A 276,185-nucleotide genomic window follows, 5' to 3' on the forward strand; every position below is an offset into this window, starting at 1 on the left:
CCCATTTTCTCCATCTGGCCTCAAGAATGTCCATTCACCAGCTCTGCCCACTCACTGGGTTTACTCTGCTCGCTAGTGGCAGGTCAATGTCTACACATTGATTCAGATGTGCACCCACATCTGAATATGACCAGCAGGCAGGGACCCTCCATTAGCACAAACAGAGGAGCAGGAGATGAAAGACCTGTAGAAATTTCCAACCTTGGTTTGCCTCCCTGGGGGCTGGGAAGAAGGTCCTGACTCCCAGCACAGATCTCCTGCTCACTCAGTGTCAGCCTCAATTCTTGGCTTCTGGGACCTCAGACTTAGTCCCTCCTCTCTGACTTTTCCCTCTTGCCTCACCTCTAGAAGGCCCTCTTATTGTCCTCCTGCCTCCAGACCCATTGCCAGGGGTGATCGTGATGTTCGTTCTTTTGTTTTTCAATTGCAAGATATATCAGATGCACAAAAGAGCACCTAAAACACATACGTGCAGCTTGAAGAATATTTACAAAGCAAACACCTATGTCATAACCTCAGTGGTCAAGAAATAGGACATTATCAACACCCCAGGACCTGCCGTATGCTTCTCCCAGATCTCATCTTCCTCCATCCCCACAAGAGATAACCACTATCCAGACTTTTGCGATAATCATTTTCTTGCTTTTCTTTATAGTTTTACCACCTACACATCCATCAATAAAAAATGTAGTTTAATGGTGTTTAAACTTTGTAGACATGGAGTCATACTATATGAATTCAGTTGCAATTTGCTTCTTTCAATATCATGTTAGGGAGATTCATTTTCGCAGTATACTATTCCAATGTATGTCTCTATCACAATTTATCTATTCTACCATTGAGGGTATTTTGTGCACCAGATAGGGCCTAGTTAGAAAAATAGAAACCACACGATGTATTTGAAATAGAGGGGATTTGGTTACACAGGAGTGGGAAGACCAAAAGAGCAAAAAGAGAAAGAGAACATGGAGACAACGTGGAAGTAGTGAAACTCGTAACTAAAGAAAGTAGCAAGGGCTAAGGGAACTCAGGGGAAGAGGTGGGAGCCCACGGGGGGGGGCTCAGACTCAGCCAGAGCCACCAGTGGGCTGCCACTGGTGCCATCTACAAAGAGGAGCCATCTACAAAGCTGGTTCTCAGAATGCAGAAAAAAGCTGAAGGCTGGAGCCAACTGCTAAAGATAGGGTGACCCTAAACAAAACCCCCAAAGAGAATATCGTCCCTTCTCCTTTCCCTGCCTTCCATCTCCCTCTAGTGCTTTCTATTAGTAGAACCTAACAGAAAGCCAGTTAGTAGTGGAGTCTGGGAAACAAGTTTGTAGAGTCCTCCCGACCCCTCAGCATCGGAGAGCAGAGAGACGTGAAGAATGGATTTGGAGCAGAAAAGCAAGAAATAAGTAACTGGCACAGAAAAAGGGGGGGACCTTTTGCTGCTCAGCATCTACACACATCTTTTCTATACATATTTGAACAATAGCAACTTCCTGCCTTTGCCTATTAAGATGCAGTTGTCTTTGGTACAAGTGAAGGTGTTATAGCGCCCTCCCCTGCAACGTTGAGTTGCAAAGTCTCTGCAGTAACAGTATCCATCTCTGGGTGATGTTAATACCTTTCTGAGTTCAGCCACATTTCCTCTAGAGGAACCTAAAGACTAAATAATAAAGCTCACTACCAACAACAATCCTTCTATAAGATAATAAGGCAAAGGAAGGAAGGGGGAAATAATACTATACAGAGTATATAATATAAAGCAAGCGAGCGAGCAAGCAAGTAAATACCCATAGCATCTACAATTCTTATTTTTGTAACTGGTCAAAGTTGACATTTATAATCTCCTCTTCCAACACTCATTTCATTTTCACTTTGCCCTTAGCCAGCACCCCAGTTGGCTGTTGTTGTTTTTTTAACCATGTCAGGTGACCACTTCATTCTTGAAGAATCTAAATCCTCAGAATTGGATTGCTATCAGTTTAGTGGAAACATTGTTGTACCTAGTGAATGGATTCCTCCCTTGGGGTAGCAGATGCTGTCAGTATCCCTCCCACATTCCCTAAGCGCTTGGGTACACTGAACCAACTTCCAACTGCCAGAAAAACTGCAACTCTACCTGAGGGCTCTCTCTGGCCACTGGAGCCTTCACTACTCAAACGCTGGGCACTCCCATCCTCAGCAAACCTCAGGCAATAACTGATGAGGATTGGTGGAAAAATACCCCAGTTCTCTCAGCCGTCAGGTGGGATAGTCCTGAGGCTCACATTATTACTGGCTCCCTGAGTCCCCAGCAGGACTAAGTTCCAGTTGTCCACACTCTTAACTGGGTTGATAGCACAGCCTTTATTAGCCTCCTTCCCTTCTCTGTGTCACCCTCCCATTCACTTGCAGGTAGTTCCTAGCATCCTTTTTCAGATATGGGGAATTCCCTGGCGGTCCAGTGGTTAGGACTCCGAGCTTCCACTGCAGGGGGCACGGGTTCCATCCTGGTTGGGGAACAAAGATCCCACAAGCTGCGTGGCGTGGCCAAACAAACAAAAAAAAAACCCTCAAATGTCAAATCCTTAAAATCCTCAACTGAGGTTTTATTCCTAGTGGGACCGCCCCTCCCCCCAAAAAACCCAGTTGGTATCTGAAGTGGTCCTAGGAAGCAGATCCCCCAAATGGGATTCTGGAATTGGTTGACTCACCATCCAAATGGCAACAAGAATTCCATTGCTGGGGTAAGTGCGGGTGCTGATACCCAAAGCACCAGCAAGATTACTAAAACTGTCACCCTGGTGAATCCAGGGATGCACTGCCTGTGCGTATCTCTAGTATTTGTGATATGGGAGGGAAATGGGAATTACAAAGATTGTGGAGTTGGTCAGTTGTTGGTAAATGCCTTCAAATTGCTGAAAGAAAAAAATGACAGACTCACATCGGCTATCAACTCAGGGTACAGTGTAAAACCCAGAAGTCCTTTAGGGTGGCACTCAAGGAAACTCTTATCTGCAGCCTGTGTAGGGCTAACTGGGCTGAAAATCAATCCCATAATGCTGTAAGAATAGCAGGACTATTTATTTAAAGCCCCACCAAGTCCGGGCCCTGATAAGGAAGGAGTAGGACACTGAGACCTGGTATGAAAACATCTGTTCTGGAATCCCCATATTATCCTGAACCCACTGGGCCAGGAGAAGTGGCCTCTCCCCCTTGATGGAAGAGAGCAGTTTCTCCTTGCTTGGGTAACATGCAAAGTCCTCACCTGAGGCAGATGCCTCACAAGATGATACTTGCTCTCTTCAAGATCTGACCCTGACCCCACTCCATGATTCTAGACCATGGGCAAGTCTCATCCTGGAACAAGTGGGGAAGTACTATCCCAGCTATGGGAAGAAAGGGATTGTTCACCAAAAATGCTGCAGGATCTGACTAACGTAGCAGCAGAAACTGGGAGAACATGCTTGAGAACAGATCTTGAGGGTGCCGGGCTGGGGTCAGGGAGTGGAATATAAGGCTGGATAGTGGAGAGTTTATATTGATCTGGGATACTCTACCATGACTAAGGATTTAACATTTTAAAGCCTTAGCAAGGACATCTGAAACCAGTTGCAATATGCTGCTGGGATAGAGCTTCAAAGTTTGGAGGAAACCGTATGTTACAGCAAATGAGGTGGAGATGCTAGAATTTCCTTGGCTGAGTGCTGGGGAAGGGTTAAAAGGCTCAAAGATATGGGCTCACCAGAATGAAATTATTATTGTATAAGACCTATTATTATTGTATAAGACCAGAGAACGCTCCAGCTTCCTGTGTTCCTCATGAGGACCCAGAGACACTCACTTAAATAGTGATAAGAAATGGGCTAGCTGTCCGAGAGGCACTGGCATCATTTGCAGTTCAGTAGGGGTTATTCTCTGCAGGCCAAAGTTGATGGTAGTGGACATATCTATGGAACTGGGCTTTGTAAAGTCAGTGGGTATGACACGAACCCAGAACAGAGGCCAGGTTATGGCTCTTAGTCATCAGAGTCAAGGTAGACATAATTACCATAATGGGCAGAAAGACCAAAATGGCAAGCTGGGATCTATTGTGATCGCCAATGGTCTTCAACATGGAAGACCATGGTCTTCCTAGGTAGGTGGACAGCCAATGAGAGTATTTCTTGACTTATATAGCCAAAAACAAGCAAGAAAGTGTGAGTAGAAGGCTGATGTCGGCCACTGCAAAGGAAAATCATGATTCATCACCCAATTTCCAGACCCCAACCATTTTTCAGCTACAGAACCCACTGATTAAAGCAGAGGCCAGTGCCCTTCAGGAAGAATCTTGCAATGCCTCAGTAAACTTACATCATAATAATTATCTCACGCCTCCTCCAAAGTCATTTCCCAGAGCAACTAAGGAAAGGGGAATAGTCAGATCTTTCAAGGCTTTTGGGTACAGGATCTGAGCTGACAGATATTAAGGGATCAAAATGCCACCATGGACATGTGTTAGAGTGGGGCATACAGAGGCCAAGTGATAAAAGGATACCTGGCCAAGTCCATCCCACAGTGGGTCCAATAGGTCCACAGACCCACCTGGTGGTCATTTCCCTGGTCCCTAAATACATAATTGAAATAGATGTACTTAGCAGATAGCAGAACTCTCACATTGTTTTCCTGAAACAAGAGCCATCAGAGTAGGAAAGACCAAGTGGGAACTGCCCCCTACCCCTGCCAAGATATTAAATCAGAAGCAATACCTCATCCCAGGTGAAATGACAGTGATTATAGTCACCCACAAAGGATGCAGGAGTGGTGGTCCCTGTTACATCTCCATTTAACACATCAATCTGGCCCTTGCAAAAACCAGGTGAATAATTGTAGATGATGAGAATGTAACCAAGTGGTAGCCCCAATTTAGCTGCTGTGCCAGATGACCTGACAGATTATCCTAGAGCATATCAGCATAGTCCCTGATAGTTAGTATGTGGCTGTTAATTTGGTGAAGGAAAAAGGATTAGAACCTTATAAAAGTACACTTCCATTGCCTCTCTCCCTGACTTTGAATATTGTTGTTATACATTTTATTTTAGTTGGCATTTATTTCCAGGATTGTTAATGAGTTCAAGCATTTTTTCACATGCTTATTGGTCATCTGGGTTTTCTCTACTCTGAAGCTCTTGTTCCAACTATTTTGCTCAATTTCTCTTGGATTATTTTTTCACTGCTTTGTAGTAGTTCTTTATATACTCTAAATATGAATCTTTGGTCACTTATATGTACTACAAATATCTTCTCATATTCTGTGGCTTGTCCTTTAGTCCTCTTTATGGTATATTTTCAGGAACAAAAATTCTTAATTGTAATATAACCAAATATATCATTTTTTCTTTATGACAGGTGTTTTTTGTCTCTTAAGAAATCTTCCCTATCTTGAGGTTATGATGTTTTTTCTTACATTACCTTACAAGAGTTTTATAGTGTTATTTTACTTTGAAGTCTATAATTCACCTGGAATAAATTTTGTGTATGGTGTGATGTGGAGGTCCAATTTCAGTTTGATCCAGCTCCATTAGTTATTTTCTCTCTCTCTTTTCTTTTTTTTTTGGGGGGGGGTGGGGGCGGTCCGTGCTGCGCAGCATATGGGATCTTAGTTCCCCAACCAAGGATGGAACCGGCAACCCCTGCGTTGGAAGTGTGGAGTCTTAACCACTGGACCACCAGGAAAGTCTCTCATTATTATTATTTTTTTTTAAATTTTTATTTATTTATTATTTTTGGCAGTGTTGGGTCTTCGTTTCTGTGCGAGGGCTCTCTCCAGCTGCGGCGAGCGGGGGCCACTCTTCATCGCGGTGCGCGGGCCTCTCACTGTCGCGGCCTCTCCCGTTGCGGAGCACAGGCTCCAGACGCGCAGGCTCAGTAGCTGTGGCTCACGGGCCTAGTTGCTCCGCGGCACATGGGATCCTCCCAGACCAGGGCTTGAACCCGTGTCCCCTGCACTGGCAGGCAGATTCTCAACCACCGCGCCGCCAGGGAAGCCCTCATTATTTTTTTAAAGTACTTTCCCCACTGCTTTTCTGTCTCAAATCAAGTGTCCGTACATGTGTGGGTCTGTTTCTCAGCTCTGTGTTCCGCTTTAGTTGTCTCTTTGTCCTTGCACCAAATCATAATGTTTTACTTATTAAAACTTTATAATAAGTCTGGATGACTGGTAGGGCAAGTACTGCCATCTTATTTATTCTTCTTTAAGAGTGTCTTGTTTCTTTTCTTGGACCCTTGTGTTTCCAAAATAATTTTAGAATTAGCTTGACATGTGCAACAAAAATGAACTTTATTGAGGTATGATTGACAAATAAAAAATTACATATAAAAAAACTGACCTTAGGATTTATATTGGAATTGTGGTTGTATTGAATCTATAGCTTAATTTGTACAAAGCTGACATCTTTATAATTCTTAGTCTTCCAATCATTGGATACAGTATATTTCTCTTTTTATTTAGCTTGTCTTAAAAATTTGTCAATAAAATTTTCGCATTTTCTTCAAAGAAGTCTTATAAATACTTTGTTAGGTTTATCCTAGGTTATTTATAAGTGTTATGCTATTTTAAAAGTACCTTGTTAAAATTTTATTTTCTAATTGTTGCTGGTGTAGGTAAGCAACTGACTTTTTATTGTGTTAAAATATATATAACATGAAATTTGCCACTTTAACCATTTTTCAGTGTACAATTCAGTGGCATTAATTACACTCACAATGTTGCGCAACCATTGCCATTATCTATTTCCAAAATATTTCCATCACCCTTCATCATACAGTTATGAACATTTGGGTACAGTATGTGTTTGAGTCCCTGTTTTCAATTCTTCTGAATTGCTGTGTCATATGGTAATTCTATGTTTAACATTTTGAGGAGAAGCCAAACTGTTTCCACAGTGGCTGAACCATCCTACATTCCCACCTTAACGTACGAGGGTTCCAATTCCTCCACAGCCTCACCAATACTTACTGTCTTTCACTTTTCATAATAGGTCTCCTAGTAGTTGTGAAGTGGTATCTCACTGTGGTTCTGATTTCCATTTCCCTAATGCCTAATGATGTTGAGTATTTTTTCATATGTTATTGGCCATTTGTATACCTTCTTTGGAGAAATGTCTATTCAAGTCCTTTGACCATTTTTTAATTGGGTTGTTTGTCTTTGTGCAATTAATTTTTAAGTTGATTCTTTTAATTTATTAAACATTTCTATAAATTGAAATAATTTACTGTAGCAATTTTCTTGCTACACAATTAAATTATTTGCACATAACAGGTTTTTCTTCTTCCTCGCCAAATAACAGGCATCCTTGTCCTGTTTCTGACCTCAGGAGGAAAGATTTCAATATTAGGTGTGATGTTTTCTATAGGTTTTTAAAATAGATATCCCTTATCAGGTTATAGAAGTTCACATCTATTCTTAATTTGCTCAAAGTGTTAATCATTAATGAGTGGCAAATTTTATCAAATGCTTTTTTCGTTTCTGAGATGAATATATGGTTTTCATTCTTTTCATGTTCATGTGGAGGATTACATTTAATTGATTTTTCTAATGTTACTAAACTCGATGTCTGGGATAGCCCAATTTGGTCATGATGTATTACCTTTTTCTTTTATTACTGGTTTCAGTTTGCTAATGTTTTATTTATTTAGGACTTTTGAATTTATGTTCATGAGCAAGATTGACATGTTATTTTTCTTCCTTGTACTACCCATGCCAGGTTTCGGTATTAAGATAATGCTACTAAATGAGTGAACAAGTGCCCCCTCTTTTTCTATAATCTGGAATAATTTGTGACTGTTTGGAAGTATTTGCTTCTTGATTACGTGATTGAATTTAATGATGAAGCTCTCTGGTCATGGAACTTGCTTTGTGGGAATATTTTTGACTGCTAATTCAATTTCTTTTATGATTGTAGACTATGTAGGTATTGTATTCTTTTTTTATTCCTAGAAGGTTTTTATTTTTATTTCATCAATTAATTTCTCCGTTAAAAAAAATCAACATTACTGAAGTATAATTTACACATAAGAAATGCACCCATGTTAATTGTACCGGTCAATGAGTTTTGACAAACATATACACCCACAATCAAGATAGGGGATATTTCCATCACTGGAAAAGTTCTTTCGTGCCTCTTCCCAGTCAATCCTCTGCCTCAACCCCAGGCAACCATTTATCTACTTGCTGTCACTGTGAACTAGTCTTTTTTAGAATTTCATCTAAATGGAATCGTATAGAATTTACTACATTGTGTCTGGCTTCTCATACTCAGCATAACATTTTGGAAACTCATTCCTGTTGTTGCAAGTGTTAATTCATTACTTATCAGTGCTGTGTAATATTCCAGTGTATAAATGTACCACAATTTATTTGTCCATTCACTTGTTGATGGCATTTAGGATTTTTTCAGTTCTTTTCACTAGTATGACTAAAGCTGCTAAAAATGGTATTGTATAAATTTTTCTGTAATGAAGCGTTTTCATTCCTGGTGGGTAAATACCTACAAGTAGAATTTCTGGATCATATGAGAAGTATGTGTTTACATTTGTAAGAAACTTCCAAACTTGCAAAGTGGTTGTACCATTTTACATCCTCATCATCAATGTATGAGAGGTCTAGTTGCTTCACATACTCACCAATATTCAGCATCTTTATTCCTTTTTTAAAATTTAGTTTATTGAAGTATAGTTGATTTACAATGTTATGTTAATTTCTGCTGTACAGCAAAATGATTCAGTTATACATATATACATTCTTTTTCATATTCTTTTCCATTATGGTTTATCACAGGATATTGAATATAGTTCCCAGTAGGACCTTGTTGTTTATCCATTCTATTATTCTTTTAAATTGTAGTCATTCCAGTACCTCAGTGTGGTTCTTCATTATTGAGGTATAATTTACATACATACAGCAAAATGTTTTGATTTTAAGCACTGCCATTCAATAATTTAATAGATACATGCACTCATGTATCCCACACACCTATTAGGACATAGAACATTTCCATTACCCCCAGGAAGTTCTCCTCTGCCTCTTCTCAGTCAATCCCCACCACCACCAAAACAACCACTGATCTGAACCATAGATCTGTTTTCCCTATTCTAGAACTTTTTACAAATAGAATCATACAATAAATATTCTTTGGCACGGGCTTTTTTCCTTCAGTGTAATGTTTTTGAGATTCATTAACGTTGTAACATGTATAAGTAATTTGTTTATTTTTATTGATGAGAAATATACCACAGATGTCTATTCATTAACCTGTTGATAGACATTTGAGCTGTTTCCAGTTTGGGCTACTATGAAGAAAACTTCCATGAACATTCTCATTGAAGGTTTTAGTTGACATATATTTCATTTCTCTTAGATAAATATCTAGGAGCACATGAATGAATCATAGGATAAGTGTATGATTAACTTTTACTGCCAAACTCTTTTCCAAAGTGGTTTTACCCCTTGTACAATGTACAAAAATGTAAGATTGCCAATGCTCCATCTCCTTTCCAACACTTGGTGTTCTCAGTCTCTCTTTTTTTTTTTTTTTTTGGCCATGCTACGAGGCTTGTGGTATCTTAGTTCCCCCATCAGGGATTGAACCTGGGCCCACGGCAATAAAAGCACTGAGTTCTAACCACTGCACCTCCAGGGAAATCCCAGTCTTTTTCCATTTTAGCCACTGAGTGGGTATGTAGTGGTATCTCATTGTGGACTTAATTTGCACTTCTCTGATGTCTAAAGATGTTAAGTTTTTTCATGAGCTTATTAGTCCATTGTGTATTTTCTTTTGCAAAGTGTCCAAGTCTTTCATCAAAATTTTAATTGAATTGTTTGTTTTCATAATTGAGTTGCAGGAATTCTTTATATATTCTAGATACAAGGCTTTTGTCAGATAAATGTATTGCAAACATTTTTGCCCAGACTGTGACTCTCTCTAAGGATCAAGGTGCTGGATTTTGTTGTTTTCCAAAATGCTGGACTTTGTTCTAACAGGCAATTCACAAACTTATTCATGATTAACTTAATTCATTTGAAGTTTATTTTTAAGGTATTAGGGAAGGTCTAAATTTGCCTAAGGCTGAAACAGCCCTCATTAACTACTAAAGTGTTACCTTTCTGGGGTCTCTACTGAATGCCCTGGTTTTTTTAACAAGCGTTCTCCACTCTGGGTGGTCAGAACTTGACTATATCCTAGCCTTCTGTAAGCTCTGGGAATTCTGTAGCTCACAGCACATCTGATCTCTCAGATGTGTGGCGTTTCACCCTTACATGAGTGGCTTAGTATTCAAAGACTCTCTCAAGTACACTCTGATGCATATTGCTGGAGCTCTCTCTCTACACAGCTCCCTTTTCTTTAGTATTCCACCTTGTAAATTCCAAGTGTTACAGCCTCCCGAAACTCTGATCTCTCATCCCAACCCAGCAAATCCACTGCTTTGGGACCCCTTCCTGGCACTGTGGTCTAGAGAGTGCCCCCGGGCAGAAGCTGGGGTAATCACAGGGCTCACTTGGTTCCCTTTCTCCTAGAGATCACAGACCTGTACTGCCTATCCAATGATTAAAACAGTTGTTTCATATATTTTATCTAGTTTTCTTGTTGTTTACAGCTAGACAGCAATTCCAGTCCCTATAACTCCATCATGATGAGATAGAATTCTCTTATTTCTTCTTGAGTTGGTTTGTGGTGTCATAATTTTCTAGGACATGATCTATTTTATTGAAAATTTTAAATTCTTTGGCATAAAATAAATGTATCTGTAATATCCTCTCATTTTTTTAAATGTCCTTAAATTTGGTAGTGAAACTCACCTTTTCATTTCTGATATTTGCAGTATGCGATCTTTTTTTTCCAATGATAAATCTCACTAGAGATTTTTAACTTTTATTAATCTTATTAAAGAACTACCTATGTCTTTATTGATTCCCTTTATTGATGCTTTATTTTGTATTTTATGTATTTTTATTATTAGTTATTCTTCTTTTAAGGGACTCATTTTGTTCTTCTACTAAATTACAGAAATGGGTAACTTAGGGAATTCCCTGGTGGCCCAGTGGTTAGGACTCTGCGCCCCCCCATTGCAGGGGGCATAGGTTCGAACCCTGGTCAGAGAATTAAGATCCCACAAAAAAAAAAAAAACAAAACAAAAAAAGAAAGAGCAAGAAGAAGCCTGAGGATACAAGAAAGAGTACGCTGGCGTCTGGTTCCTCCAAAGGGATAATCCCAAATAAATATCTAAAATAATTTTTTAAAAAAAGAAATGGGTAACTTAGATTGTTCATTATAAACTTATTTTCCAATATACACACTTAAGGCTGTAAATTTTTCTATGAGTATTGCTTTAGCCATATCCCACAAATATTTTTTTCATTCAATTCAAAACATTTTATAATTTCCATTATGTTTTCTTCTTTAACCCATGAAAACCAATAGGACAAATATGTAGAGACATATAGATACAGATATATAAACATCTCTCTATATATTTATAGACATACATATATAAATATAGATATTTATATGCAGACGTAAATATATTTGTGTATTTCTAGATATATTTATAGATAAATATTTACAGAGAGAGAGAAATTGATTTACTGTTTTATTGCCAAAGAATTGGCTTAGTCAATTGTGAGGGTTGGTTAGACAAATCTGAAATCTGTAGGGCAGGCGCTGACACTGCAGTTTACAGGTAGAATTTCTTCTTCCTCAGGGAACCCTTAGTTTTGCTCTTAAGGCCTTTCAACTGATCGGATGAGGACCGTCCAGAATATCCTTTACTTAAAGTCAACAGATTGTAGATATTAATCCCATGTACAAAATACCTTCACAGTGACACCTAGATTAGTGTTTGATTGAATAACTGGGTACTGTGGACTAGCCAAGTTGACACATGGAACTAACCATCACGCCACTGTCTGTCTGATGCTTCTCTCATGATTAGACTCAGGTAATGAGTTTTGGGGAGGAAGATCACAGAGTCCCATCTTCATCCCATCATCTCAAGTGTATGTACTATCAACATAATGTGTGATTGATGACGTTGACCCTGCTCGTTGGCTGAGCTAGTGTCTCTTCTGGTCCATATATTAATCTATTCAATTACTTAAACATATCAATATGGACTCATGGATATTTGTTTTATACTTTGGGTTGTAATCCAATACTTCTTTATTTTGTTGTTCAAATTTTTCTAGCTTTGGCCACTGGAAACTGCATGGTATATATATTTCCCATCTTCTTACCTTTACCTTTCAGCATGCATGTTCAACAAACATTTATTGAGCACCTACTGTGTGCCTTGCCCTGTGCTAATCATATAGGATCTGCATGTAGTTTAGTATATAAGGGGAGAGAATGAAGAGGAAGAATGAAACTCAAGGTTAGACAGAGCTACAGGATTTGAACATTAGCATTTTTTTAAACTTTTTATTTTATATTGGAGCATAGTTGATTAACAGTGTTGTGATAGTTTCAGGTGTACAGCAAAGTGATTCAGTTATACACATACATGTATCTATTCTTTTTCAAATTCTTTTCCCATTTAGGTTGTTACGTAATATTGAGCAGAGTTCCCTGTGCTATACAGTAAGTCCTTGCTGGTTATCCATTTTATTTTATTTTTTTAAAATTTTTATTTATTTATTTATTTTCTGGCTGCCTCGGGTCTTAGTTGCGGCACGCGGGGTCTTCGCTGAAGTGTGCGGGATCTTTCACTGCAGCGTGGGCTTCTCTCTAGTTGTGGCATGCGGGGTCCAGAGCACGTGGGCTCTGTAGTTTGCGACACGCAGGCTCAGTAGTTGTGGCACACGGGTTTTGGTTGCCCTGCGGCATGTGGGATCTTAGTTCCCCAACCAGGGATCGAACCCACGTCCCCTGCATTCGAAGGCAGATTCTTTACCACTGGACCACCAGGGAAGGCCCTGGTTATCCATTTTAAATACAGCAGTGTGTACATGTCAATCCCAAACTCCCTAACTATCCCTTCCCCCCCCACACCCCGCCAACCATAAGTTCTGAACATTAGAATTTGAACATTACCAAGGAGTGACAGGCTCCAATTTGGGCTTTAGAAAGGTCATCAGTTATAGGAAAGTCACTGGATGGTTCCTTGGTGATTGGCCAGATAAGGTGGAAGTTTTGCAGTCACTTCCAGGTTTCTGGCTTGAGCATTGGGTAGACTGGGGTGTCATTGGCTGAGATAGGGCACCTTGAATGAGGGTCGAGTCACAAGAGTGTGCACCGTGGAGGTAAGATAGCTCAGGAAAGGTGAACTTGGGGGAGCATCAACTTGGGGGTGAGGTGATAGGAGGAAGATGAGCCAGCCAAGAAGACAGAGGAGAAACCATCAAATAGATAGGAGGGGAACTGAGAGCAGATACCTCCAAGAAGGGAGGGGCTGCACATGTCAAATGCTATGGAGAAATCCACCTGGGGAGCTGGGTAGTGTTCATTAGACTTGGCAATTTATAGGTTATTAGTGGAAAGGGGAGATAGAGGAGAAGCTGAGCTGTCGGGCAGAGGAGGGAATGAGAGGTGAGAGAGAGAGTGTTAGGCATTGTGAAGGGGAGGAGAGCAACAGGGCAACCTCTCTAGCGTCAAGAGAAGCTTGTCTGGTTATTTCAATGGATAGACTTGAGCTCCTTTAGGGCTGTGGGGAAGGAGCGAGTGGAGAGAGAGAGGGAGAGTGGGGAGAACGGAGGGAGGAAGTCCAGAGTGGCCTGTGCCTCAGGGTGGGGGTGGAGTGCTCCAGAGAGGTAGGGTGTCCCATGGAACAACCTGAGCCCCCTAGAGGACGGGTGGTATCACTACAGACTAGTTTACAGGAGTTGCGGGAGGAGAGGTTATTTATTAAATTCTTCAGCCTTCAAGGGTCTTTACTGATGGAGAGAAATCCTCACTACTACCTGAACTTGGTTTCATGTCCAGTGTATTTATTTTTTTATTTTTAACATCTTTATTGGGGTATAATTGCTTTACAATGGTGTGTTAGTTTCTGCTTTATAATAAAGCGAATCAGCTATACATATACATATATCCCCATATCTCCTCCCTCTTGCGTCTCCCTCCCACCCTCCCTATCCCACCCCTCTAGGTGGTCACAAAGCACTGAGCTGATCTCCCTGTGCTATGCGGCTGCTTCTCACTAGCTATCTATTTTATATTTGGTAGTATATATAAGTCCATGCCCCTCTCTCACTTCGTCCCAGCTTACCCTTCCCCCTCCCCTCATGTCCAGTTTATTAACCTTCTGAATCTACTGAATAATTGACATTACTTTAAACAATCAAAAAAATTAAATAAATAAAATAAAGTAAGTAAAATATAAAAGGAAATTCTCTGGCGGTCCAGTGGTTAAGACTTGGCACCTTGACTGCCGTGGCCCCAGGGTTAAATCCCTGGTCAGGGAACTAATGTCCCGCAAGCCACACAGCATGGCCAAATAAATAGATAAAAATAAAATAAATAAAAATAAACAATCAACATCTCTCTGATAATCACGTGAGCACGAGTTAACACTTAGGAATTTGACAAATTAAATGTCTCCTAACATCTTAAACATGAATGACAATAAAAATTGGTAACACTTAATATTAGCCTTTACTATATGCTCCAAGCACTGTTTGAAGTGCCTTACATGTATTACTTCATTAATACTAACAACAACCCTTCAAGGAAGGTGCTATGTTTATCACCCGGTTCCCATTTTGCAGCTGAGGCAACTGAAGCCCAGAGACGTGAAGTAACTTGCCCAAGGTCACACAGCTGGTAAGTGTTACAGTTGGGATTTGTACTCAGTCACCTGGGCCATGGAGACTCTACTACAATTACACACTGTAATGAAAACATGGCTGATTTTTCTGAACACTTAAACAATTGGCAAAACATACACAAATATGATTATTTCCAAAAGTATTATGTCTGGTCATCAGGCGAATTGAGGCTCCTGTTTGCAATGGTCATTTCCCAATGATCTAAACTTTGTCTTTTGTGTTTTTCTTTGACCGCACAGTGCAGCTTGTGGGATCTTAGTTCCCTGACCAGGGATGGAACCCGCGTCCCCTGCAGTGGGAGCACAGTCTTAACCACTGGACCGCCAGGGAAGTCCCTTAAACTCTGGTTTTAAAGTACAAAATGAGGAGAGGGAACTTAGAGCCAGCAGGCAGAGGCATCTCTTATGTCCTTACTCATTTTTTGCCTTCATTTTCTGGCCCCTTGGGCACATGGAGGGCCACTTCTCCTGCACTGGCCTGTCCACTGTCAGAAGCATGTTTTGACCATCGGGACATCCTGTCTGCAGTGCCTTGCTGCATTTCACACCTGGCTTATTTCAGGTTAGCCTGATTACCCTTCTCCTTCTGATGCCCGCACTGTCCCTGCCCGACAGAAGGACTCCTCAGCACGGCCCCTTGACATCCTTGAAAGTTTTCTTGCTACCCCAGGATATGGAAGCCACTATCATCCTGGGAATTGTATTTCCTTTGGTTGAAGAACTGATTCGAGAGGTAAATACGGGAGTCAGGCCACGTTTGATTTGAGCAATGCCCTCCAGCAGCAGAGTCCGGGGTGTGAGAGGACATCCCCTGGTCAGGCAAGGTTTCGGATCTGCTGGGCAGATGAGGCAGAAGGATGAGGGTGTCTATACATTGCAGATACTGGCAGTCCGTCTTTTTTTTTTTTTTTTAATAAATTTATTTAATTATTTTATTTATTTATTTTTGGCTGCGTTGGGTCTTTGTTGCTGCGCGTGGGCTTACTCTTCGTTGCGGTGCGTGGGCTTCTCATTGCCGTGGCTTCTCTTGTTGTGGAGCACGGGCTCTAGGCGTGCAGGCTTCAGTAGTTGTGGCACGTGGACTCAGTAGTTGTGGCTCGCGGGCTCTAGAGCTCAGGCTCAGTAGTTGTGGCGCACGGGCTTAGTTGCTCCGAGGCATGTGGGATTTTCCCGGGCCAGGGCTCGAACCCGTGTCCCTTGCATTGGCAGGCGGATTCTTAACCACTGCGCCACCAGGGAAGCCCTGGCAGTCTGTCTTAGCGTCCGCCTTCCAAGGCTTCCCGTCTGAGATGGAGAAGAGATGGCAGATCCACCAAGCTGTTGGCTCATTCCTTCACGGACACACTTGCTACACTGCTTTGAGTGCATTTGTTTACCTCTCTGCTAAACCACAAGAGGAAATCCCTGCTCCCTCCTGGGGTTTACCGGCCAAACTGATGTGTAACTTGGTGTACAGGAGGCTCCCATTGGTTCTGGGCTGCTGCCTTTCTCTGCACAGTCCCAGGACTGCAGTGTTTACTTTCCCTCAGACTCTGAGGCTCCCAGGTCCGTCCGCCTGGGTTTCTGCATCCCCAAGCACCTAGCAGGGTGCCTGACACATTAATAGATGCAAAATAAATGTTGTGGACCTATTCTTGGATGAATAAATGAACTAACTTCCCCATCTTCTCAAAGTTGAGGCTTAGAAAACCCCATTTCCTCCAGTTATCCGAAGGTAAACTGAGGGACAGACTGGAAACCCTTCCCCCATCCTCCTCTCCCCTCGGATCTGAGACCCAGTATTTTTTTCTCCCAGACAAGATGGGTTAATGTAGTCCCCTCCCAAATCTCCCAGCTGACAGCGCTGGATCCTGAGATAGGGGCCTGGGCGCTGCAGACACCGCTTTCTACTCCCCACCCTGTCCCACCCAAGCCCCTTTAGCACCACTGGTCAAGCCCCATTTGAAATTAACCAGTGTAAGGGTAGAGCTGATGCTCTGGGTCCTGATTGGCTGCTCCAGGTCTATTCAAAAAGGAACAAGGCGGGGCGGATAAACTAGGAGTTTGGGATTAACATATGCACACTACTATACATAAAATAGATAATCAATAAGGACCTACTGTATAGCACAGGGAACTCTACTCAATATTCTGTAATAACCTATATGGGAAAAGAATCTGAAAAAGAATGGATATATGCATATGTATAACTGAATCACTTTGCTGTACACCTGAAACTAACACAACATCGTAAATCAACGATACCCTAATATAAAATAAAAATAAAAAATAAAGGGACTTCCCTGGCAGTTCTGTGGTTAAGACTCCTTGCCTCCAATGCAGGGGGCTAAGATCCCACATGCCCCGCGGTGTGGCCAAAAATAAATTAAATTGAAATAAAATAAAAACGTGCTACTTGGAAAAAAAAAGGAAACAAGAAGCAGTTTGGACTCTGGGGCTCCCTGCCCTCCTCCAGGCTCTTGGAGAGACAGTTATTAAGCTGAGTCTTCTGGAGCCTGGTTGGCTTCCCCCCAAGGAAGACAGAGGCTCCTGAGAGGAATAGAGGTTTCAGAGGTTTCCCTCAGGAGGTCTCCCCAGAGCTCAACCTTCCTGCTGGGAGTCGGGGTAGGCATCTCAGTGTCTCCTGATAGGGATAGCTCACGAAGGAGGAGAAGCTAGGGTCAGGGGTTTTGGGACCCAGAGGCCTTGCTTTTCCCCCTCCCCATCAGCCAGGTCTTTAGGTATCTACCCTCACCTGCCAGGATCATCAGACCTCAGGGTCCAACATATGGAGGGACCCTCGGGCTGACTGGGGTTTTCTCCTAACCATGGCAAAACCTACTATTTATCAAACTTTACTATGTGCCTGCAGCTGTGCTAAGGGCTTCCTGGACAATATCTCATTCTACCTGTACAACCTCTCTGGGAGGCTGGATGTTATGGGTGAAGAATCTGAGACTTTGAAGACATCTGGAAACTTACTCAAGGTCACACAGCTAGTAAGAGGCCAGACCCAGTTGGTTTGACTCCAAAGCCACTGGTTTAACCACAACTCCTCCCACCCACTCCCCGCCCCCCCTGGCCCGTCCCCCCCGCACCACACACACACACACACACACACACACACACATACACAGTGGGGGACACACCCATAGGCCCAGGCCCCGAGACATACTCTGCCATCAGCTGTCAGGCAGAGGCCCCACACATCTGGCTCAGCAGATAGGGAGGACCAAGAAGGGATGGAGCTGCTCCCCGAGGGAGGGGCAGTCCCTCAAGTCAGGCTGGGCTCTTTTCTGGAGGAGCCATCTGACCCCTCCTCCAGCAGTGATGGAGAGAGAAGAGGCTCTCATGGGCTGAGAGGCGGGGGAGGGCCAGACTCACAGAGAGACCCACCTACCCCGGGGAGGGGTGGGTCAGCCATGGAGAGAGATCCCAGGGGATGCAGTGAGAGACAAGCCAGGGGCAAGACAGAGGGAGGGTGGAAGGGCATTTCCCCCATCCCTCGGGTCCACCAACAGCTGTCTTGCCACACAGAACTCACTAGTGAACACTGACATGGCAGGCACAAATACCACCCACCCCCCAGCAAAGCGGCTGCTCCACAGTTCTGAGTATTTCAAAGGGTCAGGAAGGGAGGGAGGACAGAGGCAGCTTCCCAGTGGGTTCCATGGTCAGCCCCTGCCACACCTAGTTCTGAGCTCCCTCCTGGGTGCAGGCCTGTGCCCTGAAAGCAGAGGATGACGAACATAAGGGGCCCCTCAGGCAGGGGAGGAGGTCCCGGCAGGAGGACCAGTGGTCATGCGTGCTGGGTAGCCAGTCAACAGAGGCGGGTGTGGCTGGACTGGAGAAGGGACAGAGCTCAATTTTAACACTTAACCAGTTCAAAGGAGAGCACGGAAGCTAGGACCAGTAGGGCAGGACCTGGGATCGAGAGCAAGTTCACAGACAGGAAGGCCAGGCCGGGAGGTCAGCGAAAATCGGGTCAGAAGGAAGAATTTGGACTTTATCCTCGGGCGCCAGGAGCAGCTGGCAGCAGGAGTGGTTAGAAGGGCAGGAGTGGGTTAGGTGGGCAGGATCAGTGGGCCCCTGGAGCACATGCGGACCCCCTACGTGCCCTACCCGCTTTGGGAAGGAAGAGGGAACCACTTGCCATGGGTTCTCTGCCCGCTCAGGGCTCCCCAGGCCTGGATCCCCCCTCCCACGCACAGAGGCCCCCAGGGATGGGTCCTCTTCCCGAGCAGTCCCCTCCCCCTCCCCCACCCTGCAGGTTCTCCCCCACCCTCTGGTTCTCTGCCGCTCCCTGCAGGTCCTTCAGGTGTAGAGCTCCCCAAGCAGGCCTGCGTCCAGGCCGCCTGGGCCCTAAGTGGGCAGAGCGGGGGTCTTGAGCCTCTCCCGCATAGTGGATCCAGGACAGGAACCGAGTGACCGTCCCCCACTGGCCAGCCCGCCCTTTTCCGGTCTGCTGCAGCCCCGCCCCAGCACTGCTCCCTGGGCCTCTTGGTGTGACCTTGAACTCTCACTGACCCAGAAGAGCCACTTCCTTGGGGGTTTTCCCTCCCTGTCCCCATCCCAAGGCTTGGACCCTGGCTGTCTGTGAGCAAATCCTGCTCCAGCTGGCTGCCTATGAGCTGGGTGACCCCTGGGAAGTTACATCACCTCTCTGTACCCCCCTTTCTTCAAGTATTGTGAGGATTAACGGAGAACAGGCTGTGTGTAAAGACAGCTTACCTTATGGAGGGTGGTCTTTGTGCCATGTGATCAAGTCTTTTTGTCTGGATGAGGAAGCAGAGGGTCAGGGGTTGCTACCTAATGGAGAAGAGATGAGGTGGAGAAGGCCTAGATTTCAGCATCCCACTGTGGGCTGAGGCTTGTTCCAAGACTAAACTCTTCCTCATTTTGAAGCCCTGTGGTCTCTGGGGACTTGTGAGCCATCCTAGAGCTGCTGTCTCCACCTGTGGGCTGTGCTTTCACCCCCTGAGGACAGAGGCTAGATGGTGGGATTAGTGACGGATGAGATAGTACCGGCAACGGTGGGAAGATGCAGGCTAGTGCAGACCAGGTTGGAAAATGGCAGGGACCTCAGGGATCAACACAGCAGGGGACAGAGATAATACTGTCAAATGTTCTACACCAGAGGGTTCCCTAACCCCCACCCCCACCCCCCCACCCCTGCCTCCGTCTTTCAAGGTGCCTCCTCCTTGGGAATTCCCTGGTGGTCCAGTGGTTAAGACTCCACGCTTTCAATGATGAGGGCTCAGGTTCGATTCCTGGTCGGGGAACTAAGATCCCACAAGCCGCGCAGCACAGCCCCCCAAAAAAGATGCCTCCTCCCTCCTCCTTGAAGCCTTCTCTGACCACTTCATTCTCTTACTGGAGAACTCCTGGGGCCTGAGAAGCTGCAGCTTAGCCTTGCTGAGCTGAGTGTCCCCTGTTACTGCATGTGATAGGGGCCCACCATTTATTCATCACCGAGTCTTTTTTAAAGAGCTTTCCCAGGACTTCCCTGGTGGTGCAGTGGTTAAGGCTCCACGCTCCCAATGTAGGGGGCCCGGGTTCGATCCCTGGTACGGGAACCAGATCCCACATGCATGCTGCAACTAAGAGTTCGCAAACCACAACTAAGGAGCCCGTGAGCCGCAACTAAGGAGCCCACCTGCTGCAAATAAGACCCAACACAACCAAATAAATACATAAATATTAAAAAAAAAAAAGAGCTTTCCCATGTACTAGCTCATTTAATCCTCCTAACAGCCCTGGGAGGGAAGGATGAAATGTGCTTACTTCCAGAAGGAATTTATCTCATGGATTCTAGTAACATCCTCACCTAGTGAGTAACAGAAAGGTTACAGAAACTTGTCCCAACCATTTCTTATGTTAATCCCATTAGAGCCCAAAGGCAATATAAGTGAGAACTTGAGGATTTCACAGGGAAATGGCATTTACAGAATCCAGGTGACTGTGTCCTGGCTTCTAACTAATCCAGGGTGGAGCTGAGAGATCAGAGAAGCCAGCGTGTGAGGTGAAAGTTGAAAGAACACTGGAGCCACAGAGAGCAAGGTTCAAATCTTGGCCCTATTGCCTACTGTGTGACCTTAGGCGGGTTACTTAATCTCTCTGAGACTCATTTTCACCATCAGTAAAATGGGAATGAGAATGCATCTCTCATACAGTTATTGTGGAGAATCATTCAATCATTCATTCAGTAAAAATTCAGAGCCTACCCTGTGCCAGGCACAGTGATGGACAAGCCTAGTAAAGAACTGGTCTTCAAACGAACTACTATGTATAAAATAAATAGGCCACAAGAATATACTGTACAGCACAGAGGATATAGCCAATATTTTATAATAACTATAAATGGAGTATAATCTTTAAAAATTATGAATCAATATGTTGTACACCTGAAACTTATATCTTATTGTAAGTCAACTATACCTCAATAAAAAAAAATTTTTTTTAATATAAAAATAAAAAGAACTTGTCTTCATGGAGATTATGGTCTAGTGGAGAGAGATAACAATAAACAATAAATAAAACGGGAAATTATCAGCTGATAGGAAAAAGCAGGTGATGTGATCCTGGCTGAGATTACTGGGTGTCCTCTCATTTTCATTCTCTTTTTTTTTTTTGGCTGTAGGATCTTAGTTCCCCGACCAGGGATTGAACCTGGGCCCTTGGCAGTGAAAGTGTGGAGTCCTAACCACTGGACCACCTGGGAATTCCCCTCCTCTTCCTCCTGTGTAACTCTGGACACATGGCTTCCCAGGCTCCCTTGAAGCTCAGCGTAGCCATGTGACTAAGTCCTGACTAAAGGGGTATAAGCAGAAGCCACCTCTGGGAAATGTCCTTAAAGAAAGGGGCACATCTTTCTTTACCCCTTCCTCTTTCCTACCTGCTGGAATGCAGAGGTGATGGCTGAAGCTCAAGCAGCCATATTAGACCAAGAGGAGAAAGCACCCTCTGAAGATGCCACAGATAGAAGGTATGTGGGGGCTTCCCTGGTGGCGCAGTGGTTAAGAATCTGCCTGCCAACACAGGGGACACGGGTTCGAGCCCTGGTCCAGGAAGATCCCACATGCCGCAGAGCAACTAAGCCCGTGCGCCACAACTACTGAGCCCGTGTGCCTAGAGCCCATGCTCCGCAACAAGGGAAGCCACCGCAGTGAGAAGCCCGTGCACCGCGATGAAGAGTAGCCCCACTCGCCGCAACTAGAGAAAGCCCGTGCGCAGCAATGAAGACCCAACTCAGCCAAAAATAATAAATAAATAAATTCAAAAAAAAAAAGAAGGTATGTGGGTGGGGTCCCTGACACCATGGAGGACCAGCCTGAGACCTCCTACCTCCAGACTTCCACATCAAAGAGAAATAAACTTCTGTCTTGCTTAAGCCAATACGATTTGGGTTTTCCCTCATACACAGCCCACCCTGATTTTCCTTGACATGATGATAGAGTCGATGCGGTTATCTGTAAATGGGTGATCAAAGATGCGGGGGTAACATCTGATCTGAAACCTGAACGGTGAGAAAGAGCCAGCCAGGGGGAGACTGGGGAGGAGCATCCACGCAGGGTGGGGAGACACAGGCAGGAATGGTGCTGGTGCCTTGGCAGAGCAGAAAAAGGGGGGTGAGCAGAGGGCAGGAGTAGCCCAGAGTAGGGAATGGGTGAGGGGAAGTCATGAAGGATTTTACACAGGGGAGTAATGTCTTCTGTTTTCTGTTTCTCAATGGTAAGTCTGAGTGCTGGGTGGCCCCTGTATTGTGAAGTCAGGAGGCCAGGTGGGAGGCTCCTGGGGTGATGGAGGAGCAGAACGGTGGGCCTGGGGAGAAACAGTAGAGAGGGAGAGAAGAGGATGGAAAAGTGGAGATGGAGACAGTAGAATGAGCCGTGGTTGGATGTGGAGCTAGGGAAAGAGAAGAATCAAGGCAGCAATTCGATTTGGGGCATGAGGAACCAAGTGGGTGAAGACTGGAGGAGGCCCAGAGTTTGTTTCTTTGCTTATTTGTGTTTAGGGGGAAAGGTCAGAATTAAACAAGACTGTTAACCTGTGTCACCCGTATTGCCTTTCTCAAATAGTAATTGCCTCATGCATGCTTTCAGCAGTGGGCTAAGGAACCGATTTTTGCATTGACTGCATTCAGAGTCAACAAACACGTATGAACTCTCAACTATGGACAGAGATCTGGGCCAGGTTTAAGGGAATGAGCAAAGGTCCCTGTCCTTGAGGTTCATGGTCTGTGGAGGAGAAAGGGCCATGGACCATCCCAGTAGAGCACAGACGGGTGATGACACAGGTGGGCTTGGGCTGAGCCGTTTCAGTCCTCCATGGGTGGGGGAGCATGAGGGGAGGGAGGCTTCACAGAGTTGGGGATGCAAGAGCTGAACCCTGAAGCTTCAGTTCAGCAGATATAGAAAGGAAGGGTGTCTCAGGACAAGGGAACAGCATGTCTAAAAACCCAGAAGCCCAGGGAGTTCCCAGGTGGCCTAGTGGTTAGGATTCGGGCTTTCACTGCCATGGCCCGGGTTCAATCCCTGGTCAGGGAACTGAGATCCTGCAAGTAGGACAGCGCAGCCAAAAAAAACAAAACAAAACCCAGAAGCCCAGAGAACACAGAACCTTCAGAGAAGAGCAAGTGTCAAAACTCTGAGAGAGGGACTTCCCTGGTGGTCCAGTGGTTAAGACTCCATGCTACCAATGCAGGGGGCCCGGGTTCTATCCCTGATCAGGGAACTAGAGCCCACATGCCACAACTAAAGATACCACGAGCAGCAACTAAGACCCCGCGCAGCCAAACAAATAAATAAATATTAAAAAAAAAAAAAAAAACCCTCTGGAAGAGCTCTCAGCCTTGCCTTGAGGCCCCTTGAGCAGATCCTACCTACCAGGACACCCCACCTCCCTGTGCTCTCTGGAGAGCTAGGCTGACCTCACAGCTCTCCAAGGCTGCCTTTTGACCTCCCTCCTCCCCCTCTTCTGTGAGCACCCAGTTCTCAGGGGATCCTGTCGACTCCCGGTTTGTATCTCGGAGTGACTTATCTTTGCAAGATCTGACCTTGCTGCCCCCAGACAGGCAGAAGCCTCCTTGCTCTCGGGATACCCCCCCGGGACCAGCCAAAGGTGCGGGGATGCGAGTCAAGGGGTACAGGATTCCAGGAGAGGAGGGCTGGACGGGCTCATCCCTGAATGCCTTTCCAGTTTCAGTGCGTCCCCCTGCTTCCCTGCTCTCCCACCCCCTCACCCCTCACCCCTGCCGTAAAGATGACTGGTCCATTCACAACGTAGAGGAATTACTGCCCCAATTCCATTCACCCTCCCTCTGCTCTGTCCCCAACCCGTGCTGTACCTTACACCTCTGGTCCCTCCACCTGGGAGACCTTGCTCCCACTTCCCCTGATGGACTTTTCTAAGACTTGGCTCAGAGGACTCCCTGGAGACATCTTCACTTCCCAAATTACTCATCCCTCGGGCTCCCCATTCTTTGTTCACACCCCTTGCTGTCATCACACTCTGGTTATTATGTGCTGACACCTGCTATCTCCATTGGACACGAATTCCTTTAGGATGGATGTTGTGTGGCCCTGGTCACCTGAGACACAGGTGACCTTCAGTCTCCATGGTCTATTTCCCCATTCACAACTCAGTCCCTTACCTGCGTCCAGAGCAGATTATATTCTCAAGCTCCTTTCCATCTGTCATCCCATTTGGTCTGTACATCGGCCCAGAGAGGAAAATCAACACCGGAGAGAGGATGTGGCCAGCTCAAGGTCACCTAGCAAAGGGGAGAGCCACCTGCCCCCGCAGTTCACACTGAACCTAAATGCCCCAGCTGTGGCACACGTGCCTTTAGTGCAAAATCCCAGGGGTTTGAGTCCCCAATCCACGAGGGCACAGGAAGTCACGTCATCACAAGGAATACCCATGGGTCTCTCCAGATCACCTGGCCAGACCCTGTCCCCTCTGCCAGCCTCCTGGCTCCCTTCGATGGGTCATCCCATGCTATCTGGACCTCCACTCACCTTAGCTGCCACTGCACACTATGGACCACTTTGCCCTGAACTTGGGCCCAGACCCTCCCTTCCGTTCCCACAAGGGAACTGTCTAGCAAGGCTTTGCTAGGGGTCTGGGGAGAGCAGCAGAGGATCACCCACTGGGCACCAAAGAGTAGGTGTGAGACTACCAGATGGGTCTACCTTCAGTGGTCACCGGCCCACCTAACACCTCACTGTCAAGCCCATTGCAAGGGGCAACTCACCATGACCCCACCCCCCTCAGCTCCCTCAGGCCAGGAGAAAGAAGGCAGCCTTCCCTTTCAAGGTCTACTGCCAAATCCTCACTTCTCATTGAGGACTGACCGTGTCCCCGGCTGACTGAAAATACGATAGTCTCTTCCCTTCAGGAGGACTTCACACCCTGCCCACAGGGTCTCCCTCGGGGACAACCAGTCCCAACCCATGATCTGAGCTGTGTGGTCTGCAATAACATCAGACGGGGGTGCAACCAAATCACAGTTCAGGGTGGGCTTCCGCAGGCCCAGCTTGGGGCTCCACCCTCGGCTCACCTTGTTCCTGCCGACATTTGAACTTGGCACCCAAACTTCTACAAGCATGAACTTGGACAGGGGCATCCGTGGACCTTGGAGAGGGGACCAGGTAGGCGCCTCCCTAGTGCTCTAGGAAATGGCAGGGTCTGGATGGCAAGAGGGGCTCTAAGCGAAGAGGATGAGGGGGTGGGGGGGTGGGGGGTGTGGCCCTGGAGGACCAATCAGGATACCCTCTCAGGGCATCCTGGGGCCCTGCTCAATTCCCCCAAAGCCCAGGCTTTCTGACCATCTCCATCCAGCCCAGGGGCATGGCTAAGGGGAGGCAGGCCTCTCTTGTCTGATTTCCCCAGAGCCCAGCGCAGTGCGAGGCACTGGAGCCTTCAAATAAATTGAACTGACCCAAGTCCAAATTGGAATCAAATGAGTGAAAGGAGCCACCACTTCTTCCTGGAGAACCATAAACAAGCCAAGTGCGACGTTGGGTGGATTTGGGGAAACAGCCACACCCAGTCAAGGTGACAAGAATGACCAAGAGCACGTGGTGTGAGTAGAAGGACCAGAGGCCAATCCGCTCTGCTGCTGCTTGGGTGACTGGTGGGCTGGCAGGGGCTGGTCCCTGCAGAACAGCCGAACAGCTGGGTAGATTCTCCTTCTAAGCCAGATGTTCCCATTTGTCATCTCCCCTTCTCCCCGCCTCTCACCTAGCTGGCTGCCAGCCCTTTCTGGGCCCTGGGAGAGGTGCTCTGCTGCAGTCTCCTGCCCTCGGCTGCCTCTCGGCAGCTGGGACAGGCAGAGGGCAAGGTGCCTGGGACCTCTGGGCTGTGGTGGGAAGGCAGGGCCTGCATCTGGCGTTCGCTGCCGCAAGCTGCAGAAAAGAGCCCAGTCTGGACCAGGGCCTGGGACAGATGCCACCAGCTGGGAGACTGAGCACCAACGTGAAGCAGAAGGAGGCATCCCCATCCCCCTTCGCCACGGCCGCTCTGCTCCTGACTGGCATGAAGGCCAAGGGTGGCAGGAGGGAGCCCGGGGCTTGGCCTCAGGCAGGACACCAGCTGAGGGGAGTCGCCTACCTCTCCACCCTCGGCTTTCTCATCTGTAAGAGGGAAAGAACAATAGTAAACAGCGCCTTCCTCAGAGGGGCTTGCAGAGCTCAGAGCGCCGGGCACGCGCTCAGCGTGAAGCGCCGGGCACGGCGCCTGGCACAGAGCCGGTGCCCATTCATTGGTTATTCTTTTTACTGGGAAGCCACTTTACCTCTCTGTCGTGTTAGTTTCCCCCTCTGTAAAATGGGGAGGCTATAAGGATCAAGTGTGACCACCAGGTGAAGCCCCCAGCGCAGTGCCTGGAACAGACCCTCCGCAAACTGGAAGATTCCAGCTCCGGGTCTGAATGGATGGATGCCCTCTCTCTGCCGGGGCTCGGCACGTGCGGGCTTGTGGTGAGCCCCAGGAAATGGTTGTGGAATTACTGGATATGCCATCTCTCTGTCCTTGTCTCTGCGTTTCTATTGTTTGAGTCTGAAGCAGGAAATCCCCAAGCTGGCGGCCGCAGAACCGACACTCTCCCTTTACAGAGATGAGGTCACGGAAGCCCGGAGAGGGGCAAGCACTTGCCCTGCATCCTGAGCCAGGCAGGGTCGGAGCTGGGCTGGGACGGTTTCCTCCCTCCATGCAGTGTCCACAAAACCCCCTTTCTGTCCGCTTTCAAACCTCTGTTCACTCGTGTCCATCTGAACTCCTCTTTCAGTCTCTGCTTCTTTAGCAACCAGAGCCCAGGAACTGGTGACCAGCCCCAGTACCCCCCAAGAGCAGAGACTGCCCTGCTGGGGGGTGGCGGTGGGAGCCGAGAATGCCGGCTGCTCTGGCCCCGGGGCCTGGGTCGGGCTGCCGACAGAAGAGCCGGTGTGCCCAGACATTGGGGCTTTGTGAGCTCAGAGCTCCGTGTGGGGACGTTGTTTTTGTTGACCTGAGATTGTTTCAGGTTGACTGAAGGGCCGCGTCTTAGTGCCCAGGCGCCAGTTCTTTGGAGCTGGTTGGGGTCTTGAGGAGAGGATGGAGGGGGTGCCCTAGTCTGGGGCAAGAAAGGGCAGTGGCTCCCTGGGCCCTACCCCCACCCCATGAACACCAGTCCCCGAGGGCAAGGCTACAGAGGAAGAGTGGGCGAGTCCCGCGGGACGGCACCAGGACAGGAGGGAGAAGGCAAGCGCCCGTGCATCTTGGGACCTGAGCAGAGGGGCCTGGCCAGAATGAGGATGGACAGAGGCAGGACAGGAGCATCCAGATGTTGGCACAGACTCGCTGGGAGGCTGGGGGCTCCAAGAACCCAGCCATCGAATGTTAGTCCACGAAGGAAGACCCAGGAGACTCGTAGGGGACAGGAGGGCCTTGGGAGGCCTTGGATGCTGGCCATCCGGGGTTGGGCGGGGTGGGCCAGACTCACAGCTGTCCAGATGTGGGTGAGAGATAACTCTGTTTACTGGGCATCCAGCGGGAGCGGGGCAGGGGGGTGGAAGGGGCTCCCAGGGCCCATGGGACGGGCAGATTAGGAGGCGGGGGCATGAGTCAGGGGTTTGGGAGCTGCCCCAGGGGCGCGGGAGCGAGGACCAAGTGCGGTTAGAGCGGGTGTGAGCTCAGCTGGTCATAGAGGCCACCGGCGGCTGCAGGAGTTCGCCGAGGGACCTGGAGACTCGTGAGCGGGTAAGCAGGGCGGGGAGGGGCTGGGGTGGTCCTGAGGTGCCTGTCCTGAGGGTTTCTGCAGGTGCCCAACCTGAATCTGTGCCCAAGTGGGCATGGGTGCTGGACCTGCGAGAGGGGTGCTGGTGGATGGGATGAGAACGTTACAATGTGTGTTGTTGCCCCTAAGCGCACAGGCCCATTGGCCCCTGCAGCTGGGAAGAGCGGGGCGGCAGGTATTAGGAAAAAAAGGCTGGCACGTGGCAGCAGAGGTGTGGGAGCTGGTTGTGTGAGTGTGTGTGTGGAGGGGCAAATCTGATTCCCCTCCAGGTGTGGGTCCTTGTCAGGCTCCTATTTACCAGCCCCTGAATCGAACAGGCTTGGGTCTCACCCCCCAGCCCCCTCTGTCCTCCGCGTATGGGGATCCCCAGGCCACCCCGTCTCCCTCCTAAGAGGAGAATTGTCAGCTGACACTGCTGCTCATTTTGAAACACTTCCAGGGAATCTAACCTGGGAGACCTGGCACTGTCCCCATCCTAGAGGGTGTTTGGAGGGAAAGGTGGAGTCCCCCACCACCTGAGGATCTCAAAACACTTAGGTTAATTCCATGGGAATTGAAAGAAAATCAGAGGGGGATGAAGATAGCAAGTCTGTACTTGATCCCCAGTAGCAGTGATAACGATAGCAAACGTTTACATAGAGCTCTTTTGTGCCAGGCATTAGTCTAAGTGCTTTATATACATGAACTTACTTAACGTTACAACAGGTCTATGAGGTAGATGTCATTATGATTACCCGCATGTTACAGACGAGAAAACTGAGGCACAGAGAGGTTGAGTCACTTGCCTAAGGTCACACAGTAAGTGGCAGGGTTGGGATTTGAAGCCAGGCAGCCGGATTGCAGGGTCCATGCTCTTAGTCACTGATACTAAACCAGCTAATAGCTATTTTCTCTTCTGGGAGACAACTCAGGGCAATGGTTAGAGGTGTAGCTGGAGTCAGATAGGGCAGGGTTTAATCCCGCCTCTGCTACCTACCTGCTAGGGCACCGAAGCAGGTAAACCTCTCTGAACCTCAGCTTTCTCATCTGTAAAGCGAGGCTAATGACATCACCCGCCTCACAGAGTGGTTTGGGGAGAGATAAAACGGCACAGCCATGTATGGTGTCGGGGCGATTACACAAAGTTGGTGCTATGCCACCAGGGAGCCGTCCCTGCCTTCTGGTCCACCCTCCCCCCCACCAGCCTCTTCCAGCTGTGCTCCACCTCCTGGGCTCCAGATGCCCTGCTCCCCCTTATCTGCCTGGCCCTGGCTGGCGGGCTGGCCAGGTGTTTGGTGCGCTTCCAGGTGTTTGGTGCCATCAGGGTCCAGGCTCTTATCAGTGCCAGCAGAGCAAGGCCTGCAGCTGGGGGGCGGCTGGGCCTGGTGGCGGCTACAATCTGGGTCATGGGTGCACCGTCTGAGGCCCCAGCAGAGCTCGAGACACCTCTGTTCTCCCCTCTCCTCTCTCACTGATGTCTCAGAACCCCAGTAGGAAGGCCTCCCATTGTACAGACGGGGTGACTGAGCCCTAGAGAGAGGCGGGGAGCTGCCAGTCAGTGGCAGAGACGCAGCCTGGATGTCTGGGTTCTCGGGCTCCGAAGGCACCCTCTGACTCTCTCCCCTCTCAAATGGGAAACTAAGACCACAATCCCAGCCCATAGGACGTGGGTGCGGGGGGGTGGTGGCGTTTAGCACCTCAGGCAACAAGGCCAGAGAAGGGAGAAAGAGAATAAAAATGGGAGAAGAGGAAGGCAGGGGAACCTGGGGAGAAGGAGACACAGAGGGACAGAAAAGGGAGAGAAAAAAGGTGCATGACCAGACTCCTTAAAGGGCAAGTCCCCTGCAATAGGGACACCCCATCCTCAGGCTTTGGAAACTGCCCCCCCAAGGCCATCACTTGCCCTACAACCCCCCAAGGCAGGGACCCCTGCCTTTCTCAGTGTGGGTCAGGGGCTCGCTCATGCCCCTCTCTCTATCTCTAAGGACTTCAGGGCCATCCATTCCTCAGAATGGTTCTTTCCGTATACACTCCCTGCCCTGTTCCCTCCCACAGCGCCCAGCCCTGTCTTGCATGGTCCTCTCTCTGCATCTTGCCCACAGTTCCTGGCACCCAGGCTAGCCCTCCCCACCTCTCAGCCCTCCACATCCCACCGGTGCTTCTGGACCCAGCACCAGTGTCCCCTCCACCAGAGACACTCCACCTGCAACCCCACCGCGAGTCCTACTTCCCCCTGCCACAGGCATCCTCGGCACCCAGCATGGTCTGCTCACTGCTTGTGTTTGTCTGGGGCACATGTTTTCTCCTGAACGCCTTAACCTGTCACGTGTTCCCAGCTTGTCTCCCCAGTCTGGGTTGCGAGCTTCTGGAGAGTAGAACAGTGTCTTGTTCATCTCAGCTTCCCAGGCTCCATACCAGGCACAGAGTGGGCACATTTGTCAACCTGACCCAAATCCCTGTTGCTACAATGTGTTCTGCTGCCGTGGGTAAGGGGGAGAAGGATGTCCCTCCACACCCAGCCTGGGGCCGCACCAGGGCACCCCTGTGCTCTCCTTGGGCTGGTCCTCACATTACTGCCGTGGGCATCCTTCCTCTCCACTAGAGACACAACTGAGAAAACGGAGGCACAGGGCTCCACTGCCTCCTGGCTGGGTCCTAGTCATCCTGGCTCCCCAGCTCCAGAACCCCAAGCCTGCAAGGGGTAGCAATTCTTACATTCTTTCAACACATATTTATTGAGCGCCTACTATGTGGCAACCACTCTGCTAGGAGTGGGAGATCCAGTGAAGATTGAGACGCGCAGGATCTTAGCACTCATGTGGCTTCCTTTCTAGAGGCGTCCTCAGACCATATATCCACAAATGAATTAAGAAACCAGAAGATGACAGATTGGGTTAGTGACTGTTAGGGTGGTCAAGAAGGGAATCTGAAGAAGTAGCATATGAGCTGAGATGTGGGAAGGGCTGAAGTGTGGGAGTAGGGGCATCCAGGATGTGGCAAACTACATGTGCAAAGGCCCTGGGGCAGGAAGGGGCTTGGTAAGGAGGCCAGTGGAATAGGTGGTGAGAGAGCAAGAGAGAGGGAGTTCAAGATGGAGTAGGGGAGAGAAGCAAGGCCATATCATCCAGGACCTGTGAGCCACTCCTAAGGATACTGCAGCCCCATGCCCAGGAGGAGGCAGCCATTTCTGGGAGAAGAGGGTATTCTGTGGAGACTCTCAGCTAAGCTCCCTGAAGGACGGACAGGTCATGTTCCTGGAGTTGGTGATTCCTGGGGATGGGCAGAAAAGGAAGCCAGGTGAGGACTGGTGGATGGAGGAAGGAGTCGGATTGGAAGAACACCCCCCCTCCCATCCTCCCAAACATCCTTAGGTTGGTGCCAGCTAAGTTTCATCTTCCCTGCTCTGCCCTGTCTCTCCGGCCCCTGCACACCTGCCCTCAGACCTACAAATCCAACCCCTCACTCACACTTCTTTCCTCTGACCCCATTGTCTCCCAACCCCTGGGATCCCCCTTCACTCAAATACAGCCCCCTGTGGGGACGAATGGGAGACCCCAGGCTGCCCTGTGCCTCACTCAGCCTGTGCCTTTCCCCTGCAGGGACCTGCAGTGTGGGTTATGCTGGGGGCTCAGATCACTACAGACAATTGAACAATCAGGACAGCGCCATGGGGGATTCACAGGTGAGTCTTTGATGGCATCTGCAGGGCTCCTAACCCTGGACTCCTACCTTCACGGAGGTTTGTGGAGCCCCCTCCACAGCCCAGCCCTGATGGCAACTTCTCACAGGAGACTGAAGATAAGCTGGAGGAGTTTCTAGAGCAGAAGGAATATGAAGACCTTGGGTTCCCCACGCTCCAAGTGGAGGAAGCAGAAGGTGAGCCCCATCTCCCTCTCTCCTGCTGGGATGGGCTGCTGAGCCCCATCAGACACAGGTGGGGAACTTGTCCTCCCCTTCTCCCCGCTCCCCACCGGCCCGCCCGGCCCCAGGGCCAGCTCTCCCACAATCCTGGCTGATTGAAGGATAAACAGAGTTTTGTTTGAAATGATCACAGGAGGTGACTGGGGTGGGGGTGGGGGCTGGAGGCAGGACCAGTCACCCATCACTGTGCCCCTTAGATTTGTAAGAGGGCAACCAGGCCTGTCGGGGACGAGGGCATGAGCCCGCATGCCACCCGTGCCCATCCAATGCCAGCTTCCAGGCCAGGCACTGGGCCTGTTCTGGGAACATCGTTCTGTTTGGGGGTCCAGAGGTCCTGAGAAATAGGGGGGCCGTGGGGACCCTCAGGGCGGAGAAACATCAGGAAACCTTCCTGGGCCTGCCCAAGGTCTCGGTTGGGGAGCCCTGAGAAGGGACCTGTTTACTGTCAACAGGACTTAAGTGCTGGCAATTGGTATTGGAGATAAGAGGCCCCTCTGGGAAATGAGGGCTGGGGGTGTAGGGGCCAATAATATAAGGGCAGACCCCACGGGACACCCAAGCTCCACTTGGAGGCAGCGAGAAGCTACTGGCTGGTGGGATTGTTGAGGCAGGTGGGAAGAAAGAAGGGAATCTGGTCCCAGAAGGTAGCAGGAGAGGGAAAAGAATTGCCATTCAGGACTCCCCAATCCCCTTGGAGATGACTCTCCTCGTCACCACTGAGGATGAGCCCCAGGGGTCCTCCACAGCGCTCAGATGGGGAGTGACAGTGCCAGGCTGGGCGGCCAAGAACAAGCGTGGGGGGCCACAACCCACTGAGCAGCAGGGGCAGGGTCCCAGCCAGGGGCAAGGGGAGGGAGAGCGGCATCATCCCGTGTGGTGTCCGAGGCTCATGCTGGGTGGTGCAGGAAAGTCTTGCGGGAATTGTCTGGGGCCAGTGCTAACCGGCCTCGGGATTTTCAGCTCAGCTCACCGAGCCGACAGCCACAGACTACCACACCGCGTCGCACCGTCCCCCAGACATCCTCGAGGTGAGCACCCCAGCCTCCCCCGATTCTCTTTCCTGTGCTGCCCTTGGGATCCATCATCCTACCAGGGGAGGGGAGGAGCAGAGGGGTAGCTACAGTTTCAGGATGGGGGAGACCCCACAAACAGGGAGAGAAGGAATGGGCATCCTGGGAAATAGGTAAAGGACATCTCCCAGTGAGGGGGGAGACCCGGGGCCCCCTTCCACTGATGGGGGAGCTCCCTGGGCAGAGATAAACTGACAGCTGGAGGTCTGAGCCACCAGGTCCGCTGGCCCTGGCTGGGCTGTCAGTTACTCCCTGGGGAAACACAGAATTAAATACATGCTCTCCTCAGCCCAGTCCCCCAAGGCCCCCCACGTCCTTGCTGGACTCCAGACGGTCTAGCTGGTTAGAAAATTGGGTCTGCCCTCTGCTAGGCCCCTGGGACTGGCCATCTGGCCCCAAGGAACCCCAAGGGCATGCTGAGCCCACGCGATAATCTTGGAGGCAGGAGGCTGATCCAGTGACCCCAAAGGCTTCCCTCTTCTTTCCTTTCCTGCCCACTCTAGCAGCCCTTTTGGCCCAGAGTTTCTTCAAATGCCTCTGAAATGGTGTGAGGGGCCTGGTCAGGAGGTTGGGGAACAGAGCCAGAGGTGGGGGACCCTCAATCATCTCCTCACATGTCACACCTCACTCTACACCCTGAGGATGTAGCGCCTGACGGTCCCTTCTGAGCTCAGGCTCTGCCCTGAGTGCTCCAGGACCCTGGGCCTCTGACAGACATCTCTCAGAGCCTGCTGAGTGCCCACCGTGCCCTGGGCTTTCAGCCTCCCCATAGCCCTGCTGGGGACCTGAGGGACTAATTCAGGCCTGTGGGGCTGCAGGTCCTCGTGGAGCTGCGGGAACTGGTGATGGATGAAAAGAACCAGGAGCTACAATGGATGGAGACAGCGCGCTGGGTGCGGCTAGAGGAGAACCTGGGGAAGGATGGGATCTGGGGCCGCCCACACCTGTCTTACCTCACCTTCTGGAGCCTCTTGGAGCTGCAGAAAGCCTTTGCCAAGGGTGAGTGAGCCCCTCTGTGCCCCTCTGCGTGTGACCCCTGCATGTGAAGCTGCTAAGGAGGAGGAGGGCCGGGGCCAGCCAGCCCGCTAACCCCTCCCCTGCCTGCAGGTACTGTCCTCCTGGACCTGCCAGAGAAATCCCTGGCCGGGGTGGCCAGCCAGCTGCTGGACAGGTTTATCTTCGAGGGGCAGATCCAGCCTCAGGACCGAGAAAATCTGTTCCGGGTCCTGCTGCTCAAACACAGGTGCCCCTGCCTGCCAGGCCCTGGATTCCACACCCACAGGGCCCATCTCCCCGGCCCGCCTGCCCCAAGCTCTCCCTGGGGGTCCAGATGGCCCCTCCCTACCAGGCTGGGTCCCACTTTTCTTCCACAATGTCTCCTGCTTCCAGCACGTCTCGAGCGGTAGCCATGTATCCATGCTCAGGTTTGGGGGCCACTGGTCCTCAGGAGGGCGGACTCTCAAGGTCCCTCTCTCCATCCATTCTTCTGGCTCCACCTACTCATTCCAGACAGAGGCCACCCGCTTCCATCCACAAGGTCCTTCAGAGGAGGCTGATTCTCCTTCCGCCCTGGGCCTCTCTAGCCTGGTCACTGGCAAGTCCCATGTCCCTCCCACCACCGGTCTCCACTCTGCTGACAGCCCAGGCTGAGCAGCCTACTCAGCCCGTGTCCACTGTGTGTCGTCCTGCAGCCACGCCAGAGACGTGGAGGCCCTGGGGAGTGTGAAGCCTGCAGTCCTGACACGTTCTGGGGACCCTTCACAGCCTCTGCTCCCACAGCATCCCTCGCTGGAGACAGAGCTCTTCTGTGAACAGGTGAGGCTGTACCAGGGGTGTGTGAGGAGAGCCGGAAAGCTCCTAACCTGAACACGGTTCGAAATGAGAGTGGGTAGGGCAGACGGGGTGGGCTACTCAGGTGTCCAGGGTCCAGAGTGGCCGGAGGACTCCCCTCACCACCCTCCTTGCAACAGGGAGAGGGGAGCGCGGAAGGGCACTCGTCATCTGGAATGCTGGGAAAGAGTCCCCAGGACTGGGAGGCCACCCTGGTGCTAGTGGGTAAGTGGGCAGAGCGTCCATCCCTCACCCCTTCACGTCCCCTGCTCCTGCCTCCTGCCCTGGCCCAGCCTGCCTCTCCCTAAGCCTGGACCCCAGCAGCGCGCCCCCCTTGGCCTGGCCCGACCACCTCACTTCGTCTGTCCCCAACAGGCTGTGCCAGGTTCCTGGAGCGGCCAGTGCTGGGCTTTGTGCGACTAAAGGAGCCTATGGAGACAGAGCAGAAGCCAGAGGAGCCAGAGGCGCCGGCAGTTCCCGTGCGCTTCCTCATAGTGTTGCTGGGCCCTGAGGCCCCCAACATCGACTACACCCAGCTGGGCCGGGCTGCTGCCACCCTCATGTCAGAGAGGGTGAGGAGGGGCCGGCGAGGGCTGGGGGAGCCCAGGGGGCTGGGTGGCAGCTGAGGCCTCGTCCCCGGCCCCGGTTACTTTAACTTCACTAGTTTGGCCCATTCAGTCTGATCTAGCTGCTTCCATCCTGTCTGGCCAGGGGGAAGTCCAGGCCCATGTAGTCTGGCCTAGCCCTGCCTGATCAGGCCTGGTCTAGTCTGGCCCACTCTGCCCTGGTTCTGTCTGGTTAGGTTTGGCCTGGTCTGGCCTGATCTGCTCTCGTTCCATCTGGTCTGCTATAAGCCACCTGGTTCGCTTTAGTTCTTTCTGCTTTCCCGACTCAGGGCCCTGTCTGCCTCCCCAAAACCCTTTCAGAGTAGAAGGTGGAAGCCCAGGGGGGAAGGAAAAGCAGTTCCTAGCAAGCAGGAGCTGGGTGAGAGGGTTCTGATCCCCAGAGGCCCTGGCTGTGGCCTCTTGGATCCTTTTGTTGAGCAGGTCCTAGTGGCTCTGACCTTCCTTCCTGCTCCCAGGTGTTCCGCACTGATGCATACTTGGCCCAGAACAAGGAGATGCTGGTCCATTCCCTAGAGGGCTTCCTAGACTGCAGTCTGGTGTTGCCTCCCACGGACACGCCCTCTAAGGATGCCCTGCTCAGTCTGGTGCCCGTGCAGAAAGAGCTGCTGAAAAGACGCTACCTGCCCAGCTCTGCCAAGCCAGAGCCCAGCTTCCTCAAGGGCCTAGGTACCTGCCCTGCCCAGCCCTAGGCTTGCTGAGCCCCCAGACCTTCAGACACCCCAGCACAGCCCTGTGAGCCCCTACCTCCCCTCTTCCCATTAAATTTCCCATGTCCCCTCTCCCTGTCCTCATGCCTCCCAGCCTCCTGGACCACCCTACATTCCCATCAGACAATCCCCTTCTCGATTCCCTTTTCCCCACACTTCCCCCTTCCACCCCCCATGACCGTGGTCCTGTCCTTCACTACAGATTTGAATGGAGGTCTAGAGGACACCCAGGATGACCCTCTGCAGCGGACAGGCAGGCTCTTCGGGGGACTGGTACGTGACATCCGGCGCCGCTACCCCCGCTACTTGAGTGACATCACAGACGCATTGAGCCCCCAGGTCCTGTCTGCCATCATCTTCATCTACTTTGCCGCCCTGTCACCCGCCATCACCTTCGGTGGCCTCCTGGGTCAGTGCCTCTGTGTGTCCCATTAACCCTCACCTCTGACCCTCTGGCCTCTGTATCAGCCCTGACTTTGCCCCGATCTGACACTCTGGACCCCTACATCAGCTTGTCAATGAAATGCTCTATCGGCCTCTGGAAATGATCTTGACCTTACCGCACTGTCACTTCCATCCACAGGAGAAAAGACCCATAACCTGATGGGTGTGTCAGAACTGCTTATCTCCACCGCGGTGCAGGGCATCCTCTTCTCCCTGCTGGGGGCTCAGCCTTTGCTCGTGGTGGGCTTCTCAGGACCCCTGCTCGTGTTTGAGGAAGCCTTCTTCTCGGTAGCTCTGTTCTGGCCCCCCTGTCACCCTGTAACTGGCCCCTGGCCCAAACTGCTTAATGCACGGGGCCTGGGCCCATTTATCTGACCCCAGCTGCCTCTGACCACCCTACAGTTCTGCAAGAGTAACGGCCTGGAGTACATCGTGGGCCGTGTATGGATTGGCTTCTGGCTCATCCTGCTGGTGGTGCTGGTGGTGGCCTTTGAGGGCAGCTTCTTGGTCCGCTTCATCTCCCGCTACACCCAGGAGATCTTCTCCTTCCTCATCTCCCTCATCTTCATCTATGAGACCTTCTCAAAGCTGGTCACGGTGAGGGCCATGGGAGTGTTAAGAGGCATGTGTGCGTGCATGTGTGTGTGTGTGTGTGTGACTGTGCACAAGATGTGTGACTGTGGGTGTCATAGCACATGTGTCTGTATGGCATTTATGTGGCCATGTTTTCACGGTATGTGACTGTGACCCCATACATGTTGATGCCTGCTGTCTGTGGGCCGGTATTCTCACCATGGCTGTGCGGAGTGATGGTGCATGAGAGCTCCCCTCTGCCTGCACAGGCCCATGTGTATAACCACATGCAGTAACCAATGGGCACGTGTGAGACTGAATGTGGGAAACTGCAGGCATGGCGGGGTAGCAGGGGTTCTGGAGACTCTGAAGTCCCCCACTCCTCCTGCAGTTGCCCTTAGGAACTGCAGCGCCTGCAGAGGGCATGCCCTCTGGGTGGATACTGTACATCTACCCCTGATTCTGTTGGTCGGTAGGTCTTTCTCTGGTTTCCAAGTCTCTGGAGCCTAAGTCTTTTTAGGAACCTCCTTGGCACTTGTTTCCTGTCCTCCAGGCTTCTCATGGCTCCCAGGCCCTGGATGCTCGTGTGCTCGTGCGCACACACACACACACTCATTTCCTCCATGGCCTGCCCCGCCCGAGCCTAGCCTGGTCCTCAGTCCTGAAAACCAAGCTGTGGAATCCCATTGCCTCTGTTACTATGTCAGTTGAGGAAGAAGATAGGTAGATGGATGATGCATGGATGATGCATAGACAGATGGATGGATGAATGCATGGCTAATGGATGGATGAATGGATGATGAATAGAGAGAGAGATGATGAATAGAGAGATGGATGATGGATGGGTGGATGACGGATAGATAGATGATGGCTGGAGGATGGATGGATGGGAGGAAAGAGGATGCCTTGGTTTTCTGCTGCAGATCTTCCAGGACCACCCACTGCTGGAGAACTATGACCACAATGTGACAAGAATACCCAAACCTCAGGCCCCCCTGCCCAACACAGCCCTCCTCTCTCTTGTGCTCATGGCTGGCACCTTCCTGTTCGCCATGATGCTGCGCAAGTTCAAGAACAGCTCCTACTTCCCTGGCAAGGTCAGCGCATCCCCCCCACCTGTCCTTGCCTACACTGCCCTATCCCAGTCTACAGCACTCCCCTCAGCTTTCCCAATGCCATGAGTTCCCCTTCTTACCCTAGATTCCCATTTCCGAGTCCAACCCTCCCTCCCCCCTCATCATGCAGGATTTTACTCTTGAGACAAGCGCATCTCCCTTTCTCGGCACGTCCAGGCTGAGAACCCAGTGGGGAACCAAGGACAGTTCTTGGAAGGGAGTGGAGAACCTGTGGGGCCGGGGGTGGGGCTGGGCCAGGTGAACAAGAAAGGAGGCAGGTATGTTGAGAAGCAGGACAGGGCATTAGATGTTCCCCCTGGGGAGAGTGGGACCCCCTGGTGAAGATGGGGCAGGAGTGGGGGCAAGTGGCAGGTGAGAGGTGGGAAGCAACTGGGCACTGACCACTGGTCCCTTCACCTGCCCTCAGCTGCGACGAGTCATTGGGGACTTTGGGGTTCCCATCTCTATCCTGATCATGGTCATGGTGGATGCCCTCATCCAGGACACCTACACCCAGGTGACCCTCTCCCCCACCCTTATTTCATTCCCTCAGCATGCCCCCTCCCCCAAACTGCCTTCCCAAACCTGAAGCCAGCTAGAACTACCCCTTCCCCAGCCCTGTCTCTCCAAGCAGCCCCATGTTCTTCCCACAGCCCTTCAGGACCCCTCTGGCTGAAGAAAGGGTCTGGGTCAGTTTGCCCCCTTTCACTCCTTAATCCAGGGCAGTAGGAAAGAATCCGCTTTGAAGCCAGGTTGATCTGAGTATGAATCTCAGTTTTGCTACCAAAGAGCTGTGCGATGCAAAGCCAGCTACATAACTTCCCTGATCCTGTTTCCTCATCTATAAAGTAGGGAATGAGAAAATGTATGTAAAGGGCTTAGTGCAGTGACTGAGTACAAAGTAGATGCTCAATATAAGTACGTTCCCAAGTGCCCAGGACCCTGGTTCTCCCTGTCTCCACCTTTCCCCATCCCCCTGTCCCCAGGTGTTCTCACCAGCATCCCCCTCCCACAGAAACTCAGTGTACCTAAAGGCCTCACCGTATCCAACACCTCGGCCCGAGGCTGGCTCATCCACCCGCTGGGCTTATATAAGCCATTTCCCATCTGGATGATGTTTGCCTCCGCCCTGCCTGCCCTGCTGGTCTTCATCCTCATCTTCCTTGAGTCCCAGATCACCACGTAAGAGCCAGGGTGGGACTGGGCCTGGGAGGGTCCGAGGCAGAGAAAGGGACAGGCTCCAGGCAGGCAGGACACCAGGGACTGAGTGCTAGTAGAAATGATGGACGGGCAGGAGGTCCAGGTTTTGTGGGACATGACATGGTACTATTTGGGGAGCCCTTTTTAATAAAAAGAATATAAAATGAGAACTATAAAGTTAGGTGCTAGATCTTGGAAAGGGCCTGTACCCGTGAGGTTCCCTGAAGCTTATGCTTCTTTAGCTTCAGTGTAGATCTGCCGGTGGGTGTTCTAGGTGATGATGAAGACACTTCTGCTCTTAGAGTCTCGATTCTCAAGATGGTGCAGGAGGGAGGGGAGAAAGGAACTCTAAGGGAGATGGGCAAAGAAGGATAAACTAAAGTACAGAGGGACCCAAGTCTAGGGAAGGAAAGAGAGGGTAAAGGGGGTTGGGGTGAAGGAGAGCCCTGGTTACTCCTGACCTTCCACACCCCCAGGCTGATCATCAGCAAACCGGAGCGCAAGGTGGTCAAGGGCTCTGGCTTCCACCTGGACCTGCTGCTGGTCATGGGCATGGGCGGGGTGGCCACCCTCTTTGGGATGCCCTGGCTCAGTGCCACCACTGTGCGTTCTGTCACCCACGCCAATGCCCTTACGGTCATGAGCAAGGCCAGCACCCCAGGGGCTGCAGCCCAGATTCAGGAAGTCAAGGAACAGCGGATCAGCGGGCTCCTGGTCTCTGTGCTCGTGGGTGAGTGAGGATTGGCCACACTTTCCAGCACCCTCAGCCCCTGCCCCTTAGGATCCAGTGCCCCTCCAGCCCTGCCCACCCTGCAGCCAGGTCTCCCCAAACACCCACTGCCCACATCTCCCCAGTGTCAGTTATTCACATGAAGGAATTCTGGAGGAAATACCCAAGGCACTGAAATGGGATCTGAGGGGGATGGAGGGGGCACTCCATTACTGGAAGCTTCTCTAGACAAGACCCTGTACTCTGAGCTTCTCCAACAGTTCAGTGAACTGTGGGTTCCAGCCCTGCCCCGCTGCTGACTAGGTATCCCACCTTGTCTCTGGACCTCAACTTTCCCTCTCTGCACCATTAGAGGGTTCATTAGATGCCTGAGCTCTCTCTAGCTCAGCTGCTCTGTGACTCATACAAAGGGCAGTGCTCCTAGGTGGGGGTGTGAGGTGAAGACAGAGGGTCACTGATCTGAGTTCGAGAGCAGCTGACAGTCCAGTTGGGCTTGGTGTGGGCAGCACCATGGTCGCTGATGGAGAGGCCAGGGAAGTTTCCTAAAGGAGGCGAAGCTGATGTTAGCTGGAGGAGGGCTGGGATTTGGGTAGGTGGAGGGTGATGGTGGCATTCTGGGCCGGGGTAAGAGGAAAGGTGGGCTTCTCTGCCCTCTGTGACTCCCTAGGTTAAAGGAGTAGGCTTTGAAGTCAGGCAGGCAAGAGTTTGACTCCCTGCTCTGCCACTTACTAGCTGTGTGGCCTTAGGTTAGTTGCTTCACCTCTCTGAGTCTGCTTCCTCATCTGCAAAATGGGGGTAATATCTATTAAGAGGCTCCAGGGAATTCCCTGATGGTCCAGTGGTTAAGACTTGGTGCTTGCACTGCTGTGGGCCCAGGCTCCATCCCTGGTTGGGGAAATAAGATCCCAGAAGGTTCCCGGCGCAGCCAGAAAAAAAAACAAAAAGAGGATCCACAAAAAGAGTTCCATATAGTCCCTGTGACTTCATTCCCCAGCCTCTGCTGGCGCCGATCCTCTGGGGCAGCTGGGGCTAAGACTGCGCGGTTCTCCCCACAGGCCTGTCCATCCTCATGGGGCCCATCCTGTCCCACATCCCCTTGGCTGTGCTGTTTGGCATCTTCCTCTACATGGGGGTCACATCCCTCAGTGGCATCCAGCTTTTTGACCGCATCTTGCTTCTGTTCAAGCCGCGCAAGTACCACCCGGATGTGCCCTACGCCAAGCGGGTAGGGGGCCTTCCCGGCTGCCCAGGTCGGGGCGGGGTGGGGGGGCGGGGGCGGGGCTGGGTGCCTGGGCAGGGCAGGCCATGACCCCAGCCTCCGCCCGCAGGTGAGAACCTGGCGAATGCACTTGTTCACGGGCACTCAGATCATCTGCCTGGTAGTGCTGTGGGTGGTGAGGAGCATCAAAACCATCTCGCTGGCCCTGCCGTTCGTCCTCATCCTCACGGTGCCCCTACGCCACTTCCTGCTGCCACTCATCTTCCAGAACCTGGAGCTCCAGTGTGTGAGTGGCTTCTCCCACCACCCAGCCTGCGCCCCTCCCCCCATTTCCTATGGCCAGAGGGCACAACTCCAGAGCAGAGGGCAGCGAGGGGTCATCAGTGGGGCTCAGAGAATGTGAGAGGTGTGTCTGGGAACTAAGGAAGGCAGAAGAGCATCGTGATTAAGGTCTAGGTTGGGGCCTGCGTCCAAATCCCGGCACTGCCACATCCCAGTGTGTGACCTGGAGCTAGCGGCCTCGTTTCTCTGTGCCTCAGTTTTCCTCACCTGTAAAGAGAGGAATAATGACAGGGTTGGTGAGAGGACTGAGAGGCTCACGAGATGTGTTCCACGTGGGTGGTCCCCACCACTGAGCAGCTAGTCCTGTGGTCTTATAAACCATCCCGAGAGTGGCTCTTCCAGTAGAATTCTTCCACGATGTGACACAGGTCACTGTGGCGCTGCCCCGGTGAAGGGGTCTCCTGCCTGCCCTCTGGAGGCCCTCCCCTACCAGGGCACCAGATTCCTGGGGGCTCCCCACCCTGAGGAAACCTCTCATCTAGACCAACCCTAGGAGATGCAGGGACAGGACAAGACTTGTCCAAGGTTCAAAGAGAGACAGGCTCTCCTCACCCCAGAGGTGCCTCAGCGCTGGGGGGAGGGCTCACCTGGGCCCTCAGCCACTCACCCTATGTCCTTCCTCCCCCCCAGCTGGATGCTGACAATGCCAAGCCGAACTTCGATGAGGAGAATGGTCAGGATGAATATGATGAGGTGGCCATGCCTGTGTGAGGGGAGGGCCCAGGCCCCAGAGCCCCCTCCATCATTCCACTTCCCCACTCTCCCAGGAAAAGCAGAAGTTCATGGGCACCCTACGGACTCCCAGGTCCCTCCTGGGGCAGGAGTCGAGGCCCTGGGGCCATGGGTGGGGGAAGGAAAGGGTGTCTAGGAAACCTTGCATGAAGGGTAGACTGGCTTTTCTGGATGGAAAAGGCCAGTGGGGCCCACAGTAGGGGATTCGCTGTGCAGTCCCTCCTGTGGCCACACTGCCACCTGGGGGTCCCACCCTGGAAGACTTAGATCCAAGCCCTACCTCCTCATGACACAGGCAGGGGAAGTAAAGAGGATGGGAGTTGGGTGGGGGGATTCAAATTCCTGCTTTCTGTGTGACCTTGGCCAAGTCCCTGGATCTCTCCAGCCTCTGCTTCCTCGTCTGTAAAATGGGTATATTGATAATCACACCCACATTACAGGATGGTTTCTGAGGACCAAAGATAAACGTGAAAAAAGGGCTTCGTAAAATCTGAAAGGACTATTATACAATAGTCATCATTCTTCAAGCCTGCCCAAAGTCACATAGCTCCTGAGCCATACAGCTGGGATTTGACCTCTGAGGCCAGAGTCTACTTCAGTCACCCACCTTTCCATGCTTAGAGATGCCCCTGCTGGCCCCTCTCTTCCCCCTCTCTGCTCCCACTGGGGACCCTCTTCTCTGGGGCGGAGGAAGGTGTCCTGGTGAGGGCAAGGTGCAGGTGAGGACAAAATCAGGGCTGGGACTCAGGACTCCTAAGTGCTGCTCCCTCCCCCACGCTCTCATTCATTCACTCATCCATTCATTCCACAAACATTTATCTAAGGCCCTGGACCCCGTGGACACAGAGGTGACTGAGACAAGACCTTGCCCTGGGGTTGAGAGTGGGGGGCAGTGTACAGTCTGTTCTTGATTTGGATGGGGGGTGGGGGGAGGGTGGGAAGATAGGGAGGCGATGGGGAGGGGGAGGGGGAGGGAGGGAGGTTTGTAATTTATACCTTGTGTATCCTCAGAGCTTTCATTGTACTTCAGCTACACGCAGGCACACTCGCGCATGTGAGCCCCAATTAGAGACACACTGTCCTCAACTCCACTTGAACCAAATCTTGGGGAGAACCCAGATTCGACCAATTGGGGTAGGAGACAGTGGGAGCTGCAGAATATGGGCAAAATCTATTTTTTTACAAAAGAAAAATATAAAAAGAGTTGAAAGAACTGGAAGTGGTGAGAGATGGTTGAAACTGAGAATCAGGGTGTGACAGAAAAAAAGGAGGCTGAGAGAGAGCTCTCAGGTACCTCCTGAAGGCTCACAGCTGCTTCCCACCACTTCACCGTTCTATGCCTCAGTTTCCTCATCTGTAAAATGGGGACGATAATGGTACCTACTTCGTAGGTTTGTTATAAGGATTAAAGGAGACATTGTCTATAAAGTGATTGCTTAGCACAGCGCCTGGCCTCAGACCCCTTCAGAAGAGTTCAATAAAGTTAGCTGCTGGTATTGTTATTCTGACTGGGATGCCCCTGCCCCTTCCTACCCTCTGCTCCTTGAACACTGCCAAGTGGAAAAAGTCACTCACCCTGCTAGCACCCTTCCCCTTGATGCTTGGGAATAGGTTTTACTAATAAATGCATCTGTGGTGGAGTGAATGCCATGCTGGAATTCCCTTCCCAGGGTCGGGGGTCCAAGGGGTCTGGGCTGGACCAGGTGGAGAAGGAACGTATGGTGTGGAGCTGGTGCAGGGCTGCGGCCCTAGGGGGCAAGAAGGGCCAGGCTGGGGGAGGGGAGTGGCACTAGAGTTGGGGGAGAGGCAGGGCTGGTGGCCCAGAGCCCTAGGGTCGAGAGGGCCAGCACCCAGTGAGGGGGTGGGAGAGCAAGGGAAGACAAGTTTATGCCCGGGACATCCCTCCTCTCCAAAATAAGCAAGACCCAGGGAGGTGGGGAGAGGGGCGCCCCCTGCCCCTTGCACAGTGAACCCCACATCCCTTAGGACCAGTTAGCCCCTTAGCCTGGACACATCAGGTTGGACAGCACCTCTAACAGAAATTGCCAGAGAGAAAATGTGATTTGCCATCGGTCACACAGGAACAGCATCTCTTGACCAGCTTTCCACCAGCCCCCACTGTGATGCCCTTGGAGGCCCTGCCCCCCACTCCCACCCCCAGCCACTTCCAGAAACTCTAAGGGGCTCCTGGGCCAGGTGTCACCCACCCCTGGTGAGGAAGGTGTCAGGACATCATCCCTCACCACCCCAAACCACCCCAACCTTCCAAAGAGAGGTCAGTGCAGGGTTGGGCCGCCTGGCTTCCTTCCCTGGATCTATATTTACATGCTGCCTATCCCCAGCTGACCCCTCCCAGGGCGGCCGCCAAAGGGCCAGAGAGCTACCGTGGCCCCAGGATAGTAGTCTCAGCCACTCACCTCCCACACACAGCAGCTTCATGTCCCACAGAGTTGTCCCAGTCCCCAGGGCTTGACAGAGGGACACCCTAAGCCAGCAGGGAAGGCATTAAGGAAATGTGAAGACCACAAAAATCAATCAGGATCCAGCTTCCTGCCTGGCCCGAGACCTCACTCTCCCGACATTTCCTGCCCCCTCTCCTCGTAGATGCCCTGCCCCCCACATCCACGTTTCCTCTCAGGAAAACTACCTCAGCGTGAATTAACTGCCATAATGAGGTACACCCTTTTGTGTGAACACAAAGTAACCTAACCCTAACCCACTCCTGGTAAGGGAATAATTCAACAGAATCGAAAATCTCTATACCTGAAACTATTCTTTGCAGGACTGTCTATGAAAGCAAAAAGCTAGAAAGAGTCCAAATACTCAGCAGTAGGAGAGCGGTTAGTAAATTACAGTGAATTACCCGACATCAATATAATGGACCATTAGGCAGGCCCTAAAAATAACGATGATGATGAAGAAGTGATTGGATCAGCTTGGTGCAATCACGTGATCCTGGGCATCTGAGGCCAAGATATTTGAAATTCCAGCTAAGAACCACATTCCCGAGCTCAGTTTTCTGCATCTATAAAATGGAGATCAGGACACGGTACTTACCTCATAATGTTACTGAGAGGATGAATTGAGATCACACACCAGTGGGTCCTAGCCCAGTGCTGGCACTGAGTAAGCAAAAGTGCATTCCTAGGATTTCCCTGGCGGTGCAGTGGTTAAGAATCCGCCTGCCAATGCAGGGGACACGGGTTTGATCCCTGGTCCGGGAAGATCCCACATGCTGCAGAGCAACTAAGCCCGTGCGCCACAACTACTGAAGCCTGCACACCTAGAGCCCGTGCTCCGCAACAAGAGAAGCCACCGCATTGAGAAGCCTGGGCACCACAGTGAAGAGTAGCCCCTGCTTGCCGCAACTAGAAAAAGAAAGCCCTTGTGCAGCAACGAGACCCAACACAGCCCCCCCAAAAATTTAAAAATAAATAAATAAATTAATTAATTAATTAATTTAAAAAGAAAAAGTGCATTCCTATTCCTAAGGGAAGCATGCAGTGATGTGACTGTCATGGTGACAGCCTTGTGGAAAAGTACGGTGGGCACAGGAATGAAGGTTAGAGGCTTAGATGGAAAAAATTAAAATGCCACGGTGGTAGAGGTATAGGGGATATCAATTTCTTTCCTCCTTCTTTTGGACTTTAGGTGCAAAGGGTTAAGTTAATCATCCTCCTGAGTCCAGAGTGGATTTTCGTTGACCATTCTTATTACCTTCCTTCTGTCCTTCCTTCCACTTTGTCCTCATTTTCTATTCCCTCCTATTTTCTTTCCCCTCCATAGGCGGTCACTCTCACATGTTTAATGTGTATCTTTTTGTGTGAACATAGTCTTGAAAATATGTATCATTGATATTGTTTTAAGTTTTATTATGAATTTTAATACATACACAAATGTAGAGACAATAGTACAACAAACCACCATATACTCATCTCCCAGACGCAGAACTTATCAAGATTTTGCCTTAAAATCTTGCTTAAATCTTTGCCTAAAATACATTTCTCTTTTTTCCCTCTGCTGAACTAAATACTTGAAAGTAAATTTCATACGTCATGCCATTTCACCCTTATACTTTTCAGCTATGCGTCCCCCCCAGCACTGATCATTTTTGAACCCAACTGCAGTGCCATTGTCACACCCAACAAAATTAGCAAAAAAAAATACCTAGGGCTTCCCTGGTGGCGCAGTGGTTGAGAGTCTGCCTGCTAATGCAGGGAACACGGGTTTGAGCCCTGATCTGGGAGGATCCCACATGCCGCGGAGCAACTGGGCCCGTGAGCCACAATTACTGAGCCTGCGCGTCTGGAGCCTGTTCTCCGCAACAGGAGAGGCCGCGATAGTGAGAGGCCCGCGCACCGCGATGAAGAGTGGCCCCCGCTTGCCGCAACTAGAGAAAGCCCTGGCACAGAAACGAAGACCCAACACAGTCATAAATAAATTAACTAATTAATTAATTTAAAAAAAAAAAAAGGGTGCATGAGGTTTTAAAAAAAAAAAAAAACACCTAATATTCAATCCATAACCAAATTTCTCAGAATGTCTCTTTTTGGTTGGTTTCAGGGGGTATGTGTGTGTTGGGCTGTACCCCACAGGCCTACAAGCCCTGTGCTTGCCCAGCTTCGAGACCAAAGAAAGAGCCCAGAGTCAGCAATAGGCACATCAATGGTTTCATGGATGGGGGAGCTTACATGTGTGAAGCAAGGTCCTGGAGCGACACCTCATCATGTACGGCAGACAGGACGTGGTGGCAGTCTTCGCTCCCTAAGGGAACGGGAGACTGCCACATATAGGGGGAACTGACATCATGTTGGCTCATTAGTTACCAGGGAAAGCAGCAGAGAGGCATGCCCCTCACCACCCCTTTGATAAGCTATCACTAGCTGGGCCTGGGGCAAGTACATAGGAAGGTCAGTCATGTGCATAGGGTATAGGTGAAGAAGGCACTGGTCGGGCAGGGGATGTACACAGAGCAAGAGAACAGCCATCTTAAATGGCCTGACCATACAGTGTGTGTGTATTTCTATACATTACCAGCACTGTGTTCTAGGCCTTGCTCTGTTCGTCCTCTTTGCACCCAGCACTGTGGCTTTAAGATCCAGCCAGGTTGCCCTGTGAACACTGAGTTGCTTTAATTGCTGTGGGGTGCTCCATGGGGGCATCCCCCACCTTTGGCCTCTCCACTCTCCCAGGGAGGGACATCTGACTGCACCCAACTCCCCTCCAGTAAGCAATGCTGCAATGCACATCCTCAGCCTTGTCCTCTTATGGATCTAGTGAGAATCTCTCTGGGTTATAAATGTAGAAGCCAGGAGTGGACTTGCTAGGTCATAGGGTCTAAATATATCTGTCTTCATTTGACTAAGTACAGCCATATTTTTCTCCACAATGTCTGCACCAGGCCACACTCCCACACGCAGAGCAGGAGGTTCCTATATTCCCATATGATTGATATTATCCAGCTGTCTGATTTTTCCTACCCCGACTGAGGTATTATCTCACTGTTGTTTTATTTGCATTTGTCTGCTCACCAAAGAGTTTGAGCATCTCTGCACTTGGTGATTAGTCTTTAACGTTTCCTCTTATATAAAGTCTTTTTATATCATTGGATCATATTTCTATTGATGCCTTTTTGGAGGTTGATTTGCAAGAGATCTGGAAGAATCTATGTTGGTTTTGGACCTTGCAAAAATATTCTCCCATTTTGTCATCTCTCTCTTAACTTTGTCCACCTCATTGAACAGAAATCTTTAATGTTGACGTAGTTAAATATACACAAGAGGAAGAGTTTGGATTTGATTCAATAGGCACTAGCAAGTCACTGCAGGTTCTAGAACTGGGGATGACATGATTAAAGTGATTCACTTGGGAGCTGTATACAGGAGAGGTTGGCTGCAAAGAGGCAAATTGGGAATCTTTCCATGTAGGCGAGTCAACAGCAGAGGCAGGTGGACATAGCCCCAACTCTCATAGGACTTCCAGTCTGCGTGGGAGCCAGGCGTTCAACAAGAGGGATGCATATTCTGCGGGGAGGGCTGGGAGCAGAGGCCGGCTGAGGTTTGGCAAGGAGTCCTGGAGACATTTACTCTGATCCCTGAGGGAAAAGTAAGAGCTGGCCCAGTGATGAGAAACGGGGAATATCTTGAGAGAATAAGCGTCTAGAAAATGGAAAACATTGAGAAATAATCTGAAGATAAAGTGGGTGAAATTTGCTCAGCAAAGTCAAGTCACATGGTGGAAAGCCTGCTGGGTTGGCAGGCCACATGGTGACCTCAAAAAATTGTTTCTTTCCCAGGCACCTGGGCCCAAAGCCAGATGACAGGAAGTGAGGAAGGAAGGGCTGGTAAGCAAGCAGAAGCAGGAGGTAGAAGCCATGGTCTGGGAGCTTGGCAGGAATGGGACAGAAGCACCCAGCTGACATTTTTCCAAGATAGCCCAGGCCAGGAGGACACATTTGCAGGCATGCAATCATCTTTCTCTTTCCCTTAAAACATGTCTGTATATTTTCAAATTTCAAAAATAATACATGTATACTATAAAACACTTAAAATTACAGAACTATTTAACATAGAGAATAGAAGCCTCCAATACCCCCCCGCCCCAGTAACCATTGTTAATAATTTAGAGTATTTTCCTCCAGATGTATTTATATGTGAACACTCGTTTCCACATATATAGTTTTTTAATAGAGCATATATAATTTTTTAACAGAGCTTCAAATACATGAAGCAAAAACTGATGGGACTGAAAGGAGAAACAGATAAATCCACAGTTACAGTAGGAAACTACAACTACTCTCTCAATAATCCATAGAACAGGTAGAGAGAAAATTATTAAGGATACAGAACCCCTGAAGAGCACCATCAACTTACTTGACCTAGTTTACAGTTGTAGAACATTCCAAGCAACAATAGCAAAATACACATTCCCTTCAACTGCACATGCATCACTCACCAAAACAGACCATATTCTAGGTCATAAAAAAAACCTTAACAAATGTAAAAAAACTGAAATCATACAGAGTATAACTTATGTCCGTAACAGAATTAAATAACTCATATATCAAAGATGAAGTGTACAGTACAATGATTTGACTTACATGCATCATGAAATGATTACCACAATAAATTTAGTGAGCATCCATCATCTTGTATAGATATTAAAAAAAAAAAAGGGACTTCCTTGGTGGCGCAGTGGTTAAGAATCCGCCTGCCAATGCATGGGACACGGGTTTGAGCCCTGATCCCACGCGCTGCAGAACAACTAAGCACGTGCGCCACAACTACTGAAGCCCACGCGCCTAGAACCTGTGCTCCACGACAAGAGAAGCCACTGCAATGAGAAGCCTCTGCACTGCAAGGAAGAGTAGCCCCCACTCGCTCCAACTAGAGAAAGCCCGCACGCAGCAACAAAGACCCAATGCAGCCAAAAATAAATAAATAAAGTAAATAAATTTATTTTTTAAAAAAACAGAAAACAGTAAGTGTTAGTAAGGATGTGGAAAAATTGGACCTTTTGCACTGTTGGTAGGAATGTAAAATGGTACTGATGCTATGGAAAACAGTATGGTGGTTCCTCAAAAAATGAAAAATAGAATTACCTTATGATCCAGCAATTCCATTTCTGGATATATACCCAAAAGAATTGAAAGCCACATCTTGAAGAGATATTTATACACCCATGTTTATAGCAGCATTATTCATGTTAAAAACATGGAAGCAACTCAGGCATCCATCAATGGGTAGATTGATAAGCAAAATGTGGTATGTGAATATATATATATATATATGCACATGCACAACGGAATATTATTTAGCCTTAAAAAAGAAGGAAATTCTGGGACTTCACTGGTGGTCCAGTGGTTAAGACTTCGTCTTCCGATGCAGGGGGTGCGGGTTCGATCCCTGGTCGGGGAGCTAAGATCCCACATGCCTTGCAGCCAAAAAACCAAAACATAAAACAGAAGCAATATTGTAACAAATTCAATAAAGACTTTAAAAATGGTCCATTTCAAAAAAAAAAAATGGTCCACATCAAAAAAAATCTTAAAAAAAAAAAAAAGGAAGGAAATTCTGACGTATGCTACAAAATGAATGAACCTTGAGGACATTATGCTAAGTGAAATAAGCTGATCACAAAAAAGACAAAATATATGAGGTATTTGAGTAGTCAAAAAACATAAAGACTAATTGAATCACTTTGCTGTACACCTGAAACTAACACAACATTGTAAATCAACTATACTTCAAAAAAAAAAAAATTCATGGAGACTGAAAGTGGATTGGTTGTTGCCAGAAGCTGGAGGGAGGAGGAATGAGGAGTTACTGTTTAATGGGTAGAGAGTTTCAGTTTCACACAGTGAAAAGAGTTATAAAGATGGATGGTAGTGACGGCAGCACAATATTATGAACGTACTTAATATCACTGAAGTGCACACTTAAAAATAGTTAAGATGGTAAATTTTATGTTATATGTATTTTAGCACACAAAAATTGGGAAAATAATAAATTAAATAGTATAGCAAAGGGGAAAACAAAAGCAAAAACAAAAAGAACAACAGAAAAGAAATAGAGAACTTCTGGGTTTTGGTCCAGCATATAAGAAGCCTAGATATCTTCATTCTGGTTTTTTTTTTTTTTTTTTTTTCCCGGCTGTGTTGGGTCTTCGTTGCTGCCCGCGGGCTTTCTCTAGTTGCGGTGAGCGGGGGCTATTCTTCGCTGCGGGGTCTCCTCGTTGCAGTGGCTTCTCTTGTTGCAGAGCACGGGCTCCAGTAGTTGTGGCTTGCGGGCTTAGTTGCTCTGCAGCGTATGGGATCTTCCCGGACCAGGGATCAAACCCGTGTCCCCTGCATTGGCAGGCGGTTTCTTAACCACTGTGCCTCCAGGGAAGCCCCCTTCGTTCTGTTTTAAAAGCAAGTAAAAAGCTGAACAAACTAAAAAATCAACAATTCTTAGATCTGACAGAGAAATGAGGTCACAAGGCAAACCAGTGTGTGCCCGCCGCCCCCCCCCCCCCCAACCATTGGAGGGACACACAAGCAGATACAGAGAATCACAATTTACCTGAGCAGAAACCTCCACTGGAACCAGTGCTGGAACGAAAACCTGAACTGTAATTGACAAATTGCTAGAGGCTTAGTGTGGACATGTCTGAGAGTTAAAAACTCCAAGGGGACCCAGTCACAATGGGACCCCAAACTTTTGTGAGTTTTTTAAAATATTTATTTATTTATTTATTATTTATTTTATTTCTTTTTGGCTGTGCTGGGTCTTCATTGCGGCATGCGGCCTCTTAGTTGCGGCATGCGGACTCTTAGTTGTGGCATGCATGCGGGATCTAGCTCCCCAACCAGGGATGCAACCCAGGCCTCCTGCATTGGACCACTGCATTGGACCACTGCATTACCCACTGGACCACCAGGGAAGTCCCTTGTGAGTTTTATATCCAGAAGTCCCTTGTGAGTTTTATACCAGGGGCTCTACCAGGTCCTCACAGTGAATATCAGAGAAAAATCCCCTCATGCTTCTGACAGGGAGAGGGGAAAGGAACCATTTTGAAATATGCTAGAGCATTCCTTTCTTCTTAACAAGGCTTGCCCTCCGGAGAAACTATTTTACCAGAGCCCAACCTGCTGGGGTTTTATCTGAGACTAATCTAACTGAGAATTGAACAATTCCAGCCCCCTGTAGTCATCCTGTCGCACCTAAGGGGAGAAAAACCTGAGAGGTACTGGTGAAGTTCACAGTCTAGGGGGATAGGCTCACCAAAAGACTGAGACCTAATCATAGACCTATAGAATGCTTTTCCACCTTCCCACCACATTACTAAAGGTCTGTTTACCATAGTTCCTTTTACCCAGTACTTCATATCTGCCTTTCAACAAATAACTACAAGGTGTACTAAAAGGCAAAAAACACAGTTTGAAGAGACAGAACAAACAACAGAACCAGAGTCAGATATGGCATGAATGTTAGAATTAACAGATTAGGTTTTTTTAAATTATAATTAATATGCTGAGGGATTTAATAGAAAAAATAAGTGACATGCCAAAACAGATGGATAATGTAAGCAGAGAGATGGAAATTCTAAGAAAGAATAAAAAAGAAATGCTAGAGATCAGAAACACTGTAACAGAAATGTAGAATGCCTTTGATGGGCTCATTAGTAGATTGGACAGAGCTGAGGAAAAATCTCTGAGCTTGAGGATGTGACAATAGAAATTTCCAAAACCGAAAAGCAAAGAGAATAATGAGTGAAAGAGAGAGAAAAAACAGAACAGGATATCCAAGAATTCAGTGTAACTACAAAAGTTGCAACATACACATAATGAGAATACCAAAAGGAGAAGGAAGAAAGAAAGGAAGAGAGAGAGAGAGGGAGTGGGGGGGGGGAGAAAGAAAGAAAGGAAGGAAGGAAGGAAGGAAGAAAGAAAGAAAGAAAGAAGGAAGGAAGGAAACAGAAACAATATTTGAAGCAATAATGACTGAGAATTTCCCCAAATTAATTAATGTCAGGCAACAAATCACAGATCCAGGAAACTCATAGAACACCAAGCAGTATAAATGTCAAAAAACAAAACCAACGACAACACACACACACACACACACACACACACACACACACGCACACACACACACAAGAACCCTGCAATAGGAATAGGTATATCATATTCAAACTTCAGAAAATTAAAGCTACAGAAAAAACTCTTGAAAGAAGCCAGAGGGAATAAACTCTTCTACAGAGGAACAAAGATAAGAATTAGATTCGACTTCTCAGAATCTATGCAAGCAAGAAGAGAGGAAGTGAAGTATTTAAAGTTTTGAGAGGGAAAAAACACCAACCTAGAATTCTGTCTCCTACAAAATTATCCTTTAAAAGTGAAGAAGAAATAAAGACTTTCTCAGACAAACAAAAATGGAGGGAATCTGTTGTTAGTAGACCTGCCTTGCAAGAAATGTTAAAAGAAGTTCGACAGAGAGAAGGAAAATGGTAGGTGAGAAACTCAGATCTATATAAAGAAAGGAAGAGTACTGGAGAAGAAATAAGTGAATGTAAAAGTAAAACATTTATTTTTCTCATTCTTAAATGATCTAACTGATAACAGTTTGTTCAAAATAATGATCGCAACAATGTATTTGACTGTATATGCTTTTATATCTATGTATGTATGCCTATGTATCAGTGAAATGAATGACAGAAATGATACAAGGGACAGGAGGAGGGAGGGAGGAATTAGGAATACTTTGTTATTATAAAGTACTTGCACAACCCATGAAGTGGTATAGTGTTATTTGAAAGTGGACTTGGATTAGTTGTAAATATGTATTGCAAACTGTAGGGCAACCACTAAAAAACGTGGGGGCGGAAAAGTATAATGAGATGCTAAGAAAGGAGAGAAAATGAATTCACATAAAATACTTAAAACCACAAAAGGCAGGAAAAGTATGGAAGAAAATATTAGGAACAAAGAACAAGGGCAACAAATAGAAAACAGTAACAAATATGGTAGGTATGAATGCAACTATATCAATAATCGCCTTAAACATCTATGGTCTAAATACACCAATTAAAGGACTTCCCTGGTGGTCCAGTGGCTAAGACTCCATGTTCCCAATGCCGCAACTAAAAGATCCCGCATGCTGCAATGAAGATCCCACGTGCTGCAGTGCCGCAAATAAGACCCGGCACAGCCAAATAAATAAATACACCAATTAGAAGACAAAGATAGTCAGAGTGGATCAGAAAACAAGACCCAAATATATATTATCTACAAGAAACCCACTTTAAATATAAGTACAAATATAGATTCACAGCAAAGGGATGGAGAAAGATATACCATGCTAACACTAATCAAAAGAAAGTGGAGGGAGGTCCTTGGAGGTCTAGTGGTTAGGATTCAGTGCTTTCACTGCTGTGGCCTGGGTTCAATCCCTGGTCGGGGAACTGAGATTCCACAAGCTACGCAGTACGCCCCCCCCCAAAAAAAAGTGGGGGTAGATATATTAATTTCAGGCAAAGGCAACTTCAGAGCAAGAAAAGTAATCAGGGATAAAAAGGGCATTATTTAATGATAAAGAGGTCAATACTCCAAGAAGACATAACAATCCTTAATGTGTATGGGCCTAGCAACAGAGTGTCAAAGTACATGAGGCAAAAACTGATAGATCTGCAGGGAGAAATAGATGATTCCACTATTACAGTTGGAGACTTTTTTTTTTTGGTTGTGCCAGGTCTTAGTTGTGGCTCGCTGGTTGCTTAGTTGCTGCACATGGGCTCCTTAGTTGAGGCTCGAGAGCTCCTTAGTTGCAGCACGCAGCCTCCTTAGTTGTGGCATGCAAACTCTTAGTTGTGGCATGCATGTGGGATCTAATTCTCTGACCAGGGATCGAACCCAGGCCCCCTGCACTGGGAGCGCGGAATCTTAACCACTGCGCCACCAGGGAAGTCCCATACAGTGGAGACTTTAACACCTCTCTATCAGAAATGGACAGATCCAGCAGGCAGAAAATCAGTAAGAACATGGTTGAACTCGACAGCACTGTGAATAAACTGTAAATGATTGACATCTATAGACTACTCATCCAACAACACATTCTTCTCAAACACACGTGGAACAGTTACCAAGATATACCACATTCTGGGCCATAAAGCACACTTTAACAAATTTAGAGGATTAGAAATCATACAGTGGGGCTTCCCTGGTGGCTCAGTGGTTAAGAATCCGCCTGCCAATGCAGGGGACATGGGAAGATCTCCCCTGGTCCGGGAAGATCCCACATGCCGTGGAGCAACTAAGCCCATGCGCCACAACTACCGAGCCTGCGCTCTAGAGCCCTTGAGCCACAACTACTGAGCCCACATGCCACAACTACTGAAGCCTGCACTCCTAGAGCCCGTGCTCCGCAACAAGAGAAGCCTGCACACCACAACAAAGAGTAGCGCCCACTCGCCACAACTAGAAAAAGCCCTCGCACAGCAACAAAGACCCAATGCAGCCAAAAATAAACAAATAAATAAATAAATAAATTTATAATAAAAAAACCCTGAAATCATACAATGTCTACCCTCAGAACACAATGGAATTAAAGTAAAAGTCAACAACAGAAAGATAGCTTGAAAATCCCAAAATACTTGGAGATAAAGCAGCACACTTCTAAATAACACATGGGTCAAATAAGAAATTTCAAGAGAAATTTTAAAATATTTTGAAATAAATGAAAACAAAAATACAACTTATCAAAATTTGTAAGATGTAGCAAAAACATTGTTTGCAGGGAAATTTATATCACCAGGTGCATATAGTATCAGAAAGAAGAAAGATCTAAAATCAATAATCTAAACTTCCACTTTAGGAAACAAGAACAAAAAGAGCAAATTAAATGCAAATTAAACAGAAGAAAAGAAATCATAAAAATCAGAGCTGAAATCAATGAAGTTGAAAACAGGAAATCAATAGAGAAAATCAACAAAACCAAAAGCAGGTTCTTTGAAAAGACCAACAAAATTGATAAGCTTCTAGCCAGGGTAACTAAGAAAAAGAGAGAAGACACAAATTGCTAATATCAGAAATGAAAGAGGGGACATCACTATAGCTCCCATATACATTAAAAGGATAATACAGAAATATTATAAACAGCTCTATGCCTAAAAATTTGATAATCTAGATGAAATGGACCAATTCCTTAAAAGATACAATCTGCCAAAATCCACACAAGAAGAAATCTGAATGGGTCTTTATCTATTAAAGAAATTGAATCAATAATTAGTAACCTCCCAAAACGAGAAGCACCAGGCCCAGATGGGTCACTGGTGATTTCTATCAAACATTTAAGAAAGAAATTATAACAATTCTCTACAATCTCTTCCAGAAGATAGAAGCAGTCAACTCTTTGTATCCTCAGGTTCCACATCTGCAGATTCAACTAACTGTGGATCGAAAATATTCCAAAAAATTTTTTTCCAGAAAGCTCCAAAAACCAAAACTTGAATTTGCTGTGTGCTGGCAAATATTTATGTAGCATTTACATTGTATTTTCAACTATTGACATAGTGGCTACATTGTATTAGGTATTATAAGTAATCTAGAGGTGATTTAAAGTATATGGGAGGATGTACATAGGATATATGCAAATACTAAGCCATTTTATATAAGGGACTTGAGTATCTGTGGATTTTGGTATCTGCAGGGGTCTTGGAACAAAGCCCCTGTGGTTACCAAGGGATAACTGTACTTCCTAACTAATTCTATGAGGCCAGCATTACCCTAATACCAAAACCAAAGACATTACAAGAAAAAAAAAAAACTACAGATCAATATCTCTCATGAATATAGATGCAAAAATTCTCAACAAAATATTAGCTAATCAAATTCAACAACGTATAAAAAGAACTATACACCACAACCAAGTAGGATTTATTCCAGATATGCAAAGCTGGTTCAATATTTGAAAATCAATTAATGTAATCCATCACATCAACTGGCTAAAGAAGAAAAATCACATGATTATATCAATCGAGGCAGAAAAAGCATTTGACAAAATTCAATACCCATTCATCATAAAAACTCTCAGCATACTAGGAATAGAGTATGCTCCTCAATTTGATAAAGAACATCAACAAACAAGGTACAGCTAACATACTTAATGGTGAGTATCTTGACGCTTTCCCACTAAGATCAGGAACAAGGTAGGTATGTTCTCTCTCACCACTGCTTTTCAACCTTGTACTGGAAATCCTAGCTAATACAATAAGGAGAAAAGAAAGGAAAAGAAAAGGAAAGATTAGGAAGAAAGAAACACAGATTAGGAGGAAAGAAATAAGGCTGTCTTTTTTTGCAGATGACGCAATCATCTATGTAGAAAATCTGAAAGAATCAACCAAAAAACACTCCTGGAATTAATAAATGATTATAGCAAGGTTACAGGACACAAGGATAATATACAAAAGTCAATTGCTTTCCTATATATCAGCAATGAACAAGAGGAATTTGAAATGAAAAACACAGTGTTATTTACATTAGAACTCAAAAAAAAAAAAAGAAAAGAAATACTTAAGTATAAATCTAACAAAATATGTATAAGAACTATATGAGGAACATTATAAAACTCTGATGAAAAATATCAAAGAAGAACTAAATAAATGGAGAAATGTCCATGTTCAAGAATAGGAAAACTTAATATTTTCAAGACATTAGTTCTGGACTTCCCTGGTGGCACAGTGGTTAAGAATCCGCCTGCCAATGCAGGGGACACGGGTTCGATCCCTGGGCCAGGAAGATCCCACATGCCAAGGAGCAACTGAGCCCGCATGCCACAACTACCGAAGCCCGCACGCCTAGAGCCCATGCTCCGCAACAAGAGAAGCCACCGCAATGAGAAGCCCGCGCACCGCTCGCCGCAACTAGAGAAAGCCCGCGTGTAGCAACAGAGACCCAACGCAGCCAAAAATAAATTAAAAAAAAAAAAAAAAAGACATCAGTTCTTGTCATTTTGATCTACAGATTCAAAGCAATCACATTCAAAATTCCATCAAGTTATTTTGTGGATATCAACAAACTGATTCTAAAGTTTACGTGGAGAGGCAAAAGACCCAGAATAGGCAATACAATATTGAAGGAGAAGAACAAAGTTCAAGGAATGACACTACTCAACTTCAAGATGTGTATAAAGCTACAGTAATCAAGACAGTGTGGTATGGGTGAAAGAATAGACAAATAGATCAATGGAATATAATAGAGAGCCCAGAAATAGATCCACATACATATAATCAACTGATCTTCGACAAAGGAGCAAAGGCAATACAATGTGGCAAAGATAGTCTTTTCAACAAATGGTGCTGGGGAATCCCCTAGTGGTCCAGTGGTTAAGACTGGGCACCTTCTCTGCCGTGGGCCCAGGTTCAATGCCTGGTCGGGGGAACTAAGGTCCCACAAGCTGCGTGGCACGGCCAAAAAAAAAAAAAAAAAATTGCTGGAACAACTGGACATCCACATGTAAAAAATTTAAAAATCAATCTAGATACAGATTTTATATCCTTCACAAAAAATTAACCCCAAATGGATCATATACCCAAATCTAAATCACAAAGCTATAAAACTCCCAGAAGATACCCAGGAAAAAACCTAGGTGACCTTGGGTATGGTGGTGGCTTTTTAGATACAACACCAAAGGCATGAAAGACATCACTGATAAACTGGAATTTATTAAAATAAAAAACTTCTGCTCTGAGAAAGACAATGTCAAGAGAATGAGAAGACAAGCCACAAACTGGGAGAAAATATTTGCAAAAGACACCTCTGATAAAGGACTGTTAGCCAAAATATACAAAGAACTCTTAAAATCCAACAATAAAAAAACAAACTCAGGACTTCCCTGGCAGTTCAATCCCTGGTCGGGGAACTAAGGTCCCACATGCTGCATGGCAAGCCAAAAAAAAAGAAAACAACCTGATTGAAAAACTGGGCAAAAGATCTGAACAGACATCTCACCAAAAAAGATATACAGATGGCAACTAAGCATATGAGAAGATATCCAACATCATATGCCATTAAGGAATTGCAAATTAAAACAATGAGATATCACTACACACTTATTAGAATGACCAAAATCCAAAAACACTGACAACACTACTTGGCAGTATCTAATAATGTCCAATATATTTATATCCTATGATATAGGAATCCACTCCTAGAAATACACCCAGGAGGAATGAATGCATATATCCACCAAAATATAGGCACAAGAAGGTTTGAAGCTGTTTTATTCATAGTAGTCAAAAACTGGAAACAACCCATATGCCCATTAGAAGTAGAAAGAATAAATTGTGGTATATTTATACAGTGGAATACTACATAGCAATGAAGAGGCATGAACCACTATTACGTGCAACATCATAAATTAATCTTAGACATAATGTTGAGTGAAAGAGGTTAGATGTAAAAGAATACATACTGAAAGATTTCATGTATATGAACTCCAAAAACAGGCTAAACTTATCTTATGGCAATAGCTCAGAATACTGGTGACATTTGGAGGGGAATATTGACTTTGAGTGAGCTTGCTCAATGCTAGAAATATTCAATATCTCGATCAGGGTGGTAGTTACATTATATATATATGTATACGTATGTATATATATACATACATATATGTAACATGTATACTATGTATACATAGGTAAACATGCATCAAGCTGTACTCTTAAGATGTGTACACTTTATTATCTGTAAGTTACACCTCAATAAAAAAGAAAAAAATAAATGAGGGACAGTAGCTCCCCCCCCAAAAAGAAGCAGGTTTACGTCACTATCTTAAATTAAAAAAAAAAAAAGCATTTCCAAATACACATTATAATACATAACTTTGAAAACAATATATTCATCTGTACATCATCTAAAATTACTCCATGTACACTAGGAATTTAAGTGCCACACTTTGGTTAATGCATTCCAGGCACAGTAGGGGTTTTATATGAGCTAGTGCTGGGATACTGGCAACCCAAGGAAAGGCTGGGGCCAAGTGGAGAATGAGTAACTAGGATTATGCCTTGTCACCAGCCTGGCTGGGGTTGTGGAATGCTGAGGCTCTGCTTCAAGGCACAGGGCAGAAAACTGGGAGGGAGGGGGAAATGAATTGGGAGAGGCGGCATAGAAAAAAGACCAAGGGTAGGTTTCCTCATGCTCTGGCCCGTAGCCCAAGTCTTAGACTCCTGACCTCACCAGAGACACAATAGATGTAAAACAAGCCAATTGGTTTCCAAGTGGGAAAAGTGCCAGCTATGATTTTTGCTGCCCAAGAAATGAAAAATCAATAATTATCATTCTTGGGCTTCCCTGGTGGCGCAGTGGTTAAGAATCCGCCTGCCAATGCAGGGGACACGGGTTCGAGCCCTGGTCCGGGAAGATCCCACATGCCTCGGAGCAACTAAGCCCGTGCGCCACAACTACTGAGCCTGCGCTCTAGAGCCCGTGAGCCACAACTACTGAGCCTGCATGCCACAACTACTGAAGCCCGTGTGCCTAGAGCCTGTGCTCTGCACGCAACAAGAGAAGCCACTACAATGAGAAGCCCGCGCAACGCAACGAAGAGTATCCCCCGCTCACCGCAACTAGAGAAAGCCCCACGCACAGCAAGGAACACCCAATGCAGCCAAAATTAATTAATTAATTAATTAATTTAAAAAAAATAATGATAATTATCTTTCTTATGATTCATGTTCATCCTGTTTTATTCCAAAACCCTTTACCGAAAGGCCCCTTGGCCCAGCCAAGAAGTTCAGGGCCAGGAGCCAGGACACCTGGACTCCAGATCTGTGTGTGGAAGACTTGGAACTTTCTTGGGGTCTAAGTCTCATTGTAAACATCGCAAGTGACATTGTGGAGTATTTTACAGTTTTACGTACATCATCTCACTCGACCCTCCAGCCCCTGGCGAGGAAAGCAGAGAACATAGGATTGCTAGTTTAATTTTATAGACAAGGAAACTGGGATCAGATGAGGTTAAGAGATTCAATCAAACTCACACTGTTGAGAAGGTTGGGAAGCCACGAAGCTCGGAAGCTGGGACTTCTGACACCAAACCCTTTGCTGTTTCCCAGTCAAAACAAGAAAGTCAGTCCCTGCAGGCTCCAAGTGCAGTGTGAGATGTCTTGGTCCTACACAAAATGCCCTCTGTAGGTTCCAAGGGCAGAGCTGGGTTTGTGGGGCTGAAACTTGTACAAGTGGAGGGGAGGGGGAGATTCAAAAATACTACCAAATGAATCAAAATTAAGGACAGGCCCTTGAACAGGCCCTGCGATGAGGAGCCCTGAAGCTTAAGCTTCATTAGCATCAAGGTAAATCGGCCCCTCCTACATGCCCTACCCACTGAAAAATCCGGACACACCAGATCTTGACAGGATTTTCCTCCCTGTTTGTGAAACGTGGCAGATGTGGGCTATGGAAGTCCTGAGAAAGGAATCTCATTTCTCCCAGGAGACGAGGAATTACAGCAGCAGCGAGGCTGTTGTGTGAGGCTGGAAAAGGCTGTGTGCCAGGGGAGAGTCCAAAGGGGCCGGTGACCCAGCTGGCCGAGATGTGGGCCGTAGCAGTGTTGGTGTGGTAGACTGGCATTCCGGGACCCGGGAGCAATGGCTCTGCCCCCGGAGCGATGGCCCAAACCGTAGGCTCGCCTATTGGAAGCAGGCGTTCTTCAGACTGTCTTCTGGCTTCCTGCGTCCAGATGAACCTTCCTCGGAGGAGAAGAGGCAGAGACAGACAACCACAGCCGACGGCAGTGGGAGGGTAGATGGTGGTCCCGCCCAGGCCTTTCGATCCCCGCCCAGGCTCTAAAATCCCCGGCCTTCAGAATGGTGGAGAGCGGAAATCTACGAGGAGGCTGCCTTGCTGCGGCTCGGGCGGCGAGGCCAGGGTGCAAGGCTCCCCTCGCGGCTCCCCGCCGCCGCCGCCGGGCGGGGGACGGGGGGTAGGGTTGGGGGGGGGGCAGTGCCCGCGGCCTGTTTTCCCAGGGCTGGCCGAGCCTTTTTGACAAGCTGATTGCGTGGCGGGGATTGGCTAGTCCGGGCGTGACGCCGGTTAACAACAAAGGTGGAGTTGGAAGAAATTAGATTAAAGGAGAGGGGGCAAAAAAAAAAAAAAAAAATTAAACGGGGAGCAGGCAGGGGACAGGAGGCAGAGACCGAAGGGGAGATGCTCGAAGCGCGGTCTCGCGGCTCCGACTTCGCCCCGGAATCCTCTTCGCCTAAACCAACCGGGATTTTTGCTCTCAACCCGGACTCCGGCCCAGCTACCGAAGCCGGGGTGGGAGGGATGGTTTTGCTTCTTGAGAAATGCCCCCCAACTCTCACCCTGACACCCCCTTGCTACGGCCCAGGGGGAGAATTATTTGCTCGGACTCCTCGGACCCTAAACCCTATTGAGAATAGCGAGAGGCTCGCTCTAAAACCCGGAAGGCCCTCGCGGGGTACCGAGATCGGACGAGGCGGGGTACTCCCCCGGTTTTCCAATGTGTTACAAACCTAAGAGCTTCTTGCTTGCTTTTTTTTTTTTCTTTTTGGTAACACCCCCCCCCCCTTTCTATCCCCCCCCCCCTTGGCTCCAGGGTTGCAAAAGCAAAGAGCAATAAAAAAAAAAAAAAAAAGCGCGCACACACTCAGACACACACCAGTGGCGACAGGGGAGAGTTGGAAAGACGCAGGAGAGAAGCAGGAGGCAGGCGGCAGCGGGGAGGGAGCAATGGGACCGGGAAGCCGCAGGTTCCCTCGCAAATCCCCCTCCGTCCTCACGTCGTCTCGCCGGCCGCGGCAGGGGAGCGAGGAGCCGGGCGAGCAGATGGAGGAGTGGAGCTCGCTCTAGGCAGCGGGCTTGGCCGGAGAATGGAGGAGCCGCCAAGCGATCGGCTGATTGGAAGAGAAACGCAGAGCGATGGAGGCGGGGGTAGGAGGACGATTTCTCTGCGGGGACTGGCGGCGGCGTATACGCCCGGGTCGGGCGCTGCAGAGCTTGGCTAGCTTTCAACCCGCGCTCGCCGGCTCCAGCCCCGCGCGCCCACCCCCAGCCCTCCCGGCGGCTCCGCAGGTGAGTGCGAGCTGGGGGCAAAAAGACCCGAAAGTCTCAACACGCCCGCCCTACCAAAGGAAAAAAAAAAAAAAAAAAAAGCATTTTTCCTTTTCTTTTTTTTTTTTAAATTTTCGTGCAGCCCCCAGCGCGGTGGGAGGGAAGGGGTGAGGCTAAGCCGCCCGGAGGAGGCGGAGGGGCCAGGCGAGGCCCGGGTGGCCCGGGAGGCGGCGGCGGCGGCGGCGCCGAGGCGGCTCTGACGGGCGAGCGCTCGGAGCGGCGCTGCGCTGCGCCGAGGCGGGCGGGCGGGCGGGCGGAGCGGGGCGGGCGGAGCGCGGCGCGTGGGGCTCGCCATTAGCCGTCGCTCCGCTTCGCCATCTCGGGCTTTGTCTGGCGACTTGCTGCCCCGGCGTCGGCTGCGGCGGAGCTGCGGCTCGGCTCTTCGGCCCGCCGCACCCCTAAGGTGCCCCTGGCTCGCGCTCCCATTCACACGCTCGGTAAGTGAGCCCCGGCGCCGCCGATTTCGGGGGAGAGGGGTTGCTGAGAGTGGCGGAGGCGCCGATCTCCATGCGCCCGGGCAGGCCTGGGGAGCCATGCCGGGCTGGATTGAACCAGCTCCCAGAGAGGCTCCTCCGCCGCAGCCCGTCGCCCCCTCGCTGTTTGCGGGGTTTAAGGAGCAAAGGAGACTTTTTTTTTTAATTTGCAAGGATATTTTGTAGGGATAATTTTTTTTAAAGTTTCGCGTGTGTGCTGCTTGGCAGCTAGGCGACCGCGAGGCAGGCGCCGAAGCCTGGCGCCGCGATCGGCGTGCGTGCGCCCCGAGCCGGTGGCTACGCTCCGGGGATAAGGGTGGGCGCGGACCGCCCGCTTAGCGAGGCGGGCGAGGGGAGCGTATGAGAGCTGGAGTGGAAGCCCGAATCTGAGCTCGGAAGACTGGGGAGAGAGCTCCGGAGCAGGGCTGCAGCCGACCCCTGAGCCTCCACGGCCGCCTGGGGGTCCTCCGGGCACCCTCTCTGCGGCCGCACCTCGCGCCCTCCCTCCCGCGCCGGCCGAGCCTGCTAGTTCCCCCGCGGGTCTGGCGAGGTCGCTCTCGGCGCCCGCCCGCCCGCCTGCCTCGGCTCCGAGCCCCGCCGCCATCCGGGCGGCTGCGTGTCTCCCTGCCCCGGCCCCCCCCTCCCCGGCGGCAGCCGCCGCCGCCGCCACCACCACTACCACCACCACCACCACCACCACCCCCCTCCCCTCCTTCCTTCCCTCCGCCTCGGCCGCCCGGGTCCCCCCAGCTCCCGCCCCTCCTCCCAGCTGCCCCCCGCGGAGCCCGCCCGGGCAGGCTGTGGGAGGGAGCGGAGCCGGCGAGGCGGGCGGGCTGGCGCTCGCTCCCCGGGGGTCGGTGTGCGCTCTACGGGGAAGGACGCGCTCGCTGCCCCGCTTCTCCCGCCCCCCCCTCCCGCTCCTCCTCCTTTCTCCCTCCTCCTCCCCGCTCCGGCGGCGGAGGCTGCGGCGGCGGCGGGGGGTGTGCGAGCTGAGGCCGGGGCCGGCGGGCGGGCGGCGGGCGGGCTGCCTGCAGGCGGAGGGCGCTGTGCTTTGTGCTTTTCGCCGCGAGGAGCAGCAAGCAGCAGCCACAGCCGCCGCCGCCACAGCAGCAGCAGCAGCCGCCGCCCCAGCGCCGCCGCCGCCGCCGCGCCCGGAGGAGGAGCCGCTGCCGCCGCGGGAGGGAGCTGCGGCTGTGCCCGGCCGAGCGGGGGAGGGCGCCGCCGCTCAGAGCCGGGGAGGGAGCCGCCGGAGCGGGAAGTCCGGAGGCCGCGCTGCACCGGGTAACCGAGGCGGCTGAGGACGCGCGCCGGGGTCGGGGCGCGAGCCGTGGGTGCGGTGGACACCCGGGGGAGACCCGGGGCGACCTCCGGGCAGGGGACTGGGCGAGAGAGGACCAGGGCACTGGAGAGGACGCCGAGAACCGGGGGAGGGGAGGGCAGGAAGCGAGGCCCGAGCCGAGCCCCGGCCGCAGGCGGAGGAGCCCGCGCTTCTCCGAGCCGGCAGACGCAGTTCTCTCCGGCCGCCGGAGGGGGCGGCGGGGCCGGTGAGCGCTGCTCTCCCGCCTCCCGGCCGCCGTCCTCCCGCCCTCTCCTTGGCTCGGCTCCCCGGAGGCCGGGGCGGGGGCGCCGGCGGGGCTGGGCCGCAGGCTCGGGGGAGGAGGCGGCGGTTCCCGCCGTGGTCGCGCCTCTGCGCCGGGCTCCTCCGTGCGCGTCGGGGTGGCTGGGCGGTGGCGGCGCCTCTGGCCGGGGTGGGTGGCTCGGGGGCGGGGGGCAGGCCAGGCCGCTTCTCTCCGGCTGCTCGCCCGCCCAGGCGGGCGGGGACGGCGTCGGGAGCCCGAGGGGGAGGGCGGCGGGAATCCGGATCCGGTCCCCGGGGGCGGTGCGGCCGCTGCGCTCCGGGGCCGGCGGCGGCTGCGCTGCGTCCGGGTCCCCGCCGGGTTGCGGAGGCGGGGGGAACCGATCGGGGGGAGCGGGAGGAGGAGACTACAGCGCGTGCCCGCTTCCGCGGCCGCGCGCGCCCTTTACCCGCCCTTCCTCCTCCCCCGCCCTCCAGCCTGGGGCCTCCCCGGGGCGGGGCGCACAGAAGAGGAGGAGTGTTTTTTTTTTTTTTTTTTTTGGCCGGGGTGGGGGAAGGAGGGCGGAGGGCGGGTGCTATAGCTGCACGCGGGAGCAGGGAGCAGTCTCTCGCGTGGGCAGGGGAGGGCGCACGCCGAGGAGCGGGGCTGTAGGGGCTGGGGGGCGGGGGGGGTGGGGTTAGGAGGTAGAGGAGGAGCGCACTCCCACCCCCACCAACTCATTAAGCCTCCTAGAGTCTTGCCTGGGTCTCTGAGAGTGTGGGCTTGTGTCCCCCTCCCCTTTGGGGGAGGGAGGGATAGACAGTCCCCCACCTCTCAGCCCGCCTGAGTGGGGACTCGTGTCTCTTCTAAAGGGTGAGGTGGCTTTGACCCCGGCTTGCCTGGTCAGCACGACCGAGGAAGTGGCTGGACGGCTGGAGAATGAACGGAGAAGCCGACTGCCCCACAGACCTGGAAATGGCCGCCCCCAAAGGCCAAGGTAGGAGCCCCGACCCTCAGGCCTCTTTAACTTAAATCCTCTTTTCTCACGTAGGTCTGCAAGGCCCACTCCCCTTCTAAAGGTTTTCTCCAGTCTGCATTCTCTGAAATGATATGGGAGGGAGCGGCTTGAGTGTCAAACATCCCTTACACTGGGGGTTTGGCTAAACCCAAATTATTTGGCCTTGAACCTATAAACTGTATTTTTCACACTCCATTACCCCCACGTCAGAGGGGGAGAAGGAGGCATATGCCAGTCTTCCTTCTGGGGTTCCCCGTCAGCTCTAGTGTGTCCCCAACAGTGTCCTGGAACGGGAGGGAAGATGAGGAATGTGGAGGAAGGGGGAGATGAGAGGGATTGGGGAGGCTTTTCAGGTTCTTTATATTGTTATTAAGAGGACAGTTTTTGGTGAGGCAGGTTGGAGAGAAAGGGTGTTTTGATGGCTTGAGGCTTCAAAGATAAATAACTACACCCTACCCCACCCAATGGGGATCCAGTGTGTAGGGTGGCAGGGAGTAGGATGAATCTGAGCATCTGGCAATGCCTGTGGGACATTGAGAGGAGAGAGGATTATGGGTTCATGTGACCCATCTGTGGCAACCCTGGCCCAGGTTACCAGATGTAAATACAAGAGCCCTTTTGACTCCTAGCCTTGGATAGCTGTCCTCCTAGCTCACTTTCCAGGGTAGCCACCCTCCAGAGAGGCCTCACTGGAGCTACCTTTCAGTGGCTGGAAATAGCTGATCCAGACTCCGTTTTTTGCCTCCATGGGGAGTTGGACTGAGAAGACAACTCAGAATTCTAGGGGAGGGGGCGGAGGGGCGGTGTCTCCCTGGAGCAGGGCCCTGGGAGCATTTTCCCACCTGCCTGCCTTGCCTCACAGCTGCCCTGTATGGTTCTACCATTGTTTTACCCAAATTCTCCTTTGGTCCTCTTTGAGAGGAGGGGTAGGATGGTGGAATACTCATGCCTCTAATGCTAGTTTCTAGCTGTGCCGGAGAGAAACATCATCAGCGTGGGTTCTCCTTACTGCCCACACCCCTTCCTCAGTCTGCACATTTAGGGTAGCCACCTAGAACTTGGATTGAATTTAGCTTCACGTTTAGATGTGTTGCCTCCCTCCTTCCCTTCCTTCTCCGATAAGCTAGCTGTTCTCCAACAGTGTCCCAAATCACTGTAGCTTCCTTTCCCCCCACTTCACTACAGTAAATTGTAACCCATGTCAAGCTGGCATGTTAGAAATGATAATAGCTTTGAAGTAAGCCAGACTTGAGTCCAAGTCTGGTTTTCTAGGCCTGATGCTGTGTGGACTGCAGTCCCCGCTCTAATCTGTATGGCCATGACTTTTCCTAAAGGCCAGGCCATGTCTTGTGTATGCCTTCAGATGGGAAATAATCAGGGTCTGGGATGCTCTGGGAAGGAAGGGTTGAGTGCTTAAGGACTGGGGAGCAGATGGGGGCTGGCATGAGCCAGGCATGATGGCTTTTCTTACCCTTCCCCAGACCGCTGGTCCCAGGAAGACATGCTGACTTTGCTGGAATGCATGAAGAACAACCTTCCATCCAATGACAGCTCCAAGTTCAAAACCACCGAGTCACATATGGACTGGGAAAAAGTAGCATTTAAAGACTTTTCTGGAGACATGTGCAAGCTCAAATGGGTGGAGATTTCTAACGAGGTAACGGATCCCCCCACCCCCTTCCTGACACATTGAAACACACATCTACACTTACCCTTGCCTCAACCTTCCTGGTGGAGGAGATGGAACAGAAGTCTATAAACAGGAAGGAAAGAGACTAGGCAAGGTGCTCTTGTGGTCGCCCTTGCGCATTTCGGGAGGTGGCACGGTTGACAGCACTGACCAAGACTTCTCAGTTCTGCCACTTTCTAGCTGTGTGGCCTTGAATACTTACCGTCTTAGAGAATCTGTTGCCTGAGCTGTTGTGGGGATTGAATGAGGTGCTGACATGGACAACCATTTCGAGGTCAGGTGGTCGCCTTGTTGCTGTCCTGTGCTGTGTACTGATTGCCTGGGCCTCTGCAGTAAGCACAGACCAGTGCCTGGGTGTCTGCCTGGGGTCAGGGCTGCCTGAGTTGTGTCACTGTCGGCCCCTGCCTTCCTCCTTTGATAACTTCAGTCTAGTGGAAAGTAGAGAAGGCCAATTGGGAAACAAGGCTTCGTTCCTGGGTGGTGTCCCCCTCTTTGGAACTTCCCCTTCCACTCACCTCCCTTCTTCCTCCAGGTGAGGAAGTTCCGTACGTTGACAGAATTGATCCTCGATGCTCAGGAACATGTTAAAAATCCTTACAAAGGCAAAAAACTCAAGGTGAGTTTCCAGGAGAAGGAGCACAAAGGTTTGTAGAGGCAAGGTCCAAAGAACGGACGGTGTCTCACCTTGACCATGTCCTTGTCCCTCCTTCCAGAAACACCCGGACTTCCCAAAGAAGCCTCTGACCCCTTATTTCCGCTTTTTCATGGAGAAGCGGGCCAAGTACGCAAAACTCCACCCCGAGATGAGCAACCTGGACTTGACCAAGATTCTGTCCAAGAAATACAAAGAGCTGCCGGAGAAGAAGAAGGTGGGGGGAGGGGGACTAAGGTGCAGGGAGGGAAGGGGCCGGGAGCAGCTGGTATGGTGTAGGTCATCTGTCGGGGGTGGTGAGGGCTTAGACCAAGGGACCTGGCATCAGGGGTGTGGGTGGGTCAGCTGAGCAGGGTAGGGCCTTGGGCAGCCACACCTGATCACCCTCTCCCAGGCCCACACACTCTCAGGCGTGGGCACTGCTGCAGGTGTAACCCTGACCGAGGCAGGCAAAACCCGTAGTGTTCTTTCACACACACGTCCTCACGGTTAGGCCTGCAGAGCTGTTCACTTCTGATATTTCCCCACATGGTCTCGTTTGATGCTTGTAGAGGTAACCCCGGGAGACTGGGTTATCCTGATTTTGTGGGCAATGAACTGGGGTGCAGGAGGGTATCGTGTCCCAGGACTCCGGTTTAGTGCTCAGGCTCCCTGCCTAGTGCTTTTCTCACTGCCACGTCCACAGGTTACATGGGCGGGCTTCCCCTTGCACACATTGTCCCTCGTGGCCTCACGCTCTCCCAGACCCTCAAGCCCGTTAACCTTGGGCAGGGGCTGCCCAGCCTCCCAGGCAGGGGTGGACACAGCACAGTGAGATCATGCGGTACCTTGCAGAGATAGACAGCAAAGCATTGCAGCTGGGACACGAGTGAGATGGGGTGGGGAGAGAGACACAAAAGGAGATGCTACATGGTGAGATGGAGCCAGGGAGAGATGTTGCCAAGGGGCAGCAGGAGAGACAAGAGGGCACATTTATTTGCTGGGAGAGGACACAGAGTTGCAGGCAGCCAGCTCTCGGGAGGGCACCAGCACTGGGAGTAGCCCTCTTCCTGGTCTGCACACCCTGGCTTCGGGCTCACGTGGCCTGGTTCTGTACCCAGAAGAGGAGCTAGCTTGGCTGGGTAGATCCGGCTGTCTGCAACTACTGCTTGAGCCAAGCCGGAGTATGAATCGCTGGAGCTATTCTTGACCCCTACGATGGGGCCGGCACAGAACTGACTGTACACATAACACCGAGACATTTCCGCAGGGTGGGAGGGAGAGGCAAAGGGTCTCAGGTTCAGGGAGGGATAGAAGAAACTCCGTGGTAGAGTGGACAGAGTGCCGGCCTAGGGGACACAGGTCTTGGGCCTGTTCTCCTGGCTACCACTGAATCGCTGTGCATGTGCCTTTCGGTAAGTTACTTCAGTCCTTCGGGTCTGATCTTGATCTGAGGTGTGGAGAGTGAGCCTGATCTGGGTGGTGCCTTCTGGCTCTAAAAGCTGCTGTTTTGTATGAGGAGGGCTGCGACTGGGGCTGAGGAGGCTGGGTTCTGCTCCCGGTTTTCTGCGGGAACCTCGGAGGGAAGTGGAGCTGCCTCGCTTCTTGCGCCTGATGAGAGGCAGGGGTTGGGCTCAATCAGCTTGAGCCCCTGGCCCCCTCCAGTGCTAACTCGTTTGCGAATCTGGGAAGAAGAGGGATAAAGGAAAGATGGACATTGAGTGGGAGCCAGGACAGGATGTAGATGAGGAAGGGAAAGAGACAGGTTGGAAAGGAAGTCAGAGTGAGGGGTGTGGAGAGGCAGGAAGGATACCAGGATGGAGGTGGGATGGTGGGAAGGGAGGACCAGGCTGATAGAAGCCCGTGCAGGCGAAGGAAGGGAAGCCAAGCAGCAAAGGAGAATGACGGGGCTCGGGGAGGGAGGGCTCAAGGACCCAAAGAGCCAAGAGCCTGGAAGAAGGGATCAGAGGCAGGGAAGGTGGCAATGACTGAGGAAGGGGGTGGGGGTGGGGATGGTGTCAGGATTGCCAAGGACAGCCAGGGACCCAAAGGTAGCAGATGGGGGGAAAAATCCAGATACAGGAGACAGATCTATTAAGATGTGATTTGGGCTGCAAGGATTCACTCTGGGTTCCCTTCAATGTGGTCTCCCTTTGGAAGCAGGACTCAGCCTGCCACTTGCCCTGTGGGCCACCTCTGAGGGGGCAGATTAGTATTAGCTGCCACAGACACAGGAGGAGAGCGCGACAGGGGCAAGGCCTACATCTTCTGACTCTCACTGGGAATGTCGTGGCGTTCGGGAAAGGCAGAGGGGTAGTGTTGCGGGGAGTCCCAGCCCTGTTGCTGCTTACTGTGTGACTGGATAATGCCATGTCCCCTTCTTGGGACTCTTTCCCTTTCTTAAAGGGAGGGGATAGGATGTAGGATGTGTTCTGGGAGACCCCTGTAGCTCCCACTGTCTGGGCTACTGTTGAGTCCCCCATCCCCAGCCCACTGGAAGGCAGACCGCCATCCCTTTCCTGCTCATGACATCCTCTGTACACATCACCAACTGGGAGGCAAAATAGCTAGCAAGGAGGACTTAGTGGGTTTTGTAGCTCAGGCCTTGGGTTGTGGATGACCCCGTCACCTCCTCCCCCCAGATGAAATATATTCAGGACTTCCAGAGGGAGAAACAGGAGTTTGAGCGAAACCTCGCCCGATTCAGGTAAGGCAGTGGAGCCCAGAGGAGGGCCACAGGGCGCTGGGTGCGGCAGGAGAGGGTAGCAATGACCAGAGCCTGGCACTTGAGGCACGGAAGATGGATGGGTCACCTGTTGACCCTAGTGGCTCAGGCTCAAGGGGAGGGACCGGCAGGCAACTGCTGTCCCACTAGGCCCCAGCTGATAGGCCAAGGAGCCTTGGTGGGTGGGGCAGCTAGCTTGGGTCTGCCCTGGCAGGATCCCCCTCCCCCCACTGACTGTTGCTCCCCGTGCCCTGGCTAGGGAGGATCACCCAGACCTAATCCAGAATGCCAAGAAGTCGGACATCCCTGAGAAGCCCAAAACCCCCCAGCAGCTGTGGTACACCCACGAGAAGAAGGTGTACCTCAAAGTGCGGCCAGATGTGAGTGTCCGGCCAAGGGGTGGCAGGGAGGGCGCACGGTAGTGGCAAGGGGGAGCCGCGCCAGGTCGGCCGGGCACGGTGCAGGGGAGCAGGAGAGGAGGCCCCTCCCCAGGGGTGGGCTGCATGGACAGGGCCTGGGCCAGCTGGCGTGCGAGTGTGTGCATGTGTGCGTGTGTGAGCCTGTCCCCTTGCACCCAGGCGGGACCCCCGCCCCGCCCCCCTCCCCGCCGCCTCTCTGCCTTCCCCTCCTGGCCTGTGGGGGACACTCTCGTGACCTCCTGTGGCCTGAGGGGGCGGGGGCCTCTGTGTCCCCCTCCCCTTCCCCTCCCCCCCGCCCCTGGCTGCCTGTGTGTGTCTGACGGCTTTTGGTTTGCAGGCCACTACGAAGGAGGTGAAGGACTCCCTGGGGAAGCAGTGGTCTCAGCTCTCGGACAAAAAGAGGCTGAAATGGATTCATAAGGCCCTGGAGCAGCGGAAGGAGTACGAGGTTAGGCTTCCGCTGCGCTCCTCCCCGCCCGGCTCTTCACGAGCCTCTGCCCTCTGACTCTGTGGCCTCCGCACTCTGCGGCAGGCAGTCTCTCCCCATCCTACCGCTGAGGGAGGGGCCTTCTGGGCCCCTCACCTCTGCCCCTACCTTCCCCGCCCGGCCCCCCCCCCACCATGAGATCTCAGGCTAGGGCAGGGCAGGGCACCACGTCTCGTGTGACACAGCAGACACACGGCCACCCCCCAGCTTTGCTCCCTGCCTCCCCTTCCCAGCGGCTCTCCCCCACCCCCCCGGCCCCGGCTAACCCCACACCCCGTTGCCCTCCATCCCCCCCACCTCACTCTGCAGGAGATTATGCGTGACTATATCCAGAAGCACCCCGAGCTCAACATCAGTGAGGAGGGCATCACCAAGTCCACCCTCACCAAGGCCGAACGCCAGCTCAAGGACAAGTTTGACGGGCGACCCACCAAGCCACCTCCGTGAGCGCTGCCCTGGGGCGGGTGGGCAGCTAGGGAGCCGGGCTGGGGGAGGGCCTCAGCCCAGGCTCTGCAGGTGAGGGGGCTGCCGCCCTGGGCCTCCCAGCTCGCTCACAGGGCCGCTCCTCCCTCGCTGCCGGTCGTGACAGGAACAGCTACTCGCTGTACTGCGCAGAGCTGATGGCCAACATGAAGGACGTGCCCAGCACAGAGCGCATGGTGCTGTGCAGCCAGCAGTGGAAGCTGCTCTCCCAGAAGGAGAAGGATGCCTACCACAAGAAGTGCGACCAGGTGAGCCGTGGCAGGAGCCAGCCCTGGAGAGGGAGGACTCCTGGAGAACCTTGGGGGTTTGAAGCATGAGGTCTGACCCCTGGGCACCTGCTTCAGACATGGTGTTGTACTAGGTTTAGCATCTGGGCTGAGCCAGGCAGATTCTTGGGCCTCGCGCTTACCATCTATGGAGGGAGACTAGGCCCTGTCCAGGCTCTGGAAGGTCTGCTGAGGGCTACTGTTTGTCCCCCGAGCATGGGAGGGTCTCCAGTGAGGCTGCCCCCATGCTGACCCTGACTCCCCTTCCTTTCCCAGAAAAAGAAAGATTATGAGGTGGAACTGCTCCGTTTTCTAGAGGTGAGTGTTCCTTTCGGGAGGGCAGTGGGCAGAGGGAGGCCGGGGGATTGGTGAGCAACGCCCTTAAGACAACCAGGAAGCAGCCTGGAGACCAGACATTCAACCCTGTGCTGCCCCTTCTCCCCACCCAGAGCCTGCCTGAGGAGGAGCAGCAGCGGGTCCTGGGGGAGGAGAAGATGTTGAACATCAACAAGAAGCAAGCCACCAGCCCAGCCTCCAAGAAGCCCTCCCAGGAAGGGGGCAAGGTGGGCAGGGGGCACGACCAAGCAGGTCCTGGGGGTGGGGGGCAGAGGCGGGGCTCCCCGTGAGCACCCCGTGGACCCCGACCCTCTTTGCACATCTACAAGGGTGGCTCGGAGAAGCCCAAGAGGCCCGTGTCAGCCATGTTCATCTTCTCGGAAGAAAAGCGGCGGCAGCTGCAGGAGGAGCGGCCTGAGCTTTCAGAGAGCGAGCTGACCCGCCTGCTGGCCCGCATGTGGAACGACCTGTCAGAGAAGAAAAAGGTCAGGCTTGCCAGACCCGAGGGGCTGCCAGGCAGAGTCTGGGCTGCTTCTCCCCTGGGGGCTAGCTGTACTTCCTCACCCTGCCCCAGGTGTGTGTGGGGTGTGAGCCGCAGGGGTGCCTGGGCGCAGATGGTGGGGCTGGGAACCCAGCGAGCCGGAAGGCGGGAAGCGGTCAGCTGTGGGCTGGGGGCTCCCTGGGGAGCAGGGCCGCTGGGCAGCTTGAGCCCCTGGCAGGAGACATCTGCACCGGCCCACGCCTCTGCTCACCCCACCCTTGCCGGTGGCGGGGAGAGCCTTCAACTGCTGGGCGAGCCACGTGCGCCCCCTGGGGGTGGCCGGAAGGCTGACGCCTCTGCCGCCCCTCCGCAGGCCAAGTACAAGGCCCGGGAGGCAGCACTGAAGGCCCAGTCAGAGAGGAAGCCAGGCAAGCTGCCAGAGTCGCCCAAAAGAGCCGAGGAGATCTGGCAACAGAGTGTCATCGGCGACTACCTGGCCCGCTTCAAGGTGGCAGGCAGTGGGAAAGGGGTTGTTTTGGGGTTTTTTTTCTTTCTTTTCTTTTTCTTTCTTTTGGTTTGTGTGTGTGTGTGTGTATGTGTGTGTGTTGTTGTTTTTCTGCTTTATTTTTCCGTTTTCTTTTTCTTTCTCTTTTTTTTTCTGGATAAGTAGTTGCTTTATTATTAATTTCATAGGAAAGGGGTTGTTCTGCCACCGCCCATGCAGACCCGCTCCAGCCCTAGGTGACCCTTCCCACAGCTGACACCCCTGTCTGTCCCCAGAACGACCGGGAGAAGGCCTTGAAAGCCATGGAGATGACTTGGAACAACATGGAAAAGAAGGAGAAACTAATGTGGATTAAGAAGGCGGCCGAAGACCAAAAGCGATATGAGGTAGAAAGAGGGCTTCTGGTTAGCACGGTGGGGCAGGATGGAGCTGGGGCCACCTCTCTCCACTTAAAACTCAGGAGCACCCTCCTGGGTGGGCAGCTTTCCTCACTGCGTGGGACTTGGAGCCAGAAGTCCCAGCTTGGGTTGTGTGACCCTAAGTAAGTCTCTTAACTTCCTTCTGTGAGCCTCAGTGATGCATCACTAAAACGAGGGCAATGATACTAGTCGTGTGAGTGCAATTATGAAAGCACTTTCAGACGGCAGTGCCCGTCTGACACAGGTGTGAGTTGTTAGGAAGTTGCTCCCCGGCTGTGCCTCAGTTTCTCCTCCTTCCTGGCACGTGAAAGGAGAATCAGCTAAGGACTGATGGCATGGGGCAGGCGGGAGGATGAGTGTGACCTTTCCGGGTGTCCCCATAGAGAGAGCTGAGTGAGAGGCGGGCACCCCCGGCTGCTGCAAACTCATCCAAGAAGATGAAGTTCCAGGGAGAACCCAAGAAGCCTCCTATGTGAGTCTGGGGGCTGGAGTCCACCCTAGGGATGGGGAGGGTCAGGGCAGGAGGGCTGCTTGGTTGGTCTGCTGACCTTCCCTGCAACACCCCCGCCTCCCAGGAACGGTTACCAGAAGTTCTCCCAGGAGCTTCTGTCCAATGGGCAGCTGAACCACCTGCCACTGAAGGAGCGCATGGTGGAGATTGGCAGCCGCTGGCAGCGCATCTCGCAGAGCCAGAAGGAGCACTACAAGAAGCAGGCCGAGGAGCAGCAGAAGCAGTACAAAGTGCACCTGGACCTCTGGGTCAAGGTGAGAGGCCGGGGGGCCGTAGGAAGGGAGACGGAGGCGGCGTGCTGGCTGGTCTGCATTCGTGATTTCATTCAGTGTCCCAGCAGTCCTTCAGGGTAATGATGACTGTCAAAGATAAGGAAACCAAGGCTCAGAGAGGTCAAGTAACTTAGCCAAGGTCACACAGCGAGTGAGTGGGAAAATCCAAATCAGACTGCCTTTTCCTCCCTCCAGCTGGGACCAGGGGACCTCTCCTAGACTCTGGCTCAGCCCCTAGCCGCTGAGCTTCCCTTCTGTGCCTTGCTTGAGCAGTCAGATCTGTAAAGCGGGGAGAGTCACTGATGTCCTCCCCAGCCACCCAGGCAGGTTGGCCAAGGACCCAGGGAATTAGCAGGCTTTAAGTGTTTCAGAAGTTTGGTGAGCCCCCAGACTGCATTGGCAGTGGCTCTGGACTTGGCTTCTGGGGAGGAGTGATGCAGCCAGGCTATGGAAGTCATCGTATGGGGCTTCTCTGAGTTGAGGAAGCCCCTGACTCTGGAGCCTCCAGAGTCGGGTAGAGCAACAGGACAGACATGAAAACCAACAGTCTTAGGACAGGGTAGCTTAGGAAAGGCTTCAGGGCATCTTAAGCAGAAACACTGAGCTGTGTTCTCAGGTCCCTGGGGTTCTCTGCAGTGACCCAAGGTATGGGGAGACTGGGACGGGCGAAGGTGGGATGGCGGTCAGTGCTCAGCCCACTGCCTGGCACTTGGCCAGCGTGCTCAGTCAGCAGTAGTTTGGGTCGTGTTCCAACCCTCACCTCCTTCTCTGTCTCCCCCAGAGTCTGTCTCCCCAGGACCGTGCAGCATATAAAGAGTACATCTCTAATGTGAGTCTGGGAGCGGGCTGATGTTGGGATAAGGAGGGAACTTGGGGGGGGAGGATGTTTGGAACTCATGGCTGCTCCCTTTGCCCACGTCCCCATCCTCTCCTACAGAAACGTAAGAGCATGACCAAGCTGCGAGGCCCGAACCCCAAGTCCAGCCGGACTACCCTGCAGTCTAAGTCGGTAAGGAGCCCCTCTCAGAAAGGGGACCGGGAGCGGGGGTCCGAGGTGCCTGGAGTGGTGTGGCAGGGACCACTGATGTGCTTCCATCCCTCCCAGGAGTCTGAGGATGACGATGAAGAGGATGAAGATGAGGATGATGAGGATGATGAGGAGGAAGATGATGAGAACGGGGACTCCTCTGAGGACGGCGGGGACTCCTCCGAATCCAGCAGCGAGGATGAGAGCGAGGATGGGGATGAGGTGGGATGGATGGGGCACGGTGGGAGGGGAGAGCGGGGCCCTGCCAGGACGGCCACCTGGTGACTGCACATGCCTTGCCTCGCAGAATGAGGAGGACGACGACGACGAGGACGATGACGAGGACGATGATGAGGATGAGGACAACGAGTCCGAGGGCAGCAGCTCCAGCTCCTCCTCCTCGGGGGACTCCTCGGACTCTGACTCCAACTGAGGCTCAGCCCCACCCGGGGCTCCCCTCCCCGACTGACCACCTTTGTTTCTCCCCTATGTTCTGTCCCCTGCCCCTTGGCCTCCCCCACTTTCTTTCTTTCCTTTTTTTTTTTTTTTTTTTAAAACAAAATACGGTGGGGGGGGAGGCACTGGAGGCGCCCAGGCCAGAACTCTTCGGCCTCAGAGACATCAGCCCTGGGGGGCCCTCCAGGGAGCACAACCGTCTAGACTGAGCCACCACTGGACCGGCCCAGCCCACCCCCCTCTGCACTTGCGGTTCCGGCATGGACAATGGACCTGGGAGTGGGATGGGGGGCGTCCCAGAGAGTTCAGTGAGGCCCCCTACACCTGCAGCCTGACCCAAGGGAGGGTGGTGGAAGCTTGGGGAAGACCCCCTTCTTTCCAGAGGGGCTTGCAGCCTGGACCCCTACATTGGAACTGGAGGCAGGGAACATGGGAGAGGAGGGCGGGCGCCTATGGGAAAATAGGCACTGCCCCACGGCCCTCTCCTGCCCCCTGCGGGAAGGAGCTGCCTGGACCCACTCACGGGGGGGGGAGGGGGCAGAAGTGTTTTTTATATATGTGTATATATTTTTTTTTTTTAAGCTCTGAGCTGTCAACGAGACGTTTCCTACCGACCTCGGCTGCCGTCTCTGTTGTCATTTCTGGGAGAGGGAGGGTTTAGAGGGTAGGTTTGGGACTTTTTTAAAACGGTCTTGATGCGTATGGAAAAGCATATGTGTGCGTGTGTGTGTGTGCGCGTGCGGTGCGCGTGTGTGGCCTATACATAGCATGGGTGCACCTGTGGATGTGTGCAAAGGCACATGTGCATTTGTGCGTGTAAGAGGGAAGGGGGCGCCCACCTCAGTCTGTGAAGCTGGTAAAAGGGTTGGTGAGGGCCTGGGAGACATTGATCCTGGTGGGGATAGGCTGAGGTGGCCCCTTTCTCCATATCTTCTGCTTTGCTTGATCTCTAATTCAATTTGGGGGGTGTACTGAAGCCACTCTGATGTTTCCTATACTGGTTTCCCTCTGTCAGGGTCATTGGAGCTACTGCTAGTCTCCAGTATCCAGCAGGACTGTGGGGAGGGGGAACAGACCAGGTGAACCTTAAAGCTTTGATTTGGTGGGAAAGGCCTCTCCAGCTCATCTGAGGGGTCACCCAGCCACCCTGGGCTCTGAACCTGGCCTTCAAGAAATGTGTTGGAAGCTCCTAACTTACACATCCCTCCTGTCTTTCCCCCCGCATATCCTCCAGCTACCCCACGCCTGTTTCCTTTGATTTCTCAGGTGTACTCCCTTCCCCGCCCCACCTCCCCAAATCCACAGCTGGGGAAGAGGTCTGCAAAAGCTGCTTTTGCAGCTGTCCTAAACCTTCCCAGCCATCCCCCTCATTTTGGTACCCTGATTCCTAGATTCTTCATAAGCCAAGCCACCTTGCCTCTGTGGGTTTAATTTTTGTTGGTTTGTTTTTTATTAAATTTTGGCTTCTCTCTTTTTTTAAAAAAAAAATCACATCAGTGACCTATTTAATTGGGGCTTTGTGCATTTCCACCTTCCCCTCTGAATGAAAGCCAAGGGATGGGGAAGAATGGGAACTCTACCTAGGAGGTGGGATGGGAAAGGTAGGTCCCCTTCCCAGAGGAAGGCAGACCATCTGCTTTGCCTTAGCCATGGTGCTGGGGTGGGGGGAGGTGGCTAGGGAGGGACACTCCCCACTCCTACTCCCCTTTGTCCTGATCCTGGAATTAGGTACAGGGGTCTGTAGGTTCTATTTCTTCCCAAGAGCCCCTGCAAAGAACCCCATTACCCTGAGTACCCCTGCGCTGTTGTGTTTTAGCGGAATGTGTTTTCATTTAAAAACAACTTTGAATGGGGCACTTTTTTTTTCCTGTTTTAAAAATTGAAAAATTCTTACAGTACCAACAGGGCTGTGGTGGTGGGGGAGTTAGTGCTGTGAGAGGTGACTCGGTGCATTTTGGCACTGGGATGGGATGGCTGGGGTGGGAGGATCCTCACTCCCCCCCCCCCGTTTTTTTCCCTAATATTTAAGAAGTGTTTTTGTAGGTTTCAACAACAACTGCAACTTGAATTTGCATCATGGGAGGTGGGAGGGAATGGCTGAGAGGTGTCTGCCTAAGCTGAAGGCCAACTGTGGAAGTTCTGTTTTCCCTTTTTTTGTACAATAAAGTAAAAAAGGTTTGACTGCTGTCTGATCACTGGACTCAATGAAGGGCGAGTAGAGACAGGGGCGACCGGACAGTCTCAATGTGGAAAGACCCTTGAAGCCAGTTTGTTTGCCCCTTCTTTCTAGAACCATCTTCCTCATTCCTGACGATTCCGTAGGCAACCTGCCTTCACATTGTTTTGTGCTACTGTTCTTGCACTTTCTCAATTCAGTTTGTTCACCTTGGGTTGTCAGACCACTAAGGCCTGAGAATTTGGGAAACAGATACATTATTTTCTCCCGGAATGCACTGCCTTGAAAAACGGAGGTGATGAATGAACCATTAGGGTCAGGGGTGTTCACCATGGTCATGCAAGGGCTTATCTTTGGAAGTTGGGGTAACCCTCCCACCTTGAGCCCTCAGCCTCACCAGGGTTAGGAATGACTTTCCTAATGACCCAGACCTCTGATGGGAAGTGGGCTGGGCTGAGATGACTTGCTCTCTGATGTTAAGGAAGACAGCCTTCCCTCCACAAGCCTTGGCTGGGTTCCTGCAACCACCAAGGGCTAATGACCCAGGGCCATCTAAGACCTCTCCCTTCTCCCCACACCCCTCTCTCACTCTTGGCCAAACTTCTGAAAAGCTCCTTGCCCCTCATGGTCTCCCATTTCCTCACCTCCCACCCACTATTCCCCTGAGGTGACTCGCTGAGGTCACCAACATGTTCATCAATTACACCCAGTGGACACTTGTCTGTCTCTCTTTTTTTTAAATTAATTTGGCCGCTCTGGGTCTTAGTTGCGGCACAAGGGATCTTTTAGTTGTGGCACGTGGATTCTTAGTTGCGGCATGTGGGATCTAGTTCCCTGACCAGGGGTTGAACCTGGGCCCCATGCATTGGGAGTGTGGAGTCTTAACCACTGGACCACCAGGGAAGTCCCACTTGTCTGTCTCTTGACTTCTTGGTCTACTCTGCTGGCATCCGCTCCTCTTCCTCATTCTTTTTTTTTTTTTTTTAATAAATAAGGGATTGATTTTATTTCTTTTTTTTAATATTTATTTTATTTACTTATTTGGTTGTGTGGGGTCTTAGCTGCGGCAGGTGGGCTCCTTAGTTGCTGCTCGTGGGCTGCTTAGTTGCGGCACGTGGGCTCCTTAGTTGCAGCACATGGGCTCCTTAGTTGTCACACGTGGGCTCCTTAGTTGAGGCATGTGAACGCTTAGTTGCAGCATGCATGTGGGATCTAGTTCCCTGACCAGGGATCGAACCCAGGCCCCCTGCATTGGGAGCATGGAGTCTTATCCACTGTGCCACCAGGGGAAGTCCCACCTCCTCCTCATTCTATCCTAGGTGTTCAAGTCACTCTATGAACCCCCAGTTATCACCCATAGTAACCATTCCAAAAGGTGGTCTCTATAGAGACCGCTCTTCCAAGCTGCAGACCCGTACAGACTTCAGTGTATTCTTTGGGATATCTTGCAGGCACCTCATACCTCAAGACCCCAGATGATCACTAACCATCTGGTCATTCAATCTAGAAATCAGGGTATCATCCTTAAGTCCTCGCTCCCTATTTCATCTCTTAGTGAAAGGAGGTGAAATTCGCTCACCTAGACCCGTCCATTCCATTTCCTGTATCTCTCTCAAATCTCTCTACCTGCTTCCATCCCCATCCTCTTCAGGCCATCACCATTGCTCAACTTCTGCAAAGACCTAAAACTGGTCTTCCTGCTGCTCTCTGGCCCCCTACAGTCCATTCTGCACACAGCAACCAAAACTATCTTTTTAAAACAAATCTGATGACCTTACACTTACAACTCCTTGTCTTACAATGACCCTAAAAGTCCTAGCCCTTGTTTCCCCTCTCCCTTCTCTCACTCCACTCTTCCTAATCACTCACAAGGATCGAGCCAAGGGATCTGTCTTTTGTTCCTCAAACATGCCTACCACAGGACCTTTGCGCTTGTTTTCTCCGCCCAAAATGCCATTCCCCCAACACTACAGATAGCTTGTTTTTCCCATCCTTCAGACTTAAGCTCAAATGTCACCTCACAGGCCTTCCCTGACCACCCTCTCTAGAGAGGCCTTCTTCTACATCTCCTTGTTTCTGTATCTGTTTACTTGTTCATTGTCTATCTCTCCAAGTAGAAGGCAACGTATCTGTTCATTCATTACAGTAATCCCAGCACCTAAAAGTGCCTGGCATACATTTTACAGTCAAGAATTATTTGTTGAGGGACTTCCCCGGCAGTCCAGTGGTTAAGATTCTGTGCTTGCACTGCAGGGGACGCAGGTTCGATCTCTGGTCAGGGAACTAAGATCCCACATGCTGTGCAATGCAGCCAAAAGAAAAAAAAGAAGGAAAAAAAAGGAAATATTTGTTGAATGAGGGAATAAATAGGGCCCACAATGCCCTGGGGGATCTGGTGCCCTTGCTGGCCTCTCTGCCCAACTCCAGCTACACAAGCCATCCAAGATTCAAACACACCACACTCTCTTCCCAGGCCTCTACACATTCTGCCTATACACATAACCGTTCCCTCTGCCTAGAATGTTCCTCTTCACCTCTCTTCCTAGTTAATTCAGGGCTCCACTTAAAAGACCACTTCCTCCAGGGAGCCTCCCCTGACCCCCTGACTAAAAGATCTCTATGCATGTGTTTCTTCGGTAGCCTGGATGCCTTCACGTTCAATCTTTCTTCCACATCAGGCTTTGCTGGGCTGTAAGCCCCACTAGGACAAGGTCTGTGTGTCTCTCTGGCTTGCTGCACTTCGCCCAGAGCCTGGACCAGTGTAGTCCTTAGTGTCTATTGACTGGTGCTAACTGTGGAGACCGGGCACGTGCCCAAAGAGGTCACCACCACAGACTGCTCAGGCCAAGTGCCAAATGAATAGTACAATCCAGTTTTAAAGGAGTTTCTTGTGAGGGTAGCCAGGGGTGGAGAAGTGAGGAAGGATTTAGGTAAACAGGGAGGAGATAGGAAGGCTTCCTGGGCATATGTAAATTCCTTAGGGCAGGATGTATTGGACATATTCCGAGACTAAGAAACAGATCAGGGTCATCGGAATGGAGAATTCCTGATTCACACTGTGGAGACACCTGAAGTCCTCGCCCCACTACTTTGCTCTAGACTCAAGTTCAAACACTTTCTGAGAGTCTCCACCAGCTGATTCCACAGTAACTCCAACATATCTCAAACTGAACTTGTCATTGTCCTGTATCCTCACATCTCCTCCTCAGAGTTCCCCATCTTGGTTAATGATGTATTCAGGGTCTCTCTCTCCTTTACCCCACACATCTCAAGCTATAACAAAAACCTACTACTTCTAAGCTATCCAGACTCCACATTCCAGAGTGATCTACTTAAAATGCAAGTCAAACAGTTCCCCTTAAGGACTCCTCACAGCCTGTAGGGTTAAAGCCCGCAGACTCCTCAGCACACCCTTAGTCCTGCGTGGTCTGCCCTGCTTACTTCCTGCTATTTCCCCATCCATTCCTATGTTCCAGCCAGTGCCCAGGCTTCTGGGCACTTCACTTTTTTTTTTTTTTAAATAAATTTGTTTATTTATTTATTTTTGGATGCGTTGGGTCTTCGTTGCTGCACGCAGGCTTTCTCTAGTTGCAGCGAGCGGGGGCTACTCTTCATTGTGGTGCGCGGGCTTCTCATTGCTGTAGCTTCTCTTGTTGCGGAGCACGGGCTCTAGGCGGGCAGGCTTCAGTAGCTGTGGCTCGCAGGCTCTAGAGCACAGGCTCAGTAGTTGTGGCGCACGGGCTTAGTTGCTCCACAGCATGTGGAATCTTCCCGGACCAGGGCTCGAACCCGTGTCCCCTGCATAGGCAGGCGGATTCTTAACCACTGCGCCACCAGGGAAGTCCCTGGGAACTTCACTTCTGAAGCTTCTGTGTGAGATATCTAGTACCTTCTTGGCCTGCCTTGACCTGGCTCCTCTCCCACTAAAAGCAGCCTTTCCTAACCAACCCTTTTACATCATTTGATTCCTCCGCCTGGCCACCTCTGTCCCCTATGGTTAGCTCCAACCACGGATGGAACCCGTGCCCCCTGCAGTGGAAGCGCACTCTTAACCACTGGACCGCCAGGGAAGTCCCCAGCTCTCTTATTCTTATACACTGGCAATTATTTTCCTACAGGTCTGTCTACCCCCCACATTGTGAACTTCTTGAGGAAGTGTAACTGTCTTATTTTATTTTTGCATCCCAGCACGGATGCACCGTAAGAATTCTTACAGTGCACCGTAAGAGTAACAGCTAAGATTTATCAAACACACTGAGCTGAGTTTCTCAGGCATTGACTTGTCAATCCCCATAACAACCTAATGAGATAGGTACTATCATTATACCCGGTGACAACAGTGTAAACTGGGGCAACAGAGAGCTCGTTTGCTCAAGTTCATTTGTCAAGTCCACAGATTTAAATTCAGATGATTCCTGGTCTTAACCATAGGACTATTGCCTCTATAAATGCTTACTGAAGACTAAAGAATCAGTGATGGTTCCAAAGTATATGATTTAAGACTTTCCTCATTTAATCTCATCTTCTGAAGGAAGAGGGCTGTCATATACCCGTTCCAGGACTCCAGACACAGAGAGTAACTGAGATGGAAGCGCCAGTCTAAGCACCTACTGCGGCTGGGAAAGGCCCTTTACTCCAGAAGAGGGACTGTGAGAGCGCGCGGATATGGGCACACCCAGGGGAGTAGAACTGGGTCGGAGTAAGGGTCTGGCCACTGACTGGCAAGCTGTGGAGAGAAGAGGTGGTGGTGGTGGTGGTGGTGGTGGTGGTGCGGGGGGGGGGGGTCCATCGTGGGTTCCGGAAGCAGGAAAGGCGAGCAGGTGTGGGATCTAAATTAGGATGAGGGCGGGGAGGGCGCTCCGCTCAGACTGGCACAGCTCGGCCTCCGCCCTCAGCGGAGGACCCTCATCTCGGGCGTCTGTTGGTTCTCAGGCCTGGAGTGGGCTGAGACCCGCCCAGGAACACGGGGAACCGAGGCTCGGACGAGCCCCCTTCAGGTTTTCTGGCCTGAGTTGCTGCGTCCCACTTCAACTCTGGCCTCTTCACAGAAGCGGCTGCACGCTTCGGGGTGAACTCCGGGGTGGGGGCGCTGGGGGGAAAAAGAGCCGGGAGCCCAGAGGGAAGGGCGGGGGAGCCTGGGCCGGAAGGCGTCCCAGGCTCGGCTGGGAGCCGGCGCTCTCTTTCGACGCCACCCGCTGCCCCCGCCCCGGAGCCGGCCGGGACGGCACAACGTCTCCGCCCCCAGCGCACCGCGCACCTCACCTTGAACGCCGCTCCACCCACCGCCATCCTATTGGGCCGGCCGGGCCGAGGCGAGACGGCAATTGGCCGAGGTGGCTCCCGAAGGCCCCGCCCATCTCCCCGCCCCCGTCCCCGTCCGCCGGTACTTTGGACGGCGGCGTGGCGCCCCTCCTCCCCGCCCGGTCCCCGCCCCCTGGAGCAAATGCTGCCGAGCTGCGGCCGTGGGGCAGATGCACGCGCTCGGGCCCTTCTAGCAGGCGCGAGCAGTCGCTGGGCGCGCGAAAGCGAAAGAAGGAAGAGGAAGGGAGGGCGGGGGCGGGGTGTTGAGGAGGGGCGGGAGGAGGAAGAGGAGGAGGTTGGAGCGCGCTCGCGCTTGGCCTCGCGCCCGCGCGAAGGGAGGGGGGAGAGGGGCGCGCGCGCGCACGCTCGCGTTCTCGCTCGCTCCATCCATCCATCCTCCGGTCGCGGCACGCGCGCGCGCTCCGGGCTCGCGCCGCACCCCCCGCCCGGGAGAGGCGGGCTGGAGTGGGGGGCGGGGGGAGGGGCGCGCGGACGGCGCGCGGACTGCGCGCGGGCGGGGTGAGGTGAGGAGGAGGAGGCGGCGACGGGACGAGAAGGGAGGGGAAGGGGCCATGGCCGCCCGGTGAGGCGGCGAGGCGGGGGGGCGGCCCGACCCCCCGGCCCCGGGCCCTGGGCCCCGGGGAGAGGCGAGGACGGACCGACGGACATGGGGCTCCGGAGCAGCCGCCGCCGCCGCCGCCGCCGGAGGACGCGGCCCTGAGAGGCCGCCGGGCCCCGGCGCGGCCCCCCGGGCGGGGTGAGTACGGGACGGAGACGGGGACGGGGGAGGGGCCTGCGGGGGGCGGGGGGCGGGGCCCGAGGCGGGGCTTGGGCCCCCTCCCCCCAGGTCTGGGTCAGCGCCCCTTCCCCTCCCCCCGGGCCGACGCGGAAACGCCCGGCTTCCCCCGGCTTCCCGGCCCGGCCGGGGCCCCCCGCTCTCCCCCTGTCTGGGTCCCCCCTGGGCGGGGCAGGGCCGGCCGGGGAGGGGGCGCGGGGCCTTTGTTAGGGAGCCAGGCCCCAGCCCCCGGGACAATAGAGACACCCTCCCGGACTCCTCTCCCCGGCCGGCCGGGGCTGTCGGCGGGCGGGGAAGAAGAGGGGCCGGGACGCGTCCCACTCTGCCCACTCTCTAGGGGTCGGTCTGTCCCGGACCGGCGCCGGCCTCCGGCGGCTCGGCTCTCCTCCCCCCAGTTGGTATGATGCAGCAGCAGTGCCGCAGGGACGGGGGAAGAGCTGAGGCCCGGCCTCCTACCCTCCCCAGTGCCCCCGGCTCATTTGTCAGTCCCCACCCCACTCTAGGCCGGCAGCTCCTTAAACTCGTACCCACCGTTCAGAGGGGCCCCGGACTGTGGGCGCTGTTTCTGAATCCTTTGGTGGGGATTCCTGGACTTTGGGGCTCTTGGAGAGACTTCCGGGCTGGTCCTGAGGGAGGGAGGGTGGTTATCTAAAAGAAGAACAGGTAAGGGGAGTGCCCACTCTTGGCCTGCCATCCCACCGGACTCTACCTCCTCTTGCTCATGGTGGCCAGAAATGCCCCTTTAGCTCTAGATTTCTGTGGGCTCTGCTCCCCTTCTGTAGTGGCAGGCTTATTTCAAGGGAAGATAGAGTGGGGTGAAGGTTGTAGGGTCCTAGGGCCATTCCTACTTCTGGTAGCAGTACCCCCCCAAGTGGACATCCTGGCTGAAAGCAGAGGTGACTCTGAGGAGAGCCTAGGGAAGGGAGGGGAGTGTATTTAGGAGTCTGTGCAGTTCTTTGCCACACCCTGTGGGTTTGCTTTGAGGCCTTAGAGTTCCTTCTCCTCCCCCTGCTGCATTGCACCATGGGTATCGAAGAGGGGTTTGAGTTTTGGGGACCTGGGGGGAGCTGCTGCCTCCTGTAGACCCAGACTCTGATTGGCAGTAGAGTCCAGGGCCTGAGTTCAGGCTTGGGAAGGACTAGGCCGCCCTTGGGTTTCAGGCCCTGAAGGACCATCCAGACTTAGTGAGCCTAGGCTTTAGGGAGAGGTAGATCCTGATGCCACCATTGAGCTCTGGGCAGCGAGGTGCGGAGGGGAGGTGGCAGTCATCAGAGGTGCCTTGGACTCACACCAACACCCCCACCCCCATGTGTGCAGCCGTGTTGCCGCCCGCTGTGCTATGAGCAGTCAGAGCGCCGTCTCCACAAGAGTTTACAAATGAAAATGGAGGAAATGTCTTTGTCTGGCCTGGATAACAGCAAACTAGAGGTGAGGGCTCCCCCACGTGTGCCTCCAGTTCTTTCTCTTGATGTTTCTTCGTCACTTTATCTGGCATCCACACCAGAGAGGAATTTGGGTAGTCAGCCTTGTTCCTTAAAGGGACTAGCCAGCTAAGAAGGCCCGAGGATCCAGAAGAAGAAAGAACTCGAAGTCAAGATGGGGAAAATGGCAAAGAAGGCATTATTTTTGACCAGGGCGAATTGGCAGGCGATTTGGTTGGTGAGAGTTGCTCTCAGTCCGTGGGACTATGACTCTTGTGACCCTGGATGTTCTCCCCCGGGCCCAGGCCATCGCTCAGGAGATATACGCGGACCTGGTCGAGGATTCTTGTTTGGGATTCTGCTTTGAGGTACACCGGGCTGTCAAGTGTGGCTATTTCTTCCTGGACGACACGGACCCTGATAGCATGAAGGATTTTGGTGAGCTTCAGGGTTGAAGGAGAGCAGTCTAGCCCTGTCCTGGGAGTGCTTGGAGGGTCCTTCTCTGGCAACCGCACCACATGTAGAACGTGGAGCTCCTGTGAGCTTAGGCAGGGGCTTTGAAGAGGCCATGGGGCCACGGGTGGGAACGAGAGGTGAGGGTCCCCTACCCGCCCGCCCTGATCGACACGCCTCTCCTGTCCCCAGAGATCGTGGACCAGCCGGGGTTGGACATCTTTGGACAGGTTTTCAACCAGTGGAAGAGCAAGGAGTGTGTTTGCCCCAATTGCAGCCGCAGCATTGCCGCCTCCCGTTTTGCTCCCCATCTGGAGAAGTGCCTGGGAATGGGTCGGAACAGCAGTCGAATCGCCAACCGCCGGTGAGGGCTTCTCCCCCTGCTAAAACCAGAGCGGCTCGTCTTTTGTAGCCCGTCCCATGGTGTAGCCCCCCAGGGGCATTTGTAGGGCACAGAGGGTGGGTCATGCTTGGCCCCAGATGCTCCACTATACCTGTGTAAGTCGGGGGCAGAGAGGTGGCAGCCTTGACCCTTCCTCTTCCCCTACCCTTGGCAGGATTGCCAATAGCAACAACATGAACAAGTCTGAGAGTGACCAAGAGGATAACGATGACATCAATGACAACGACTGGTCCTATGGCTCAGAGAAGAAAGGTGTTTGGGGATCTGGGGAATTTGGGGGCCACTGGGGTGAGGCGGGCACGCAGGAATTGGGTACGTAACGGTCACAAGTTGTTACCCTGAATGAGGGGGGAGAGTGTAGCTTTGTACTTTCCTTTAGGTGCCCTTAGATTGGGAACTTAAAGTGACCCTGCCTTTTATCGTTTTGTCCTACACAGCCAAGAAGAGGAAATCAGACAAGGTGAGAGCTGGGGCAAGCATGAGGGAGATTTGGGCGAAGGACACATACCCTCCCCTTTGGGTAGGGAGTCCTCGGGTGTCTTGACTCAAGTCTGAGGTCGTTGGGTACCTCTCTGGGTTCTGGGATGAGGGTGTCTGGTGGGCAGGAGGGCAGCAGAGGCCTTGGGGGAAGGTGGGAGGAGGGAATATGGGTAGACGGGCCTCTTACTGATGGGAAGAGTAGGAATTTGAGGATGTTTCTTTGTCAAATCTTTTTTCCTTCCCTGGGTTCTCGGCTCCCCCTTATCGTTACCCTTTCCCCAAAGCTATGGTATCTCCCATTCCAGAACCCCAATTCCCCTCGAAGATCCAAGTCTTTAAAACACAAAAATGGTAAGTGGGGCTGGAACAACAGGAGTGATTCTAGCTATGTCTTCTGGGACTCATTGCTGGAGGGCGGGGTGGGGGGGGGGCGGGGGCGGGCCGGGGTATCGAGGGAGGGCCTGTGATCCTTCTATCACCCCCACTTCCTCTCTGGTTATTTTCAGGGTTCTCTGTCTGTACCTCTGCATCAAACACCCTTCCCCTTCTTTTTTCTTCTTCAGGGGAACTTAGCAATTCGGATCCTTTTAAGGTGAGTAGGGGCTGCCCCTTGTAGGTTCCCTCTCATTGTCCTTGTTGTGAGTTGGGTGGGATTGGACAAGTGGGGATCAGAATGCTGACAGCCAGAAGCACTAGATGGGGTATTTAGGTCTTGCATATTTGTGTTCTTTGTAGGTCCCAACCCCTTACCCCTGTGCAGGTGGGATGGAAGGGATTGTTGGAAAACTGCTGGGCAGTCTTAGGGGCTTCTCACTTAGAAAGGGATGAGAGGGACTGATTCTGCCCCCCACCCCCCATCCTCCCTTCTTTGGCTGCCCCTTCTCTAACCTGTACCTCTGGTTCTTGCCCAGTATAACAACTCAACTGGGATCAGCTACGAGACACTGGGGCCGGAGGAGCTGCGTAGCCTGCTCACCACGGTGAGGGACCAGGGAAGGGGAGGCCCTCGGGAGCGCGCTGAGCCACAGGCAGTGGTTGAGGCCCTGAAAGAGGCTGCTGACATAGCAGTGAGGGCACCTAGGTCTCTCTCTGGAATTAGGTTTCCTGGCCATTGGTCGTCTGGGGCTGTCTGCCGTGTTCACCCTGGGGCCATTTCTGCTTACAGTCTAACGTTGGTACAGAAGAGAATGTCTAGTGTCTAGAGTAGGCTTTCCTCCATCCGTCCTTTCAGCTTATATTCCTCTTCCAGCAATGTGGGGTGATTTCTGAACACACCAAGAAGATGTGCACAAGGTGAGCTCAGAACCTAGGAACAGGGCCAGGGGGCCCTCCTGCACACTCACCCTGGGCACAGGTCGGGAGTACCCCTGGACTTGAGCAGCGGGACGCCCACCCTTCCCCGCCCCTCTTCTAATGGTCAGGCCTTAGGCCACAATCTGGGGGCTCTCCGTTCATCCCTTCCCTGCCTGTGTCCACCCCTCCCACCTCTGCTGAGGGGAGGGGCTTCACCTGTATTCCTCAGACCCTTCCTGCCTTGTCAGGGTCTGATAATTCTCTCCCCACCAGGTCCCTGCGCTGCCCCCAGCACACGGATGAGCAGCGGCGAGCCGTGCGGATTTATTTCCTTGGACCCTCAGCGTGAGTGACCCTCCAGGAAAGGTGGTGGGTTGTGGAGGATAAGGATGATGATTGGTATCCCTGAAGCCCTTCTCTGGCCTCTTCCCTTTCCAGCGTCCTTCCAGAGGTCGAGAGTTCCCTGGATAATGACAGCTTTGACATGACTGACAGCCAGGCCCTGATCAGCCGGCTTCAGTGGGATGGCTCCTCTGATCTCTCACCCTCTGATTCAGGTTCCTCCAAGACGAGTGAGAATCAGGGATGGGGTCTAGGTAGGTGATACAGCTGGGCCCCAGGGGCTCTCTGCCCGAAGCCGAGGAGGGGGAGCACCTTGCGTTCCCCTGCCACGACCCTCCCCTCAACCCTCGCGCCTCTTTCTCTTCAGGTACCAACAGCTCCGAGTCACGGAAAACCAAGAAAAAGAAATCCCATCTGAGCCTGGTAGGGACTGCCTCTGGCCTGGGCTCCAACAAGAAGAAAAAGCCAAAGCCTCCGGCACCCCCGACGCCCAGCATCTACGACGACATCAACTGACTTGGGTGCAAGGGATAGCCTTTGGCTGAGCAGAGCCCTCCCTCCCGACCCCCACCCAGGTGGCATAGCCTGGCAAATGGACGGCTGCTGGGGGTTTGGGCTTGGGAAGTTTGGTGGGCCAGGCAGGCAGAGGATCCAATTATGCACCCCTGGGGGGTGTCAGGGTCTTCTGCGCCGGAGCACGAGCCCTCGGCGTGCAGGACTCAGACCTGGACATATTATGCCTTGGACATAAGTTCGGTGGGGAGGCGGTTTTCCTATTTATTCTGTGAGTTACTGGATGTCCAGCTAGGCCAGGGGCCTGACCTGGGCACTGTGCCAGGGCACTGCCGCCCCCCACCCCAGGAACTGGACTAAGCCCTGCTGAGGAGCATCGTGGCTACCCGGGAGGCGGTGGGTTGGAAGCTGAGCCTGGAGGGGGCCTCCCCCAGCTGCCCTCAGCAATGTGAATGGGTCCGGTGCTTGGAGCTGAGGAGCAGGGCTGGGCGTGTCCTGTCTGTGTGCAGAAGAAGCCTATCAAACGCCCCCATCCCAGGGGTAGGCAGGCACAGCGAGCTGTCTGCTGAGGTAGGCGTCCAGAACTGCCGCCGCCTTCCCTGCCCCTCACAGGGGCAGCCCTTTCCCCTCAGTCCCCATGGGCCTCCTTGGCAGCAGGAGCTGTCCTTTTGTTGTTGGGTGCCAGGAAAGGGCCTCCAGCCTCTACAGCTTCAAGGGCAGGGGGAGGGTAGGAAGAGGGAGCTGTGTATCAAAATGACTCCCCCCCCTACCTCTCCTCCCTGACCCAGGGCTGGCGAGGAGTGGGGCCCCAAGGTGAGAGGGAACGGTGCTGCTTTATTTGAAATGTTTTCTTACCTCATTCCCTGCCCCAGGAAGGGGCCCAGCCTCACCCTCCTGGGGTGGCCCCATGTTGCTCCTGCCTACCCTGCCCCACTGCCCTACCAGGGCAGCCCAAGTTCCCAACTGCTGCTTGCCACCCCCTCTTTCACCTTGACCAGCTCCAGTTCCTCTCTCGATGCTCCTGCCTCTGAAGCCTGCCCTGTTTCCCCTTCCTTAGCCGCTTTTAAGTTATTTATTCTGTACTTGTGGTTTGGGGCTCTGAGGAAAATCCTGATCTTTTACTTCTCCCCCCTTGCTAGGAGTGGGGCAGGAAGAGAGGGTGGTCTCTATGCTCTGGGCTGTCAGTGGAGGGGGAAGGGGTGCCATGCCCAGACAGTGCCCCTCTGTGGGACTGTGGTGCCAGTGTGCCCACCTGCCTGGTCTACATCCTGAAGAGATGTATCGTCCCACCTCCACACGGGCACCATCGCTCTCAGGAGCCGAGCTGGAGGACTGCAGTCTGGGCAGGGAGCAGAGCTGACTGACACAGGGATGGAGTTGACCCTGAGCCATGTTCTCTGGCACTTGCAGGACGTGTCCCCTGTCCTCCTCCCAGGAGGAGCCATCCCACATTTGGGTAGCTAGTACCCAGGACTGGTTGGACTGATTTGGGTTAGGGACCCTAGAGGGTTAAGGGAACAACAGAGATAGGGCTGTAGTACCCTGTCTGGAACCCCAATCTCCCCCTGGGGTGGCTCTGATTGTGGCTGACGCCTGGTTACAGACTGGTTTTTAACCCAAGAATTGTTGATTATTTTTTAAAAAGCCAAATTTTGGCAGGAGTTAGAATAAATCCTGGGGCCTGGGCTCCTCTGTTCTCGCTCTTCCACAGCCTTCTCCCTCTAAGGGGAAGCCAGAGGGAAAGGAGGATCTCAGCCAGCCTCCAGCCTGCTCCCAAATGAAGACTTGGGAGTAGGTTGAAGGTGAAGGGAGGAAGGCCGCGGGCCACTCTTCCTTCTGAGAGGCAGCTGCAGCTCAGGCCCTAATACACCCTTTCACCTCTGGCCTCTCCCTTTCCCCCTTCTGGTTGGAGGAGGGAGAAGTGGGAAGTAGTTTGGGAACTGGTTTGTCCACATCCACTTCCCCATTGTTCCCTGGCCCGCTCTCAGGGCAGAGCCCCCTGCCCAGGCTGGGTAAGAGATGGGCTTGGTCCAGCAGAGACCCTGAGGGAGCAAACCCCTTTCCTTCCGGGGAGAGTGTGCCCCCCCTACCATGTAGTTGAACAGGGGCTAGGAGCTCCCCACTCCCTTCCCTCTAACAGCAGGCTGTGTGGGTTTCAATTCCCATCCTTCCCACCCCGGCTAGGTGTCGTCCACCCTGTATTCTATCATGTGTCTGAGTGTGTGTGGGGGGGTTCTGTACTAATTTCCATGGCCGGTGGCTTTTCCTTCCATGCATCACTCCCCCCCGCATGCCCAGGGGCCACCCGCCTGGCATTACCGCATGCTGGGGTCATTGGGGGAGGGGGGTGGGGCTCACGCTGTCCTGTGGTCTTGAGATTTTTATTTTTGCATATGTAATCCATCCTGTACAGGTAGCTAACTTTGTAAACGCTGTGTATTCCCCCTGCCCCCATGGCTGCTGGTGTAAATAAACTGCATCTCCCGTTGGTAGCCCGGCCTACCCACCCTCATTCCCATGTTGCTGGGGGCAGAGCAGCGGCATTCTCTTAATGTCACAGGAGACTCCACGGCCACAAAATGGAACTTTATTCAGTCACGGATACTGGCCCTCCATCCAAGAGCCCCAGAGGCAAGGGCCTGGGGCCCAGTGCTCCATACCCAGAGCTCGTCCTTGGAGCTGGGCAGAGTAGGACACTGGCTGAGGGCCAGAGCTGCCTCTTGCTTACAGCCTTAGGCCTAGGGTAGCAGCAGCTGTGGCCCGGCCTCTCCCAATGCTGGGGGCTTGGCTTTGTGCCCCAATCCCCTTCCTGACTGAGCTCTATAAGGGACTATTTTTTTAAGAAAAGAATATAAGCAAAGTGCTTTGAAAAAAAGAACACTGGAAACCATCCAGAACACAGAGAACACCCTATTCCTGCTATGGGGTGGAGGGAGAAGGTAGAGGTGGCCAGGTGCCTACAGGGAAGGCTGACACAAACTTCACTCCTGCCCATGTGATTTCAGTCTCAAAAGATGGATATTCCACTAGGGAACCGAAAGATACTCCAGGCTCCCTATAGAAGTATGCTGGGGCCATGCTGAGCTGCCCTGACAGGCAGCGCTGGGGGCTGAGGAGCAGACATGCAGGATAATGTAAAGAGCTAGGGCCACAGCTGGGAGGGAATCCTCAGAGCCCAGGCTCCCCACTGAGCTGGAACACCAGCTCAGCTCTGAACTTCAGGATCTTAAAAGTGAAAGAAGATGACATTCTCATTTCTACCTGAGTTGTGCTTGCACAGAGGGGATGTCTGTACCCTCGTGGACGTGAAGCGGAGGCCCCATGCCTGCCTCCTGGGTCCTATGGAGGGGGACCCACCACATCCTTTCCACGCTTCCCTCCCAGGCCCTTGGGCCCAGCTCTGGCCAGGAAAGGGGGGAGGCCATAAAGGAGGAAGACCACGCCTTTCATTTTCTCCCTACGGTCCTTATCGTCCATACATCCCAAATACTAGGAAGCTGAAGAAGACAGTGACCCCCACCAGGGAGACAGTGGCAGGTGCTGTGAAGAACTGGCGGTAATTGATACGGAAGTACCAGACCACACCCAACAGCACCACAAACACAGGCACCATGAGGCTACCCACACTGACGCCGAGGCTGGGCGGCTCAGTGGCTGAAGAGGGGGCCAGGGAGGCCGAGGGGCCTGGAACAGCTGACCCAGGGGGTGAGCGGTGACAGTGAATCACACAGTTGTCGGTAATGTTCAGAGAACGCAGTGTGCGGGCTGGGTCCTGCAGCAGGCGGCCCTGGTAGATCAGTTTCATCTGGCTTTCTTGTCCAGGGAAGTATTTACTGTAAGGATGAGAAAGATAGAAGGAAAGACAGAGGGCAAGGAATGAGAAGGCCGAAAGGCCTGGACCAACAAAGCAAGGCACTGGGGGGAAACTGCAGGGTGGCTTTCTAAGGAAGTATTCCCCCACCCGCCTTGTAAGGGCTGCCTGCACCTGACGCTTCCCTGCTGCTCCCACGTCTGTATCAGCCTCCTCCGAGAAGACCAAGGGCTGGGGGCATGGGGTACAAGCAGCCTCCCACTTCCCAGCCCACTTACCTCTTCAGAGCACCCACAGTATCCTCTGGCCTGGCCACAGCCAGCTCCTCGGTGTCATTGAGGAATTTGAGCCGCACATTGATGAGGCAGGTGCTATCCTCAGATCTCTGGGGCACCTCTGGACCGCTGCTCCCCGGGCCCGCTTGTCTTTTGGGCAGGCCTTGGATGTCAAGCAGGTGCTCAAGGCTGGGCTCAATACCACCCCCAGCTCCGGGTTCCCCTGTGGAGTCTCCCCCACCTTCGCCAGCCTCTTCAGCCTTCTCATCATTACCCTCTGATGGATGCGGGAGTTCGGTTGGCTCTGGGGTGCCTTGGCCCGCCACCAGATGGTCCACATGCCCCAGGTGGAGGACGGATGTGTCGCCAGCTGACACAATAGTGCCCAGGAGCTGGTTGCTACCGCTGTCGGCTACGTAGGTAGAGAGCCAAGCTAGGACCAAGGCTAGAATCAGCACCGCCACACCTGCCACCACAGTCACCTCATTACCCACACCCTCAATAAGGGTGACATCAGAGAGCTCCATGGCCTGGCTGCTGACTGGGTCCACACTGCAGGAACAAAGGGGGAGAGCATCAGCAGGGCATGAGGGGTTGCAACCGGGTTTCCTGTTTGTTTAGGCTCTAACTGACCCAGCCCTGAAAGAAAATGGAGTTCAGTGTCCTGTAGAGACACAAACCTTCCGAACTCTGGACCCCCAATCTACAGCTAAGGACTTACCCCTTGCCTCTACTGTGAAATGCTGGCTTTCAGGTTCCACGCCCTTCCTCTCTCACATTCCAACCCCCCAGTAAGCATGGATCATCAGGAAAACCTTACAGCTTTGTTGCTGCTACTGCTACTGTTCGTTGCTTTTTTGGCAGGTGGGGAAAACATTTGCTTCTTTGAGCCCTGAGTTTCTCTAGGATTTTTATCTATTGGTAAAGCAACTATGCCTCCCCCCCCCCCCCGAGATGCCTCTAAGGTGGCTTCAGAGAAACCAAAAAAGCCCGGAATATTTTATTTGGGGCCCCTTTGGAGGCATAGTGCAGCCACTCTTGCCAGATTGTGTCATTTGAACTCAGTCTCATTCATGGTCATGGATCTAGGTCCAGATGTCAAGAGCCAAAGAAAATTAATTTATCGAAAGCAAAGTCAGACCACCCCAAAGGGACAGCTCTGTAGGGGCCATCAACAGACACTATGCAGCGGACATTGTGTCTGCCTCCTCCGAAATTCTTCTGGCAGCAAAGCAGAACAGACACCAGAAGCACCACCCTCCTGGGTCACTGCAGGCTCACAAATGCAAAACCACTACCTGCATGGAACTGATTCGGACAAGATTCCAAAATGGCTCTCACAATCCATATCGCAATCTCCCCCCTTGTCCTGTGTTCTCCCTCGGCAGTTTCTTAGAAAGGTAGGAAGAATATCTGCTTGCTCCTTGGAGTACCTACTCTTTCCCTTGGAGAATCTGCTGCTTTCGAAGCTGTCCCTGGGCAAATCCAGTCTGATGATTATCATTACCAGACTATTCTCACAGCACCTATAAAACTTCATTATACTTATCTACCAGTCCACCTCTCTACTAGACTCCCGGAAGATAAGGTTCACATGGATTTCTCTATGTACCATAGTGCCCAGCATAACCCCACAGTAGCTGCTCAAAGAATACTGCGGAACATATCAACATTTGAATACTTTTCACATCCTTATTTAGTACATGGGCCCTGGAATCAGGGAAAAAAAAAAAAACAAACAAACCCCAAGCTAACTATAACCCCCTCTGCCTCTTACTAGCTCTGTAACCTCAAACAATTTTCTCAGAGCCTCAGCTTTCTCATCAGTAAAATGGGGTTAAAAATAGTACCTACCTCATAAGGTTGTTTTGAAGATGACGGGAAATCATCGAAGCAAAATACTTAGCTCAGTGCCTGGCACATTGCAATTGTTCAGTAAACAAACAGTAGCAGTTATTTATCACTCCCACAACTAACCCCTAATGGTAAGAAGGTTAACGTCATTAACCCTGATTTAAAGAAAAGGAAACTGCGGCGAACAGAGGCAAAAACGACTGGCACAGGCACAGGGAACTTTCGAGGGGAGGGCCTGGTTAGGACCCCAGGTCTCCCTCCTCAGAGGCCTTTGCTCACTCCTCAACCCGTGAGCGACCCTGACGGCGCGGTGAGGAGGGGTCCCCGATCCTGCCTTTTCTGACGCGAAGGCTCCGCGTTTGGGCAGTCCTATTCCCGCGGCGCTGGAGAGGAGTCCGTGGGTCCACCCAAGCCGAAAGGCTGCCTAGTTCCGGCCGCCGTGGCCAAACCCGCTTCTTCCAGCCCGCGACGGGTAGAGTCACTTGAGGGGTTCACAAACCATCCACACCCCTCACACTTCGGGGCGGGGCCGGGAGATTGGGGGCGGGGCTTGAGTACGCAGGGGAACATGGGAAATTAAAGGGGATCTGGACCGGTACTGTGCCTGGATAAGGAAGGAGATCCTCACCTGAAACGTCCAGACTAAGTGTTTTGACTTCGCCTAGACGGCCCGTGGACTCACCTTTCTGTAGGGGCCGGGGGAGGGGCTGGCTAGCCCTGATTCTGTCCAGGGTCCGGTCTCTTCCGGCTTCTCCCGGAAGCTGTTAGAACCAGAGACAGGAAGTTCCGCCTCCGCGCCTTGCACTGATGACGACAAGCTACGTAAAGCGGGCTGACGTAAACGTATTCTTTAAATAAAAGGGACAGGTTTCTCAGCGGAAGGAGGGGCGGAGTTATTGTTGGCGGGATCCTGGCCCTCCCGGGGCAGGGCCACGCCTGGTGGGCGGGGCCTAAGGAGCCCATGGGTAAGGGGCGGGGCCAGGAGGGAGTTAGGGGAGGTGCTTGGGCAAGGGTTGTGGCTTCGCGTCTGGATGTCCGAGCGGGCTGGCACCGCTGGGTACACCAGAGCGGCGCTTTCCTCTTCGCAGCCTTTTTCTTCCGGCCTTGCTCCCAGCCTCCCGGGCTGATTGGATTTATGACTGCTCTGCAACGCGCACTGAGCTCCGGGTTAGCGGAATCAGCCGGGACTGGTCTTTCTCATCTCAAAGAGTTCAACTCAGGGCTAGTCGAGATGACAGACAAGGAGACAATTTAGTCACCAGCCGGTGCTCCGAGAATGCGGCCCCAGGTAGTGTGGAAGCTTGGTAAATAAGGCAAGAAAGCATTTCAAAAGAAGGCACAGATTCATTGCAGGCTTAGGACACAGGAAAAGCAGGAGCCCCAAGAAAGACAGGGAAAAAAGGTTCAGCTTACAAGAATTTATCCGGATTTTTTAAATTAAAATTTGTTCTAAAGACGTTCTGGGGTTTTTGCTGTTGTTTTCCGGTGAACTATTGATTGAAGTGTAAATAATGCTGACGAGCAAACTCAAAAGCGAAGAGCTCGTTAGTTTTCACCAACTGAACACATGGGTGGAAACAGGACTCAGATCAAGAAATAGAAAATGAGGGCTTCCCTGGTGGCACAGTGGTTAAGAATCTGTCTGCCAATGCAGGGGACACGGATTCGAACCCTGGTCCAGGAAGGTGCCTCTTGCCGTGTAGCAACTAAGCCCGTGAGCCACAACTACTGAGCCTGTGCTCTAGAGCCCACGAGCGACAACTACTGAGCCCACGTGCCACAACTACTGAGCCTGTTCTCTAGAGCCCACGAGCGACAACTACTGAGCCCGCGTGCCACAACTACAGAAGCCCGTGCGCCTAGAGCCCGTGCTCCCCAACAAGAGAAGTCACTGCAATGAGAAGCCCGCGCACCGCAACAAAGAGTAGCCCCCGCTCGCCACAACTAGAGAAAGCCCGTGCGCAGCAACAAAGACCCAACGCAGCCAAAAATAAAGAAAGAAATAGAAAATGACCCCAGAACTGCCCTTCAGTCCTCTTCGCCACTAACTTCCAAAGAGTAGTCACTACTATCATTTCTGTCACCATAGTTTTCTGTTTTTGTATTTTGTATAAGTGGAATCAAACAGTATGTACTCTTTGGTGTCCGGCTTCTTTTTTTTTTTTTCAGTCTTTTCTTATTGTGGTAAAATATACATGAAATTTACCATTTTAACCATTTTTAAGTGGCTAATTCAGTGGCATTAATTCACAATGTTGTGCACCCATCATCACTATCCATTTCCTTTATTTATCCATTTCCTTTCCCTCCTCCCCCCTTTATTTCTACTTCCTGTCTCTATGAATTTGCCTATTCTAGGTATCTCATGTAAGTGGGATCATACAATATTTGTCCTTTTTTGTCTGGTTTATTTCACTTAGCATGTTTTCAAGGATCATCCATGTTGTAGACCATATCATTTCATTCCTTTTTAAGGCTGAGTAATATTCCATTGTATGTATATACCACATTTTCTTTATCCATTTATCTATCAGTGGACATTTGTGTTGTTTCCACCTTTGGGGTATTATAAATAATGTTGCTGTGAGCACTGATGTACAAGTATCTGTTTGAGTCCCTGCTTTCAATTCTTTTGTCTGACTTCTTTTGATCAACATTATGTTTGTGAGATAAAAGTTACTGTTTCAATTTCTGCATAAATGTACCTTTTGGATTTAAAGTTTAGTGTTTTTATTGTGATGAACACAGGAGAAGGCAGGGCATCATAGTACAGTTAAAGAAAATTTTGAAGAATGAGTACAGATTTACCAAGTGAAGTTCCAAATAGAACAGCAGGCTCGAGGGCTCTCAATAAATATTTGAGGGAATGAAAAAGCACTGAGTTGAACCACTGTTAATGCTTTTGAGAGTTTATTGTATGCCAGTTACTGTGCTAAGCACTTCATATACATTTTCTCATGGAGCCCTATCAAGTACCTCATATTGTATCCACTTTACAGATTTGGAAACTGAGGCTCAGAGAGACTAAATAATTGTCCAAGTTATGCAGTTAGTGGTACAGCTAAAGTTATCCAGTTCTCCCTCCCTCTCTCTCTCCCCCTCTCTATGTATGTGTGTGTGTATGTATTATATATATATATATAATATATATATAAAATATAATCTTATTGTCAATATTTGTTCCCTTACTATTTTCACTTAGCTATTACCATAAAGCATTTCACATGTTGGTGAATATTTTTGTAGCATCAGAGCACAGTTTTAAATAGCTGCTCAACAGTATTACCTTCCACGCTGCACTACACTTTTTTAAATTAATCATCTCACTTGGATAGACACTTAGATTGTTTTCAGTACTTTGTTTTTAAACCGCATTTTAATAAACATCTTTATGACAGTTATTTGTACACAGCCATGATTTTTTTTTCCCCCTAGGGTAAATTCCAGGAACTGGAATTACTGGGTCAAAGGATGTTCACATTTTTAAGATTTTTGATACACGGTGCCACATTGTCCTCTAGAACGTTGTACCTATTTTCATCACCATCAGCAGTGTGAAGAGCACCCCTTACTGTTCTCTTCCCAAAAAACAGGGTAGAGGCTAGAGAGGAACAGGGAATATTTGGTGGGGGGGCTGCGGCTTGAGAGATGTGAGACTCCTGAAGATGTTTATAAGCCAAGAGGAAAGAGCAGAGGAGAAGGGGAGAAGTGAAGATAAATGCAATCTGAGAAGGGAATAAATGACTGAGCAGTGGCCTCTGGAGCCAGGGAGGGCTGGGCCCATATCTGGGCTTGCCCTGCAGAGGATGTGGGAAATCTGGCTTGCCCCTGCCACAGGTACCCGATCCATCCATCTGGGGTTAGGAACATACACTCTGTGTTCCCAAGGCTGCATGGACTGACTTCTACCATAACGTTTACCACACTACACGTCGTTTTTCATTTTTCTGTCTTACCAAATTCTTTGAAGGAAGGAACTGTGTTTTGTTTGTTTTTATTCCAGTATTCCCAAAGTCTATCCAATGCCTGCATGCAGCGAGTACTTGATAAAAATTTATTAAATGAATGATAGATGCATTCAGAGAAGTTGGGGGAAGAGATAGGGAATTTGAGAGAGTTGTCTTCTGGCCAGAGGTGAAGTCTTTTTTTTTTTTAAATTGAGATATAGCTGATTTACAATATTATATGTTTCAGGTGTACAACATAGTGACTCACAATTTTTATTTTATTATTTTTTTTATTTTTGGCTGCTTTGGGTCTTCATTGCTGGGCGCAGGCTTTGTCTAGTTGCAGTGAGCGGGGGCTACACTTTGTTCAGTGCACAGGCTTCTCAGTGCAGTGGCTTCTCTTGTTGCGGAGCACGAGCTCTAGGCGTGCAGGCTTCAGTAGTTGCAGCACGCAGGCTCAGTAGTTGTGGCATGCGGGCTCAGTAGTTGTGGCTCACAGGGGCTCTAGAGCACAGGCTAAGTAGCTGTGGCTCGCAGGCTTTAGAGCGCAGGCTCAGTAGTTGTGGCACACGGGCTTAGTTGCTCCGCAGCATGTGGGATCTTCCCGGACCAGGGCTCGAACCCATGTCCCCTGCATTGGCAGGCGGATTCTTAACCACTGCACCAGCAGGGAAGCCCCAATTCACAATTTTTAAAGGTTATATTCCATTTATAGTTACTATAAAATATTGGCTATATCCCTGTGCTGTACAATATATCCTTGTAGCTTTTTTATTTTATACCCAGACGTTTGTACCTCTTAATCCCCTACCCCTATCTCCCCCCTCCCGCCTCCCCTCTTCCCACTGGTGACCACTAGTTTGTTCTCTATATCTGTGAGTCTGTTTCTTTTTTGCTATATTCACTAGTTTGTTTTATTTTTTAGATTCCACATATAAACGATATCATACAGTATTTGTCTTTTTCTGACTTATTTCACTAAGCATAATACCCTCCAAGTCCATCCATGTTATTGCAAATGACAAAATTTCATTCTTTTTTACGGCTGAATAGTATTCAATTGTATACATGTACAATTGAATATATATATCTGTACAATTGAATATTCAGTTGTGTATATATACGATTGAATATATATATACACAATTGAATACTATATATATATGTGTATATATATATATATATCACATTTTCTTTATCCATTCATTTATTGATGGACACAGGTTGCTTCCATATCTCGGCTATTGTAAATAATGTTGCTATGAACACTGGGGTGCATGTATCCTCTTGAATTAGTGTTTTCCTTTTCTTTGGATATATACCCAGGAGTGGAATTGCTGGATCATATGGCAGTTCTATATTTAATTTTGAGGACCCTCCATACTGTTTCCCACAGCTGCAGCACCAATTTACATTCCCACCAACAGTGCACAAGGGTTCCCTTTTCTCCACACCCTCAGCAACATTTATTATTTTGATCTTTTTGATGATGGCCATTCTGACAGGTGTGAGGTGATACCTCACTGCAGTTTTGATTCACATTTCTCTGATTATTAATGATGTTGAGCATCTTTTCATGTGCCTGTTGGCCATCTGTATGTCTTCTTTGGAAAAATGTCTATTCAGGTCTTCTGCCCATTTTTTAATCAGGTTGTTTCTTTTTTTTTTTTTTTGATGTTGAGTTGTATGAGCTGTTTATATATTTTGGATATTAACTCCTTATCGGTCGTAATCATTTGCAAATATTTTCTCCCATTCAGTAGCTTGTCTTTTCGTTTTGTCAATGGTTTCCTTTTCTGTGCAAAAGCTTTTAAGTTTAGTTAGCTCTCCAGAGGTGAAGTCTTAAGATAGCCATGGCAGTGAGGAAAATGGATAGAAGGGAAGAAGGAAGAATTGGCTGGGGATGAGGATATGCTTGGAATATCCTTGGAATGCTCAGCAGCTGGGATGAAGGGGTGGAAAAAGTGGAGGTTGAGTCTGACAAGGATGCGTTTTGTGAGTGTGTACAGCAAAGGACAGGATGCAGTTAAGGGTGTTTTGAAAGAGGGGCTTTCAGGGTTAGGTTTTTGAGGGTGGAGGAATTATGAGAGAAAGAGAGAGGACAGAAAGAAGCCTGCAGTTGGGACTATATCACTGCCCAAAGCTGGTCTCTTACATATAATAATAATTTAAAATTAACAGAGGATTTTAAGGGATCTTAGCTCCCTATCTGTTTATGTTTCCTAAACTATTGAACTTGGGTATTTTTATACCTTTATGTGCAATTATGATGGCTATAGAGTGGTGAATGTATCTGTAAATCCTGGACGTTGCCTTAACTAAATGTTTATAGTAAATCCGTCCTGTAAAAAATCAAAAAGTGCTCCTTCCCTAACCGCTAGATGCTGTTTCATGTTTGCCTATTTGCTAGGCAAAAAGGTGTCTGTTCCTTTAATTTGCATTCATTGGATTACTAGTGAGTTTTTGCACATCTGTCATGTTCCGTCAACCACCTTGTAAATTAATAGTTTAGGCCTTTTGCCTTTTCTTCCCTTCAATTTTTTTTTTTTTTTAATTTCACAAGGATCCATGGGGACACCCCTTTGTAAAAAATTCAAATGCAAACCATAAAAAGCCCCACTGGCACAGTCCCTCTCCCCTCCCCAGAGGGGAATATTTGGGAACCTGCCTTCCAGGCCCTTTTTTATTCATCTCTAATCATGGGGCTTGGTTTTGTTTGCTGTACATGTTGTATTCCAACCTTGGTAACAGTCTTGGTAATCTTTCCAAGGCGGTACATATGCTGGTCACTTGGAATCCCTCCCCAGTTTTCTCCTGCTGTGGGTACTACCCTTTGTAAGGACTGAATTGTATTCCATAGTGTGGATTTGTTTACCATTTCCCACATGTTGAGTTGTTGCAAGCAAGGCTGGGATGAATATTCCTGTGTGTACCAGCCTTTTGTGTAACTGGGGAGCAATTTAAGGGCACTGCTCCATTGCCCACTGAAGAGGCAATTTCCTTTCTGACCCACAGGATGAGCAAGGACTTATGTCTCCATATCTTCACAGGCACTGCATATTATCAATCTTTAAAATGTCCCCTTGGAATTCCCTGGCAGTCCAGTGGTTAGGACTCAGTGCTTTCACTGCAGTGGCCCGGGTTCAATCCCTGGTCAGGGAACTAAGATCCTGCAAGCCACGAAAAAGTCCCCCAATCTAGTAGGAGAATTATATCTTACTGTTGTTTTAATTTGCATTTCCCTAATTACTGGTGAGGTTGAGCATGACCATTCATTGCTTTGACAGATATTTGAGTGTCCACTCTCTGCAAGGCATTGTACAAGCACCAAGTCAGCAATGGTGAATAAAACAGACGTCATTCCTGCCCTTACAAATCAAGGAAATGAAATCTTTTAGTGGCAGATACTTTTTTCAACATTTTGCCTTTTACTTGTGTTTTTGATTTGGTGCTTTTATAACCAAATGTAAATTTTTTCTGTATCGAGACCGATGAGTCTTTTCTTCTATGCTTTTATCCTGGAAAATCTTCTCTTATCCCAAAATCAGATACATAATCACATGCATCTTTTGGGTTTTCTTTAAGCAGGTATTTGTCATTGTAAATATAACAGAAAAGGCCATGCTTGCTAGGGTCTGCCTGCTGTAAAGGTGGGGACAGCTCGACATCCTCCCCTGAGAGTGAGGCTCCTGGCTTGGCCCCAGGACTAGAGAGGATTTCCCTCTCTTCTCTCGGGCTTTTCGGATCTGTGAAATTAAAGCAAAAATTTCACCTAGAAAGGAGATGGTGCTGCTCTGCATAACGAGGTAAAAGACTGTCTTCATGTTGGTGAAAGGAAATACCCGCAGATACAAATTTCCACAGAGGAGGGGAGGCTGGGCAACAACTGCAGGAGGCCGACCCAGGACTCCTGATCCACCTCTACCATGTGACTCCAAGTGGTAATTACAGTGGAGAGCCCAGGGTCCCTCACCTCAGCAAAGGGACAGAAGAACAGGCTGCTGGGAGCCACCTCCTCCAGGGGGTACTACAAGCTCAGGGTCTGGGAACGTTCCTGTGTTGTTCTTATACTCTTTCTCCTATCACAAGAGTAACAACTGCTCAGTGCAGAAAACCTGGGAACCACAGAAAAGTACAAAGAGGAGGAATAAACATGGAGTGATAGGTATCTCAGCCACATGTCAACCTAACAGTCACACTTTGGTTCTGTGCGCAAATCATTTATTTGCGTTCATAAAAACTGTCTTGGCCTAAAAAGCTTCCTCTTAATGATGAATGGTGGTACTTTTGACTCTGGCACCAGAGGAGGAAGTGAGAGGGAAAGAAGGGAAAGCTGGTGGCTGGTCCTCCTGTCACAGACCCTCAAAGACCATGAGTGCGGTGACCACAGTTTAAGACAGCGTGCATCACTGAGGGGTGAGGAACAACCACTCAGTGCAGAGAAGGCTCTGCAGAGAGAGGGCTATTAGGCCAAGTCTTGAGGATCAAATCAGCTTCAACCAGGGCAAAAAAATGTGGGAAGGGTAGACCAAGCAGAGGGAACAGCACATGCAGATGCCTGGAAGCAAAGGAGAGCAGGTCATATCCAGCAACCGGTAACTAGTTTGCTAAGGCTGAGTTACAGGAGCCTTAGAAGGGAGAAGGAGGATCAGGAGGCCAGAGGGCTTGGCGGAGGCAGGGGCTAGAAGGTTTGTCTGCCTTGTTAAGTTTTTATTTTAGCCTGAAGGTGGTGTGGAGCCACTGAAGGGCATGATCAGAGTTCTGATTCCCAAAGATCGTTCCAACATCCTTGCAGGGCATGGGTTTCAAGACCAGTCAGTGAAGTCCTCCCTTGAAGTGACAAAAGCAGGACAGGCATTGGCAGTACAGCTAGAGGCAGAGTCTGTCACTCTTTAGGAGTCTGAACAGGTACATGGGTAGCAGGGGAGAGGGGACAACAAGGATCACTTCCTCCTGGCTTGGGGCCTGCCTGGATGGAGGGGCCATCATCCGCTTAGGCAAGGGAGGAGGATGCGGGCAAAGGCTGAGTCTGCAGACCTTCCCATGGGAGAGAGGAACTGAAGTTCAGGTCGAGCTGGAGGTCAGCAGGTGGCTCAGGAAGCCAGTAGAGGGATGAGCTGGCCCCAGAGGACAGGCAGAGTGTGGATAAGAAGCCAGGGACTGGTCCTCCAGGGTTGGGGGGGACAGCTGATGGAGGGGGCAGGACAAGCTCTGGGAGCAGCTGGGCACGGGGCTCACTGGATACACCCCTCCACACGCAGCAGCAGGTAGTCCCTGAGGAGCGGGGGCAGGGGGAGGCGGGCGGCAGCCTGTCGGCAGCCGCTACCCAGCTGAGCACGTATGGCCAGCCGGGCCAGGCGCTGCAGCCGCCTCGGCTGATTCACCATGCACAGGGCCGAGCTGTAGAAGGCTTCGTGCTCCTAGATTGGGAGTGGAACAGGGTCAGATGGCCCAACGCCCTGACTTTGCTCTTCCATCTGGGGGTGACCTAGTGGTGGGGCCCTGGGATTTTGCAACCTGCACCCACCTGGGTGTTTGGCTCATCTTGAAGGACTCAGATTCAGAAGCAAAGGCCCTGCAGGGGTCATGGGAGCTGGGACCACACTGCAGAGCAGGGTCTCAGCCACGTCTGCACCCACCCCCACTCCAAAGATACTGGCACAGTGCCCACTCAGTCAGAGATGCCTGATAAATGTCTATACTGATGCAGGTAAGAGAGAGGCTAGAGAGTTGTGTGCAATTAAAGGTTGTTCTGAGCTTCCGGGGGCAGGGGTACCCTGGAACCCAGAGGTTTCACTCTGCCCATCCTCCTCCGGCCCAGGGTCCCTCTTGCTCCTGCCTCCAGGAAGCCCACCCTGGAGGGACAGGCCTGGGGCTCATCCTTCCTTTCTATCTCCCCCAGAGCCCAGGAGAAGGAGCTGTGCTCGTGGGGCGGACTTACCTGCCACAGCTCTGGAAGCACTGTCTCAACCCAGGCATCACAGGATGGGACACAAGGGTAGGCATTAAGCAGGACTTCCAGGGCTCGAGGGAAGTTGGCACAGTGTCTCAGCATCTAGAAATCAAAAGAGAGTCTCAGACTAGAAAAGAAAAGAGGGTCTAAGGGGTACCATGCCTCTACCAACTAGCCTGGGCCAAAGCCCCACTCACATCCAAATCTGTTCTTTTTTTGCCCACCCGCGTGCCATGCAGGATCTTAGTTCCCCGACCAGGAATCGAACCCGTGCCCCCTGCAGTGGAAGCGCAGCGTCTTAACCACTGGACTCCCAGGGAAGTCCCACATCCAAATTTGAGAGGCCAAGATCTGAGTCCCTCCTCATCCTTTTCTAGCCTCAGTTTACCCCACCTTCAAGTGTGCTCCACCCTCTTGGCCCCAGCCAGTTTCCTTGGGGGCTTTTTTTCTCCCGTAGACACCCTCTCCCATAGCCCTCACTGGTCCTTCCCAAGACGGGGACAGATCTCTGGCCCAGAGGGCGGGCTCTCTGTCTCTTGGCCTCTCTTCCCGGAGGCTGGGCAATTCCAGCTCCAGGCATGCCCCGCCCGTCAGGAGCCTTCTTTCACAGGCCCTCCCTGCGCACCTCAGGGCGCACAGGCTGGGCCCCGTAGTCCAGCAGCGCAGCAAAGAGGATCTCAGGCTCCCAGTTGGGGGCGTCCTGGACGGCCTGCAGCGCGCAGTCCATGGGCGTGTGGCCCGCCCCGTTGGGAACTGCAGCGCAGGCCCCGTGGTGCAGCAGCAGCTCGGCCAGGCCCCCGCAGCCGTTGGCACAGGCGTTGTGCAGCGGCGTGTGGCGCTTGCGCCCTGCCGCCCGGGCATCTGCCCCGGCTTCCAGGAGCCGGCGCGCGGCGGCCTGGTGCTGCCGCCTGCTGCCCGGGCCCTCGGCCCCCGCGCACGCCGCGTTCAGGGCCGTCTCGCCCTGGCTGGTGCGCAGGTTCACGTCGGCGCCGTGCTCCAGGTAGAGAGCCACGTGCTGCTCCAGGCCTCGTGCCGCCGCCACGTGCAGGGGCGTCACCTCGCTGTCCTGCACCGCCAAGTTCACGGTTGCTCCCGCCTCCAGCAGCTGCTTGGCGCACCTGGAGGCAGGGTACAAGTCCCCTGAGGCAAATCCTGAGGGACCAGGCCTGGCCTAGGAACCCCTCAGCCTGCTGTCATCCCTGACCCCTTCTTCCCACCTCTCTTGGCTCAAGCGAGCCTGGCGCCCATCGCCAGACTCACAGAAGCCCCATGACAGACAGCAGAGCTGGAAGGCCCATCCAAGTCACTGGGAGCATTTCAGTTTTCAACCCAGAAAGGTTGTGGTGCAGCCCAGGACATACAGCAAGTTAGTGACTGCGGAGGAATTAATACTCACTGCCTCAGACCGTCCCTCCCAGGGTCTAACTTGACTCCCCCATCAGATAGGGACCCCAAGGCCTTGTTCTGAATCACTTGTCAGTGGTCTTCTAACATTTTGATAGCACAAAAAGTTTAGAAAACCCACTCATGTGTACACTGTAAAGCATAGAAAATTGAGGAGTATGACCCCCAAAGAAAACAGAAGTCCTAATTAGTAAAAAAAAAAAAAAAGTCCTAATTAGTATGTTCTTCCTGTCTCCAAACATGAAGACCACCTTTCTCAGCCAGCCGCACCCACTCCAGCAAAGGAAGGCACTTGGGTCCCGCTTACTTCACTTTCCCCTGGAGAAAACAAACAAAACCAAACAACAAAAACCAGATTTTAGGGAGCACGTGTTTCACAGGTGTTTCATAGGTCAGAACACTGTGGAGGCAAATATGCATCATTAACCACCTCGGGGTAAACCAAACACGCTGCAAACTAAATGAACGATGGCACTAAACTAACAGTAATTTTAAAAGCCAGAACGGGAGCCACTGGAAACTCAGGAGCAGATCCATCAACCCCAACGAAACCCTGAAGAAAAAGTATCCTTCCCCAAAATGGCCAGGGTTCCAGCTCCCTTCAGTGCACATGTCCGGTAGGCACTTTGCTCAGTGGCCAAGCTTTGAGTAGCAGCCAGCAGCCACAAACTACTTATTTCCTCGGTAAGTTCTAATCATAGGCTAATTCTGTTTCTATATACTAAATTTAAATAACTCCAAGAAGCTCGCTCGGTAGGGTTCCAGTAAGCGAAACCATTCTCAGTTCACTTAAAAGGATCAAGTGTGCTGGAAGGTGCACCACATGCCCATAAGACCTCAAGAAAGGACTGGAAATTTTGGATCATTTCTGTGTCCATCACTGATCTAGATCTACATGGGTAGATGTTCCCAGCACGTGGGCTGTGGAATGCCTTTCAGGAGCCCTTGATTCCTTGCCCCCGCCAGCCTTGTCTGTGGACCTGACTTGTCAAAGTGCAAATACCTTCATGTAGGGGGTGGCCAAGAAACTGTTGACCTTAAAAAGGTGGGAAGAGGAAGTGTGCCTCATACTAAGATTGGGAAACACTGGGCTAGATCTTTCTTGATGCCTACCTCAAAATAGCTAGGAATGTGGCTGCAGAGGGTTTCCAGGGAATAGGAGACTGCAGTTGGGACAGGGTTTTCCCAAAAAGCAACAGGGCTTCTGCCTACTGGGCTTAGCTGATGTGACCTTGGTCAAGTCACTAAGCCTTTCTGAGTCTCAGTTTTATCACTATAGAATGAGACCTGTCTCAGGATAGAAAGCCCAGAGATAAACCCACGTACCTATGGTCAACTAATCTATGACAAAGGAGGCAAGGATATACAATGGAGAAAAGAGAGTCTCTTCAATAAGTGGTGCTGGGAAAACTGGACAGCTACATGTAAAAGAGTGAAATTAGAACACTCCCTAACACCATACACAAAAATAAACTCAAAATGGATTCGAGACCTAAATGTAAGACCGGACACTATAAAACTCTTAGAGGAAAACATAGGAAGAACGCTCTTTGACATAAATCACAGCAAGATCTTTTTGATCCACCTCCTAGAGTAATGGAAATAAAAACAAAAATAAACAAATGGGACCTAATGAAACTTAAAAGCTTTTGCAAAGCAAAGGAAACTACAAAGACAAAAAGACAACCCTCAGAATGGGAGAAAATATTTGCAAACGAATCGATGCACAAAGGATTAATCGCCAAAATATATAAACAGCTCATGCAGCTCAATATTAAAAAAAACAAACAACCCAATCAAAAAATGAGCAGAAGACCTAAATAGACATTTCTCCAAAGAAGACATACAGATGGCCAAGAAGCACATGAAAAGCTGCTCAACATCACTATTAGAGAAATGCAAATCAAAACTACAGTGAGATATCACCTCACACTGGTTAGAATGGGCATCATCAGAAAATCTACAAACAACAAATGCTGGAGAGGATGTGGAGAAAAGGGAACCCTCTTGCACTGTTGGTGGGAATGTAAATTGATACAGCCACTATGGAGAACAGTATGGAGGTTCCTTAAAAAACTAAAAATAGAATTACCATGTGACCCAGCAATCCCACTACTGGGCATATACCCAGAGAAAACCATAATTCAAAAAGACACATGCACCCCAATGTTCATTGCAGCACTATTTACAATAGCCAGGTCATGGAAGCAACCTAAATGTCCATCGACAGACGAATGGTTAAAGATGTGGTACATATATACAATGGAATATTACTCAGCCATAAAAAGGAACGAAATTGGGTCATTTGTAGAGACGTGGATGTATCTAGAGACTGTCATACAGAGTGAAGTAAGTCAGAAAGAGAAAAACAAATATCGTATATTAACACATATATGTGGAACCTAGAAAAATGGTACAGATGAACCGGTCTGCAGGGCAGAAATAGAGACACAGATGTAGAGAACAAACATATGGACACCAAGGGGGGAAAGTGGCTGGGGGGTGGGGGTGGGGGTAGGGGTGGTGGGATGAACTGGGAGATCGGGACTGACATATATATACTAATATGTATAAAATAGATAACTAATAAGAACCTGCTGTATAAAAAATAATTAAAATAAAATTCAAAAATTCAAAGAAAAAAAAAGAATGAGACCTGTCTCCCATGATGTTGTGAGGACATGTGCTTCTGGCGTGTGAGCTGGAGACACACACACATACACACACACCCCCCTCCCCAAAACATCTCAGCCCCCGGGCACCTACTGTAAGGACTCAGGGATTGTGCAGAGGTGCAAGGGGGTCGTGCCTTCCTCAGACAACACATTGACCTTGGCGCCGAAGGTCAGCAGCAACTGCACACAGTCGGACTGGGCCCGGGCAGAGGCCTCGTGCAAGGCGGCCCGGCCCCCAACCCGGGCGTCCAGCTCAGCTCCCTGCCGGATCAGGTAGCGTGCGCAGTCGGTGTAGCCTCGGGCAGCAGCGATGGTGAGGGGTGCCGTATGCTTGGCTTTGGGGGTCAGCACCCAGAACCCTGGGGGGAGCAGGCAGTGTTAAGGGGGGTGGGTATGAGGCTGGAAGGCAGGGCAGGCTGTCATGTACGACTGACGCTGCCCTGCCCTCTGTACGCCTGGCCGAGCACAAACCCTGTGCTCCTCTGTACCTGTGGAGAGGCGCTTGCTCAAGCCCCCAGCTGAGAGTGTAAATTGGAACAGCCTTTTAGAACAGTTTGTCAGTCTATAACAAAACGTAATACGTGGGTCATAGGAAAAACATTTAATTGCTCTTTTTTTTTTTTTTTTTTGGCCACACCAAGAGGCTTGTGGGAATCTTAGCTCCTCAACCAGGGATCGAACGCTGGCCCCAGCAGTGAGAGCGCCGAGTCCTAGCCACTGGACTGCCAGGGAATTCCCTTAATTGCTCTTTAAAACCACAAGGGCAGCTAAGGAGGGTGAATCCTGTTAGGGAAACCTCTGGGTCTTTGAGCTGCTGGTGGAGTCCTTGGCTCTTTTTGTTAACTTGGGCACTCTGGTGTTGGGGAGGGGAGGGAGTTACACACAGGAAGGCCTGCAGCTGACTCAGGGAGTGGCCAGAGCAGAGCTGAAGAAGTCCTAGGATGTTCCTGGGGTGGGGAGGGTGGCATGGAAATGGGGGGAAGGGCGGAGAGGGAGGATAAGAGATGGAGGTAGAGAAAAGAAGAGTGGGAAGAGGGGTCGATCATGGGACTGGTGTTGGATCCGAATTGTAGAAATAGCCAAGGTCTTGTTCGAAGGACACGGATGGCTAATATCCTGCTGTCAGTTGTTTGCATTGTAGCTAAGTAAATCCCTGGGTTTCCTAAATCTTGGGTAAAGCATGTTTTGTTTTTTATTAGGATTGAAACTAAGGCCAAGTTCCACTTGGGAGATGGAGATGGTGGACATTCTGGAAGAGGAGACCAGGGTGCCCTGGGTGGGGTCACATCTCTAACAGTTGAAGGACTTTGGCCTGGTGGTGACCGTGAGAGCATAAGCTCTCCAAGGATTTTGAACCCCCATATCCATGGGTGGGGTTTGAGGCAATCTCCTGTCAATCTTTTTTTTGGGGGGGGGGGGTTTCTTTTCTCCTGCCTAAGAACAGGGCAATCATTTGGTTTACATAGACAAACCTTCTGGTCAGAATAGATCCTAAGGAAGATCATCCAACGAGTACACAAAGATGTTGGTCATAGTGTTATTTAAAATAGTTTTCTTTAAAAAAGAAACCTAGGGACTTCCCTGGTGGTCCAGGGGGTAAGACTCCACGCTCCCAATGCAGGGGGCCTGGGTTCGATCCCTCGTTGGGGAACTAGATCCTGCACGCATGCCGCAACTAAGAGTTCGGATGCCTCAGCTAAGAAGTCCGCATGCCGAAACTAAGACCCGGTGCAGCCTAAATAGATAAATAATAAATAAATAAATATTTTTTACAATAAATAAATAAAACAAAAAAGAAGCCTAATCTAACCAATCTATTTGGGGGCTAGTTATATAAATCATGGCACACCCATACAATAGAATTTATGCACCTATTTAAATTATTACGTGGGGAATTCCCTGGTGGTTCAGTGGTTAGGACTCTGAGCGTCCAGTGCCAAGGGCCCAGGTTCAATCCCTGGTTGGGGAACTAAGATCCCGCAAGCCGCGCGGCATGGCCAAAAAAAAAAAAATCATGTGGACTTATGGTTATTGACATAGAAAGATGTTACATGAAAAAAACAGGCTATAAATAGCATCTGGAGTATAATTTCATTCTATGAAAGAAAAAATATTCACGCGTGGATATACATCCAGAGAAACAATTGCATTCGAATATAACTGTGTTCCTGTGTAAGTCACGTAACATGTTACTATAACTTTAATTCTGAAAAGACATACAAACCACTAACTATGCCTCATCTCTGTTTAGGAGGGAGCTAGAATCGGCAGTGGGAAGGGATGGTCTAGTCTATGGTCTGGAGGGGGGCGATGGGGCCCAGGCTCCCTCCCCCCCCCCCTCCTCCCTCTCCCTCCTCTTCTGCCCCCACCGGGTGCTCCCTACCCTGTTCAGCTGACCAGGCCAGCTGGTTGCTCACAGTCTCCACAATCATGTTGGCAGCGTCTTCATCTTGGAACAGGGCTTGGATCTGTTGCAGGTCACCGGAGAACAGGGCATTGTGCACAGCTGGGTCCCGGCAGTAGCGGCGCGGCCTAGTGAGTTGGGCCCGGGAACTTGGGGGGCACCTTTGGCTCTGGCACTGCTGGGCTGCAGCCCGCCGCCGCCGGTCCTCCCATTCCAGCCACTCCCGCTGCAGGCGGAGAGAGCGCAGGGTGGAGGAGGTGAAGGGGAAGGTCTCCCCTGCCATGGGGAGGGATCCAGGGGTCTGGGCAGCGGCAGCTGGGCAGAGCAGGTTCCCTCGGCCCGACTGCCACCCTTGCTCTGAGGAGCCACCCTGCCCCCAACCCGTGACCCAGAGAAAGGAGAAGCTGAGGCTATAAATAGGCCCTTTGCTGTTCTGGTAAACACAGTTTGCCCAGAGTCATGATCTTGGTGCAGAGAAAGTGTTGGGTCAACCCCCAGCCCGCGGCTAGGGACAGCCCCTGCCCCTGCAGATACCCTCCACCTGGGGAGCCGGCCCTCAGCTGAGCTCCAGGTCTGCATCCTCCCACTTCTCTGGAGTGAGCATCTTGGGTTGGCAGGGTCCGAGGTGAGTGAAACAGTCAATCAGGGAAATGGACAGCACAGGGTCTCTCTGATGTTGGCAGACCCCTGCCCAGGAAATAAAGGCAGGTCAAGTCAGAGTTTGAACACCTCTTCTTGGCATCTGCACTAACAGCAATAACTCTGCACACATAGGCACAGGGCTTAACGTACTTAAATCACTTTTATATCCATCTTTACTCAGGTGACCATACATATTTTCTGGCTTGCCCGGGTAAACAGCAAGCTTGATTTTGACAAATTATACGATCAGGCTAATTATCACAGTTTGAACACCTCTGAGATGGGTGGTCTTATTTCTGTTTTACTGATGAGGAACTTAAGGCTTAGCAAGGTGAAACCACTTGCTCAAGGTCACAGCTCGTGAGGGGGGAGCCAGACTAGGACCACAGTGGGTCTGACTCCGTAGATGGTGCACCTTGGTGAGAGAGCCTCTCCCCACCTTCCCAGCAGGACAGCATGGTCCCTAACACTGCCTTCAATGAGTCTCGGCTAGGGTTTTTTTTTTTCCCCCCCGCAGCTCCTAAAAGGGCTTACATGCCTGCCTGAGGAGGACCAAGGGCTTGACCTCCCAACTCTGGGGTCCAAGGAGACCTTCAAGCCACAAACCCACTCACTCAAAGTGGCTGTGCTTCCAGGAACCTCTAGGGGGAAGAATGAGGCCGTGAAACAGCACTAGGTGCTGGCTGCCGAGCAGTGAAGGGGAGGGCAGGAGGGAGGTCAGCCCTGGCCCCAGAAGCTCTCTTCAGCCAGTGGGTGGTGGCGGGCAGCCCCTTGGCCCCTCAGGGTCCGCCTGTTCCCATCCCTCCCTGGCTGCAGGTCATGGCTGTCCCGGTCCACACACATACACACACACACACACACACACACACACACACACTTTCCAGCTCCCATTCTCACATTTTCAGTTACCATCTCAAGGCCTTTAACCTGGACCAGCCCTGCCTCCTACCTGGTGTTCCCTCCTCTGGCCACAACCCCTCTGCTCCACTGCCCAAAGGGAAGGATCTATCTAAACAGTTCATTTCCTAGCTTGAAAACGTCTGCTGACTTCCAAGCCCTGCCCTTTCCCACTAACCCCCATGCCCTGGCTTGGCTTCACATCAGGCAGCTGTCCCCTCACGGATCCTCGCCTTTCCCTGCCGTTCCCTCTGCTTGGAATTCCCTTCTGACTCATCCCTCAAAGTCCACCTCAAAGGTCACCTGCGGTGAGAGACACCTGCTCAGGTCTCCCACCCCTGCGGTTCCAGCCACTCCCCAATCAGTGCTCCTGGAGGATCTCACGTGTGCTTTGTCAAGCCTCTGTCCCCATGTACCGTGGACCAGCCTGCTGCGCTGCATATGGGCTCCAGAGCAGGACCTGAATGGATTCAGTTGGGGTTCTGGTACCCAGCAGGGCCTGGCACACAGTAGATTTTGTCGTGGTGTTGAGGAGCCCTTGGCTTGTCGCGGGCCGGCCTCTTATGTGTAGCACGTTGACTGAGGGCCCCTGTTCTCCGCTGGAGCAGACACTCATCTGCCTGCCCAAGTGGGTGGCAGCAGCCTGGGCTGTTTCCAGCTCTGCCCTTACCCTGCTGTTCACCCACTCTGGCCCCAGCCTCTTGGTGGTATTCCAGGGTGCAGGATCCCAGAGGAGGAATGAGATCACGCCCAGCGAGGGCTTGGAGATCCTCAGAGAAAGGCGCCTCTATCCTCAGAGGATGGCACCCATTCGATGTTTTAATTGCCCTGCCAACAGCCCAGCTGAGCACCCACAGCTGGGTTCCCAGGGTTGGGAGCTGGCAAAGTGGGATGGGGCCAAGAGGGGCCTTCTCCCGAGGCTCTCAGTAGTCATGGTCAGCGGGGCCTGAGGCTGTTCTGACCTCCCCAGCCTCTCTGCAGCCTTCTTGTTACAGGCCTGAAGGTGCTCTGACTACAGATCAGTCCTCAGAGATACCATATGTTCTGTCCCCTGTCCTTAGCCTTAACTTCCTGAGGGCAGAAAGACTATCCTCAGCATTAACTTCCTGAGGCCTTTACTTCAACCCACACATGAACCCACAGGGAGCCCAGTTTTACTGGCAGGAACAGTGCCAGGCAACTGGATATCCAGCCTGCCTTCTGGGAGCTCAGAGCCTGTGGGGGGATGAAGCACACAAGAAACCAGGGCATCTGTCACGATTGTGAGCAGCAGAGACCAGAGCTCAAGGGGGCTGAGTGAGGATGGGCACCGCAGGCCAGGGGCACGGGTGGTTTAGGTGCAGGAAGACCACCCGGCAGAGATGGGCTCTGGCCCAGATCTAAGCTACAGAGGCAGAGCTGGGGAGTTAGCAGCACGGGGAAGAGAAAGAAGTGCGTGGTGTGCTCCGGTAGGAAGACCAAGCGAGGGTGTGAAAGGGCAGTGCTGGTGAATTAGCCCCTTCTTGTTCCTGGGCTTGGGCCACAAAAGCCTTCTAGAACAGAGCCCCACTGCCACCAGCAGCCAGCTGAACATGGAGTTCCTAAAGCACTTGCTCACTTCAGCTTTGAGACTGGGATCCGTGGGATCAGCTTTTCTTTGGAAAAAGGGAGACTAACACCTTCTCCCAGAGCCGTACCAAGCCCATTGGAGGCCCTGACTCACACCTGCCTGGTGAAGGCTGAGGCAGAGGCAGGTGAGGCTGGCTGTCAAACTGGGGTCTTTAACCCACACCCCCTCAACCATGTGTTGAGAGAATCTTCCTTTCCTCCCTTCATTCCAGAAAGGAAAACAAGGTTGGTTGGCAACTTGGTATAATTAGACCTTTTACACCCCACCCATGACCCTTGTCCAATTCTTGCCTGAAAAGTGGTACAGAGAAGCTACAGTGGTGAAGAGTTGCTTGGCAACAAAATAAATAAAGTAGTAGTAGACTCTAACCCAAAGTATAAAATAAATATCCATGAGTCCATACGGATATAAATGGGTGGTTGAGCGAAAAATAAGGGAAAACAGACCAATCTCCCATGCAGAAGAATTCCAAATAATCCATGTAGATATTCTGCCCTTAAGAAGGTAGAACGTAACTCCTCATTCCTTAAGTGTGGGCAGCAGAGTGAATTCCTTCCAAAGGGTATCGTGCGTAAAGGGAGAAAAAGAGTAACTTGACAGTAGAGAAATCTGGCAAATCTGACAAACCCTACTTCAGCCAGGTGATCAAGGTCAACACCAACCCTTGATATGATGTGATGAGAAAAGCACCTTACCTCTGAGGTCTTCCTCCCTCAAACACATAACCCCAGCCTAATCATGGAGGCACACCAGACAAATTCCCATAGAGGGACATCCGACGATATGCCGGACCCGCGCTCCTCGAAGCTGTCAAGGTCATTAAGAAACAAGGAAAGTTGGAGAAACTACCACAGCCAAGAAGAACCTAAAGGGACACGATGACTAAATGTAACGTGAGATCCTGGAAGAGAAAAAAGGACATCAGGGGAAAACTGAGTAATGTGAATAAAGTATGGAATTCAGTTAATAATAACGTATCAATACCGGTTCTTTAGTTGCAACAAATCTACCATACTAATGTAAGATGGCAGCAATAGGGGAGACTGGGTGTGGGGTATATGAGAACTCCCTGTAACATCTTTGCAATAATTCTATAAATCTAAAACTGTCTACAAGAAAAAGTTTATAGTAAAAAAAAAAAGAGAGAGAGACAAAGAGAGAGAAAACGAGTGGCTTGGCTCTGCCCTGGCCAAGGTACCACCAGCAGGGCAGACAGAACAAGGAGCAGCGAGGCTGGAAACAAGGGAGGTGGGTGAAGCAGGCGGCTGCTTTATTTCAGAATAAGGCACCTCAGCCATACTCCTGCCCCCGCACCTGGGAGCCCTGGGCACAGGTGAGCTGGCCAGCTACAGGCCTCAAGAGACGAAGCAGAGGGAAGTCTGAGCGTTCCTTCCTTGTCCAGAGGGACAGGTCGCCACTGCTGTGGTGCGGCTCCTCTTAGCTCCTCAGCTGTCCGCGGACTAGGGAGTAAAGGGACCAGGCCCAGCATCCTCTAAGTTCAAGCTGAGGTGGGAGAATGCACACCTTCCCTGTTGGAGGAGGAGAAGGAATATGCACCCGAGGGCTTGGAGGACAGTAGAGCTGGAGAGTTGATCCTGGGCAGAGTTCTGGTTGCCAAAGGAAGACCCAAAGTGACGGCACTGCAGAATCCGAGGGATGAGGGTGTTCTCAGGGTAAGTGTCCAGGGTGGGAGCAGCCAGAGAAGTCCCGGAACTTTGTTTTCCAATTGTGTCGGTCTTCCTCTCTCCCCGGGACGTGATCAGACACAACCAGAGCTTTGCCTGGGTGCTGAGAGGCTGCCGGCTCATGGGGGGTGCCCTGCCTTGGGGGAGTCCCAACTGCTGGTCCCACAGAAGAAGTCCTCAGGGAGCTCGCTCAGGAGTCCATCTAGGTCATCTGCGGGGGTGGGGGGATAGAGAGGGCAGGGAGACTTAGTGATAATATTAGGGCTCCACGTGACTCAGAGCCAAAGCTCCCGCCCCTCGGGAGGGCTGTCAGGGAGGTGGCTCGCCCGGCCGCCAGCACCCACACTGATGGGCCTGAGGTCGGCCCGCCTTCCACCTCCCCTCTGCTCCCCACATACCCACACACAACAAAAGGCAGAGGCAAAACGCCCGGGCCACTTTGCTAAGAAAGAGGCTCCCCCTGGACCTTCATGGCTCCTCTTTCCATCCAGAGGTACAGTGCCTGAGCAGAAAGGCTTCAGAGGTCCCCTAGTGCAACCTTTGCGTTGGACAGAGGGAGAAAGAAGGCCAGGAAAAGTCATTAGATGTGTTCAGAATCACACAGTTCATTAACCTGGTTTCTCATCGGCAGAGCGGGAGACATCATCGTCCCCTCCCCCAAAGTGCCTTGTGGGCAGAGGGGACAAAAGTAACTGTCCCTGACTACAGTTCTTGGATGGGGTGCTTCTGTCTGAGAACTTGGAAACAGAGCTGACCTCAGTAAGCCCTACTGCTACTCTGACTGTTAACAAGGGCAGCTAACACGTACCGGGGGCATGCTGGGTGCCGGGCACAGGGCTGCACATGTTATACTCATCACTTCATTTCGGTCTCACAGGGCCCCTTTAGAGGGCATCTCATGGTAGTTCGTGCTATAATCCCCACTTTACCTGAGAGAACAGGGTTTAAAGAGGTCAACAACTTCCCCAAGTAGCATCCCTTTGACACCAGAGCCATAGCTTCCAACTAGAAAACTCCCGCTGAATGGACGGGATCAGGCAGCCCTAGAGTCAGTCAGGCTGGAAACTATACCTGCAGAGGCCAGCTCCCAGTCTGGCACAGAGCACTTGATAAAACACTGCTGCTGGAAGGACAGAAGTCAGTTTGGGGACATTCAAATTTAATTGGGGTGACCAGCACTGTACTCAGGGAAGCAGGACTGGAATTTGATTATAACAAAAAAAGTTGCCCCTCACTAGCTACACTGTGATTGTCTGAAGAAACACTAGGTTAAATGAAGGGGAGTGAGCCTAGGAAAATGGGAATCATAGTAGGAATCCGCATTTGTGTGTCCTAGCGCTGCCCGGCCACCACTAGCAGCTGCCGCCTGGCAGGTCTGTCCCTACAGTGGAGATATGACACCAACCACACATTCTACAGGCAACTCGCCTCACTCTTATACTATGACCACCAGCAACCTTCTGATGATGGTTCGGCTTGTCATCAAGCTGACTTACAAGGAGACGGCGCAAGATTCTAGAGAAGATTCCAGCATATAGGGTAGATACTTTTTCATACAATATAAATAAATAGGCTTTGTGATTTATCCACTGGTCTACTGTGAATCTGGTTAACGTCGAGACACCTGTCCATAATCCCACGAACTTTGGGGCCAAACAGGGCTGAATTTATGGAATCAAAGAGCTAAGGACCAGACCTGGACTGTGTTAGCTTCACCTGGGTAAGGCTCCCTCCTGAGGAACAAGTTGGCCCTCCCCTAAAAGGTCTGTATTTGGGCCTCTCAGGTCTGTATCCTGGTCCCACCCTAACCACATGGATGTCTGACCCCTCAGCACCACCCGGAGGGCCCTGGAGCTTAGTCACTATGCGGAAATCTGCCTCTGAGGTCTGGCCATCAGCCCACAGAAGACTCAAGGATGGTGCCAGTCTATCTCCCCCTGTGGCTAACAGCGCATGGCCTGGAAACTGGGGAGCTTCGGTTCACATTCTTTGTGTTAATTAGTTTGTGGCCTGCAGCCTCGCCAGAGAACACACCACATCTGATTTCTGTTAAGATTCTGTAAGATCCAAAGATTCACAGGAGGAGGAACAAGATGCAGCCAGAACAATCTGGCTGAGCTATTCAAGAGGAAATAGAAGGAGAACCTCTTTTGCTCCTGGGTGGGCTGACGGCCTTACCTGCTTCTGGGAGTTCTTTCTCAGGTGATGCCCCTGCCTCTGGGTTCTGTGCTATTCTGAGGCCTTTCCCAGGCTTCTCGGTCTCATGCTGGAGGCTTTCATGGAAGCTTCCTGGATCCTGGGGACGGAGGATCTGGTTACCAATACCTGTGCCCCTGAAATCCCTCTGGAGAGTTCTGCCCAAACAACCTCAAAGGAATAGGTGAGGGCTCAGGAAAGACAGGAGAGAGGAACGTGGCAGCGGCCAGTCACCCAGGCCCATGCTGTGGGAAGGGAGCTGAAACGCCAAACACCCCAAACAGCAGACAGTTAAAAAAATAAAAGAAACAGAAAACTTTTGGCTGATTTTCTTTTCTAATTCTGCTGGTATCTGATGTTTTAGGGAATCTCTATAACTGGAGCAGAGAGTGAAGGCGCCATTCAGAATTATGCTGAGGAGTTAGCCTGGAATTAAAAATGAGCTGTTAACAATCCCCAAACTAGCTAACATATGAACAGGTAATTAAAATGAGTAATTAAACCTGTTAACCATGGTTAGCCCTAGGGAATGGAAGTGGAGAAGGGTCAGTTTCACATTGCTTTATTCTGTACCATTTCAATTTTTTTCAACAAGTATGAATGACTTGAAATTTTTTTTTTTTTTTTTTTTTTGGCCGCACCTCGCAGCGAGCAGGATCTTAGTTCCCTGACCAGGGATTGAACCCGTGCCCCCTGCAGTGGAAGCACAGAGTCCTAACCACTGGACCACCAGGGAATTCTTGGGATGACTTGAAATTTAAAAGGAAATCAAGATGGGACTTCCCTGGTGGCGCAGTGGTTAAGAATCCACCTGCCAATGCAGGGGACACAGGTTCGAGCCCCGGTCCGGGAAGATCCCACATGCCGTGGAGCAACTAAGCCCACGCACCACAACTACTGAGCCTGCGAGCCTCAACTACTGAGCCTACGCGCTGCAACTACTGAAGCCCGTGCGCCCTACAGCCCGCACTCCGCAACTAGAAGCCACTGCAATGAGAAGCCTGAGCACTGCAGTGAAGAGCAGCCCCCGCTCGCCGCAACTAGAGAAAGCCACGCGCAGCAATGAAGACCCAACACAGCCAAAAAAATAATTAAAAAAAAAAAAAAGGAAATCAACATGCTTTTTTTAGAAGTGGGGTGATATTGAGAGAATGAAGAAGGTTAGGGAGAAAGATGAGAAGCAGCAAGTTAGAACTAAACACGTAACTTGACTAGATGTCATCGAGTCTAACCCACTCATTTTATAGACAAAGCAACAACAGGGGAGGGGACAGGACTTGCCCAAGGTCATGTTACAAATCTCCAGCAGAGCAGGGCCATGACCTAGGTCTCCTGACCTGCAGGCCAGGTCATGACGACAACCCAGGATCCCAGGAAGGTGGGAGTGGCCACAGATGGGACACTGTGTGTCAAGTCAAGGCCGGGCCCTGCACCCTCAGCCTGGAGTGGAGCTGCCTGGAACCCAGCCTCCCTTGGTTCCCAAAGGAGTTCTGGGCCGGCACCCCCTCACCTAGCAGAGGTGGAAACCAGGAGGGAAGATGCAGAGCAAGTGCTGGCTCACCTGACAGACCATCTGTAGCTGTCTGTTCTCTGCGCTGCCACCTGCAGCAGATCCAACCCTCAGTCACTCACTGTGGGCCCTACCCCATCGTGGACCCTCAACTCGGTTAGTTCTCAAGTGACTCTCACGCTCTCCGACGTTCAGGTCTGCCATCAGACACTCAGGGATCCACCCAGAAGCCAGCTGCTCCTCTAGGTCCTGTTACTGTGCCATCTGGCAGATGGCTGGACCAGGGACAGGAGGAGATGGCCCTGTCCCCAAAGGGCATCTTTTCACCTCAGGGCAACTGTCCACTTCACATCCCTGCTCCCCAGGATAGAGGAGGGGAAGAAATCAGAAGACCCCGGCGGAAAGCGGCTCTACCCATCCCCACTCCATCGTGCTCCTCTTACCTTGGGGAAGGGCTGAGATGGCTTGAGGAAGTTCCCATCCCCAGAATCTGGGCTATAAACGTGGACCAGGTTGTTGGGCGTCACGTTGAGGTAGTGATTTCGGAGTGAAGGAGAGAACACTCCGATCTGGAGTAGAGAAAGGGGGGGGAAGGTGTCCAATGTCCTGACAGAGCGCTAGGTGCTGCCGGACGGCCACCCAGTCCCGCCTGCCTCAGCCTTGCTAGCCTCTGCACCAGGGTCACAGAAATCACTCCTGCCGCAGCCCTGGTGCCAGAGTAGAACCGTGTACCCCATCCTCGGCCCCTCACAGCACAACCCCCACCCCCATCTGCCCCCTGAAGGATGGCAGTCAGGCCTTTACTTGGCTCCAGTGAGCCAGGGTCTTGCACTAGGGCAGCCACTCTCTGCCTGGGCCCTGGGAGGGCAGGGAGCCAGAGGGACAACCAGGGGCTTTCTCCAGGGCGGGAGGCAGGAGAGCAGGTCCCCATCTGGAGCTCCCGTACCTGCTTTAGCAGCAGCACTGAGCCAGGCTTCAGCTCATTCTGGCGTGTCTCCAGCAGCAACCTGTGCACCGTGCCCTGCATCTCTCCTGCAAACACCACGCCGCCCATCAGTTTCAGGGTCAAGGGCAGCACAGCGACTGGTTTGGGCCCTGGCTGGGAAGGGGGTTGTAGACTGCCTCAATTTTCCTAACTGCAAATGGAGAGGGTGGCTCCTCCTCACCTCCTGACCTCAATGGGGCCACTCGTCAGACACTCCCAGGACTTAACTCCTCACCCGTGGGGTCCTTGAAAACCGCACTGGCGTCCACTGTGCTCCGAGTCAGGGACTTGATCATCACTGCCATGTTGGGGACTTTGTTCCTGGGCAGCTGCTTCAGGGCTGCCTGGTTACAAGGAGAGGCATTTGCTGAGCCAGCCACGTCCCACCTGTAAGGTTCCCAAGTGTGCCAGGGCAACCCAGGGAGGGGGGTGGGGTGGGAGGGGGGCAGAGCACTGGTGTGGTGATGATCTTCCTTTTCAGAGGGCAAAGGGGCAGTTTAAAGGGCTCATCCCATCTCCCTCTGGCAGACCCGAAGCTGGTGGGCCTTTCATTTGTCTGCCCTGCCTCCTTTCTTTTGTGTGTTTATGTGTATGTATTCATACAGAGCTCCATCACACGGGCCACAGGCAGGAATACGTCAGCACATGTACTAACGTGAGTCTGCACGTGACCTTTGACCTCTGGGGAGCTCTAGGGGTAGCAGTGTGTTTACCCTACCCCATTCAGGGCCCAGATGTGCAGACACATGCCCATAACCCACCTCCACCTATGCCAGATACTGTGAAAAGGCAGGTGAGTGGAAGATACAACCAAAGGGGCTTCATGTTGCCACTCAGAGACAGGCGTGGGGTAGCAGGGAGCAAACAAAGAGCCCCTTCCCTAAGGTGGAGCAGGGCAGGAGGTTGGTGAAAGGGATAAAAATGGTCTTCTCTTTGGGTCTCAGCACCCAGGACCCTTACCTTTCGCAGCACCATGATGATGCTGTAGGTACAGAGGAAACAGGTAGGGTCTCTCTCATCCAGGCCCAGAGCAGATTTCATGGTCAGCCAGGGCCCTCGCCCAAAGTCCTCCTCCACCGATGCCTGGGAACTAGTAACAATCTGGCACAACAGAGCAGAAGGGGAGCCTGCATTAACAGGTCCGCTTTGCTAGAGGCCTTGACTGAGCTGGGATGGAGGGGTGGGAGAGGCAAGGGCGAATTCCCTGCAGCACGGTGGCCACACTCTCTCCCTTCATGTATCTCCAAGTTCAGAAAATGGTGTGTGAAACCTTGTGGCATATCACGTCTTTCACTGAGAAGCAATAGCAAAGGTACTCTTAACTCAGTTTATTTTAAATCAGGCCCTGACTTTAATTACATTAATGCAAAAGGCTATCTATGCTTGTCTCTTACAATGGACTTGCAAAGTCTTAGGGCTAGGGAGCCCCCACAAACATTTATAGTTTTCCAGGCAATTTTGAAACCAATTATATTTTATTTGGGATGCCTCTGGCTTTAACTATTCACCTTCTTATATTAAAAAATGCTTTGAATCCAGGTGAGTATTTATTGCTTTGGAGCTGAAATGGACTGGTGGATCTGCAGAGCTACAGCAAAGAGAAAAACTTCTAGAGAGAATTAAAAGCAGAAGTGGGTCTGGGAGCGGAGCAGGTCAACCAGAATCCCAGGGAGGAGGGAGGCTGGGTCTCACCCACCAAGAGGGAACCCACCAGAGGCAAGATGAAGCCAGATCCTTCCCAGCTTGATTCCCAGAAACCTGAAAGGCAGGGTTCCTGAGATACAATTTCCTGACAGCTATTACACTCTCCTCCTCTGAGGGAAGATGGAGTTAGCTGGGCCTTTCTTTCTTATCTGGGAAAGAAGGCTGGACTCATGGTAGCGGTTCACACCCCTCTGGCATCAGGATAGGCTTCACTGTATGCCAGGAAAATCGCCACCTCCCCAAATGCCCCGTGGTGTGTGACCCCAGGGAACAGGCCGAGCAGCACAGACTGATTCTCAGCTACTGAAACATGTAGGGATGTCCCTCACTCCTAAATGATCCCCAGGAAGTTAACATTTGCATGGAATTAGTTACCTCTGTCCGGAATTTAGCCAGAGCACCATGAGTCGGAGTCTGGGGCGTGGAAACCATGATGTCGTCCAGATTTTTCCCACTGTGCTACAAGGGGAGAGAGGAGGAGAAGACGAGAGCGAGCTCAGCAGCTGTTATTTACAAGTACAGCTTCTTGTCTGGGTTACATAATGAGTTCAGGAAACTATCAGGGACAATTAACACATAGTACATCTCTCCTAACGAAGTCTCAGGAGCCTTGTTGGCAGCTCAAAAAAGATGCTTTGGGGATCGTTTTGGGAGTGTGAGGAAGCTAGAGCTGGCCCAGGAACAAACCCCAGGGCTTCCTGAAGGGGGCGATGACTTGAATAGAAAGGCCTGAGATGAGTAAAAGGGCAGCCTTCCCCAAACCCCTTCTCAGGGACCTCATCCTTCCCTACAGAGATCCATCCCAGGAGGAATGTACATGGTCTCCTTGGATTTCTCTTAAAGTGCCAGGGAAGAGCAAGTTAACAGGTAGGAATCGTTTCCAACACCCTTCAAATGTGAGGAAAGGGGGTAACCTATCACAACCAGACCAGATCCTCAGAGTCCAATTATCTGGGATCTGATCCAAGAGTAGTCTGGTGGACCCTGTCTCTCCACTGCTGCCGAAAACTACACACGCAGCTCAGCCCCAACTCCCCCACGTTGACCCCACACACCAGCTACCAGTAATTCTGTGGATCTCCCAGAGCATCTGTGCCTTTGCACACGCTCTCCCGTCTTTCCACTGCTGAAATGTCCTCCAGGACACAGCCTTCCGACACACACCTCCGTAAACCTCCTACTCATCCCTCAAGAGCCCACGCAGCAAGCCCAAGGAGCCCAGCGTCTCCCCAGCACCCAGGGAATGACCTCTACTCTCCCTGTGCCTTTTATGTGTAATCGTTTGTTTGTGTCTGCTTCTTCCACTCTCCTGGAAACTCCTTAGGACGGGAATTATTTCTATGTTAATCTGTGTATTCTCAGGTCCAAGCAAAGTGCCCAACACATACCAGTCCTTAGCAAATACAAGTGAATGAATCTTCCTGCCCTGGTGCTAGGAAACAGTAGATGCTCAACAAACGTATGGAAATTGTGACATTCTCAAGCCTTAAGCATCTGTCTCACATGTGGGTTTTCAAGCATTCAATTCTTCCCACTTCTTCTGACTTCCTCCACAGCTTTGGAAACGCTCCCTCTCTGCACTTCCTTCCTCCCCTTCCTGGGGGGCGTGAAGATCCTCTGGGACTCTGCTGCTCTCCTGGGCCCCCAGCAGCCTGGGGAGCTCCGACTCTGGCCAGAGAGAAGCTGTCACTCACCTGGTGAGGCAGGAGCCCTGCTGGGCCGGGGAATCGGCGCGTTTTGGCGCGGGTGGAGGTGCAGGTGGACTGCTGGGGTGTCCGGTTGGCAGCAGTGACCAGCCGCACCAGGTGGTTCGTGACGATGGGCGTCTGCAGAGCGGCTTGAGGGACTGGGGAAGGACGGGGGCCCTTCAGGGTGCTGACAGGAGACTCGACAGAAGACGCTGGAGCTCGGGGCTGGAAGGGCCCCCGAGGAAATAATCCAGAGATAGTCCTTGAGGGAGTAGCACAGCTTGAGTTGGGAGTTCGTGGTGTAAGAAAATGAGGTTTGCCAGTTAAGCAGGCATTTGGAGACTGGAATGGCTGACCAGGGAAATGATTTTGAGGGCTGCTCTGAATGAGCCTGCCAGCAGCTTGGAGAGGCTGGGGTGCTTGAGGAGGGGGACCATCGGGAGAGACTTCCCAATGGGGTTGCTGACCACGAACCACTGAGGCAGTTGGGACAGGAAGGTTACCCGTGGCACCAGGCCTCAAGTGGGACTGTGGAGTCCCACAGCGGACAACAGGATCCGGGGGCGCATCCCGGGCTGACGGGATACCAGCTATGTGGGTTGCAGGCATGGGCTCCTTTTGGCAAGGTCTGCTCAGATCAGCTGCCCGGGCCTTTTTAGCCAATGTTGAGTCCTCCCGCCGCCAGGTGGGCAGGATTCCTGTGGCCTCACTGCTAACTCCAAGTTCCAGCTCCATGCCGGGGCCCTCCAGCTCCATGCTTGCCAGGACCTTATCAAATTCATCTTGTTCAGGCCCCTCAAAGCCACCAATCACCTGCTGTTTGCTCTTGAAGGTGAGCTGGGGGTGGGAGACTGAGGACTGGGGTCTTACTGGGGTCTCACTGAGCACTTCTGTCAGTGTCACTCTTCCCTGATTGCGAGTCCAGCTGCTGGACATTGAGACAGGCCTTAGGGGAGCTGCTCCTGTGGAAGGTGGACCCCCAACGGCCCTGGGCATGCCGGAGGTAGAAAGGCGGAGTCCCAGGGCTGGCAGGCCCGCAGCCTCTGAAGGAGCAGTGGGGCATGGCAGTAGCTGGGCCTCCTGTGGCCGGGAAGAGACAGGTCTCAGGCACCCAGCATTCACAGGCCGTGTGCCAGCAAACTGGTTCTCTGCATCCTCCACAGCCGACAAGAAATCCTACAAAGAAGCAGAGACAGCGGGTCTTGGCATCTGGAAATCAAGAAACACTCTGCTTTTACTGTTTCGGGCATGTGGCGTGTCTGTGTGTGCAGATACACACAAACAAGGAACCAAGGTGTGAAAGGCAGTGGTGGACTCTCTCACCACCTTTGACCTTGCCCAGGAGCCCACAATGAGGCTTCTACCAGACACATTCTAAGGCTAAGTCTTCAGGTAGCTTCTCTCTTTCTTCAGTCTCAGGTGGGGGGTGGGGAGGGGTGGTGGTGGCAGTTGGGGGAGCAGAAGGAGAAGCAAAGCAACCAGGTCACCCAGGAGTCAAACAAATCATCCAAGGTCACACACCCATCTCAAGGAAATTAGCTTAGTGGTGTCAAGCCTGTGCACTAGGGCTCTATCCATCTGGTCCTGCTGCCTGTCCTCCACCCACTCCTCACCCCCACCACACACACACACACACACGCGCGCGCGCGCGCGCGCACGCACACATACACACACGTGCGCGCGCACACACACACACACACACACACACTCATGCACACGCTTAGTCTTCAGTAAGCCAGAGAGTCCTTGGAGCCTGCAAAATAGACAGAAGTTAAATATAGCTTTTCAGGCAAGGTAAATTAAGTATGGATTCCGGTTGGGAAGCAAGGTGAGATTGACACCTTCAAGAGCAACAGACCTGTTCCGCAGGTGTCAGAACTGCTGATTTAACTGACAGGAAGGTCCCCTCCACCCCCACCCCCTGCTGCTGCACTGGACTGTCCAGGCTAGAGAAAGGATCTTTCTTGCTTCGTGTATTATCAGGAGAGTAGCATACTCTAACAGGACTACCTTAGGACTTAGTAATAATAATATTATAATTACAGCAGCAATAAAATCCTGATGACCCTGGGAGTTGATGGAGCCCTTTTCCGCTGAAGAGCTCACTCTCAGACATGATGTCATCTGTCTTGGGAAGGGGGAAAGGGACTGGTCATGGAACAGAAACTTGAGCTGTCAGAGTCCTTCACTCTTAATTCCATTACTAGCCTAGCAGTCCTACCATGACCTGGTAAGACCCAGAAGGGTCATTTTTTTCAGCCCGTAATTACACATCTCCAAAGCTGAAAGACAAAGACAAGGACGCATATCTCCTTGACAAAGCTGGCAGTTTTGAATTATTTGTAAAAACAAAAATCAAGTCCCCAAGTGATAACAAAACATCTAACATTTGAAAAACCTCACTGGGTGCCAGGTACCATGTAAACATTTTACCAGAATTCTCTCCATGAGTTCTCATGATGACCCTATGAAGAGGTACTATTATTGTCCCTGTTTTATGGATACAGAAACGGAGGCTCAGAGAGGTTAAGTAACGTCACAGAACCAGGACTGGAACCCATAAGTGCCTTTGTCACTATGTCTTGGGGCCTCAATGAATGAGACAAGCCAGAGATGGAATTTTAAGAGGTCTGAGGAAGGTCTGTTTTTCCCTTCAAACCTTGGGTTCCAAAAGCCTCAAAGGAAGGGAGGCGTGGGACTGTGGCTGCCAGAAGGGTCCCTGGTGCAGCATTCACCATCTCACTAGGCACGAATTAGGCATCCGGACAAATTCTAAACGTGATTTTTAAAGCAAATCACTGGGAGACAAAAAAGTAGGTTTGAATGGCTTGTCATTGATAAACCAGAGCAACTCTATTCTATAAATGTAGTTTCATAGTTTCCATGTACATTAGACTGGAGTCAGGAGGCCATCCTGGCTGTTGGTGTTGTATTCTTTTTTTTTAATTTATTTATTCATTTATTTATTTGGCTGCGTTCAGTCTTCGTTGCTGCGCACGGGCTTTCTCTGGTTGCATCGAGCAGGGGCTACTCTTCGTTGCAGTGCGCGGGCTTCTCACTGCAGTGGTTTCTCTTGTTGCGGAGCTCGGGCTTTAGGGCACGCGGGCTCAGTAGTTGTGGCTCGTGGGCTCCGGAAAGCAGGCTCAGTAGTTGTGGCGCACGGGCTTAGTTGCTCTGCAGCATGTGGGATCTTCCCGGACCAGGGATGGAACCCGTGTCCCCTGCATTGGCAGGCGGGTTCTTAACCACTGCACCACCAGGGAAGTCCCTGGTGCTGTATTCTTAAGCAATTTAATTTATCTTTTGGAGATTTACTCACTTAAATCCTGTTTCTTTCTGAAAAGGATTTGAGATAGCAATTTTGGGCCTCTTAGATGAAACTATATCTGTTAGATCTGAGTGGGAAGACAGCTGTGCAGATCACTAGTTCAGTGGTCTCTGGCTGCACCCAGAGATTAGAAATATCCCTGCCTGGGCCCATTCCCAGAAATTCTAGTGTAACTGGTGTGTGGTAGGGCCTCGGCAGAGGTGATTCTAACATGCCAGCTTCAGATCTAGTCTAACGTGTCATCTTCTGAGGAGAGAGGGGGAAGGGAAGAATGTTTGTGGCAGAAGAACGGCCATCATGTGATAGGAGAGAAAATGAAAGGCCACAGAATGCAGTACTTTGCCCTGGCTCAGGTAGCCAGTTGGTGACCCCGGGCCTCCTGCTGTCCAGTAACTGTGCTGTCTCTGACTCTCCCTAAACTTTCTTCCCACATCAAGTACGTCATCGTGGGGCTTCCCTTGTGGCTCAGTGGTTAATAATCCGCCTGCCAATGCAGGGGACACGGGTTCAAGCCCTGGTCCAGGAAGATCCCACATGCAGCGGAGCAACTAAGCCCATGTGCCACAATTACTGAGCCTGCGCTCTAGAGCCCGCGAGCCACCACTACTGAGCCCGCGTGCCACAACTACTGCAGCCCGCACGCCTAGAGCCTGTGCTCCGCAACAAGAGAAGCAACCGCAATGAGAAGCCCACACACCCCAACAAAGAGCAGCCCCCGCTCGCTGCAACTAGAGAAAGCCCGCCTGCAGCAACGAAGACCCAACGCAGCCAAAAAACAAATGAATAAATAAATAACTTTATATAAAAAGAAAAAAGTACGTCATCGTGAAGGTGAATCCAGTCATCCACGTGACACAGCTTCCAGGCAAGGGCCCTTATAATTTAAAGGTATGACAATTAAGCAGCTCATCTTTCTGGTTTTTCATTTGTTTCTAAGACAGTTAAGTAGGTTGTTTACATTTCTCATCATTTCTCAGCCTCTCACAGACAAAAAAAGATATACATGTCAAGTAAAAGGAGACTTGGGTTCTGGGCCTGGGCGTTTACATCTTAAGACCTTCGTTGCCATCTCTGTTCACCAACACTTCCTTACCTCATCTTCAAACTCCTCTTCCACAGCAAACAGCTTCTGCAGACTGCATGCCTGAAAGGAAAACAAAGCAATTGAGGTTGGAGGAGAAATACCGTTTGCAAGTACATTCTGTCCTCACTCTGCTTTTTCCCAATTCTAACAAGACCATCAAGTTTACTGTTTTCTGTTTGTTTTTCTGCTAGTGTTGGGGGGAGGAATAAGGGATGAGGAGAGAAGAGATGGGATTTACTTAAAGATTTAGATGACTTAGAATCCTTTCTTGTAAAATAATTCACTCAGGTCCATTTGCATTAATCTTGTAATAAGAGGGAGGAAGCAAAGAGAAGACTGCCCACGGGAGCCTGCGTCATTCTTTAGACCCAGCACTGTGCACATGGGCCTAAGGATTTTGCAACATCCCAAAGGTTTGGCGTTTGGAACCTTTGTCAAACATAAGGGACACTCCCATAAATCCAAGCATGCCCAGCCTAGTGGCCTTGATTCTGAAAGTCAAGCCAGTGGTTTTTATCTAATCCAACACCCAAAAGCTAGGGTCCCAGGAGGGTGGGATGCCTCCCAGTGCACAGTTCAGTTCCCTCTTTCTGAGCAGCAGGGCTGCTGTGGCCAACATTACAAGTGTGTCACTCCTAGAGTCAAGGGCTGTGCCTAACCCCAGACGCCAGAGCAGCAAGAGCTATAGTTCGGGAGACCTATCCCGGAATGTCAAGGATCAGACTGGAAGGGTTAGGGGGAGAGGGAGGGCCCAAGAGGCGTGACGTTTGAGCACACCGGGAAGGATGAACAGGAGTCCTCCAAGATGAAATGGAAGGCAAGAGGCGGGAAACTGAGGCCCAAAGGGAGGAGAGCGGAGAGACCTTCCCTGGGGGTCCGGGAGTATCCATGTCGAGCCCTGACAAGGGCCCAGGCCTCCCGACCCCACCGACCTCTCCCCTAAACCCTAACCCGGCCCTGCAGCTCGCACGGGGGAGGGGCTGGAACCCGGAAGGCAGGTCCTTGCGGCCTGGGGACCGGGCGGCCGGGTGGTCCCAGGCAGGGCATTACCATGGCGACGGCCGGTAGTCTCCGGCCGCGGCTTGGCCGGGCAGACCCCGACTCTAGGGGTCACCGGGACCTCGGCCTTGGCCCAGGTGGCAGGGTCAGAGTCCAGGCGACAGAGTCTCTGGGGCGAGCTCGGAGAGAGGCGTCTTTGCAACCCAGGTGGCGGCCGAAGGTGGGTGGTCGGGAAGCTGAGGTCTGGCGTCCTAGGCCTCTTTCGAAGCCGCCGCCACTCAGCGTCTCCGCCCTCTTAAAGGGGCGGGCCTATTTCTATCCCGCCGACACAAAGGCCCTTCACCGCAGTCTTCCGCCCCGGCTTTAAAGGGAAACGGATGGGCTCTCGGTCGCCCCCCAGTGGCCCCTAGGGCCCCATCCGCTTGTTCAATGCGCGCTCAGGTGAGAGCAAGGCTGGGAATTTGGGGCCCATTGCATCCCATCCTGCCCACCCTCCTCTCTTGTGTTAAGCATACTAGGGACTGAGTACTACAGCGTGACTCTCATTCACACCAGAATCTACCCTGTTGGTTTGTCTGTCTGTTCATCTCTCCATGCATCCATCCATCTATTCTTGCCACGCGTATATTAAGCAAGGTATTCTCCGTCGGGCTCTTTTCATCCTTCATGTTTCAGCTTAGATCTCAGATCTTCCCTGTCACCTTATCTCTCAAGTAACATCCCTCCCCCCATCACAACGCTTAATTTCCTTCACAGCATTTTTCATTATTTATAATTGTCATGGTTTACATCTTTTTAAAAATATTTATTTATTCATTTTTGACTGCATTGGGTCTTAGTTGAGGCACCCGGGATCTTTCGTTGTGGCGCAATGGGCTCTTCATTGCGTCGCACGGGCTTCTCTCTCTAGTTGTGGCACAGGCTCAGTAGTTGCCACGCACAAGCTTAGTTGCCCCGCGGCATGTGGAATCTTAGTTCCCCAACCAGGGAAAGAACTGGCATCCCCTGCGTTGCAGGGCAGATTCTTAACCACTGGACCACCAGGGAAGTCCCATGATTTACATCTTTACTGTCTGTCTTCCTCACTAGAATATGGGCTCCATGAGGGTAGGGACCTTGTCTGGCTTGTTCAACTTTGTATCCCAGCACTTAGAACAATGACCCATAGAGTTATTGAATGAATGACACAGTGACTACTATTTAACAGGCACAGTGCTTGACACTGGAGATAAACAAATGAATGACCCCTTGTGCTCTCAAGTTCATGAACAAGTCAGGGAGGGAATTCCCTGGCGGTCCAGTGGTTAGGACTATGTGCTTTCACTGCCGTGGGCATGGGTTCGGTCCCTGGTTCGGGAGCTAAGATCCCACAAGCCGCGCGGTGGCCAAAAAATATAAAAAATAAATAAATAAAATATGAACAAGTCAGGGAGATACAGATCAAAAGATAGAGTCCAGGAGAGTTGTGCAGACAGATGGGCAGGGGCCCAGAGATCTGGGAAGGCCAGCTCTTATCACTAAAGCCTACTGTGGTTACTGATTCAGCCCAACCTCAGTTTCCCTTTTTGCTTGTCACAAGAGAGATAGTCAGAGAGACAAGGGCTGCATAGTTTTGAGGACTCAAAAGGCAGGAGGAAGGTAGCTGACTCGAGTTCTTAAAAATCTGATCTGAACCAGCCATGGATCTTCCCTAGGGTAGCCTGCCTGGTCTGGCCTGACCTCTGGGCAGCCTATGGCTTCCATCATTTCTCCATGTGTACCAGCTAACCTGTCATATGTCAGAATGGAGGCCAGAATGGTGATGAGAGAGGAAACCTGGACCTCTAATTCTCATTCAAGTTAGGAATTCCTTCAAGGTCTCTGTGCTTCTGAGCTAGAGGACAAAACCCCAACCCTCCCATTTACAGGCTCCCTCTCCTCCCAGGAATCCCAGGCACAGCTCACCCTGTGCCCAACTGTGGATAGTCCTAGAGACCCAGTTACAGAGCTCCCTGTGGATCTGGGCTCTGTCAGCTCCAGTTGAAGGGACACCACAGAGCCCAAAAAGCCAAAAGGAATAATATCAACTCGTACTCACACTGTAATTTCCATCTTCCAATTTTATTTTATTTATTTATTTATTTTAATTAATTTATTTTTGGCTGCGTTGGGTCTCCGTCGCTGCGCGGGCTTTCTCTAATTGTGGCGAGTGGGGGCTACTCTTCGTTGCGGTGTGCGGGCTTCTCATTGCGGTGGCTTCTCTTGTTGCGGAGCATGGGCTCTAGGCGCGCGGGCTTCAGTAGTCGTGGCATGTGGGCTCAGTAGTTGTGGCTCATGGGCTCTAGAGTGCAGGCTCAGTAGTTGTGGCGCACGGACTTTGTTGCTCCGCAGCATGTAGGATCTTTCTGGACCAGGGCTGGAACCCGTGTCCCCTGCATTGGCAGGCGGATTCTTAACCACTGCGCCACCAGGGAAGCCCCTGATTTTATTTTTATTTATTTATTTGGCTGCACTGGATCTTAGTTGCAGCATGCGGGATCTTTGCTGCAGCATGTGCGATCTTTTGTTGCCGCGCGGGGGCTTCTCTCTAGTTGTGGCCCACAGGCTCTAGAGCACACGGGCTCAGTAGTTGCAGTGCGTGGGCTAAGTTGCCCTGAGGCATGTGGGATCTTATTTCCCCGACCAGGGATGAACCCGCATCCCCTGCACTGGAAGGCGGATTCTTTACCACTGGGCCACCAGGGAAGTCCCCACTATGTTGTTTTGCCTTTTAGAATTCCAACGAACTAGTTTCTTAATCTGGGGATTCAGGGAATATGAATCCCTTATAATTGCCCAAAACATCATGCGCCTATGCACATATGCCTTGTTCTGAAAGAAAATCATGGCTTTTATTACATTTTCATGGGTCAGAAGGCTTTGCCTTGCACTGTCTCAGGACCAGGATACACCCTAACCCCTCATCCCCCTCCATCCCTTATCTTGTTTGGGTGCCTTACACTCTACATCAGGCCTTACCATCTCCTGCCTGGACTATCGCCATAGCCTCCTGCATGGTCTCCCTAGTCCAAGCTCTCCTCCTTTCTGTCCACTCTTTGAACATACAAATGGCATACCATTTTTCCACCGTAAAAATTCTTCAATCCCTCCCAGTCACCTGAGGATGACATATAAAATCCCCAGGGACTGCAATGCCCTGGCATCTGATTCCCTGCCCTATCTCATCTCTCAACCAATATCCCAATCAATACCAATCCCTCTCCACCCCGCTCATTCTTTATGCCTCATGTCACATGCTGCCTCCTCCAAGAAGCCTTCCTTGACTGCCCCAGGCAGACCCAGGTTTCCTTCTTGGTTCCCTGCACTTGGGGGCTACCTCCATGATAGCTTAGGTCTCTTGTATGTTCTGTATTGCCTTCAAATTTCCCTGACACCTCCCTGCTGGCCTTTGAACTCTTTCAGGGCAATTGACCATAGGGTTTCACTTTTGTGAGCCAGCACTTGGCATGGGACCCGGCACACAGAAGACACTCAGTGTTTGTTGAATGACCTAATGCCATTTGTCAGAAGGGAGTGCAAAGGAGTCTAGGCAACTCCATGCTCACTTCCCTGTACAGTACCTGTACTTATTGGAAGAAGAGCCTCACCTTCTTAGACACAAGAGAGAGAACACCTGTATTTGTGTGTGTGGGGTGTGTGTGTGTGTGTGTGTGTGTGTGTTTGGAGACAGCATGCTGTACTGCCTATGGAGTTAGGCAAATGTTGGTTCATATTTGACCCTGCTGCTAACTGGCTGTGTGACCTCGACTAAGTTGCTTTCCCTCTCTGAACCTTAGTTGTCCCCTCTATGAAAATGGAATAATGCATCTTCCTCACAGGGTTGCTGTGAGATTAAAGGAATTAATGCATTGAAATGGCTAACTCCATGCCTGGCACATTGGCAAGGGCTAAACAATGTGGGTTCCCTTCCCCCCCCACTTGAGTTTGCAAACCTGTGCTGAGATTTGTTATGGGAACCACATGGCTTGAGTTTGTATCTATTTCAGCATATTTGCAAATGCATTTCTTCCTAATTTGTATTTTGATCGTATGAACAGTTGTATGCAATTCACGGTGATGATGCGTGTTTATGTGTTTACGTTTGTCTTGGTATGGACAGTGGCATACACTGGAAGTGTGTACACACACTGAGAGTTTTGCGTGGCTGTGTTGGTGGGTGGGTGTTGCATGTTGAATGAGTGTGTGGAATGGGTGTGGAATTAAGTGTGTGTTGTGTGCTACCTACGAGGGTGGGGGGTCTGAGTGTATGGGAGTGGGGGAAGGGCTGGTCTGTGTGGCATTATGTGTGTGAAGGCTGTGTAGACCAGCACTGTCGCATAGAACTTTCTGCCTTGTCCAATAGAGTAGCTATTGATAAGAGCACATGTGGCTATTGAACACTTGAAGTGTGGCTGGTGAGATTGAGGAACTGAAGCTTTAATTGGATTTAATTTTAATTAATTTAAATGTAAATAGTCACAGGTAGACTATTGACAGAAACCTCAAACTTGTTCTCCACAGACCAAGTGATGTGCATCCCCCGCCCCCCCCTTATCACGGAAACCCATCCATCGCGTCCCGACCCCAGCAGGGAAATAGACCCGCTGGAGCCCCGCCCGCGCGTGTATGCGCGTGTGCGCGCGTGTGAGACGTACAGAGGGGGCTGCTACCGCCTCCCCCCAACCAGCTCCCCCCTCCACCCCCCGCAAGTCCCCAGGCGAGCAGTGAATCAGCCTGACAATGAGGTGAGTCATTCATGAACTGCTCTGGCCGACCCAGCAGGCGGGAAGCTAACGTCAGCCAGCCTCCCAGTCCTACCCCCCAACCCCCCGGTGGGATCGCTCAACCCCACGCACTGCAGATGTTGAAGAAACTGACGCGGGCGGATCAAGGCACTAAAACTTATCTCCTTGGCCCCTCCCTTTGGTTTGCAATCCATTCATCCTCCAGCCCTTTTCTCCCCTCCGGTGGCATGTGAATCATCCCAAGATCTACGCCTCCAGTCCAACACCCACCTCCACAAGCCTCTCGCGGACGGTCTTCTTCCAAGGTTGGGAGGTGGGGGCAAGGAGGCTGGACACCTGGTGGGGCGCCAAGGTCTGGCTTTGGACGGGAGGCTGACTCTCTCCGAACCGTGGGGTGGGCGGGGCTCAGGGCAGGCTGCAGCCGGCTGGGTCTCTGCGAGCCGACATCCAGCTTACTTGGAGCACCAAGACAAACAGGGGTCAGCAGGGAAGGAGTTGGTGAAGCTTGCTGCCTGGAGCACCTGTGGCTGGTGGTGAAGAGGGGATGGGGCAGGGGCAGCAGCATTCCTCTGGTTTCCAGGGAGGTCCCATATAGTGTCTCCCCAGTACCTGACAATCTTCAGAACCTGGTAGATTCTCTCCTCTGCCCTCCTCTACCTGTTCCCCCAACCCCCAGCCTGAACCCCACCACCCGGCACCAATCAGCCTTCTTTTCTTGGGCTGAATGTCACCTGGGCTTGGACAACTTGGTCCCACGGTGGTGTCCCTTACAGGGTCGGAAATAAATCATCAAACACCTTAAAAATGTGTAGACCCTTTGACAAAACAGCTCTATCTCTAAGAATTTATCCTAATAAAAACTGATGTGTGCAAGGATTTAGCTACAAGAAGGTGCATCACAGCATTATTTAAAATGGTGAAAAATTTGAAACAACCCAAATTTCCATCAAAAAGGGATTGAATAAAGAAACTGGTAAAACAACACAATGGAATGCTGTGCAACCTTTAAAAATGATGTTGTGGAAGAAGATTTGATGCCATGGGAGTATTTTCATGATGTATTACATTAAAAATTACATAGTAAGATATTGTATACTGTGTGATACAATTTTTCTTTTTTTTTAAATTTATTTATTTACTTTATTTATTTTTGGCTGCGTTGGGTCTTCGTTGCTGCGCGCGGGCTTTCTGTAGTTGCGGCGAGCAGGGGCTACTCATCGTTGCGGTGCGCAGGCTTCGCATTGCGGTGGCTTCTCTTGTTGCGGAGCACGGGCTCTAGGCGCGTGGGCTTCAGTAGTTGTGGCTCGCGGGCTCTAGAGGGCAGGCTCAGTAGTTGTGGCGCACGGGCTTAGTTGCTTGGCGGCATGTGGGATCTTCTCGAACCCATGTCCCCTACATTGGCAGGTGGATTCTTAACCACTGCGCCACCAGGGAAGCCCATTTCTTGAAAAAATATGAACATAGGAAAAAGATTAGAAAAGCATTTACCCAATTACTAATAATTGTTCTCATTGAATTATGCACTTAGGAGTGATTTTATTTTCTTCTTTGTACTTCTCCAATCTCCCTCTACATTAAGAGTTTGTGATTTTTGGGACCTCCCTGTCGGTCCGGTGGTTAAGACCCTGCGCTTCCACTGCAAGGGGACATGGGTTCGATCCCTGGTCGGGGAACTAAGACCCTGCATGCTGCTCCACGCGGCCAAAAAAAAAAAAAAAGTTAAAAAAGAAAAAAAGAGGGCTTCCCTGGTGGCGCAGTGGTTGAGAATCTGCCTGCTAATGCAGGGGACACGGGTTCGAGCCCCGATCTGGGAAGATCCCACATGCCGCGGAGCAACTAAGCCCGTGAGCCACAAATACTGAGCCTGCACGTCTGGAGCCTGTGCTCCGCAACAAGAGAGGCCGCGATAGTGAGAGGCCCGCTCACCGCGATGAAGAGTGGCCCCCGCTCGCCGCAACTAGAGAAAGCCCTCGCACAGAAACGAAGACCCAACACAGCCAAAAATAAATAAGTAAATAAATAAATAAATAAAAATGTTTAAAAAAAAAGAGTTTGTGACATTTTACAACAGAAAAAAATAATTATTAAATATTTTAAAAAGCCATTTGTGAGGGTGGTAATGGGAATTAACTGTAAATGAGCATTTTATTGGGTGATGAAAATATTTTAAAATTGGATTATGTGATGGTTGTACAAATTGGTAAAGTTACTAAAAAAAATGTTGAATTGTATACTTAAAATGGGTAACTTTTTGTTTAAAAACTCTAAACAAAAGCCATTTGCTGGGCTGTCTTCCAACCTGAACTTGAGGTCTAGGAGTAGGGATGCCAGATAAAATATAGGACACCCACTTAAATTTGAGTTTCAGATAAGGAATAATTTTAAAATATAAGTATAAAAATAAATAAGTTTAAAAAAGTCAGGAGCTCTTTATGTAAGTATACAAAATTATTCCTTGTTTATCTGAAATGTAAATTTAACTGGGAATCCATTCCCCCCCCCCCCCCCCATTCTGGCAACCCTAGTCTGGAATCCTTGTTCCTACAGCATCCCTGGGGCAGAGAAACAGACCTGTGGGTGGACATCCGGGCTTGCACCTCCACCCACCCCTAGGGCAAATCTATAGATACTAAGTCTGGGAGAGTGGGATGGGGATCTCAGGAGTTGGAAACAGCAAGGTGAGAGACGGTGGGGCAGAGGTCATTTCCAGTGTAGAAGGTGAGTTCCTTGCTCAGGGAATGGGAGTGGCAGTAGCATTACAGCTGGCCCTGAACCAAGGGGTGGTAACACCAAGGCTGGAGGTGAGGGTCGGGTTTACCCTTTGCCATGCCCTGTGCTAGCTCTTCACACAGGTACCCCACGTCCTGCTCCAGCAACCCAGGGAGGAGGAGGTCATTGTCCTTTCTTATGAGTGAGGAAATTCTAAGAGATAAAGTAAATTTCCAAGTTCACATAGCTGGTAAGTGGCAGAGAGTCAGTTCAGGTCTAGGTCTTTACCCTTTCATTGGGGTTGGGTCCAGTGGTTAAACTGATCATGCTCTGGGCTCTGATAACCTGGGGTCAGATCCCTGTATCCTTACTTACTGAGTCTGTCGCTTTTGGCAAGTTCCTTAAGTCTCCTGATCCTCAGGTCCTTCATCTTTAAAGTGGGGGCAATAATAATAATAACAACAACAACAACAATAATAATAGCAACACGACACTCATCTTGTGGAGTTGGGAGGATGAAGTGAAATGGTGCAGGTAAAGTCTGTTGCCTGCTGCTCTGTCTGTCTGCTGGGCAGGACGAGTCCTCAGTGGGTGTGCTAGAGAGACCCTACTGCTTGAGGATGATGGAATGTCCTTTCCAGACATGTAAATCAAGGCCTTCTCATTGGGGTGTCCTGGGTCCGCAAGGAGTTCCCAGGAGAAAGATGACACCGGGATGTCTCTGCGTATACAGGGGAGACCCTTCAAACCTGGGGAGACCTCATCTGGCACTGTACCCACAGAGCCTGGGTTCTGCCCTGGTCCTGACACTTACTGATTGCTTAACCTCACTTGGGCCTCTGTCTCCTTATCTATAAAATGGAATACATAGCATCTACCTTGTAGAATTGTGAGAATGGTAATACATGTGACGGGGCCTTTCAAAAGGAAGTTGCTCAATAAATGTTTAGCAGAAAGGGGGCAAAATGTATGTCAGGACTTCCCTGGTGGCTCAGTGGTTAAGAATCTGCCTGCCAATGCAGGGGACACGGGTTCGATCGCTGGTCCGGGAAGATCCCACATGCCGCGGAGCAACTTAGCCTGCGCGCCACAACTCCTGAGCCTGCGCTGTAGAGCCCACGTGCCACAACAACTACCTAGAGCCTGTGCTCCGCAATAAGAGAAGCCACCTCAATGAGAAGCCCGTGCACCACAACGAAGAGTAGCCCCTGCTCACCGCAACTAGAGAAGAACTGTGTGCAGCACAAAGACCCAATGCAGCCAAAAAAAAAAAAAAAGTTTGTCAACCGAAGACGACTTGCTGGAGGGACACAACTTGGGCCAGTTTGGTGTGGCTGTGGCCCAAGCCCCTCCGTGTAGCATCAGTCCACTGTGTCTTGTTCTCTATGGTTTCATGACCTCAGGGCCAAGAGGGCCTTCCAGAATCACAGTGTCCAATCCTCCGATCACAGAGGGGAAACTGAGGCTCAGAGAGGGCAAATGATTTGCCTGAGCTTCTATAGGCAGAGCTGGCCTGTGTCTCCCAGGTTCCCTCCTTCACCACTGCTTCACTCAGCTTCTTGGGGCTCTGTTGTTTCCACAGGATCATAAGCTCCCAGAGGGCAGGCACATTTGCACCCTCTGTCCCCTCCCTGACATGTACGCCCCGCCCAGAGAAGATACCCTGGAGGGACCTGCAGACATTCGGAACGTGACTGGCCATAACTGCCCTTGCACTGTTGTGCTCATGTGGCCTTGACTCCTGAGCGGGCAGGCAGGAACCCCGTATAGTCCAGGAAATCCTGGGCCTCACTTCCAGGTCCCAGCAGGGCGGTGGGGGAGAGGGTAGGTTTCCTTTTCAACTACAGTCCCCTGGGCCTCCTGCTCTTCTTGCTGCTAGAAGGGTAAGAAGCCTCAGTGTGGGTCACTCTGGGTCCTGGCGGGTAGGGGGAGTGGAGTTGGGCTGAGAAGCTTTTTCCCACCTCTGTCCCAGGCCTCCTGGTCACCTGCTGTCCTTTAGCAGGTAGCTAGCTGCTATGCGAGGCTCTTGGTCGATATACTGGCAGCTTCTTTCTGCTTTCTCTCTCTACATAACATATATATTAAAGGTACCATGACAAATGGTGGTAGCTGCACCCAGAATTGTCTTTATTTTTTAAACAAATTCACAGCTTATTCCAGGAGCCACAGTGCTGGCTTTCTCAAGGCTTGGCCATTGCCTAGTGAAGAGACAGTGACCTGCTTCCAATCTCTGGGCCAGGAAGGTAGGAGGTAGGAGGCCTGGGAAAGGACAGAAAGTGTCGAGGGCTAGGTAAGGCTTTCAAGTGAGGAATGACTGAGGCCCTCACCTCTAGCCACTTGCTTTGTTTTTGGTTTTTTAGAGCTACAGCTGTAGAATTGTTAGCTCACAGAGCTGGAAAAATCCTCAGAAGTCATCCGTTCAATTATACCATTTTACAGATGAGGAAAGTGAGGTCCAGGGGGTAGCAGCCTTCCCAGGCACCTGTCTGTTGCTTTTCCTCCAAACATCCCAAATAGTCAAGCATGACTATATCCTGGATGCTGGCCTGAAACAGGTTTCCTTCTGCCCCAAGCCTGGAGGAGAGGGTCCTGGGAGGAAGGCAGGAGAGGGAGGGGAGGAGGAAACTGTTTTTCCATCTTTCCTTTTCAACTTCACCTGTTGGACCCTCCAGAAGTGTCTCCAGCTGGAAGGAAGAAAATCCAGTCCAACGCTCTCATCCTACAGGTAAAGAAACAGAGGCCCACAGAGAGAAAGGGACTTGTCCAGGGTCACGCTGGGAGGCCTGGGCCAAACTCAGGCATCCTGGGGGCAGTTTTCATTACACTCTGCATAGCTCAGTCCTCAGTGACACTCCTTTGCTTTGTGCCTTGGGGCACATGAATTGTTTGCCCTGAAATAAACTCTCTTGACTCTTGAATGTATTGTAAACCGCCCATGGGCAGGACTGGACCTTAAAGCATGCTGAAGGAATGAAGGTCCGGCCTAAACTTTGAAGCCTAGCACTACGCTGGATGTTGTCATCACATCTAATTTGGGATTCTCAGAGGGTCAGAACTGAAAGGAACCTTGGAGAACAGAAGTCCAGTCCTGTTCCCCAGATCAGGACACCAAGGCCCAGATGGACTCATCCAGTAGCACACCGGGATGGAGCTGATCCTAGGACCCAGGTTTTCTCATCTCCTGTCCTGTTTTCTTATTTATTTATTTATTTATTTATTTATTTGCAGTCCCCAAAGTACCTAGTATTGTGCTAGCCTGATAATTTTTCAATGAGCTCAATAAATTCTTGCTGAATGGACTAGAAACAACATGCCTCTGTGTACAAGTTGCCCTTGGTAATTGATAAAAGCTTTAAAGAATGCGTATTTCCTTTGATAAATATCCAGTAAATCCGTGTTGCATGAGTTTATCAGCTCAGTTCTTCCTTGTTCTATATTAAATATTTTCCACCCGAGGCTGCATTTAGGCACAGCTGGACTATTTCCACACCAGGCACTCTTTGAAGGCCAGCAGGGCCACCTAAAAAGTGTTGCTGCACCGGGGACCAGAGCTGTGGGCTGGACCACTCTGACAAGGGCCACCCCAGAGCCTCTGGAATTCTATCCATGGATCTGAGGCTTTCTACCCCAGGAGAGATTCTAGGTGAGAGTTTGCAGGTGAGGGCACATTGGCACTGGGTGCCCTGTCTGTTCCCCAGGTAATGCTAACTTTAGATGCTGTGTGAGTGAGAGGGATGTGGAGGAGATGGGTGTAGCTGTTAGTTCCGCAGCATCCACCGAGCAGGGAGGAAGGTTGCTCTCTGTCCTGCTCCAAGAACTGGCCAGGACACTTCTCATGATTTCAGACAGGAGTGGCCGCTCCCAGAGCCCCTGGCAGTGCTGCCCACCACTCCTCATTTTTCTCCCCAGCCCTGATGCCTCCTTCTCAAAGTCCAATGGTGCTGCCAGCCTGTCAGGCTATAGGTTAAACACCTGGCTCTCCTCCGAGATTGATTTCCTTCTACCAAGAGGCCAAATTCACCACTGGGTCCCAGGGTCAGAAGTTTTCCCATCAGCTACTAGATCCCATCTGCCCGATCATTCTAAATTGGGAAACTGAGGCACTGGTTAAGGAGACAACCCCGTGACTCCTGTTTCCATGGTGAATGGTCCTGGCAATGGCCCACCCTAGGGACTCATAACAAAAGATAGTTTTATTCTCTGTGAGAGACCCTAAGATCCTTAAATGCAGTTTCATCTCTATATCTCCAGCACCTACCGTTTGCACTCAAGAGACGTAAGAAGAATTCATGTGGAATTATTTAACCCCACTTACCAGAAAAGGAAAAATCTGAAGGCTCATCAGGGCCCCATATGGTGAATTCTCCTAACTTCTGGGGCATTTGGCATGGCGGGGACAAGGTGTTGATCTCAGAAATCTACAGAGAACAGGGCTGGAGTGCTGGGCTTGGGAGCCCAGCTCCCCCAGGCCCTTTTCCTAGTATTTGGTGGGACAGCCAGAGAGACATGGGTCTCAATCCTAGTTCTTGCTTGCATGAACTCTGTGACTCTGGGCAAGTTATTTAGCTTCTCTGAGCCTCAGTCCCTTCATCTGCGGAATGGAAAGGGCCTGGCCATAAGACAGTTATTGACATCTATCATACCACATGGGGAGATTCTTCCCCATGTTCTGAGATCTTGAGAGAAGAAATTCCAGAGTCTTCAGTCTCCCCGAGTCTTTATCTGCTATATGTCAGGTGATGTGCTAGGTGCTGGAAAGGCAACAAAATATATATGAGCTTAACGGCTTTTCTTAAGTGGCTCATACTCTGCTTGGGGAGGTAAAATATAAGCACTGAAAAAGCAAAATCCCAACCCAACCTAACCACCCAAGAGACATCATAAGATTGCACAAGAATAACAGCAAATGGATGGCACCATCATTATAGGATAGAGGCAAGAAGACCCCTGTCTTGGAGTGACACAGGGTGACTTTGTTGAGGTGGCCTTTCTCTCAGAGTCCACAGTCAAAAAGTGCTTATCTTGGCTAAGTCATTTAACACTCATTACGGGAAGAGATGCCATATGCCATAAATAGATGTATAGTTACAAATTGTTATCAGCATCAGTGAAAGCATATGTGGGCTTCCCTGGTGGCTCAGTGGATAAGAATCTGCCTGCCAATGCAGTGGGCACGGGTTTGATCCCTGGTCTGGGAAGATTCCACATGCCGCGGAGCAACTAAGTCTGTGCGCCACAACTACTGAGCCTGGGCTCTAGAGCCTGTGAGCCACAACTACTGAGCCCGCGTGCCACAACTACTGAAGCCCATGTGCCTAGAGCCCGTGCTCCACAACAAGAGAAGCCACCGCAATGAGAAGCCTGCGTACCGCAACAAAGAATAGCCCCCGCTCTCCACAGCTAGAGAAAGCCCACGCAGCAATGAAGACCCAACACCGCCAAAAATAAATAAATATTAAAAAAAAGGGAAAGCACATGTAACAAGGGGATCTTATTTAATCAAAGGACCAAGGAAGACCTCTTATAGAAAGTGATTTTTTTTTTTGACCACGCCCTCGCAGCTTGTTGGATCTAAGTTCCCTGACCAGGGATTGAACCCAGGCCCATGGCAGTGAAAGTGCAGAGTCCTAAGAAGTGATATTTAATTGAGCTCTATGGATGAGTAAGAGTTAGCTAGGCAAAGAGAAGAGGGGAAGGGAGCATTCCAGAAAGAAAAAACAGCCTGTGCAAAGGTCCTGGGGAACAAGGGACCCACTATTCAAGGACATGAGAGAAAGCCACAATGGCTGGAGTATAGAGAGCTAAGGGAAGTGAGGTGAGGTGGGACCAGATCATGTAGAAGCTTCTAGGCTGTTTTTTTCCAAGTATAAGGAGAAGTATGACCAGCTGCAGCAAAATTCCCTGTGGTACTTACTAAAAATGAAGACTCTAGGCCCATCCCCATCCCCTCCTCTGTCAGTGGGGTTCTGGAATCAGCATTTTGAACATGTTCCTTAGGTAATTTGTGAGTACCCTAAAGTTTGAAAACCACTCTTCTGGGCCAGATACAGCTTTCGGTGACAAAATTGGAAAGGTTTTAAGCCCTCCCTTGATTAGATTTGTGTTCTAAAAAGGTCATTCTGGCTTTGGGAGAAGGCTGGGATGGATGCGGGGAGTGGACTGGTTGGGGAGGCAGCTATAATATCTCAGGTGAGGCATGATTTGGCTTCAGAAAAGGGGTGGGGATGAAGATGGGTGGGACCTATTCATGAGATACTTTGTAGGAAGAACCTTTATCATTTATTACAGAAACATTGGGCTTCCCTGGTGGTGCAGTGGTTAAGAATCCGCCTGCCAGTGCAGGGGACACGGGTTCAAGTCCTGGTCCGGGAAGATCCCACATGCTGCGGAACAACTGAGCCCGTGCACCACAACTACTGAGCCTGCACTCTAGAGCCTGCGAGCCACAACTACTGAGCCTGCGTGCTGCAGCTACTGAAGCCCACAAGCCTAGAGCCCGTGCTCCGCAACAAGAGAAGCCACCGCAGTGAGAAGCCCGTGCACCGCAACGAAGAGTAGCCCCCGCTCACCGCAACCAGAGAAAGCCCGCACGCAGCAACGAGGACCCAATGCAGCCAAAAATAAATAAATAAATTTATTACAGAAACATTTATATATTCACTTTTTCCGATCAGATAAGTAACACATGATAGTTGTAAAATTTCAGATATACAGAAAAACATAAAGAGGAAAGCAAAGGTAAATTTTTTGCATATATTCTTATAGGCTTTTTGATATACAAACATATTCAGACATATGGATCTAGTTTTTTGTTGTTTATAATAATGGAACAATTCTGTAGTACTTGTTTGATTCCTGATTTTCAAGAAAACCGTATATCTTGAGGACCTTTTCAGGTCAATATAGACATATCATTTTAAATGTCTGGATCTGGATGGTATTCCACTGAATGGATGTGCCTTAGTTTATTTGCCAATCCCCTACTGATGGATATTTAGGTTGTTTCCAACTTTTCACATCATTAGAAGCAATCTCTTTCCTTCTATACTCATTTGTGAACACAACAATATTTATTTCCTTAGAATACATTTTCGTTAGTGGAATTACTGGGTCACTGACAAACCACCTAGGTTCTATCACACATACTCATATTGTGTTCTAAGGGGAGTTGTAGAAGAGGATAGCACCGAAGCCAGGGACCGGAAGTCTTCCTTTTGGAGGCCTTGGGCTATTACTACATTACAACTCTACCCTGGCCTTTCCCATTCTTTTTTTTTTTTTTTTTTTCTTGGCACACATTTAGCGTGTGCGGTCGGAACTGGCGGGTTCGAGACTTGTCCCAGACATCCACCCCCAGCCTGGACCCCTAGCTGGGGCCTCCACGGCCCTCCCAGCCCCTACGAATCCATCCCCATTTCCCCTCCCCCACCGCGGGAGGGCGTGTTAGGGAGACGCTTAGGCAGGCAATGATTGCACCATCCACGGTTTGAAAAGGAAGTGGAGGAAGCGCAGGCAGGAAAATCGTGCATCCCAAAGGCCGAGCCCCCAACAGCCAGGCCCGTACGCCTGCAGCGCTCCTTCAACCACTACTCCCAGGGCTCCTTCAACCACTACTCCCAGGGCTCCGATCCCTTGCCTTCCTTCCCCTCCCTAGCCCAACTCTTTGCTGTGTACTGGCCCTTTTAGAAGCTGTCACGGTGGCGCTGTTGGCCCCGCCCGGCGGGGAGGGCCAAGAAGGAGGGGAGGGGTTGCTGGTGGCTGAAGCTGGGGGTGGGGGGGTGGGGTGGGGGTGGGGGGGGTGGTCTGGGTCTATTTTTAGCTCCGGGTCGAGTCACGTGACGGCAGTGACGTCTCGAATGTTGTTGTTGGTGGCGGCGGCGAGCGGAGCCGGAGGAGCCGCCGCAAAGATGGAGGAGCCGTCGAGGAGGTGCTGCCGCTGCTGCCGCCGCCGCTGCTGCCGCCGCCGCCCGCGAAGCCGGAGCTCGAGCCGCAGGGGGTGAGCGCGCCCCACCAGCCCCGATCTCATCTCCCCCAGGCTCCCCGGACTCGACGCGGCGCCCCCTCCTCCCGCCGTCGCTGCCCGCGGGCTCCCCGAGCGCGCGTCGCGCTCCGCGCCCCCCTTCCTCCCTCCCGGCGCCCGGGTGCCAGTAGGCGCCCCCCGGGAGCATCGCCAGCCGGTAGCCGGGCCTCTGGGTTACTGCGCGCGCCCCTCCCCGCCCCTCCCAGGCAGGGGCGCCTTCCCTGCAGGTAAGGGAGGGGCCCGTCTTCCCGCTACCTACACCCCCAAATGGCCGGGAGACCGGCCGGGGATGTCTGATTTGCCCTCTCCCGGGAGGCGCGTGGTGCGTTGCAGGGTGTTTTGAGCCCTGCACCCGGATTCTGTGCAAAGCTCTCTTCGCTGGACACCCTTTCTTGGTACTCTGAGGTGAGGGGCGCTGCCCACCCCACAGCGCTTCTAGCCATACCTCAGAACGCATCCTTGATTTTGTGTCCTTGACTTCCGTGCTTGAGGAGGGGGCCTGCGGGCCCACCTTACTTCTCTCTCCCATTATTCTCACCCCCTCCCCCGTGAGGCGTTACTGCGTTTGTTCCCACCCTCTTTTCCCGTCTGACACCCTGGAGCCAGAGAGAGAGAGCTAGGAGATGAAAGCTGCCCCCCTTCTTGTCTGGGGTGGATGCCCCCCATTTTTCATCCTGGGTCTGTATCTCACAGAGAGAGGGACACTGCCTGTGCCTTTTAACTTGGGGAGGCTGCTTCCCCACCCCACCCTTCTCTGGGCCCCTGGGGAAGATGAGAATTGGCTGGGTGATAAGTAATTAATCTGGGAGTCTGGTTGTGGGGAGAGAAGAGGGGAAGGTGGGAGCACCCCATTTGGGGGAGGAGGTGACCACCTGATACCCCCCGTTGGCCTTCTGAGATGAGGTGTGTCCCTAAAGAGGAAGAGTAGCAGCTGCAGTTGCTCTTGGGGGTGCTCCAGAGACCCACCACTCTGACAGTGACCACTGTGCTTCTGGGGCCTGGAATGAGCTTTGGCGACTGGGGGTGATGATGGTGGTGACTGGGTTCAGGGTCCAACTGGGAGGGAAGGATGGAGCAGACCGTAGGAACAAAAGGAGGCAGGGGGTGGGAGATCAGGAGTCTTAGCCAGAAGGACCCACGACCAGACTGCTTTGCAGGACTGGAACCTGGAGCTGGGTCCTGCCCTGGGCCTCCTCAGGTTCAGAGGGTGTAGGCAGGGAGGGTCCTCAGTTCGAGTTCCAGGCAACAGGGGCCCTGAGCCTATGCTGGCTGTTTAGACGCTGGGCTGGGCTGGGCTGGGGATGGTGGGTGAGCCATGTTGGGGGCTGCCTGCTTCTTCATTTCAGTCTTCCTTCCTTCCTCTTCCTCCTAAACACAAAGCTTGGGGAGCCCTTGGTTTGCCTCCTGCCCCTTCTCTTGAATCCTCTCTTTCCTCTATCTCCCCTTGGACTTGGATCTGGGCTATGTCCAGCCAAGGCAGGGTGGGCGTCTCTGAGTTAGAGGGGTGGGCCCCTAGCATCTCCACTCTATGCTGGGAATGTATGCCTGCCAGGGGCCAGAGAGACAGATACCAGGTGCAGTTTACTTGGGGGCAAGGATGGAGGACATGTTAGCTCTGTGCCAGCCTCCCCTTCCCAATATATCCTCCTCTGTGGCTGGATGGAGTAATCTGGGGGGGGGGGAGGGCAGCAGTATCACATGCCCCACCCACTCTAAGTAGCTGCAGAGACAAAGGTTTGCTTTCTCTTCCCTAGGGGTGGCATCTTAGCTGTGTGTTTAGAAATGGGGGCTGGGGATGGGGGGTGGTGGTGTGGGGCGGGGAGTTTGTGTTTCTGCAGGGGGGAGGGGGCATCAGCTATAGGAGCTGGGGGGAGTGCAGTTGGTGCCGAAGTACCAGCTGCTCTTTAATAATTAATTCTTCCTACTCACATCCCTTTGAGGAGGGATGTCTGGAACACGGCATCAGGCTCAGCCAGCCTGCTGGAGGACGCACTCCTGTTGGTGGGGGGTGGGGGAGAGACGACGAGGGGGTGCGGTTCTTGGCATTTTTGGAGCACTGTCGCTTGCTCATGAATGAAAACCTGATGCAGCCCGTGAGGGGCCTATTGTAGCCGACTTTGGCTAATTAAACTTTCTCTGCCTTTCTTTTCCCCCACCCCACCTCACCCCAGCCCCAGCCCCAGCCGTTTCTTGGATGGGGACCCTGTCTGGTAGTGCTGGTGAGGGGGTACCGTTCTGCGTGAGGTTTTAGGGCAAACAGACCCGGTCTTCTGCCCTTTGCCTCCCGTCTTGCCCCTCCCTCCCCTCTCACCCCCCCCCTTTTTTTCTTTTTCTAGAAATAGCAGCCTCCTCCATCTGGCTTGTGCAGATGCCTGGAGCTGCGTCTGAGCAGACAAACAGAAATGGGCCGATTGCAAAAATGAATTTGTCAGCCTGGTGCCTTTTTTCCTCCCCTGTTGCCCTCCCCCCTCCCTTAGTTTGGGCCCTGGACATCCAAGTCAGCCATCCCTCCTGGCTCTGATCATCTGCAGGCTTCTGGTGGGCCAGCTTGGGGGAAGGCACAAGGCGATGGAAGCTTTTGGAGGCTGGGGAAAGTGATCAGCCGTGGCCACGGTCAGGAGGGGTCAAGATGAGAGTTCCTTTGTGCCTTGGGATGGGATGTCTGGGCTTGTAGCTTTCTGATGACATCTTTGGGGCACATCTCAGATTGTGAGCAATCTCAGGCTCACAGGATTTGGTTCAGACAGCTCACCTGGCTGCCTTGACCTGGGGACAGGTCCCCAGCCTCAGTGCTCAGGACTTGGGCCTGCCTCTAGCAGGGCCGGAGCTGGTGTGTTGGCAGAGCGGCTGCCTGGTGGTGCTGGAGTTCAGGTTCCTTGAGGGACAAGATACCTGCAGGGCAGCATTGTGAACTTCTGGCCTTTGAGGCATTGCATCCTCCTCATGTCCCTTACTTGTCTGCCCTTCTCCCTCCACCCTCTGCCAGAGTTTTTATTGCTCGTGAATGGAGTGCGGGATATCCCCCTAGGGTTTTTGCCTTTCCTCCCCGGGCTTAGCCATGAACTTGTAGGGTGAGATGCAGCTGGTTTCCTGCCGTCCTGACTGGAGGTGGGAAGTGGGTTTGGATCCTGGAGTGGGACAGAGGTCTGACTGGAAGAGAGAGTTCTCAGGGGATGGGGACAGGGCCCTGGGGTCTGCCTACTTGTGATGTCACGGAAGCCAGGCTGTTCACTGGTTTGGCATCGAAGTGCCAGGAGCCACACAGCTCTTGGTCCCTGACTGCCCACCGAGACCTTCCTATAACAATGGTCAGCAGTGAGTTTCTCTGACTCAGGAGGGACCCAACAGCTCAGGTTTTTGTTTTTGTTTTTTCCAGCAGCTCAGGTTTTAACCATAAAGCTGCCCTTTCCCCTTGCATGGCCCTCCTTAGTCAAAAATCTACATCTGTCCTGCTTGTCCTGATTAGACCATGAATGCTGCTTTGTTTCCCAGGGAGGCTTGATGGGGGTGTTGGCAGACACTCTCCACAGGTGGATGGGGGTCCGGGGACCTGCTACATCCTGCAGGGTGGGCAGGAGTGCAGCCTAACAGAGTCCTGAGCCCCCTGGGAGTTCTAGGAGCCCCTCCCTTCCTCTTCTCCCCAGGGGGTGAGGAAGATGGGGGCTCAGGGCAGATCTTAACGTAGTTTGTGTACCATGGAGGCTCTGCCCCTCCTGAGTGCCCTGTTGTGGAGATTCCTTTCACTAAGGAGATGGGCTGGGGCACTTGGGCTGCTGGGAATCGTGGGAATTTCTGAACCTGTGTTCCCCAGCCCATGGGAAAGGGTGTGAGCAGGACTGGGCGCCAGCCCCGGGGTGGGCATGGGCTGAGCTGTCTGCCCACGCGGGCCCTGCCAGGGCACCAGCAACCCCACCTGCCGCCTTCCTGAGCTTGGCCCCGGTCCTGCGCAGCCTCTTTTGTCCTTGCCCCACACCTGTACCTGCTGGGAGCCATTCAGCCCCTTCTCTCTGCCTCCTCCCACCTCCCCATCTGAGTGCACCTTTCTCCAGCTACAGAGTCCAAACCTAGGGGGCAGCAGGCCTAGGAGGACTTGAGGTCTTCCTACTCTGTGCACGGCATACGTGTGTGCACGTCTGTGTGTATGTTCTTGTGTCCCTGCCGTGGCTGACTCCTGGGCTCCTTGGCTCCAAACGGACCCCGCGCCTGGCAATCCTTGATGAGAATGCAGGGCTTACCGAGAATTAATCCTGCCAGGAGGTGGGCTGTCCTGGGGTGGAGCTGATTGTCTCTTCCTAGTTTGGGGAGCAGAGTTAGGGTTTAAATCTCGGCCTCATTGATCGCTTCCAGCTACCTCGATTTCACTGGGTGTTGGAGGGCCTGCCTTCATCTGGAAGAAAACGAATGAGATCATGTCTAGGGTGGATCGTGGACTGTTTAGGGATGGGCCCAGGTGGGTGCGTGCGTAGTGTCTGAGGCTTGAGGACTAGCTGTGGGGCTGGAGCCGGGTGGGGAGCTGGAGAGGTGGGGACAGGTTGGCAAACTCATGGTCCTGTAATACGGGGACATCCTCTCTTACTATATTGGCCTCAGCAGGCGTACTGCTCGGCCTTTTGGTGCCTTTGTACAAACTGGAAAACTGTGTCCCTTATTCTGGGTGGATTTAGCCTGTGTAGCTTGGTAGGCAGAGCAAAGGCTGGATTTCAGACCTCGTTGCACAGGGCACAACCTATACAACACACACAAGGCCCTGGGCTTGAGCCTTGGACCCCCAGTCCAGAGGGCACCGGATGTGGGATGAATGTCTCTTTCGAAATTCTTGGAAACAGCATGGTTAATGGGTAGAGGAAAAGCAATTGTTGCCCTCTTTTTTCTGACCTGTTGTTGAATGGGGGAGACCAAGACAGAAGCACATCGCGTTTCCAGAGTTGGGTGGCACAAGGATCAGGGAGTAGGGAGAAGATGAGAGTCCCACCTCAGGCTACTGGGGCTGGGATACCAGTCTCTCCCTTAAGTTCTGCGAGGGGCTCCAGATCAGCCCTGCGTCTCCCCACTGCCCTGGACAGAGTTCAGAAGCACTTTCCCTGCACTTTCTCCTTTGGTGAGCACCATCTCCCACATCAGGCACCCTTGGGAGTCTGTGAGGTCTCCCCACCTGACAGTGGACATTGTCACCAAAAAAAGAGTTTTGTTGTGGCTACTGTAGCCATTTCCCTTACCCTTGAGGGCTGACGTCCTCACCAATTAGAAAGAGAAGAAACCAGGGTCTGGTCCAGTTCTGTGCCCCTGGGCAGGTGGCCCTCCCTCTCTTCCCTAGGTGTAACTGACAAGCTCCAAGGTCTCCTTCGACTCTCAGATTCCAGAGTTGGGGACCTCTAACCCTGCTCCATCTCTCCCCAGGGATGCCGTTCTGAGTGCCTGACTGCCTCGCCCCGAAGGATGGCCTCGCATGGGCGTTAGAGGCACAGCGGCCCCGGGCTCCTGTCCCGTCCGTCTGTCTGTTATCGTCTGTCTCTCTTGACATCACCGCAGCTCCACCCCCTCCCGTCCCAGCCCCCAACGCCAGCTTCCTGCGGGCCCAGAGCCGGCATGAACTCTCCCACCGAGTCGGGTAAGAGCTGGGAGGCTGGAGAAGGCACCTGGGGTGGCTTTGGATGTAATGGGCTGTATGGGTATCCAGCCCAGGCCAGCTGACCTTCAGGGTCTGAGCCGTAAGGGAACAAGGGGTCAGGAGTGGAGAAGCATTGTGAGAAAAGGACAGAGGCAAACCCAAAGTGATTGACCATGGGGTAGACCTGAAACTGATGGGTTGACAGTCCAGCCTGGCCCTGGGAGGGCATGGGTTCAACTCTGTCCCCAGGCCTGCCCTCTCAACTCAGGGGCCTTCAATTCCGTGCCACCCTGCCCTGTTCACCAAGACAGGCAGGGCTGAGGGGGATGTGTGCCCCTGAACCTCTGCAGGCGGTCCGGGGATGATGTTGGAAGAAGTTCCCTATGATAGCTGAATGTCCAGCTTCCTTTTTGTGGTGGTGTTCTCTCTTCCTGGTGGAGTGTTTCTCTGTGTTCTATACTTTATTCTTGGTGGAGCTTTGCAGGGCCTTCAGCCTTAGCCTATGTTGGGATATGTGGTATTGGGGTGGGCATGCAGTGACATGTTGGCGGAGGAGACTTGGCTCTCTCCTTTGAGTCCAGGTAGACATGCCCTGGACATGGGAGAGTCCTAATTTGGGGTCTCTGAGGTTTCTTATTCCCCTCTGCTCCTGGGAGCCTGCCTAGTGCTTCCAGAAATAGTCTATGGGTGGGACTCCAGGCAGCTTTGTGTACGGGTGGGTCTGGGTTTGTGCCCATGAGGATGTGTCCAAATGGCCTGAGCTGGACCCTCAGGAGTTTCACAGGGGGGGTCTTGGTTCAGTGTGGTCAGCGTAATAACTGCCTTCCCTCCTTGACTGTCTCCTTCTGCACAGACTTAAAGGATCAGAGTCCATCTTGCTCAACTTTAAACCCCCCATAGGCCATCCGGTCACTTAACATCTTTTTCTGTAGGGGTGGGAGCTATTTCTCCTTCTTTAGAGATAAGGAAACTAGGGCCTAGAGACCAAAACCCATTTGCAGGATGGTACTGAAGCAGCACCAGGGAGGAATCCAGGCCCCCTTCCCTCTCATTCCCTGTCCTTGTCACTGTGCTAAATCTCATGCTTTCTGTTGTGAGGACCCCCTGCTGGCGACGTGTGGCCCTGACCACAGCCCCAGGGCTTCCAGCAGATTCGATTCAGGGAAGCCGAAGCTGGTGGGATTGCTTGGCTTTGTGACATTTGTTTTGGTCAAGGCTGTGCCCCCTCCCCTTTCCAGCATGACGTACCCCGGGCACAGACAGAGTAGAGTGCCAGCTGGAGAAGGCTGGGCTCCTGAGACTCACCAAGTCAGCTTTGCTGATGGGCCCCCTCCTGCAGGGTCTGTGGCTCCTCCTCAGATCCTCCTGCCTCTGCCTGCCTTCATTCCCCCTGCAGGGGCTGTGCCAGGTGTTAGCCGTGGAGAGGTCTGTGTGACTCTGGTGCTGGAGGGGGGCTGCCCTGACTTCCTGCTTCCTCCTCTGAGGCTGGGCTGGCGAAGGGAAGGAGAGGCCTGGTGGCTTCTCATCAGCCCCTCGGCCATCTCAGCTGGACACTGCCCCTTGCAGGGTCAGTTGTGCCCAGCAGGGGTGCCAACTGCTCCCTTCCTTTGAGCTACTATGCTGACCTGTCCAGGAGCCACTTCCAGTCACACCGGGCCTGGGGTCTAACCCTTGGCCAAAGGAACAGGAGCCTCCCAGAGGCATCCGTTGGTGGCTTGGGGAGGACGTTTTCCAGCTTTGGGATTTTATTCCCTTACAGTGAAAGGCTAAGATAATCAGCCTCAGATAGATTAGGTCAGTGGGTTGCCTTTCCACATGCAGGTGGTCCGAGTCCCCCTTGTAGCCACTGGTGCCAGGGCTGGCAGGGGCTGGAGGTGTCCATCTGCGCTGAGCCGGGCCAGGAGGGGCCTCCAGAGTGGGGCCTATGGAATTGGCTGTGCCTCCTGGCTGGCTTTCCCGCTCCCCCCAGCAGGGGGAGATGCCGTCTTCTCGTGTTCAGGAAGGAGGGAGAAAGAGAGGGGGCCAGAGATTGGGAAGCTGGTTTTAGGACTGTGGCCAGGCCTCAGAGCTGGGATCGTCGTCGTTGTTCAGGGCAGCGCCCTGAGGCCTTTCCCACCGAGTTTTCCCGGGGCTCCGGGCCTGGCTCTCCCGCTTGTGGAGTTCCAGCTGCTCTGGCCCAGGGAGAGGACCAGCCTCCACACAGCCTCCTCCTTCGAGGGGCCCAGCATCTGCCATTCCCAGAGCTCAGGGTGGCATCTGGGCTGGGGCTGCGGGTGTCCGGCGCCTGGCAGAAGCCTGGAAACCACATGCTTGGACTCCACGGAAGTCAAATGAAACCATGAATTGTAGCTGGGTGTCCACATCCCGGGTAGACACCTCCCAGGGCGCCCCAGGAAGAGCATGAGGCTGCGGGGCTGGGGATAGAGGTGGGGATGAGAATGGTGAGTACCCGGGGCCTGGGTGCCCCGGCCCCTGAGCACCTCCCACCCCCTCCCGAGACTCACTTCTCTTTCCTTAGGGCGCAGAACGGCAGGCCTGGGTGAGGGGCAGTTTCCCTCCATTTCTCTCAGTGCAGGAGCTTTCCTGTTTGGAAAAGAAAAATAGAAGATGGTCCATCCCAGCCTTCATAGCAAACAAGTTAGTAAGAGAGAACATTCCGGGTAAGGGGTGGCAGGTAGAGATTTCGAGAGATTTACTTCTGGGGCTCACCCGTCCTCCCCGAGGAGTGGGAGCTGATCCACTTACCTCTGGGCTGGGCCGAATGCCAGCGTTTGACCTGATTTGCCTCTCTTGCAGTCTTGGGAGTACAGGCAGAGGCCATTGATGGGGCTGCCCGCTTCCCTGAGGAGGCCACTGCCGGGGGTCTGGCTTCTCTTCTGTCAAAAGGGGACTTGAGGAGCGAGGCTTTATTTTCATTTCTGCTCCCCTTAGTGGGACTGGAGGACTGACAGAATGTGCCCCCGGCCAGCCTGGAGGAGCTGCCCTGGGGCCTGGGCCCACTCTGGTCACTGCCCTGTCCTCCATGCCGTTGCCCGGAGGAGAGGGCAAGGGTGAGGCTCGAGCCAGTCTGTGTGGCGACAGCGCCCCAGGAGAGAAGGTGGCCAGGTTCCTTAGCCCCAGCTTGGGAGGGAGAGAAGCTTCATGACAACACCTGCCTGCCCAGCACCTCCCAGCTCGCTGCACACTTTCTCTCCTTCCCTTTCCCGGCTGCCCCCTCCTTCCTGGGTGACCAGAGAAACTGGGGCATAGGCGTGGGGTGGAGCCAGGAACCTCGGCGTCCCGCCTCCCAGCCTTGGGCTCTGCCTCTGAGCCCCCAGGGAAGGCGGAGAAAGTGGGTCAGAGTCGGCGTGGGGCGGGGGTCTGGGAAGTGGACTCTGGTGTCCCTTCTCCACTTAGATGCCCCCCTGGCACACCTCTGCGATCACTATAGATCAGGATCTGCCCCACTCTCCCCTCCCCTGTCCCATCATTCCAAAGGGATTGAAGGCTTAGCACGGGACGTCCGGAGGAGGCAGGGTCAACCCTGAGGGGATGTGCAAGATGCCAAAGTAGGTGTTCATGTTTTTCCCAGACTTGGTCTCAAATGAGAGGGTTCAGCCAGCACCTAGCATGGGACCTGGCGCATGGCAGCTCCTGGGCGATGCTGACGGGCTCCAGCATGACTGGGCTCTAAGGGCAGGAGAGAACCGGAGGGCAGGCAGGCCCGATATCTCTAGGACCCCAGGGCAGCTGGCACCCCACACTCCATCTGGGGTGCTCCCCGGCCAGCCCTTGGCTTTTTTACTGTGCACAAAGCAGACTTTGCTTTTTTCTTTTAGGTCAGGCCCCCACTCCAGCCTTTTGAGCCCAGGAAATGGGAGCCTTCAAGAGCTCAAGGAGCCACATTAGGTTCTCCTCCTCCAGATTTAGAGGGTTAGGAGGCCTGAGCCCAGCCTCCAGGGGAGGGAGCGAGTGAGCAAGGTCATTGCGGCACCAAGGAGGGGTTGTTGCCTGCTCCTAATGAGGCTCCTGTAACCCACGCTTTGTGGGTGCTCTGTAAGGTTTGTGGGATGACACATGGGAGAGCTAGATGCGTGGGGATGGAGAAGAGACATGAACCACAAGGAGAGGGGCTATAAAGCAAGAAGGATTGAGGTTAGACATTAGGAAGACTTTGTTGCATGACTTGAATCTCCAAAGAAAAAAAAAGACACTTGTCCCCATCCCAGGCCTCCTCTCTTATTCCCCTAGAGGATTCTGGGAACTACACTGAGGATTGTTTGGCTGTGTCTGACACTTCACTTCCCACTTCAAGCTGTTACTGGAAGTCATAGTAGTGCTGGGAACTGCCCCGAGTCCCCGGCTCTGGCCACCTCTGGGTGCCCAGTCTCCTGGGTGCTCCCAGCTTTCCTAAACAGGGAGTTGTGTTTCCTTAGATTTCTGACTGCTCCACGTTCTGGGGCCCCTGCTTTTGAGTCACTGTAACTGATGATTTCCTCTGTTCCAGAACAGGGCTGCCCTACCATACTCTCCTGTGCCTGGGGCAGGCAGAGAGAGCCAGGACAGGGCTAGCCAGCCCTTCTGGTTGCTTTCAGCGTGGGTGGGTGGAGTCCTGGCTGGGAGGGGCTGCTGCCCCCAGCTTTCTGGGTTCCCTTGAGTCTGCTGCCTGTCACCCGTTAAGGAGACCTTGACCTTCCCTTCCCTTGCTCTTGAGAGAGCCTGGTTGGCTAGGATGAGGTTGGGGCAAGGGGTGCTGAGCAAAGTCCCCAGACCTACCCTGAAATGTCTACCAACTCCAGACCCCTGTGGGGAGCACTGCTCCATCACCAGTTTTCTGGAGTCTGCCCTGGCTGAGAAGCTGAGGCTCCAGAGCTTTGTTTCGTTCCTGTTGACCTCCAACTCCCTCAATATACATCTTGCCAGCCAGTCTAGGGCCTGGGAAAGCCCACCTCTGCCACTTACCCATCCATGTGATCCCCCCACCTGAGGGCAGGAGGCCCCTTTGCCGTCCCCAGCTGGCAGGAGCCACAGCTACTGTGTCCTTGGTTGGCCAGCTCCTCCTGGGCTCCCGACAGGAGGGTGAGGTCATCCAGTCCAGGGAGAGGACAGGTGTCCCTGGCTCCATGCCTAGAGTTGGGGGCAAAGGGGGCCAGGAGGGGGCTCCAAAATAGCAACTGTGACATCAGGAAGGGGGAGGGGGACATAGACCCAGGAATAACCAGGCTATTAAAAGGCTCCAGTGAGGTCAGGGGGCCAAGTGGGATCTCTGTATCAGTGGGAGGCACAACCTCAGGAGGAGGGATGGGCCAGCAGTGGGCTGGGTAGGCGGGTGTCACCAGTCCTCATGGCGCTCTAGCCTTAGGTCCCAGCAGGGCCCCAGGAGCCGGGGCTGCTCTGACAGGCCTGGGGCTGGTGGCTGGTGGGGAAGGGCTGGATGCTGGCAGCCCCTTGACTCTTCTTGGAGGGGCTCCAACCTCAAGTCTCTTCCTACCTGGGTACTGGGGGTCATTATACCTGTTAATGGAAACCCTGGGGCAGCTTCGTGTGCTCCCTGTGCAGGAGACAGTGGGCTGTGGTGGTTAGAGCTCAGACTTGAACTTCAGACATCCCAGACCTACCACTGAAACAGCTGTATGACCTAGGGTGAGCGACTTCATCTCTCTGTGCCTCAGTTTCCCCGTCTGCACCTCTCTTCTGAGGTCATCGTGCAGGGTAAACGAGGTGACGTATGTGCTGCTCGTAGCATTACACCTGGCACGTTGCCACAGGAAGAGCTACCTGCTCTGAGAACGGGCAGGTGCTCCCAGGTGCCCTTCCCTGGGTGGGGTGAGGCCTGTCCAGGAAGAGTCTCCCTGCCCCCTGGAAGGAAGCTGAGCAGCCTCCGGAGGTGACACCCCTAATGGGTAGGAGGGAGCTGCCATTTAGCTGCTGCTCAGGGGTCTCCCTGCTGGTCGAGGGGGTGGGGGAGCCACCTCCCAGCTCGGAAAGAGGGCAGAAATTAAATCAACTCCCATCCGTCGGCTGTTAGAGGGACTCCAGGGAAGATGCAAGTTTAGGCCAGGTGGCCCTGTCTGCCACCCTCTCCCAGACCCTTCCAGTTCCTTTACTTGCTCTGGATGGTGAGAGGGCAGATAGAGGATGAAATCGGGCTTTTTGGTCTCTAGCCCCTCGCCCGCCAAGAGCAGCGCCAGAGCTGCTCCCAGATGCGTGGGTATTCTAGCGTGTGCCCTTCCCCAGCGCAGGCTCTGGCCACCCGGCTCTGTGGCGTTGGCCCTGAATGCAGGCCCTCCCCTGTCCCCATCCCCCTGCCTGGCGCTTCCTCCTGGGGTGGAACGCGCCTCCCCCTCCCCCACTTGGGGCCTCCGCCAGGCCCGGGCTCCTGGCAGCCGGCCGGCGGCTCCCTGAGCATGCTCCACCTATTTATAGACAGGGCCCTCCCCCAACTGCTATTTCAGTCTCCTGCCAGCTGCCGGCGGCTCATTCGGGAAGGAGGAGCAGGGAGCCGGGCCCAGAGCTGTCACCCAGGGCTGGGAGGGAACACAGAGAGCCCGCCTGCCTGCTCAGCTCCCCTTCCTGTCCCCTGAGTGCTCAGCCATACCCCGCTCCTCGGAGCTCTGGAAGGGCCAGTGGTCGGATGCCCCTCTAGCAGGGAGCTGGGCCTGTGGCTCCGGGGCTCCTGGCTCCTCCTGCCTCCTGGAGTGCCCAGGCCGGATGAGGCACCTCCCCACAGCGCGGGTCCCAGCAGCAGTGGCCTGAGGGAGCCCCTGAGCAGCGAGGGCCCCGCCCAGCCACCTTCCCTTTGGCTGACTCCCGCCTCAGGCGGCCCCCTGCCGGGCATGCTGCTGGTGCCCAAGGCTCAGGGGCTTGTGGAGATGCTGCAGACCATCTATGAGACGGAATCCTGTTTCTCAGCAGATGGGATGCCAGGCCGGGAACCATCCTTGGAAATCCTGCCTCGGACCCCTCTACATGGCCTCCCTGTGGCAGGTAAGTGCCTCGGTGTCCCCGCCTGCCCTCTGCCATTGGGCATCCTTGTCTCGGGGGCTGAGCGTCTGGCTCCAAGTCTCGCCCAGATGGGGTCCTGCTTAGATCTTTCTGGAGGTCTTTGTTGAGGATATGTGCAGTCAGGGGAGGTGTGCTTACTGGGGTGGGCTTCCCTGCTCTCCCTGGGCCAAAACCTGCCCTCCCACCATGCCTTCCAGCTGCACTCTGCTGCATCTCTTCGAGTTCCTTTGGCCTCCAGCAGGGTCGACATCAGCTGCTGGGGGCTGTGGATTACTAGAGGATCCTGGCCTAGTTGGCACCATGGTCAGAGGGGAGGAAGTGGGTCAGTGACCTGCCTCCAGGCTTTCTGCTCCCCGGGTCTGGACAAGGGAGGAACCCATAGCTGGAGTGTCCATAAGAATAAAGGCTACCCCCACTCCTCTGGCTGGGTTCTTGGGGTCAGAGGGTCCAGTGCAGTGATTTCTGCCAGTCCCCAGTCAGGAGTGCCCTGGGAATCAGACACCTGGGGAGGAGGCTTGATGCAGTTGTGGTGGAAGTAGGCAGAGGCTGGCAGCTGGGATGCTGGGGGTCTTGGCTGCCTTGGCTTCTGGCTCCCCCATATCTCTCCTTCCCCCAAGCTTTGGTTTATTCTCAACACATGAGGATGAAGGAATGTTACTCAGGCTCATAGGGCTTGAGGACTCCCTAGCCCTCCCACCTTCTCAGCAGGGACTTTTTTGGCTCTTGGCTGGGGGTGGGGTCCCCGGGTGGGGTCCCCCAGAGCCAGGCCACTCCTTCCCTCCCTCCCAGGAACCTGTTGGCAGCATCAGGCCTTCCTGGCACAGCCTTCCCACCAGGCCGGCACCACAAGATGCTTCCTCTAGGGAGGGGCCTGCTGGACCCATGCCCACTTGGCCCCTCCTGGCAGTGGCTTGGCACTTGGGTGTGGGTGTCTGTGTGTGTATGTATGGGGAGTCTTTGCCTCTGGTTACGTGGGTGTGGGTCCCAGGCTTTGAACTGGAAGGTGGGAGCCGTGTGCCTGTGCAAGTGCCAGTGATTTGGCTCTAAGCTGTCCAGGGATAAGGTTGCAGCTGGACTGGGATGTGTGAGAGGATGGAGGTTTGGGGAACATTTGGAAAAGCCTTCAAACCAAGCCTACCATCTGCCTGAGCAGGGATGCCCATGTAGTCTCCTAAGGTCGCGGCATAACCCTGGGGACCAGCCCTGAGAGTGCCCGTGCAGGCCCCTGGGATAGGGGGTGGAACCTTGGGGCCAGTCGTGCAGAGTCTCTGCACAGTCCCCTGGGAGGGGTGTAAACGCAGAGGGCCGTTCTAGCCCTGGTCTAGTGGAGCCCACAGCTCTAGCTAAAGACCTGCCTGCTCACTCCTACCCTGAAGCCTCTGGGAGTCAAGGTGGTCCCTCGCAAAGCAAAGGGCTGACTGTGCAGAGCATCTGCTTGGGGGGGGTGGTTCTACCCCATTTGGCAGATGCCATATCAGTCCACCCGTCCTGTCCCCACTGCCCCTTGCCTCCCAGAAGCAGTTGGCGGTTGACCTGAAGTTTCCTCCTCAGCATGTTCTCTCATCCTCCTTCAAGTTGGGCCCCAGAGTCCTTGCAGGCTGGAACCCCGCTGACCCCATCCCTTCCCTAAGGCTCCCCGTCCCTGCATAGACCCCCCCAGCCAGTCCCTCTCCCCCCCGCCCCGACACATGCACACTGCCTAGCCTTCTGAGCGGTGGCGTGGTCCATGCTAGCAGGAGGGAGGCGTGAGTCACCTCAGCGGCTCGGGGAGAGGGCTAAGAATGTTCCCCCTGCGCAGCTCTGATGCTGTGTCTGTGACGCGGCTGGGGACAGATATAGGCCTGGAGCTCGGCTGCCTTGTTTTTTTTTTTGGACTCTGGAATGTAAATAGATGTTTCAAATAGAAACGCTTTAACCTTTGGGTTAAAAAAAAATCCACCCCGGATAAACACGGCCATGAGGGCCAGGCAGCCTGGTGTTCCCCCCCCCAACCCTCCCCCGCCGCCTCCTCTCTCCATCTCTTGATCAGTCTCCAGACAGGATGCAAAAGCCTGTGGCTAAAAAAGCAGGTGTCCAGGGACGCTTCTTGGGCAGTGTGTGTTGCCAGGCCTCCCCAGCCCGAGGGTTTGAGGAAAAGGGGCTTTCCAAGGTGGGTGTCTGCCCTGAACTCTTTGCCCACTCCAGCAGTAAGTCTTGGAACCCTATTTTAGGGGCATCCTTGGCTCTCTGGACCGTCTTGTGCGCACTTAACACGGTGCCTGGCACATGGATGAATGAATGTTGCTTGAGGGGACTGGCATCCAGGGTTGACAGCAGGATTCCTGGGCTCTATTCTGGGGCTTGGCCCTCTAGGTGAATAGACAGATATGGTAAGTTGCCCTGGTGGGTGAGCCAGAGTCTTGGCAGGCGAGCCCACGAAGGATGTGGGGTGCTCTCCTCTGTTCCTGCTTGAGGACGGGGACAAAACACAGTTTCTGCTAGTGTTGTCAGGTCTTCCTTGATGGATGGGGTCTCTTCCTGGCTCCTCCTGCAACAGCCCAGCACACAGTGGGCACGCCTCTCATACAGGCTTGGTCCCGGCTCGGGGAGCCCAGGAGCTTGAACTCTGGTGTAGGATTCCCAAGGATGCAGTGCTGGGGGATCCCCTGCCTCCCTTCTGTTGGGCCTTGGATTTCCCTGTGGCCTGGACTGGGCAGCACGCTGCTGCTTGGGCAACGTGTAGGATGTTAAAAGCAGGCATGGAGGAGGAGTCTTCTTTCCCCAGTGAGGGAGGGTGTGAATCCCGCTTATGCCAGGAAGGGATGCTATGGATGTTGGGAAGTGCCATGGGGTTTGGGTTTGGTATTGGGGTTTCCCCTGGATATTCTTATTCACGTTCTTCATACCATTCCAAGCTTGGCTAGGTAGGTGGGTGTGTAGGCATAGGGGTGTGGGTAGGTCGGAAGTGCGAGACGGGGGTGGGAGGGGAATTAATATTATAATCTACTAGATGATGGGTATTGGGGTGCTCTCCTTACCTTATCTCCCTTGGAAAGGTATTAATAGCTATGTTTTACAATTGAGAAGGATCTGAGAAGTTAAGGAACTTGCGCGAGGTCACAGAGTAAATGATGGCTGGGCTTCAGACTCAGGTCTTTGTGTAGGGCGACGTCTAACCCATACAAGAGCTTCCCTGTACAAATTTTTTAAAGGCGGCCCTTCTTCCAGGTGGCTATATCCTCAAGCCAGAGTGCATGGCTTAGCACTGGGAGCATGGGCTAGACTTCAGCCCCCAACTTGCCCCTTCAGTTGGGTGCCCTTGTGCAGTGCACAACCTGCACAACCTTATGTGGTGGGTCCGTCTTTGTTGCTTCCAAAGTTTGTGCTTCTCAACAAGAGAGACCCTTCTGGCCTTGGGGGGCTCCTGAGGTTTCTGGGAGGAGACTTTTCTACAAATACTGGGGGTCTCTGGATCAGCTATTTCCCCCCCCATAGGGATTTCGGCCCAAGGGGGAAGAAGGGGGCTCAGGAACAAAGCCTCCCCTGCCCCCATCCCCTCCTACCCCATCCCCTCTTCTTGTTTTTGAGACCCTCAGCTGTCCCTTCCCTGCTGCACAGCTGCCAGACAGGAAATCAGATTAACCGTGTCCACGCACACAGCTGTAACAGCTGTCAGGTTGGCAGCAGAAATGCCGCCAGCGGGGGGACACTGTGAGAAAGTAGTTCTCAAACTTTCAGTTGCCACAGAATTACCGAGGGAAGATATTAAAATGCGGATTCCCAAGCCTTACCCCCCACCCCAAAGTTCGGATTCCGTAGGGCAGCCCAGGAACCAGCATTTTTAGCACATCTCAGATGATTTTGATGTGAGTAGGCTCAGACCATGCTGGGAGTATGGGCAGGGGTCCTATGGACAGGAGTCATGGGGCCTAGCAGCCTGCCAGTGGATGTCACCAGTCTCCCTAGAAGGCCTCGATGGGCTTTGGGACTCTTGGGAGAAGGCCAGCTGCAGAGGGAAGGAGGCTGTTGCCTCAGTCAGATTCAAATCCAGCTCCCAGCAGCCTGGCAGTGTGGAGACGGAGGATGTCTTAAGACACTGGGGAGCAGGTGTCTAAATCCCAGCAGGGCAGGGGATTATGACAAGTGGCCAGGGGGACGGGGCGCTCTGCTGGACACTCCGGGCTGGGCTGTGCTCGGGGAGTAGTGCAGGCAGAGCTCCTGCCCTGGAGCCCCTGCTGTCCACCCCAGGTGTGGAGCGAGCAGTCCCAGCAACATCTGCAGACTTTGAATGGTTAGTCTGCCTTTTAATTGCCTCTAGCTTAGTGCCCAAGTGTTTCCTGGAAATGGCTGGGCTGGGAGAAGTGAGTCTACTTCTCCTCCAGAGAACTGCTCAAGACCAGTGACTAACTCTGTTTTTGCCGGTGAGAGATGCTTTGTGCCTTCCACCAGGGCTCTGTCTCCCTTAAGCTTAAGGTCCTTGAGAGGCACAGTCTACCTCAAGGTTTCTGGGGGTTCTGTTCACTTGGCCCCCTTTTCCCCTGCACTCCCGGCTCTGGGGTTCTGGGGCCAACCAGGTCTCCCATCTAGATCCCTGGATCCTTCATACGGAGTTTGGCTCCCTGCTCTCATTAAGTTCAGGAATAGGCTTCAAGATTTCTCCTGGTTTTTGGTGGGAGGCAAGAGAGAACCAGAAGACCCAGGGTTAAGCCCCGGCTCCTCCGCCTCCTTTCCAGGTGACTTTGGATGAATTTCTTCCATCTCTGGCTTTACTTTCCTCCTCTGTCAACTGGGGGAGTTGAGTGGCTGATCCGGCTGGCACTTCCTTCAGTGACATTCTAAGTCTTTGACATCAGTTTCACGTTGCTTCTGCCTAAGAGGGGCTTTGGGTCGCCCGAGTCCTGGCCCCAGGTGGATGTAGAATGGTACTGGGGAGAGGGGTGTTGCCTGCAGCAGGCACAGCAAAGTTAGATACCTGGAAAGGCTTTCTGACTGCCGGGAGCTGGGGCCCCAAGAGCAGGGACCAAAGCTTGTGTTCACCTGTGTTAAGTAATGCTTTTAAGGGACTGAGGGATCCCACCGCTGTGGGCTGAGCCTCAGAGGACAGGGTGGCCCTTCTTGGAGCTAACAAGGCAGGGGAGGCCGGAGAGACAGGCTAGAAGCGCTGCTGTCGGGAGGAGGCGCTTCCCAGGGATGCCTCCTCCCGCGCTGGGATCCAGCTGCCGGCCACTCCAGCTTGTGTTGTGTGGGGCCCACCGGAAGGGCTTTGATTGGGACAGGACCACAGAGTGACCTTGGGACGGTCTGAAATGAGAGCGCTAAGAGAGCTTAGGCTTCACTAGACTGCCAGAGGGGTCCAGGACACACAAAAATGTCAGGAGCCATTAATAGCCTCGACTAGTACCTCCTGAGATTTTCCCAGGCTCTGCGCCAAGCCCCACTGCACGTGTTATCTCTCCGGAGCCCTAGGAGCTCTGGGAGGTGGGTGTTATTCTTCCTCCCATTTCACAGATGCCCGCACGCAGCACAAGGAGGGGCTTGGTGTCTTGCCCTAGGAAGTGGCAGAGGCTGACTTGAACCCTGGTGTTCTCTTATTGCAGAGCCCTCGCTCTTAACCATTATGTGATGTGTGTTGGCTTGCATTGCATGGGGAGTTGGGAAAATTGCTAGGTGAGCGTCATCCCCAGCTCGCACATGTGGAAATACTGTCTGCATTGTGGTAGAACCTGTCGAGCCTAAATTGGCCTCCCTAGTCACGTAAGAGCACAGAAATAGATCATGGGAAACCGTCCTTGGTGGGGAGGGGTCATCGGCGTCATGGGGAGGAGTGTGAAATGCTGTTCCCTGCCTCCTTCCAGAATCCCTCAAGGCCAGCAAGGGGACAAGAGCCTTTTCCCATTCTCCAGAGGGACAGAACGAGGTCATTTGACATTTAAGGAAGCTGCTGACACCCCAGACTGCTGAGGGAGCTCCTGAGGGCCTGGGTGCTGGTGGAAGGCACTAGGGTGGGCTGCCAGCCTGTTGCTCTCCAGAGGGGCCAGTTCTCTAAGGCTGGCTCTTGCTGAGCACCTGGGATGCCCCGCACTGGAGTTAGCAGTGCATAGGTTAGTGTTCAGATGGAGCCCACCTGAGCTGGGAGTCAGGACACCTGGGTTTGAGTCCCTGCTACTTAAATGGTGAGCTCTCCTGCACAGCAGCCTGAGAGGCTTGGTTTCCTTGTCTGTGATACGAGGCAGCTGAAACAGATGATCTCCCCTTTCTCCCTCTTTGCTCTTTTTGTTGGGGGTAGCTCTTCAGATCCAGGGCTTATCTGCAGAGGCCTCATTTTCATCCTGTGTAGACATTCCAAACCGCCTAATACACCCCTCCCTCAAACTCTATGTACCCTGGCTCCCCTCCTCCCCCCAGCCTTCTGTGGCTGGTGGCTTCTGGGAGCAGGGTCTTTTTAGAGCCAATTGTTAAGCTTCTTAGGTCTGCCAGGTCGGTCCACACACTGTGGTGCCCCTCCCCCTCCAGTGCTTCTCCAGGGGGAACTCAAGGTACCATTTCCTTGCTGCTAGGGTTTGGGTCACAGGGATACTGGAGTTGGTGACTTCTCCAAGAGAAGGCTGGGAGCTGGGGCATGGCCTGTGGTGTGTTCAGAGCAGGAGGAAGGCTTGACCTTGGTTTTTATTTTGAACCCTTTCCCCAAAGGTTCTGCTAAAAACCTGCTCCTGGTGTCCTAGAACCCCTTGTCTGCTCGGGGGCAGTGTCCCTTTGCCTGGACACTCTCTTTTTAGTCTAAGCCTGTGCTGGCAGTCATCCCAGAGGTTACCCTGTCAGCACCTGCGTCATCCTCCCCCCCTGCCCCCCCCAGGAGCCAGGGTATCCCTGGCTGTGCTGCCCAGAGAATCTGCTGTGGGAGCCCCCACTGGACTGATGGGGCAATGGGGTTCATGGAGAGATCGGAAGCCCAGCTAGATGGGAAGGAAGTGTCACTAAAGTGTCACTGGCACTGCTCAGTTGTACCCACGAGCTGGGCAGGGTGGTCCCCTCTAAGCCAGAGCCTGGTGTGTGAGGGGCCCTTCTGATGGCTGCCCACCCAGCTGCCTGGGCTGGGGCTTCTCCAGGGAGGCAGTGTTGGTTAGTCCTTCCGAAGGCCGGAGGACAGGATGCTCTTGCTACCAGTTCCTAAGGCCACGGCTCCCAGGAGGCAGGGTCAGAGTCCCCGGAAGGGGAGGAGTATGGAGCAGGCAGACCTGGACCCTTCTGTCTGCCTCTGCAGGAGGTCCCTGTGTCGGTTACTGGCTTCCTCTCCACTTCTGCAGCTCTCTGTCAGGAGGAGGCCTGGGGTAGGAGGCCGTGCCCTCACATGTGACCCCCTTCCCAGGCCTTTGCTGGCCAGAGTCCCCAGCCTGTCCTCTTAGGGACCAGTGTTCCTCCATCTACTTTCTTCCCTTTCCAGAGGTCCTGCCACCTTTCTCAGTCCACCAGGAGGCGGTCGAGAGCCTCCTCCTATCATGACACTCCCATTTCCCCTTCCAGGTGCTTGGTTCTCAAGGCAGCCACTGCCACCTGCTCTGCTCATGCTAAGCTGGCAGAGGGCACAGATCCTCGAGGGGGAGCAAGGCCAGCCACACTCTAGGTTTCATGCCCAGAAAACTGCGTTTGGGGGGCTCTGTGCCTCCCCCCACCGTTTCCCTGACTCCAGCCGTCCAGCCGCAGCCCCTTCCATCTTGGATGGAGCCGGGTTACTACCTGCAGACCCACGGGGTGCTGCATCCTGTCCAGGCCCCACAGGGCCTGCAGATTAATATTCCCAGTCGCTCGTGCTTCCTGCTTGTGTGGGAACAAGGCTGTGTGGCAGAGCCCGCTGGCCACCCCGCCACCTGCATACCAATGGGACTGAGGCTGCGACTGCAGCACAGGACCTAGCATCTCTGCCGCGGTGGCAGCGGCTGTGCAGGAGCCCTGGTGGGAGAGTCCCCTCGCCTGAGCCCGTGCCCTCTCTGCAGGGCTCCTGCAAGGGAAGCCAGCACTGCTGGCGGCAGTTCCAGCCCAAGCAGGGTTATCTGCTGGGAGCCAGGAGCACTTGGACCCCTGCCCTTCCCTGGGCGGGCGGGCGGGCTGGCATCCGGCTCCCGCAGCCCCGGCACTGCCGGGAGCAGCAGGTTGAAGCCTGTCCGCCTCTTGGCTGAGTGATCAGAGTGCCATGGGCCAAGCCAGCCTCGCCTAGGAACAGATAACACTCCGGCCAGCTTGGGACCTTGCTGAGTGTTTCCAGGGCTGGGGACACCTGAGGCTGGCTGCTGGTTCCTTGCTGCCACCCTCCTTTTGCACCCTGGACAGGGCCGGCCACCTCCAGAAAGGGCCTCTGTAGTTTCCCAGGGCCTTTCCTCCTGGTGCTGGGGCAGGACATGGGTTAGGAGGGAAAGTGAGTGAGTGTGTGTGTGTGTGTGTGTGTGTGTGTGTGTGTGTGTAACCCCACCCTCCTGGTCACATCTGGCCACTCCTGCAGATGTGGCTCTGGCCTTGTGGCCGCAGAGTCGTCAGTGTGGCTGGCGGGCAAACCACAGAGGAATGTGCCCGGCAGTGCTGGGGGAAGAAGGGCTAATGGGGAGCATGAAAGATACTATGCTCAGGCTACCTTCCCTCTCCCATCTCCAGTGGGTCCCAGGAGCCATGTTCAGCCATGAGGGTAGCATGGCCTTGGCCTTCAGCAGGCCTTATCCCTGCCTTGGGGGGGATACTCATTCAGTGCAGGCTCCCTGGAGAGATCCAGGCTCACAGACTGTAGTGGGTGTGGGAGCCTTTCTTAGCTCAGCCCTTAGCCCCCCTCCCGGCTCCCTCTCCACTCCTGATAAGAGATGGCAGTGGGGGCCTGGGCAGAGGCCTGCTGGCGAGGGCAGGGGACACCGGCATCCGTCAGCATGGTGGGGTCTTTCCTTCTCCAGGCCTGGGCTGGAGTGGGCCTCCTTGCCACTGGAAAGTCTGCCCAGCTCCCTGTGGCCTCCCTGGGCTGGAGTGGGGAAAATGAGGGCTGTCTTTGGAGAAAGAAGTGGAAAAGAAACAACATGGTCTGGCCCTGCCTCTCTCACTTCCTCCTTTCCAGGCAGTGGGTAGCTTGCCTTCCCTTTCCTGCAGGCGTCAGGAGGCTTTGTGGGGTGTGGGCTGGGCTTGGGGCTCCCTGCTGGCGTGGTGTTTGCCCAGTTGCCCTGGCAACCACAGGGCAGTGGTGGAGAGTGACATTCAGTGACCAGAGGACAGTATACAGGGATCAAGAGGTCGAGACCCATCTTTCCCATAAGCCCATTGGAATCTTTTGCCACTTCCTGGGGCCCCTTGGTCCATGGTCCACATGGGGGCCTGGACGCAAGGTCTTGGGACCCAGCAGGTCCCTCCACCCCTTTCCCCTTTCCCCGCGGGTTCTCCCTGGGACTGGAGTTCTGAGATCTCTGCCTTGGCTCCAGCCAGCCCCCCCTGCCATTACCCTTCTTCCTGTCTGATTCCCTTTCCTTTCCTGTCTCCTCCTCCCACCTCCTCCCTGCGCCTGCCCGCCCATTCTCTCTCTCTTTCCCCCCTCCCCCCAGGCACAGCTGCTGTTTGGCTCACTCTATATATAGCGGCATTTTCAGGGTAATTACAATAAAACTGTTGAAAGGAGATAATCCAGCAAAGGAAGCGAGTCTGACTCCCAGCCCCCTCCTGTCCCTGGTTTGGTGCAGCCCTGCACCCCCCCTTTTCCTGCGGCCTCCTGCTCCCACCCCACCCCGTATTCCCATAGCCTCTCCTGCCCGCCCCATCTGCCCTAGCTGAGTGTGAGGCAGAGAAAAGGGGAACGGATAGGGATGCCCAGAGGGTCTCCACAGGCCTCTCCTGGGCTTACTGAGGTCCCTGGCTGCTAGCCACATTAGTTCTAGAACTAACGTCTGTGCCTCGGTTTCTCCTGTAGTATATAGGCCTCTTGGCAGGGATTGTGTGGTGTTGAGAGGTGAGGGGGAGGAGGCACAGGAAGGATGGTGGTTAAAGGTATAGGATTTGGAATCACATCTTGGTTCATTGATCACCTGGCTGTATGTCTTTGGTCATGTTACTTACACCTCTCTAAACCTCAGTTTCCTTATCACTAAAGTAATTCACATAAAATGCCCAGTGGCCTTAACTACCAATGACGATATTCTTTGTTGAAGACTCATGATCTTCCAGGTATCCTGCTTTGCTTATGCATGTTTTCTTTCTTTTTTCTTTTTTTAATAAATTTATTTATTTATTTTTGGCTGCGTTGGGTCTTCGTTGCTGCATGCGAGCTTTCTCTAGTTGCGGTGAGCAGGGGCTACTCTTCATTGCGGTGCGTGGGCTTCTCATTGCGGTGGCTTCTCTTGTTGCGGAGCACAGGCTCTAGGCGCGTGGGCTTCAGTAGTTGTGGCGCACGGGCTTAGTTGCTCCGCGGCATGTGGGATCTTCCCGGCCCAGGGCTCGAACCCATGTGCCCTGCATCGGCAGGTGGATTCTTAACCACTGCGCCACCAGGGAAGCCCTGCACGTTTTCTTAGTGAAGTTCATGGCTTCGATCTCATTTAATTAAGGCAGAAGGCTGTATCCACAGAGCGGAGGGATTTGACTCCCCCCTCCCCCATTCTCTTGGGGTCTAGTAGTCCTGCCTGGTAGCTTTCTGGGCCCCAGGCATGGCAGCCAGGGCCCGGTGGGGTCTGGGATGGCCCACTGAGCCCTTCCTGTCTCTTCTGCCCGCAGTGGAGGTGAAGCCGGTGCTGCCAGGAGCCATGCCCAGCTCCATGGGGGGCGGGGGAGGAGGCAGCCCCAGCCCCGTGGAGCTGCGGGGTGCGCTGGCAGGCCCCGTGGACCCCGCGCTGCGGGAGCAGCAGCTACAACAGGAGCTCCTGGCGCTCAAGCAGCAGCAGCAGCTGCAGAAGCAGCTCCTGTTCGCTGAGTTCCAGAAGCAGCACGACCACCTGACCCGGCAGCATGAGGTCCAGCTGCAGAAGCACCTCAAGGTGAGCGAGGGAGGGCGCGGGGGCGGGGGGCCACCCAGACCTCTGACCCCCGCCCGGACCCGGCTCACCCAGCCTCGCTCCGCCCGCGCCCCTGCAGCAGCAGCAGGAGATGCTGGCGGCCAAGAGGCAGCAGGAGCTGGAGCAGCAGCGGCAGCGGGAGCAGCAGCGGCAGGAGGAGCTGGAGAAGCAGCGGCTGGAGCAGCAGCTGCTCATCCTGCGAAACAAGGAGAAGAGCAAAGAGAGTGAGGCCTGGGGCCGCCCGGGGCCAGCTGGGACTCCTGCCCCGCCCCACGCCTCCCAGCCTTGGGGACCTGGCCCCAAGCTCCCGGCTCAGCTGTGCCCTGTCCCGCAGGTGCCATCGCCAGCACTGAGGTGAAGCTGAGGCTCCAGGAATTCCTCCTGTCGAAGTCAAAGGAGCCCACACCGGGCGGCCTCAACCATTCCCTCCCACAGCATCCCAAATGCTGGTAATGGCCCTTGGCAGGCATGGGTTGCAGAGGTGTCCTGCTCAGGGGCTGCTTGGCTGCAGGATGGCAAGGGGCTCCTGGCCTGAAGCCATATAGGGGCCCTGTAATCTCTCCTCGGAGACGAGACTCCCACCCCTGTTTGTCTCCTCACTGCCCTCCCCAGGATCCATTTCCTATCCCCATATGCAGTGGATGTTTCATAAATGTAGATTGCTAGGCGGCCGGTCCAGCTGGCTGGGTGATAACCTACATCTGTTTCCATCCCCTCCCTCCACCCTGCAGGGGAGCCCACCATGCTTCTTTGGACCAGAGTTCCCCTCCCCAGAGCGGCCCCCCTGGGACGCCTCCCTCCTACAAACTGCCTTTGCTTGGGCCCTACGACAGCCGCGATGACTTCCCCCTCCGCAAAACAGGTGAGTGAGTACAACCTGGCCTCCCAGGATATGGGGGGGTGGGGGGGCGGGCAGAGGTGGGAATGGGGAGGGGCCAGGCTAGGCTGCAGGTGTGTCCGTTTGTGTGCGTGTGTCTGAGCCCCGGCTGCCTTCTCCCCAGCCTCCGAACCCAACTTAAAAGTACGTTCGAGGCTAAAGCAGAAGGTGGCCGAGCGGAGAAGCAGTCCCCTCCTGCGTCGCAAGGACGGGACTGTCATTAGCACCTTTAAGAAGAGAGCTGTTGAGATCACAGGTGCCGGGCCTGGAGGTAAGGGCTCCTCTCCTGTCCCTGTTCTGAGGGCCGGGGAGTGGGGGGTGGCTCCGAGCAGGCCCAGGTGACAGCCACTTCTCCCGTAGCGGCAGCCGTGTGTAACAGCGCGCCAGGCTCCGGCCCCAGCTCTCCTAACAGCTCCCACAGCACCATCGCCGAGAATGGCTTTACTGGCTCAGTCCCCAACATCCCCACCGAGGTACAGGCCTGCCAAGGGCTGGGCGGGTGGGCCAGAGCTGCTTTCTGTCCCGTCCGGCCTGTCTGGCTGAGAGTGCCCAGCAGGGACCCCTCTGCCTGCGTGGACAGGCTAGAGGGACCTATTGCCCCGAAGTGGGATCTGTCCCACGGGCCTCTGAATAGCTCTGATCTCTCAGTCCCCCCAAGGTGGGGCTTGGTGCAGGAAGCGGGGCGCCATTCAGAGCCCTCAGCCTTGGCCCCAGGTGGCCCCCCTTTGCCTGCTCTCATGCTTGTCTCTCCCAACTGCTCCCCAGATGCTCCCCCAGCACCGGGCCCTCCCTCTGGACAGCTCCCCCAACCAGTTCAGCCTCTACACGTCTCCCTCTCTGCCCAACATCTCCCTAGGGCTGCAGGCCACGGTCACTGTCACCAACTCGCACCTCACCGTAAGTACGGGGCACATACCCTGTCCTCCCTCTGGTGTTGAGGTCTTCGGTCCTGGATGCCCCCGGCTGGGGCTGTTGTCCTCCCAGGGTCCTGATGGAGATCAGCTCCCCCAGAGCTGGGGGTGGGCAGAGGGTAGGTGAGGGATGCTGGTCCAAAGTCGGCAGGACTGGGGGCAGTATAAACCCCTCCCTCATCTCCATCTCCTCTCCCCAGGCCTCCCCGAAGCTTTCGACGCAGCAGGAGGCCGAGAGGCAGGCCCTCCAGTCCCTGCGGCAGGGTGGTGCACTGACGGGCAAGTTCATGAGCACATCCTCTATCCCCGGCTGCCTGCTGGGCGTGGCACTGGAGGGCGACACCAGCCCCCACGGGCATGCCTCCCTGCTGCAGCATGTGCTGCTGCTGGAGCAGGCCCGGCAGCAGAGCACCCTCATTGCTGGTGAGTGGGCGGGCAGCTGTCCAAGGAGGGGGTGTCAGGCCCCCCCATTCTGAGGGCTCAAGGAAGGACCAACTGTCAGGGAGAAGTAGCCAGGGATACTCACCAGCCCTGTCACAGCTTCCCTCCATGGCATCATTGATTTCTTCCATATTCTACAGACGTTACTGAGTACGTACAGCCGGCCAGGCACTGTTCCCGAAATCTGCCGTCGTAATGGAGCTCACATTCCAGAGCAGTGCTGTCCAGTAGAAATATAATAGAAGCCGTATGTGTACTTTGAAGTGTTCTAGTGGCCACATTAAGAAATGTAAAAAGGAACAGGTGAAATTAGTTTTAATAACATGTATTTAACTCAGTAATATCTAGGATACTATCATTTGAACATAGAATGAATATAAAGAGTTAGCAGTGAAATATTTTACTTTGTGTCATACCGTCTTTGAAATCTGGTGCGTATTTCACACTTAGAGCACATCTCAATTGAGACAGGCCATTTTTCAAGTGCTCAGTGGTCACGTGTGGCTGGTGGCTATGGGATTGGACAGCGCGGCTTTGGACAGTCAGCCCATAAGGAGCTGGTGGCATCAGAAGAGGTTCTGCTTAAAAGACACGTGATCCTGGCCTCCAGGCTTCCCAGCTGGGTGGGATCCACGTCCATGATCAGGGAGGTCTTGCAGCTGGGGAGAACTAGTCATTGTTCATGCACACGGGGGGCCCGAGACTGTACGTGCTCGTAAGTGAATCCAGGAAGTTTTGCTGGAGGTGGTGGCTCTGAGCTGCGAGACTGTTCAGTTGTGGGGAGGAGGAAGAATGGGGCTCAGGTTTGGGGGCAGGGTGCTCCAGGCCCCTCGCAGGTTTTTCCTGAGTATGGAGGCGGCGCTGTTCCAGAAGAGGGAGAGTCGTGGGGTGGGAGTGGGAGCCTGGTGCCCTGACAGTGATGGTTACTTCCCTCTCCCCACCACCTCCACAGTGCCGCTCCACGGGCAGTCCCCGCTGGTGACGGGTGAGCGCGTGGCCACCAGCATGCGGACGGTGGGCAAGCTCCCTCGGCACCGGCCCCTGAGCCGCACTCAGTCCTCGCCGCTGCCCCAGAGCCCCCAGGCCCTGCAGCAGCTGGTCATGCAGCAGCAGCACCAGCAGTTCCTAGAGAAGCAGAAGCAGCAGCAGTTGCAGCTGGGCAAGGTGAGCCGGGAGAAGCAAACATCCAGGGCCGTGCTGGGGTCAGGACACAGAGGGTGCCGGGCTGGCAGGGGGCTGACACCCAGGCCACTCCCCAGGCTGCATCAGAGGAGCCACCTTGCCTTTTTCTAATTCACATCAAAGGTCTGTATGGGCTGGGCGGCTGCCTGCCGGGGAGAGAGGAGGCAAGGATAGAACCTCCTGGGCCACAGGCTGCACAGCTGCGCCCCCTCGCAGCTGATGTGCCTCCTTGCTCTGCCCCTAGATCCTCACCAAGACTGGGGAGCTGCCACGGCAGCCCACCACCCACCCCGAGGAGACAGAGGAGGAGCTGACAGAGCAGCAGGAGGCCTTCCTGGGGGAGGGAGCCCTGACCATACCCCGAGAAGGCTCCACGGAGAGTGAGAGCACACAGGAAGACCTGGAGGAGGAGGAAGAGGAGGAGGAGGAGGAGGAAGAGGAGGAGGAGGAGGAGGAGGAGGAGGAGGAGGACTGCATCCAGGTCAAGGATGAGGAGGGCGAGAGTGGTGCTGAGGAGGGGCCCGACTTGGAGGAGTCCAGTGCTGGTTACAAAAAGGTGCCCCCTCCGCCCCAGCCCTTGATCACCACCCCTCTGTCCTCCCCATCTTTCCACCTTTGCCCTTCCCTCTCCCCAGTCTGCAGTTTCCAGGCTGTGTAGGAACAACTTTTTAAGAGTGAAAGGGGAGCAGGAGACAAGGGGCTGTGGAAGGGAGGGAGCTGCTTGTGTCAGTCTCAGAGCTGTCTGTGCCCCGTCTGCCAGCCCCTCCCTGCGTCTGTGACTGCCCCCGCCTGTCTGCTTCAGTGTGTGCGTGTGCACGCGCGCGTGCGCGTGCACGCGGTCTGTGTATATCTGCGTTTCTGCCTGCGTAGGGCCGGTTGTGCGTCGGTCTCTGCGTGCGTGTGTACACACACGCCCCCGCTGTTACTACAGTCTGCCCTGGTGCCTAGCACGCACTCCATTCATTGCGGACACAGCTGAGCCCTCCGGGCCTGACTCATCCCACCCCCTCTCACACCCCCCCCGTCCCTCCCAGCCTCTTACCTCAATGCTACTCCGGTAGCATGACTCATCACGTCCCCCCCCCCCCCCAATCTCTCCCCATCTCCTCGGAGATGGAGATGAAGATGGCTAAGGCTGGAGTGTCTCCTGTCCCTGGAGGGAGGAGGGTGGGGGGAGGAGGCGATACAGAAGAGAAGGGCTGGATTCAGGCCCTCCACCCCCTGGGAGGCCACCTGTCCTCACTTCCATTTCAGACTAAGCCTCACCCAGGCTCCCTCCCACTCTCCTCCTTCCCAGGTGTTTGCAGATGCTCAGCAGCTGCAGCCACTGCAGGTGTACCAGGCGCCCCTCAGCCTGGCCACTGTGCCTCACCAGGCCCTGGGCCGCACCCAGTCCTCACCTGCTGCCCCTGGGGGCATGAAGAGCCCCCCGGACCAGCCCACCAAGCACCTCTTCACCACAGGTGAGCCCCGCGCCCGCACGAGCTGTCCTCACATCGTGTCCCGGGGGCCTGTGCATGGCATCCAGCCTTGGGCATCGTGAAGAGATAAGTTATAGCCCTTGCCCTGGAGAGATGGCCAGGGCCCCTCAGAGCATCCTGAAGGGAGGGAAAACAGGCCTTGGCTCCCTCCCTCTGCGCCATAGCCACCTGTGGTAGTGGTGGCAGCCTCTGCCTCAGTGGGAGGGTGGTGAGTGTCCCTACCCGCTGAGGCAGCGTCTTCTTTCAGGGGCCCACCCCACCACTGCTGAGGGACCACCAGTTTTGCGCCCTCGCCACACAACCCTGGAGGCCTAGGTGGAGGGAGCCCACTGTCTCAGTTTGGTCCTGCTCTTCTAGCTCCCTCTCTGCCCTGTGAGGTTAAATGTGAGGCCTCAGTCCATTCCAGAAGGCTCTTCCATGTGAAACTGCCCTGTGCTGGGCTCTGAGGGGGCACAGATGCTTGAGGACGGTCCCGACTCACCAGTGGGGTGTGTCGGGGGGTAGAGGGGCAGCACACAGGGGCTGTGACAGGAGGGGGAAAGGAGGATGTGCCATGAGGTCAAAACCGATGGGGGTGTCAAGGGCGGCCTGGTGGAGGCTTGAGGAGCAGGGGGGCTTTTGACAGGCGGTGGTGGGGGAAAGGGATTTCATGAAAAGAAGAGGGGCAGGTGTGTGGGAGGGCAGCTGGGGGGGCTGTGAGGAGGGGCTGGGACCAGGGTGGGCTCGGGAAAAGCTCAGTGAGCTCTGCTGAGGATGGCGGGGGCCAGGCTGTCACACAGCCCAGAGCAGTGCTGGCTGACAGGTGTGTCTCTGGCCCAGGTGTGGTCTACGACACGTTCATGCTGAAGCACCAGTGCATGTGCGGCAACACACACGTGCACCCCGAGCACGCTGGCCGGATCCAGAGCATCTGGTCTCGGCTGCAGGAGACAGGTCTGCTCAGCAAGTGTGAGGTAAGGGAGCCGCTCCTTCCAGCCTCCACCTCAAACCCAGCGAAAGCCTTTGTGTTTCCCCTATCGGGGAAGCCTCTGTCTGGGTCTCTTCCTCATTCTTTCTTCAACCCCTGACTTCACGGCCAGGCCCCCCAGGCACCTCCCAGTTCCATCCCTTGTAGCCTGGTTCCCCCATGGTCCCCAGCTGAGTGGGGGAGGGTCCTGGACTGGGGTCCCTGGGGGAGCGGGGCATTCTTTCTCAACAACCTTTGGATCTCCCGAGGCTAGAAAGTGGCTCCATGTGCCCCAGGCTGTGGGGCAGAGAGAGGGGCTGGGCCTCGGGGGAGCTGGGCCTGCGGTGCCATCCCTCTCACCGGCCTCTCTTCCTGCTCTCCCCTGGCAGCGGATCCGGGGTCGCAAAGCCACGCTGGACGAGATCCAGACTGTGCACTCCGAATACCACACCCTGCTCTATGGGACCAGCCCCCTCAACCGACAGAAGCTGGACAGCAAGAAGCTGCTCGGTAAGCTGGCCGGCCGATGGCGGGGGTGGCGTGGGCCAGGCCAGGTCTTCTGCCCCAGCAGGACGGGGGCTGTCAGGAAGACCACCACTAGGGTGGGCAGGTGGGTTCCCATGGGCGCAGTTGCTACATTGCATGCCTCCAGAGGGCGCCATTCACACAGACTACAACATGCTGGTGGGATGTGTGCAGGAGGATAGGAGGTGACAGGTCAGGCCTGGTGATGGGCTTTGCCCTTCTCCCTAACCTGTCAGGCCCCTTTTTCTCCCTGCCATTTGCCCCAGAGGTAGGATGCCCCACCCAGGACGGGGGACAGACATCTCCCAGCTGGCATGGGCTGCAGAGGCCTGTCATGTGCTGGGGCCTGGCCTTCTTTTTCTGTGATTGAGCTTCCTGCCCTCTGCACACCCCAACCTGCGGCTCTGGCAGTTGAGGCAACTTCCAGAGTAGCTCTGTCCCTCTTCCCTGCAGGCCCCATCAGCCAGAAGATGTACGCCATGCTGCCTTGTGGGGGCATCGGGGTGAGTAGGGCACCTGCCAGTGGGGATGGGTGGGTGGTGCTCCCAGCTCCAGCCCCTCCCTTCCTGCCCACCACAGCTGCACCCCCATTCTCGCCCTCCCCCTGCAGGGGGCACGCTGAAGCCTGCTCTCCTGCCCCCGCAGGTGGACAGCGACACCGTGTGGAATGAGATGCACTCCTCCAGTGCCGTGCGCATGGCGGTGGGCTGCCTGGTGGAGCTGGCTTTCAAGGTGGCGACGGGGGAGCTCAAGGTGAGTGTGTGTGGGGCCTTGGTCCTGTTGCCTCAGGAGTGGGGGATGGGGGCAGCCGTGGCTTTCCTGTCACTAAGGCACCATCCTCTGTAATCTCAACTCTCAGGTGCAGGCGTGGGGAGGAGGTGCCAGCTCCAGGCCAGCTCGGGGGTGAGGGGTGAAGAGGGAATGACCAAGAGGCACTAATGTCTGTGCTCTCATGGGTCTCATGTGGCCCTCGGCTGGCATTCCTAAAGGTTGTGGGATTGATGCTTATGACTTATGTTCTCATCCTGGCTTATGCTTCTCTCCTTCTGTGTCTACCTACTTCGTGGCCACCTTGCCCGCCTGTCTGCCTCTTGTTTCTGTCCCTCCGTCTGTACCTCTCCAGAATGGTTTTGCCATCATCCGGCCCCCGGGACACCACGCGGAGGAATCCACAGCTATGTGAGTGCCACCGCAGCCCTGCCCCAGACCCACTGCCCTCACACCATCTCCCTCTCAGCAGAGCTGATGCGCGTGTATCTGTGAGCAAACATCCACTAAGGCTGACGACCTGCCCTCTTCTCCGCTCACCCCCCCAGGGGATTCTGCTTCTTCAACTCTGTAGCCATCACAACCAAACTCCTGCAGCAGAAGCTGAGTGTGGGCAAGGTTCTCATCGTGGACTGGGTAGGCAGTGGGCTGGTGGGACCAGGGTCAGCCTTCAGGAAGCCTCCACCCCAACCCCACGCCCTCTTCCTCAGGTGCCGCGTGCTGGGGCTGTTAGCCCAGCCCTCACAGTCCCATGGGGCCCCCTCCTCACTAGTGGAGACTTGAAGTGCTTTTAGCCCCTGGTCCACCTTGGCCCCCAGCCCACAGCCTTGAGCAGCCGAGGAGATTTTCTGCCTTGAGTGGTAGAGACAGCTCCTGCCGTTGCTAGAGCCCCTCTTGACTGGGGGCTGACCGTGTGCCAGACACGTGGTGCTGCTTCATGGCCGCCTGGCTTCCTAAGTAGTAGGATGTCCATTTCGATAAACGGAGACACTGGGCTGTTGGGGGACTTACCCAACCAAGGTTACTTAGCTTGGGATGTTGGTACTGGGTTTCAGATCAGGCCTGTCGGCCCCGGCATTCCTGCTCCTGCTGCCACGCTGTGCTTCTCCGCCCCTGCCTCTCACAGCAGAGGCAAAGGCCCTTACCGCTCGCTCCCTGTGAGGAGCAAGCCTCAGCAAGGAGGGATCTAATCTCTTCAAAGCCCAGCTTGGGCTTCAAAGTTCATAATGTTGGGTTCTTCTTCAATGCATCTGTTTGCTTTCAATTCCTGACTAGCCGTGCTGTTGCCCTCCACACTGCTGAGCAGAGTGGGCTCGCAGGGAGATCCACCACATTCGTCCCCTGGCTTTGTGTCTCCTCTGTGCAGTGCCATGTCCCGGCCCACAGACCCTGGTTAGAAAAGCGTGGGGCGATTCCGTGGCGAACGGAACACAGATGCCCTGTAGCTAGTGGTGGGCTGCACCCCCAGAGTCCACCACAGGGTCGGGGTGGGCCAAGTGGAATTTTGACCTTTGGGTCAGAGCCTGGGCCTTTTCCCTGATGCTTCCACCCCTTCCCACTAGGACATTCACCACGGCAATGGCACCCAGCAAGCATTCTACAACGACCCCTCCGTGCTCTACATCTCCCTGCATCGCTATGACAATGGGAACTTCTTTCCGGGCTCTGGGGCTCCTGAAGAGGTACAGCTCCTGGGCTCAAACGTGGGGCCCTCGGGGAGATAGCAGAATGGGACCTGGCAGGGAGCCATGGAGGCCCGTGGTGGTGCTGGTACCTGGGGAGTCTGGGCTCCTAGTGGGAGGACCACGCCAGCCAACTGCCCCTCCATGCAGAACAGAGGTCAGTGGAGTGAGGGCTGGAGGCAGGGCTGAGGGCGGGGCAACGTCTGGGATCCCCAGGCAGTGAGAGTAACCCCTCCCCCACCATGCTGCCAGGTTGGCGGAGGGCCGGGCGTGGGGTACAATGTGAACGTGGCATGGACGGGAGGTGTGGATCCCCCCATCGGAGACGTGGAGTACCTAACGGCCTTCAGGTGGGGACTGAGAAGAGCCGAGGGAGGGGTGGGAACCCCCGGGCCCTGCCGTGGGTGGGGCAGAAGGCACTCAGTTCCGCGTGGGTGGAGGGGGTCGGCTCTGTCGGGGGCAGAGCCGGGTGAGGCCTGGCCGAGCCACCTGCCAGGGTCAGCTTGGGCCCTCCCTTTGCAGGACAGTGGTGATGCCCATTGCCCACGAGTTCTCACCTGACGTGGTCCTGGTCTCCGCCGGGTTTGATGCTGTTGAGGGACACCTGTCTCCGCTGGGTGGCTACTCTGTGACCGCCAGATGTGAGCCTGTGGGGGGATCGAGGGAGGCTATGGAGCAGTGAAGATGGGGTCGAGTGGGAGGTTGGGAGGAGGGTTGAAGGCAGGTCTAAGACTTGGAATCATCCTGGCAGCATCCTCCCACTCTCCCTCTGCCAACCCTGGCCTTGAGGGGCAAGCAGGTGGGGGGGAGTGTCTCCTCCAGGAGTTGTAGGGATGGAGCTCGCTGATCCCTCATGTTTCAGTGGTGGTTTTTCATGGTGCTCCTTAGGAGACATGTAATTGGATCTTTTTAGCCTCTTACGTTTTGTCTTTTATGGAGCATTTAGTCCATTGACGTTGAATTTTATTATGGATATCTATTTGGGTTTAAGTCCACCATTTTCTTTTGTGCTGTTTGTCCCATCTTGTGTGTTTCTTTTTCTCTCCTTTCTTACTTTCTCTTGAATTGAGTTTTTTCTTTAACTGTTTCCTTTTCCTCCCTTCACCCGTCCGTAAAGGTTTTGGCCACTTGACCAGGCAGCTGATGACGCTGGCAGGGGGCCGGGTGGTGCTGGCCCTCGAGGGAGGCCATGACTTGACCGCCATCTGTGATGCCTCTGAGGCCTGTGTCTCCGCTCTGCTCAGCGTGGAGGTGAGGGGTGCACAGCGGGACTGGGGGAGGTGGGCCAGTAGGCCAGGGGGTAAGGGGCCAGCGAGGGAGGGTCCCCCCTTGGGGAGGTTTTCCTGATTCCTGAGGACAGGTGGTGGCCAGGGAAGGCTTTCTAAATAGAGGTTTCCCCAGAAAGGCTATGCTTGCCCCTGTCATGGGGCTGAATGGCGGGGTGGTTAGAGGGGCAGCCACTCTAAGCCTTCTCTTCTTTCCCCTGCCAGCTGCAGCCCTTGGACGAGGCAGTCTTGCAACAAAAGCCCAACGTCAACGCAGTGGCCACGCTAGAGAAAGTCATCGAGATCCAGAGTGCGTGGGCACAGGCAGAGGGACTCAGGGCCCAGCTTGCCAAGGGGGCGGAGCTTGTGTGATGCCAGGGCTAGGGCTGGGGGTGTCCGTACGTTTGGGGGTTTCTGGCTCTCCCTGACCCCCGGCCCATCCCTCATCCACAGGCAAACACTGGAGCTGTGTGCAGAGGTTCGCTGCTGGTCTAGGCCGTTCCCTGCGGGAGGCCCAGGCAGGTGAGACAGAGGAGGCTGAGACTGTGAGCGCCATGGCCTTGCTGTCGGTGGGGGCCGAGCAGGCCCAGGCTGCTGCAGGCCGGGAGCACAGCCCCAGGTGAGGTGCCCCCCACCTCCCTGCCCTTGCCCAGAGTGGTCCCCCCCATCCCACATTGCTTCAGTGCCCTTCCCTGTGCTTGTGCCCACAGGCCGGCAGAGGAGCCCATGGAGCAGGAGCCTGCCCTGTGACGCCCTGGCCCCCATCCCTCTGGGCTTCATCATTGTGATTTTGTTTATTTTTTCTATTAAAAAACAAAAAGTCACACATTCAACAACGTGTGCCGTGTGGGTCTCTCAGCCTCGCCCCTCCTGCTCCTCTAAGCTGCCTCAGGCCCCCGCTTTCCCCCCCCCCCGTGGCCCATGTCTCAGCTCTAGAAGTTTGCGCCCTCTGTAGGGCGAGGGGTACCCTTTCCAGCCCTTCCCTCACGTTGTATCCCACACCCACTTCCTGCATTCTGTCTTTGTCTCCCTTGGAGCTTGGGCCAGCTCAAGGTGGGCCTGGGGCCCAGATAGCACCTTCGGGTTCTGGGGTCCCCCTGAGTGAGGAGGGAACAGTAAGTTTGGTGCCTTGGCTTCAGCTGACTTAGGGGGAAATGCCTTAATTTCACCCTCCTCCCCTCTCCAGCCCCAGGGGAGGATCCGGAGGGTCCCTCTACAGTCTTAAGATGTAGAGTGAAGGGGAGGTGGGCGCCCGCCCTGCGATTCTCACTCTTTTCCCCCAGTGTCCTCACCATCTCCACACAGACCCCTCTCTCCTCCTCCTTTCTCCTAGCCTCAGCACCGAAGGGAAGCTTTGTGCTCTAGGACGTGGGCCTGAGGTCTGTGGGCAGGGCTGTTTTGCCTTACCCTCCTCAGGGCCTGTTTCCCCTTCTCAGGAGCTGGAGAGGGTGAACGCGTGTGGGGAGGTTTGGAGCTGCACTCCTGGGTTCTGAGGGGCCAAGAGGAGCCGCAGAACCAGGCCTGCTCTCCATCTTACTCTGTCGGCCTCCCTGCCCCTCTGCTGGCACAGTCTGGGGAGCGGGGAGAAGGTGGTCCCTGCAGGGGGGCTCCAGGCTGGTGAGAGCCCCCCTGCTGTTCAGGACCAGATTTCCCCAGCCATCCAGCATGCTGCAAGCAGAAGGGTCAGTGGCCCACCTCTCTCCTGGGGCCTTTGGCTTTGAAGCCTGGGGATGGTGAGTGGGAGTTCTAGAAGGGGCAGGGCCAGAACCCAGGAGTCTGCCCTCAGCTGTAGCTTCCCTCTCTCCTGGGCTTCCTTTGTGGGCCACCAGCCCAAGGGAACGAAGACCAGGATGGGGCTGGGCACTGCCCTTTCTCTTTCCCAGAAGCCCTGCTAGCCTTCTTGTTTCCAGGGCTAGGCTAGCCTTCTTGTTTCCAGGGCTAGGAGCCCACAAGGCTTCTAGCGAATGCTCTCCAGCCTGTGGGAAACCAAAGATGGGAAGCAGCTCCTAGGGGGCTGAGTCTTCCTCCCTCCTTCTCCCCAACACCGCATACACTTTCTTTCCTCCCGTCCCCAGGGCTCCACCAATCTGTTTACATATTTATTATCCTAATGGGGGCCTGAGCAGGGTTGAGGGAGCCAGGGGAGGGGCAGGAGTCCCACCACCATTGGTTCATTGTGCGCTTGTGTCTTGTGTGTTGTTAGTGTGTTCTAGATCCTCCTGGGGGATGGGGATGGGGCTGGGCCCAGTGTACCAGGCCTCCCCATGCTGAGCCCCAGCTCCGGGCCGCTTACCCTCCCTCTCCCCACGGCCGGTCTGGTTCTCATGTAAACCCACTCCTTGCTTTGTCTCCTTGGACATGGATTTCAGTTAAGTATTTTGTAACCTGTTACACTGTGTGTCCTTGTGTAAATAAACTTGTTTCTGACAGTGCTTTCTGGGGCCAATGTCTCTGTTCTCTGGGCTCTCAAATGGAGTTGAGGGTCTCATTCCCCCTCCTGGCCAAAAAAAACTACTCTTCTTTTCTCCAGCCCCTGGACTAGCCAATTTAGGAAACAAGAGGCTGGGGTGGGAGGGAGTGGGATCTCGGTCCTGTGGGTTAAGAACAAGGTTTCACTGAACGTAGCCACAGCATCTCCTGGGACCTCTGTGTGGCCTACATGGTGATGGTGGGGATGGGGCCCAGGGCTGAAGGTCTCCCTGTTCCTTCTGACTCTCAGTCTCTGAGGGCACAGGGTTGAAGCGGGTGCAGAACAGGTGGCCTGGCAAGGGTTCCACCTGCAGCCACACAGGCAAGTCCAGTGGAGATGTGCAGAGTCAAGAGAGGAGTCCAGAGGTGTGGAAGGGCTTTATTGGGGCTGCTCTGAGCCCCTCACAGTGTTACAGGAACCCACTGGTCTCGCTGTTGCCTTTGCCCTTTGGGGACTTGGGAGGGAAGGCAGGAGGAGGACCAGCCTTCCTGGGAGAGAGAAGGCCCTTCTTTGGGGCTGAGACCAGGTGGTGGGAGAAGTAGAAAATTCACCATGAGCAGGGCTTGCTGGGGGCTGGAAGGGGACGGGGCTGCCTCCCCGGAGTGTGGAGGTCACGGAGTGTGGGCTTTGTGAGAGGGAAAGTGGCAGTAGGAGGCACCTAGAGTCAGGAAGAGCGGATGGGTGGTGCTTCCTGGGCACTGAATGTGTGCACCAGCCAGGGCACGAGGGCCAGGACCAGGCATGGCCAGAGGGTGTGCTTGAGGAAATTGAAGATGTAGAAAAGGCTGATCTGAGGGGGGTAGCCCAGCCAGTCCAGGGGGCCCAGCAGCCCCATGGCCAACACAAGGCAGGCTAGCTTCTGGCCGTGTCCCAGGTATGCCCGCCGCACCTGGGCATAGCAGGGGGAGTGAAGGGCGATGCCCAGACCCAGGGCGGCCCCTGAGTCGCGGCTCAGAGAGGCAAAGGGCCGGCTGTCCAAGTGCACCCACTCAGGCCGCTCACACCACTTAGAGGCTAGGTTGATGGACCTGTGGGGAGCAAGAGTCTTTGCCAGGAGAGAGATTCCCCTGGGTCCTAGAGGACTGATGGCTCTCCACCCCTTTGGGGCCTACCGCCATGTTCTGCCGTGACCCCAGGAGACTCGATGTTTGTGAACAGCTAATGTGTCCCGTTTTAGCTACAATGAACCAGAGACCCACCAGGCCAGGTACAGGTGAGGCAGGACAGACCCCAACTTGCCCAAGCTTCAAAGCAGGACTTACCAAGAAAGATCCAGGCCCAGTGTAAAGAGGGTCCAATAGATGAGGCTGGCACCCAGCAAGAGGGCCAGTGAGGTCAACCCGTAGAAGCTTAGCTCCCGCTCCGTGGGCACCCGGGGGGTCATCAGCCAGCCCAGGACAGCACCTAGGGAAGTGGGGTGACAGCAGCTTCAAGGAGTTTGGGGATATGACCCCCACCCCGAGCCGCAGGGTAGTTTGGCAGGAGAAGGGGGGGCCTTGGGGTTGGCTGTACAATGGGAAGATCATACACTGGTCCTCCCACTGCCAATGGCACCCTCTGGGTCCACCCTGTTGCCCCACTTGCTCACCAGTTATTAGGCCAGCCAACACCTGGTGAGGGAAATGTGCCAAGAGGAAGACCCGGGACAAGCCGACCGCCAGCAGGAAGGTGCAATAAGCCAAGCTAGGTATCACCCTCACCCAGCGGCTAAAAAGAAGAGAGGCAAATGGTTCAGGAGGTGTCCACGCACAGCTGGGCTTCCCTCAGCACCCAGGCACCTCACAGTTTGACCAGATGCCCCGGGGTCTGCAGAACTCCAGCTCCCAGGCTGCCCTGCTGCTGGGTCTTTTGGGTCCAGGGTACCATCACCCCTGCCCCCGTTGGTGGGCAATGCCAAGGTGTACCTGTGGGTCCGAGTGGCCACTTGGGAAGAGATGGCTGTCATTATGGGCCAAAGGGCTGCTCCTGTGATCATACAGTGTCCGGAAGGGCTGCCTGCCAGGGGATTCAGAAGATTGTGGTGAGAGGATGCGGGTGGAACCCAGGTGCCCCTGGTGATTGCTCAACACAGCTGCCTCCCCGTGGCCGAGGGGAGAGCCTTCCTCCAGCACTGACCCTTAGCTCCCTCTGCCCTGAAGCCTTCTTCGTCCCCGCCTGAGGCCACTGCTCTCAGGCTTCTGCCTTGACCTCGGCTCTTGGCTTTACTCTATACAAAGTGGGCAGCTGGCACACTGGCACGGGTGCTCTTCTCCTATAATTCAACATGGTCTTCCCTGGGTTTCTTTGTTCTCTGGCCCAGTAACTGAGAGGCTGGGCCTTTGAGTAGGTTGCCCCAGCTGAAAAGTACTACCAAACACTCACCGAACCCTAACCACATTGGGAGAGGGAAGTTTGAGGCTTCTCACCTGGACCAGTTTCACAAGACGAGGGGAACTGGTGAACCTGGGCTGGAGCCTGGCTGTAGTACCCAGACTCATGGACCCACCAAAAGGGCCTGTCTCCAAACAGAAACCTAGAAGAGAACAGATGCAAGATGCCATTACACACACACACAGCCAGGGGAACGGGGGGTGAGGCAGAAGGACACCTGGAGTACTCTGGAGGGCTTATAGGCTGGAGTCAGAAAGGGTGTCCAATTCTGTGCCATTGCCTTGCCAGGGTTTTTTACCTTGGAACAGGAGAAAGCATGCTATTTTTAAAAAAGTGATAAGGAAGCAAGAGATTGTGGTGTGTGCATGTGTGTGCTCTGAGATGCTCAGAAGTCCCATTCTTATTAGCCCTCCCGCTGCAGGGCCAGCTCTGCTCTTGTCATCTATAGAGAGCCCAGGACCTGCCCCTCGCCTTCCCTCCCCAGACCCTCACTGACCCTCCTGCTTCCCCTCTCTCCATTTCCCAAATTCCAGCCTGAGTTACTTAGGTAAGCCTCTCGTGTTTGAAAAGGGGAGTGGGGAATGGACAAGGAGGCTGAGAGAGAATAAGGAAGACAAAAAAGTTCAAAATCCACTGGCTTAGCCAGGTGCTTCACTGGACCCTGGGAAACACACTGCAGAGGCTGCTGTGGCCAGAAAGAGAAAAGGTGGGAGAGCAGAAGAGATGCTGGCAGGAAGCCAAGTGCTGGGGAGGGAGGTACGGAAGGGACTTGCCTCTCCCTGCCAAAAAGTGAGCCTGGATCACACACCAGATGCTCAACACATACTTCGGAAATGAATAGGGGCTCTGCCATGTGGGGGGCATTAAGAGTGTCTACCCAAGGGGGTGGTCTTAGGGGAACAGGACTAGAGAGGAAGGCTTATACAGACTCTGAGGAAGGAGAGCACAAAGCAAAGAGCAATTCAGTAGGAAGGAAATGATCAGACAATTGCTTTCCGTTTACAGTAGGGATGAAGCCCTGGCTGAGAAGAGCGGAAGGGAAGGTATTTTGTTTTTCAGCAAGTCATTCCAGCCCATCCATTCAAGTGTCTCCTATGAACCTCCCTTCCCTCCCCCAGGCTGGCAATCTGGCAACAGAGACAGTGGTGAGGGGTGAGGGGAGGTGCAGCTGCACGCCCAGCGGGAAGTATAGCTCCCTTCTGCACCCAAGAGAGAACAGGTGGCACAAAGAGATACACCCCAAGGGCCCCACCCACTTGCCTGGGGTTCCTGGCTTCTAAGTCTGTGTGCAGAGCCTACTAGTGAATGAAGGGGAAAAGGGAGAAGAGAAAGTGTTCCCTGGAAGGCAATGCTTTAGCCCAGTGCTTTTCGAAATTTACTGTGCACACAAATCGCCTGGGGTCCTTGCTAAAATGCAGATTCTGATTCAGTAGCTCTGGCCTGGGGCCTGAGATTCTGCATTTCTAGTAAGTTTTCAAATGCTCCTTATGCTGCTGGCCATGGTCTGGGGGACCACACCTTAATCTGCAAGCCTTTTCTGTCCTTAGCCGCTAGTGTGAAGCCTGGCACAAAGCATGCTTCTTAAAAACTATGTCAAATAAACGAATGAATAAATGAATAAAAGAGTGAGTTGAGAAGCAGGACTTTCTGCTACTTAAGTCACCACGGATGCCTGTTAAAAAACAGATTCCCAGCCCCTCCCCTGGAGTTTCAAAATCAGTCTGTCTGAGGTGGAATGGGGTATTTGCATTTTAAATACGCCCCCTTAGGTGATTTCTCTGATCAGGCCCGTTAAACACTAGTTTAATGATTAGGATGGGGACTCTGAGGTCCAAGATGCACAAAGATGCTCATAGGGGAAAAGTCAGTGGCCACGGGGTAGGGGTGGGAGGTCTTAAGGCCATGGGTTCACTGTCGGGGGGTGGGGGGGAAGCCAGGCCTTTGAGGCAGCTGACGAGAGAGATCAAGGACTGCACAGGGCTCAGGGCCTTTGGGGGTGGGGGACCAGGACGCCGGAGGGCTTCGCTGTCTCACCACTTGAAGACGAGGTTGAGCCACTCGGTGATGAGGCTGATCCAGAGCACCGCGATGCCCACCCGGCGAGAGGCGTAGTAGGCCACGGGGAAGTAGAACAGAAAAAGGCTCTTGGGGTCGCCCAGAAAGGTGACCCAGAGCCACACGTTCTCCAACCAGGGCAGCTGGTTCTGCAGCGCCTCGGCCATCGCGATGCCGGCGCCCAGCGTGGACTCCATGGCGACCCCGGGGCCGACCCGGCCAGGGTTTGAGCTAAGGCGGAAGCCGAGGAATCCAGGCGACCAGGAAGCAGCTCCTCACGGCCCTCCAAAGCCCACCCTTCGGATCCGAGGCCCCGCCCGCTGGCGGTGGCCGGGAAAGTCCCGCCTCCCTGCCCCGCCCCCGGCAGCCCCACGCTCGCGCGAGCCCGGCCTCCTGCCGGTACCGTTTCCTCCTCCTGCGCTCTTCCCGGGCCGCCCTCTCTACTGGGCAGCGCAGGGGACAAATCTTTTCGAAGGCGTTTCCGCAGAGCCCCACGTGGCTGCTATTGCCGGCACGTGGGCAGAGGGCGTAGAGGCGGCTCCAGCTGCTGTTCCGGGTCATGGGACAGACTAACCTGAGGGTCGGCGGTGCGTCCAGGGTCCCTCCTTTACTTCTGTGAAGATGGATATGTAATATCCCGGGCCAGGATTCCTTCCAGACCAGACCTTTCTCCTCCAGTACCGCTACCCTCCAAAAATATTTCGAGATCTCTTGGAGAGAAGGCTAGGGACAACCCCTGCTCCGGGGAGCCAGGCATCCCTGGTCGGTGCTGAAGCGGGCCCCTATGTTTGCACACATAGCTGGCTAATCGGTACACGCCTTTCTGCCCCAGCCCAAGACTCTCCTGCTTGAATTCCTCTGCTGTTGATTTGGAGGCTGACAGATCATCCTCTTGATTTTGAGGGGTCATCCCTAACGGCTTGAGAGTTGTTACGCATAGCACAGTCTAAATCACCCTTCCTCCCAGTTCTGTGCTCGCCTTGCCCCTCTCCTTTCGTCATCTCGTCATCTTGCCTTCCAGAACCCCGCTGGGCAGATAAACCATGAGATAGTAGCTGGGTTGGTAAAGGAAGAGGAGAGGCACACACCCACGACAAAAATTGGAATAATCCTTTGGAGGAACACACAGAAAATAGAAATCTCAGCTATTCTAGGTGAGGTCTTGCCTAGAGGCAGAGGTGAGGTGGGAGGAGACTGGTGAAGTGGTTCCTTCCTACCTCAAGCAACTTTGTTCTTGGAGAGTTTTTGAGGGGCGAAAATGAGAATGTAAATTTGGGTTCTTCTTGGAAAGAGATTAATTTCACTAATTAAAAAGGTGTGGGGAAAGGAAGCTGGATACAAATCTCATTTCGCTCCCTTGCTAAATGTTTTTCAATTGCCCCAAGGAAAAAGCCTAAATTTTCTTAGTCTTTGAAAGTTTGCTTGGCCTCTAGCCAAGACAACCTTTACCAGCCCAGTCCCACATTCTGTTTCATGATATTTCTGAGCTACTTTATGCTCCCTGAAATCACCAAGCTCTCTCCTTTCAGGGGTCCTGACGTCTGCAGTCACCTCTGCTTAGAACATGGCTACTCTTTCCCTGCTTGTCTTTCAGGTCTCAGATTTTTCCACTTCTTCCAGGAAGCTTTTCCTAACAGTGCCTGGCAGTCATTTATGAGCACCTATAATCACCATGTTATATAAAAGGTGGAGTGGCAGTTATGTATGACTTGTTATGGGGTAGACGTGAAAGTTCTCTGGAAAAACCCAAGTATGAGGGAGCAGTATGTTTATTTCTATTACAATGATTGTACTAATATGGGCCCAACTTTAGGAAGTTGATGTCTCTTGCAAGGCAAGGAAACACTTTTGAAATTTGTTCAGGTTAAGTAGTGCCAGGACTGGCCCTTTGCCTCCCTCTCTTTGCCTGTTGTTACTCATACATGAGGCTCTAGAATTTCTTTAGTGGAAGGTTAGGTGGGTTAGGGATGGCAACTGGTGATGGTAGGGCTTGAAAATGCATCTGCATCGTACTTACATGTTAAGAAAACTGTTTCGTATATTAGATAGTCATTAATGGGGGGCCCAAAACTCCTACCCCAAGGCTCCCTTTGTCAACACCATTGCTCCTCATTCTGGCTCTTTGCCCGGTTTTCTAGAGGAGAGGGCAAGATGGGAGATGGGGAAGCATCTTGAGTTCCAACAGTGATGGGTGATCACGGAGGAACTACCATTTATTAAGGATCTACTACATGCCATGCATTTGTACACATTATCTCATTATCTCCCGCTCCTCCTAACTACTCTGTGAGGTATTATGTAATATAGCATAGCAGTAAATAGCACCGTCTTTGGAAACAGGTAGACCGAATCCTTGCTAGTTGTGCGACCCTGGACAAAGTTTAGTCTAAGACTTAGTTTCTTCCTCTGTAAAATGAGGATATTGATTCCTACATCGAAGGGTTGCTGGATGCTCAACAGTGATAATACAGAAGGAATAAAGAAAAGAATCAGGCTTAGTAATTTGCTCAAGGTCATATAACTCAGTGGAATTCCGATTCCGTTTTAGCTAACTCTACAGCCAATGTTCTTTCCACTACCACTTTGTAGTTAGGTGTAATCGTTTTGAGCAAGTTTAGTTAAGTCTTCTGGGCCTCGGATTCCTCATTTGTAAAATACAGAGTTCATTCATCAAACTCTTGTGTCAAGGTGTGCACGTAATGGAGACTGCAGTTCCCTCCTCCCTCCCCTTTTCATTCCACGTAGGTCATTTATCTTTAACTTCTAAAATGGACCTTGCAAGCTTTTTACAAACCGGGCGTAGCCGCACCAACGTAATTATTCACACTCCTCTTTATTTCCTCTTTTCTCCTCATCCACCTAGGCTCCCGCCCCACCCAGTCCAGGCCACGCCCTGGCGTGTGACGTCAGCACGCCCCGTGCGTCGCGGCGCGGCGCTCACTGGGGGCCCGGCTTTCGCCCGCTGCTGCTGCCGCCGCCGCCGCCGGCCGCGGCTGCTTTCCCAAGATGGCGGCTCCTCCGGGCGAGTACTTCAGCGTTGGGAGCCAGGTGTCGTGCCGGACGTGCCAGGAGCAGCGGCTGCAGGGCGAGGTGGTAGCCTTCGACTACCAGTCCAAGATGCTGGCTTTAAGTATCCTTCCCTGCGCGGAGCCCGAGGCCGGGCCGGCGTGTATGTGCGGCGGTGGGGGGGCGGGGGACGACGGCGGGGGCTGGGGCCCTCTCCGGGCCTAGGGGCGACCGGCTACCGCGGCGCCCGGAGCGCATGCGCACGGCCCTGAGCTCCCCTCCCCCTCTCGTGGGTCCCTCGGTCCGCCTTGGGGACCCTTGTCTCCCACCCGTTGTGGGAGCTGGGCCCCGAACGAGGGTGGGTGGGTGGAGGGGGGCTTGACACGCGGATGGCTTTTCGGGGGTAACGCTAGGAGAGGGGACACAGTAATCCGGAGAGGGGTGGTCGTGGGAGGGGGCTGGTGATTGGAGCCCGGATGGGAGGGGGACGGGTAAAATCATGTGGGGAGGGGGTGTGTAGAGTAAGGAATTGCTAGTGAGTGGGACAAGGGTATGGAGTTCAGGAGGGGTTGTTCACTGATGGGATTTGGTCCAAGAAAGGGCGGTGGGGTGGTGACCAAATGGGCCTCTCCTGTTTGGGGGGAGAGTAACTGCAGGACAGAGTTTGTAGCAGAACTGGGGATAGGGGCTTGTTTTGCTGGCGCTTGTGTATGCGTGGTGCCGCTGGGGGCAGGGAGTGCTGAATTTTCGGCTTCTCAGTGATTTGGAAGTTGCTGTTTTGGGGATGTTTGTATTGGAAACCTGGTCTAGAGAGAGGACCACGTTTTTCAGGGGCTTATGTATGGATGTGTGGGTTACAGGTGAAAGAGTAAACTGTCTTCTCTTGTCAGCCCAGCACATGGAGTCCTGACTTCTCCATAGCAGTAGCCTTCCCTTTTGAATGTGTCAGTGTTTAACAGAATGGAAAAGGTGGTCTCTTTCTTTGGGGTGGAAGTGATTTCTGAATTACTCCAGGAAACTCAGTCGTGGAAACAGAATACTACCTGGTTGTAATAAATGTGCCACCCCTTCCCCTTTTATTTGAGCCACAGGTGGGTTTATTTGGATTTTTTTTTTTTTAAGAGAAATCTCTTATGGCACCTTTCAAAAGGAAGTTTCCTACTGCGTCTGCTGCTGCCTTTGACTGGCAAGTATTTTAATTCATTTAACTACTGGTTGTGGATTTGTAGCTTAGGAAGATGTCCTTTGAAACTAATTACAGCAAGAACAGTTGCGGGTTTTTTAAAATTTTTGTTTTTGTTTTTTAAACACAAGACTTCATACCTGGACCAAGTAAGACCTTTTACATTAGTGGTTTAGTTGGAAGGATTTCGGAATGAAGAATTACTCTACCTTTAATTGACATACAGTATGCTTTTGAGAAATGGTTGGAGAATGAGTGAGTGAGTGAATGAATGAATGAATGAATGGGTTAGCTAGCTGGGTCACCTTGAGTGAACTTCCTTTCCAGTGTTGTAGTTTTCTCCTGTGCAAAATGGGAAATCTCAAATCTGAAAAAGAGAAAAGAGCACTGTTCGGATATAGGGACTATTATACCAAGAACAGGAAGTACTTGCTCTTCAGTGTGGTTCATTAGGTTCAAGACAAACAGTATACATAATGGCATTAAAACTGTATTAAGCCTCTTCATAAAACCGGTAAAGAGAAGGTGACAGAAACACTGTTGAGGCTTCCAATTTTGGATTGTGTTTGGCTTTGAAAAGCTTGAGATCTTTTGGTTATGGGGTTGTGCGGCAGGAAAGTGACAGGCAGAGATTTCCTGAGGAGAGGTGTGATTCTTGTGAGGCTCCCTCTCTTGCTTGTGGCACACCTTTTACACAAGCCTTGGGTGAATTGTGTTTTCCATGCCCCTTTGGGATATGTCAGTTCTCTGCTTGCCCCTATTTTCCTTAACTTTATTTTTTCACCAGAATGTCCCTCTTCCAGTGGAAAGCCCAACCACGCAGACATCTTGCTCATAAACTTACAGTATGTTTCAGAAGTGGAAATAATTAATGACCGAACAGAAACCCCTCCTCCCCTAGCTTCACTCAATGTTAGTAAGGTAAGGACTTGAGGGCAGTTCTGGTTCTCCAAAATGATGGGAAATTTGAGTCTCATTGACTCTTGGTGGTACATACATTGTCCATTGTTTGTTTTTCATTTTTTTCAGTGATTTACAATTGCTTGTTTTGATATATTTTTTAAAAAATATATCAGTTTAACTTTTCTCTTTATTCCTGGGTATCTTCAGAAGATTTTAAGAAATGTCTTAATGACCAAACAGAGAAATAGAGTTGAGAGCTGGCTTTTGTCCTTTGTGAAAGAGGGCTTCCCCGCCCCCCCCCCCGCAACCTGCAGTCCATGTGTGAACTTCCAGTGTTGGGAGGGTTGGGTAGGGGCGTTGCTTCTGAACCTCCTGAAATTGTGTATGTGTGCACATGAGAATATATGTTTCCTGGGTGAAGATTTGGAATATTTTTTTAGATTCTCAGAAGGATTAATGACCTACAAAAATTTGAAAACCACTGCCTTAGAGCTTTGTTTTTGTCTTTATGTTTGAATTTGAGGTCTAACAAAATTAGAGTTTTAGGATATTTTAATCTTGGATGTACAGATTGGTCTCTGGCAACCCTCAAATAACTTTCCTGATTCTTTAGTTCTGTTAGCCAAAGTTCATGTTGATCAATAATAGTAATGCCCCAAGCCCTGTTGTAGCCTTTGCTGTCCCCTGTACTTGGAACACCCTTTCAGAATGACTGGAGCCTTATCCATCAGGACTCAGTTTAATGGCACCTCTTTCAAGAAGTCTTCTCTGATCACTCAGGCTAAATGCCCCCATTATTCTCTCTTACAGTACCTTAGCCTTCAGAGATAAGGTGACATATCATTTATAGTCCAATCTGGGACATTTTCGAGAGTAAAGGATGGCGGATGCTTTTGTTTTACACCGAGACAGGTATAGATTGGTGTGTCTTGGGCAAATTGCGACTTAAGGTTACCCTCTTCATAGCTTTTTTGTAATTATAATTGTATATCATTTGTTTACTTTTCTATCTAACCAAAATTTGTTTTGTGGGGATCGGAACTATACCTGTTTTGTTCATCCCTAAACATACAGAGCCTTGCGCAGAATAGGTGCTTTGTAAGTACTTGTTGAATGAATAAGTTAGGCCTTCAGTTTTCATAACTGTTGCCTTTCCTTAAGTCTCTTGAATTAGTGTGGTGGAAGTTTTTTTCCCTTTATAAGAGTATTGTAATAATGTATATTCTCTTGCCTCTCTTGGGAATGTAGTGTGTTTGCTACAATTCAGCAAAGCAGGGAGACACTCAGGCAGCTGAAACAAAGGAGAGTGACTGAGGCTGGCAGAATGCAGTTACCTCAGATCTGGAGTTCCCTTCTTTCTAGATTCCAGGGAAGTGCCACACTTTTTTTTTTAACTGATGTCTGAGGACAGATTCAGAAGGGTCTTGGGTTTCATATTAAAGCCTGTTGCGTACAGAATGTCCCATTCTTAGACTTACAGATTTTTGGAACACTGGCTCAGTCCTCCTATTAAAGTATAGGTCGTCTTTGGATGATCTTCTGTTAGCAGAAGAGATTATTTATTTATTTTATTTTTGGCTGCGTTGGGTCTTCGTTGCTGCCTGCGGGCTTTCTCTAGTTGTGGTGAACGGGGGCTACTCTTCATTGCGGTGCGCGGGCTTCTTGTTGCGATGGCTTCTCTTGTTGCGGAGCACGGGCTCTAGGCACTCAGGCTTCAGTAGTTGTGGCACGCGGGCTCAGTAGTTGTGGCTTGCGGGCTCCAGAGTGCAGGCTCAGTAGTTGTGGAGCACGGGCTTAGTGGCTCCGCGGCATGTGGGATCTTCCCGGACCAGGGCTTGAACCCGTGTCCCCTGCATTGGCAGGCGGATTCTTAACCACTGTGCCACCAGGGAGGTCCCCAGAAGAGATTTTAAAAGTTTCAAATAAAATAGTTTATGCCTGGTATGTTGAGGGTGAAAAGGGCTCTAAGTTATCCTTTAGTGTTTGTAGGGTATGAGAAGTTTGTCAACAACCTTTAGTGAGTAGTCGAGGAAAGATTATCTGAAATAGGGATGATTTTCTCAAATTTAAAAGATACAGGATTCTGCTCTTGTGACCACCAAGTGCCACAATTTATCTGAGAGGGGCTGGAGTGGTGTGGGTGGGACTGTTAAGTGGGAGCTGTTGAGAAGCAATTCTTTGTTATTAGTTTGCGGATTATCTTTGCCTTTAGGGTTTTGCTTTCTGCTGGTCAGTTGTCTACTAGCATTATTGTAAACTAGTTGTTTACCCACTCTTTCAAGAAAGCAGCCGGAAGTAATAGGTTGTGGAATACCAGAAATCTTTACTTTTCTTACTTTGTGGCCTGCTTGCCAAGTCTTGAAAAAGGAGTCAGAAACTGAAGACTAAAATTAGGTTGGAGGGCTATCTTTGGGTTTCATTTATTCATTCTTCATTCGTAGAGTTGTTTATGAATAAGCTATATTGGTTTTCCCTTGAAACCAACCTTTGAGGTTGCTTTGTGATTCTTCCCGAGGGCTCTTACTGTTACTGAAAACAGCTAATCTGGGCAACTACATGTTGCTTGAGTGACATGAAAAGTTCATCTCATTTAAGAGCATGAGCTTGAGTTTTTTTTAGGATGGAGGATTGTTTAAGCGTTTTAGAAGGGAACTAAAGTGCCTTGAAATCCCTGGAAGAAAACTGTTGATACTTGCAGTCTAGGGAGCACTACCTGTGTACTCCACTTCCAGTGGAAGATAACATCACATGATGGCTCATCTTGCTGACATAGTAAGTGCACTGTTTAATTAAACCTGTTGATATAAACCGGATATTTACTCCGACCCAGCAGGAAATGGAATAGAAGACCTTTTAAAGGAAATATTTAATTCCAGCCCAACTAGAGATGGTATGAACTAGCAGTTCTTGGAGATGAGCTTGTTTTGCTTTTGGTTGGCACTTTCACTGCAGGCTAAGATGTCCTATGTCTGTCCACAGCAGTGGGATGTAAGAGGAAGCTTGGAAGAGGACAGTGGGGTCGCAGAAGGTAGAAGTTTTGAATGTCATTTTATCTTCTCCACTGTAAGATTGTACCCTGTAAAATTGTTTTGAATTTCCTGACTGTAAAAGTACAAAAGCACACCAAAGCCAATCATAAGTGAGGTTCAGGTTATTCACCATGTGGCTTATTAGTTTTCTGTCACGAGGAAGGTTTAAATATTGCATGAGGATGAGAGCCCAGGGTCTGCATGGTAGGGTGAAGTAAAGTGTTTCTTAACAAGTTCCTTTGAATTGACTCCACATTTTGTTCTCTGTGGTTAAAGATTGCCCATGAGTTAGTAGTGCTCTCAGATGATTTGGGACATGTCAGTATTAACAGAGTTCTCTTTTATGTAGCATTTATCAAACATTTACTGAAAATTATTTTGTGCAAGGCATTGTGGTAAGCTCTGTTGGGGACCATACCTTACATTTTTCTAGGGCTTTACAGTTTACAAAGAGCTTTGACACATCTCGGTTCATTCTCAAAACCATGCTTTGTGATTTTTAGAGTGTATTCTTTTCCTTTTAGTTTAAGAGATGGGAAGATAGGCTTATCAGTTTAAGTGACTTGTTCTAGGTTATATGGCAAGTAGTGTGGGAACTAATATTTTTACATGCCACCCTCTGAACTAGTAATCGGTAGACATCTCATTTAATCCTAACAATAGTTCTTATGGTGTGGGTACCATCACCATCTTACAGAAAAGTAAACTGAGTCTCAGAGAGGATGAGTCACTAGCTTAAGGTCATTCAACTAGTAAGTGATTGAGCTGGGATTTGAAGTCAGGTCTGATGTTTTGATGGCAAAGTCCCATGTTTTTTCTGCTTCTGTGTGCTTACCCAAGGAACTTATAGAGTAGGTTGGTGACATGAAATGAGTATGCAGATATCTATAATCTTAAGTAATATTTCTGAGTAAAGAGAAACATCTGTGTTGTGTGGTCAGGAGCAGAATGGTCTAGTAGAAAGAACACTGGAACCAAGTGGATAAGTCTTTAAAGTCACTTCTCTGCCTCTTAACCTTGCTGAGCATCAGCTTTCTCACCATAGAGATGGGATCATGTTAGTCCCTATCTCATAGAGTTGTTTGGAGGATTAGGTCAAGTTGACCAGAGTTGGCAGATGTTAGTCCTAGTCTCCCGCATTAGCTATGTGCAACCAATTGATGTTCCTTGAATTATGGTGTAGGAGCAGGATGGGGGGAGAGGGGCAGTATGACAAAGGGAAGCAGCCAAGAACATTGGCACTGTTCCTATGTCAGTCTTTCCTGATACTGGATCTGACATTCACTCAGATATCAGAACTTGCCAACCCAAGACTGGGGAAAATCAAAATTATATTGGATACCTCTTGTTGTGACCAGAATTAATGTGAATTTCCAGGACAGTGTTATCAAGTGGCATAATTAAGTGAACACTTGCCTGAGTACTGGAGGTTAGCGTGAGCAGTCACAGAACCTAAGAGGTTGTGCTTTCAACTCCTGAGACTCTTAGGTAAAAACTCACTGAGACAGCCAAGGCAAGTGTTATGTATTCATTTGTTTGGATAAATGCCTCCAGTGCATCGAATGACATGTAAGTCTCCTTCTCACTTTGCTGATTTGGAGAAGACTTTCTGGAGGAGATGCTCGTATGTTGTGCAGGAGGCAGGAAAAGGGACAAAGCATGGAAAAGTGAACTCCACAGATAAGGCATCTACCTCCCTTACCAAACCACTGATTGATCAGCCTGTTTTGAGTATTTATTACCCATTTGTACCTTACTAACCAGCAGTGGGTGATTAAATGGAAGAAGAACCAGGAAGAAGAGATTCAAAGAGCTTTTCATCAGCACCTGGTAATGAAGAATGAGTTGGCTGCCTTTGGATAAAAATGATACTTGGGAGATTGGTCTGGGAGTGGAAGGGCCTGTTCACAAAGTTCACTTTTGAAAGGAACTGACGTCATTGCTTACCTTTAGGTATGATGTCACACAGGGAAGAATTGACTTGGTGTTTTTTTTTTTTTTTAATTTATTTATTTTATTGATTGGCTGCATTGGGTCTTTGTTGCTGTGCACGGGCTTCCTCTAGTTGTGGTGAGCGGGGGCTACTCTTCCTTGCGGGGCGCGGGCTTCTCATTGCGGTCTCTTCTCTTGTTGCCGGAGCACGGGCTCTAGAGCGCAGGCTCAGTAGTTGCAGCGCACGGGCTTAGTTGCTCCGCAGCATGTGGAATCTTCCCAGACCAGAACTCGAACCCATGTCCCCTGCATTGGCAGGCAGATTCTTAACCACTGTGCCACCAGGGAAGCCCTGACTTGGTTTTTGTTTTGAGTTCTAACCAGCTTGAAAGCTAAGATTTAGCATAACCTTACGGCTTTCTGTTGATGTGAGGGATAATCCTCAAGTATGAGTAAATTCCTGGGGTCGTTGGTAGCTACTGCATTGTGGCCTGTGTTCATGGACCTATCCTGTTAGCTGAGACCTTGACCATATCTTGACCCTAATGTGTTGAGGTATGGAGTTATCACCAAGTAGAATCAGATGACTTGGCCACCCTATGTTTAGGTATGTATATATTAGTAAAAGGTAGAATGTGTTCATATTATGAAAGTGGAAGGGAAATAACTTGTCTAGGGAAGGCAAGACTTTTTTGTCAGATAAAATTTTTCTGGCTTCTAGAAGCTGCATGTAACCTACTGGCTCACTTGATTAGAATATGTTGTCAAGGCCACAGTCCCAGGTTAGAGTCCACCAGCAAGTTTTGCACCTGACTCTGAGCAGACAGCTGCTTCCTCACGGAAGTGTCATGAAGATGCAAGCAAGTGTGGGGTGAAGAGGAAGGACCCATCATTGTTGAGTAACAGGGACACAGTAAGTAGTGAGTGGTGTGAGATGAAATCAGAGAGGTAGAGTGATTGACTGCCATTTTAAAAATCACTAACCTTTGAAAGAGGTCACATTTGGTGGCATTCAAACATTGGGGTCAACCTGATAACCATAGTAGGGGGTGCAGCGTTCCAGGCTAGGGCTCATGACTCACTTCAGGCTATAGTGCATGGCAGCCAGCTGACTTGGTGGAGCCCTCCTCAGGTCAAGAGTTTGGTTCTGAAGGGGGCTTTCCTGACATCACAGGGGTGTGGGGAGAATCGTCTACGTGAAAAGACAGAGTGCTCGGCCCAAGTGACTGGCAGAGATGTGCCATAGGTGTGTTGTTGCAGTCACCTCTGCATTCTATCTCTTTGACACAGAGACGATTCAAAATAAGCACTTTACTGATAGCTCAGTGGTAGTATCTCTTACAGTGTTAAGAAAGGGGCATTCTAACTGGTTTAATTTTCCTGGCAGAGATTAGGCTTGGGGGGGAAGAAAAAAACAAGTGGTGCAGTCAAGTTCTAGCATTGGAATTTAAGGCTAGCTTAGATAAATACCAGAAACTACCCTGGAGAGTGAAGCAAATTGTACATGAACTGGAAAGTTAAAGGATCTATATACCATGCCAAAAGCTAACAGTATAGTGTGGTAGAATGTGGGGAGTTTGAAGAGCTGGGTTCTTTTCACAGCTGGGCTGCTAATGAATTGTTGTATGACTGTGTGTTAGCCACTTAACCATTGGGAGCTGGTCTGTGAATCTCTAATAGTCAAGGTTTCTTTTCCTTTGATCTGACTTCCCTCTCTCTCACCCTCCCTTCCTGGTGCTGGGAATGTCAGGATGATTAAGATACTGCTTTTGCTCTCAAAAATCTCATGTTTGGGAGTGGTGAGGGACAGCAGCATTTAACTTTTTGCAGGGGGGCAGCAAACCTTTTCTGTAAAGGGCCCAATAGTAAATATTTTAGGCTTTGTGGGCTATACATTCTCTGTCACAACTATCAACTTTGCCTTTGCCGCAAAAGCAGCCGTGGGTGATATGTAAACAAATGGTCATGGTCGTTCCAATAAAACTTAACTAAAACAGGTGGTTGTCTGAATTTGGCCCACAGGCTGTAGTTTGCCAATCCTTGGCTTAGAGTAGTGAACATTTTAGGAAAGCCTTCTCAGATGTAACAGTGGAGTAGGGTCTTGAAGAATAAATCACAATTCATTTGGTAAAGGGAGGGAAGTTAAATGGAATCAAGCTGATTTGGATTGATTTCAGTTTGTCCATCTTTGCAATTTAAAAACTTTTGCTGTTCTGTCAGTGAGCTAAACTGGTGGCAGTTCTTAGAAATGAGGGAAGGGACTAGTTAAGTGCCAGTATTGGTGTTAGATGTATATCTTACTGAACTCCAATAACAACCCTTTAGGATGGGCCCCCATGAATGGACTAAGGCTCAGGAGAGGTTATGCATCTTGCTCAGATTCATGCAGCTAGTGAGTGGTAGGTAGGGGTTTGAGCTGGAATCTCTTTTGTTTGTGGTGGGGGGGGCAAGGGGGTGGCTTTTCTTTTTTACTTTTCTTTTTCTGCCCTCTTCAGAGCCCAGGAAATGACAGCACATGGTTCTTTCACTATCTCTGAATAAAATCAACTCTTTATTCTATAAACAAAGCCCCCATTTTGGCACATAAAGTGCATTTTCCAACTTACTGTTCCAGTTATATTTTGGAAGTTATTCTGTTAAGGATTTATAGCCTCTCTAGCAGCTCTTAGAGAAAGCAGAAGAGAGAGAGAGCCCTGAGCTCATTGGCTAAAGGAAGGTTGGATTATATGAATTTTTTTGAAATAACCCACAAGCCACCTTCTCTGTGCTAATAATTATGATGTTATAATAATAATGTTAACAGCTAATATTTGTACAGTGCTTTACAACTCACCTAGTGCTTTCACCCATGTTATCTCCCTTAATCCTCACGGCCATGTGTGAGATGGCTAATTTGAGCGTATACTCTCACAGATAGGTTGCTGAGGTCAAATTTCAGTTTATTTCTGCGCCAGTTTTTTTTCCTGGCAGAGTCCTGTGGAGATTCCACAGCAGTGCTGGTGTCAGGGTCTTGGGACTAGGAAATTACTCTGTTGGTGTCCAGGAGGTTTAGCTGTCTTTTGTAGCTATGAATAGTGTTTGTTGACATAATTACAAATAACTAAGAAAAACTGTTGACTTTGCTGGCAGCTAGTTTTTGTTCTAAGCCAGGTGAAGTATAAAACTTTGCTTATAGCGTGTACTGACTGACTTGAGGCTGGCCTGTATTGTACGACAGCAATATGATGGTCAGAGCCTGGAGACTGAGGTGGCACTGTGGCCCCTGGATTTGCAAGGGTGTTTTTCCTTTTTTTTTTTAAACATCTTTATTGGAGTTTAATTGCTGCATGGTGTTTTTCATCATAGCTCAACGCTCTCAATGTACCTTAACTTTCTAGTGCAGAAGACTTGCTTGACTTAGCTTCTCTAGTCTTGGCACATCAGAAAATGATGGGTTCAGGGAATACCCATTATTATTGGCCTGAAATGCTTTCTCACACAGGATCTGTTTTCTTAAAAGCATTCCTATGAATTACCTTCAACCAAAGAAAGAAAGGATGTCCTTGAGGTTTAGGGTGAGACTGGGACCCTTTTCAGAAAACAGAGGCCCTTCACTAAAAGGCAGACAATTGTGTTCTGTACAGAGGACATTGATGGAAATGTCAGAATTCACTGATAAAAAGAGAAGATGGCAGCTGAGGCTTAAAATGTTTTCTCTTTTATAAAACATTTTCTTTTACATTCAAATTTATAAGTGTATTTTCAACATTTCTCTTATTTCTCTTAGGTGGAACTATTTGAGTATAGTGCAGAGTTCAGAATGCAAGCTCTGGAGTCAGACTGTCTGGGTTCAAATCCAGACTCTCCCACTTGTGACTTGGTAAACTTGGGCAAGTCCATCTGTTAAGTTGGAGTAATTTTAGTCCCTATTTCACAGAATTGTTGGGAAGATTAAACATTTAATACATGTAAAGCGTGTAGCTCTGTGCATTGCGTGGAGTAATTTCTCACTCAACAAATTAGCTCTTAGGATTTTAGTGTTCACTGCCAGGCCTCTTGGACTCTACTGTTCCCCTGCTTGATTCAGTGTTTTGGTTCATTGTTATGTATTCTGGGACATGACTTCAAGCAGGGTTCTCTATTTGAGTTCCCAGCTATCTGAGGTTGTAAAAAACAGTATTTTATTAGAAACTTTCAGACAGGAACTTTCAGCCAAGGAGCAGGAAGACTTGGGGATATTGATAGTTGGAAGAAATATATATATATATTTTAAAATAACTTTCTTTAATGAATCTCATATTGATGAATATTTGGGTTATTTTGGGGTTTTCATATTATTCATCTATCTCAGGTTATTTTTTAAAAAATTTATTTATATTATGTATTTATTTTTGGCTGCGTTGGGTGTTCGCTGCTGTGCGCGGGCTTTCTCTAGTTGCAGCGAGCGGGGGCCACTCCTCGTTGCTGTGCGTGGGCTTCTCACTGCAGTGGCTCCACTTCTTGCGGAGCATGGGCTCTAGGCATGCGGGTTCAGTAGTTGTGGCTCACGGGCTCTAGAGCACAGGCTCAGTAGTTGTGACGCACGGGCTTAGTGGCTCCGCGGCATGTGGGATCTTCCTGGACCAGGGCTCGAACCCATGTCTCCTGCATTGGCAGACGAATTCTTAACCACTGCACCACCAGGGAAGCCCCAGAAGAAATATTTTTGAGCCTGCTTGTTGCTAGCCAAGAATGAGGGCTTTCCAGGAGTGCGCCCCAGAATTGAAACAGCAGGAGCAAGCGTGGGCCCTTAAGATGACAGTGGTTCTTGGCTGCTTTGGTCTGCCATCCCTCAGCCTCCATCAGGCCTTGCAGGCAGCACTGCCAGTTCTGGGCAGCAGCTGCAGTGCTTCCTAACCCCTCTGTGAGGGCAGCTGGTTGGAAGGCCCGAATACAGAGGGAAGACAAACCAAGAGTGGCTCAGTGGAGTCAGTAGGTCACATCCAGCAGGTTCCTCTCTGGACTTTGCTTCCCTTGTTGGATCAGCTGTCACAGCCTGTTAAATACTTGCAGTAGGAATCCCTCTGGATTCCCCACAGCACCTGTGCTTTCCTGGTCTGGGTATGTGGAAATAAGATGGCCCAGCTGGTGACCAAGTAACAAGATGAGGTTATAACAAGATGCTTGGATTATGTTGTTGTGGCTGCTTCCTCTTCTCCATGTCACTGAGTGCAGGAGGAGAGATGTGTTGTCGCTGTTCACTGATTCACTCACTCGAGGGTTACCCAGCAGCAGGCGTGACTAGAAGCCTTTTAATATTGATGTGCTTTGGAGTCAAGTTCATGCGCTTTTCTTTGTTGCCCACATCAAGTTGCTATATATAGAATGGCCAGGAGAGGAAGAACTGGTTAGTAGACAAGGAATGAATGTTTTCACTGGGAATTGTGCAAAATAAAAGGAGAGGTAGATAAATGCAAGCTGTCTTTTGCAGTTATTTCAATTAGGCCACATTTACATTAGTAACATGTATTTGTAGGTTTGTGCTTCTCAGTTTGCCTGAACCCAGTGTATTCTTAAAGTTGGTGCCTTTAACATTCTTTATGATTCTAACCCAGTTAGTGCTTCAGTTTTGATTGGAAGAGAGGCCAGCAGTTAGCACGCTTGCACTGAAAATGAATGTAGTATGGTGATAGTTACTGAATTTAAAAGCTGCAGTCCTGATGACCCTCTGAAGCCTAAAAGGCACACCCTACCCCTTCTCTGTTGGGGACAGCTTTTATTGGTTTTCTCTGGCGATTTGACAGTAACCATAAACTTATTAAGTTGGAGTAACTGGACCATTTATAGATATGCATTAGTTTACAAAAATATGTTGTGGGGAAATGTAGAGCTACAGCTAACTTGAGGGTAGAATGATAGTCACTTGCTTTACAAAAGGAGGCTTATCCACGTTTGTCATGGGTTTTCAGAAACATGTGTGAAAAGAGCAGGGTAATCTCCCTTCCCTTCTCACCCCAATTTTGAGAAGAAACGTTTCTAGATTCTTTTTGTGAAGGTAATCTTCCTCATGCCTAATTGATGCAGTTCTCTGTGGGAGAAATTTACCCCATTTATACAGCTTCTTAGTGAAAGCAGATCTCCGTAGCTGAATATTAGGTTTAAGCATTTTCAGATGGCCATGAAAATACAGTTCATAAACTGGCAGCTGGAGGCTTCAGGGTTTGCTGTGAATCCAAATCCCCAAAGCACAATTGCAGATACAGGTAGAGTAGTTGAGGATATTGGGGCAAATTGAAATAGTCAGCTTACACTGATTTCTGCTGACTTTTCCAAGGCTCTCCCTTGTATCATTTGGCATTGGGATCAGTCTGCACTATGGGTTGAGATGGAGAGTCATCTAGTCCATTCTCCTTTGCTTTCAGACCCTTTAGAAGAGATTGTACAACAGGTATTTGGCGGAGGTCGGGGATGGGAGTGGCTAGGGTGTATTTTGAAATCATTGTTCTATAACCATTGTGTTGATTTTATTCAGGCTGTCTAAACAAATCACTTGTGGCTGAGATTTATATCCATTTTACTCTGCCTCTGGCAAAAATTCAAAAGTGGTTCTTCTTCCAGCCTTCCCGCCCCTCCCCAACCCCAGCTTAATTTGTCAGTTCCATTCTTAAATATTCTGCATGGATGCCTCCTTTTTCTGAGCCAACTCTTGTCTTCCTGAATGGGTGCTGTTATTATCTAGGCAACACAAGCTTTATAGAAGCAGCTTTGTCTGACCCAACATTGGGAGATGTTTTTGGTCTTCAGGGATAAATATTTTTAAAAAGACCTCAAAGTGAGACCCTTCTGCCTGCTCATGGGGTAAACATCTGCCTGACCACTAGCCACTTCTCAGGAGCTCTGCAGGAGCTTGGTTAATCCAAGGGAGCTCTGCTTCCCTCCAGTTTTCCTTTCTTTCCTTGGAGACTTCAGATTTTCTTCAGGATTGTTTGGAAAGTGAGACTCAAGGAAACTTCTTGTTACTAGGGTTTTCTTGGTGACCAAGTAAGCTTTGCTTGTTGCTGCTTAAAATACACCCCTAGCAGTTCTCATTCCGTAGAAACTGAGTGCTTTCAAGCCACGAGGCTTCCTTGCTGCCGTTGGAATTGCCAGTGCTCAGGGGAATGCTGTCAGCCCTGTGCATTTCCTTCTCTGTAAAGTTGTAGCCTGGTGGGGCCAGAATGGCAGGACCTGGCTTGAAAGATCATTTATTTACTGCTGCTGTATTTGTCTCTCTCCATGTCCTGGGGACCAAGTGAAAAGGGAGCTCTGGCTTTAAATCACTGCAGAGTTTTGGCCTTTCTACCCTCTTTTACCTAGGGAGTCCAGAGTGACAGCAGGTATGAGCTGCGCTCATACCCCCTCCTCCCTCAGACAGTCTTTGAAACTCAGAGGCAGTTGAGACTCCCCAGTTACCCTAACCTGATTGAAGGCCTCCTTTTCTCTTCTTCATAGTCAAACCCACACTTAATAAAGTGCTTCATTTTACCAACAATTAGACACTTTGCTTATTTTTCCCCCTGTAGAACTATGTTTGGCTTATGGTTTGAAAGGTCACTGTTAAAGCAGAATATGAATGTTTAAGAATTCCAGGCATCTAGGTACTTTGGGAATGTGCTGGAGGTATGATCTCTCTTTGCATTTAAGGAGCTGGTATTTGGGGACAGGTTGGGTGTTCTCATGTGTATGTTTGTGCATATGTCTTTAGTATGCTGCAGCATCAGTATACTAAGTATATGTTCTTGTTCATGGATCTGAAAATCTCCAAGTCATTTGTTTGACTTTCAGATGCATTATCTGCCTTTTGTGTAAACCATCAGTGTATTTGTTTTGTCTTCCACTCGAATTTGTACTTCTGTAGTCTAGCAACCAATAGTGTGGGGTGGGGACCAGAAATGTATTAGAGGGGCAGTAGGGATAGACAGGATACCCACCCCTGCTGGGAGCGATTTACTAGATTTGAGTAGACCTACTAGATTTTACTACAATTCTTGATCAGTTTATGGTTGTTCCACTAGAGGGCAGTTAAGGAACAGACATGAGGTAGAATGCAGACCATTCCTTTTTTTAAAGAGCGTGGTAGCTATAGCCCAAGTCGAAGGTGGACAGTATCCATGGTTAGGTTTCCTGGAGTCCTGGCTCCCCATTTGAGTACAGATAATGGTACTAGAATTGTTGAGTCTTTAGAACTTCAAATCCTGGTCTTTGAAGGTGTGGTAGACATTTATTTCTAAACCTGAGGCTCTAGCGCAGTAGCTGATAAAAATTCTTAATTCTTTCCTTTCGTAGAAATGTATGCATTACCTTTTATCTCTGACCACCACTTTCCATCAGGTAGCCCCCCCCCGCCCCCCAGTCATACTCTGTAACCTTGCCCTGCTCTATTTTTTTCCTAGCACTTAGCCCTGTCTGAAGTTATCTTGTTTGTTTTTGTTTATAGTCGGTCTCCCCTGCCCCCTTCTGTGCTGTATCTCTAGCTTAGTACAGTGAATGTGTGGCACATGGTAGGCATTCAGTAAGTACTGGAAGGAATGGATGTTTGCCAGGAATAGCAGTAACTGTTGAGGTATATTGTGTGTGTTTTTGTTGGTTTCACTTTTGATCTCAGAAAACTGAATCTACCCAAATCAGTCTTTTCCGGCATCTTTTCCTCAACTTAGGTCCTGAAGGAAGGATGAAGGTGAATGCTTTTCTGAGTCTCTTTCCTTTCCCCCACCCTAGCTTGCCAGCAAAGCACGGACAGAGAAGGAGGAGAAGCTGAGCCAGGCCTATGCAATCAGCGCTGGTGTCTCCCTAGAGGGCCAGCAGCTCTTCCAGACCATACACAAGACGTGAGTTGGGGGGAGCATAGGGGTCCCTTGCCCCGGGGGTGATGCTGCCTGGCTGTGCTGTCTGGTGGCTGATTTTGGGGTAGTTGTGTTTATGAATGTCACAAGGGAAGCTGGGTAGTGTGTTGGCAGTACCTCGGCTTCCAGGGATGCGGTGCTTGTTGCCTTTCTGTGTGGTAGAATGGTGTAATCTCCAACAAGTTGTCTGCTCTGGGCTTCATTTTCTTCATCTGTAGAACTTAGTTTTGGATTAGAGTATCCCTAAGGGTCCCTTCCAGACCTAGTATTCCATAATTTACAACTAGTGATTTATTTCTCTTTTATTATTTTGATCTTGTACCTTTCTCTAAAAGCTGATGCAGTTTTATTAAGGGAAAGTTATATCTGTCTCCCTCTTCCCAATTATATATTGGGGTGAACATAAGGAGTTAGGGAGAGCAAAAGGCCACCTTATTACCACCTCATAAAAGACATTTTTGTCACAGCAGAAGTCATTTGACTCTCCACTAGCTTCCCTAGCTGCTGAAAAGCTGAAACATTTGACACTCCCCCTTCCTCCTGCTGCCTTCTGTTACCCTATTTAACCACCTGAGTCTGGTGCACAGATGGTAGCTGGCATCAGAGCTGTTTGAGGCCATGGTGTGAGTATCTAAGCATTTACAGGTATGTGAAGGAACTCTCTTAGCAGTGGCAGCTGCCCTAGGTTCCCCCAAGTGTGAACTGGGTTGGATTTTCCCAGTCTGGCAAGTTACCCAGCTGTCTGATAATTGAGAAGGGCCAGTTTGAGGAGCAGCTATCATTTCGGGTGGTGGGGAGCAGAGTACAGGTTGCAATAAGTTGGGGAGTTTGTTCTGTCTTTTTAAAGGTACCATTTCCCCCTAGGCCAAAGGTTGGCAAACTACAGCCAGTGGGCCAGATCTACTCATTTGTTTATGTATCATCTGTGACTGCTTTTGAGGTACAGCAGCAGAGTAGTTGTGACAGAGATTGTATGGCTTGCAAAGCCAGAAATACTTGCTGTCCGACCCTTTATAGAAAAAATTTGCCAACCCCTGCCCTAGGCTGCTATTTAATTTGAATCTAGTGGCCTGAGCCTAGCTGTTTATTTGTAAGTCAAATTAGTTTGGACTTCTGAGGCTGCCACCAAGTTTTCTGTGGTTTTTCAGGTCCCTAATGCTTCAGAGTAACTCTTCTGGACCATCCTTGGAATAAGTGTGCATTGGTTTCATTGCTTTTCCTAGCCAGTGGTGCCCAGGAAATGTTTCTTGGCTACTTCTCCCTATGGGCTGATGGCAACCAGTTATTGGCTGAGTGGTGAGCTAGGAACTTGGGGTTACCTTTCTGGAGTTATTTATTCATCAGGCAGGAGGTGTGGGATGCCCCGCAAGAGGTAACTTTCACCTGCTCTCTTCTCCTTCCAGCATTAAAGACTGTAAATGGCAAGAAAAAAACATCGTAGTCATGGAAGAAGTTGTTATTACACCCCCATATCAAGTGGAAAACTGTAAAGGCAAAGAGGGGAGTGCACTGAGCCATGTACGCAAAATAGTAAGTAAAGGAGCCGTGAAACCTTAGGGAGAGGATGATTCCTCAGCCTTCTCCCCTCCAGCCTCAGGGCAAGACATTATGCCGCAGTCCCTGCCCCTTTTGACACAGCCAGCCTGCGAGCAGCCCTGCGTGATCACCCTGCCTCCCTGCACCATGGTGCTCTGCAGCCATGGCTTGGACACTCTTGGGGGGTGGAACCACTGGGCAGTGCAGAATAAAGCGAGTGGTCAACCCCGTGTCCTCTGCAGGCTTTTTGGAATTATCCAGACCATTCCATGATATTGCGTCTGAACCCAGGCTGGGTTCTTCTTGGGAAGGGCTGGTTGGTATACCTCAGTGGCTGTTGGAGTCTGTGACCCTTCATGTGTCATCTGACTTTCTAGATTGAGTTGCAGCATTTGTAAAAACAAACTGAGCATTGAGAGACCAACATTGTGGATGTAAAAAGTTTTAAGACTGTAATTCCCCACCAGCTTTTCATTCTGCACTTGTGTGAGGAGGGAAGAGGGAGTTTGGGTCATAATAATCTCCCTTCATACTTTACTTTATAGATTCCCCTTCTTTTAGACAGTCTTAGCTGAAGCTGCAAAAAAATGTGGCTGAAACAAGAGGACCCCCCAGCTATCTTGTTGGGAAGGCGAGCAGACAGCAAGGGCAAAGGTGCTGAATAATCCACGAGCTAGACAGCCAGGACGGGCTGTTGAAGTCTAGAGTGAACTGTTTGGGAGGCCTTGTGTGCCCATCTCTTTTTCTGATCTAGGCTGACTGGTCTCTTTCAGGTTGAAAAACATTTTAGAGACGTGGAAAGCCAAAAGATACTGCAGCGTTCACAAGCCCAGCAACCACAGAAGGAGGCTGCCCTGTCATCCTGAGTCCACACATACAGAGGACTCTTCCAGCATCCAGCCAAGGAGGCGATGGTGGTGGCTTCAGCGGAGGCAGGCCGGGGGAGGGAAGGGATTCTATATTTCCTGTTGGCTCTTGTCAACAAAGGGTCAGCATTTCCAAATCTTAGACTTGAACAAACAAAACACCCAACAGAAAAGAACAAGAGAATAATTTAAAAGTTGAATCATTACTTGACTAACAGACTTCGGTCCACCATGTCCTTTTCACAGCCCCCTTCTGGAACAGTCACCTTGTTAATTTTATTTTTGAAAATTCCTTTCCTTCTCTGCCCTTTCACCTCTGACTTTCCTTTCCCAGTCTGTCTCTGCCATTCTGTTTTTATAAGTGGCTACACTTGCCTTCTGAGTGATTGAAAGAAACTTTTACATCTTCTCTTCCAAAATAAAAGTAACAAGCTGACTGTGATACTTAAGTTGAGACTAGAGCAGCAGACAGAGGTCTCACTTTAAATTTTTCTTTTTTTTTTTTTTTTTCTTTTTTTGCACAGGGCATGGCTTGAATTAGTTTTATTTTTCTTAACTTTAAATATATATATGAAAATATATATTAAAATGTTCTCTAAATATTTTCTGCTTCTTGCAGGTCTTTTTACTAGATCATGGCCGCTCTTCCCACCTCATCCCTCTGAAAGTAAAAGTGTATTGTCCTCCCCACCACCCATAGCCAGGCAACTAACTTGACTTAGTTCACAGCAAGAATCTCCTGCAGCACTTTGTAGAGCCAGTGTATGCAGATGGGATCTGGCTTTGAGGGTTCCTGGTAGCTTTTTAGTCTTTAACTGTATGTGTACCAGTCTCACATTTGGCAAAAACCTCAGGATTCTCCCTCTGCCTTTGTCTTACTTCACGGTACTAGAAGAACTTCCTCACCACTCTCCTGTCTGCTAGATGGGAGCGTCCACTGCCCTTTCTCCTGTGCCCTCTGCAGGAAGAACTATTTTGCACGGCACATCTCAGCTCCTTCTCGAAGGACGGTTTTCTCTCACGAGAAACCTGGAGTCTACCTATTCCGACCTCTCTTTAAGTCTGTATCCAGAGCCACTAGCCCAGGAGAAAGCTTGGGTGACCTATCATTTCTCTTCTGCCAACCTCCTGCTCTTATGCCCTTCCCTACCCCCCCTTAAGTTTTACAAGCTTATGACAGTTTGTATGTGCTCAGCCGATGGGCAGAAAACCTGGGAAGAATTTCTGGACTTTAGCCCACCAGTTTGTCTGGTTTGACTAACCTGCTGAGAGTTAAACTGGCACCCATTGCCTCTGTGCCTGCAAGGCGGTCCAGTGGGTAGAGTGTGCCACCATCTGAATATCAGGCACCGTGGCGTGGGAGGTGGGTGATGCTCATGTGACTGGCTAGAGCTTTGGGGGTGGGGTGGGGGTTAACTACTATTGCTTTGGCCATGATCTCTTTCCCCTTCCTTTTTTTTTTAATTAAATAAATGGATCAAAATTAAATAATTCAAGCCCTGCCTTCAAAATGAGATTTTTTTTTTTTTTAGTATTGTTTAGCAAAAACAATAAAACCCAAATTTTTTTAACCATCACTCATGTCTCGGGTTTGTGCGTGCTTTAGAGGCCCCAGAGGGAGGGGTCTGAGGAGGTGTGTGTTTGGTTTGATCTTTCCCTTTAAACTCTCTGCTTCCTACTCTTCACCCTCTCTCCTTCTACCCCTGAGAACTCATCCAGAAATACAGTGCCAGGTATATAAGTTAAGAAGGGGATCCAGGGTTGGGAGCTGCATGTAAGTGGAGTAGAGGAAATAAAGGGGGTGGGTACATACATGAGACCATTTGTTACAGGACTGTTGGGAGGAAAAATGAGAGAAGACTGAGAAGTATACTTTCATATCACCTGCCATTGGCCAGAACTTGATTTAAAGTACCAAGCCTTTGATTTAGTCCGCATGGAAATGTAGACTTCTGGAGAAGATAAAAGAGGGAGAAGAGAGGCGCCCTTGCAAGGTCTAGAAAACCTGAGAGATGCGATTAAAGAAGTGAACATGATTAATGGGAAATGGCAGTCCTGGAAGGAAGCTCTGTGTCACGTGTCCCACGTCATCACTTTCTCCCCATTGGTCTCTAGGCCTGTGAATGGGAGACAGTGGGTACCAGCTGCTTCTGGTGGGAAGCACTTCTGACTCTTTGGTTTTAGTCCATGAAATGATGTGGGGGAACTTTGAGCAATTCAAGAGGTGGAGTTAGTATGGTGGGAAAGACATGCAGTGTGGAAGGAAGAACAAAGGCTTTGGAGACAAATAGTTGGCTTCAAATTCTCACACTTCCATTTCCTCACTTTGTGACTGCGGATAAGTCATTTTATTTGTCCAAGCTTTAGTTTCCCCACCTGTAAACATGAAACTAATGCTCGTCTCCTAGAACTGGTGTGAAGGGTTAAATAAGATATTTAAAATGCTTAATACTTAGAAGGTACTCTGTAAATGTTAGTATACATGTTAGCTTGGTCCTGGGGTTGTTAAATCTGGAGATGAGATTGAATTAGCTGGTTTTCAGAAGCTCCAGTTTTGTTTTAGAAGTCTTTGTTTAGATGCCATTTTAAGTGAGGCTAATATGTAAAACATTTGGGCAGAGATAGGGGGCCTCGGAGCCCTGCCCTCTCAGTCTCTTACAGATCTCATCCCTACCTCTTCCCTGAAGTCTCTGAGAAGTTTCTTTGGTTATAATTTGAAAACCACTCATTTTACAGAAGGTGAGTGGGTTCCACCAGGGCTAAGTGACTTGTTTAGAATACTGCCGCTGCCCACAGTGGCAGAGCTGGAACAAACCCCAGGCTTTATGCACTTGTGGGCTCCTAGTGCTTCCCTGTGACTTTACGAACTGATGGTATGTGTATTGTTCACTTTGTTAGCCAGGTTTGGGGTGGAACACAGAGGAGCTTGGTGAGAGTGGCAGGAGTTGTGCCGTGGATTGAAAGAACATTGAACTATTGAATGTGGTGCAGAGGGCTTGCACCTATGGTGGAACACGTACAGGTGGTTTTGCAGTGTTTCCTTAGTTTTGAGGCATTCTCCTTTCTCCTGAAACACACATACGTTTACACCCCAGCACCCGGTCACCACCCCACTGCCACATACATGCCTTTGGGTTTACTGCTATTTAGAGCGTCTGGTCAGTGTGGTATAAACAGCCTTACCACGGTGAGTTGATACTGAATCTGTGCTGTTGTAAGTCTGAACAGCTCATTGCTGATTTATGGTTGGTGTATTGAATATTGCTTAAGCACTTCAATATTAGTTAAGGGGCTGCAGCCTGGGAACCACTGATTCACGGTAAAGGCTCCTTGACATTTAAAAAAAAATAATTTTATTTATTTTTGGCTGAGTTGGGTCCTTGTTGCCGGGCGTGGGCCCTCTCCAGCTGCGACGAGCGGGGGCCACTCCTCATTGCAGTGCACAGGCTTCTCATTGCGGTGGCCTCCCATTGCGGAGCACGGGCTCTAGGTGTGCGGGCTTCAGTAGTTGTGGCTCGCGGGCTCCAGAGCGCATGCTCAGCAGCTGTGGTGTACGGGCTTAGTTGCTCTGCGGCATGTGGGATCCTCCCGGACCAGGGCTCGAACCCGTGTCCCCTGCATTGGCAGGCGGATTCCCAACCGCTGTGCCACCAGGGAAGCCTTCCTTGACATTTTTGAAGGTAAGAATGTGTGTGTCAATCTGTTTTCCCATAAGATACTGGTAAAGGAAGATGGAGAGGGCTTTCAGTCATGCACAGAAATAGAATCTACTGTCCTGCTGATGTGGAGGATACTGAGAATGTGTAATACTAGAAGCTTAGAAGCTGCATTGTACGGGATGAGTTGTGGGGACAGGCTGGGGACAAGAGTTTGGGAACTGGGATTGGTCATCTGGGTTGGAGGATAGTCATTGTTTACATGGCAGATTGGCTTTCCCATCCCTGCTGGAGGCCGCCGGTGCCAGAGCGTTCCCCTTTAAGAAACGTGAAATCGTCATGTACTGCCTAGACTTCAGGGGTTTAACATAACGGCATGAAGTACTTTACAGGTGAAAAAGGGGTGCTGTTGGGCTGCCATCCACTGGTGATAGACTGCTGCTGGGTAATGAAGTTTCAGAATGAGTTTGTTCTTCTTTATTATAAAAGCCTTACATGGCTTGTTACAGGAAAATTAGAAAGCAAGGCAAACATTTTCCATCTACCACCCCCCCAAAACATTATTGACATCTTTCATATCCTCTAGATGTTAACACCCTTCTCCCTGACCCTTGCATTTCTGAAAATGCAACGTGCTTCACCATGTCAGAAGAAACTTGCCCACCAGTTCCGTCATCCCCAGCCCACAGAGAGCACTCTGTAATCTGTTGGCATCTTAGAATTGATACATGTAAAAGGTATGGGGGCTAGGTGATCTCTAAGATTACTTCCAACCTCAATAATCTGTTCTATTTTATTTTATCTTCTCTGTCTTTTCCTACAATGCCTTGCTTCAGTGCCACCTGTGAAGCCATCTTTGACAGTGAAAATGGAAAGGGATTCCTACAATTTGTTTATATCACTCATACCATGTGGCATGTATAACCTGCATTATAGTTATTTGGGTTTACCTTAAATGATCTGATGAGGAATTTTGAGGCCCTAAGGCAAGGCTAATGTATTATTCCCTAGCATCCAGCCATCAAGGTAAGACTGAAGGTAGAGTTTTGAAAGTAATCAGTTTAATAACTGGATGAGTTGCCTGAGCCAAGATGAAAAGTGGTCCAGGCTGACTGAGTTTTGAGGAAAGCTTGAAGTCAAGTTTGGAAAAAGGATGAGGGACCAGTAAAGAACATGGGAGGAGCTGGGGAGGAGGGTGTACCGGGTTCCAGCTTGAAAAGCACCAGGGCCCTCCCCCAGGTTTCTCCAGAGCAGACTTTGGCAGCTAGGACCAAGGTAGGTCAGATTGTGGCCTCCCAAATTTCCAGTTTTGTTGAAAAGACTAAAAAGCTAAATTCCTGAACTGGCAAGGTAAGGCAATTCTCTAGTGACTTCTCAACCAACCTCTCTTCCCTTTCCCCCAGCTAATCCTGATGCTGACTGCAGCAGTTAGTCTTTAGTGGAGGGACTAAAGTGGTGGCTGCTTTTTCTGATCTGGCCCCCTTTCTGGTCTGTCTCCTAGCTTAAAGTAGTTGCTTATGCTTACTGTAGGGAGGTACGTGTACTGCTCTAAAGAGAATATTCTGGGATGGCTCCTGAGATGTATTTTACGCTGAAATCTGAAGAACAAGGTGCCAGCAAAGGGTGCTTGGTTAGAGGGACCAGCAGGAGCTAAAGTTGAGGTCGACAAGAGCTTACGGATGTTTAGGAACTGCTAGAATATAGGAGGCTGAAGCCTAGTGAGCAAGATAGAGAAATTGGCAGGAGGCAGATCATGCAGGGCCTTGTAGCCATTGTAGTAGGGACTGGAATCTCTGTTTTTGACACAGTGGGAAGCTGTTAGAGGGTTTTAAGCCGTCAGGGCATTTAGGCTGATGTTAGACGGCAACAGTGGAAGCAGAAAGACTGTTGGCATTAAGAGCCTGTTGCAGTGGTTCGGACAAGAGATGGTGGTGGCAGAAACATGATTGCAGGACTGATTGGACTTGCTGATAGATTGGATGTGAGGGCAAGGTGGTCAGAGAAAGAGGAACTAAGAATGACATCTGAGTGGATGGCGAACAGTGAGAGAGGAAGAGGTCTGTGGGAAAGTGGAGTTCTGTTTTGTTATTTTGTCTCACCCATGAAAAGCTGGAGAGCGAATGGCAAATGGGCAGCTGGATAACGAGCTTGGAGTTCAGAGGAGAGGAGTGGGCTGGAGCTAGACTTTTAGGAGTTGTGACCTCGTCCTGAATGCCGAGAAATGGACGAGGATCCATGGCCACAGTAGGGGTTTTGGCCTCTGATTGAAGGGGGCCCTTCCTCCATAATAAAGAGGAAGGAAGGAGAAGATAGTACCGTTGCAGGTGCGTTTGTAGATTTGGCAGGGAGATGAGGGAGTATGTGGCCAGTGGCTCAGTAAACACGTGAGGGAACTACCTTAGGATTGCTGAGTGCTCTTCAGAGGCGCTTGCTCATGCATTAGGGTGTAACCGCGTGGCCACTGTGAGTCATATTGAGTGACTTGGTGTAGACACAGAGGGTGGATAGTTGGGTATAAGCAGGATGGGTGGTTTATCAGGTCTGTACTGTGGTGGGAGAAGGGAATTCAGCTGAGGATGTTTGCAAGGGGGAGTGATTATAGCGGTGGTCCCTTGACCCCTACAACGCATGCTGCTGTCAAATACAGTTCAGTTCTTGTTCAGATTCACCTTTATGAAAGTGTCTTGCCGTCATTCACATGCACTGGCTAAGGGAAGGATATGCAGCCACGTAACTCCAGAAGGCAGTGTGTGAACGGTGTGCTTCTAGGCAGGATGCTTCTAGTTCCAGGGGTGGCCCAGGTGTGGTATCCGAAGCTCAGCACAGGTATCCTAGCACTTAGAAATGCCAACGATCTTGGAGCTTATATGGATATTTAAACTGCCTCCCAGTTTAAATATCCTCTCTTATAGCATCCTTGACAGGCTGCCCCTACTCGAACACTTCCATTGATGGGGAGCTCATTAGTTTGAGAAGGAACATGTGATAGCTGTACCTCACCGTTTGGTCCTCCACGCAGCAGCTCTAGAACTGAGGCTAGAGCTCCGGTCTCCTGCACTCCAGTCCTTGCTCTTTATGTCCTTGAGTGAGGGTCACTGAAGTAGCTAAACAGGCGGATATGACTGGGAGCTGTCTTGTCTTCTCCAGTGAAATGGCTTATTTTTAGCCAACTATTCCAGCCTCTTAAGAGCTTTTAAAAAATTTTGGTGCTGTAATCTAATATACTAGTTATCCATCCCAATGTTGTGTTCCAGTTTTTATAAACTGTCTTTTCATATCATCTAAAGGGATATCATGAGAGACTTTAATAAGATCCAGATGTTTGTCTGTGATAGCCACCTAACAACTCTTATCAAAAAGGGAAATAAACTTGTTTGGGTAGACTCACGTGGGCACCTAGTGGCCATCATGTTTTCGGTAACTGATGAGAGACTACCTGTTCCATGAACCCTTTTTGAATTTTGTTAACTGTTGTTACACTTATCTGACTTTTGAAAATTGGAACTTGTGCTGAGTTCTGGTCTCTGGCAACCCTCTGTGTGTAATGTTTTCTCAAAGATTATTGACAGTGATTCCTCAAGTTTTTCCGGTATAATTTGCTTGAACCAGATCACTTGAATTAATTCAAAGGGGCTCAAGTCTGATCAACCACAAGCCGAGACTAATTTCCCAGGTTGGTGGTGGCTCAGCTGCTCTTACCATTCTGGGCATCATCTGTATTATTCATCTGTGACCTTGACTTCTTAGGGGGATGTTTGGCTGGCATGGGAAACAGTGGCCCACTCTTTGGGGCACTGTCGCTTAGTGGCTAGGCGCTTGCCTGGATTCAAAAAAGCCTGAGTCATGTCAGATTTCACCTCTGCCACTAATTAGCAGTATGACTTGGCAACTTACCTTGCCTTGCCAAGCATCAGTTCCCTCATCTGTGGAATGAGTGTCTTAGTTGAGAATTAAATGAAGCCTTTAATGAGATGCCTGGCCCTTGGTAACCATCTCTTCCATACGGCCATTATTATTCTCTTTAAGAGTTTGCTGGGTGGGGCTCGTGAGCACACCCAGGAACCTAGAGAGAAAGTAACTTGTTTAGCCTCCCAGGGCAAGGCAGAAGCACTGGGTACCCGGGCCCCAGACCCCTCTGTTTCAGAAGGAGATGCTGGGTACTCCTGGAAGGCCAGAGTGGAGTACTTTGACCTTTGGCCTAGTGGGAACAAGCGCGAGCATTCCCTTCCTTTGCGTCCAGATGTCTTAGGCAGGAAGTAGGAATGAAAGAAGAGACACCTGGCTGCTTCCTCACTTGAGGGAGGGCTCCAAGGGGCCTCCAGCTGCCATCCTGACAAGAAATAGAGGGCCTGGGTCTCCAGAAGGGAGAAAGAGGTGGAGGGGGGAACACCTGCTCTTAGAAAAGCAGGGCAGGGTCCTGCTCCCCTGGATTTGAGGCCAAAAGGCCTTGGAGATTTCCTCGACCTGTCCTCCATCTCCACCCTCAGGGTAATGGCTTCCTGAGAGCTGATTGCTCCTGCTTTGGGGGGTGGGACTCTGGCAGGAGGCCAGCAAGGCAGGTAACTAGAGCTGAGCTTCCTCTGCCATTCCTGGGCTGGGAGTGCACTCAGCAAGTAGTGCCAGGAATATATGTGAGTGCCCAGGGGTTCTGCCTGAGGCCCTGACCGCAGTGGCCAGATTAGGCCAGGATCTAGCTGAAGCTATTCTTGCAGGAGAGGGCAGCGTTTCTCCTGCGATCGTGTGGGAAATAAGTGAGGTGGGGTGTGGAGTGTGAGTAAAAAAGGTCTAGAGGATTAAAAAGGCCGTCTTCCTTGATTGCCTTTCATCCTAGTAGGAATAATGGAATGGGGGGGGGTGTCTGGGGCTGGGGGAATCTGGTTGCTGGGGTATCAGGCTGAAATGGCTTTTGCCAGATGCCTAGGTAGCAGGTAAAATCTTGGGAGATGGAGGGAAGGTGTCCTTGAGACCATGTTGGGGGACCTGGCAACATGGTGAGACCTCTGAATGGTGTTTGCGTTTATTTTTCTTTCCTAGCATCACCGTGCTTCCCCAGGCTCCTGGGTGGAGGAGTGTGGCGCAGGTTCTCAGCATCCATGACGGCCTGGTGCCATCCTCACTCCAGCCCCTCATGGGGCAGGTGTGGCCACTCCTTCCTCACAGTGGCCATGGCCACAACGGTGGCATCAGCCTTGCTTGGAGTCTGGCGGCAGTGTGCCCAGCACCATGTACCCACCCAGCCTTGGGCATTGTGTGGACTGTGGGGGCCTCCACCTGCTCAGCCCCCTCCCAGGCTCCCTGACAATTTAGCTCTTGGAGCTGAGCCACAATAGTCTCAGCCACCTGGCAAGTGGCTCCTTCCAGGGCCTGTGGGGACTGTGGTGCCGCTGCTTTCTCACAGTGTCCCAAGGGATCTGGCTGGTGGAGCCCTGGGTGAGGGGCCTGGGTTTCCTGGAGCATCTGGACCTCAGCCACACCAGCTGGCTCACCTGTGCCCAGACTTTTCCATCACCCTGTGCTCTCTGCTCTGTCTAGACCTCTCACAACCTGCTTGCTACCCTGGACCCCTGCAGCCTGTGGGGCCTGGGGAACTTGGGGCAGCTGGACCTGAGCCACACAACCGGGCTGAGCTGGGCACTACTGGAGTCAGGGGCCTCTTCCACCTGTGCTGGCAGGGCTGGCTGGGAACCGGCACAGTGAGTCAGGGGCGCCAGCCTGGAGGTGCTCTCTGGCTGGGACCAACATCAGCAAGCTGGAGGCTGAGGCCTTTGCAGCCCTGCAAGCACTGGGCCTGCTCTCTATTGTAGGCAACCTACTGCAGCATATCAAGTTCAAGATGTGGCGGGCATCCGAACAGCAGGCATGCTGCTGCTGCTGACTAGTAACCCCTGGGTCTGCGACTGACCTGCAATGGGCCTTTGGGAAGCTGGACCACCTGTGGCACTTGTGTGTGGCTGACCTGGGTAGCATGACTTGTGCTAGCCCTGGGCGGCTGGCGGGGCGGTGCTGAGCAGTGTGGAGCCCCAGCTCTGCCTTGGCTAGGTATCGGGCACCATTCTAGTCAATGTGGCTGTGGTCATGGTTGAGTGCAAGTGCAGGCGGGGCCCCAGGAGAACTGGAGAGCAGGGGAGCCCTCTAGAGAGGCAGCTGGAGGAGGGGGAGAAGATGGAGCTGTGAGAGAGGAAAAGGGATGGTCCTTAGAAGTCTTCGGGGCTCAGTTGTCTGCCCAGGCAGGGTGGGAGGAATGGTGGGAGGGGAGAGAGAAATGGCTGTGTTCATCTCTCAGGGCCTAGGGCCAACCACCCCTCCTCACATATTTCCCCCGATCTAGCACAATGCCATCTTTTCCAGCCCTAGAAAGAGGGATCTGGCCCCTAGTCCTCAACAGTTGTTTGGGGAAGAGGACACTAAAAGGTAGAAGACTGGAGGGAACTGGGATGGGATGGGTACAAGGAAAGCATTAATCCGCATCTCCTTCCCCTTCCTCACACATGTCCCTGGCCTCTGCTGTTGGGGACTTGATCAGAAACTGGTTGCTAGAGTTATGATGGAGGTGGGGTAAGGGTACTGTTCCCATGGGCACAACCCAGGCAGGCTCCTAGAACTATTTTGTGGACGTACACTATCCCAGTTCTCAACACCATAGCTCCTTCCTGATGGCTGTGCATCTTGTCCCGTTTGAATTGGGGTTGGGTGAGGAGATTGGAAAAAGAAAATCAGTTGGAAAGTTGATTCTGTAGTATGTGCCTGCATTTTGGTGAAGAAAACTTGCCTCATGTGGTGGGGGGTGCGGGGGGTGGGAGGGGTGGGAGGGGTAGGCAAAATGACCTTTAACCCAGTCTTTTTCTCATTCCCCTTGACTGGTGTTTTCCCACCCCAGCAATCACACAATCTCATTCCCTAGTTTTCTGCCTGGATACATCCCTTTCTCACATACCCAGGCTTTATCCTAGTGACTTTGTAAAAAATTAGATGTGAAAAGGTGTTTTGTTGTCCCAAGCTTTCACTGGCTGATTGGGAATTTTAAATTCATATTGTCAGAAATGTTTCTTGGACAGGAGGCCCCTTTCCCAGGGAAATGAAAACAGACCTCCTGAATTAAATGGCCTTGTGGCAGTGCTTGTAGAGTCTTAACTTGAATATTAGAAGATGAATTTCTATGTTGCAGGGTGGTGGTGGGGTGTGCAGGAAGATAGGTGGGGGTGGCTTTGTGGTGGCAATCCCAGAGTGTCCAGAACTTTTGCTCATTTACTTATTCAACAAATGATTCCTGAGGCAAGAAATAGCGGTAACACCTTTTCATTTATTTATCTATTCGGCACACATTTCCTGAATGCATCCTGTCTACTAGGCCCTGAGGATATAATTGTAAACAGAAACCAGACACTGTCCTTGCCCTCATGGAGCTCACAATCTAGTGTTAATCTAGTCATCAACAACAACAAAAAAATCACAAATATATAATTGCCAGTGTGCTGATTCAAAGGAAGGGTGCCTTCTGGTTATGAGAACATAAAATAGAGGAACTAAGAACAAACAGCACCAAAGGAGAAGTGGGGAAGACCAGTTGGAAACCTGGTGCAGCTAAACTGACGAAAGGTGGTAGTTTGGGCTAGAATGGGAGCGTCGGAGCTGGAGAAATGGACTGCCTGAGTTGTACCATATGTCCACATCAGATCTCTCTTCTCTCAGGGGACAGAAGGAAGGCAGACCAAGATCACACTTCTCTACGAGTGGCTCTTAGGAAAACATCTTTTTTTTTTTTTTTAACTTTTATTGGAGTATAGTTGCTTTACAATATTGTGTTAGTTTCTACTGTACAGCAAAGTGAATCAGCTATACGTATACATATATCCCCTCTTTTTTGGTTTTCCTTCTCATTTAGGTCACCACAGAGCATTGAGTAGAGTTCCCTGTGCTATACAGTAGGTTCTCATTAGTTATCTATTTTATACGTAGTATCAGTGTATATATGTCAATCTCAATCTTCCAATTCATCATACCCCCTCCTTTCCCCCTTGGTATCCATATGTTTGTTCTGTACGTCTGTGTCTCTATTTCTGCTTTGTAAATAAGATCATCTATACCAATTTTTTCAGATTCCACATATATGCGTTAATATATGATATTTGTTTTTCTTTTTCTGACTTATTTCATTCTGTAGAGACTCTTACAGTTTCTCGGTCCATCCATGTCTCTACAAATGACCCAATTTTGTTCCTTTTTATGGCTGAGTAATATTCCATGGTATATATGTACCACATCTTCTTTATCCATTCCTCTGTTGATGGATATGTCCTGGCTAGGTTGCTTCCATGTCCTGGCTACTGTAAATAGTGCTGCAATGAACATTGGGGTGCATGTGTCTTTCTGAATTATGGGGAAAACCTTTTACTTTCAGCTTAAACAGAAGCAGAGGGATTTCCTCTGGGGTGTGTGTGTGCGTGTGTGTTGTGTACACCATTTATTGAACCCCTACTATGTGCTCGAACGAATACTGTCACATTTAAACCTCACAACAACCCTGTGAGATAGGTGTCATCTCCGTTCCCCAGATGAATCTTGGAAAGTGTAGGAGATATGCCCAAAGTCACAGGGTTGCGTTAGGGTTGGAGCCTACGTTTAGCTGCATTCAAAGGCTAGTTCGCTTACTGTTCCTTCCTCTACTCTAGTTTTCAACTTTGCAGCTACAAGAAGGGACCCTTGAGCCTCCATGGGCAGAAGGAAAGACAACCCTGCAGCTAGAACACTTCCTTCGGTCCAGAACTAGAGAGCGAGAGCTTTGTTTCCTGACGGAAGAGGGGAAAAAAAAACCCCGCGAGACCCGGAAGTTGCGCGTCGCGTGCTCGCGCCGGCCTCCTTGGCCGCGGGATGAGGCCGCGGCGGACTGCCCTTCCTCAAGATGGCGTCGAAGATAGGTTCGCGACGGTGGATGCTGCAGCTGATCATGCAGTTGGGTTCGGTGTTGCTCACACGCTGCCCCTTCTGGGGCTGCTTTAGCCAGCTCATGCTGTACGCTGAGAGGGCCGAGGCGCGCCGGTGAGCGGGCCCGCGCGGCCGCCGAACGCGGCGGGGGCGGTCCGGCCTGTCCCAGGAACGGGGGTGCGGTGAGGCGGGGAAGAAGTTGCGGCCCAGAAGTTGGGACCCTTGGACTGGGAGGAATTGGGACCTTGGACTTGTTAGGGACTCTGGTCCGGAGCAAGGTGGGCATGGAGCGTAGTGTGGGGGTCCTAGCCATGAGAGGGGGCTCCGGTTTGGGGAAGCAGTGGAGCTTGCGGGAACCCAAGGGGTCTCAAGGCTCTTTTCCCCGCTTCATTCTGTGCTTCATTCTGTCCTCGTTCCTTCCCCCCTCCCGGCTCACAGGAAGCCCGACATCCCAGTGCCCTACCTGTACTTCGACATGGGGGCGGCCGTGCTGTGCGCTAGCTTCATGTCCTTTGGAGTGAAGCGCCGCTGGTTCGCTCTGGGGGCCGCACTCCAGCTGGCCATTAGTACCTACGCCGCCTACATCGGGGGCTACGTCCACTACGGGGACTGGCTGAAGGTGAGCGCCTCGGCCCTAAGTGGGACTTCGCTGGGGTGTTGGGGAGCCAATGCCCGGGACAGTTGGGCAATGCCTGGTGCTAGCCAGGAGCACAGTGCGAAGCCTGGAAAGGCTGAACCCCCAGGCGTGTAGAGGTTATTACAGACGGCAAGAATGGAAGGACCTTAGAGACCACGCAAACCTCCCCTTCAGAGTGTGCAAACTGAGGTCCAGAGATGCGAAACAGACTTTCCCACAGTTACACCACAGTTAGCATTACAGGTGTGACCAGAACCCAGGTCACCTGGTTCCCAGAACCCTTTAAACCATTAGTTATCTCAGACTCATAGGGCAAAAGGGACCTTAGAGAGTACCTGGTCCACCCAACCGATTTTATGAAACTTATCTAATCCTAGGGCAGCATTTAAGCCTGTAGATGCCAGGACCTGTGCCAGGCACTACAGGCTTGGAGATAAGCCTGGACCAAGGCATTACCCGCAAGGAGTGGACTGTCAGTCCAATAGGGGAGGCAGATGTGTGAATAACTATAGGACAGTGAGATCAATGGTTCGTTTATGGAACAGCGTATACTATATAGCAGAAAGAACATTGGGCTTCGAGTGTGCAGACCTGGGGGTGGGGAGGGGGGCAACGCTTGGTATCTGGGTTTTGCCACTTACTTTCTGTAGGACCTTGGACAATTTTATTAACCCCTCTGGGCCTCAGTTTCTACTTCTGGTAAAAAGAATTACCTATCTCTGCTCTACCTGCCCACCACACTTGGAAATGGTAAGAGGGTTCATCAGGTGGAATGGGATGTATAGCGATGGGCAGTTCTGCGCTCCGGGCAGCCAGGAGAAGTGTGGTGGCTTCAGGTCCTGACTGGGGTCCCCTCGCCTCGGCCTAGGTCCGTATGTACTCTCGCACAGTTGCCGTCATCGGTGGCTTTCTTGTGCTGGCCAGCGGTGCTGGGGAGCTGTACCGTCGGAAACCCCGCAGCCGTTCCCTCCAGTCCACCGGCCAGGTCTTCCTGGGCATCTACCTCATCTGCGTGGTAGGTTGGGGGACTGTTGGCTGGAGGTGCTTGACTGGGAGCGAGAAGTGAGCCCGTGCCTGGCGCCTGGCAGAACCCAGGGAGGTGGGCAGAACGAGGCCTTGCATGTAGTTCCTGATGGCCTGACTCCCGGCAGTTGCCCCTGCCAAATTCTGGGCCTCGGGGGCCCTTCAAGTGCCCGAGACCTGGCTGAGAGTCCCTTCTTCCAGCATTATTGCCACTGGGGAGAGAAGAGGATGGATCGACCCTTCAGTCCCAAGCCTGAGAGCCAGGAGAACAAGCGGGACGGGTCCTCTCATGGCTTCAGCCCCCAGAGGACTGGGAGAGGGGACAAAGGAGAGGTTTGGTAGAGTTCAGGTCCCAGATGGGACTCTGCCACTTACAGCTGATGGGGCTGCGTAGTGTAGCCAGTTACGTCCTCCCTGGTGCTCGGGGAGGCCAGTGTGGATGGGGACGTGGACAGGCCCCAAGACACTTGGCTTCATCTTAGTTGCTGGGCCCCATCTCCCATGTGCAGAGCTCTGTATTCAGAGGTGAGAGCCCCGGTCTGACTGTGGAACCTCCTCCCTTCTGAGACCCCAGGGTGAGGAGAGACAGAGGTCCTAACCTCATGGAGCTCCCTAGTCAGATGGGGAGACACAGGCCTTACTGTCAGAAAGCCCCCAGTCTGAGAGGGGAGTCAGAAGCCCACCTTGTAGGGGCTGGCTTGCATGCCAGGCGTGGCCTTACCCAGGCAGGCTCCTCAGCCTGTTGCAGAGCCTTAGAGGATGCTGTGTCTCTAGGCCTACTCGCTGCAGCACAGCAAAGAGGACCGGCTGGCGTATCTGAACCATCTCCCGGGAGGGGAGCTGATGATCCAGCTCTTCTTCGTGCTGTATGGCGTCCTGGCCCTGGCTTTCCTGTCAGGCTACTACGTGACCCTGGCTGCCCAGATCTTGGCTGTCCTGCTGCCCCCGGTTATGCTGCTCATTGATGGCAATGTTGCCTACTGGCATAACACGCGGCGTGTTGAGTTCTGGAACCAGATGAAGCTCCTTGGAGAGAGCGTGGGCATCTTTGGGGCCGCTGTCATCCTGGCCACTGACGGCTGAGTTGCACAGCGGGAGTCTGAGATGGGTGCGGGGAGCCACTGAGGGCTACCCTACCTTCCTCCCTGCTGGCCCAGTTATGTTTATTTATGCTTTTTGGTCTATTTGTTTGATCACTTGCGTTGTGTGCATGTGTGTGCGTACGCATGTGTGTGCGTGTGTTGGTAAGAGGCAGGTCTCGTCCCCAATTCCTGGGCTTGGGCCTTGGTGGGGTGGGAGCCCTGATGACTCTGCCTTACAGGTTTCTTTTTCCTGTTTGTTATGAGGAGAGCTGAGACCAGCTGCTCCCTTGGGTCTCCTGTCCCAGGGAAGGGAGTAAGGCAGGGCTAGGGTAGGGTACTGAGAGTGGGAGAGAGAAGAACCAGAAGTGAGCCAATGTGAAAAATCCCTTTTTGAACCTGGCAGATGCAGCTAGGCTCTGCAGTGCTTTTGTGAGACTGAGAGTGAGTGAGTGTGCATGTTGACACGTGGATCAGGCCCAGGAGGAGCAGAGGGGCCGGGCACCACGGAAGTCATGTGGGCTCTCAGGGTGTGCCAGGGGCAGAAACAGCACTAGCTGTCACCCACCTTGAGGGTAGGGCAGGCCCCAGTTTACTCTGGGGTTTGCAGGGGTGGGACAGGCAGCGGCAACTTCCTGCCTCTGGCCTTCTGTTTCCAGCTCCGTGGTTGGCCTGGTGGGGTGAGTGCCCTCCCAAACACCAGACCACACAGTCCTCCAAAAATAAACATTTTATATAGACATTTGGCTTTGCTTCTCTGTTCTCCCCACGGGGCACTTAGCCATTGGCTGGGATTGATCTTGGGTTTCTTGAAATACCATATCTGGTTAAGCCCCACCTTGATCCGCCCATGATCTTTCCCCTGTTCTGAGAGTTCCCACAGTCCTTTGGCTCTCTTTTCAACAGTCTCCGAATGCTCCCTGTAGTATATGCTTTGACCTTTCACTTCAGTCCCTCTTGTGGCTTATCTTTTCCTCCCCATTTGGTGCCAGCTCTTTTCGAAGAAATCTTTGGTGAGGGCAGCTAGAGGGAGAGAACTGATATTAAGCGTCACTACGAGGCTGAGGAGTTTTCATTTCACAGGTGAGGAAATGGAGGCTCAGAGAAGGTGAGCAGCTTGCCTCAAGCCACAGAGCTGGATTCCAGGTCAGGTCTGTCTAATGCCCATGCCCAGATATGTACTCGACACCAGCCCTCTCTTGGGGGTTGGTTGTGTCACAGCAGCCCCTGGTGTGTGTGCCATGGTGACCCTCTCCCTACTCGTTCACACACCTCCTGACAGAAAGTAGCCCCAGCAGCCAGTATGGTGCCTGGCACATCGTGGGGGACAAAAATGTCAAATGAAACCTCAGGCTTTGGACTCCTACCCGTCTGAGATGTTCTCTTCCTGCAAAGATGGAGACACAACCTCCAGGGGGGCCCAGGGGAAAACATCCAAGTCTGGGCTTGGCCCTGAGCCCTGCCTGGAAAGGAAGCTGGGCCTGCTGTCAGTCTGGTCTGTGGAATGGAAGATGTTTCCTAACTAAGGGGTAGGGGAGTCCCTCTGGGGACTGCTGACAGCTGGGGGAGGGGGGAGGTGGTGGCAGCATTCATCCAGGGGCCTCGGCCTCATTTAGCTCCTCTCTTCCCTCTAGGAAGAGGTTCCCCAGCCCTCAAGATCTGGTTTCCAGAGGGTCACTGCTAATTTCCTTTCAAGTGTGAGCTGACTTTCAGACAAGTATTTGCATTTTAATCAAGGTCTCCTGAAAAGTTGCAAGACCCGAAGGAACTAAAACGAATGGTGGAATATCAGGCAGATGTGGGTGATATTTTGGGCAAGGGAGCCTCAAAACAGCACAGAGACCACAGACACTGGCCCACCCGTAAGCCTTGAGCCCTCAAAGGCAAGCCCTCCTTCCCCCAAATCCCTAGACTGAAAATTCAAGGCCATCTGGTTGTGCTTTGGAGCAAGTAGGGGGTCTTGGGCAGGCCCTTCTCCTTCCTGCACTTGTCCTCATTTGGGTGCCCCCCTCTGGGCAGGGTAGAGTAGGGGCTGCTGCCTTCTCTGCAGCTCACTCAGCCAACAAGCCTGGTCCGGCCTGTGGCTGCCTTGGGTCACCTTCAGCAGGCATGGCTTTTGGTCCACCCTGGCTGTCCCAGGGCCTGCAGGGCTGGTGGAGAGGGTCAGCTGCCTGGGTCAGAAGCCGGCTTGCAGAAGGAGTCTGGCAGCCCCTTGGCGTGGTTGACCAGCTCGTAAGAGTCCCGGATGTCGGCCAGGCCAAACCAGAAGAAGATCCACTGCTTGTTGGAGAAGCTGCCATCGCTGTGTTTGAAGTACCTGGTGGAGGTGGGAGATAGGTTTTAGGCAAGACCAGTGCTCACTACTCACTGGTTCATTTACTGAGGACCTACTACAGGCATACTTCGTTTTATTGCGCTTCACTTTATTGTGCTTTGCAGGTACTGCGTTTTTTACAAATTGAAGGTTTGTGGAAACCCTGTGTGGAGCAAGTCTATCCGGGTAATTTTTCCAACAGCATTTGCTCACTTCGTGTCTCTGCGTTGCATTTTGGTAATTCTTGCAATATTTCAAACCCTTCACCAGCAAATAGATGATTATTCACTGAAGGCTCAAGTGATGGTTAGCAGTTTGTAGCAATAAAAGTATTTTAAAATTAAGGTATATACATTTTTTTTAGACATAATGCTATTGCACACTTAATAGACTACAGTATAGTGTAAACATAACTTTTATATATACTCGGAAACCAAAAAATTCATGTGATTTGCTTTATTGCAATATTCACTTTATTGTGGAGGTCTGGAACCAAACTGGCAATATCTCTGGGGTATGCCTGTACGTGCTGGACCCTCTGCTAGGACCTGTGGTCTGTAATCTGATTTTATCCTTATAGCATTAGCCAACAGCCTGGTGTTGTTATGCTTTTTTCACAGAGAAGCAGCTAAGGCTCAGAGAAGTTAGCTAACTAGCCAGAGTCACACAGCTAGGAGGGTTAGAGTGAGGCCCTCTTTTGCTCTCTCTGCACTGCCTTGGCTGTGCAGCCCGGGGAGGGCTTCTTGTTCACTTCTTGGTGCCCACAGAGCAGGGTAGTGGGGGATGAGGTGATAACTGCAGAAGGAAAGAGAGGAGGGAGTGTTCCACTGGAGATGCAATGGGCCTGGGGTCAGAGCTCGGCAACTGGGCCTGGAATAGAGCCCTGAGGGGCTGGATTTCTCCAGACCCTGGGAGAGGCAGGCTGCTTCCCGGGTGGAGACTGTCTTCAAGGAATCTACCCTAGCAGGGCAGAGCCGGGTTAAGTGTGCTCTGCCTCTAGGGAAATCTCAGGCTCCGTGTGTGGTCCACTCCCTGGGGAATGTGGGGCCACACTGAGCGGGCCATTTCCCTTGGGGAAGAATGGCTAATGAAAGAAAGGGAGGCCCAGCCTTCCTGGCTGGTGGTCCCCGGGCGTAGCTGGCCAGAGCTGGAGAGAGGAGAGTGGGGATGGGGCCCAGCCCAGAGCCGGGAGGGGCGGGACCTACCAGGGATTGATGGGGTTGGTGACCCGGGAGCGCCAGAAAAGCGTCTGCAGGTCCCGCCGCAGGCGCTCCCACAGCATCTGGCCGGAGCCTTGGCCCTGGCGGCTGGAGCTCACCACAAACTTGTCTAGATACGGGGTGCCCCCAAGTACGGGCTCCGTGGTCAGAATGGCAGCCGCGTTGTACCTGGCGCAGCGGGGGAGAGGCAGGCTGGGACCTCTCCTTGGTCCAAAGCTCCCCGGCTCTGTCCCTTGGTCCCTGCCCTCTGGGCCCCGCAGGCTCACCCCTCAGAGACGTAGACAGAGTGCAACCTCGGGCGCAGCGAGGCCAAGTAGTCGTCCCGGAGCTTTTTGCCAAAGCTGGCGTTGACCAGGTTCACTAGGAGGCCCTGGTCCAGGCTGTCCAGGCTGCGCACTCGCAGCATCCGCTCGGCGTTCTTGAACAGCGTCCCGGACCCTGGTGGTGGGATGGAGGAGGAGGGGTTAGTTCAGCCCGAGATCCAGGTCCCCTCCGCTCCTCCGTTTGCGCAGCCTGGTGGGGTTCCAGATTGGACAGGGGCTGGTGGGACAGTTACTCTCTTTGGGAGCTCTCCACAGTAAGACGCTTCCTAAGGTCTGCATAGATTTGTGCGCGATTTTCACTCAGGGATTTGCTTTTTCCCCGGGCAGTTTGTCCCTCAAGTTCCGCGTATCGCCTGTAGTCCCACCTACCTCTCCTAGTCCCGCCTACCCTTGTCCTCCCCCACCCCTGGTCCCGCCCACCCATCCAAACCCCGCCCACGTTTCCTAGCTCTGTCCATTCCACTTGGTTCCGCTGGGTCTGCGGTTCCTCCCACCCACCCAAGTCCCTCCCATCTGTCTAGTTCCACCCAAGTTCTAGCCCAGGGCCGTCCACCTCCTTGCTCACCTCCCGCAGGTTTGGCAAGAGCAGGAAGCCTTTACTGTCTGGAGAGGAAGCCGCTTCTCCAGGCTCCCCAAACCCCGGCGCGCCCCCCGCCCCGGCCCTCACCCTTGTTGCTGAAGAGCTCGGTGAGCAGCGTGCTGGCGTCGGTGATGACAGCCGAGGAGTGGTGAGGCAGGCGGCTGAGCACGTCCACGATGAGCCGAATCTGCTGCCGTTCTTTGGTGCTCACCCACTCGGCGTTGGTCACTAGGTCCAGGTCGGCGGGCAAGTTCACGTTACTCAGGACCTGTGTCCAGGACGAGGGAGTGAGCCTCCGACCTGCAGCCGGACAAGGACTGTGGCCCCGCCCCACGGACCTCTCCTCACTGACCCCTTTTCCCTTACTTCCTCCCGAAGTCCTTGGCCAGGGAGGGCTCAGATCTGAGCACCATAGGCTGAGTCCCTCCCTGACACTCCATTTCCGACCCATGCGGCTGGAGAGAGAGTGACTCGGGGGCCCGTCTGGGAGGCGTGCAGGGCACCTAAGAGAGCGGCTCAGCCAGGCGCAGAGTCGCGGGGAGTGGGGTCCAAAAGGAGGAGACACACCTTGTGACTGCTGTCGTGCAGACCGCCCGTGGTATTGAGGAAGATGATTTTGGTGGGCTGCAGCGCCTTGGCCAGGGACGCGGTCACCTCCAGTGAGTCCAGGAGCACGGAGCGGCGGGCGGCCGTCTCCCCGATGGGGCACAGGATGGGGATGCTGCCCGACTCCAGGCACCACTGTAGTAGGTCGGTCTCCACCGAGACGATGCCGCCATAGCTGTGGGCCAGATGTGGTGCTCAAGGAGGTTGCCTCCAGGACCCGCGGGTCTGGGGCTGGGCGGGCGGAGTAGCGTGATCTGAGGACGCAGGGGCAGGCAGGGTCAGCACTAACCTGGCATGAGGGTCTGGCTCAGCAGCGCCCAGCACCGACCCGCCGCCAAAAAAAGGCACGGCAGTGGCGGCATTGTGCCGCAGGGCGTCCACCAGCACCTTGCAACTCTGGGCAAGCTGTGCCTTGGCCTCCCAGAAGGAAAGACAGCCCGAGGGCGCCGTGGGAGCGGGCAGCCCCAGGACCACCAGCGGCTTCATGTCCATGCGCTGCAGGAAGGCCAGGGCGAAGGCCAGGCTGGATACGGCCTTAGGGCACTTGAGCACCTCCTCGTCCACCTGCGGAGGAGTGGGCGTTCAACGGGCACGACACCGGCCCTGACTCCTGCTGCACCCGCTTGCTCCTACAGCCGGGTCCTCAGGGCCCTCTCGGGGCCCCCACCCTGCTCAGGAGCTGTCAGGCTCCATTTCTGGCCACCTGCGCCCACCTGCTTCGCCCTTTGCCCCGTTGGGTCTTGCCATCCTCTTATCTCACACTAGTGTTCCTCCCTCCGCTCCTCCCTGCGACCTTGGACTGTAGGACACCTTAGGGGGAGGGGTGACGCAGGCGGCTTCTATCACGGTTCCCCAACTGCCAACTGAACCCCTAACTGCGCCCAGGATGGGAGGACTTCTCTGGCGCATCTCGTTTGACGGGCTGGGGACCCGAGGCTCCTCACCCGGGCTGGGCTCGAGACTTTTCGAGGAGCGCACAGCCTCGCGCAGTCCCAGGCGCTCGTCTGGGCTCCGTCGAGCCCCTTCCTGGCTCCGCTGCGCAGAGTCCGCAGCCCGTCCTGCCATGCCTGGCGACACGTCGCTACACAGCCCCCATCCCCTGTCTGTGACCCGGCCGACGCCGGGCTCTCACCTCGATGACGGCAAAGGGCCTGTCCGCGGAGTGGTGGCAGGTCTGGAACTGCGTGAGCCAGTGGCGCGCCTCCCCGGGGCTGGCCCCACACTGGTTCAGGAAGGCCTGGATGTCCCGCTGCACCAGCGAGCGGCCGGCCGGGGGCCCGGGGGAGTCGGGGGACACCGGGGGCGCGGGGGGCAGTGTCCACGACGGCTCCTCCGCTGCAGGCGAGTGGGCGTCGTACATGGCGCCCTCGGCCTCCTCTTGGGCGGGCTGGGCCGGCGCCCAGGCGGTGCTGAGCCGGCGTCCCGGGCTGGTGGCCCTGGCCGCCCGCCGCCGCGCGCTGCCGCTGAGCCTCCGGGCGCCCCCAGTGCCTTGGGGGCCGCGCAGCCTCCCGCCCGCAGAGGCGGCCCGCAGGGCCCAGGCCAACCGCGCCGTCGCCATGACAACCAAACCAGCTCGCCCCCCCAAGTGACCGTCTGTCCGGAGCTCCTGGCTCTGGGGGCCTCTTAACCTGCGGCGGCGCGGGGCTGGGACTGCCGGGGCGGGGCGCCGACGGGGGGGCGCGGAGTCGCCTCCCGGTGCGTTTGAGGAGGGTCAGGCCATGGGTCAGAAGGCGGCGCCGACAGGATCCCCCGCCCCTGGGGTGAGGGGATGGAACCCACTAACGAGAGTCACGAGGCAGAGATAAACGGTGGCTGGGTGTCTTTAATTTGCTGCCAAGGCCGGTTCCAGGAAGGGCTCGGGGACCCACAGGTGGATATGGCGCTCTGCGGGGTCTTGAATGATTAAGGGGGAGTCTGATTAGGGCAAGAGGGGAGAGCAGGTGGCAATTGCCACCTGGCTGAGGGAGGAGACTGGAGGGAGAGGTGGGGGAAGAGTGAAAGCGTGGAGAGCGGGGATGCCTCTGTCCTGTTGGAGCTCAAAGAAGATGGAATCACGAGGTTACCAGAGTTTGCCAAACGCCAGCCACTGGGTACCACCTTGAAGAATTTTGTCATATCTTCAAATCACCCCTTATTAGTGTTAAAGTTTTTCTTTAAACTTTTTTTTTTTTTGCCAGAGAAACCAAATGTTATAATATGGTATAATGAAATTAACATTCTGAATTATGAAAAAATATGACATGTGCCTTCTTGCTTCCTCTACCAACCCCCCCCATCCCCCATCCCCCCCAGTGCAAGCCTCCATCACCTCCCACTTCTATTATCTCAATACTCTGCTAATTAGACTTCCTGCTTCCACCCTTGCCCCTTCAGTCTACTCTTCAATGAGTGGCTAGAATTAATCCTGTGACTTGGCAGTCCAGTGGTTAAGACTCCCCCTTCCAATGCAGGGGGTGCGGGTTCAATCCCTGGTCGGGGAGCTAAGATCCCACATGCCTCGGGGCCAAAAAACCAAAATATAAAAAACAGAAGCAGTATTGTAACAAATTCAATAAAGACTTAAAAAAAAATGAACTTATTAATTTTAAAATTTATCCACATCAGGATTGTAACTAGAAGGCCATTATCACTTGAAAGAAAGTCTTACAAATAAAGAGAGAACAAAATGTTATAAATTCCAGCTGGATAGTGTTGCCTGCTTCTCTTGGAAACAAAGAATGTTAGCAAGCACCAGGTGGTAGAGATCCCCTAGCACACTGTGAGGCTTTCTCCATGGTAGAATCATAGCTGCTGACACATGCAGAACGGCAGGCACTGTGCAAAGCACTTCACAAATAGTAACTCATTTAATCCTTACAATGACTCCAGAATTGGTATTATTATTACATCCATTTTATAGACGAGGAAATTGAGGCACAGAAACATGTGAGGGACAAGGTCATTCAGTTCATAAGCAGCGGAGCTGGTCTTTGAAGCAAAGCAGTTTTGCTCCCGATCCATGCTCTTAAGCAAGATTTGAAAAGGACTTGAAAACTTTCACAGGATGTGATTCATTGTTGCTTAATACTGTATCCCCTGTGCTGCCTAAAAACACCTGGTGTGCTAACGGTTGTACATATCCTGCCCTCGGGTACACTCTATCCTGATGGGGTCCCACCCTCTGTCTTTACAGAGGGTGGTGCAATCAACTGTAGAGGGGAGGTGACTTGGCCGAGGTCGCACAGCTTGTTAGTGTCATGGCTGGACCCTTGACATCCTGAGTTCCTACCCCCTGCTCTTTCCTTCCTTTCGTACAGCTCTGTGTTCCCTGTGCTGGGTGTCAGGCTCTGCCTGAATGGGGAGCAGCGGTCTGGGCTCTTCTCTCCTGAGTATCCCAGAGGATGCTGTGTGAGTGCACTGACCCTTCCAGGGATCCCCCACCAAAACACACGTTCGCGTGAACACGTGCACACGTACACAAGCAGGCACATACGCACACACAGCACAGCACATGCACGCACCATCCTGGGCAGGAGACTCCTGGCAGGGGGAGACGGGAGCTGACCTCTGTGATCTCCTCCATTGACTTTTCCGTTTTCCTACTTAGAAATCCTGAGTTCCAACGGAGTGAAGCAATGGCAGGGAGGGTGTGTACCCCTTGCCCTGAGGGGCCGCCTCCAGGGCCTTCGTTCTCTTCTCTCTTTACTGTTGCCCCTCCGATCCCCACACTTCCCAGAATCCACTAGAGGAGGTGGTCTTAACCCTTGGAGCCCAAATCATTTTCCTTCTTTCTGCTCTCAGAGACCCTCAACCTCAAATCTGCTTCCCCTTCCCGGTCTCTCCATCCAAGCCCCTCGTCAGCGCCCACCCTCCTGGGCCACTCTTTACTCAGATTTCCTCTTTCTGGGTCTCTCCCGCTTTTGCTGCTCTGGGTCTCTGCCCCTGCCCTGGCCCCTCTTCGCTTCTTCCAACTAAAGTGTACACCCCTTTTAGGTCCTTTCCCCCCAGCTGCGGCTGAGTCCTGCTTCTTGCCAGCTTGGGGCCCCCGTGAGGGCAAGGATGGCCTCTCCCTTCAGACTGGGGCTTCCTGAGGGCGGGGCTGCTGTCTCCTTCCCAGACTGGGGGCTTCCTGAGGGCCCACCAGGTCCAGTAGCCAACAGCATCCTCCCCATTTCCCCTAGGCCGGTGGGGCAGACACTGGCTGGGGAACTCCTTCCCTCTCCTTTGGGTTTCAGCCCAGAGGGCCGTGTCCCCAGGCAGCCAATGGGGCCCAGGGATACCCCGAGTAGATGATTAACTCCGGGCCAGGTGACCCTGGGGTCACTCTCCCTGGAGAAGGCCAGCCCGTGGTTGGGGAATTGGCCCTGCTTTCTGGAGGAGATGGCTGCGGGTATGGGGTCAACACCCCTACCTGACCCACCCCTCTGAACTGAAGGCCTACAGGATCATTGTTGGCCTATGGTTCCTGCTTGAATTTTATGTTTTCCCCTCTGAAGCTGGCTGATGTTTCATCTTTCAGAGCAAAGCCTATTGTCAATGGGCCCAGAATCAGGCTCCTATCTTCTAATCAGGCCTCGGGTCCTCGAGATGCTGGGAGCAGACACAACCTTCCAACCCCTCCAGACACTCCCCTCAGCAGGGGCCTCAGCCCTGGTCACAGGGGCTGGTTTGAAGGGCCCATGTTTTCCCTCCCATGAGAGTCCTCCTTGACTGCCACTTAGTATAGGTGGGCATGGAGGTGACAGGAATCTGGGCAGGTGAGGGTTGATAGCTGACCGTCCCAATCGCAGCACCAGAGGGGACATACACACAGATACACAGGTGTGTAGACACACAAGCGTACAGAGATACACAGAGTACATAACATGGAGAGCTCCAGCATCCATAGTCACACAGGCACATATATGCACATAGAGAGATACACGTGTGTAGACACACAGGTATACAGAGAGACACAGGTCCGCTCAGACACACATATGCACACAGAATTGTGTACATTTGTGGAGGCTTTCTCAGTGACTGTGTCATACATAGAAACACACGCACGTTTACATGGAAAGATACTGAGAACACACAACTATACAGCCAGTTGTAGTCATCGACAACCACAGGGATATTTAGATCTGGAGATACAAATGTACACAGACTTGTGTACACACACACACTACATGCAGAGTTAGAAGCAGAACCCACTTCTCCCCGAGACCATACCCATCTACCCATGTACAGAGGCACACAGCCATACTCATTCATATGCCCGGATGACATCTGGCATGTGAGAGGTGCCCAGTAGTTATTTATTGGATAAATTAATGAAGAGAGGACAGAGAGAAAGAAGCAGAGCCTGTGGAAAGAAAAGTCTGGCTTCATGATTTGTGGGGTCTGTGGAATCTGTGTTCATGGGTTTGGCCCTAGGATTGCCCAGGCAGCCCCAAGGCGGCCCTCTCCACCAGTGAGGAGCACACAGTATGTGCCAGGTACTGAACTAGGTGCTCTGAGGAAGCTGTCCCATTTTTTTTGGCTGGAAGTCAGGAGGCCTGGGCTCTGCCACTTCCTAGGAGGCAAAGGTTTGGGCAAGGCATTTAACTTCTATGAGCCTCAGTTTTCTCACCTGTAAAATGGGGGAAAGAAAACTTAATCTCATTGAATCGTGGTGAGGATGTAAAGTTCTCCGTGGGCATGCAGTCAGCCAAATCCTGGCAAACATTATAGGACAAACAACCTGGTTTCTTCAACAAATAAGTTGCAAGGAAAGAGTAGGAGGGGAAGGATGAACATATAGATCAAAAGAAGCATTTTAAAAGCCTCTTTTCATCCTTATTTGGATTCTGATTCAAACAAACCATAAAATATTAGACGATCAGGAAAATTTGAGCACAAAAATACTTGATATATTAATATTTTAGATGTGATATGATTGTCTGTTAATGTTTTAAAAATGATTCCATATCTTTTAGTATACATACTGAATATTTATACATGAAAAGATAAGATGCCTTGAATTTTCTTCAAAATAACCCAGGAGAAGGGAAAGGGTGGTGGGGGAACAGAGCCACAATGAGTTAAGAGTTGCTACTTGTTGAAGCTGGATGATGGATACAGGGGATTCACTATACAATCTCCCAACTTTTATGAATGCTTGGACATTTGCAAAATAAAAGATTCAATGAATTCCCATACGTGCATGTTCCCAGTCTGACATAATATAAACAATTAGTAAAAGCTAGTTTTCTCCTTCCAGGCATAGTTTTCCTCCAAGGCATAAATATGTGAAATACTAAATACTCCACAAATACATAGTACAATGTGGAGGAGGAAACCCACAGATTTATGGATATAAGATTTTCAGTTCCAAATGTGCCATGAACCTCTTGTCCAGCAGGGGCTCCCTACTCTCTGCCTCTCTCTCGCTGCTGCCCCGGGGGTTTGTTAAAAGGAATAGACGACCGGACTTCAGGGAGGCAATCTGAGACTTGTTCTCCCATCTCTTTACTTGGCTGCCTTGTGAGTAAACTCTTTCTCGGCTGCGAACCTTGGCATCTCAGCGTTTGGTTTGCTGTGCATTGGCCAACGGACCTGCTTTGCTTGGGCACACTCTCCTTATCAGGAATCACCATTCATCAAGTTATGCTGATGTTACCGGAAACAAAAATCAGCACTCAGAGGTGGTATCCAACCCATTCTCCGGCCCCTTAGTCTGATCTGATTGGAAGATGGCGCCAAGCCTCCCTTTTACATTCATCTCTTCATCTCTCCTGCCCACCGTGCTGTCCTCGGTCTCCGTTCCTTCTTGCTTTGTTATGTAAGGTCTAGGTGTCCCTCCCGGAGGCCCCTGTTGTGCCCTCAGTGGGGTCCCCGAGTCCAGCACGTTAGCCCACCCCATCATTTAAGCGGAGAGCAGTGCTCGCAGTGTACTACGGGGCCTCCAGGAGCTGAGAGAGGTCTGGGGACAGAACGAAGCCACGAGAGTCCCTTGGAGTTTCAGGAATCATTCCGGGTTCTTCCAGAGCACGGTATGACCAACACGAGGAGTCATGAGCCCTGGGCTTGAATCCCACATCCAGTTCTCCTTCATGGTGTGACCTTGGACCAGCCCTTAGACTACTGACCCTGTTTCCTTATTGCTAATCAGGAGAGAATAATCCTTAGTGCACAAGGTCAGGGTGAAGATGGAACAAGCTCTGTGGAGACCATGAAGGTGATGACAATGTTTCCATCAATACTTGCGGTGGCCTCTTCCCAGAGAACCACCGCCCCTCTTCCCCTATTGCAACAGGCAGGCAGCCTCTTTTCTGAACACTGGTGTCCTTCGATTATTGTTCCCCTTTATTTTTAATTCTGTGACTCTGAGGGGTTCGGTACAATAGCCATTAACCACATGTGTCTGTTCATTACTTGAAACGTGGCTGGTTTGAATTGAGATGTGCTTTTTTTAAAAAAATTTTTTAATTTTTATTTTGTTATTGAAATAGTTGATTTACAATGTGTTGGTTTCAGGTGTACAGCAGAGTGATTCAGTTGTATATATTATATATTCTTATATTATTCAGTTATATGTACATATTCTTTTTCAGATTCTCTTCCATTATAGGTTATTACAAGATATTGAGTATGGTTCCCTGTGCTATACAGGGATCTGTAACCGAAAATGGGGTCTGGCTGCTTGCCACTCAAAAGCCAATAAAGAGGGACTTCCCTGCTGGCACAGTGGTTAAGAATCCGCCTGCCAATGCAGTGGACACGGGTTCGAGCCCTGGTCCGGGAAGATCCCACATGCCGCGGAGCAACTAAGCCGGGGCGCCACAACTACTGAGCCTGCGCTCTAGAGCCCGCGAGTCACAACTACTGAGCCCAAGTGCCGCAACTACTGAAACCCGCGTGCCTAGAGCCCGTGCTCCGCAACAAGAGAAACCACCGCAATGAGAAGCCTGCGCACGGCAACGAAGAGTAGTCCCCGCTCACCACAAATAGAGAAAGCCCCCGTACAGCAATGAAGACCCAACACAGCCAAAATAAATTAAAAAAAAAAAAAAAAGGAATAGATTATCAGCAGTGTAAGAAAGATGATGCACTGATGCACACAGGCAAGCATGTTAGCATCTGACAGGGACATTTTCTCTGAGATGATAGAAGGAAACAGAGGGAGAGAAAAAGCAGGATTTGTCCATAACTCTATGATAGGAAGGGTCTTCCTTCAGTTTATAATCTCTAGGTATTGGGGATATTTAGGAAGGGCTACTATAATAATAGCAAATTCTGGGAATTCCCTGGTGGTGCAGTGGTTAGGACTCAGCGCTTTCATTGCCGTGGCCTGGAACTAAGATTCTGCAAGCCACGCGGGTGTAGCCAAAAAAGAAAAAAAAAAAGCAAACTCCTCAGGTACTGTTCTAAGCACATGATATGTATTAACTTACTTAATTCTCACATAATGCCATGAAGTTAGGCTTTACCTTTTTTTGTTTTTGGCTGCCCCACGCAGCTTACAGATCTTAGTTCCCCAACCAGGGATCGAACCTGCGCCCTCGGCAGTAAAAGTGGAGTCCTAACCACTGGACCACCATGGAATTCCCACCATTATTACAGAGATCCTAGGAGGCTGGTTTCAGACAAGTGGAGGTAAGGTGCTTTCAGGGTATAGGCGGGGCTTCCTAGCAGACAACTGGAAAAGAGGCCTGGAGCTCAGGAGAGAGGTCTGGGCGGGAGAGGTATGGAGAGGGTGGTGGATGAGACCCCTGATCCTGGGCATGAGCTGCCAGGGAGGGCTGTAGAAAGGGGAGAGGTTGGAGGGGGTCCAGAGTAGGAGGCCAATCAGGAGTCACCAAGAATCCACAGGTGGTGATGTTTGAAGAAGGAAAGGGCAGCTCACACTGTAGATGCCCCAAAGCCTGAGAAAAGGCCATTGGCTTCACCCATTAGTGAGTTTTCTGTTTCAGTGGGGTGGTGGGGAGGTAGGGTGGGGGAGCCAGGTGGCAGAGGGTTGGGGAGAGGCGTGGGATGAGACCATAGCATGGAACTCCTGGGGAAATTGAGGCTGGAGAAAGAAGCAGGGCTACGGTACTCAAAGTATGGTCTGTGGCATCACCTGGGAGATGGTTAGAGATGCCCTATCTGGGGCCCACTCTAGGCCTACTGAGTGAGAATCTGCATTTTAATGAGATCCCCAGGGGATTTTATGGGCATTAAAGTCTGAAAAGTAGTGGAGCAGAGATGTGGGCTGGTCCCTAGAGGTCAGGAAAGGTGGCTTTCTATATGGGGATGTCCCTAGTGAGTTTGAGGAGGTGAAGAGGGAGAGGTGAAGACACTGGGGTGGGGAGCTGGACTGAGGGTTGTTGTGTGTGAGTTTATGGCTGGGCAGGGGTTGGGTGTTGTGTGGGACTCATGGCTAAGGTAGTGTGGTGCTAGGTGGTACAGTATTTCCATGTCGCGTGGCTGAAAGCTCTGTGTGTTCTCCAGAGGAGAGAGGAGTGTGTGTGTGTGTGTGTGTGTGTATGTGTGTGTGTATGTGTGTGGTGGCATGTGTGAAGGTGAGATGTGGGACAGTATGTGTGTTTTTTATACATTAAAAATGTCAACTAATGGAAATTTCATATGGTTCATCCTAAGATGTGCATGTCCAGAGGTGAGGTTAATGTGTAGGTAGGGGATTGTGAGGCCTCAGGGCTCAGGAAACTGTCCTAAGGATGAATAGTCAGCCTCCGGGGCTCAGGGAACTCAGGGCGTAGGTCCACACCCCAAAATACTCTTCTGGTCCTCAGTGGCTGGCGGAGGCGGATTCCACTGTGCCCGCAGGCTGTAATTACACATTAGTGCCACGAGGGGGCGACGCCGGCCCGGCCACGCGGTACGAGATCCTGGTGAGTCCCGGGCTGGCCGCGTCCCGTCCGCCTGCAGCGCCCACATCCTCGAAGTAAAGAGATCCTCGCGAGGGGCCGGTGGGAACGCACCGTGGGCGGTGGGTCTGGGGGTGGACTCCCGACTCTCTCGTGCCAAGACTTACGCCCCTACCCCCGAGCTCTGGCCGCCCCCCACCCCCAGCCAGCACCCTCCCAGAGACACCCCATCTTCGTGTGCCTCTCTCGGATCCCTTACTCCAACCCTCTTTCCTGAAAACCCAGCCCGCAGGTGGGGAGTGAGGGTACAGTCAAAGAGGGGAGGCAGGGGCCAAGGCATTGAAAGGAGTGGGGGTATTATTTGGGGCAAAGATGGGAGGAGGGGTCTCAGGCATCCTCAGTCAGGACGGGACGCATTAATGGAGCTCCCACTGGGTACCCGGTAGGGCTCTGGGCGAGTGGAGACGGGGATCGGGCACGGTCCGGGCACGGTCCTTGCCTTGATCTGGGCTCAGACACGCGGGTTCGGGTCCCAGCCTCAGAGACTGGCCTCGGGCTGGCTTTGAACAGGACTTTCGCTCCCTCCCATGCAGGGATGGATCCTCTGTTTCCCGTCTTCCCAGCAGGGAGAAAACTCGCTTCCCTCACTACCTTACCGGTTGTTTTGCCTCCGACTGAGGAACCTCAGGGAAAGTACAAATGTTCCTCGACTGGACTGTTAGTGTGGTGGGCAGGCGAAGGGGAGGGAAGGGCACAGCCCAGGGTGGGTTGAGGCCAGTACTGTGGGTGAGGATTAAAGAGACCTGGGGAGCCACTGAGGGATATTGAGGAGGAGAGTGGCCAGATCCCAACCGGGTTCTTGGAAGAAGGAAGGGATGTGGGATGGGGTGGGAGGGGTGGGAGTGGTGGATCCCAGGCAGAGAGGCCAGGGTCCTGACAGTGGGAATGGAAAGAGGAGCTGGTGGTTATAATTAGGATATACTTTTTTTAAAAAATAAAACTTTTTTTTCATTATAAAAGTAATTTAGGGAAATAACTGAAAACTGGATAAACAAAACCCACCTAGTCTAGTAATACAGCTGCTGTTTGCATTTGGTCTGTCTCCTTCCAGGCTTTTTTAATATATTTCTAAAACATGGCTGTGTTATTGTGTACATATTAATTTTCCTGAGTTTTCATTTATCAGGATGTCATGAACATTTTTCATATTACTTCCTGCATTCATTTCCTAGGGTTGCCTTAACAAAGGACCACAAACTGGGTGGCTTAAAACAGCAGAAACTTATTGTCTCACAGTTCTGAAGGCTAGAAGTCGATCAAGGTGTCAGCAGGCCATGCTCTCTCTGAAACTGGTAGGGAAGAAGCCTTCCTTGCCTCTTCTAGCTTTTGGGGTTTGCTGGCAATCCTTGGCATTCTTTGCCTTGTATCAATAGATGCATCCCTCCAATCTCTGCTTCCACCGTCACCTGACAATCTTCTCCCTGTGTGTCTCCTCTTCTCATAAGGACACCAGTCATACTGGATTTTTTTTTTTAATTGTTTATTTATTTCAGCTGCACTGGGTCTTAGTTGCGGCACACGGGATCTTCCTTGCAGCATGCTGGATCTTTAGTTGTAGCATGCGGGCTCTTAGTTGCGGCATGCATGCGGGATCTAGTTCCCCAACCAGGGATTGAACCCAGGCCCACTGCATTGAGAGCGTGGAGTCTTACCCACTGGACCACTGGGGAAGTCCCAGTCATACTGGATTAAGTGCCACCCTACTCCAGTATGACCTCATCTTAACTAATTACATCTACAACGATCCTATTTCCCAATAAGGTCACATTCTGAGGTACAGGGGTTAGAATTTCAACATATCTTTTTGGGGACACAATTCAACCGATAGCACTTCCTAACTGTGCCTTGTAGTGACTGCCTAAGATTTCAACAAGGGTAAAATTCCCTCACTTAATTAATTTTCTATTATTAAACACTTGATTTGCGTCCAGTTTCTATATGATTATAAACAACGTCCTAATTAGCACTTTATGCATTAAAATTCCCTCATATTGTTGAATGATACTTTTTAAGGATCAATATTCAGAAAAGTTTATGAAATGTTTTAATTATGTTATTGGTTTGGGGAGAAGTCTGGTGTGGAGGGAGGAAGCACAGAGAAGCAAAATGAAGAAAAGAAGAATTACGCATAGGTCCATTAGCCAGAGATAGTTTCCACCAGCCTGCCGTATATTTTTATATACTCTTACTACCCTTAATTTTTTTCCTAGTTTAGACGTTATTGCATGTAACATTTTGGATCCTGCTTTTCCCACTTAACATTAGATCCTAGACAGTTTCTCGTCTCATAGACTTCATAATCATGTTTTGGGTGACTGCATGATGTTATGCAATAGGAATATTTTAAAATTTAATATTGAATATGCTATTATTAGATATTTATAATGCCTCCAAGTTTTTATTATTATAAATAAACTGTGGTACACATTTTTTGTGCTTAGATTTCTTTTATTTATTTATTTTGGCTGCGTTGCGTCTTCGTTGCTGCGCGTGGGCTTTCTCTAGTTGCCACGAGTGGGGGCTACTCTTCGTTGCGGTGCGCCGGCTTCTCATTGCGGTGGCTTCTCTTGTTGCAGAGCACGGGCTCTAGGTGTGCGATCTTCAGTAGTTGCAGCACGTGGCCTCAGTAGTTGTGGTGCACGGGCTCCGAGGCATGTGGGATCTTCCCGGACCAGTGATTGAACCCGTGTGCCCTGCATTGGCAGGCGGATTCTTAACCACTGGACCACCAGGGAAGTCCCTGTGCTTAGATTTCTAAATTGAGTTTATTTCAGTAAGTGCCCAGAAATGGAATTTCTGGGTTAAAGTACATGAATAATTTTAATACTCTTGAGTCTTTGGAAGTTGCTTTTCTTTTTATTTCCAATTGAAATATAATTGATGTACAATATCATATAAGTTACAGTTGTACAATACAGTGATTAACATTTTAAAAATATATTTATTTATTTAATTTTTGGCTGCGTCGGGTCTTAGTTGCCACATGCGGGATCTTTCCTCGCAGCGTGCGGGCTCCTCTCTAGTTGTGGCATTCCGGTTTTCTCTCTCTAGTTGTGACGTGTGGGGCATGGGCTCCAGGACGCGCGGGCTCCGTAGTTGCCGCGCTCGGGCTTAGTTGCCCGACCAGGGATCGAACTGGCATCCCCTGCATTGCAAGGCAGATTCTTTACAACTGGACCACCAGGGAAGTGCCTGGCAGTTGCTTTTCAAAAGGGTTGTACCAATATAGACTCTCATCAGCCATGAAGGAGTGTCTATTTGCCAGCACTCTTGTCAGCAGTGAGTTTTATCTTTTTTTTTTTAAGTTTTGAAATCTTACCAGGTAAAATATGGTATCCCGTTTTGTCTTTTTTGTAACCAATGATGCTAAACTATTTGTTCTAATGTTGCTTTTCCTCTTTTGGAGTTGTCTGTTCATGGCCATTTATCTTTTGGGCATTCTAATGTTTTACTTAGAGATTTGTACATTCATTTTACACATAAAATATACTAACCTTTTGTCATAATGACCATAAGGATTATTTCTTTTTTAGTCTGTTGACTTTCATTTGAAAAAAAATAGTTACTGAGAAATGCAAATCAAAACAAGAGTGAGATGCCACCTCACACCCATCAGGATGGCTACTATCAAAACCCCAAGAAAATAACAAGTGTTGGTGAGGGTGTGGAGAAATTGGAATCTTTGTGCACTGTTGGTGGGAATGAAAAATGGTGTAGCCACTATGGAAACAATATGGCAGTTCCTCAAAAAAATTAAGATGGGAAATTTTATGTTATGTGTATTTTACTATAATTAAAAAAAAAAAAACAAAACCTAGGGAAGCAGAAAATATAACACTAAAAAAGTTATTGAGTTCTGTGTGAAGTATTTTTGTATGCTGGGCATGGAGATTATAAAAACAGGAAGACATCAAGGTACCCATGCACCATGAGGATCGAAGTAGAAAGCACCGTTCCAATGCAGTTTCATGTCTGCTTTGATAGAGGGTCGAGCAGCCGGGGTTCAGGGAGCAGCCAGGGGTGACAGCTGACCCAGAGTGGGTGAGGGGTGGGGTGGGGGTCAAGTTCCTTGTGGAACTAAAGCTGGAACAGCTTAGGAGTTAGCCTGGCAGAGGGAGGTGGTCTGAGTCGTAATTTCAGCTATGCTTTTATGACGCGCACACAAGCTTAATGCTTCCGTGGGCAAGGCTGTTGTTGACCTTTCTCTTTGTGATTTCTTCCAGTGGTTTTATGTTCATAAAGAGCTCTTCCCTCAAGAGGTCTGATCATTCTGTTTCTTCCTGGTTTCCAGTGGTTCAGTCTATTTTTACATTTAACTCTTTGATCTACCTGGAAATTATTTTGGTGATTGATGGGGGGATAAAGGACCCCAATGGAAAGGCAAAGAGGCAGACAGGGGAGGCTGGGTGGCTACCAGGAACCCTGTCTTCATTCCTGATGTGGTGGCTCCCGGGATCCCATTGATCACCCTCTCCGCTCCCTGTGGTTCTTTTAGGTGATGGCTGGCGTGTGTGTGTGACCGAAGCCCTGGGTCATTGGAGGTGATGATCCAGTAAGACCACATTGGCCTTGAAGTATGAGGGATGCAGAGAAGACTGCTGTAAGGACTTCCAGCATAGGGATTAAACAGGATGGGATGGAGGTGTATGTGCCATCTCTCCCTGCCCATCCCCTGCTACCCAAGCTATCACTCTCTGCTCCCACTCTCCCCCTCCTTATAAATAATTCTATGTGCCTGTTTGTTTGCTTGTTTTGGGCTGTGTTCCTGCTAGACCGTAAGCTGCTAGAGGATGCACGCCTTGTCTCTCTTGCTCTCTGTTGTATTCCCAGTGCCGGGAACAGGGACTGGCACAGAGTAGGTGCTCAGGGAATATTGGGTGAATGAAGGAAAGGAAAGAATGGCCTCTCTGAGCTGGCCCCGCGGGGGTGTAGGCAGGTAGGGATCCAGGAGGAACTGCCATTCCGAGCATCTGCTCCAAAGCCTGTGGGCAGATTGCTGGGCGAGGGACTGAGGATCCAGACCCCCCCAATCTGGGGCAGACCTGTTGTGTCTGGTTTTCTGGTCTGCATTCCATGGGGGGCAGGGAGGCTGAGGGGCTGGGAGTCTCCCTCCCACAGATGTTCTCTGTAGCTGAAGCCGGGGCACAGAGGCAGGGGTAGGAGACAGGGGCAGAGGCTGGGCCTGTGTCTGAGCCCCAAGGGATAGGGCTGTGGGAGGCGTGGGCTGAGTCATGGAGGCGGCTGCTCCTGATGAAGTTTCCTGTCTCGGTGGCTCAGAGACATTCATTACAGCCAGAAGGAGAAGTAATTAAGCCAGAGAGCAGCAGGGGTTGGGGGAGAGGGACCTGATTTTCTCAGTAGGCTCCTGGTGTAATTAATCAGGGCAGAGGAAGGCAGAGCTCTGTACAGTCTGGGAATATTGGTAATAGAAACATGGCTTCACGGCCTCAGTCACCCACATCTGTGCTGACCACCAGAACAGCAGGGGCCCAAGGAATGTGATGGCATCTGGTTCCATGAGGCAGCCTGAGACAGAAGAAAGAGCTCAGGCCTGGGCTAGACTGGCCTGACCCACAGCCCCGGTATTGCCATTTACCTGCTGTGGGGCCTGGGGCAAGTTGCTTAACCTCTCTGAGCCTTAGTTTCCTTATCAGTAGAATGGCGCTAATAACACGGACCTCACAGGATTGCTCTGGGGATTAAATGTAAAATGCTTAGCAGTGTGTCTAGCATGCAGCAAACACATGCAGAGTTGGGATTCAAAAAGTAGTTTGTGGCAGCTGGGTGTGAGAATCCACATGGGAGGAGATGACCGGGTGGGGAGTCCAGAACACGCAGGCTTTCCTGACGGGGTCCCGTGGTTCTGAGTCCTGGGGCAGGCAAAACAGCCTCGGGTATCGTTTAACAGACACTCTGTACTTTTTTCCCATTATTTGTGGTCCTTACAATGACTCTTGTAAGGGTGTTCTTATGCCCATTTACAGATGAGGAAACTGAGGTTCAGAGAGGCAAAGTGGCTTGCTGAAAAACAGTGGGTTGTAGAGCTGGGATTCTAGTTTAAGCCTGCCTGGCGCCACAGTCCTCAAATGACCCTTTCCTTTAGGCTGCAAGGCTACAGAAACTTGGGGTACACAAGGCACAGGAAACCAAGTGACCCCGTCCTGGGGTGAACCATGGGAGTGATGGGGCACCCAGCCTCCTCCTCAGACACCCCAAAGGCCGTCCTCCCTGGACATACACTTGGGCATGTGTCTTCAGGGGAGAAATTGCTGGACACTCACCTCTCTCTTTATGGGCCAAGGGGGTGTCTCCACCTCGTTACCTAATCCTGGCGAATCGTGGGTCTCTGCTCCTCTCAGGTCCTGAGTCTGGCCTCTGCTTTTTCCCTGCTGAGACCACAGCCCCACTGGGCTCTGGTCCTAACTTGGGCCCTCACTCCTGGCCAGAGGCTGGAGCGGGTGGGAGAGGCGGGCTGGACTTTGACACTGGGCCAGGGAGGTGGTGGTTGATTATACATCTTTTGTTCTCATTTCTTTTGTTTGTTCTTGATTTTTTCATTTAGAACTTTTCTGATTATAAATATATATTCATTCTAAACTAGAAAAATTACAGAGAAGTACAAAGAAAAAAACCACCTGTAATCCCATCCCAAGAGATAACTGCTCCTAACATTTGTTTTAATTTTAATTTTTAAAAAAATTTTTATTGGAGTATAGTTGGTTTATGATGCTGTGTTAGTTTCAGGTATACAACAAAGTGAATCAGTTGACATATATTGACATTTTAATGTATAGAATATCCCTACAGGGTTTCTTCCTAGAAATATGTATAGAAATATTTCTTCCTATAAATATATATATATTTACAGACTCAGAATCATTCTGTATGAATTATTTTTGTACTCTGCTTCCCCCCATGTAAGCATATGTCATAAACATTTCCATATCATTTAACATTTTTCTAAAACGTGATTTTAATGGCTCCATTAAAATAGTACATCTTTCCTATATACTATAATTTACCATTTTGGGGATTTGGGTTGTTTCCCTTATTGTGTGTGTGCTATTGTTAATTGCAGCTATGATGAGTATCCTGGTGCTTATCTCTGGATGTGTCCATTGGTTACATTCATAGAAATGGAAACTCTGGTTGAAAGGTTAAACACGTTACCAGCCTTCTGAAAGTTCTCTTACAGTCTTTTTTTTTTTTTTTGATAAATTTATTTATTTATTTTGGGCTGTGTTGGGTCTTCGTTGCTGTGCACGGGCTTTCTCTAGCTGCAGCGAGTGGGGGCTACTCTTCGTTGCAGTGCGCGTGCTTCTCATTGTGGTGGCTTTTGTTGCGGGGAGCACAGTCTCTAGGCGAGCGGGCTTCAGTAGCTGTGGTGCGTGGGCTCAGTAGTTGTGGCTCGCAGGCTTAGTTGCTCCTGTGGCATGTGGGATCTTCCCTGACCAGGGCTCGAACCCACGTCCCCTGCATTGGCAGGTGGATTCTTAACCACTGTGCCACCAGGGAAGTCCCTCTTTTACAGTCTTATCTCTAGTGTTTGCAAAGGGGCCTGGGCAGCACTGGGCATTATCATTAAAAAAATCTTTGCCAAAAATTTTTAATAGAAAAAAAAAGTATCTGTTTTAATTTGCATTTCTTTGATTAATAGTGAAATTGAACCAATTCACATTTGTGAGTCATTTGTGCATTGCCCTTCCTTATTTTTTAAAACAGGCATCTCTGTGATTCTCACCGATTTATGTAACCCGACTGGATTTAATTAAGAGCAAAATCGATATTTAACGACCTTGCTGGTTGAGACTAGACTTAGATAATCAGTATCAGTAACCTCAGAGCCGACTTGGTGCCTGACACCCAGACAGATGTGGCAGTGCCGAGGCCGGTCTGGGAGCTGCCTTCCCGGCTGTGCCTCAGTTTCACCATTGGTAAACCGAGGAGGCTGGACTAACCAGCTGGTTTCTTATGAGGAGGCCGGTGCAGGCTCTGGATTCAGGCAACACCAGGCTCAAATCCATGTGCTAAGGTTTTCAACTTCTCTAAGTCAGCAGTTTCCACCTCTGTAAACCGGGGCTAATAACAATGCCTCCCTCACTCAATTGCTGGGAAAATGAAATGAGATGATAGTGATGCTTCTCAGGCAGCCGTGTACCCCAGTTAAGCCCTGGTCAAGTTGATATTATTTTGATTATTATTATTACTAGTAGTAGTAGCGGCAGCAGCAGCGGTAATATTTAGGAATTCCTGTTGAGTCTCCTGCTTACATCCATTGGGAATCCAGGTCAAGACGTGGATCCCACAAGGGGAAGGAGGCCGGGACAGCCAGGTGTTCTTGCGGCAGCCAGGCTGATGGCCACGGTCCGGGCGGTGGGGAGAGGAAGGAAGCAGGGCTGACCGAGCAGGAGTGGGCAGCACCGGGAGAGGCGCTGGAGGGGCTCCGGCCTCGCCTGGGTTGGAGCTCCACTGACAGGGATCCCGTCACTTTTCCTGGCTCCGCGGAGCGATCGGAGGTGGTGGGGTGCCGGGGAGTGGCGGTCCCCTCCGTTCCCTCCGCTCCTTATCAGCGGTGGCCGGATGAGCGCGCGGGGGGGAAGGGTTCCGGGCCCGGCCTAATGCAGGCGGGCGGCGGGCGCCGTGTTTGCTGAGATAAGCGCGCAGCTCTGTACACAGATGCCACTTAGCTGCGCAAACAGGCACCGCTCGCCTCGGGATGCTCAGGACCCCCGGGCGGGCGGGGCGGGTGCGACGGCGGCTTCCCGGCCAGAGCTGCGAAGTATGGGGTGAAGGGTGGGAGCGCGTGGGGAGTGAGCGCGTGGGGAGTGGGCGCGTGGGGGGCGTGGGGTGCTGATGAGCCGCGGGGCGTTGTCAGTTTCAGAAGGGTGCGCCCCTGAGCTGGTGGGAGTCCGTGTGGGTCTGGATGGAAGCATGTGTGAAGTGTCTACGTCCCTGAGGGTGACAGTTGGGTGCCTGAGCTTGTGGGGTGTTGGCAGTGGGAGCTAGTAGGTATCAGAGGGACTGTGCCATCCTGTGATGTGTAAGCCTCCAGGGCACAGCCCGCACATCCTGCAGCGTCCCCTCCAGCCAGGCCCCAGGGACCTACTTGTCCACTGCTCCCTAACAAGCCTCACCTTCCTCCCCTTGGGCACAGGCACCCACACCCCTGGGTTCCCAGGAATGGGAGGCTCAGGCTGCCTGTGTCCCAGCAGGGCTGGGACTGTGGGACACTGAGCAGGCCCCAGAGCTGGGGGCAGCACCAGGCAGGAGTCAGGGCCAGAGAGCCCCCGGAAGGCAACACTCCCCGCCCCACTGCCTGCTCTATCCCAGGGCTGTCAGCTCTGTCCCCACATCCCTCCTTTGGCCCCCATCTTCCACTCCTAACTGCCTTCAGGACCTCAACATACTGCTGGAGGCTGCAGACTTGGGGCCACTACCCTTCTCCTCCTCCTTAGGACACCCCATGCCCAAGGTAGCCTGAGGGAGAAACTGTCTTATCTAGGAAAAAATGAGCAACTGCCCAGACCAGGGAAGCCTGCCGAACATAGACTGGTCATAGGCATATGGCCCAGACTCCCAGTTGAGAGCAGAATCCAGCTTGGCCCAAGTTCAAGTGTAAGCCTTACTGACATCTGATTAGCTTGAAAGACTGTCCAGTCCTGTGCAGTCATGCCTGTTCCTGCCACATGCTTAAATCTGCTTTATTTTCCTACTTTGGCCAGAACCTTGGCTAAACTTTCTCTGGTTTTGCCTGATTCCTGCTTGAAAGCAAGGCTGCCAAGTACTAGGATCCAGGTTGTGCACTGCACTAGAGCATTGAATCTCAGAGGCATCGTTCACATTGTAGACATAAAGTAATATATATGAGCATGCGGTGGCCTCCCCATCAAGTCCTTGATTGGGAGGGGAGCCTACACAGGCACCCAGGGCCATGTATGGGAAAGCACACTCACTGGCTCCCATATGTGCAAGTGGTTTGACCCCATCCAATCTGTGCTCCAGAGTCCTCTGGCTTTTCCTGACAGCCTGCCACCTGGGATGTGCTTCCCAGCCCATTCACTCTGAAGTGGGGATGCTTGCCAAGTAGTGTTGACCTGCCATTCAGATTCAGGGTTGGGGAGATGTGTGTGGGTGAGAATGTGGGTTCAAGTGTGAATGTGGCTAGGGCTTCCAGCGTCTGGGGTTCTGGAGTCCCCTGTCCCTGTCCAGGCAGAGCTGGACAGAGCTGGAGGTGTGTCTGTGCAGTGATAATTTCATCCAGTACCTGAAAGAATGCATATGTTCTCTGGCTGCCAATTTAAAATGTTTATGCAAATTGATACATTGGACTGTAGTGATCATACCACTAAGAGATTGGAAAGGCAAGCCACAGAGTGGAAGAAGAGATTTGTATAGGACTCATATCCAACGTATATAAAGAACTTGTACAAATCAATAAGAAAAAGATAGACAATTTGATAAACAATTGGATAGAAGGCTTGAAAAGGCAATTCACAAAAGAAGTCAATAAACATATGAAAAGATGCCCAACTTTATTTGTCATCAGGCAAATGCAAATTAAAACCGCAATGAGGGACTCCCCTGGCGGTCCAATGGTTAAGACTCCATGCTTCCAATGCAGAAGGCGCGGGTTGGATTCCCGGTCGGGGAACTAAGGTCCCACATGTCGTGCAACATGGCCAAAAAATTTAAAAAAAAGCTAAACAAACCCACAATGAGCTACCACTACACATCCATCAGAATAGCTAAAATGCAAAAGAGAGATAATGCCGTGTGTTGACAAAGATGTGGAGCAACCAGAACTCTTATCCTGCTGGTGGGAGTGTAAACTGGTACGACCACTTGGGGAAACTGTCTCTATCTACTAAAGCTTAACATATACACCCTATAATCCAGCAGTTCCACTCAAGGATATATACTCAACAGAAATGTGTACATGTAGTCACCAAGAGACACTTCCAAGGATGTTCATAGCCTCAGTATTCATAATATCCCCAAACCTGAAACTACCCAAATGCCCATCAACAGTAGAATGGAGAAATAGGGACTTCCCTGGTGACGCAGTCGTTAAAAAATCCGCCTGCCAATGCAGGGGACACGGGTTCGATCCCTGGTCCGGGAAGATCCCACATGCCGTGGAGCAATTAAGCCCGTGCGCCGCAACTACTGACCCGGCGCTCTAGAGGCTGCGAGCCACAACTACTGAAGCCCGCACGCCTAGAGCCCGTGCTCCGCAACAAGAGAAGCCACTGCAATGAGAAGCCCGTGCACTGCAATGAAGAGTAGCCCCCACTCGCCGCAACTAGAAAAAGCCCGTGAGCAGCAGCGAAGACCCAATGCAGCCATAAATAAATAAATAAATTTATTAAAAAAAAAAATTGTGACACATTCACACAGTATTCACAGAATATTATACAGAAATGAGAATGAACAAAGTATAACTACACACAAGGACAAATTTCACAAGCATAATGTTGAGTGAAAGCTGGACATAAAAGAATACTTATCATGTGATTCCATTGATACTTTAGAAGTAAAGATAAGTGATTAAGCAGGGAAGTGATGGGAAGGGGGCACTAGCAGGACCTCTGGGTGAGGGTTGATAATGTGCTCTGTTTCTTGTGCTGGGTGCTAGTTACACTGGTGTGTTTAGTTTGCGAAAACCCATCGAACTGAGCATTTACAATTTGTGCATGTTAATGTATGGGTGCTATTCTCAAATAAAAAGATGAAAAAAATTTTTTTAACATTTATGGGGCGCCCATTGGGATGAATTTAAGCTCTATGCCACTGATTAAACTCTCTCTGTCCTGTTCCTCCCCCCTCTCCTCTCCCCCCTCTTCTATTCCTGGTCCTCATCTAGATGCCAACATTCTCGTTTTCCCAGGGCTGGCCTGCTTCTGGTTGCTCAGGTCATGTAGTTATATTCAAATATATTTTTAAAAACTTTTGTTAGAGGAAGGAATGCTATAAATTTGTTTTTCACAAAGATGCTGTATAGACAAGTGCAGTCCTTGCCTGGAAGCCTTGTTTCTCATTTGATGTTTTATCAGTTGGAATTAGGTTCAGCTTTTTTTTTTTTTTTTTTTAATTTTTTAAAAATTAATTTATTTTACTTATTTATTTTTGGCTGCGTTGGGTCTTCGTTGTTGTGCGTGGGCTTTCTCTAGTTGTGGCAAGTGGGGGCTACTCTTCGTTGTGGTGGGCGGGCTTCTCACTGCAGTGGCTTCTCTTGTTGCGGAGCATGGGCTCTAGGTGTGCGGGCTTCAGTAGTTGTGGCTCATGGTCTCTAGAACGCAGGCTCAGTAGTTGTGGCACACGGGGCTTAGTTGCTCCGCGGCATGTGGGATCTTCCCGGACCAGGGATCGAACCCGTGTCCCCTGCATTGGCATGCAGATTCTTAACGACTGTGCCACCAGGAAAGCCCTACGTTCAGCTTTGAGTGAAGATAAACTCAAATCAACAAGGCCTTAAACCAGTGGTCCTTAAACTTGAGCATGCATCAGAATCACACAGAGGATTTGTTAAAACACAGATAACCTATTGTAAATCAACTATATCTAAAAAAAAAAAAGTTAAAACAATAAAATAAACAGTATGAACTTAAAAAAACAAACAACCATATTGCTGGGCCCCATTCCCAGATTCTAGTTCAGTAGGACTAAGATGGGGCTTGAGACTGTGTAGTTTTAACAAGTTGCCAGGTGATAATGTTGCTATTGATCTGGAGACCTCACTTTGAGAATGACTTCCATAAACACACAGGGTTTTATTTTCTCATGTGAAAAGCCCAGAGGTTGGCAGCCCAGGGTTGGTGTGGCATTGAATTGTCAGGGACCCAGGGTCCTTCAAGCTTTTCATTCTGGCTGCCTCATGTGCCATTTGCCTCATGGTCCAATATAGCTGCTTGAGCTCCAGCCATTAGGTCTTCCTCCAGCAAACAGGAAGGAGGAAGAAGCAGGAAAACAAACCCATAGTGTTATGGTGCCTTAAAGTGCCTTTAAAGACACTTTCTGGAAATTATAAACAGCACTTCCATTTGCAATTGATTGGCCATAATTTAGTCACATATACAAAACTAATTGCAAGGGAGGTTGGACAGTGGTTTTTTATTCTGGATGGCCAGGTGCCAGCTAAGTCAGGAGTTCTCTGACTAATGAAGAAGGGAAGAATAGATATTGAGGGCAACAAGGAAGTGCCAAAGAGCACACCCCATCCCATTTGCCCAGGGCTAGGGAAACCAGGGTCATCAGGTTAAGATTAGGTGACCTCAGGTAAGGCAAGTCACCTTACCTTCATGTGTCTGTGAAATGGGGACTCATTCACGTCTTCATCTGACACACATTTATTGACGCTCTTCCCTGGCCTGGTACTGGGCTGGGGGCCAGGATGGAGAGGAATAAGTCCAGGGCACTGTAAGCAAGGTGCCCACAGTGGAGGGTCCAGATGGACAAATACCTCTGCCCTCCCGATGAAGGGCATTGAGGGTTATGCTGCGTGGAATGCAGGGAGGGGCCCTGACCCAGCTGCGGAGTGGGAGTGGGGTTGACCCTTACAAACAGCTTCCTCCTACCTTTAGTTTTGTTGTAGGATCAAATGAAAACAATGGATGTGAGCATGGCTTGTTGCTTTTCTCTCTGAGACATGGACCCAAACTGGGTATATGGGGTGGAATTCCCAGTGCCGCCAAGCCTTGCCAGTAGGAGAGGTGATCTGGGGAGAGGGTGGTGGAAGCTTTAAGAGTGGATGGAAACTGGGAACGCTCTTCCCACAGAAAGACGTACTTTCACACAAATTTTGCCACACAATGTCAAGGCGTTCAGAGACCCCTGAAGCTTATTGAAGGGCCCCATTTAAGAACTCTGATCATAGAGAATATCTTCATCTTTGGCTAGTGGTGATTTTTAGGAGCCCCAGGCTCTGGGACAGCAGTTTCAAGAGGTTTTCCTGAATAGCCCCAATTCTGGAGCCGGAACTTTAAGCAGGAAGACCGCTGAGGCAGTGGCAGAGGTGGCTCTGAGACTGGGCTGCACTTGCAAGGGATCCCAGAGCTGGGCAGAGGAGACAGAACAGAGCAGGGCAGAGGGGAGCAGGAGAAAGTGGACAGAGGATGGAGGAGGGCAGAAGCGGAGGACCATGAATGCATCCTGCAGGGGAACAGGCAGGCCTATGGTGCCTGCAGCGGGGGTGGGTGGGCATCAGAACAGGCTTCAGGCCAGCATCCTCTGGCTGGGGGTAGCACCCCCCTGTATCCCGTAAGAGGTGAAAAATCCTGGTGGAGGGGTTGTCAAGGAAAGGCCCCGGGAACCCTAATTTCCTTGCAGCTGCCCGGGCCTCGGTTTTCCTGGGAGGCGCCACGAGGGCGGGTGGTGGGTTGTTTTCTTGTTTTCTCCTCTCTCTGCTGTCACTCTCCACCCCTCACCCCTGATGGATGGCCCAGACTGAGTCATACTAATGGCTTTTTTTTCACACACAGAGCCCTCAGAACTAATGAAGCTGCTAACAAGTGATAGAGTAAATGAGTCGACGCCGCTTTATCACTCCCCCTGCAACAGCGCTCCCCATGTTGGGGTTGGGGGGGGCGGGCTGAGGAGCAGGCCACGGGCTGCACAGTGGCTCATGGATACTGGGGACATAGGATAGGGTGGTGGATGGAACCTGTTACTTGGGCTGGGCAAGGAGGTGGCGTTGGGGGGAGAGAAGGGGGAGATGCTGGGTGAAGGAGGAGAGGAAAATAGGTAGAAAGGGAGTTGGTGAGAATTGTGGGGAGAGATGGGGAGATGCAGGTGGCAGTGATGCAGAGAGGGGAGGGGAAGGGATATGTGGGGTAGGTGGAGTGAGGGTCCTCCTTCCTACCAGGCACTGGGGTACAAAGATCGGAGGCCCCAGGCCTTGGCCTTGAGGAGACCACAGTTGGGATGGGGAGGGAGACAGATATATCCATCATTTTAGTTATCAAAAGAAGCTGGTGACACTGGCTTTATTATTCCTTTTTTACAGTGAGGCTCAGAGAGGTCAGGCAACTTTCTCAAAGTCACACAGCTGAGAAATGCAAGTGAAATTCAAGCCCGGAGCAGTGTGACTCCAGAGTCCAGGCCCTTTCCACTACCCCTGATTTGCAAGTATGTGGAAGCGGAAGGCAGGATCAGAAACCACTAAGAACAGATTACTCTGGGTTGATCTGATTTGCCCCATTGATGGGATTACTTGCTCCAGGGTAGAGGTGCTGCAGGCTCCTTGTGCCTGGACTTCGGCAAAGCACCCGAAAAATCTCTCCTGACATCCTGTGGACACAAGGGTGACGTGTGGGCGAAATGGCTCAATGGCTGGAAGAATTTCTAATTAGATGTGGGCCGATTCTAAAGACAGTTGCTGGCAGAGCCGACCTATCAGTTGGAGGCAGTGACTTTGGACCATGGGGTTCTGTCCTTCGTCCTGTTGTGCTTAACATTTTTTTCTTTTTCCCGTCCCCTGTATTTAACGCTTATTACCCAAGTAATTTATATCTGCTGTAGAAAAAGATACACTAGGGGCTTCCCTGGTTGTGCAGTGGTTAAGAATCCGCCTGCCAATGCAGGGGACACAGGTTCGAGCCCTGGCCGGGGCTCGGGAAGATCCCACATGCCGTGGAGCAACTAAGCCCGTGCGCCACAACTACTGAGCTCGCGTGCCTAGAGCCCGTGCTCAGCAACAAGAGAAGCCACCGCAATGAGAAGCCCGCGCACCACACTGAAGACTAGACCCTGCTCGCTGCAACTAGAGAAAGCCGTGCACAGCAATGAAGAACCAAAGCAGCCAAAAATAAATAAATAAAATAAATAAAAGAAAAAGATACACTATAGATAAGTCAAAAGAAAGAAAAAGCATCCTAAATCTCACTAGCAACACTCACTGGACAGTCTTTTCAACCTGCTGTAAGTTTGAAAATGTTCATAATAAGATGCTGGGGATTAAAAACCCACAACAAAAGGTTACCTGCTGTTCACATTTAGGGTGCACCCTGCCACTCTCTATTGCAAATAATAGCCATAAAATGTAGCATTTTATCGGGCACTTACAATGAGTTGGCAACGGTACAGAGCAACTTGCAGGCCTCATATCATTATGTCCTCGTAATCTTTTTCAGGCACTTTTATGATCTACTTTTCACAGATGACAAAGCCGATGCTCAGAGAGGAAATAACTTGCTTTGGTCGCGGAGGCTAGTGAGTAGCTGGAGCAGGGTTTGAACTAGGATTTGTCAGACTCCGGAGCCGAACTCTGAGCTTCTACAGGACCCCGTGCGCCATAAGTGCGTCAGGACCCACCCCCCACAGTCCACGGCTTACCACCTCACCCCCTCCTGGGGGCTGTCTGTGCAGGATGATCATGAATCCTCATGTTGCTTCCCTTTAGCTTGCACAGGTGGTGTCCTAGGTGGAGACACCACCTGGGATGTGACCCTGCAGAAGGCAAGGACCCCAGTAAAGCTGGAGATTCTCCTGGTCTTTAAGCAGCCCCCCCAGTGGGTGTTTCTCGTATGTTTCTTATACAGGCAGGTTCCTCGGCTTGGAAAAGCCAGGAATTTATTTTCTTTCGAAGTAACAAACAGTTTTAGAAAACTTATTATTTGCCAGGTGCTGTTTTAAGCACTTTAGAGATAGTAACTTTAAGAAAAAAGATTAAAAAAATTAACATGCAGCAAAATTGACTTTTTTGGTTGTTGTACAGTCCTGAGTTTTAACGCCTGTATAGATTCCTGTAACCAGGATACAGAATAATTACATCACTCTGAAGGACTCCCTAATGCTGTCCCTTTGTAGTCGCGCCTCCTCCAAGCCCTTATCTTTGTCAACTACTGATCTGTTCTCCATCACTATAGTTTTATCTTTATAAGGATGTCATATAAATGGAATTATACAGTCTGTAACCTTTGGAGACTGGCTTTGTTCACTCAGCGTAATGCCCCTGACATTAATCCAATTTGTTCCATGCATCAATAGTTCATTCCTTCTAATTACCGAGTAGTAAATTTCCCAATATACGAATGTACCATTGTTTATTCAGTCACTCATTGAAGGGAATTCGAGTTGTTTCCAGTTTGGGATAATTATGAATAGAGCTGCTGTACACATTCGTGGACAGATTTTTGTATGGACATCTGTATTCATTTCTCTGGGATAAATGCCTTGGAGTGGGATTTCCGAGTCCTATGTAACTGCATGTTTAACTTTAGAAGAAAATGCCAATGTCTTTAGACATCTGTCTGAAGCGCTTCCTTCAGCACTTCTTTTAGCACAGATTTGCTGGCGACGAATTCTCGTAGTTTTCCTTCACTGAAAATTTTATTTCACTTTCATACTTGAAGGATATTTTCACTGGATAGAGGATTCTGGGTTGACAGGTATTTTCTTTTAGCCCTTAAAAAAGGTTGTTCCACTTTTTTCTGGTCTCACGGGTTCTGGGGAGAAATCTGAGGTCACTGACGTAGTTTTTTTCTTACAAGCAACCCATTATTTTTCCTTGGCTGAGTCCCAAGGAAACAGCAGTATGATCATGATCGTGATCTGTCCTGCTTGGGTTTGCTGAGGTTCTTGAATTGGTAAACTTATGTCTTTTGCTAAATTCGGGAAGTTTTCAGCCATTCTTTCTTTTCTTTTTAAAATTAATTAATTAATTTTATTTTTGGCTATGTTGGATCTTCGTTGCTGCGCGTGGGCTCTCTCCAGTTGCAGCGAGAGGGGGCTACCCTTTGCTGTGGTGCGCAGGCTTCTCATTGCGGTAGCTTCTCCTGTTGCGGAGCACGGGCTCTAGGCGCACGGGCCTCAGTAGTTGTGGCTCACGGGCTCCAGAGCGTAGGCTCAGTAGTTGTGGCACAAGGGCTTAGTTGCTCCGCGGCACGTGGGATCTTGCTGGACCAGGGTTCAAACCCGTGTCCCCTGCATTGGCAGGCGGACTCCCAACCACTGCGTCACCAGGGAAGTCTGCCATTACTTCTTCAAACACTTTTTTTTCTGTACTGCACCCTTTCTCCTTTCCTTCCAGAACTCTGATGTCATGACTATTAAACCATTTGGTATTATCCTTTCATATCCCTGAGACTGTTCGAGTTTTTTTTCAGTAGTTTTTTCTCCGTGACTTATTGATCTAGCTTCGAGTTCACTGGTTCTTTCCTCAGTTATCTCCATTCTGCTATTTGAGCCCATCCCGTGAATTTCTGTTTTGGTTAGTTTATTCTTTCAGTGCTAAAATTTCTGTTTGATTCTTTTTATTATCTTTTATTTAATAGCTGAGACTTTCTATCCTTTCATTCATGTTAAGAGTATTTGCCCTTACTCCCTGGAGCATTTTAAATAGCTGCTTTGAAATCTTTGTCAGATAAATCCAAAATCTGTGTCATCTCAGCATTTGCATCTGTCTGTGTGAGGTGATGATTTCCCTGGTACTAGTAGGCTAAATAATGCTAGCTTTATCCTGGATATTTAATAACATTGTAAGAATCTGGTTACTGTTCAAATTCTTCAGAGGATGTTGGTAGTTTTGTTTTAGCAGGTGACTGACCCAGGTGGGTCCAGGCTGCAAGTCCTGCCCAGACTTCTGTGGGTTATAGTCTCAATGTCAGTTCAAGGTCAAAGTTTTTGCAGTGCTATTCAGATCTGTGCCATGTGTGTAGCATCCAGTGGTCAGTCTGGGACCTGGGCAGTGACCTTACCCCAGTCCATTTCTCAAAGCCTTAGGTCTACTGCTTAGGACCAGATCCACTCAGGTGCAGCTGAGAGGTGAGCTCAGGGGTTCATAAACAGCTTGATGGGGATGCTTGTACTTCTCTGCGATTTTCTTCATACTTTCTGATTCTCTGGGGCATTTTTGTTCTCCAGTGAGAAAACTGGGGCTTGAGTTACCCTCCTCTGTGGCACGCTTCCTGTGACTGTGCCCATGTTCAAGGCCACATGGCAGGAAGACAAAGAGAAAAAAACAGTGAGGTTCACCCCACCCACTTGAGACCACAGCTCTTTTGATCAGAGCGGAGAGACTCCCCTCCCTCAGAGTTTTAGGTGTCTGTGGGCCCCTGCAGCCACTGATGTAACTGTCACCACTGCCACTGCCGTGGAATTGCCTGGGGTCTGGGGCACGAGAGAAGGCAGAAGAGGAAAACCAGGTCTCTTCCACCCTCTCTGAGGTTAGACTTCCCTCTTCCACTCCTTGAGGCAGAACTAGAGAGTTTCTGCTGGAGATCTTTCTCTTCACCCCAGTGCCCATTCTGGATTGGGGGCTGTCTTGTGTCCATGCTGGGGATACCAGAGGAAAAAATGAGACACTCACTGCCAGTTCAGTGGGACTTCAAATTCTGGCTTTCTTCCCCAGTTTGCCTGCTGTTCTTTACTTTTTAGACTCTTCAGATGACTGCTCCGTGCCCTTCTGTCCAAGTTTTATAGCTTCATTCAGTAGGAGAGACAGGGTGGAGTGGGCTTACGCCTTCTTACCTGGAGTAAGACAGACACAGTATATACTTTATCCCATTTTATAGTTAGGGGTAAAAATGTGTTATACAAGGTACACACTACCGTATATAAAATAAACAAAAGGACTTACTGTATAGTACAGGGAACTATATTCAATATCTTGTAATAACCTCCTAAGAATAGGAGTGCTTACATGGTGGGGATGTGCCTGGACCTCTGGGGGTAGGGGTGGAGCCCAGGGCCCCCTCACAGTATCTCATTCCAGGATTCACAACAAACACCAGCATTAAAAACTTTTTTAACTAAAAAATTATTTTTAAAAATATTATTTATTTATTTGGTTGCGCTGGGTATTAGTTGCAGCAGGCGGGCTCCTTAGTTGTGGCTTGCTGACTCCTCAGTTGTGGCATGTGAACCCCTAGCCGCGGCATGCATGCGGGATCTAGCGCCCCTACCAGGGATCAAACCCGGGCCCCCTGCATTGGGAGCGCAGAGTCCTATCCACCATGCCACCAGGGAAGTCCCCTAAAAAATTCTTTTAATAGTGCTTTAAATTATTAAAATAATGTATATATACCCTATAAAAACATTCAAACTATATAGGAAATGGATAAAGTATTGGAGAAGCTCTTATTTGGAGAGAAGCAGGACTGGTTCATTGCCCAGTCTTTTGAAAAAGTCAGTTAAAGTTGGGCAATCATAAAAATAGACACAAATATGCCTTAGTCATTTTGTCTGGACTTCAAACATAAAAATGCACATTCAGGCACCCACCTCTCTTTGGGTCTCCTGAGTCCAGCTCGCCTTGTCTTTCCTGCATAAATCACACCCACAATCCCACAATCCATCACCTACTCTTTCCAGTTTCACTAAATGGGCCAAGAACTTAAAGACGCGTGTGAAACTCTCCTATGCAGGATCTGCCTTGACTTTTTAGGATCTTCCCTGAATATTTTACAGTTTTCCTTCACATTTAATCTCACATTTCAGCCTTTCCCTTTGTTGAGTCTTTCCAAAGCATTCAACTTAGTTTTCAAGGAAACGACTCTTTATGCACTCATATTTCATCAGTGTGTGTAATATTTAATTGGATTATATAATTATATGATAACAGTGAAAGTATAACTGGCATAAATATCGAGAGAACATACCCAACTCACTCTTGGTAAACAGAAAACTCAACCTGGAGGGAGGGGAAGCCCTTGTTTTTTCAGACCATGGGGTTAGCAAACTATGGCCTGTGGACCTGTTTTGGTACATCCTGTAAGTCAAGAATGGCTTTGCATTAAAAAAATATATATTTATTTATTTATTTATTATTTATTTTGGCTGTGCCGGGTCTTAGCTGCGGCATGCGGACTTCTTAGTTGTGGCATGCATGCGGGATCTAGTTCCCCGACGAGGGATCAAACCCGGGCCCCCTGCATCGGGAGCGTGGAGTCTTACCCACTGGACCACCAGGGAAGTCCCTACATTTTTTCTTTTCTTTTTAAAATTGAAGTATAGTTGATTTACAATGTTGTGTTAGTTTCAGGTGTACAGCAAAGTGATTCAGTTATACATATGTGTGTGTGTATATATATATATATATATATATATATATATATATTCTTTTTCAGATTCTTTTCCCTTATAGGTTATTATAAGATATTGAGTATAGAGACTTCCCTGGTGGTGCAGTGGTTAAGAATCTGCCTGCCAATGCAGGGGACACAGGTTCGATCCCTGGTCCAGGAAGATCCCACATGCTGTGGAGCAACTAAGCCTGTGCGCCACAACCACTGAGCCTGCGCTCTAGAGTTCACGAGCCACAACTACTGAGCCTGCGTGCCACAACTACTGAAGCCCGTGTGCCTAGAGCCCGTGCTCCGCAACAAGAGAAGCCACTGCAATGAGAAGCCCGCGCACCACAGCAAAGAGTAGCCCCCGCTCACCACGACTAGAGAAAGCCTGTGCGCAACAACGAAGACCCAATGCAGCCAAAAATAAATAAATAAACTTTTAAATAAATAAATAAATGTCTATTTTTTAAAAAAAAGATATTGAGTGTAGTTCCCTGTGCTATACAGTAGGTCCTTGGCTTTACATTTTTAAATGGTTGAAAAAGTCAAAAGAAGAATAATATTTCATGACATGTGAAAATTATATGACATTCAACCTTCTATGTCCACAAAGTTTTATTGGAGCCCAGTCACATCTATTCATGTTTTGCATAGTCCTATGGCTGCTGTTGCACTACAATAGCCAAGTTGAACAGCTGCAACAGAGACAAAAATATTTAATATTTTGTCCTTTGCCAAAGACTTTGCTGATATCTGTTCTAGGGAGGAGCCTGAGCCTTGGGTACGTACCATGCCACAGGTGTCTGGTCACTGTGTTTTACAGAAGGACCTGCAACTTTGGGTAAGGGGAGGTCTCATAGGAGAACTACTATCATAAAAAGTGAAAATCCTTTCCTTCTTTCTTTCTTGGCATTACTGCCTCGCAAACCTACTCCCAAGATATGACCAGCATCCATGGTGTGATAGTTTGGACAACTCCCATTCACCCCACTCACTCACCATGGTCCCACTTGTCCTCCATCAGTGATTCATCCAGGATGGAGGATCATGGGAAATCAAGAGTGCCTCTGCCCACTTCCCTACCGTTTGTCCCAGGAGATGACAAAGCTTCCTGGACTGTGGGTAATATCCCTTTGGAGAGAAATGGCCATTTTTCAGTGGTGTCAACTGGCCACTTTTCACTCTCTGCTTCATTCTGTGCAAAGAGCCAGAGTGTTTTTAAGTAAGAGGACATTTATACTCATGACAAAATGAACAAACTTGCACTTCTGTAAGCACCATCACAGGAGCCAATATTTTCCTGGTCTGCAGCCAGTAATCAAGGTGGCAAAGAGAGTTTCACATGGGCGAATAAACGAGAAGCCTTAACAATCAGAGAACTGACAGATCCAGCCCCTACCATAGATATCCTCTGATTTTTCCGCTATCTTCTCCAGTGGATTTTGTCAGCTAGATGAAAGGCTGTCAGTACTGTACGGACATAAATGGAAGTTGTTCTTGGGTGAAATGTGTGGGACGTTTGCAGCTGTGAGAAGTGTGTGTGCGTGTGAGTGTGTGCTCTCGCGTGCGCGTGTGTGCTCTCGCGTGTGCACTCCACCAACATCTCTTGGCGGGATCATAACAATAGGCTCCTAATTGGACTCCTGCTTCTGACTTTGCCCCTCTTCAGTCTGTTCTCAACACAGCAGCCAGAATGCTTCTTAAAAATGTAAGTCATTGTGATTAAGATACACACACTACTATATATAAGACAGATAACCAACAAGGACCTATTGTATAGCACAGGGAACTCTACTCAATATTCTGATAACCTATATGAGAAAAGAATCTGAAAAAGAATAAATATATGTATATGTATAACTGAATCTCTTTACTGTACACCTGAAACTAACACAACATTGTAAATCTACTGTACTCCAATAAAATTAGAAAAAATTAGATTGCGGTGATGGTTGTACCACTCTGAATATTCCAAAAGTCACGAATTGTTCTCTTAAATGGGTGAATAATATGGTATATAAATTATATCTCAATTAAAAATTATATCTCGGGCTTCCCTGGTGGCGCAGTGGTTAAGAATCTGCCTGCCAATGCAGGGGACACGGGTTCGAGCCCTGGTCTGGGAAGATCCCACATGCCGCGGAGCAACTAAGCCCGTGAGCCACAACTACTGAGCCTGCGCGTCTGGAGCCTGTGCTCCGCAACGGGAGAGGCCGCGACAGTGAGAGGCCCGCGCACCGCGATGAAGAGTGGCCCCTGCTCGCCGCAACTGGAGAAAGCCTTCGCACAGAAACGAAGACTGAACACAGCCAAAAATAAATAAATTAATTAATTTTTAAAAAATCAGGAAAAAAATTATATCTCAATAAAGCTATCTTTAAATGCACAGATTTATGTAAAAAAATATAATAAGTCAGCTCATGTCACTCCTCCAACCAAACCTCTCATCTCATTCTGAGCAAAAGTCATCTTATTCCTCCCGGCAGCCTAAAAGGTCCTTCATGATCTGATCCCCTGCTGCCTCCCTGATCTCAGCTCCTTCTGACTCTCCCCATTGCTCACTCCACTCCAGCCATACAGACCTCCTCGCCATTCCTCAATCTGCCAAGTGTACTCCCACTTCAGGGCCTTTGCACTTGCTCTTTCCCCCACCTGGAACATTCCTCCCAAGGTAGCCTCGTGGTTTGCTTCTTTAATTCCTTCAATGTCATCTTATAGGTGAGCTCTTCCCTGACCATCCAACATAAAACAAGTCCCCTGCACCCCGGCATCCTTCATCCTCCTTACCTTGATTTTTTTCTATGGCACTTACCATAATAGACATACTACACGATTCCTTGTTTTTTCATTTATTTTCTATTTCCTGTGCTGACTTTAAAAAAATGCATAACGTGAGAGTTGCGAGTTAAGTTTTATTTGGGGCAAAATGAGGACTATAGCCTGGGAGGCAGCATTTCAGATAGCTCTGAGAAACTGCTCCAAAGAGGTAGGGGGGAAGGTCAGTATATATGTGATTGTGGTGAAGGGGGAGTACATGCAATCAAGCACATTTTTTTTTTTTGCGGAAGGTTTCTGCTAGTCACGAGGAGCAGATGTCACCATGAAGGATTTTATTGTCTTTCTAAGTATGAGGAGATACAAGAATTGGGCTCATAAAATCGGCTCCTGAAAATATCTAACTATCTGAAGACCTGTTCTGCCAGTTTTTCCCAGAGCACAGAGTGCCTCATTTCTGCTCTCCACCCTGAGCTCCTTTCAGGGGGTGTTGAAAGTCAGCAGCTGCAGCAGCGCATTATTTAATCCTTGCAGAGGTAGATGGCAAGTGCCACTGGCAAGTCCCAATTTGTAGTTGACACCTGCCACTAGAATGTAAACTCCATGAGGGCAAGGATTTTGCCTGTTTGTTCACTCCTCTGTCCCTGGTGCTTAGAACAGTGTCTGGCACAGAGTAGGGGCCTAGTAAGTGCTTGTTGAGTGAGGATTGAATCACTCTTGCTGCATGGCCACCTGCTGTGTATAGACCCTTGGGCACGAGGCCTTGCCTGAGGGTAGACTAGCACTGCCCAGTGGATGGTATATCAGAGAGGGGCCTTGTACGGGGGAGGTGGGGGAGGTGGGGGAGGGTGGGCAGGGGGGGTACAAAATTAACCGTCTGGGGAGGAATGGCATGGGCTACTCTCTCTTGATGAGTAGGCCTTGAGCCCACTGGGCAAGGGCAATGGTCAACTGGAGTCCAAGCCCATGGCCTCCTTGACCCCTGAGGTGGCCTTGCTAGGCGTTCTGAGAATGGGGATCAAGGGAACACCAGTGATTCTGTCCCCACTTCCCTTTGAGGACAAGTTGGAGGCAGATGCTAGTCCCAAGTCTACAATAACAACTATTTTGAAGTTTCTCCCCTCACAGATGTCAGCCCCCCCACGCTCCAGACATGTCTCAAAGCGACTGAATCATGGATCAATAATGGTGATGGGTGTGTGGATCGGGGGGGTAGCTGAGCCCATTGATCGAGGGCTGAGGCATCCTCAACAAATTAATAATCCTCAGAAAATTAATAAACTCTTCAATGAGGCAGTGGAGATTAATGAACCAATCAGCTGGCCCTGTAATTGTGGAGTGGAAGCCTGGCTCCTGGTCCACCTCTTCCGGTCCCATTTGTTCTCACTCTAAAGGTAAACAGGGAAGCGACTTCTTGAGAGGTTGAACCCTGAATCCGGGCCTTCCCCCATGCCTTCTAACTTCTCCTCCCATCTTTCCTCAGACACTCACTCCCCAAGGTGTGAGGGGGTTCCAGGAATGCCACAAATTCCCTGTGGGCATCTCATAACACCTGTCACCTCTCTCTGCCTGGGATCAGCATGCTAGGAACCCCAGCTGGTGCTGCAGTGTTAGTAAACAGCCCCTCGCTCAGATGTCCCTGCCCCCTTTAGCCTGCAGGCTCCTTGTCTAGCCTTGACCCCTGGGAGTATAGCTGTCCTCACCAGTCCCCCGGCTGCCCTCTCCCTCTCTAGGGTGAGCACCTGTCTTTTGTCTTCCCAAGGCCTCTGGAGGAGTGGAGTTCTTTTATTTCTGTTGTTTCCTCTCCAAACTGACCCAGGCTTGTTCCCCTGTATTTCTCTGTCGCTATATTCTTGGAACTCCTCAGACAGGGGCTCTACAAGGATGGTGCCTCCTCTCTCAGATTGGGGCTCCCCAGTGAAATTGCTGCTCCTCTCACCACAGACTGGGAGTCCCCAAGGATGTCGCCTGGGGTTCCTGGAGAACAGGGTTGTGCCTTGCCCCTCAGATGAGAGCTCCTTAGGAAGAATGCTTTTCCTCTGCTCTCTGAGGATGGGGTCCATGTCCCCTCGTCCTGGTGTCTTCTTCCACCTCCATGCTCGGCACACCGACCGGGCCTTTCTTGGGATGTGTGGGGCCCATAGGGCCCAAGTGGCTGATAAGCAGCCATTTCCGGAGAGTGCAGGTGACTGAACCCATAAAAAGGTAATTGAGAGAGCCCTGGACTCTCCACCTCCAGAGAGAACTCTAAAAATAACACCCACGGCCATCTGTCCTGGAGGGTGGCGGGGCTGGCCCAGAACTAGGGGCCTGGACAGCCCCCTCCTGCTTGTGTGGGCCGATGGGATGCCTGGAAGCACTGGAGGATCCAGCCAGGCCAGGGAGAGGGAGCTGGAAATGGCTTTATGGGGAGACTCCCCAGTAGCCCTCTCTTTTCCTGCTGGGGGCAGGTGGGTCTGATGGGATTAGCAGACCCCATACTTAGCTTCCCTCCCCCTGCTCCCATGCCTGACTCCTAAGCCCCATGGTTATCCTAGGTAGTAAGCCTTTCTGTCCACCATGATTGAGTGGGACTCTTCCTGGGGTCTGCCTCAGCCCTTTTGTCTTGTCTGAATCCTGGGTGACCGTGGCTGTTGTTTCCTTACCTCTTAGAGCTTTAGTTTCCTCATCTGTAAAATGGGGAGAAATTCAGCTCATTGTGTTTTGGGGCCTGAAATCATGTACTGCCCAGTACACAGTAGGTGCTTAATAAACAGGAGTCCTTTCCTGTTTCCTTCAAAGGCCCTGGCTGAGGATATTTGCCCCTGAGCCCAGTGGAGATTGTGATGGGCTGGGGATGGTGGCATGTTCTTGGGCAGCCCTGGCATCACTCAATCCCATAAGACACCAGTGCCCTGAGTGATACCTGGATGGAGATGGGGGCACATTGCCTTGCAAGGGGTCTCTATGCCAGGCCTGCTGGACCTGAGTCTGTATGTGTCAGGCTGGGTGCACAGGTGGCTGACTCAGCTGCTTCTGGGGAGGGGACTGGCTTTTGCCTCCTCCCGCCCCTCTCCCCAACTCTTTTTTTTCTTTTTTAATTAATTTATTTTTATTTTTGGTTGCGTTGGGTCTTTGCTGCTGTGTGCAGGCTTTTCTCTAGTTGCGGCGAGCGGGGGCTACTCTTCGTTGCGGTGCGCGGGCGTATCGTTGGGTGGCTTCTCTTGTTGCAGAGCACGGGCTCTAGGAGCACGGGCTTCAGTTGTTGTGGCACTAGGGCTCAGTAGTTGTGGCTCTTGGGCTCTAGAGTACAGGCTCAGTAGTTGTGGCGCACGGGCTTAGTTGCTCCGCAGCATGTGGGATCATCCCGGACCAGGGCTCGAACCCGCGTCCCCTGCATTGGCAGGCGGATTCTTAACCACTGCACCACCAGGGAAGCCCTCCCCAACTCTTTAACAGAGAGGAGACATAGTGGGGTGTCCAGAGAGGCCTCTCCTCCAGGACATCATAAACAGCAGGTCAAGAGCCAAGGTTATAGCTCCCATCCCTGCCTCCGGTAGAGAGAGAGTTTTCCCCACAGGTCCTGTCACTCCTTGGTCCTCCTCCAACATATTACGGAGCAGGGGTTGAAAAGGCTGCCTTTTGGAAGGAGTGGTCACAGGTCCCGCAGGCTGGAAAAAGTGGGTTTGGCCTCCTGCCCCCCCTCCCCCCAAGCCCCCACCCCCACCCGTGGACAGGCTAGGAAAGATGGAATCTCCGCCCTGATCCTAGGGGTCATTCCAGGAACCTAGATCCAAATGCTTCACTTCCTCCGAAGGCTAGACCTGCTGTTGGGGGGCTGTGGGGTGAAGATGGGGTTCCGGCTAGGCACCCTATCCAGAGGTACCCTGAGTCCGAGTGTGGGAGCTCCCCCCTCCCCCGGCTCCTTGGAGGTGGAGACATCACGCACTGTCTGGGTGTAAGCTCAGCGATCTGGCATGGGGTGGAGGGAGGAAGGAAGAAGAGCCCTCCCCCCTCCGGCTCCCCCTCCCTTTCCAGGCCTGGATATAAGCCCCGCAGGGAAAGCCCCGAGCTGAGGAGGCCAAAGCCCGACCTGCAGCAGCCCAGCCCTTGGGACTCCTCTCGCCTTCCATCTCCTGATCATCTCTGCCTCTGGAGCTGTCGCTGTGAGTGGCCTGGGACCCAGGAACCGTCTGGTGCTGGGGATCCCAGGTTATCTGGTGGGGAAACTGAGGCTAGGATGGGGGAAACTGGGACTGAGTGGCGGGAAGCTGGATTGGAAGGGGGCCAGCCGACGTGGGAAGGAGAGGCGGGGGAGCCCCCATTGCCAACATAGCCTTCTTCCTCCATCTACCCTTCTGGGTAACACGGGTGGAGGCAGGCAGGGCTTATGCCCCTCTGACAGATGAGGAAACTGAGGCCAGAGACGGTGCAGTGCCTGAGAACACACAGCGAGAAGGTGGCTGACCCTTGGTCGGGTACCAGCCCCAGACAGGCCGCTGGAGCGTGGGCCCCACGGCAGCCTCAGCCTCCTGCCTCAGGGGTAGAGGCTCGGGCTGACTCCAGTGCCCCTTCTCCAGATGGTGACGGTGCGCAGGCCGTGGCCCGCCATGGCCACAGTGCTGCTGGCCCTGCTCTTCTGCCTGGGGACGCTGGTCGACGCCTACCCCCCCAAACCCGAGGCTCCCGGCGCACTCGCCTCGCCGGAGGAGCTGAAGCGCTACTACCTCTCTCTGCGCCACTACCTCAACCTGGTCACTCGGCAGCGGTGAGCTCGTGCGCGGGGTGGGCGGGCCGGGGTCGCCACTAGGGGCGCGGCCGGGCCTGACCCCGCCCATCACTGGCCCCGCCCCGCAGGTACGGGAAACGTGACATCTCGGAAGCTCTACTCTCCAAACTGCTCTTCCCCGATCCCGAGGACCGACCCGTCAAGTCGCGGTAAAAGCGCTCCGCCACACGCCCTGTCTCCTGGAGCGTGGCCTGGTCCTACTGCCACCCTGGCACCGCCACCTAGTACTTTCCCCAAGTCTCGCCTCCCCAGATCCGACGCCGGGCTCCGTGTGATTCCTTTCCTTTCCCTCCTACAGGCCAGAAGGCGCCTACCTGTGGTGAAGACCCCCAAGGCCTCCTGAGAGATATGCTAATACACCGACCTCATTTGCATGTTTGCTCCTGACCCCGGAACCTGGATTCCTCTCCCGCTTGCTGCGTCTGGGGAGGGTTTGGGGTGGGGTCCTCATTCCATTTCTCGGTACCCCCGCCCCTTGGTCCCTAAATAAAGAGCAAATTTCACTGAAATGGAAAGCGTGGGTTTCTATTTCCTTTCCCTTCTCCTTCGTGGAGGTGGCATCCAGGTGAGAGTGGAGGGTGGAGAAGAGAGAGCTGGGAGGATAGAAGATGGCATGTGAGTCAAAAGGCGCCCCAGGCCAGGGCTGGGGTGGGGTTGTGGGGGGGGGCTCTCTCTGATCCGAGCTTAGAGAAAACGCTGCCACTCGGCGCGGGGAGTGGATAGCATCCAGACTAGGGTCCTCTGGAACTCTCTAGTCCGGTGGGGTGGGGACAGGTTGGAAGTTCTTCAAAAGGGGTAGAGAGGAGCAGCAAGAATTGTTGCTGAAGGGTGAAAAGTGTGGAAAGGAGCATGCTAGGCAGCCCAGGAGAGCAGGTGGAGACAGAGTTGCCCCCATCCCCCAAAGATGAAGGTGGTTGGGAGCGTGGGCTTGACACCAACACCCCGGTTACCCCGAGGAGGTGTATTACTAACCCCCGGGCTGTAGTGACAGCGGGTGGAGATGGGACCCGAGATGGGGCTGTGGAGGGAGAGTTATCTGGGGGCTGAGATGGGTGTGTGTGCTGGGGGAAGGGGTCATTTCTAACACGTCCGTTCCCTGGGCAGGAGGGGCAATGGGAGTGTGGAGGCTGTCCTTTCTCTCAGCAGCCGCCCTCCCCTTTCTGAATTTACACCCAGCAGATAAGTCACTAACCGTGCCCTCCTTGTGACAAGGCCATGACAAGGATACCCTCATTAGGTGGCTCTGGGAGGAGACCCTCAAGCTGGCTCTGCCACAGTTGCAGAAGAGGCCCCTGCTCAGACACAACCTGCCTTGGATTCCCTGGGGCTCTAACACCTACCCTCCCCTGCGCTGCCTCCGGCCTCCCTGAAGGTAGGGCAGAAGGGTGAGATGAAAGCAGGTCCAGGGCCTGATCAGGTCACAGGCTGTGTGGACTCTAATGCTCTAAGCCCTTGCCCAGGCCACTCCCCCTGCCTGTAGATCCCTTTCCCTCTCTTCAGTCTGGAGATCAGCTTCAGGGTAGTGGCTACCTCATCCCAGAAGGCTTTCTTGATTGCTTGGGGGGTGGAGTTAGTTCATTTCTCTGGTTTCCTCTCCCTACAGGATTGCCATTATCTGAGACCCACTTCCCATCACAATTCCCCCTGTCTTCTCTCCTCTACTCTATCCCCTCCCCCTCCCACCCCGCGCCCCAGGAGAGGTGGGATGGGAGCACGCAATGGCTGCCACAGCTTTGGTTCATTTTGTGGTTGGAGAAGTGGGAGGATGTGAATCTGTGTTGGTGTCCATGGTCCCCTGTCTGTTGGTCTGCTTGGGAGAGCCGTGGTCAGTTTGAGGCTAATAGAAGAGAACCCTGGTATAAATTATATGACCACAGACAATTTTTGCCCAGTTTGACGTGTCTGGTTCAACATCAGTGACATGGGTTCGCCTCACATCCACTGGGGGGAGTGTTGAGAGGTGGTTAATCCACTGCTGATCAGACTCAACCAATGTTGGAGCTGGAGGGAACCTTAGATGTAACATTAATGACGACAATATAAATAGCTACTTTTTTTTTTTTTAAAGTGCTGACTGGGAATTCCTTGGTGGTCCAGTGGTTAGGACTCGATGCTTTCACTGCAGGGGCCCAGGTTCGATCCCTGGTCATGGAACTAAGATCCCACAAGCTGCGCAGGGTGGCCAAAAAAAAAAAAAAGCACTTACTTACGTGCTAGACACTGAGCTATTTGTTTTACATACATTATATTGCTAGGGTATTGATCTGGCTTTTAAGATAGAGACAGAATTAAAAATGGCTTAAACAAGAAAGAAGTTTATTTTTCTCCTACATAAAATAAGAGTGGCATCTCGGGAGTTGGCAGCTCTGCTCCATGGGGGCATCCAACATCCCAGGTTTCTATTCTGAGGCTTCCCCACGCCCTCATCTACACGACTGAAGATGGCCCACCATCACCACATCCATGTTCTAGCCACTGGGAACGGGGGGAAGGAGAAAGAGGAGGTGCGCTCGTTACTATGCTGTGTAACAAGTTATCCTATAACTTAGTGGCTTAAAGAACCTCTGTATTTCACTCATGATTTCGTGTGTCAGGATTGGGAAGGGCTTGACTAGGCAGTTGTCCCTTGGAGCCTCTCATGCAGTGGCTGTCAGAGGTTGGCTGGGTCTGGCAGGTGCTGCTGGCTGTCGATCCCAGCCCAGCACCTACGTGTGGCCTCTCCAGCATGATGTCTTGGGGTAGTTGGACTTACACGGTAGCTGGTTTTCCCCAGAATGAATGCTCCAAGAGAACCAGAAGGCGGCTACATTGCTGTATTAGTTTGCTAGGGCTGCTGTAACAAAGTACCACAAACTGGGTGGTTTAACAATGGTTCTGGAGGCCAGAAGTCTGAAATCAAGGTGTTTGGCAGGGTTGGTTCCTTCTGAGGGCTGTGAGGGAAGGATCTGTTCCAGGCCTCTCTCTTTGGTTTCTAGATGGGTGTCTTCACTCTGTGTCTCTTCACATCATTTTCCCTCTATGCGTGTCCGCTTCTGTGTCCAAATTTCCCTTTTTATAATAACAATAGTCATGTTGGATTAGGGGCCTGCCCTACTCCAGTATGACCTCATCTTAATTAATTACATCTGCAATGACGTTATTTCCAAATAAGGTCACATTCTGAGGTAGTGGGAGTTAGGATTTCAACATATGAATTGGAAGGGGGGTAGCAGAACACAATTTAACTCGTAACAATTGCCTTTTATGACCTGGCCTCAGAAGTCACATAGCATTTTCCACTATACTCTACTGGTCCAAGCGGTCACAGTTTCACCTGCATTCAAAAAGAGGGGACTTAGACCTCATCGTAGAACTACATGTGGGATAGGAAGTATTTTTGTGGTCACTGTTAGTATCATTTGCCACAGGGGGCTACATCCACTTGTCAAAACAGAATGGCACAAGTCACTCAAATTCTCATCTCATTGCTTAAAACTTAGTCATATGGCCCTACCTCACTGCAAGAACAGCCCAGGAGATGTCTTCAGCTGAATGGCCATGTGCCCGCTTCAAACTCTTTTATGATGGAAGGAGGAGAGAGTGGATTTTGGGGCAACTAGCCTAATCTGCTACAAACACCATCTCCTTTGAACATCAACTAGAAATCATTTGGTCTTATCTCTTTATTGAGCAGATGGAAATTTCGAGGCCCAGAGAAGGGGAAAAACTTACAGGAGGCCATAGAGTTGGGGACAGAGGTAAGAGAGCCCACCCTATGCCTGTTCTGATTCCATTAACTGTTAAATCTAAATGCTTCTGCCAGAAATGCAAGACTCCCGATACACACCCTTTCTCCTCTGGTGGCATCTCCCGCAATTCCTTGATGTGCGCCCCTGAACCGCTCAGTCCTGCTGCCACCTCCCTGCTTCTGTGAAATAGCATCTCCTCACCCCTCACCATTCCTCACGTCCACCTCAAGCCTCATTTCCTTCGGAACCTTCCTGGTCTGCCCTGAGTATATCTGTAGCCCGAATCTGAGCTCTCACACCAGGAGTTCTTCAAGGTCAGGGACCCCACGGTTGGTGTAATAGCCTCAGGGACAAAAGATCTGGATGTGGAAAAAAAAAAAAAGATCTGGATTTGAGTCCCATCTCTGCCATTCATTGGCTGTGTGACTGGCCTAGTCATTTCATTTCACTGCATTTATTTCTTCACTGCATTTTATTTCACTGCATTTATTTCTTCACTGGTTAAACTGGTAAAACAGGGATACTTACACCTTAAATAATAATAATGGTTCGCTGCTTTAAGGCTTAGAGAGATGATGTAAGTTGTTAAAGGTCACACAGCTAATGAATGGCAGAACTGGTGAGTAGGAGAGCTGAATCTACAGGTCAGCTTGGCATAGCCTGGCACATGTTTATGAGTATCCCCTTTCTTTTCCTTTCTTCTCCTACTCACTCCTAACCCATCTCAAAACTGCTATGGCATTGCTCCCTTCCACCCCAAAGGAAAAACTCCCCTCCTTCCACAGCCAGCCCCTACGTTTTTCTTTCCTCCCCATTCATCCATCCCTCTCCCCCAACACGTTATTATATGGATTGGTTTAGCCTTTCTCTTAGCAAGAAAGAAGCCTTCCTCTTCAGGACAAATTTGAGCTGACAATGATAGGATTTGCTTTTGCAGGCACTGTGGGCAGGGAGAGCTATTGAGCACTCGTGAGCCTGCAGGGAACCCTGGAGGCAGATGGAGTCCCCAGGGTGGAGGGAGGTGCGGACAGAGCCCGGGTTCCAAATTAGTGACCTGAGCCCTTAGTTGGGCCCGAGTTGGTCCTGAGGGGGTGGGACAGGGGCCCAAGGTGTGTGTGAGAATCCTCAGCTCAAGGGTTTCCCCAGGGAATGGGGGACCCCTTGGGTTCCTGGTATCTGGGGGTGGCCACTGCTTAGTTTTCGCCACCTCTCCTGCTGCCATCCAGTGTGGGAATAAGACATTGGCCTAAGAGTTGGCTCAGGTTGCTTTGGAGGAACTCTTGTTGGGGGGGGGGGCGGTATGGAGGATGCAATGCTGGTCCAATTCCTGCTCTTGCAGTCCCACATGTGGGGACCCCCGTGCCCCTTGCTACTGTCCACTCACCTTCACCTTGTGACCCCAGGTGTTTCTGGGGTCTTCCTTTCCTCGTCTCATTGAGCCCTTACGCCATCCCCAACACTGCCCAATGGCCATCGTCCCCGTCCCAGAGGCATGGGGTTTGGCAGGGGGAGAGAGACCACTTCTGCCTTCACTTACTCTGTCTGCAGGTAAGTGCTTGGTGCTTCTCTAAGCAGGGCTCCATGGCAAGCCCTGGGAATATACGAAGGTGAGTGAGAAGCATCGCCAGTCTGGACACAGCCATACGGTTTAGAAAGCACATCCACTACCCCTTCCTCCTCAGTTGTCACAACATCCCTGAGAGGACCCAGAAGAGGAATCACTTGTTTGCAAAGGAGAAAAACGAAAGCTGTAGGTTCAGCTGACATTGTAGAGTAACTGTCATTTCTTAGGCACTGACAAAGCTATGACAAAGCTATGTCCCCTCTGTGACAGGACAAAACTATAGATGGCCCCAGCACTTGAGTCAATCCCCAGGTCTACCATCTGTCTGCAGGGGCTGGGAGCTGACCGGGGTGGTGGCCAGAACCCGTCCCACAGCACTACAGTCCTGTGGGAGACCAGACCTGTTGAACTAGGGTTGGAGCCTGGAGCCCTCTGGTGGCAGCCTGCAGCCTCTGCTGGCTTCACCAGAGGCCCTCCTGGGACCAGCCATTAATTCACCCTTGTTTTACCAAGTGGGATCCCGAGGCCCAGAGAAGGGCCAGGGCTAGCGGAGACAGAACGACCTCCATATTTGCTTTGCAGAATGTAAGTTGTTGTTGGGTGAAGCATTATTGTTCTTCTTGTTGCCAGAAATCAGAATTGAGAGGAACAAGGCAGAACACTGGTGTTTCCTGAGGCTTCCTTAATCCTCATTATCTTGAGGAAAAGCAAAGCTCAGATCTCTGCAGCATCACCTCCAGTCCTCACCGCCCACCCCCGGCCCCCGCAACAAATCCTCTCCTGACACACTCTTTTGGTGTCCTGATCTGGGACAGCAGAACCTCAGGGGTGAGAAGTCCTTTGCTCCCTACTCAGGCTTCACTGAGTTATTCAGACAGTCACTTATGCTCCTTGGCCTGAGCTGGGGAGGGGCTGGGGGCTGGGGAAAGGACACTGAACAGGGGAGGCTCAGAGCCTCCTGGGGGCAGGGTGGGGGGGGGGACTGCTGGTGCTGGTGGGGTTGGGAATCTAAGCCAGAACTTGAGTCCTGGACAGCTGTGTGATCTTGGGCTAGTGTCTTCGCCTCTGTGAGCCTCACGTTTCTCAGCCAAAACGCAGGAAATTATAGCAATATTTTAACAGCCCTACTTAGAAGAGTCCAGATTTTGGAGTTAGACTTTGTTTCAAACCCTGTATCTCACACTGACTAGTTATGTGGCCTGAGGCTAGTTACTTAATGTCTCTGAGACTTAGTTTCTGAATCTGTAAAATGGGTTGTTGAAGGAACTCATTGAGGTGACTGAGCTGGGAACACTTTGGAAAATTCAAGGCTTTCCAAATGATGCTGGTTTTTATCACTTCCCTGGAATGCGGGTGCTGGGAAACGGCTACCAGATATTGGCACCCCCTCCCCCTCCCCCGGGGCACATCAGTTCTCACTCTGCATCCTATACACCAGCCAGGGAGAGGGTTTCTCCCTGCCTGGGTCCCCACTCCTTTCCACATTCCCTGGTTACCTGAAGCATCTCCCCCGTTCCCATCTTGTTCTAATCACAAGCTGGAAGGGAAGTCCTGAGTCTCCAGCCTTCATCCTTGGAGTCTCTGAGCCACAGCCTCAATCTTCTGCCCTGAGGGAATCTGTTTGAGGATTTGGGTTAATCCTTGGGAGGCAGGTGGGGCTGTTCCCACGCCTGTAATCAGAACCTTCCAGTTATCCTGATGTCCCAGAACCCCGTCCTTCTTGAACTAAGCCCGCTCGGTGCCCAAAGGCAGAGGGGGGCCTACAGGAGACTGATCGTGGTCCATAACTTTTACCCGTTATGCTGCTAGTGTGGCACCCATAACACTTCCCTGTTCCCCTCCTGTACCTGGCCCTAGCGCTGGCGCTGTGGGCACCCGGGAGACGGTGGGAGGAGGGGGTGAGGGCTGGGGAGTGAGAGAGGCTGAGAGGAGGCGGGGACTCTGGGGGGGCTGAGGACTATAAAAGGGCCATGGCCAAGGGCAGGGGGATCTATCCGGCCTGAGGCAGGCACCTGCTTGGTCCAGCGCCCGCTCCCTCAGGATTCAGGGTAAGTGGGCTCAGCCTGCCCTGAGCTCCGGGGGTCAGGGGGCTCGGAGGGGCTCGGGCTGGGATGTGGGGAAGGAGCCGGTGCCTTGCAGGGCTGGGGGCCTCCGGAGGCCTGAGGTCCTACGTGGGTCCGGCTCGACATCTGGACAAATCCAGCACCCTGGAAGAGAAGCCTGCTGCTGACTAGAAGGCTGCAAATGTGTCGGGGGCAGGGGATGGTGGCTGTGAACACAAATCCACGCGTGTGGCCGGCCTCTTGCTCACAGCGACGGGGGCTGTGGTGTCCTCTCCAGGACCCACATCAGCACGTCTACCCCTGGCGGGGAGGCTGGGGAGGGTGGGAGGGCAGCACACCAACAGGCAATGGATTCCTGCCCTTTGGTTCACAAGTTCATTCTGTGTGCCCCTAACCTGCAGGGGAGCGGGCGTGCCCCTACTTCCCAGCAGCCCCTCCCCTCCAACTCCCACCCCGCACCTGCCTCTTCAGAGCCATCAGGCCCTGGATGTCATGAGTCCTGTGTCTCCTGCCCCACGGCTCCACCTTCTCTGCTACACTTTTCTGCTTTGCCCGGGCCCTGGCTAAGCTCCGCCTGCTGCGCTGCTCTTGAGAGGGGCTGTCGTGCTCTGCAGGGCAGGATCTAGGAGGAGGGGTGGTCAGGTCCGAGTAGCCCTTTGCTCTTCGTCCCAGGCTTGGAGACATGGGTGACGGGCTAGGGGGCTGGGCAGGTGGGCTGCGTGCTGTCTCTATATCCCTGCTCCTTGCTCCTCAGATGGCCGCCGCTCGCCGCTGCCTCTTCCTGCTGCTCCTGTCCACGGGCGTGGCTCTGTTGCTGCAGCCACCACTGGGTACCCGGGGGGCCCCGCTGGAGCCAGTGTACCCGGGGGACAATGCCACGCCGGAGCAGATGGCCCAGTACGCAGCTGAGCTCCGCAGATACATCAACATGTTGACCAGGCCCAGGTGTGTGCGAGAGAGGGCGAGAGACCCCAGCCCTAGATCCTTTCATGCTCTTGGGAAAGCAGAGCATCTCTACTGATCTGGCTTGGGCCCATGTGCCCCGGGCGGGATGGTGCCCAGGGGTAGGCATGAGGCAGGTGAGCTGGCACCTCGGCACAGCGCTGGCCCCAGCTACCTCTCCCTTCCCAGGTATGGGAAAAGAGACCAAGAAGGCGCGCTGGACTTCTCGGAGTGTGGCTCCCCCAACGCAGCTGCCCCCAGGTGGGCTTGGTTCCCTGCCCTGTGTGTCCAGATGCCTGGGGCGGAAACGGGGGTGTGTGTCGGGGAGGGGAGAACAGGGGCCTAGAGCTGGCCTGAGGTCTGCCGAGGGCACGAGGACTACCCACTCATGCTACCATGTTCTGCCCTCTCCTTACAGGCAGCTCAGCCCAATGGACTCGTAAAGCCACCTCCTGCACCTCTGACTCCAGGGCAGTGCCGGCCCAGCTCTCCCTTCCGCACCCTTGGCTCTGGCCGCAGCTTGCTCCCTGCTCCCACGCAGGCTAAATAAAGCACATCAAAGTCATAGCCTCATTCTCTCTGTGTCTCTGTGGACCCCAGGTCGGGGCAGGAGCAGGCCAAATGCACAGGAAGAAAGGGGGAGGCCAGGGGGAGGAGAAGGGAAACAAGGGTGTTATGAGTGATCCGGAACATCTGTAGGGTCATCAGAGCCATCCAGCTCATCCTTTCCACTTCACAGAGGGGCAAATTGTGGCCCAGGAGGAGGCAGGGACTCCCCCAAGTTCATTCAGCAAGTCAGTGAAGCTTGAATCGTCCCATTTCAGCATCTCTAGACCCTCCTGATCATTGGCTTGATGGCAGCCCTGCCCCCAAATGCACCCCCATCAATGCTTTCCTATAGCCTAGGCAGTAGGTGAAGTGCTCATTTATACTAAAAAGTGTCCTTGGCATGGGGGTGGGCGCGACAGCCCAGCCCAGAGGAATGACTGGGGTTAAGACAGTCACCGGTTACACCTGTGGCATCAGAGCTGCCCTCCTCTGGGCAGTCAGAGGTGTGTCACTGTGCGTGTT

General features: G+C 51.6%; 13 protein-coding genes and 1 long non-coding RNA gene across 29 annotated transcripts; 8 read left to right on the forward strand and 6 right to left on the reverse strand.

Moving 5' to 3' along the window:
• Positions 1-31,621: 31,621 nt before the first annotated feature.
• SLC4A1 (solute carrier family 4 member 1 (Diego blood group)) lies at positions 31,622-42,583 on the forward strand. 2 transcript variants are annotated; one of them, XM_061176051.1, is made up of 19 exons: positions 31,622-31,682; positions 31,789-31,876; positions 32,882-32,949; positions 33,810-33,990; positions 34,099-34,234; positions 34,683-34,806; positions 34,962-35,046; positions 35,197-35,393; positions 35,903-36,113; positions 36,357-36,563; positions 36,738-36,886; positions 37,001-37,195; positions 38,095-38,268; positions 38,714-38,803; positions 39,302-39,468; positions 39,963-40,216; positions 41,272-41,441; positions 41,545-41,721; positions 42,408-42,583. In XM_061176051.1, the coding sequence occupies exons 1-19, from the start codon at positions 31,668-31,670 to the stop codon at positions 42,486-42,488; spliced, it is 2,769 nt and encodes a 922-aa protein (XP_061032034.1). In that variant the 5' UTR covers positions 31,622-31,667; the 3' UTR covers positions 42,489-42,583. The 2 variants fall into 2 exon arrangements, with proteins under 2 accessions (XP_061032034.1, XP_061032035.1); XM_061176052.1 differs by lacking the exons at positions 31,622-31,682; positions 31,789-31,876 and adding an exon at positions 32,496-32,532.
• Positions 42,584-62,660: 20,077 nt separating this feature from the next.
• UBTF (upstream binding transcription factor) lies at positions 62,661-77,489 on the forward strand. Of its 5 annotated transcripts, none has more exons than XM_061176055.1 (21): positions 62,661-63,081; positions 66,022-66,146; positions 67,649-67,824; positions 68,390-68,473; positions 68,571-68,726; positions 71,131-71,195; positions 71,473-71,593; positions 71,970-72,080; positions 72,429-72,562; positions 72,709-72,850; positions 73,145-73,186; positions 73,318-73,431; positions 73,534-73,689; positions 74,059-74,193; positions 74,466-74,576; positions 74,993-75,081; positions 75,185-75,374; positions 76,174-76,221; positions 76,330-76,401; positions 76,498-76,641; positions 76,727-77,489. In XM_061176055.1, the coding sequence occupies exons 2-21, from the start codon at positions 66,089-66,091 to the stop codon at positions 76,850-76,852; spliced, it is 2,274 nt and encodes a 757-aa protein (XP_061032038.1). In that variant the 5' UTR covers positions 62,661-63,081; positions 66,022-66,088; the 3' UTR covers positions 76,853-77,489. The 5 variants fall into 5 exon arrangements, with proteins under 5 accessions (XP_061032038.1, XP_061032037.1, XP_061032036.1 ...); XM_061176054.1 differs by lacking the exon at positions 62,661-63,081 and adding an exon at positions 63,381-63,557; XM_061176053.1 differs by lacking the exon at positions 62,661-63,081 and adding an exon at positions 64,734-64,874.
• A 6,587-nt stretch (positions 77,490-84,076) lies between these two features.
• On the reverse strand, positions 84,077-85,936 carry LOC133080952 (uncharacterized). The gene is made up of 3 exons (XR_009698642.1): positions 85,858-85,936; positions 85,680-85,774; positions 84,077-84,140 (listed from the first exon to the last, which is right to left on the reverse strand). It is a non-coding gene; the product is annotated as an uncharacterized LOC133080952 (long non-coding RNA).
• Positions 84,897-92,545, forward strand: ATXN7L3 (ataxin 7 like 3). Of its 2 annotated transcripts, none has more exons than XM_061177134.1 (13): positions 84,897-85,109; positions 86,466-86,576; positions 86,875-87,007; positions 87,215-87,386; positions 87,580-87,677; positions 87,863-87,885; positions 88,190-88,256; positions 88,469-88,497; positions 88,817-88,885; positions 89,155-89,198; positions 89,472-89,543; positions 89,637-89,794; positions 89,908-92,545. In XM_061177134.1, the coding sequence occupies exons 2-13, from the start codon at positions 86,526-86,528 to the stop codon at positions 90,054-90,056; spliced, it is 1,065 nt and encodes a 354-aa protein (XP_061033117.1). In that variant the 5' UTR covers positions 84,897-85,109; positions 86,466-86,525; the 3' UTR covers positions 90,057-92,545. The 2 variants fall into 2 exon arrangements, with proteins under 2 accessions (XP_061033117.1, XP_061033118.1); XM_061177135.1 differs by having other exon boundaries at positions 88,211-88,256.
• A 78-nt stretch (positions 92,546-92,623) lies between these two features.
• On the reverse strand, positions 92,624-96,773 carry TMUB2 (transmembrane and ubiquitin like domain containing 2). 2 transcript variants are annotated; one of them, XM_061177137.1, is made up of 3 exons: positions 96,676-96,773; positions 94,143-94,691; positions 92,624-93,886 (listed from the first exon to the last, which is right to left on the reverse strand). In XM_061177137.1, exons 2-3 carry the CDS (start codon positions 94,664-94,666, stop codon positions 93,520-93,522), a joined length of 891 nt encoding a protein of 296 aa, XP_061033120.1. In that variant the 5' UTR covers positions 94,667-94,691; positions 96,676-96,773; the 3' UTR covers positions 92,624-93,519. The 2 variants fall into 2 exon arrangements, with proteins under 2 accessions (XP_061033120.1, XP_061033119.1); XM_061177136.1 differs by lacking the exon at positions 96,676-96,773 and adding an exon at positions 95,994-96,629.
• Positions 96,774-104,227: 7,454 nt separating this feature from the next.
• Positions 104,228-112,700, reverse strand: ASB16 (ankyrin repeat and SOCS box containing 16). Its single transcript, XM_061175628.1, has 5 exons — positions 112,356-112,700; positions 110,064-110,331; positions 106,519-107,011; positions 105,882-105,995; positions 104,228-105,360 (listed from the first exon to the last, which is right to left on the reverse strand). The coding sequence occupies exons 1-5, from the start codon at positions 112,657-112,659 to the stop codon at positions 105,175-105,177; spliced, it is 1,365 nt and encodes a 454-aa protein (XP_061031611.1). The 5' UTR covers positions 112,660-112,700; the 3' UTR covers positions 104,228-105,174.
• A 4,628-nt stretch (positions 112,701-117,328) lies between these two features.
• Positions 117,329-130,757, reverse strand: HROB (homologous recombination factor with OB-fold). The gene is made up of 10 exons (XM_061176919.1): positions 130,656-130,757; positions 129,714-129,764; positions 125,299-126,468; positions 123,980-124,063; positions 122,861-123,001; positions 122,136-122,244; positions 121,862-121,947; positions 121,359-121,484; positions 119,388-119,505; positions 117,329-117,420 (listed from the first exon to the last, which is right to left on the reverse strand). The coding sequence occupies exons 1-10, from the start codon at positions 130,755-130,757 to the stop codon at positions 117,329-117,331; spliced, it is 2,079 nt and encodes a 692-aa protein (XP_061032902.1).
• A 15,265-nt stretch (positions 130,758-146,022) lies between these two features.
• HDAC5 (histone deacetylase 5) lies at positions 146,023-180,686 on the forward strand. 6 transcript variants are annotated; one of them, XM_061175908.1, is made up of 28 exons: positions 146,023-146,171; positions 151,593-151,803; positions 154,322-154,440; positions 158,695-158,769; positions 169,495-169,754; positions 169,852-169,996; positions 170,107-170,221; positions 170,504-170,634; positions 170,774-170,920; positions 171,010-171,122; positions 171,415-171,546; positions 171,761-171,983; positions 172,954-173,165; positions 173,428-173,739; positions 174,481-174,646; positions 175,484-175,617; positions 176,000-176,120; positions 176,589-176,638; positions 176,781-176,888; positions 177,259-177,314; positions 177,452-177,539; positions 178,466-178,585; positions 178,838-178,935; positions 179,108-179,226; positions 179,703-179,836; positions 180,076-180,160; positions 180,304-180,469; positions 180,561-180,686. In XM_061175908.1, the coding sequence occupies exons 4-28, from the start codon at positions 158,703-158,705 to the stop codon at positions 180,598-180,600; spliced, it is 3,342 nt and encodes a 1,113-aa protein (XP_061031891.1). In that variant the 5' UTR covers positions 146,023-146,171; positions 151,593-151,803; positions 154,322-154,440; positions 158,695-158,702; the 3' UTR covers positions 180,601-180,686. The 6 variants fall into 6 exon arrangements, with proteins under 6 accessions (XP_061031891.1, XP_061031889.1, XP_061031890.1 ...); XM_061175906.1 differs by lacking the exon at positions 154,322-154,440; XM_061175907.1 differs by lacking the exon at positions 154,322-154,440 and having other exon boundaries at positions 158,698-158,769.
• Positions 180,687-182,678: 1,992 nt separating this feature from the next.
• On the reverse strand, positions 182,679-187,088 carry G6PC3 (glucose-6-phosphatase catalytic subunit 3). Of its 2 annotated transcripts, XM_061175330.1 has the most exons (6): positions 186,725-187,082; positions 184,726-184,832; positions 184,225-184,315; positions 183,909-184,027; positions 183,583-183,724; positions 182,679-183,348 (listed from the first exon to the last, which is right to left on the reverse strand). In XM_061175330.1, the coding sequence occupies exons 1-6, from the start codon at positions 186,940-186,942 to the stop codon at positions 182,985-182,987; spliced, it is 1,041 nt and encodes a 346-aa protein (XP_061031313.1). In that variant the 5' UTR covers positions 186,943-187,082; the 3' UTR covers positions 182,679-182,984. The 2 variants fall into 2 exon arrangements, with proteins under 2 accessions (XP_061031313.1, XP_061031314.1); XM_061175331.1 differs by lacking the exon at positions 183,909-184,027 and having other exon boundaries at positions 183,245-183,348; positions 186,725-187,088.
• Positions 187,089-189,674: 2,586 nt separating this feature from the next.
• LSM12 (LSM12 homolog) lies at positions 189,675-209,634 on the forward strand. 2 transcript variants are annotated; one of them, XM_061175361.1, is made up of 5 exons: positions 189,676-189,875; positions 191,722-191,855; positions 205,514-205,623; positions 207,042-207,168; positions 207,948-209,630. In XM_061175361.1, the coding sequence occupies exons 1-5, from the start codon at positions 189,752-189,754 to the stop codon at positions 208,038-208,040; spliced, it is 588 nt and encodes a 195-aa protein (XP_061031344.1). In that variant the 5' UTR covers positions 189,676-189,751; the 3' UTR covers positions 208,041-209,630. The 2 variants fall into 2 exon arrangements, with proteins under 2 accessions (XP_061031345.1, XP_061031344.1); XM_061175362.1 differs by lacking the exon at positions 191,722-191,855 and having other exon boundaries at positions 189,675-189,835; positions 207,948-209,634.
• Positions 209,635-220,566: 10,932 nt separating this feature from the next.
• On the forward strand, positions 220,567-224,097 carry TMEM101 (transmembrane protein 101). 2 transcript variants are annotated; one of them, XM_061175877.1, is made up of 4 exons: positions 220,567-220,732; positions 221,057-221,237; positions 222,124-222,270; positions 223,053-224,097. In XM_061175877.1, the coding sequence occupies exons 1-4, from the start codon at positions 220,596-220,598 to the stop codon at positions 223,359-223,361; spliced, it is 774 nt and encodes a 257-aa protein (XP_061031860.1). In that variant the 5' UTR covers positions 220,567-220,595; the 3' UTR covers positions 223,362-224,097. The 2 variants fall into 2 exon arrangements, with proteins under 2 accessions (XP_061031860.1, XP_061031861.1); XM_061175878.1 differs by lacking the exon at positions 222,124-222,270.
• Positions 224,098-225,507: 1,410 nt separating this feature from the next.
• Positions 225,508-229,958, reverse strand: NAGS (N-acetylglutamate synthase). Its single transcript, XM_061175853.1, has 7 exons — positions 229,533-229,958; positions 228,690-228,964; positions 228,362-228,575; positions 227,882-228,062; positions 227,158-227,329; positions 226,877-227,059; positions 225,508-225,674 (listed from the first exon to the last, which is right to left on the reverse strand). Exons 1-7 carry the CDS (start codon positions 229,956-229,958, stop codon positions 225,521-225,523), a joined length of 1,605 nt encoding a protein of 534 aa, XP_061031836.1. The 3' UTR covers positions 225,508-225,520.
• Positions 229,959-266,115: 36,157 nt separating this feature from the next.
• PYY (peptide YY) lies at positions 266,116-267,140 on the forward strand. Its single transcript, XM_061175898.1, has 4 exons — positions 266,116-266,194; positions 266,609-266,796; positions 266,886-266,966; positions 267,116-267,140. Exons 2-4 carry the CDS (start codon positions 266,609-266,611, stop codon positions 267,138-267,140), a joined length of 294 nt encoding a protein of 97 aa, XP_061031881.1. The 5' UTR covers positions 266,116-266,194.
• Positions 267,141-274,926: 7,786 nt separating this feature from the next.
• PPY (pancreatic polypeptide) lies at positions 274,927-275,564 on the forward strand. The gene is made up of 3 exons (XM_061175897.1): positions 274,927-275,117; positions 275,304-275,375; positions 275,533-275,564. The coding sequence occupies exons 1-3, from the start codon at positions 274,927-274,929 to the stop codon at positions 275,555-275,557; spliced, it is 288 nt and encodes a 95-aa protein (XP_061031880.1). The 3' UTR covers positions 275,558-275,564.
• The last annotated feature ends 621 nt before the right edge of the window (positions 275,565-276,185 follow it).

This window comes from Eubalaena glacialis, chromosome 19 (assembly GCF_028564815.1).
Source record: "Eubalaena glacialis isolate mEubGla1 chromosome 19, mEubGla1.1.hap2.+ XY, whole genome shotgun sequence".
NCBI lineage: Eukaryota > Metazoa > Chordata > Mammalia > Artiodactyla > Balaenidae > Eubalaena > Eubalaena glacialis.

Excerpts from the sequence above, each read along its gene's own strand:
- SLC4A1 (XM_061176051.1), top strand. Across the intron at positions 35,394-35,902 it reads CCACCCTCATGTCAGAGAGG|GTGTTCCGCACTGATGCATA; the intron begins GTGAGGAGGGGC and ends TCCTGCTCCCAG. Across the intron at positions 41,722-42,407 it reads AGAACCTGGAGCTCCAGTGT|CTGGATGCTGACAATGCCAA; the intron begins GTGAGTGGCTTC and ends CCTCCCCCCCAG.
- UBTF (XM_061176055.1), top strand. The coding sequence starts at position 66,089 with ATGAACGGAGAAGCCGACTGCCCCACAGACCTGGAAATGGCCGCCCCC. Across the intron at positions 68,727-71,130 it reads AGCTGCCGGAGAAGAAGAAG|ATGAAATATATTCAGGACTT; the intron begins GTGGGGGGAGGG and ends TCCTCCCCCCAG. Across the intron at positions 73,432-73,533 it reads CCTCCCAGGAAGGGGGCAAG|GGTGGCTCGGAGAAGCCCAA; the intron begins GTGGGCAGGGGG and ends CACATCTACAAG.
- ATXN7L3 (XM_061177134.1), top strand. The coding sequence starts at position 86,526 with ATGAAAATGGAGGAAATGTCTTTGTCTGGCCTGGATAACAGCAAACTA. Across the intron at positions 88,886-89,154 it reads TGCGTAGCCTGCTCACCACG|CAATGTGGGGTGATTTCTGA; the intron begins GTGAGGGACCAG and ends TTCCTCTTCCAG. Across the intron at positions 89,199-89,471 it reads ACCAAGAAGATGTGCACAAG|GTCCCTGCGCTGCCCCCAGC; the intron begins GTGAGCTCAGAA and ends TCTCCCCACCAG.
- TMUB2 (XM_061177136.1), bottom strand. The coding sequence starts at position 96,028 with ATGATTTCCCGTCATCTTCAAAACAACCTTATGAG. Across the intron at positions 94,692-95,993 it reads CTTCAAAACAACCTTATGAG|TGTGGACCCAGTCAGCAGCC; the intron begins GTAGGTACTATT and ends TTGTTCCTGCAG. Across the intron at positions 93,887-94,142 it reads ACTGTGGGTGCTCTGAAGAG|TAAATACTTCCCTGGACAAG; the intron begins GTAAGTGGGCTG and ends TCATCCTTACAG.
- ASB16 (XM_061175628.1), bottom strand. The coding sequence starts at position 112,659 with ATGGCAGGGGAGACCTTCCCCTTCACCTCCTCCACCCTGCGCTCTCTC. Across the intron at positions 110,332-112,355 it reads GGCCTGGTCAGCTGAACAGG|GGTTCTGGGTGCTGACCCCC; the intron begins GTAGGGAGCACC and ends TGCTCCCCCCAG. Across the intron at positions 105,361-105,881 it reads TGCTTCCAGAGCTGTGGCAG|GAGCACGAAGCCTTCTACAG; the intron begins GTAAGTCCGCCC and ends CTCCCAATCTAG.
- HROB (XM_061176919.1), bottom strand. The coding sequence starts at position 130,757 with ATGGTAATGCCCTGCCTGGGACCACCCGGCCGCCCGGTCCCCAGGCCG. Across the intron at positions 121,948-122,135 it reads GGTTTTCAAGGACCCCACGG|GAGAGATGCAGGGCACGGTG; the intron begins GTGAGGAGTTAA and ends TGGTGTTTGCAG. Across the intron at positions 119,506-121,358 it reads CATCTCAGCCCTTCCCCAAG|GATCCAGGAAGCTTCCATGA; the intron begins GTAAGAGGAGCA and ends CTCCGTCCCCAG.
- HDAC5 (XM_061175905.1), top strand. The coding sequence starts at position 158,619 with ATGCTGCTGGTGCCCAAGGCTCAGGGGCTTGTGGAGATGCTGCAGACC. Across the intron at positions 177,315-177,451 it reads GCGGAGGAATCCACAGCTAT|GGGATTCTGCTTCTTCAACT; the intron begins GTGAGTGCCACC and ends TCACCCCCCCAG. Across the intron at positions 178,936-179,107 it reads GAGTACCTAACGGCCTTCAG|GACAGTGGTGATGCCCATTG; the intron begins GTGGGGACTGAG and ends CTCCCTTTGCAG.
- G6PC3 (XM_061175330.1), bottom strand. The coding sequence starts at position 186,942 with ATGGAGTCCACGCTGGGCGCCGGCATCGCGATGGCCGAGGCGCTGCAG. Across the intron at positions 184,833-186,724 it reads CTCAACCTCGTCTTCAAGTG|GTTTCTGTTTGGAGACAGGC; the intron begins GTGAGACAGCGA and ends GTTCTCTTCTAG. Across the intron at positions 184,316-184,725 it reads GTCTTGTGAAACTGGTCCAG|GCAGCCCTTCCGGACACTGT; the intron begins GTGAGAAGCCTC and ends ATCCCCTGGCAG.
- LSM12 (XM_061175361.1), top strand. The coding sequence starts at position 189,752 with ATGGCGGCTCCTCCGGGCGAGTACTTCAGCGTTGGGAGCCAGGTGTCG. Across the intron at positions 205,624-207,041 it reads TTCCAGACCATACACAAGAC|CATTAAAGACTGTAAATGGC; the intron begins GTGAGTTGGGGG and ends TTCTCCTTCCAG. Across the intron at positions 207,169-207,947 it reads TGAGCCATGTACGCAAAATA|GTTGAAAAACATTTTAGAGA; the intron begins GTAAGTAAAGGA and ends GGTCTCTTTCAG.
- TMEM101 (XM_061175877.1), top strand. The coding sequence starts at position 220,596 with ATGGCGTCGAAGATAGGTTCGCGACGGTGGATGCTGCAGCTGATCATG. Across the intron at positions 220,733-221,056 it reads GAGAGGGCCGAGGCGCGCCG|GAAGCCCGACATCCCAGTGC; the intron begins GTGAGCGGGCCC and ends CCCGGCTCACAG. Across the intron at positions 221,238-222,123 it reads ACTACGGGGACTGGCTGAAG|GTCCGTATGTACTCTCGCAC; the intron begins GTGAGCGCCTCG and ends GCCTCGGCCTAG.
- NAGS (XM_061175853.1), bottom strand. The coding sequence starts at position 229,958 with ATGGCGACGGCGCGGTTGGCCTGGGCCCTGCGGGCCGCCTCTGCGGGC. Across the intron at positions 227,060-227,157 it reads TCTGTCTACGTCTCTGAGGG|GTACAACGCGGCTGCCATTC; the intron begins GTGAGCCTGCGG and ends CCGCTGCGCCAG. Across the intron at positions 225,675-226,876 it reads ACCAACCCCATCAATCCCTG|GTACTTCAAACACAGCGATG; the intron begins GTAGGTCCCGCC and ends CACCTCCACCAG.
- PYY (XM_061175898.1), top strand. The coding sequence starts at position 266,609 with ATGGTGACGGTGCGCAGGCCGTGGCCCGCCATGGCCACAGTGCTGCTG. Across the intron at positions 266,797-266,885 it reads AACCTGGTCACTCGGCAGCG|GTACGGGAAACGTGACATCT; the intron begins GTGAGCTCGTGC and ends CCCGCCCCGCAG. Across the intron at positions 266,967-267,115 it reads GACCGACCCGTCAAGTCGCG|GCCAGAAGGCGCCTACCTGT; the intron begins GTAAAAGCGCTC and ends TCCCTCCTACAG.
- PPY (XM_061175897.1), top strand. The coding sequence starts at position 274,927 with ATGGCCGCCGCTCGCCGCTGCCTCTTCCTGCTGCTCCTGTCCACGGGC. Across the intron at positions 275,118-275,303 it reads AACATGTTGACCAGGCCCAG|GTATGGGAAAAGAGACCAAG; the intron begins GTGTGTGCGAGA and ends CTCCCTTCCCAG. Across the intron at positions 275,376-275,532 it reads CCCAACGCAGCTGCCCCCAG|GCAGCTCAGCCCAATGGACT; the intron begins GTGGGCTTGGTT and ends CTCTCCTTACAG.